This window comes from Pan troglodytes, chromosome 19, assembly GCF_028858775.2.
Source record: "Pan troglodytes isolate AG18354 chromosome 19, NHGRI_mPanTro3-v2.0_pri, whole genome shotgun sequence".
Lineage (NCBI taxonomy): Eukaryota > Metazoa > Chordata > Mammalia > Primates > Hominidae > Pan > Pan troglodytes.
Genome location: NC_072417.2, coordinates 52,077,453 through 52,325,286, shown reverse-complemented (window position 1 = coordinate 52,325,286; position 247,834 = coordinate 52,077,453). Strand labels below are relative to the sequence as shown.

The window sequence follows — 247,834 nt, the reverse complement described above, 5'->3', positions numbered from 1 at the left end:
TTTTTGGTAGAGGCAGGGTTTCACCATGTTGGCCAGGCTGGTCTCAAACTCCTGACCTCAAATGATCCATTCACGTCGGCCTCCTAAAATGCTGGGTTTATAGGCATGAGCCACTGTGCCCAGCCTGAAATTACCTGATTTTAGATGACAACAAGCTTCATAGGATCCCACTGTGGGATAAAACAGCCCAGAGGTTTTAAACCATATTAACCACAAAGACAACATCCTAATCAAAGACAGTGTGTCCTGTTGTCCTCATGCATCCCAGGTAAGGGCCCCAAAGGTAATGCTCTGATAAATGACAGTTGCCCCCAGCCGAAGGTGGGAGGAAGAGGAGCCTTGGCTGGCACATGCTGGCTTCTCACCTTCACCTTCAGCCAATGCACAATGCACCCACTACACCCACTGCACAATGGCCCTGTGCAGTGAGGGTGTGAGCTCATTTGTTAAAATTTATTTATTTTTGATTTTACAGACAGGATCTCTCTCTGTTGCTGGAGTGCAGCGGCACAAACACGGCTCACTGTAGCCTCGAACTCCTGGGCTTAAGCGATTCTCCCCCCTCAACCTCCCCAGTAGCTGGGACTACAGGTGTGCACCACCATGCCTAATTTTTAATTTTTTGTAGAGACGGGGTTTCACTGTGTTGCCCAGGCTGGTCTTGAACTCCTGGCCTCAACTGATCCTCCTGCCTGAGCCTCCCAAAGTACTGGGATTACAGGCGTAAGCCACCACACTGACTCTATTTATAGATTAGGAACCTGAGGTTTAAGAAGCAGTGTCACTAGCCAAGGTCTCCAGGTGCCAGCCACAGGTGCCACAGCTCTGGGGCATCTGGTCTTCTCTGACATCACAGAGCCTCCTCAAAACCTTTGCATCAGGAGCTATTGACGCAGTTGGAAACATTCAGAATGGAGGAGGGAAAGCTAAGGGTTCCCAAGGACATTATCTGCACTTTCCAAACTGAAGGATTAGAGCAGGTGGGTGAGAATCATAATCACCTCTTTCTCCTCTTCCTCTTCTTTTCATCCTCGTCCATCTCCTTTTTCTATGTGTTAGTATGACACAATTTACAATATTACCTACTTTATTCATAATGCCCCAAGTCTGACCTTTTCTGAACTAATTCTATTTCCAAATTAGATCTCAATTTAAAATAAAACAGCAATTTAAAAAAATTGGTCCAGTCCCAACACCATGATTTAATCTACTGTTTTTTCTTTCTATGACATGGATTAAGGAATGGGCTGGAAAAAAATATTTGCCCAATTATGATTCAACCTGTCCACATAATTGCTATTGTCCAAAACATAAAGACCAAGGATAATCGCAACTCTCGTGTCACCAAGGAGAGCAGGTGACATTTCCGGATTGCACATTGCAATCCATGCCATGCTGTGCATGGTGCACAGAAGGGGGCCTACTTCTGCCCAGGAGCCACAGCCATAGCATGCCATTGTTGAGTCCATTGATTGCTCCTGGTGTTTAGATTCTCAGATTAAAAAAAAAAAATGTATGTAATCCCAGCACTTTGGGAGGCTGAGGCGGGCAGATCATTTGAGGTCAGGAGTTTGAGACCAGCCTAACCAACATGGTGAAACCCCTTCTCTACTAAAATACAAAAATTAGCCGGGTGTGGTGGCAGGTGCCTGTAATCCAGCTACTCGGGAGGCTGAGGCAGGAGAATTGCTTGAACCTAGGAGGTAGATGTTGCAGTGAGCCAAGGTAGCATCTCTGCCCTCCAGCCTGGGTGACAGAGTGAGACTCTGTCTCAGAACAAACAAACAAAAAAACAAAGCAAAACAAAAGAAAATGTAATGAGTCTCTCCCAAACAGGAAACTAAAAGGCAAAGTCTCAAGCCATAAAAGGCTTCCTTCTCTGTTGCATTGCTGATGCCCTCTGTCTCCTGATGTTCTAGAGCAGAAGGGAAGATTGCGCCCACCTATGGGTTCCTTCAGCAGGCAGTCGTGGCGGGGACTGCGCTCGAGGAGCTCACCTTGATGGGAGCGTCTTCGGCAGGACCTGCAGGGTTATGCGGCAGGAACAAGTTAACCTCAGAATGGCAGCGGCTACAGAGGAGGTTGGGGGAGCTCTGCTCCACAAGGTCAACCAGAGAGGAGCTGACAGAGCCTTCACCATCTCAGTGCAGGGCTAGGGGTTCACCAAAGCAGGGAAGGGAGAACTGGAGAGGCCACCCCAGATCACCTCCACTCATAGCCCGCTGGTCAGGACCACAGCCCAGAGCTGAAAGGGTTCTGGGAACTGTGGAGGAGCAGTCGTTATTTGTTGAGCAGCAAATGTCCCTGCTGCACGGACAGAGAAAGACAATAAACACAGGAATAAAGTGACATGAGAACTACCCTACAAAGCCAGGCCATGCCATGCAGGTCATGAGGGGTGTGCTGGTGTTTAGAGACCATTGGTTGAGGACTTGCCTGAGGGAAAGGTAGGGCACGGGCCCCTGAGCTCCAACCCTGACCTGCAATGACTCTTGTCCCCTCTCCCCCAACTGCTGCCATCCAGGAAGTTCCCACACCATCTGCCTTGAATGTGGGGCCCCCGGCTCCAGAGCCCTCACTGCTCTGCCGGGACTCGCCTCTACTCCTTGGCCACCTCTCTGCTCATCCCACTTTGGGGTACTCAAGGCTGAGCGGGTGACATTTCCCGGATCCCAATCTGTCAGGATGATGTTGAAATAGCAGCAAACTAAGATTCAAAAAGTTTAAAAAAGGAACTTCACCAGCTCACACTCCAGAAGGCTGCAGGGAGGACTGGTGCCAGGCTTGGACTCAGCTCCGCCTCTGCTGTGGGCCAGCCCTGCCCAGGGGACAGCAGGGTGGCTTCTTCTCTGAGTCCCCTTCTTTCCCAAAATTTCTCTGGAGTCACCTTGAGTGGCTGGACTGACTGCCTGGACTGAGCAAGCGTGGCAAACACTGCTGTTGCCTGTGCAAATCTGTTCCTCCTCCCTCATTGTTAACAGAATTCAATTTTGAAAATTTCTTTAAAAATGATGATGCTTAGGATCCTGAGATTTTCATCCTATGTTCTAGGCTAGAGCCAGGGCATCACTATATTTGGGTTATATGTTATTTGTTTGTTTTTTGTTTTTTGTTTTAGACAGAGTCTCACTCTGTCACCCAGGCTGGAGTGCAGTGACACAATCTTGGCTCACTGCAACCTTCACCTCCCGGGTTCAAGCGATTCTCCTGCCTCAGCCTCCCGAGTAGCTGGAATTACAGGTGTGTACCACCACGCCCAGCTAATTTTTGTATTTTTAGTAGAGATGGGGTTTCACCATGTTGGTCAGGCTGGTCTCGAACACTTGGCCTCAAGTGATCCACTCACCTTGGCCTCCCAAAGTGCTGGGATTACAGGCGTGCACCACCATGCCCAGCTAATTTTTAGTAGAGTATTTTTAGTAGAGATGGTGTTTCACCATGTTGGCCAGGCTGGTCTCAAACTCCTGACCTCAAGTGATCTGCCTGCCTCAGCCTCTCAGAGTGCTGTGATTACAGGCACCTGCCCGGCCCCTCAGGCCTTTTTTGTAAGGGCACTAATCACCTCCCAAAGGCCCCAAACTCCTAATACCATCACACTGGGGACAAGGATTTCAACATCTGAATGCTTAGGGGGACACAAACATTCAGCTCATAGCACCAATAAAAACAGATGCACAAGAAAGGGCGACCCCTCTCCCACCAGAGGGTGGCATGTCTGGTTGTGAACTTGGAATGCACAGCCATCTTGTGGCCATGAGGACAGCCCTGAGGCGAGGCCGGCGGGCTGAGACCGGCTTAGTAGGGAGATGATGCCCCTGGGCTGCTCTGGGATGTGAGTGAGCTGCTGGAGCTGCCTTCCCTTTAACAAATTTTTTTCCTCAAGCCATTTTGCCATTTTGAAGCATTTCCCATTACTTACATCTGAGAGCCTCTTATCTCTCCTCCTCTTACCGCTTGGTCTACTCCTTGTTCCAGTGTCTCCTGAACAGGGCGGGCTTGTTCTCCTGAGACTTCTGCTTAGACCTCCCAGCACCTCCTCCCACCAAGTCTCTTCCTCCCCAGGACTGCAGGGCGTCAGCAGGGCCTCCAGACTGTAGACACCTGCGCAACGCCAGTCTTTGTGCAGACCCCTGCGCACACACACCACCCACCTGAGGCCACCCTGCAACTGTGAAAGTCAAGAACTCCCTGTCGGCCGGGAGCGGTGGCTCACGCCTGTAATGCCAGCACTTTGGGAGGCCGAGGCGGGCGGATCACTTGAGGTCAGGAGTTTGAGTCCAGCCTGGCCAACATGGTGAAACCCCATCTCTACTAAAAATACAAAATTAGCTGGGTGTGGTGCTGCACACCTGTAGTTCCAGTTATTTGGGAGGCTGAGGCAGGAGTATCGCTTGAACCTGGGAGCTGGAGGTTGCAATGAGCCGAGATCTTGCCATTGCACTCCAGCCTGGGCAACAAGAGCAAAACTCCATCTCAAACAAACAAAACCTTCCTGTCATGGGCTCAATCCAAGGGAAGCTGGGACTGGGAAGCTGGCACTGCCATCACCACTGTAACTGCTTCTTGACACTCACAGAAGCGGCTGCTGGATAAGAGATCACTAGTGCAGGAAACCCAGCAACCAAAGCAGCCAACTCTTTTTTTTTTTTTTTTTTCTTTTTTTTGAGACAGAGTCTCCCTCTGTCACCCAGGCTGGAGTGCAGTGGCTTGATCTCAGCTCACCACAACCTCCGCCTCCCGGGTTCAAGTGATTCTCCTGCCTCAGCCTCCCCAGTAGCTGGGATTTCAGGCGCCTGCCACCACGCCTGGCTAATTTTTTTTTTTTTTTTTTTAGTAGAGACAGGGTTTCAGCATGTTGGTCAGGTTGGTCTCAAACTCCTGACCTTGTGATCTACCCTCCTCGGCCTCCCAAAGTGCTGGGATTACAGGCGTGAGCCACCGCGCCTGGCCCGAAGCAGCCAACTCTCACACAAGTGCATCTGAAATGCAGAACTTCATTCTTCCCTGGAACCCTGCCCCAGGGGAGTCTGGGAAATGTGGGTTTTAGCTGCTGCTGCATAGAGAGCTGTGAGCAGGAGGTGGAAGGGAAGCTGAGGGCCAAGTGATCGATCATACCCAACCATGTGAACGTGGGTGGCTGGCCCACCCCCGGGCCTATCTTTCAGCTACTAATTGGTTACCTCAGTGTTTGCCTCCTAGGGTTGGTGTGGATTAAATGAGATTGTGCAGGTAAAGCACTTGTGCCTAATCAGGGGCTAATGAATATTAGTTCTTATTATTTCCAATACTTTTTCCTTCTAGCTCTGTGGTTCTCCAAGCCTGAGCTGCTCAGACCTCTGAAATGGGCCCCAGAGGTCACTGGAGAGTTTGCAGAAGGTTCAGAAAGAATAGTCCTGAGAGGGATGACCCAGGCCCCTGCCTGCCTGGACACACCACTGTCTGCGCCCAGGCCTCTCTCTCAGCTATGCCAAGCAGCCGCTGATTCTCCAGCCAAGGGTGTTATATAAGCTTCATCTTTTCCTTTGTTTACAGGAAATTTTGAAAACACCAACTGGGCTTGGCCTGAGCTCCTTCATTCCTAAAGGCAACAGAAATTGTTTGGGCAGGAGAGGCAGCCACACGCAAAGCAGCTGCCCTGGCACAGGGCCAGGCCTTGCAGGACAGGCAGCTGCTGGCAATCGTGAGGTCAGGCACTCTTGTCGCTCAGGGCCAGGATCTGCGGTGCCTGGGGGAAGCCGTGTACTTTTGGATGTGCAGCTTTCACCCACACCCATTGGGTCCTGCCTTGGTTTCCCTGCCTGGTGCTGCAGTTCTCCGCCATGATGGCAGCTCTCCACCCTGCCAGACCCTGCCTCTGGGAGGCCTGGGATGACCTGGGAGCACTTTCTAGGGTTCTGCCAACAGCTCAGACAGATCTCAGCCTCTTAGCAGAGCAGGGGGAGTAGGAGGCACCTCAGCCTGGGTGGGGTGGGAGGACAAGGGCAGATGGGAAGGAGATATCCCCTCTTCTCTGCTTTGACCCACGCTTCTAAGTGGACAGGTGGGGGAAAGCTCACACCCTTCGTTTCCTCAATGACAATGGGGCTGTGCAGGTGCCAAGCTTCCCAAACAACTGCCTTGCCCATCCTAGGAAAGTTGCCTAGGCCTGGTCCCCGGGAACTGCTTTAATGGAACATCTTCTATTTGAGCCAGGGCCAGACATGATCTCACAAGTCCTCATGTGATCTGCTGGGAAACAAATGTTTGTTGCTGGTAACTTGTGCTTGAGCAAGACAACAGCTCTCTGTTTCCCAAGGCTTGTATGCCTGATAGAAGTTTACAGGGTAGCTGACTGGTAGAAATTGGCACCAGGAGTAGAAGTTTCTACCAGAAATTCCCAACTGGATTTTCTACACCTTCCCTACCTTGGGAAGGCAAAGGGGTGAGGACAGAGAGACCTAGCCCCGGCTAGACGCCCTGACAGTAGGAAGGCTGGGCCTTCCTGAGTATTCTGACACTGAGTTCTGTTTCAGGCCAACAGTTGCTAGACAGACAGAAAAAAATATTTTCTTTCTAGTTCTGCTCCTAAACCTGTGCTCACTATGATGTAAGTTGGAGAGGTTTTTCCATAAGCACACATACTGTTACTCCTCTATCCAGTGTCCATGGCAGACATTACAAGTTGATCACCGCACTCTTGTTTGCTTTGCTGAATCCGCTGACGTTCACAATATAGCAATGCAGTACAACAGAGTAGAACTGGCAGGCTGGAGAAAAGCTATCTGTCATCCCAGATGAAGTAGAAAGGATGTGCACTTGGATAGGAGACAGACCCAGCCTCATATTCTGAGTCTGCCACTTTCTAGCAGTGTGACCTTGGGCAAGTACTTTCTTTCTCTGAGCTTCAATCCTGTCATTTGTAAAATGGGAATAAGTATATCTGCCTGAAAAGGTTGGCATTAAATGAGATTAAATGAGATGTGTCTCGTGCTGCACAATTAGCACATAATGGAGGCTCCGATTCCTACATATATCATTACATCATCACATACACTCCTACACACCATTCAGATGTATTCTGTGGGGAATTTGCAGAAATGAAAATGCTAAACGCCAAGCCAAAGTTTTCTTTCCAAGCCAAAGGAGTCATCTTCTCCTTCTCCCCCCTCCTCCTCCTCGTTCTCCTCCTCTTACTCCTTCTTCAAAAAGATTTGTTATGTAACAAAATGTGTTATGCAGATTATTTAACCTACTTAAGAAAAGAAACCTGAGAACTTTTACAGTGTTCATTGATATATAAGTAATGTCTGGGCTACTTACAAATGAGTTTCATCTAGTCTATGTCTTTAAAACATCAGGAGCCAAGGACCCAGAATTTTAGCATGAAAGAAAAAAGGACCATAACATTGGATAAATGTCTACTAGGTTCCAGACACTTACATCTATGTTAGCCTGTCTCCTTCTTGTACCAATACTGTATGTCAGGTTTGTTTTTATTTTTATTTTAATCATGATAAAATACACACAACATAAAATTTACCATCTTGGCTGGGTGAGGTAGCTCACACCTATTATCCCAGCACTTTGGGAGGCCCGGGGCGGGTGGATGGATCATTTGAGGTCAGGAGTTCGAGACCAGCCTGGCCAACATGGTGAAACCCTGTCTCTATTAAAAATACCAAAATTAGCTGGATGTGGTGGTGCACGCCTGTAATCCCAGCTACTTGGGAGGCTGAGGCAGGAGGATCGATTGAACCCAGGAGGCGGAGGTTGTAGTGAGCGGAGATCACGCCATTGCACTCCAGCCTGGGCGACAGAGACAGACTCCATCTCAAAAAAAAAAAAAAATTACCATCTTACCCGATTTAAGTGTACAGTTCAATAGTTAAATACCTTCACATTGCTGTGCAAGCAGTCTACAGAACTCTTTTCATCTTGCAAAACTGAAACAATTTACACTTTAAACAACTCCCACCTTCCCTCCAGCCCCTGACAACCACCATTCTACTTTCTGTCTCTTGGAATTTGATGACTCTAAGTCCCTCAGGTAAGTGGAATCACACAGTGTTTGTCCCTTTGTGTCTGGCTTATTTCATTCAGCAAAATGTCCTCAAAGTTCATCCATGTTATATGTGGCATCTGTCAGAATTTTCTTCCTTTTTATGGTTGAGTAGTATTCCATCATATGCATGTACCGCATTTTGGTGACTCACGCATCTGCTGATGGACACTAGGGCTGTTTCCACCACTGGCTGTAGCAAATAATGCTGCTGTGAACATGGGTGCACAAATACCTTTTTGAGTCCCTGCTTTCAGTTCTTTTGGGTATTTATGGAAATGGAGTTGCTGGATCATATGTAATCTTATTACAAGGAAGGAACAAACTAAAGAGAGTAAATGACTCGCCCAAGGTCAACACAACGAAAAAGTGGCAGAATCAGAATGTAATCCAAGTCTATCTGAAGTGAGCTTAAATTATGTATTTCCTTTCTCTCATTCCAGTTGGGTTAAACAAACAACCTCACGAAGGGCGTGCAGGTATGAGGAGCAGGTGGGGATGTCCTCTTTCCCCGCAGGCTGACATAGGTCTGATGGGTCAAGAAATGGCCTGCTGGGTGGTCTGGAAGCTCCCCTGGCCCTCAGGCTAGGGGTCTGCCTCCTAGCAAGGCCCATGAGGAAGGACGGTAAAGCCAGGCTTTGTTCAGTGGGGTCAGTATGAAGACACTGAGGTTGTGGATGGGGAGATAGCTGAAGTGGAGACCTCCCGACAGGCCTCACACAGTCAGTCAGGGGTCACGGGTTAGGAGGAACAGATGCCATTCAAACCGTCTCAACTTGAAAAAAAAAAAAAAGATTGGTCCATCCTGGGAGAGGTGTCCAACCCCCTGCGGCCCGCGCAGAGGCTGTCACGTGGCACACAGGACCACGCCTTCCAGGCCGTGGGCAGGGCCTGTCCGGGGGTCCAGTGTGGGGGCCACGCGTCCTGGGAAGACCTGTGCAGCCCCCGAGGGCAGGGTCCACGGGGAGCGGGTGGGCGCGCTCGCCGCCCCTGAGGGGCTGGCTGACCGGGCGGGGCGTTCCAGGCGGCGGATGTCCCCCGCAGGCCTCGGTATCCGGGCCACCCGCGCCGGAGGCTGCTCTGAGTTAGGGCCTGCGGTTAGAGAGAGGCCAGTTGAGTGCTGCGGTGCCAACGCCTGCAGCCCGGGCTCGGGCTTCCTGTTTGCGCGCCCTGGCGGTGTCACGTGCGTGGGCGAAGCCTCGCTTTGACCTCAAAAAGCCCGGTGTTTCATGCCAGCCAGTCTCCGCCCGATGAGGACAGTGGAGTTAAGAGGGATCCCTGCGGCTGGGCACCCAAGTCCCCAGCGCCTGCTCCCTGGACCGCACCTGGGCTGGCTTCACAGACCCCGAATCCTCCCCTTGGCGGGGGCTGACCAAGTTGGGAGGGGATGGCGGGGATAAGCAGTATCAAGTCACTGAGACCTGACAGCCCTGCCAGTGCCTGGAAGGGTAACCTCAGGGACAAATAGGTGTAGAGCCAACAGTAGCCAGGCTCAGTAGCCCACCCATATCAGGCAGTCCTAGGAGAGTCAGGACATGCACCTTTGAATTTGAGAAGTAACCATTGAGCACAATGGCACTGCACCTCTCCATCTTTGCCAAGGACACTAATTGGGATCAAATCTGGCAGCAACATGCTGAGAAGCTGGGCCCTGCCCTAGCCCCAGGGTGAATGTGTCCAGACCTGTGGCTCTCGGCGCCAGCTGCACATCAGAGAGGGAGGTTTAGAAGAATGCCTGGCAAATGATTCTCTGGTGCCCAAAGTCAAAGCAGTGGCTACCCTTGGTAAGGGACAGTGACTGGAAGGGGAAACCAGGGGGCTTGGAAGCCACCAAAGTTCTGTTTCTTGATCTGTCTGCTGGTTACTCAAGTGCATTTATTTTATGAAAATCCAAGGAGCTGTACACGTACACAGTTTTCTGTATAAATGATATACTTCAATAAGAAGTTAAAGAAATCAGGCAAAAAAAAACCCCAGCTGTCTGGGCCAATTTCCGATCAGAATGTCTGGGGCGGGCCCTGGATAGCGGTTTTTTCTTTTTTCTTTCTTTTTTTTTTTTTTTTTTTTTTTTGAGGAGGGGCGAAAGCTTCCTAAGTATTAGATGATAAAGTGCAGCTGGTTTAAACCCAAATTTGCCACCCAGGGTTGCTGCCAAAGCTCTCAGGCCCTCATTTGGATGAGGCAATGGAGTTTCTTTCAGCGCAATGTTCAGGCTCTGGGACTCCTGCTGGAAATTTGCCAGGGCCCAGGGCTTGGGGTGGCAGCTCCCCACAAATATGACAAGGCTGAACGGACAACCTCTCTTGCCACTATCCTGGCCGCCTTGCAGGTGAGCCTCCAGCCTCTTTTATACATTTTCCCAAAATGTAAAAATCTATCTTTGCACATGCAATTCTTCACCGTCCCAACATATATATAACCTTGGTGTGTAAAGAGCTTACAGCATCCCTCCCCCCACACCTATAAATAGCTTCATTCAGATAAAAGTCACATGCCATATGCACCTTTTTTTTTTTTTTTGAGACAGAGTCTCACTCTGTCGCCCAGGCTGGAGTGCAGTAGCACGATCTCGGCTCACTGCAAGCTCTCTGCCTCCCAGGTTCATGCCATTCTCCTGCCTCAGCCTCCTGAGTAGCTGGGACTACAGGCGCCCACCACCACACCCGGCTAATTTTTTTTTTTTTTTTTTTTTTTTGGTATTTTTAGTAGAGACGGGGTTTCACGGTGTTAGCCAGGATGGTCTGGATCTCCTGACCTCATGATCCGCCCTCCTCGGCCTCCCAAAATGCTGGGATTACAGGTGTGAGCCACTGTGCCCGGCCGCCATATGCACCTTTTTAAAGTATACAATTCAATGGCTTTTAGTAGATTCACAGAGATGTGCAACCAGCATCACAATCAATTTTAGAACATTTTCATGACCCCCCAGAGAAACCCCATATCCGCTTAGCTGTCACCCTATGTGCCCCGCACCCCCCGCTGCCCACTCCCTGCCAGCCTCTGGAAATCACTCGTCTACTCTCTGTCTCTATGGATTTGCCTATTCTGGACATTTCATAGAAATGGAATCACACACTTTCTGACCTTTTGTGATTGGCTGCTTTCACATAGCATCATGTTTTCAAAGTTCATCCATGTTTTTAGTGGATCAATACTGCATTTCTTTTTATGGCTGAATAACATTCCATTATTGGATATTCCACATCTTGCGATTCCTTTCATCAGTGCATGGACATTTGAGCTTGCCACAGTTTTTGGCAACCGTGAAAAGTGCTGCTGCTGCATTCTGGATCCAACATGAAATGCATGGGCAAGAGGGGGACATGTTCCCTAGAGATCTCAAGAAATGCCCCGTTGTTATTATTTTGTGTACCATTTTAAAAAATAGACTTTCTGTTTCAGAGCAGGTTTACATTTACAGAATCGCACAGAAAGAACAGAGTTTGCAGTGACCTCGCAACCTCCACCCCCACCTCCCCACCAGTTTCCCCATTGACATCTTGCATGAGGATAGTACGTTTGTTACCACTGATTAACAAGTATTGACACACTATTATGAACTAAAGTCCATAATTTACATTAGAGTTCACTAGTGGTGTTGTACATCCTATGGGTTTGCAGAAATAATGCGAGGTATCCACCATTACAGGATCCTACAGAATAGTGTCTCTGCCCTAAAACTCCTCTGTGCTCCACCTGTTCATCCCGAACCCCCACAGCAACCACTGATCTTACTGTTTCTATAGTTTTGCCTTTTGCAGAATATCATAGAGTTGGAATTGTACAGTATGCAGCCTTTTCAGACTGGCTTCTTCCAATTAGATTAGCAATATGCATTTGAGGTTGCTCCATGTCTTTTTGTGGCTTGATAGCTCATTTCTTTTTATTGATGAGTAATATTTATTTTTATTTATCGTAGCTTTTCTCCAGATGGAAAGGCCCACCATCTTCCAGCACTTGGCAGTGTCTTCTGGGGGTCTTGCTGCCACTTGCTGAGGGCTTTGCCAGCTGGCTCTGTCTCTCCCCTGGCCTGCAGGATTGGGAGGGGTGACGTCAGCTCAGGGACTGAGCCCTGGTCATTTCTAGGGGTGCAGCACCTGGGCCTGGAAGGTGCCCAGGGAGACCTTGCGGGAGGAGGGAGAGAAGAAGATAGGAAGGGGTGAGGGATGGAGGGAGAGGGTACTAGGTGGAGGCAGAGAGAGAGAGGCAGCTGCCAAAATCTATGAGACAGTTGAGGAGGAGTGGAGGAGGGGCGCCTCAGGGATTTAGCAGTTGTTGGTCACTGTCTGGTGGGAGACCTGGGGGACGAGGCAGGGGGCGGACAGCTCAATCCTCCCCAACTGTCCTTTGCCCTGAATGTGGGGCTGTGCCATCAGCCAGAGTCCCCACCCTCCCAAGGGAGAAATGGGTGTTTTGCAGTCAGGAGGCAGCGGAGAGGGGTTAGAGGAAAGGACATTGGTCCACAGCCCTTGTGGTGCATGTCTCTGGGAGTCAAAGGGCAAATGCAACACCTTTGGGCCCAGTGAGGTGTAACCAAGTGAGAAAAGGTTAACAGAGGCCCTGGACCCAGACTGTACTTGGCAGGACTCCAGGAAATTAGTCACGTGAAGGCAGGGCCCAAGGACCTGGCCCTTGCCCCCAGCAGGCTCCGAGCCTGCAGGAGCTGAGCCCTCAAGTGAGGGGGACTTCCTGGCATGCCCACATGCCTCTTGGCTCTGCCTCAGCGAGGCTGCTGGGGCTGGGGGAGCAGCTCCCCCTGGGTCAAGCTTCCTCTTGCTGGCTGGGAGCCTCCCTAATCCCAGGGTGTGTGCTGGGGGCTTGCCAGGACTCTCCACTCCCTTGCCTCTCCCCGTGCCTCCTGCCATTCCTAGGATTTTGTAGCTTTGGGTCCTCCTTCCCCAAAGAGGTCCTCGATATGCGTGAGTCCTCTCATCACTGACCTCAGGGGTCTTTATCTGCTTGCCCTTGCTCGGGGCCAAGTGTGGACAGCGGGTGGCACAAGAGAGAGCAGAAGAGAGAATGGAGAGGGAGGAATAGAAAGGAGGAAGAGGAGAGTGCTGGTTAAAGGCATGGCCTCTAGGCCACTCCCACCTAGAAGTGGAGGCTGTTCCCTCTCCTGTGAAATTTGGGCGAGTCCATGATTAGCTGTGGTCAACAGGATGAGGCAGAGGGGCATGGGGACCTCCCAGGCTGGCTCTTGACCTGTATGCAGCTTCCACTTGCACCATCGAATGTGCTGTCTTCTGTTCCAGCTCCATGCTGAGATGCCCGTGGTGCACGGGAGGTCGCTCCATGCTGAGATGCCCGTGGTGCGTGGGGAGGTCACTCTATGCTGAGATGCCCGTGGTGCGTGGGGAGGTCGCTCCATGCTGAGATGCCCGTGGTGCGTGGGGAGGTCACTCTATGCTGAGATGCCCGTGGTGCGTGGGGAGGTCGCTCTATGCTGAGATGCCCGTGGTGCGTGGGGAGGTCACTCCATGCTGAGATGCCCGTGGTGCGCGGGGAGGTCGCTCCATGCTGAGATGCCCGTGGTGCGTGGGGAGGTCGCTCCATGCTGAGATGCCCGTGGTGCGTGGGGAGGTCGCTCCATGCTGAGATGCCCGTGGTGCGTGGGGAGGTCACTCTATGCTGAGATGCCCGTGGTGCGTGAGGAGGTCGCTCCATGCTGAGATGCCCATGGTGCGTGGGGAGGTCACTCTATGCTGAGATGCCCGTGGTGCATGAGGAGGTCCTATGAGGGGAGGTGGAGATGCTCTGACTGACAGTCTCAGCTGATAGCAGACACCCACCGCGGCCTGGACATGAGCCTGGAAGACTGGCCAGCCCGGGCCAGTCCCCGGTGACTGCAGACACAGCTAGACTAGGGGAGGCAGAAGGACCACCCAACTCGCCCCACAGACTCATGACACAGATGATAATGGTTTTAAGACACCAATTTTGGGGGGCCTGGTAATAGATAAATGAGGCAGGGTGTGTAGCCATGTTTTCACTTTCATAGCATCCCATCCTCTAGGGGGCCCCCTGCCCCACTTCAGGTAGCTCACAGCTTCCCTCCTTCCCACCCTTTCCACCTCCATTCTTGTTCAGGTTGGCTCTTGCCCCAGTCTTCCAGGAATTTGTCTCTGGGACTGAAGGTGTTTGGGCTGAGTCACCTTTCCCTGAATCACCCCGAGAGTCCAGGGCTGCATGATTCTCCCTTCTCAAGGCTGGCGGCTCAGCCCTCTTCTGTATCACCTGGCAATAATGATCTCCTCTCCCCCTTCCTCCCTTCTTCCATCTGCTGACATGATCCCAGTTCGTTTCTACTGTTTCCGTCAGAGAACGTGGCTGACACGGCAACTGGCATCGGGAGAATGTCATAGGCCATGTGCCCCAGGAAATAAGGGCCTTGGAAACAAGTGATCAGCTGAGAAGGGAAAGGGTCCAGCATCGCCCGGACTTGCTTGTATATTCTAGGGGATTGGCAGCCCTGTTCCCGAGAGTGAGCTGCTGATCCGTCTGTTGTGTGCAGTATCTGAGACCACAGAAGATGCAGGACTGAAGGGTGGCGTGTTGCTCCTGACAGCATTGGAAGCTCTGGAGAGAGGGCAGAGGCTGAAGTCTCGGAGGCTCCCCCTGCCCCAGCCACAGGATGGCGCACAGGGGCCATGTGCAGCTCCGCTCAAAGTATCTCAGGTTCCGGGGCAGAATCCTGGAAAACCCAACTCGGAGCTGAGTCTGCAGGTGGCTGCAGGGCGGTGCTGCTGAGTCTGCAGTTACCACCACAAAAGGAGGGCCTGAAGGCATTGCCGGGAGACTATGGAGGACTCACGGAGCTCTGACACCCCTCACCTGGAGGAGGTGGCTTCCCCCCACCCCCCACTCTGCCTGCACCACCTTTGCCTGGGGCGGCCAATGCATGGCAGTGGAGTCAGTAATCGCCCTTGCTCCTCCCCAGGGTCAAACCCACTGGGGTCTGGGGATTGAAATTCTGAGAGGAGTGTAGGAGGAGAGTGTCTCCCCGAAGAAAATGCAGGAATGCATTGGCTTCTATCACAAAAATCCTGGGAATGTTCCTGAGAAGGGATTTTGGAGATGCTCGGCCTAGGACTGGCCCTCGGGAAGATGACCCGACCTTTGTCCTGTGCAGCTGAGTGCTGAACACTGGTCAGCTCTGGATAAAGCCTGATGTCACCGAGCTGATGGCGGGGCGTCTGCACTGAACACCTTCCAGCTTGGTGGGGGCACGGGAACCAGCTGTCCTCATTAAAAGTGACCTGGAGTGAGATGGATTCTTCTGCCTATACCTCCACGCGTGGGCTCCCTGAACACCCCCATCGCCATGGGCTCCCAAGAAGTATTGCTGCTGGCTGCAGGGCTCACTGCAATGCTGCGACAGGAGGTGACAGGCCAAGGCCAGCAGGTGACTGCTCTCCCCAGAGGCCCTGTCAGCTGGAAGCAGCTGGTTTCACATAACAGAGACCCCAGGCCCAGGTCCCCTGGATGCAGGAGGATTTGCGGCTGCCCTTTTGGAAGAGGTAGGCTGACCATGAGAACTGGCCAAAGGTGAGAAGGACGTGGAGAAGGTGTTGGAGGAGGGAAGTCAGACATACTAGCAGTAGCCTGGCCTGCAGGGCTGTAGCTTTCACCTGTACTTCCTCCTGTTTGGTGTCATCATCACAATCACGATGGTGATAAAATGTCTTCTTTCCTCTAGGCAGGTGGTAAAGGTACTATTTGGTGCACAGGTTGGAGAGTGCTGTGATAAGAACCATCAGAACAAGGGCAGGAATGTGACCTCCCAGGTGATCCTGGGAGGATCCAGTGGAGCGTTTCAGAATTCTGTGTCAAAAAAGAAGGCTGCGTGTTGACTGGGGTGGGGCTGTGCCTGTGTTTGGGGCCGCCCATGGGTGTAGCAAACCCGTTTTTTTTTTTTTTTTTTGTATTTGTCCTGCCTCCTCTCCTTCAGGGTCTGCTCCTTCCTCCTCGCAGCTCTGGGGACTGCATCTCGGAATCCTGCCGGCCACTCCTCCGCTGCAGGGGTGGACACGGGAACCAAGTGGGGCCTTTGGGATGTCTTCAGCCCTCCCACAGCCACTGGCCAGCCTGCCTGCTGTCTTCCTGCCCCCCTCGCTCACTCCTCCCTCTCCTGGGCTGAACCCACACCCGAAAGCCTGATCCAGGACTGGGCTAGGTGACCGGTGCAATCCTTAGATGCCTCTCTTGGTTCCCACTGCCCTGCTGGTCTTGAGGCAGGTTAAGGGGGGAGTCACAGGCCATCCCTGCAAGGAAAAGCAGAGAGGGCAATTTGGGAAGGTGACAGAGGACCCTGTGGGATGTCGAGTCACAGCCTTGCTGGGCACAATGACTGGCGTGCATAGTGAGCTGCTTTCCCAAGCACTGCCACCCCTGGCTCTCAGATATGCTGCTGAAAGGGGTGACGGGCAGTGGGGGGCTTGGGACTCCGCCGAGGTGTCCTAGCTCCCATCCCCATCCCCAGGCCCAGGCCCAGGCCCCTCCAGCATGAAAGGCTAGGGAACGCACTGCCATGGGGTTTGCCAGGCCCTTGTCTCTTGGGAAGCCACCCCTCCCAGGGAAAAGCAGGGCTGAGGGCTGTTCAGGCTCTGCCACCACCTGCTCTGTGACTTCGGGCAGGCCACCAATTCCTCTGAAAAAACGGGAGTCACTGTGGGCACCATCACGCCCGGGTACAGGACGCCCAGTGGCTCAGCTGCCCCAGCCAGGCTGCCCTGTCCTGGCCTCAGCACACCTCCCACAGCCACTGCAGGCAGCCCTGGACCTTCTCCTGCTGAGGCCTTACTGCCAATCCCTCTGGGAGACCAGACACAACAGGCAGCGGTCTGGGTGACTCCCAGGAGCCCAGGCCTCTATCCTGTCCTCCCTAGTGGCTGAGGCAGTAGGCTTGGCAGCAGGGACTCAGTGCCCTGGGAGGCAGGGCTCATCCCACAAGTTGCCATGGTAGCCCCTCCTCCTGCCCCTTACTCATTAGCCAGGCTGTACTGACGGGCTGCCCAGGCAGGGGGTGGCTCGCTGGACAAAGCTGGCCGTGCAGGCGCTCAGGCGTGCAGGGTAGCCAGCGCCCCGGCCAGGAATGGACAGCCTCCAGGACACAGTGGCCCTGGACCATGGGGGCTGCTGCCCTGCCCTCAGCAGGCTGGTTCCCAGAGGCTTTGGGACTGAGATGTGGACTCTCTTTGCCCTTTCTGGACCCCTGGTAAGGAGGAGGAGCTGGGGGGCAGGTAGGGAGTGGAGGAAGCTGAGAGGCTGAGGGTGTCTGCCTTGCAGGCAGGATCCAGAAATGTGCTCACATTTTCCCCAGAAACTGCCCATGTTGACTGCCAGGTCCAGAGTCTGGGGACAGCAGGATGGCTCCTGAAAGCTGTCTCTGGACAATCCCCAGTGGCAGTGGGGCCTGACTTTGCTCAGCAGCAGGCAGCCCCCACACAGAAGGGGTGGGTGTGCCTCAGCTGGAAACCCACAAAAGCCTGAGTTGGAAGATGGCTCCAGGACAGATGGGACCCAGAGATGCATGAAGCCTGCAGCACCTTCGCAGGGGGAAGAAGGGGCCGGCTACCCATTTCATTTCCAAAGGGGAAATTGTTTTAAATACATTTATTTTTTCTGATCATGAAGAGGAATAGGCTGGGCGTGGTGCCTCACGCCTGTTATCTCAGCACTTTGGGAGGCCGAACAGGGAGGATCACCTGAGGTCAGGAGTTGGAGACCAGCCCGGCCAACATGGAGAACCCCCCGACTCTACTAAAAATACAAAAATTAACCAGGCATGGTGGCGGGCGCCTGTAATTCCAGCTACTTGGGAGAGAGAGGCAGAGAATCGCTTGAACCCGGGACGGGTAGGTTGCAGTGAGCCGAGATCGCGCCACTGCACTCCAGCCTGGGCAACAAGGGCGAAACTCCGTCTCAAAATAAACAAAACAAAACAAAACAAAACCAAAAAGGAGTAATGGAATTGCACTTCCTGTAAAACTTTTAGAAAAAAAATGAAAGTTATAAAGAAGAAAGAAATTTAACTCAAATCCTAGTACTTGGAAATAGCCATTACTAAGATTTTGGTGTATTTAATTCCCCTCCTTTTTTGGGGGTGTGCGGCCTGACCAAATTATTGTTATAATAGGAACTGCAATAGCAGTATCAGACACTTGGGTCAAGCTCAGGGCGCCAGGCACTGCGCTGCGCCAGGCACTGACCCTTCTGGGTAGGGACGTGGAGGCCAGGCGTGACTGCAGCTGCAGAACGCAGAATGGGAGCTGGGCTAGGTCATCCGACCTCCAGCCCTGGCTTCCCCAGGCGTAGGTGACCTCTCGGGGCACTGGTGCAGGGCCCTCAAAGCTGGAGAGGCCTGTCTTGCAGGGCTCGGCTGTGTGGGCACCTGTGGCCCCGAGTCTGACCTGGCCGCTGTCCTCCAGTTCCTGTTCCAGGTGCTGACTTTTATGATCTACATTGTGAGCACTGTGTTCTGCGGGCACCTGGGCAAGGTGGAGCTGGCATCGGTGACCCTCGCGGTGGCCGTGAGTACCCAGCTTGGCCCAGAGCAGGGACGTTCTCTCCCCAGGCTTCTCCACCGGGTTCCCGGGTGGGCCCGTCTTGGGTGGCTGGTCAGGGATGGGAAGACACAGCCCACGTGGCTGGACGGCTGCCTTCACAGGTGGAACCTGAGGGCCGGAGATGGAGGCGGTCTGGCCCTGGGGCACACAGCACATGAGGCTGCTGAGCAGAGCCACCTCTGCCACCGCTGCCTGCTGGGCAGCATTTCCTGACCCTGGCTCAGCCCAGATGCAGGGGCCTCTCTTCAGGCCTCACCTGACAAGCTCTTGTTTCCTCCTGTGTGTGGCACCAGTTTGTCAATGTCTGCGGAGTTTCTGTAGGAGTTGGTTTGTCTTCGGCATGTGACACCTTGATGTCTCAGGTGGGTGGCCTCCTGGAGCTGGGCAGGAAGCCAGGCAAGGGCAGAGCCAATTTCACAGGTGCCATGGAGATGGCAGGTGGGAGGGGCGCAGCCAGGTGATCTGGGAGCAATGGGCCCTGGGGTCAGCTGCCCCTGCCCTACCTCCAAGGACCACAGGCTGTCAGGGAAACAGACCCTCCCCTTTGAAAGAGTCTGGGCCAGGAGAAAGGGGTGGAGATGGTGGAGACAGTTCTCTGAGCTCTTGCCCCCAGAGGAGGTCACCAAGTAGAGAAAGACAACCGGTTCCCCAGCCTCAATCCTAAGTTCGGCTGCCTACATGCAGGCATGTGTCGAAGGCCAAGGGGACACAGAAGGAACCTCCCTGCTTGCAGGGGCCTGCAGTCCAGCAGGGGCTGCCCAGGTGGCCATGGGGTCACAAAGCGGCAAGGCCTCACCTCTCCCTGGGGGTTTTAGCTTCACGGTGGACCTGGGCTTTGTCCTGGCTCCACTTAACCTGCCGCTGACATGTGATGAAGCCCCATGTGCCTTCGTCCTCCTTGGAGCTTTGGAAGAACAGTGGAGACAGTGGTAGGCCCAGGCTCAGGAAGGCCGCTGTGCCATTACAGGCTGCGGGCGCCAGGCTGTGGTCACCAGAGGCCGCAGGGTCCGCCACACACCGCTGGCGCCGCTGACAGCCCGCTCCCCGCGCGGGATTTAGGAATGTCCCGGCCAGTGGAAACGGCTGACGCGGGGCGGGCTGTTTTGCAGAGCTTCGGCAGCCCCAACAAGAAGCACGTGGGCGTGATCCTGCAGCGCGGCGCGCTGGTCCTGCTCCTCTGCTGCCTCCCTTGCTGGGCGCTCTTCCTCAACACCCAGCACATCCTGCTGCTCTTCCGGCAGGACCCGGACGTGTCCAGGTGCGCTGGGCTCCGGCTGGGGAGGTGGGGCTTGCTAGAGACCCAGAGGCTCCTGGGAAACCCGGGCCGCCGAGGGAAACCCTGAAGATGCCCAGCCCTCACACCCCATGCTTCTCTAGGCCACGAGTGCTCACAGTGCACGGTGCCTGTGGGTACCTTCCAGGCTTTGGTTTGGGGATTCTCCCCATGGCTGCGGCTCCAGCAGTGACCAGCAGGGACAGAGGCGGACAAACGCCCAGTTTTAATTTAGAAGGCAAGGCAAGAAACAATTTGGGATTTGCATTTTATTTGCATTTGTGTGCCCGGACACAGTTGGAGCTTTACAGATGCTTTCGAAGAAATGAAGTGTGTGCATTTTCCCATATTCTGAAAAGGAGAAAGATGACAACCACTTTTTGATGAATTATAGATTATTATGATTATTAATATTATTACTTGAGACAGAGTCTCGCTCTGTCGCCCAGGCTGGAGTGCAGTGGTGCAATCTTGGCTCACTGCAACCTCTGCCTCCCAGGTTCAAGTGATTCTCCTGCTTCAGCCTCCTGAGTAGCTGGGACTACAGGCACGTGCCACCACACCAGGCTAATTTTTGTATTTTTAGTAGAAACGGGGTTTCACCATGTTAGCCAGGATGGTCTTGATCTCCTGACCTCGTGATCCACCCGCCTCAGCCTCCCAAAGTGCTGGGATTACAGGCATGAGCCACCGCACCCGGCCTATAGTTTATTATTAAATTTATTTTATAATAAATCCCTCTCATAGGGATGCCTTGTTCATTTATATTATGTACATTTCATTTGGTTATTCCTTTTTAAGATATAACCTTTTTTTCTTACGAACCACGTTACTCTGAATTTAAGTTCCCTCGTCCTGAGGCCTGGGTGTTTGGGTGCTTCGGCTGCCCCTCCTGGCACCTGCTTACCATCTGGAAGCAGCAGCCTCTGATGCTGAGGTTTCACAGTCCTGGCTGAGACCCTGGGACAGCGGCCAAGACCCAGTCCTGGAGGACACAGGGGAGAGGGCCCTGCCTCCCCGGGCCACAGCCTGGTCAGCTCCGGAGCTTCTCCCTCTCTTGCAGGTTGACCCAGGACTATGTAATGATTTTCATTCCAGGACTTCCGGTAGGTGCCCCTGTTTGCTGAGCGTGGAATCACATTCCCCTAAATTCTGGCTTTTTGCTTTCCCACTCTATCTGCTTCGGAAGATCCCTATCCTGCTGTGACTTCCTGCTGGGCCATGAGGGTGACTGACAAAAGTTCCCGTTGCAGTTGGTGCAAATTGAATTTAAAAAAAATAGTATAACATGTTTTTCTGATTTGAAAATGTTTATTGGAGAAAATACGAAAAGCATGAGGCAGAGAAAATTCAAATCACCTATAATTCTACCACCCAGAGAGAACATATGTTACTATCTCTCTCCAGGATTTGATTTTTTTTGAGATGGAGTCTTGCTCTGTCGCCCAGGCTGGAGTGCAGTGGCACAATCTTGGCTCACTGCAACCTCCGCCTCCTGGGTTCAAGCCATTCTCCTGCCTCAGCCTCTGGAGTAGCTGGGATTACAGGCATGCACCACCACGCCTGGCTAATTTTTGTATTTTTTAGTAGAGATGGAGTTTCACCATGTTGGCCAGGCTAGTCTTGAACTCCTGACCTCAAGTGATCTGCCACCTCGGCCTCCCAAAGTGCTGAGATTACAGATGTGAGCCACCGTGCCCGGCCCTCCAGGATTATTTCTATTCACGGGTGTGTGTATTCAAACACACACATAAACACAAATTGGAATGGGATCAGTATGTGTATATTGGGTTATAATACGCTTTTTCCCTTTAAAATATGTCATTAGTCTCTTTATAGGACTAAATAACCTTCCACAATATTAATTCCAAAGGTTATCTGGTACCCATAGTTAGGCCATAACTTATTAACCAATCTCTATTTATAATACGAACTATTATAAATAAGATTTGTGGTAAATATTCTTAAAGAAAAATCTTTGTGAATCATCTTACAGATGGTTTTCAAGGAAACTGTCAATTACAGAAATGCATTACTGGAAGTGGATGGCTCAGTGAATGGCTCTTGAGACATATTGCCAAACTACCAATTTCTACTCCCACCAGCAAAAACTTCCATTAGCATAGACTATTATTATTAAAAGATTTCTTCCAATTAGAAATAGTATTAACATGCATTTCTTTTTTCCTTTCTTTCTTTTTTTTTTTTTTTTTTTTTTTTTTGAGACGGAGTTTTGCTCTGTCATCCAGGCTGGAGTGCAGTGGTACGATCTCCGCTCACTGCAACCTCTGCCTCCCAGATTCAAGCAATTCTGCCTCAGCCTCCCGAGTAGCTGGGATTACAGGCACCCACCATCATGCCCAGCTAATTTTTGTATTTTTAGTAGAGACAGGGTTTCACCATATTGGTCAGGCTGGTCTCGAACTCCTGACCTCAGGTGATCCACTCGCTTCCACCTCCCAAAGTGCTGGGATTACAGGCGTGAGCCACCACGCCTGGCCTGCATTTCTTTTACTGATAATGAAGTTGAACATTTTCTCATGTACTTATTATGTGAATAGCTCTTCGCTTATTTTAGTGGGTTAATCTTTTTCTAAGTATTGTACTTCTTATTAAATAATATCTTAATCCTTTGTCTCAAATATTTTCCAATTTGTCATTTGCCTTTTATTCTGCTTATGTTTCTGACTTAAAGAATTTTGAGCTGGGCGCAGTGGCTCACGCCTGTAATCCCAGCACTTTGGGAGGCTGAGGCGGGCAGATCACCTGAGGTTGGGAGTTTGAGACCAGCCTGACCAACATGGAGAAACCCTTTCTCTACTAAAAATACAAAATTAGCCGGGTGTGGTGGCGCATGCCTGAAATCCCAGTTACTCGGGAGGCTGAGGCAGGAGGATCGCTTGAACCCAGGACGCGGAGGTTGCAGTGAGCTGAGATCCCACCATTGCACTCCAGCCTCACAAGAGCGAAACTCCATCTCAAAAAAAAAAAAAAAAAAAAGATTTGTGAATGTGTATGTAAGTCCTATTCCTTATGTCTTTAACGAGCTTAAAAGACTTAACCCAGCCGGGCACGGTGGCTCACACCTGTAATCCTAGCACTTTGGGAGGCTGAGGCGGGCAGATCACCTGAGGTCAGGAGTTCGAGACCAGCCCGGCCAACATGGTGAAACCCCGTCTCTACTAAAAATACAAAAATTAGCTGGGCATGATGGCGGGTGCCTGTAATCTCAGCTACTCGGGAGGCTGAGTCAGGAGAATTGCTTGAACCCGGGAGGCGGAGGTTGCAGTGAGCCGAGATTGTGTCACTGCACGTCAGCCTGGGCAACAAGAGCGAAACTCTGTCTCAAAAAAAAAAAGACTTAACCCACTGCAAGATTATATACACATTTGCTTATACTTTTTTGGACCCTTCCAGGGTTTCTATTTTTACATTTAAGGTATTAATCCAACTAAAATTTTTTTGAACACCATTTATTACATATTCTCTCCTTTCTGTATTAATTTGTTAATTAATCAACAGTGCATCTATCTAGGTCAGTGATTGTATGTCCAGTGACCCGGGGATCTGTATGTCTCTTCTGCAGCCCAGTGCTTCACTGTTTGACTTGCAGCTTAGTGATGCCTGTTACGACTGGCAGTTCTGTGTGCTAGACAGCCCTACCAGGCTCAGCTCACTTTCTGACAGTGTAGCCTCCATGGCACCAGGGGGAAAGTTTTGGGCAAGGGAGCTGGGCAGGGAAGAGGTCAGGGTGAAGGTAGGGTGCCCCAACAGCGTGCAGTCCCAGCAGACCCAGCCACACCCACCTCTCTGCCAGGCCAGTGCCATGACCTTTTTGGGGCCTAGCTGGTTACAGATTTTTTTCTGGTTTACGGAAACCCCCTTATAGGGCTGCTCTTCTCCTCTGAGTCTTCCACATAATCCATACTTTGGCTTTTCAGACCGAGGTGATGGCATCTTGTCAACCAGGATTTTTGGGGCTGGGTCGGGGGGAAATGCCCTGTAAAGATGTCACTGTGGTGTCTTCTTTGTCAAGCCAAAGTCCTTCCATAAAATGCAGCTGCAAAAGTTAATTGCCAATAATAGTGACTAATAACACGAACATAGTTATGTTAGTGGCTAACACTTGGAATGCTTAAATGTCCCATGTATCATTTGGTAAGCACTTTGCAATATTAACTTTGCAATATTTATGTATGTAAAATATTAAGTGTATATTAAGTACACACACACACACACACTATTATTATCCCCATTACAGATGAGGAGACAAACTCAGGGAGATTAAGTAACTTGCCCAAGATCACACATCTCAGAAGAGGCAGAGCCAGGAATTAAACCCGGTCTATTCCAGCTCTGTACTCTTAATCAGTACACTATGCTGAAAATAAGTGGAGAGCTACAGGAAGGAATGGGACAAGGGCCCTGGGCTAGGTTTCAGTTGATGCCTATTCTATTCCCCTTAAGAGAGGAGAGAAAGGGTAGGTACAGTGCCCCCCAACACACACACTGCCACGCACACTCCCCTATGGTCCTCCCCAGCCAGAGAAGGGCCTGCCACCCCCGTAGGGTCTTGAACCTGCTTAGCATAGGCTGCCCACGGCCAGCATGTCTCAGTACCTGCCATTCCCTCGTCCGAGGTCACACCTTCAAATCCTGTCTCTAAGGCCAGAACCAAAGTGGGCCCTTCTGTGAACAGGCCCTTGGGTCACTTCTCACCTTCCTAAGCTGATGGAAGCCTGGCTTAGCAGCCAGAAGGCCTACCAGGCACTGTGCACTATGAGCATGTGTGCAAAGAGTACTCTCTCAGAGCCAAAGCATGCCTGCTCATCTCCCCTGTGGCAGAAGGGAGCCCTGAGGGGAACTCTTCCATAGGCTGGGCCCGAGCATGAGTCCAGGTGGCTGGGTAGGCTTTGGCCGCACCTGAGAGGTCCCAGACATACTTTGATGAAGTAATTTCCCCAATCTGGGATACTATGTCCTGGAAAGGAATGTCTGTTAATGCTCATTTGGTGAGTTTTGGTCATTATTGTTGATTTGTTTGGGTTTGCTTTTCATACAGGTGATTTTTCTTTACAATCTGCTGGCAAAATATTTGCAAAATCAGGTACAGGTCTTTGGTGTGTGGGGAGGCCCTTCTCCCAGCACACTGCCCTATTCCAGTGGGAGGGGGGCCTGGGGCTTTCCCCTTCTCTCCACCATCTGTGAACCAGCTCTTGAAAGGGGTCACTTCCAACCCACCTGCCACATCCTGACCTCCCGCACAGAGGCAGGTGAGAGGCTGTGCGTCCCAGCCTCTTCCAACTCCTCAACAGGGATGGCTGAAGGGGCAGGAGGAGGAGTCCCCATTCCAAACCCCGGGTTTGTCCATCCTCCATCCATCTCACTCACACCTTAGCAGGGCCAGTTTTCATTTATTTCAGAAGATCACCTGGCCCCAAGTCCTCAGTGGTGTGGTGGGCAACTGTGTCAACGGTGTGGCCAACTATGCCCTGGTTTCTGTGCTGAACCTGGGGGTCAGGTGAGCCCGGGGGCTGGTGGGGCCTGGTCAGGGGACACTGCCCACTGAGCTCTCCACCCCTGGTGGAGACAGATCAGTCACCATCCTGGCCCTGCCTGTGCCGTCCTGAAGTGGAGGGTTATGGGGAGTTGGAGGGGCCTGATGGTCCCTTGGGGACCTCAGTTTGACGCTTGATTGGGTGAGAGGACAGCCACTCCCCGCTCCTGCCCAAGCCCACCAGGAGAGGTGAAGTGGGCACTGGCAAGGTGGCCCCCAGGACACTGTAGTCACGGCTGCCTTGGTAGAGCCACCATGGCCAGAGGTGCCTGTGGGCCCTGGTTGAGTCTGATCCCAGGATGGGGGAAGAGCAGAGCCATGCCTGCCCCACACGGGCTGGCCGCCAGAGCCACCTCTCTCTCAGGCAGGGCGGTGGCAGAGAGTTGGCATCAGTCGCAGCCCTGTTCTCCCTCCTTACCCAGGGGCTCCGCCTATGCCAACATCATCTCCCAGTTTGCACAGACCGTCTTCCTCCTTCTCTACATTGTGCTGAAGAAGCTGCACCTGGAGACGTGGGCAGGTGGGAGGCCTGGCCTGCTCTGGGAGGCTGAGCAGGCCAGCGGTGGTGCTGCCCCAGCCTTGGGGCAGGGTGGTCAGCAGGCAGAGGGTGCAGTGGAGCCTGTTGGAGGAGGTGCAGGACCCTGCACGGCCCCCTCCTTCCCCTTTGCTTCCCCAGCCCCAAGGGCCCAGGGTCCCTCCACCCAAGGTGTCACGATGCAGAGCCCTGCTGGGTCCATCACAGAAGCCTGGCCCAGGGAGCTTTCTTGCCCAGCCTCTGCTCTCAGGATGGCGGTGAGAGCAGTGACACCCGTGGAATACCAGGCGTCAGCAGTGCGTGGGGTGCCTGACATTCCTGAATTCATTTAAACCTCACCCCACCTCATTAGCCCCATTTTACAAAGAGGAGATTATGACAGACGGAGGTTAAGTAATTTGCTGAAACAGCAGGCGTGTAGGGGCCTGCCTGTCCTTTTCTGCCTCTTGAGAGCCAATCCCATACAAGGACCTTCTCCTGCCAGGCATTTCAGGAACAGCTCTGCAGGCCCCTGGGGTCTCATGTGGAGCAGGGCCCTGGCTGAGCCCCTTCCAAGCTTGCCCAGTGCACCTGTGGTGTGTTTCCCTTCAGCATCCTTGATCTCATGCCGCCTCTGAAAACTCCCCAGGGAGGCAGGGCAGCTATAAGGCCTGGGGTTTTCAGATGGAAATGGAGCCTGCAGAGTGGTGGGTGGTGGAGTGGGGACCAACACCCATGCCCTGAGCCCTGGGGCCACACCGTGGACTGGCCAGGTGAGCCTGGTGCCCTGTTCCTGCATCCTCCTCCTCCGTAGGCCCCAACACCAGCTCTAGACCAGCTGCATTCCCTCTGCAAAATGCCCAGTGCCTGGGCCTGCTAAGCCCCAGAGCAGGAAGAGCCAAAGGGGTTTAGGGGCCTCCTGGCAGTGGGGAGCAGGAATGAGGTGGGCAAGCAGGGCAGGCTGTCAGCTCATGGGGCCTCTGTTTCCAGGTTGGTCCAGCCAGTGCCTGCAGGACTGGGGCCCCTTCTTCTCCCTGGCTGTCCCCAGCATGCTCATGATCTGTGTTGAGTGGTGGGCCTATGAGATCGGGAGCTTCCTCATGGGTACGTGGAAGAGCATGGGGGGCGCAATGGCGTGTGGGCGGCTCACCCAGCCCAGAAGCCCCCTCCCCAGGATGGCGGCTCACCCATCCCAGAAGCCCCCTCCCCAGGATGGCAGCTCACCAGCCCCCTTCCAGCTTCACTGGCCAGGCCCTCAGGCTTGGACCCAGAGAGCACCACTGCCCAGCGGGGCTGATCCGTCTGTTGCTGGTCTGCCTCCCCAGTAGGCTGTGAGCATCCAGGAGGCAGACTTGGGCCTTTTGTGCCTGAATCCCAGCATGGGCCAGGCAGAGCAGGTGCCTGTGGGAGGTGGCTGAGGCACGGAGGAGTGAGAGATTCAGCTGGTTTGCGGGTGTGAGCAGAGGTCCGGGCTTGCCAGTGTGAGGCTCCCACCTGCTGCCTTGTGTGTGCTCATTAGAGCACTCGGTGAAGTGAGGACTCCAGGCAGCCTGAATGTGAGAACCCCTGCCCTGCCCCGCATTTGCAGATGAGAAAACAGGGCCCCAAGAACACAGGAACTCCACAAATAGAAAATCAGTGGGAGGGCCAAGAACCGAACTCGAGTTGCCAGACCCTGGTCCCGTTCTCTGTCCCCTCCCTCACACTGCCACCCTGAGTTCATCTGGAAAGACAGACCACACAGGGAAGCCTGCAGGGGCCTCCGGGGCACTGGGCAGAATTTTCCTAACAGGCTGAAGGCCAGGCAGGAATGTCTTTTTGTTGTCATTGTTACCAATCTGCCCTTCAAAATCAGCCGGGCTCAGTGGCTCATGCCTGTAATCCCTGCACTTTGAAAGGCCGAGGTGGGTGGATCACTTGAGGCCAGGAGTTCGAGACCAGCCTGGCCAACATGGCAAAACTCTGTTTCTACAAAAAAATACAAAAATTAGCTGGGTGTGGTGGCACCACCTGTAGTCCCAGCTACTTGGGGGCCTGAGCTGGGAGGATCACCTAAGCCAGGAGGTGGAGGCTGCAGTGAGCTATAATTGCGCCACTGCACTCCAGCTCAAGCGACAGAGTGAGACCCTGTCTCAAGGAAGAAAAAAAAAAAAAGCCCCTGAGTCCCCAAAGCAAAGCAGCGTCCTGTCGGCGCAGGGTCTGGGTGTCTGGGGCTGCGGGCCGGGCTCACGGCAGGCCTCTTCTCTAGGGCTGCTCAGCGTGGTGGATCTCTCTGCCCAGGCTGTCATCTACGAGGTGGCCACTGTGACCTACATGGTAAGGCTCCTGCAGGGGTGCCTTCCCCACATCCCCCACCTGATGGCTGGAGGTGTCATAGGAGGGGGGCAGGCTGTCACCTGAAGCTATCTCTGTCTCCCGAAGGACCCTCCCCGGGCCTCTCGTGCCCACCAGGTCCAGACCCTGCTCAGCTTACGCCAGGACTCACACACAGGTGCCCACAACCTGACGACCAAGGGTGATATTTCACTCACAGATGTTGGAATTTTAAAAATTAATTAGTATTATTTTAAAATTGGGAGATTTCACATCACAATCTTATTTTTGGATTTTCTTTAAAAATGCACATTCCAGGCTGGGCGCAGTGGCTCACGTGTGTAATCCCAGTACTTTGGGAGGCTGAGGAGGGCAGATCACAAAGCCAGGAGTTCAAGACCAACCTGGGCAATATGGTGAAACCCCATCTCTACTAAAAATATAAAAAGTTAGCCAGGTATGGTGGCACAAGCCTGTAGTCCCAGCCACTTGGGAGGCTGAGGCAGAAGAATCACTTGAACCCGGGAGGCGGAGGTTGCAGTGAGCCGAGATCGTGCCACTGCACTCAAGCCTAGGCAACAGAGTAAGACTCTGTCTCAAAAAAAAAAAAAAAAAAAAAAAAAGCACATTCCATTGAGCAGCAGGCCCACATTCCTGCACACTGCAGTCGGCCAGAGCTGGGTGACAGCGTCCCCAGCAGGGCCATGGGCTCTCCTCCACCACAGCCCCCACCTCCCCTCTACTCCCCACAGAGACACAGCCATCATCTTGCTTATGCAGCCCATGTCACTCGGGTACGCATCTGCATGTTATCCCTGACCCCAGCTTTAAGCAAAGGAGTCACAAAAATCTACATTACAAAATCAATTTAGAGATTCTTATTTTTACAAGTGGTTTCTGCTGAAATCTCTTTTTTCTTACAGGGAGCTTTTCTGGGACTAAGACCACAGTCACCTCTTTAAAATCTGTTTACTCATTTGATTTGGACAACACAGTGATTTCGGTTGCAAGGCCCGCCTGCCTGTGCTGCCTCTGATGGCGCAGGTGGTGGTGGGACTGGCTGTGTCACTGGGGGTACCCCCACCCTTCTCCCAGCCCCAGCCCTCCCTGCCTCATTGTCAGCAGCAAGAATGTGACGTGCCTCTTACGCTGCATGCCTGAGATCTGCTCTGCCTTCCCGCTCATGTCCCTCTTGGCCCAGGCTGGCTCAGGACTCCAGGGGTTGGAGGGTGGGCCCACTGACAGTGCTTTCTTATCTTTGATCCCAGATTCCCTTGGGGCTCAGCCTCGGGGTCTGTGTCCGAGTGGGGATGGCTCTGGGAGCTGCGGATACTGTGCAGGCCAAGCGCTCGGCCGTCTCGGGCGTGCTCAGCATAGGTAGGTGGAGTCCTCTCCTGGTGGGCCTTCAAACGTTGGCCTGAGTCACCAGCCTGGGCCACAGGAAGGCTGGCATGCTGGAGGCAGGGCTGGCCTCGGGAGCTGCCAGGTTTATCTTCCAAGCCTGCTGGACCTGCCGTCTGACCCAGGTCAGCCTCTGCTGATAAGCTGACAGCTGCCCCTCCCTGAGCAGCAAGCGTCCCTCCCACCACTTTCTCCCCATCCCCACTCACTCCTTCCCTGCTGCTGTGATTCTGGGACTCTTCTGGAGACAGCTGGCTTCTACCACTTACCTTAGAGCAAACCCTGACTCTTTGACGGCCCTTCCTGCCCAGCACTCTCCTTCCAGCTGTCCAGAGTCCTTCTGCAGGCCTGGCCCTCCCAGCACCCCCATGAGCTTGGCAGCTGCCAACCCACTCTGGAGAAGGAGCCACTCATGTTCTCTGACATCATGGCTGTGCTTTCTGAGACTGGAAGGCTCAGACCGGCTTCCCTGTAGAAAGCAGTGGTTCTTAGGCTGTAGCCTGCGCTGGAATCCCCTGGAGGGCTGGTCACAGATTGCTGGGCCTCACCAGCAGGCTTTGGTTCAGCAGGTCGGAGGCAGGGTCTGAGAATCTGTTTCTAACAAGTTCCCACGTGATGCTAATGCTGCTGGGCCAGCGTGCCGCCCACTCTGAGAACCACTGGAGTGGAAGCATTTTCCACACTGCCCTTCCTACAAGACGGTCTAGCCCAAATGAGCGCCTCAGATGCGGGGGACATGAAGGCCTGTGACAAAAGGCACCTGGTTGCAGAGGGCTGGGCTGACTTGCACTGACGTAGGGGCCAGCCCTTTGCTGATCTGAGCAAGGGTGCTTCCTGGCTTGGGGTCTGTCATTGCTGCACCTTTTGTCTCTTCCAGTTGGCATTTCCCTGGTCCTGGGCACCCTGATAAGCATCCTGAAAAATCAGCTGGGGCATATTTTTACCAATGATGAGTAGGTAATCAGTTTTCTGTGCTGACTCTTGGAAAATGTCAAAGTGGCTCCCAGTGTGTCCTCAGATTTATCACATTCCTGGCTCAGTGCTGGGCCCAAAGGAAGCAGGAAGAGCCCAGGCTTGGCTCTCACTGAGAGGAAGCCAACCTCTGTCTATCCACCCCAGGCCTTTAGTGCCTGTCCATAGACAAGAGGCTAATTGAAGGGCAGTCCAAAATTGTGGGGGCTCTTCTGAAGTTTTAGGTGTGACCCACAGACACAGAAAACTCTGGGCTAGCAGTGCCAGTTACATTTGTGTGGGGCAACTACCTCTATTCCAAAGCTTTTTCTTGTGGGGGTGGGGTGTGGAATAGAAGGGATATAAATGGGTCTCAAAGGATACATCTGTGTCTTAATGCTTTCTCATTTCTTCTGCAGAGATGTCATTGCCCTGGTGAGCCAGGTCTTGCCGGTTTATAGTGTCTTTCACGTGTTTGAGGCCATCTGTGTAAGTACCACTTTGATCCAAAGCCTGACTCCCCGGGACATGATTTATGTACTTGTGCCCTCCCCAAGACCTCGCAGGGCTGTGAGGATGAACTTGTTAATACACGTGAAGGGCTAACTCTATAGTAAGTGCCCAAAGTATTTGCTGATAATAGTTCCATTCTTATTTCAAACAGTGACTTCCCTCTTCTGCAATTTACACGAGCTCAAAAGTGAATGCAGATTAGCAAAGAACTGAAAAATTGCAGCAGTGTAAAGCCACAAATCTTTTTCTTCCGGATTCCTCATGAGCTGGGACCATGACATTGACCTGTGCCCCAGGCTGGCCAGGAGCTGAATGGCAACCATATCCTGTTGCCAGCACAGAGGGACGTTTCTACAAGGGAACAAGCCCACCCAGAACACAGAAGGAACTGGACTTTCTGCTCCTTTGATCACTAAAGACAGGTGTCATTTAACACAGATTTGAATTATGTGATTTTTTTTTTTTTTTTTGAGACAGGGTCTCGCTTTGTCACCCAGGCTGGAGTGCAGCAGTGCGATCATGGCTCACTGCAGCCTCAACCTCCTGAGCTCAAGTGATCCTCTCACCTCAGCCTCCTGAGTAGCTGGGACTACAGGTGCATGCCACCACATCCAGCTAATTTTTAAATTTTTGTATTTTTTGTAGAGACAGGGTCACACTATGGTAGGTGGAATCCTCTCCTGGTGGGCCTTCCAACGTTGGCCTGAGTCACTAGCCTGGGCCAGAGGAAGGCTGGCACGGTGGAGGCATGGCTGGCCTCGGGAGCTGCCAGGTTTATCTTCCAAGCCCTGGCTGGCCTTGAACTCCTGGGCTCAAGTGATCCTCCCATATCAGCCTCCCAAAGTGCTGGGACAATAGGCATGAACTACTGTGCCCAGCTATGATTTTTTAAAAACACAAGAAAACAACAAAACCCAAAACACTAAACTCTTGCTTAATAAGCAGAATTTGAACTCGTAGCTCTCCTACTTTGCATCTGGAGTTACGTGAATTCTTCAGGAACACACCCCTTGCATACATTCCCATAGCTCTGCAGAAGGATATGCCCTTACTTAGCAATACTGGCGCATTCCAGCCCTTTCTCTACCTGGGGAAAAAACACTTGCATAATAATTACCAACTCATTACAAATCTACTGAAAGAAATCATATTTACGGAGGATATTTCCAAAGGCCTCTGTGTACTCCATCCAGTTCGCTAACTATTCTAGGATTTATTTTTGAATATAGCCGGGCATTCAGAAAGCGACAAGCTCGGGCCACATGCTCTTAGCCTCAGCAGAAATGCCTTCTCTGGGCTGTGTTCTGGCATCATATTTGTGGCCTTTATCAAGGAACATTAAATGAAACTACTTTATGGAGCCCATTATTGCTTTTGTCATAGGATACTATTTTTTTTTTTTTTTGAGACAGAGTCTCATTCTGTCGCCCAGGCTGGAGTGCAGTGGTGTGATCTTGGTTCACTGCAACCTCCACCTCCTGGGTTCAAGTGATTCTCATGCCTCAGCCTCCTGAGTAGCTGGGATTACAGGCATGCACCCCCATGCCTGGCTAATTTTTGTATTTTTAGTAGAGACGGGGTTTCACCATGTTGGCCAGGCTAGTCTCAAACTCCTGACCTCAGGTGACCCACCCACCTCGGCTTCCCAAAAAGTGCTGGGATGACAGGTGTGAGCCACCGCACCTGGCCTGGATGCTGTTAAAAGACACTATTCATACTTTTTCTCTAGTGTCTGGGTGAGACCACACCTGAGAAATCATTCTTGAAATTGAAAGCTAGGAATAGCTTTGCTTTTTTTTTTTTTTTTTGAGACAGGTCTCACTCTGTCACCCAGGCTGGAGTGCAGTGGTGCCATCTCAGCTCACTGCAGCCTCGACCACCTGGGCCCAAGCAACCCTCCTACCTCAGCCTCCTGAGTAGCAGGGACTACAGGTGTGCACTACCATGCCTGGCTAATTTTCTTTTTAAAGTTTTGTAGAGATGGAATCTTGCCATGTTGTCCAGGCTAGTCTTGAGCTCCTGGGCTTAAGCAGTCCTCCTGCCTTGGCCTCCCAAAGTGCTAGGATTACAGGCATGAGCCATGGCACCTGGCCCAGCATTTCTTAAGAAATTAAGTATGCCTCCCCTTCCAGGGGGCAGTAGTTCTCTAGTCACTTGGCTACCAAGAAACTCCGAGTCAGGTTTACAGAGAACAGTTACCAGAGCCTGAGGGCTTGTGTATGTGCAGCCCATCATTTTTCCTCCTGGCTAGTCGGTTTTTTCTTAATTTACATTTTCCATGAGCCTTATTTTTATATTTTGTAAACTTTTAGTGAGTTATAATTTATATATGATAAAATTCATACATAAGTATACAACTCAGTGATTTTAAATGAATTTAGAGTTACGTAACCATCACCACCATCTAGTTTTACATCACCCCCCAGAATTTCCTGGAGACTGTTTCGTAGTTAATCCCTGCTCCCATCTCCTGCCCTGGGCAATCCACTGCATTGCTTTCTGTCTGTATGAAAAATTTCATATAAGTAGGGTCTTATGATATGCAGTCCTGTGCCTGGCTGCTTCTCCTTAGCATACTGTTTTTGAGGTTCATCAATGCTGCAGCATGCGTCACTGCTTCATTCCTTTTATTACCGAGTAGTTCCATTGTATGGAAATACTGCCTTTGTTTATCCATTCATCAGTGGATGGACATTTGGGTTGTTTCTAGTTTTTGCTATCATCAATAATGCTGTTGAGAATGTTCACATGGAAGTCTTTGTGTGGATTTGTTTTCATTTCTTTTAGTAGAGTTCTGGGAGTTGAACTGTTGGGTCAAATGATAATTTTATTTTTAGCTTTTTAAGAAACTGCCAGCCAGGTGCAGTAGAGCTCATGCCAGCATACCAGTGCTGGTAATCCCAGCACTTTGGGAGGCTGAGGTGGGAGGATCACTTCAACCAAGGAGTTTGAGACCAGCCTGGGCAACATAAGGGAGACCCTATCTCTACAAAAGTTTTTAAAAATTAGCTGGGGGCGGGGGTGGGGGGGGAGGCGGGGTTGGCACACACCTATAGTCTTCGCTACTTGGGAGGCTGAGGCAGGAGGATTGCTTGAGCCCAACAGTCCAAGGCTATAGTCAGCTATGATTATACCACTGCACTCCAGCCTGGGCAACAGAGTGAGACCCCCATCTCTAAAAATAAAGTAAAATAAAAAATTTTAAAAAGTCACAGTGTAACCCAAATTCACCTAAATTTTCTATTATTTTGTGGGAGTTTTATAGTTTTGCATGTTGCTTTTAGGTCTGTGGTTTTAACTTTTGTAAAACAGGATATCTAAATTCATTATTTTGTATGTGGATGTCCAGTTGTTCCAGTACCATTTCTTGGAAAAAAAAACTAGGCTTTCTCCAGTTGCCTTTGCTCCTTTGTCAAAATCAGTTGACTGTATTTGTATGGGTCTATTTCTGGGCTCTCTGTTCCATTCCAGTGATCTTTTTTGTCTATTCTTTCACCAATAGAATCATTCCTAGGTATCCTTGGGCAATTGGTTCCAGGACCCCGCAAGGTACCAAAATCCACAGATGCTCAAGTTCCTGACATAAAACGGCAGAGAATTTGCGTATAACCTATGCCCATCCTCCTATGAGTTTAAATCATCTCTAGATTACTTATAATACCTAATACAATGTAAAAGCTATGTAAACAGTTGCTATGCTGTTTATTTTTTTATTGTTGTATTATTGTTTTTCAAATATTTTTGATCCATGGCTGGTTGCATCCACAGATGCAGAAGCTGTGGGTATGGAGGGCTGGCTATATACTTAACACTGCTGACCTGTACACTTAAAAACATTTAAGACAGCACATTTTATGTGTATTTTATCAAAATTAAAAGAATTTTTTTTAATCAACCCTGACATAAAGTATTGATACAAGGCTGGGTGCAGTGGCTCATGCCTGTAATCCCCGGACTTTGGGAGGCTGAGGGAAAGGAGGTCCTCACTTGAGGTCAGGAGTTCAAGACCAGCCTGGCCAACATGGCGAAACCTGTCTCTACAAAAAATACAAAAATTAGCCAAGCATGGTGGCACATGTCTGTAATCCCAGCTACTCCAGTGGCTGAGCATGAGAATTGCTTGAAGCCGGGAGGTGGAGGTTGCAGTAAGCCAATATTGCGCCACTGTACTCCAGCTTGGATGACAGAGCAAGACTCTGTCTCAAAAAAATAAATAATAAAAAAAGTACTGATACGAGAAGTAACTGAGCTAACATGTATGAAAGTGTCTGAAACACAGTAGCCATTTAATAGACATTAGGGTTGACTATAATGCAACAGACAAGACCTTGTGGACAACTTTACCATGCTGTCTTGATCACTGCAGCTTTATAGTAATTCTTGAAATTGGGTAGTATCACTCCTCCAACATCGCTTTTCTTTGTAAATGTTGTGTTTTGAGTCTTTTCCCTTTCTACATAAGCTTTAGAATCAGTTTGTCAATATCTACAAAACAAGCTGCTGGATGGCTTTTCCTTTCTTGTTGCAGCCATCCCAGTGGGGATATGCTACTATGTCACTGTGGTCTCAGTGTGCATTTCTCTAATGACGAGCCCCTTTTTGTGTGTTTATCATTCATTCATATGTAGCCTTCAGTGAAATTTCTATTTTAGTCTTTTGCCCATTTTAAAAATTAAGTAGGCTAGGTGTGATGACTCAAGTCTATAAAACCATCACTTTGGGAGGCTAAAGAAAGAGGTTGGCTTGAGCCCAGGAGGTCAAGACCAGCCTTGGTGACATGGCAAGATACCATCTCTACAAAACATTAAAAAAAAAAAAAAAAAAAAGCCGGGCATAGTGGTGCATATCTGTAGTCCCAGCTACTAGGGAGGCTGAGGTGGGAGGATAGCTTGTGCCCAGAAGTTCAAGGCTGCAGTGAGCTATGACTGCACCACTGCACTCTGGGCTGGGTGACAGAGCAAGACCCTGTCTCAATCTACAAAATAAATAAAACAAATTTTAAAAATATGAAAATATAATATTTGGTAGCTGGTTGTATTTGCTTGCTAAGTGCTTTGGTTTGAATGTGTCCTCCGAAGTTCATATGTTCATGTAACAGTGTTGAGAGATAGAACTTTTTTTGGTTGTCTTTTTGTTTTTTTGAGACAAAGTCTCATGATGTCACCCAGGCTGGTCTTGAACTCCTGGCCTCAAGCAACCCTCCTGCCTCAGTCTCCCAAAGTGTGCCCTGTCGAGGTGGGACCTTTAAGAGAAGGATTAATGTCATTATCTTTTTCCTTTGAGACGGAGTCTTGCTCTGTCTCCCAGGCTGGAGTGTAGTAGCACGATCTCGGCTCACTGCAAGCTCCACCTCCTGGGTTCATGCCATTCTCCTGCCTCAGCCTCCCGAGTAGCTGGGACTACAGGCATGCACCACCTACACCTGGCTAATTTTTTTTTTTTTTTTTTTTTTTAGTAGAGACGGGGTTTCACTGTGTTAGCCAGGATGGTCTCGAACTCCTGACCTCGTCATCCACCTGCCTCAGCCTCCCAGAGTGCTGGGATTACAGGCGTGAGCCACCGCACCTGGCCTTAATGTCATTATCTTAAGAGCGGGTTAGTTATTTCAAGAGTCGGTTCCTGACAAAAGGATGAGTCTGGCCCCCTTCCCCTCTTTCTTGTGTGCTCTTTTGCCCTTCAGGCATTGGGATGATACAGCAAGAAGGCGCTCAACAGATGTTGTCACTTGATCTGGGACTTCCCAGCCTCCAGAACCGTGAGCCAAATAAATTTCTGTTCATCATAAATTACTCAGTCTATGGTATTATGTTATAGCAACACAAAATGGACTAAGACACTAGCACTGCCATAACAAAGTACCAAAAATTGGATGGCTTACATAACAGAAATTTACTGTCTTACAGTTCTGGAGACCAGATATCCTAAATCAAGGTGTCAGCAGGGTCATACTTACACTTCCTTTGAAGGCACTAAAGAAGGATCTGTTCTGGGCCTCTCTTCTATCTCTGGTAGCCTCAGGGGTTTCTTGGATTGTAGATGGTCATCTTTTCCCTGTCTCTTCAAGTCTTTCTTCCATGTCTGTCTCTGTCCAAATTCCCTCTATTTTTTTTTTTTTTTTTGAGATGGAGTCTTGCTGTGTAGCCAGGCTGGAGTGCAGTACTGCAATCTGGCCTTACTGCAACCTCCACCTCCTGGGTTCAAGCAATTCTCCTGCCTCAGCCTCCCAAGTAGCTGGGACTACAGGTGCGCACCACTATGCCTGGCTAATTTTTTTTTTTTTTTTTTTGTATTTTAGTAGAAATGGGGTTTCACCATGTTGGCCAGGATGGTCTTGATCTCCTGACCTCATGATCTGCCCACCTCAGCCTCCCAAAGTGCTGGGATTACAGGTGTGAGCCACTGCACCAGGCCCAAATTCCCTCTTTTAATAAGGACACCAGTCATATTGCATTAGGGCCTACCTTAATGACTTCATCTTAACTTGATCATCAGCAAAGGCCTTATTTCCAAATAAGGTAACATTCACAGGTACTGAGAGTTAGAATTTCAACATCTTTTGGCCAGACACAGTGGCTCACACCTGTAATCGCAGCACTTAGGGAGGCTGAGGTGGCAGATCACCTGAGGTCAGGAGTTCAAGACCAGCCTGGCCAACATGGTGAAACCCCATCTCTACTAATAATATAAAAATTAGCTGGGCGTGATGGCACACACCTGTAATCCCAGCTACTCAGGAGGCTGAGGCAGGAAAATTGCTTGAACCTGGGAGGTGGAGGTTGTAGTGAGCCAAGGTTGTGCCATTACACACCAGCCTAGATGACAAGAGCGAAACTCCACCTCAAAAAAAAAAAAAGGAATTTCAGTATCTTTTGTGGGAGACACAATTCAACCCATAACATTTATTATTAGTTATAAAAGTTCTTTATATATTCTAGATACAAGTCCTTTATCAAGCTTTATGATTTGCAAACCCAGGCTGTGGCTTATCTTTTTAAATTAAATTTTATTTTTTAAATTCACAGATAAATATATTTATGGTATACGTTTTGTTTTTTTTTTTTTTTTTGCTGCTTTTTTTTTTGTTGTTGTTCTTTGTTTTTTTTTTAAGACAGGTCTCACTCTGTTGCCCAGGCTGGAGTGCAGTTGGCACCATCATAGCTCACTACAGAACTCCTGGGCTCAGACCATTCTCCCACCTCAGCCTCCCAAAGTGCTGGGATTACAGGCATGAGCCAATGCACCCAGCCACTATGTTTGTATATATGTAAACATTTCACTATGTTTAGACATTGTGAAATGGCTAAATCAAGCTAATTAACATATGCATTACCTTACATAATTCTAATTTTCTTGTGGTGAGAACATTTGAAATATACTATTACCAATTTTCAAGTATACAATAGTTAACATGTTGTACAGTAGGTCTCTTAAACTTTTTCTTCCTGTCTAACTGAATCATTTTCTTAATGGTATCTTTTGAGTTGCGAAAGTTTTCACTTTCAATGTAGTCCAATTTCTTAATTTCTTTTATGGCTCATGCTTTTGCTATTTTATATATAAGAACTCTGCCTAACCCAAGGTCACAAAGATTTTCTCCTCTGTTTTCTTTAAAAAGTTTTAATTTTAAGTCTTTCTTACATTTAGGTTTATGATCCTTTTTTTTTTTTTTTTTTTTTTTGAGATGGAGTCTTGCTCTTTTACCCAGGCTGGAGTGCAGTGGCACAATCTGGGCTCACTGCAACCTCTGCCTCCCGGGTTCAAGCGATTCTTCTGCCTCAGCCTCCTAAGTAGCTGGGACTACAGGTGTGTGCCACCTCGTCCGGCTAATTTTTGTATTTTTAGTAGAGATGGGGTTTCACCATGTTGGCCAGGCTGGTTTCGAATTCCTAACCTCGTGATCCACCCGCCTTGGCCTCCCAAAGTGCTGGGATTACAGGTGTGAGCCACAGCGCCTGGCCTCTGATCCATTTTTAGTTCATTTTTGTGTATAATATGAGGTAAGGGTTTAAATTCATTTTTTACATATGGATATCCAATTGTCCTGGCACCATTTGTTAGCACATGAAAGACTCATTTCTCCAGTAAAGTTTCTTGGAAACACAGTTGAAAATCAACTGACCATAAATATAGTGGTTTACTCCTGAATTCACAATTCCGTTCCATTGATTTATGTCTATGCTATGCCATTGTGACAGTCTTAATTACTGTAGCTTTACAGGGAGTTTTGTAATCAGGTACTATTAATATACCAACTGTTCTTTTCTGTCCCCAAACTCTTTTGACTCTTTTAGGTCCTTTGCATTTTTGTATATATTTTAGAATCAGCTTATCAATTCCTACTAAAAAGCATGCTGGGATTTTGAAAAGAATTGTGTTGACTCTATAGATCAATTTGGACAGAAGTGTCATCTTAACAATATTGAGGCCTCCAATCCATGGGCACAGAATGTCTCTAGTTATTTAGAACTTCTTTATCTCGGCAATGTTTTATAGTCTTCAATGGACAAATCTTATACTTCTTTTGTTAAATTTATCCCAAAGAATTTTATTCTTTGGATGCTACTGTGAACGAAATTGTTTTCTTAATTTCATTTTAGATTGTTCATGTTTATAAAAAATCAATTGATTTTTTGATTATTGATCCTTTATCCTGTGACCTTGTTCTAATAGTTTGTGTGTCTGAGCTCCTTAAGATTTTCTACATGTAGGATCATGTCATCTGTGAATAGACACTTTTACTTCTGCTTTCCAATTTGGGGAGAACCTCCAATACAATGTTGTTTTGTTTTGTTCTGAGACGGAGTCTCGCTCTGTCGCCCAGGCTAGAGAGCAATGGCGCGATCTTGGCTCACTGCAAGCTCCGCCTCCCAAGTTCAAGCGAGTCTCCTGCCTCAGCCTCCCAAGTAGCTGGGACTACAGGCACGCAACTCCGTGCCTGGCTAATTTTTATTTATTTATTATTATTATTATTATTATTTTTAGTAGAGACGGGGTTTCACCATTGGCCAGGGTGGTCTCCAACTCCTGACCTAAGGTGATCCACCCTCCTCAGCCTCCCAAAGTGCTGGGTTTACAGGTGTAAGCCACTGTGCCCAGCTCTCCAGTACAATGTTGAATCCAAGTGTAAAGAGCATACATCTGAGCCTTGATTCCACTATTAAGGGGAAAGTATTCGAAGTATTCAGTCTTTCTGTGTTAAATTTTATCTGTAGCATTTCCCTAAATGCCCTTTTTCAAGTTGAGAAAGATCCCTTCTAATTCCTAGTTTGTTGAGACATCTCATAATTGGGTGCTAGATTTTGTGGAATGCTTTTTCTGCTTCTATTGAGATAATCATGTGGTTTTGTTCTTTATTAATATGGTGTTTTGCATTAATTGTTCTTTATTAATATGCTGCTTTGTATTAATTGATTTTCAGGTGTTATACCTTGCATTTCTGGGATAAACCTCTTTTTTTTTTTTTTTTTTTTGAGACAGAGTCTCACTCCGTCGCCAGGCTGGAGTGCAGTGGCGTAATCTGGGCTTAGTGCAATCTCTGCCTACCGGGTTCAAGCAATTCCCCTGCCTCAGCCTCCCGAGTAGCTGGGATTACAGGCACGCACCACCACACCTGGCTAATTTTTGTACTTTGAGTAGAGATGGGATTTCACCATGTTGGCCAGGATGGTCTCGATCTCCTGACCTCGTGATCCACCTGCCTCGGCCTCCCAAAGTGCTGGGATCAGAAGCATCAGCCACTGCGCCTGGCCCGGATAAACCTCTCTTGATCATGGTGTATATATTTTCTGTATATTACTAAATTTGGTTTGCTAATATTTTGTTAAAAATTCTGAGTGTGTTCATGAGGAATATTTGTAATTTTTATTTTTTGTTATCTTGATCTGGTTTTTGTGTAAGGGTAACATTGGCTTTACAGAATGAGTTTGGAAGTATTCTCTCCTCCAGTACTTTCTAAAAGAGTTTGTGAAGAACTGGCATTATTTCTTGTTTAAATATTGAATACAATTCATCGGTAAGGTCATGTGGGCTTTGGCTTTTGTCAGAAGAGTTTAAATTATAAATTCAATCTATTTACTTGGTATAGGTCTATTCAGATTTCCTATTTCTTGTTAAGTTAGTTTCAGTAATTTGTGCCTTTCTAGGAATTTATTCACTTCACCTTAATTGTTTAATTCCTTTGCATGAAGTTGCTCTTCATATTTCCTTTAATTTTCTTCTTTATGGTCAGCAGTGATGCTCTCATTTTCATTTCTGATTTTGGTAATCTATGTCTAACTCTCTTTGTTTTTTGGTTTTATTTTACCAAGATCAGATCCTTGGTAAGCGTGCGCCAATTTTATGGATCTTTTCTTTTTCTTTTTTTTTTTTTTTTTTTTTTGACATGGAGTCTCGCTCTGTTGCCCAGGCTGGAGTGCAGTGGTGCGATCTTGGCTCATTTCAATCTCTGCCTTCTGAGTTCAAGCGATTCTCCTGCGTCAGCCTCCTGAGTAGCTGGGACTACAGGTGCCCACCACCACACCTGGCTAATTTTTATATCTGTGGTAGAGACGGGGTTTCACCATGTTGGCCAGGCTGGTCTCGAACTCCTGACCTTATGATCTGCCCGCCTAGGCCTCCCAAAGTGCTGGGATTACAGGCGTGAGCCACTGCGCCAGCCAATTTTATGGATCTTAAGAACTAACTTTTGTTTTTATTAATTTTCTCTGGTTGTTTATTTATTTATCTTAATAGGTACATATTAGATGTATATATTTATGGGGTACATGAGATATTTTGATAAGGCATGCAATGCCTAATAATCAGGATAAATGGGGTTTTCATCACCTCAAGCATTAATCATTTCTTTGTGCTACAATCAATCCAATTATACTTTTATTTTAAAATGTATAATAAATTATTATTGCCTATAATTACCCTGTTGTGCTGTCAAATGCTAGATCTTATTCATTCTATCTAACTACATTTTTGTACCCATTAACCATCCCCATTCCCTCTCCCACTATCCATCCCAGCCTCTAGTAACCATCATTCTATTCACTATCTCCATGAGTTCAATTGTTTTAATTTATGTCTCCTACAAACGAGTGAGAACGTACAACGTCTGGCTTTCTGTGCCTGGCTTATTTCACCTAACATAATTTCCTCCAGGTCCATGCATGTTGTTGCAAGTGACAGGATCCTATTCCTTTTTATGGCTGACTAGTACTCCATTGTATATACGTGCCACATTTTCTTCATCCATTCATCTGTTCATGGATACTTAGGTTGCTTGCAAATCTCGGCTATTGTGAATAGTGCAATAAATATGGGAGTGCAGGTATCTCTTCGCTATACTAATTTCCTTTCTTTTGAGTATATACCTAGCAGGATTGCTGGATCACGTGGTAGTTCTTAGTTTTGTGAGGAACTTCCATACTGTTCTCCACAGTGGCTGTACTAATTTACATTCCCACCAACAGTGTACAAGGGTTCCCTTTTTTTTTTTTTAGACGGAGTTTCGCTCTTGTTGCCCAGGCTGGAGTACAATAGCGCAATCTTGGCTCACTGCAACCTCCGCCTCCCAGGTTCAAGCAATTCTCCTGCCTCAGCCTTCCCGAGTAGCTAGGATTATAGGCATGCACCACTATGCCCAGCTAATTTTGTATTTTTTTTAGTAGAGAAGGGGTTTCTCCATGTTGGTCAGGCTGGTTTAGAACTCCCGACCTCAGGTGATCCGCCCACCTCGACCTCCCAAGGTGCTGGGATTACAGGCCGTGAGCCACCGCGCCCGGCCAAGGGGGTTCCCTTTTCTTCATGTCCTCCCTAGCATCCATTAGTGCCTGCCTTTTGAATAGAAGCCATTTTAACTGGGGTGAGATGATATCTCATTGTAGTTTTGATGTGCATTTCTCTAACGATCAGTGATGTTGGGCACCTTTTCATATATGTTTGCCATTTGTATGTCTTCTTTTGAGAAATGCCTATTCAGATCTTATACATTTTAGGATTATTTTTTCTATTTCTGTCCATTTTTAAATCGGATTAGATTTTTTTCTATAGAGTTGTTTGAGCTCCTTATATATTCTGGTTATTAATCTCTCATCAGATTGATAGTTTGCAAATATCTTCTCCCATTCTGTGGGTGGTTTCTTCACTTTGTTGATTGTTTCCTTTGCTGTACAGAAGCTTTTTAACTTGATGTGATCTCATTTATCCATTTTTGCCTTGACTGCTTGTGCTTTGGGGGTATTATTCAAGAAATCTTGGCCCAGATCAATTTCCTGGAGAGTTTTCCCAAAGTTCTTCTTCTAGTAGTTTCATGGTTTGAGGTCTTCAGTTCAAGTCTTTAGTCCATTTTGAATTGATTTTTGTATACGGTGAGAGATAGGGGTCTAGCTTCATTCTTCTACATATGAATATCCAGTTTTCCTGGCATTATTTATTGAAGAGACTGTCCTTTCCCCCATGTATGTTCTTGGCACCTTTGTCAAAAATGAGTTCACTGTAGATGCATGGATTTACTTCTGGGTTCTCTATTCCGTTCCATTAGTCTGTGTGTCTATTTTTATGCCAGTACTATGCTGTTTTGGTTACTACAGCTCTGTAGTATAATTTGAAGTTAGGTAATGTCATTCCTCCAGTTTTGTTCTTTTTGCTCAGGATGGCTTTAGCTATTCTGGGTCTTTTGTGGTTCCATATAAATTTTAGTATTATTTTTTCTATTTCTGTGAGGAATGTCATTGGTATCTTAATAGGGATTACATTGAATCTGTAGAATGCTTTGGGTAGTATGAACGTTTTAACAATATTAATTCTTCCAATCCATGAACATAGAATATCCATTTTTTGTGTGTCCTCTTCAATTTATTGCATCAATGTTTTATAGTTTTCATTGTAGGGATCATTCATTTCTTTTTCTTTTTTTTTTTTTTGAGACAAGGTCTCACTCTGTCACTTAGGCTGGAGTGCAGTGGCATGATCATGGCTTACTGCAGCCTTGACCTCCTGAGCTCAGGTGATCCTCTCACTTCAGCCTCCTGAGTAGCTGGGACCATGGGTGCATGTCACCACACCCAGATAATTTTTGTATTTTTTGTGGAGACAGGGTTTCGCCATGTTGCCCAGGCTGGTCTTGAACTCCTGGTCTCAAGAGACCCACTCACCTTGGACTCCCAAAGTGCTAGGATTACAGGCATAAGCCAGCGTGCCTGGCCATCTTTCATTTCTTTGATTAAGTTTATTCCTAAGTATTTTACTTGTAGCTATTGTAAATGGGAATACTCTCTTGATTTTTCAGATTGTTCGCTGTTGGCATACAGAAATGCTACTGATTTTTGTATGTTGATTTGTTGGATTTATCAGTTCAAATAGTTGTTTGGTGGGGGTTTTTAGGTTTTTCCAAATATAAGATCCTATCATCTGGGCCAGACATGGTGGCTCACAACTGTAATCCCAGCATTTTGGGAGGCTGAGGCAGGAGGACTGCTTGAGGCCAGGAGTTTGAGACCAGCCTGGGCAACACAGTGAGACCCTATCTCTCCAAAAAGATTTTTAAGTTAGCCAGGAATGGTGGTACATCTCTACTAAAATAAAAAAGTAACCAGGTATGGTGGTGCATGCCTGTAGTCCTAACTACTTGAGAGGCTGAGGTGGGAGGACTGCTTGAGCTCAAGAGGTCAAGGCTGCAGTAAGCTGTGAATGCACCATTGCACTCCAGTCTGGATGACACAGCGAGACCCTCTCTCTTAAAAAAAAAAAAAAGATATCACCAGCGGGGCACAGTGACTCACGCCTGTAATCCCAGCATTTTGGGAGGCCGAGGTGAACAGATCATTTGAAGTCAGGAGTTCAAGACTAGCCTGGCCAACATGGTGAAACCTTGTTTCTACTAAAAAAAAATACAAAAATTAGCCAGGCTTTGTAGTGCAGGCAGTGTAGTGTAATCCCAGCTACTTGGGAGGATGAGGCAGAGAAGTCCCTGAACCCTCCAGCCTGGGCAACAGAGCGAGACTCCATCTCCAAAAACAAAACAAACAAACAAAAAAGATGATATCACCTGCGAACAAGGATAATTTGATTTCCTTTTCAATCTGGATGCACTTTCTTTCTCTTGTCTGCTCTAGCTAGGACTTCCAGTACTATTTTGAATAACTGGTGAAAGTGGGTATCCTTGTCCTGTTCTAGATCTTAGAGGGAAGGCTTCCAATTCTCCCGTTTGGTATGATACTAGCTGTGGGTCTGTTGTATAAGGCTTTTATTGTGTTAATGTTCCTCCTATACCCAGTTTTTTTGAGTTTTTTTTTTTTTAATCATGAAGGGATGTTGAATTTCATCAAATGCTTTTCAGCATCAATTGAAATCATATGGTTTTTGTCCTTCATTCTCTTGATATGATGTATCATACTGATTGGTTTGCATATGATGAACCATCCTTATATCCCAGAGATAAATCCCACTTGGTCATGATAAATTTGGTATGCTAGTATTTTTGTTGAGAATTTTTGTATCAATGTTTATCAGGGATACTGGTCTGTAGTTTTCTTTCTTTTGATGTGTCTTTGGTTTTGGTATCAAGATAATACTGGCCTCATTATAGAATGAGTTTGGAAATATTCCTCCCTCCTTTATTTTTTTGAACAGATTTAATAGGACTGGTATTGGTTCTTTAAGTGTTTAGTAAAATTAAGCAGTGAAGTCATTGGGTCCTGGGCTTTTGCTTGCTAGGAGACTTATGATTACACTTGATCTTAGCCAAAAGGCTGAGAAGTGATAGGAGACTTATTATTACAGCTTCAATCTCATTATTTGTTATTAGTCTGTTCAGGTTTCAGATTTGTTCATGGTTGCATTTTGGTAGGTTGTATGTGTCTAGGAATTTATCCAGTTCTAGGTTTTCCAATTTATTGGTATACAGTTGCTCATAGTAACGTTTAACAATCCTTTGCATTTCTTGGTATTAGTTATGTTTCCTTTTTCACTTCTGATTTTATCTGGATCTTTTCTCTTTTTTTTCTTCGTCTGGCTAAAGCTTTGTCTATTTTGTTTATTTTTTCAAAAAAACAACTTTTCATTTCATTGATCTTTTGTATTTTTTTGGTCTGTTTCCATTTAACTTATTTCTGCTCTGACCTTTATTCTTTCTTTTCTTCTACTAATTTTGGGTTTGGTTTGCTCTTGCTTTTCTATGTTTCTGGCTGGCCTCACAGGACACAGACTACTAATTTTGGGTTTGGTTTGCTCTTGCTTTTCTAGTTCTTTAAGATGCATCATTAGGTTATTTATTAGATGTTTTTCCACTTTTTGACGTAGGTGTTTATTCCTATAAACTCTCTTAGTACTGCTTTCATTGTATGACATAGGTTTTGATATGTTGTTTCCATTATCATTTGTTTCAAGAAATTTTAAAAATTTCCTTAATTTCTTCATTGACCCACTGGTCATTCAGGAGCATATTAATTTCCATGTGTTTGTATAGTTTCCAAAATTCCTCTTGTTATTGACTTCCAGTTTTATTTCACTGTGGTCAGATAGGATTTCAATTTTTTCTGAATTTTTTAAGACTTGTTTTGTGACTCAAATATGGTCTGTCCTTGAGAATGATCCATATGTTGAGGAGAAGAATGTGTATTCTGCAGCAGCTGAATGAAATCTTTTGTAAATATCTATTAGGTCTATTTAGTCTCTAGGGCAGATTAAGTCCAATGTTTCTATGTTGACTTTCTGTCTGGATGATCTGTCCAGTGTTGCAAGTGGGATGTTGAAATCTCTAGCTATTATTGTATTGAAATATATTTCTCTCTTTAGTTCTAATAACATCTGCTTTATATATCTGGGTTCTCCAGTGTTGGATACATATATATTTATAAATGTGATATTCTCTTGCTGAACTGACCCCCTTTATCGTTATACAATGACCTTGTCTCTTTTTACAGTTTTTGTCTTGAAATCTATTTTGTCTAAGTATAAACTACTCCTGATCACTTTTGGTTTCAATTTGCATGCAATATCTTTTTCCATCTCTTTATTTTCAGTCTATGTGTGTCTTTGTAGGTGAAGTGTGCATCTTGTAGGCAACAGATCATTGGGTTTTGTTTTTTATCCATTGAGCCACTCTATGTCTTTTGACTAGAGAGTTTTTAGTTCATTTACATTCAATGTTATTATTGATAAGTTAGGACTTAGTCCTGCCATTTTATTATTTATTTTATGGTTTGGTGGTCTTCTCTTCCTTTCTTCTTGTCTTCCTTTTTGTGAAGGTGATTTTCTCTGGTAGTATACTTTTTATTTTTTGTGTATCTTTTGTAGGTTTTTGATTTGAGGCTACCATGAGGCTTGCAATATTATTTATTTATTTGAGACAGGGTCTCGCTCTTGTAGCCCAGGCTGGAGTGCAATGGTGTGATCTCGGCTCACTGCAACCTCTGCCTCCTGGGTTCAAGCGATTCTCCTGCCTCAGCCTCCTGAGTAGCTGGGACTACAGGTGCTCACCTCCACGCCCGGCTAATTTTTGTATTATTAGTAAAGACAGGGTTTCACCATGTTGGCCAGGCTGGTCTTGAACTCCTGACCTCAGGTGAGGTCTTTTGCTTTTGCCTTCCAAAGTGCTGCTTTTGCCTCCCAAAGTGCTGGGATTACAGACATCAGCCACTGTGCCTGGCCAATAATCCATTATTTTTAAACTAGTGACAACTAAATACTGATTGCAAAAACAAACAAGCAGAGAAAATTAAGAAAAACTTTAACTTCATCCCCTGCTGTTTCTTAACTTTGTTGTTTCTATTTATATCTTACACTATGTCTTGAAAAGTAGTTTATTTATTTATTTATTTAGTATTTATTGATCATTTTTGGGTGTTTCTCAGAGAGGGGGATGTGGCAGGGTCATAGGATAATAGTGGAGAGAAGGCCAGCAGATAAACACCAGAACAAAGGTCTCTGGTTTTCCTAGGCAGAGGTCCCTGTGGCCTTCGGCCCTGTTTGTGTCCCTGGGTACTTGAGATTAGGGAGTGGTGATGACTCTTAACGAGCATGCTGCCTTCAAGCATCTGTTTAACAAAGCACATCTTGCACCGCCCTTAATCCATTTAACCCTCCCAGACGGGGCGGCCAGGCAGAGGCGCTCCTCACCTCCCAGATGGGGCGACTGGACAGAGGCGCTCCTCACTTCCCAGACGGGGCAGCCAGGCAGAGGGGCTCCTCACATCCCAGACGATGGGCGGCCAGGCAGAGACGCTCCTCACTTCCTAGATGGGGTGGCGGCCGGGCAGAGGTGCGCCTCACTTCCCAGACGGGGCGGCCAGGCACAGGGGCTCCTCACATCCCAGACGATGGGCGGCCAGGCAGAGACGCTGCTCACTTCCTAGATGGGGTGGTGGGCGGGCAGAGGCTGTAATCTTAGCACTTTGGGAGGCCAAGGCAGGCGGCTGGGAGATGGAGGTTGTAGCAAGCCGAGATCACGCCACTGCACTCCAGCCTGGGCAACATTGAGCATTGAGTGAGCGAGACTCCGTCTGCAATCCCAGCACCTCAGGAGGCCGAGGCGGGCACTTCACCCGAGGCTAGGAGCTGGAGGCCAGCCCGGTCAACACGGCGAAACCCTGTCTCCACCAAAAATACAAAAACCAGTCAGGAGTGGCAGCGCGTGCCTGGAATACCAGGCACTCGGCAGGCCGGGGCAGGAGAATCACCGGAGCCCGAGGCAGGGAGGTTGCAGTGAGCCGAGATCATGGCAGTACAGTCCAGGCTCCGCAAGAGAGGGAGACCGTAGAAAGAGGGAGATGGAGAGCGAGAGCAAGAGCGGGAGGGAGAGGGAGAGGGCGAAAAGTAGTTTTTTTAATAGATGCATGTTTTAGTCTTCTGCTGTTTATTTAAATGATTTCACACTAATCTTTTATCTATTTATTTTTTAACTTTTAATTTTTTTTTTTTTTTTTTTTTGTAGAAAGAGTCTTGCTATATTGCCCAAGCTGGTCTCTAACTCCTGGCCTCAAGCAGTCCTCCTGCCTTGGCCTTCCAAAGTGCTGGGATTACAGGTGTGAGCCACCATGCCTGGCCCACACTAATCTTTTACATTCTTATCCTTTTACTTCATTTAGGTATAGTTTGTTCTTCTTTACTAGCTTCTTAGGGTAGAATAGTAGGTCATTGATTCGAGACCTTTCTCCCTTTCCAATATAGGCATTTGAAGCTGTACATTTCCCTCTAAGCATTGCCTTAGTTGCATCTAATAAATTTTGATGTTCATCAAAATTTTCAAGTTTGAAATATTTTTAAATTTCTCATGTGATTTATTCTTTGACTTATGGTTTAGAAGTGCATTTAATTTCCAAATATTTGGGGTTTTATTTCTGGCAGGCATCTCTAATTTAATTCTGTTGTGGCCAGAGAACATACTTTGTATGAATTCAGTCTTTCAAAATTTGCCAGGCATGATGGAATGTGCCTGTAGTCCCAGGTACTCAGGAAGACTGAGATGAGAGCACTACTTGAGCCTAGGAGTTCAAGACCAGCCAGGGTAACATAGCAAGACTCCATCTCTTAAAAAAAATTGTTTTTAGTTTATTGAGATTTGTTTTGTGGCCTACCGCAGGTCTATCCTGGAGAATGCTGCATGTGAGACCCAAGGAATGTCATTGTGTTGGTTAAGTAACTTGCTTAGACTGATTCTGTGACTCCTGTCTCCTCTACAATGTACAGCTGCTGATGTCTCTTGCTCAGTTTTTTCCCCCTTGTTCTTATTTTTAAGTCTAGCTTTCTAGTTTAAAATGTTCTTTCTAGGATTAAAAATGTCTGCAGAGCTTAGTGTTCAGCCAATTACTGGTCAGAGACTGTGTTCAACACCTCTGATAGCTAGCAAGGCTTCCATTCTCTGCTGACAGATCCATGTGTGGGCTAGAGACGTATTCAGAGTTCCAGCTGTTTTCAAGTGAGTCCTGGCTTTTACTTTCTTCTGGGTACTACGGGTCTCTTCAGCCCATGTGGACAGGCTCCATTGTCCAGGAACATGTGGGAGGCTTGGTCTCTGCTACACCATATGCACAGCCTCTGGTCAGCTTGGGATATGTAGAGAACTTACCAGTACCTCCCCATTCCCTTGGCTGTTTTACCTCATCAAACTCCCTCTTAAATCCCTGCCTAGTCCACTGGTCGATGGCTTCTCCCAAACAGGCCCACAACCTCAGGCTAGCAAAGCCACTGGCCCTTCCTGCCACTGAAATTGCCACTTTAATTCACAATACTCTAAATCAGAGTTTGTCAACCTCAGCACTACTGGCATTTTAGACCAGATAACTCTTTGTTTGGTGGGGGGAGGGCGGTCCCCTGGGCATTGTAGGATGTTTAGCAGCATCCTTGGTCTCTACCCACTAGATGCTGTAACACTTTCCCCCACCACACCCCCACAGTTGTCACAACAAAAACATCCCAGAATTTGTCATCCGCATTTGAGAAACACTGGTCCAGGGTACATCAATCATAATTTGGGAGAAGTCTTTAGCCAAAAAAGATCATGCCATGACATATAATAACCAGAAATATACATACCATATTACAAAGTTCAAGAGGCATACATCTCCTAACCCCAGTGCATTACCTCTTTGTTCAGATGTGTACAAACCACAAAATATTCCCCACCTCTCACAGGAACAAAATAAAAATAACCAAATATCTATTGGCCAATAATCCTGACCAAGGATGAGCTGTGCCTATAGTTCAGAAGATCTGGAATCATGTTGGGAAAATGAGACTAATGAAATAAACAGTACTTTTTCCAGAGCAATTCTCATCTTTGAGATGAGACATAATCACAGACAGCAGTGGGTGAGGGCTGCTTGTCTCATATGGAATAAGCTAACAACCACTGTTTGCCATGCATGGTAGGCAAAATAATGGCCCCCAAGTTTCAACGTCCACATCATAATCCCCAGAACCTGTGAGTGTTTCAAGGCAAATGGGACTTTGCAGGTGTGATTAAGAAGCTGGAGATAGGGGGATTATCCTGGGTCATCCAAGTGGGCCCAATGTAAATACAAGGGTCCTTAGAAGAGGGAGGCAGGAGAGTCAGAGGAGATGTGAGGCTGGAAGCAGAGGTTAGAGTGATGTGGGGCCACCAGCCAATGAATACAGAAGGAATTCTAGAAGCTAGAAAAAGCAGAGAAACATTCTCAACTAGGGCCTTCAGAAGGAACAAGCTCTTGATTTTGGCACAGTGAGACCCAATTGAAACTTCTAACCTCTAGAACTATAAAATAAAAAAATAAATTGTGTGTGTGTGTGTGTGACCAAGTCTCGCTCTGTCGCCCAGGCTAGAGTGCAGTGGTGCATCCTAGGTTCAAGCAATTCTCGTGCCTCAGCCTCCCAAGTAGCTGGGATTACAGTGCCACCTTGCCTGGCTAATTTTTTTATTTTTAGAGATGGGGTTTCACCATTTTAGCCAGGCTGGTCTTGAACTCCTGACCTCAAGTGATCTGCCCTCCTCAGCCTCCTAAAGTGCTGGGATTACAGGCATGAGCCACCATGCCAGGCCCAAATTTATGTTATTTTAAGCCAAAATATTTGCAGTAATTTGCTACAGTAGCCACAGGAAACCAACACACCACCTCTGTATCATGTGAAGTTAGTCCAGTCTCCCAGACCAACTGGTTGCTGGCCACCAATTCTACCTTTACTTTCTAGGGAGGCCATATGGTGTGGCGGTGAAGCCTGGGTACTGTAGGGTTGTGTTCAAAACACAGTTACTTCTGTGTAACATGGACAAGTGATCTGACCTGTCTTGGACAGCCACCCTCAGGGAAGAAAGGGAGATAAGGGCACCCATCCAGTGCTGTGAGAACTCAGTGAAGCAATGCCATGCGAATGGCTTAGCACAGTGCCTGCTGCATGACACCTGCTCTTAGTCTCATCATCCTGACTCTCTTGCCCATTTCTGTCTCCCCTCCTAGTGTGTCTATGGCGGAGTTCTGAGAGGAACTGGGAAGCAGGCCTTTGGTGCCGCTGTGAATGCCATCACATATTACATCATCGGCCTACCACTGGGCATCCTTCTGACCTTTGTGGTCAGAATGAGAATCATGGGTATGTGGTGTGAGGAAGTCGGGAGAGGCCTGGGTGGTCGTCAGACATTGTTCCCATCATCACTTGTCTCCTCCAGGCCTCTGGCTGGGCATGCTGGCCTGTGTCTTCCTGGCAACTGCTGCCTTTGTTGCTTATACTGCCCGGCTGGACTGGAAGCTTGCTGCAGAGGAGGTAAGTGGGTCAGCTGACCCTGGCCACAAGACACCCTGCACCTGACCCCAGCAGGTGGAGTGACTACTCAGCCAGAAATGCCCAGAGCACATGAGAACTTGGCAGCAGTGTGGTATAAGCTGCAGGTGTTTTTTGTTTTTTGTTTTTTTGTTTTTTGAGATGGAGTCTCGCTCTGTCGCCCAGGCTGGAGTGCAGTGGCGCGATCTCAGCTCACTGCAAGCTCCGCTTTCTGGGTTCACGCCATTCTCCTGCCTCAGCCTCCCCAGTAGCTGGGACTACAGGCACCTGCCATCACGCCCAGCTAATTTTTTGTATTTTTAGTAGATACGGGGTTTCACCATGTTAGCCAGGATGGTCTCGATCTCCTGACCTCGTGATCCGCCCACCTTGGCCTCCCAAAGTGCTGGGATTACAGGCGTGCTGCAGGTGTTTTGTGGGGGATTACAGAGGGGCCACCTGAGCCTCAACAGTGGCTCCTGTCACTGTAATTGGCCAGTATAAGAAGCATGCTCTGCAGTTATAAACAGAAACAAAACCAAAAACCTTCCTTAGACAGCCCCATCTGTGGAAAACCAAACAAACGCAAAGAACTCAAACTAGTCTGAACCCAGATGAACCCCCGAGCGTGTGCCTTGACTTTGGAAGGGGTCATAAAATCACCCTGCCCACCATCCTCTTTGATGTCCTTTTTAAACAGGGCAGGGCAGCCTTTGCATCTCAGGCACAGCAAAGGCACAACTCAGTCTGCAAGCAGAGCACAGAAGCAGTGTTCTCTCAAAGACCCTGAATCCTATCAGGGTGTGGTTTTGCCTTTGTGCACAGAAAAAGTCATCCTGACACTTAAGATGCTGGATAAACAGATATTTAAAATGATACATTTATTTATTTGAGATGGAGTATCGCTCTGTTGCCCAGGATGGAATGCAGTGGTACAATCTCGGCTCAATGCAACCTCTGCCTCCTGGGGTCAAGAGGTTCTCCTGCCTCAGCCTCCTGAGTAGCTGGGACTACAGACATGCGCCACCATGCCCAGCTAATTTTTTAGTATTTTGGTAGAGACAGGGTTTCACTATATTGCCCAGACTGGCCTTGAATTCCTGAGCTCCAGCAATCCACCCGCCTCGGCCTCCCAAAGTGCTGGGATTACAGGTGTGAGCCACCATGCCCAGCCTTAAAATGATACTTTCTAAAAGCCCCACGACTATGAATACATGCATATATGCTGCTTCAGCTTGCAATGTTTTAAAAACAGAGAATGCGAGGCTAGCAGTGAAGGGGTGAACTGTTGAGCTGGCAGGTTGACCCAATTGAGTTCTTTCTCCTTTAGGCTAAGAAACATTCTGGCCGGCAGCAGCAGCAGAGAGCAGAGAGCACTGCAACCAGACCTGGGCCTGAGAAAGCAGTCCTATCTTCAGGTAATACTGACACCGCTGCTTCTACTTTGGTACACATATAAATGTCAGTGGCATGTTGCTCTTGTCTGCCCTCTGTGCCTCATGCAATTGGAAATTGTACAAGCCCAAGCTATTTTTCTTCCCATTATTATGAAAATGATGTCCTAAGCACCAGGAAGACAACAACATCTATTGTCTAGCAGGCATGCAAGTACTAGGCCCCACACCAACTCTTTGGCCTTGAGAGGCAACTAGATGTATGCCCATTTTCAGATGAGGAAGTGAGGCTGAAAGAACTTAGGTATTTCCTCCCTCATCCCACAACTTGTAAAGGCCAGACATAAGATCTGAGCATCAACCCGTCAGATTCAAGAGCTCATGATCTCCCCCACTGAACTCTGCTCAAGACGGAAGGCCAACTTTTAACCTGTGGGGAGCCTGGCTTGTCAGCCAGCCTGGCTTGACTCATTGGCTTTGGGGGGGGCACCTGCTATCTACCTCTCTCCACCCCATCAGGCAGACAAACATCTCTCTGGTTTGTGCCCAATGTCCATGTCATGAAGTGATGGCCCCAGCTCTGCCCCAGGGCTGGTCCTGAGTGCCAGGCGTGTGTGCACATGGCCCAAAGCTCATACAGATGATGTCTCCATGACCTCATCCATCCTGGGCTAATCCTTGATCAGGGCAGTAGTGAGCCAGCTAAAACTCTGGGAGCGTAAGCTGTCATGAGAGAATACGGTAAGACATGATTAATTGTGTTTCCCACGTGCTTTTGAAGCCACAGATCACAGGGCCAAGCGTTGACAAGAACACTCCTCATTAGATCCTAGTAGTAAGCGTTATCTGCACGTGAAATTCACAGTTTAAGATGCTTTCCTGCATATCTCCTCCTCTGATCTTGCTTGTAAAGTAGATAAAGCAGGTATTTTTCTATTGTATAGGCATCGTCCCTTGTGAGGTGTAACAAACACAGCCAGGTGGTTAACCTAGGTTTCCTGATTCCAAGGCCAAAGCTCTCCCTCTGACCCCTGACCTGCTGAGTTTGCTCCTGTTTGCTTCCACAGTGGCTACAGGCAGTTCCCCTGGCATTACCTTGACAACGTATTCAAGGTCTGATTGCCACGTGGACTTCTTCAGGACTCCAGAGGAGGCCCACGCCCTTTCAGCTCCTACCAGAAGACTATCAGTGAAACAGCTGGTCATCCGCCGTGGGGCTGCTCTGGGGGCGGCGTCAGCCACACTGATGGTGGGGCTCACGGTCAGGATCCTAGCCACCAGGCACTAGCGAAGAAGCTTGGAAATAGAAAGCCAGGAGTGGCTGTCCCCAGTATGCAAACACACCACGGTATGCCCTGCAAAAACACCAATGGGGTCTAGTGCAGGTGGACACTTTGAACCACTCCTCAAAAAAAGAACTTTGGCTGATTCCTTGTGGTGACACTCAGAGGGGTCTGAACAGAGCAGACTTGACAATTCTGTTCTGGTCAAGCTGGAGTTTTCTTCTGTGACTTGGACTGCTCTACAGAAGACATCAGCTAACTGCACAAGTCAGAGTCCAGGGATTGTCACTATTATTAATAATGTAAATGGCTTCAAATGGGACACTGCAGATAAAATCACAAAAACCATTGTTATATTAAAGATTACACATTTCCTAGGCACAGCCTGCTGCTCAAGTCTGTCATAAAGCCTCTGTGAAGCTCTGAGAAGGGGACCAGTGGGCCCTGTCCAGGCAACCCCTGTGTGCTCCTGGCAGATACAGGTGCTGTGAGACCCTGACCAGGGCAGTGGCTGTCCATACACCCTTCTTCCCCTTTTCTACAGTTCTTTCATTCCATCAGCATTTTCACTTATCACAGACTTTGAGAAATACTTGTTCTTACTGAACTTTTTCTTCTAGTAGTGACATGATATAAATAAGGGCACAAAACAAGTAGGAACAGAGCACAGCAAAGTCATCATGGAAGCAATTCCAGACTCTATGCCACTGTTTGCCCAAGTGTGGTCCATGGTTAACAGGTATTAAGGTAAACGGCTCCGCGGTCAAGGAAGTCTGGGAGCTGCACACACTAGCACTTCAGAGGTTCTGAAGGACCTGGGTCCTTTAGTTTGCTGATGTGCTTTACAAGCCAATGGTATACAGGACTGGTGGCAGGACCATTTTTTTGTGTAAAATCTTGCGGGATTAGTGTTCTACGAATATGTTTACAGAAACACTTGTTCTAGATCAGCAACTGGGGGTAGGAGGATGCCACTGGAAAAACCTATTTACTATAGCTACTAACCACCACCCCCAACACACACAGCAGAACATAAAGTTTGAGAAAATCTTCTCAGCTAAGAATTTTAAAATGAGAAAAAAAAAGTTGACAAATACCATCTATGATAAAGACATAAAAGGATTTATAGTTGGGGAGAATTTATGATCAAAGGATTGTCTCCAATAGGGTATATCTGAGGTTCCATACCAGGAGTGTCATTAAAATTGATGCCAATTTTATGAAATATGTTCATTTTGAAGCAGATGTGTATTAGTAGACAAGCCAATAATTTAAACATACTCAATGAAAATTCCATAGTGCAATTTTATCTAAGGTATTTTATGATTACTCTCTTAGAGCCACAGTTTTAAGCAGCTTTTTCCTAAACTAGGCTCGTTATTAATTTTCGACACTTCATACTATGATGAAGACATCATATACTTTAGACAGCCTTAATAGAACAAATTATTCAACAAAGTTGAGTATACGTTCTATAAAGTAAATCACATTCTCTCATTGAGTGAGCTGAGTCTTTTTGAGTGTGGGGACAGAGTCCCTGCAGTCAGGAGCTCCAAGGCATAGAACTGCCTGCCCTGCTCTGTCCAGCAGGTAACGCTGCATTCCACAGGCCTCTTCTTCAGCCTTGCCCACTCAGCAGAGTACCTCAGGTTGTGACCATGAACGACTGATGAGAGTAACTTCTGACTTGCTCAGGGGATCCTCTTGCCATCAATTCCCTTCAGTATGACCAACCGCAGTGGCTTACTCGCTTCTTGTCCAGACCATCCACCATCTGTCTGCCCCATGATGCTCTCAAACCCCAAAGTCCTAATATCCCAGGCTTCTTTGTCTGTGAGAGGAAATGGTTCCCTCACTTTAAGTTCTGTAGGCTAATCAGAAAGGGATCTCTCTATAGTTTCAAAAAGTGAAATTTTACTCGCACTACAGAAATAAGAAACTTACAGATTTGTCCTTGAAGACCTACTAACCTGCAACTTTAGGGTCCTGAGAGAGGATTAGTATGTTTATAAGTACTTTTATTACAGTATTTTTTATTTGTTTTGGAGACAGGGTCTTGCTCTGTTGCCCAAGCTGAAGTGCAGTGGTGCAATCACAGCCTGCTGCAGCCTTGGCCTCGCAGGCTCAATCAATCCTCCTGCTTCAGCCTCCTGAGCAGCTGGGAACACAGGCTCATGCCACCACATCTAGCTAATTTTTATTTTTTGATAGAGATGAGGTCTCACTGTGTTGTCCAGGCTGGTCTCAAATTCCTGGACTCAAGCAATCCTCCCACCTCGGCCTCCCAAAGTGCTGGGATTACAGACATGAGCCACCATGCCCGGCCACAGTATTTTTTAAATGCCAGTTAGGTTTTATAAGATGTAGAATTCTATAACTCCAACACAAGAATGACAGGTGATGCTTGCATGACTTTGGCAACTAACTTCCAGGAAGCCCTAGGATTTACAAGATGCTTTGAGTGACATTAGTCACAAGAGATTGTTGCAACTAAACAGAACACAGGATGATAAAGAATGAATGAGGAAGAATGAAGACCACTGGTGAGATGGCACTTCTGACCAGGGGCCTACTCCTGGAGGTCAAGTCCTTGAGTCCCATTGGAGGAGGAGTAACCCCTCCCTCCCCCACATAGAGTTTTAGTGCCTGAAACCTCACAGGGAACCAAGAAGATCTAACCTCACCTCTCTGGACTACAGAGGACTGCTGGTAGCCCTGGGAAGTACCAAGCTCTTGAAAGCTTTACACAGTGATGGTGGAAGCAGAGGCAGGAAGTGAGCAGTGCCATCACTGGAGTGAAGGATTCAGTGAGGTTCTGAGACTCCCTTACAACCCCTCAGTTTGTATTTAGTCTAATACATTCTCCTCCCCTAGCTCAAAGCTCCAAGATTTAGATAAGCACAATTTAAGATAGGTTCCCTGAATACCCTATTAGGTAATGTTGGGATGTAGTTGAAATGGCAACTTTTATTAATGATGAATGGCAATGACTTTTAAGTTTGATCACAGAGTGTTTGCATATTTTCTTACTATTTTTGGTATGATTTAAAAATTATTGGTTCATTAACCATTTAAAAGAGGAATAATTCAGTAGAGGCACTAGGAGGTTGAACAGGATCATTCTTCAGTAATATTCAGCCTGGAGAGAGGAAAAAAGGATTCAGTTTACTCAGCTGCTTTAAAAACCTACCCACAACCAGCCTTGCAACACAAACTCAGCAGTGGGACTCAGACACCTCCTGTCTGAAGAGACTCTACATGCATTGTACAAAAAAGGACTACATATCCCTAGGAAGCCTAGGAAGCACGGTTTAGGCCAAAGGATTATGTCCTTCCTCAAAAAACAACAATAACAATAAGAGCGAGACAACGTGATAATGAAGGCTATATTCTGTCCACTGTCAACTAGCTAATGTCAGAGTAGAGACAGAAGATGAGAGTACTAACTTATTATCCTAGTATTTTCAGTAGGAAGCTGAAGTCTCTACATGGAATTCAAAAACTGGTAAACAATTTTGTTTCTAAAATTCAAAAGTAGTACTGAATTTAATCCTTCCTATTGAAGACTGAGGAAGGGCTGCTGCAATCTCAAGGTTCAAATGTCATATTTAGTTGTCAAAGGCCTAATGAAATTTATCAACATTAACCTCTTATGTTTCTCAACCTTTTAAAACCCACATCTCCCACAATGCCTTCTGTAGCTTATAAGCTTTATTGGAACTTTACTTTGTGTACAATACTTATGCTCTAAATCCCTTCTAATTCTAGTAAGGTAATTAATAAAATAAAATCCAAGAGTGTAACAAAATAAGGAAACTATTAAGTACATAAAAGCCATTTCAGAAAAATGTAATTACAATAAATAGACTCTTCAGGTAAATATACAGTACAGATTCAAAGTCATTTATTTTAAATAAAAGGTAATTTGATAAAAAGAGGATTAAAAAAAGCTCAGAAAGGAGCAGAAAAGCAGCAAAGTGGAAAAGAAAACCAAATCTCTACCTAGTTCCAGATTGAATCCAAAGAAATATTAACAACTATTAGTAATGAGAATTGAGCGGGAGGGTTGAAAGTGGCCTGGGGAATCACTGACACCTACTCCCTCACCCTGTAGATGAGCAAGCTGAGGCCCAAGAAAGGGCTCAGAAAAGGCCTTGCCCAAGGTCATTGAGCCAGGAATCAAACAACATTTTTTTTGTTTCTGCTAAAGGTTTTATATATTGCTGCTTCTTTTATATATTGCTGCTTCTCTAGACCCTCACAGAGAAACATGCCTGCCAAACCCTTTGGGAACTCGAACCTGCCTGGCACACTGCACTGCACCTGAGGGAGGCTTCTTGGGGGTTTGGTAAGATTGGAGAATGCAGACTCAGCCTGGGCCTCCGTATTTTCCATGAGGCTAAAATATTCTATCCTAACAAAGATGCATTATCAAACTGAGGAACCGAGGTCTTGGGAAAAGAATAAAAGAGACAGATATTGACCAGAGACCCAAGTAAGCGTCCGACCACACTTCTAGCCTCAGGAAGGCAAAGAAAGTAGCCCCTAAATTGTATACTACACCTTGATTTCACGACATTTGCTGCCATGAATTCCAAAGTCAAACCTTTTTTTAAAAATGAAAACAAATCAAAACTACTTAGTGATTTAAAAAACATATTCTTAAATTACGACATAAAGAGTTCAGTGCCTAGATGGTGACAAGTCTGAATTAGTCAGCTGGCACCTCCCCCAGGAGAGCTGAGTAGAAGGGGAAGAGAAATGAGGCTCACACTCAGCTGCCCTTTTCCAAGAAATGATGTATGCTTCACCTGGACGCAGCTAAGCCATTGCCTCTGCACATTTCTCTTAGATTCCTAGCAAGTCACTTCACCCTTTTAAAATTGTGGATAAGTGGAGTTTTAACACCCTGATACTCTGGGCCCAGGTCCAAAATGTCTAGATATAAGTAAGTTAAACATTCTTTTTTCTTTCTTTTTTTTTGGAGACGGAGTCTCGCTCTGTCACCCAGGGTGGAATGCAGTGGCACAATCTTGGCTCACTGCAACCTTTGCCTCCCGGGTTAAAGCAATTCTCCTGCCTCAGCCTCCCTAGTAGCTGGGACTATAGTCACCTACCACCACACCCAGCTAACGTTTGTATTTTTAGTAGAGATGGGGTTTCACCATGTTGGCCAGGCTGTTCTCGAACTCCAGAACTCAGGCAATCCACCTGCCTTGGCCTCCCAAAGTGCTAGGATTACAGGCGTGAGCCACTGCGCCCAGCCCATTCTTTTTTCAATAACCCTTAAGCCTCCAACTGTAGCAAAAAAAACAAAAACAAAAAAAAACAAACCAAAAAACCCTTGAAAACATACCCCAACTTGGCCCACCTTACATATAGAAAGAAAACAAAAAGTTCCTACCTCACTCTTAACAGACAGGGCTGGGTTTTGAAATCTGGTGTTCATCTCTGCTTACTGGACCAACGCAGTCTGTGAACTACCAGAAAAATCAACAGGGCCTTTCTCCTCAGCACAGCTTGGTATTTCTGAGAAAACCCAAATGATTTCAAATGCAACTGGTATCTCCAATTCCACTAAGGCTGGGATACTGTAAGACGAGCCAAACCCCTTTCAAATTTTTGTTGTTGTTGTTGTTGAGATGGAGTCTCGCTCTATTGCCCAGGCTGGGGTGCAGAGGCATGATCTTGGCTCACTGCAACCTCCACCTCCCGGGTTCAAGTGATTCTCCTCCCGCAGCCTCCCGAGTAGCTGGGACTACAGGTGCGTGCCACCATGCCTGGCTAATTTTTGTATTTTTAGTAGAGACAGGGTTTCACCATATTGGTCAGGCTGGTCTTGAACTCCTGACCTCGTGATTCCCCTGCCTCAGCCTCCCGAAGTGCTAGGATTACAGGCGTGAGCCACTGCGCCGGCCCCCTTTCAAATTTTAAACAAAACATAAACACAACTATTACCATTGCCTTTTCCAAGCCCATTCTTCACTGATATGGTCAATATTTTCAATGTTATATCCTCAGTTGAACGGCTGAGGGCGCCACAGACACAATTGCCTTCCTCATTCCATCTTAACTTTAATTACGGATTTCCTCTTTCATCTCAAAATACGCAAACTGCTTTGAGAAGGCAGCTATCATGAGGGCCTCTTTGCAAGCCCATCCCTATAATGACTAATCACCGAAGATAAACTTTATCAGGTAGTGAACTTTGGAGGAAAAAAACTCAAGCCTAATAAAATATCCCTCACCAAAGCTGTTGCACCAGAGTTCTTGCCTTCACCTCCGTGGTAAGCTGATTTCATGCACATTCAAGAACAAAGCTGTAAGTGACAAGGAAAGTCCAATACCAAAAGGATCAAAGGGCTAATCCTTTGATCAGACAGCTCAGAATTCTGCAATCAAGTTCTATGCTGTTTTAACCTCTTAGACCAGAGATCAGCAAACTTTTCTGTAATAATGTAGGCTTTGAGGGCCATTCGGCCTCTGTTGCAACTACTCAGCTCTGTCACCGTCCCAAGAAAGCAGCTGTGGATGATTAAACAAGTGGGTGTGGCTGTGTTCCAATAACTTCAGTGACAAAAACGGGTAGCTGGCCAGCAGGCTGTGGTTCACTGACCCTGTCTTAGACTCTACAAGTTAATGTAGAGTCCTGCTAGAATATGCATCTGGCAGCCATCAGGCCAGGACCAGACAGAATGGCACTCATGGGTTATAGGGACTCACCTTGACAAGCACAGCGGCTACAATACCCAGGAAAGTGAGCAACAGGAGACCGAGTTTTTCTTTGTTGAACCGTTTCAAGAGAAAAAATTTTCCCCAATCCACCTTTGACTGGCTGTTGGGAGGATATCTGAGTTTGTTAGCACCTTCTCTCTTTAAACTTTTTAATAAACAGGGACGCTGATGAGAAAAAGTATCAAAACTATGTTTTCCATGATAAGCTCCCATCCCACTGGAACCTGAAATAAAGGGAACAGACAAAACAAGCTTCACTGTAGATGATGCAAGCTACTTCTGTCTAACAACGACCGGGAAAGCTCACATGCACTCCCTGCTGCCTGGGAACCCCACTGAACTTCTCTGCCAGCTGAAGTATCTCTTTTCAGGAAGTCCTTACCAACTTCCCTGGAAAAGTCAATGTCCCTGTCAAACAGGATGCTTTCCATGAGCAAGACAAGGACTTGCACCTCTTCTAGAGCTGTGGCTCTCATTTATGCCAGGGACTGTGCTAAGAGTTAAATCATTCTCTTAAGATAATTCTCACCACAATCCCACTTGGTGAATTATCAGCAGCCTCATTTCCAGAGAGGGAAAGGGAGCTGACAGGGTCAGTTAACCTGCCCAGGGCCACACGGCTGCTAAGTGGCAAAGCCAGAACCCGAACCTGGATCAGACTCTAAATGCTATATGTGCTCTCTTCCCACCATCCCATGTGGCTTCATTCATCCATGGCCCCACTCACCCACTTGCTTTCTCAAAGCCTGTGGAAAGTAAGACAGGGCAACAGGGTTGCACAGCTGGATGATAATAAGCAAGTGTAAATCTCTGCCCTCCACAAAGCCATGCTCTGTGACAGTTTCATTTCTCTAATTCATTGTGTGTACAACAGACTGACAGGCACAAAGCGGAGCAGTGTGAGCTGGGCAGAGGGAATGGCATGTGTGATATAAGACACAGGTGACCAGAGGCCAGGGAGCAGTTTACCAAGGCCAGGCTGCAGGAAGGAATCATTCATGAAGCAGGCCTGGTGTGAGAAGAGACCCAAGGACAAGACCATGAGAAACCCTAACTCTGAGGGAGGGTAAAGAATGAGGGAGGGGGCCGGGTGCGGTGGCTCACGCCTGTAATCCCAACACTTTGGGAGGCCAAGGCGGGTGGATCACAAGGTCAAGAGATCAAGACCATCCTGGCCAACATCGTGAAATCCCATCTCTACTAAAACTACAAAAATTAGTTGGACGTGGTGGTGCACGCCTGTAGTCCCAGCTACCTGGGAGGCTGAGGCAGGAGAATTGCTTGAACCTGGGAGGCGGAGGTTGCAGTGAGCTGAGATCGCGCCACTGCACTCCAGCCTGGGCGACAGAGCGAGACTCCGTCTCAAAAAAAAAAAAAAAAAAAAAAGATTGAGGGAGGGGCGAGCCAAAGACATAACCAAGTTAGTAAGAAACGGGGAAAAATTTGGGAGGCTGATGCAGGAGGATTGCTTGAGCCCAGGAGTTCAAAGTTGCAGTGAGCTATGATTGTGCCACACTGCATTCCAGCCTGGTCAACAGAGTGAGACCCTGTCTCAAAAAATAAATAAAAAGCAAAAAACTGACATGAAGGAAATTACAAAGTTTTGTTGAAAGATAAAAAAGGGCTATATAAATGAAGAGATGATATAACATATTCCCATTAAGACTCCACATTTTAAAGATACAAATTCTTCCCAAAATAATTTAAGTTTAAATCAATTTTAATAAAAATCCTAGGGGATTTCGGAAGGTTTTGTTTGTTTGTTTTAAGTAGGAGGAGGTAGTGATTCCAGAGATCATCTGGAAAAATAAATTTAGATAAGAACAAGCAAGAAAACATCGAAAAACAGTAATAATGAGGAGCTTTTACTTTTAGGTATTGAAATAGTACTGTGTCCTAAAGAGCAAACTACTGGATTGGTTGAATATGTGGGTTTTGGAGCCAGACAACTTTGGCTCATTTCTTGGCTTTACTACTTATTAGTTGTCTGTCTCTAAAATGCGTGCATTTGACCGGGCACGGTGGCTCACATCTGTAATCCCAGCACGTTGGGAGGCTGAGGTGGGAGGATTGCTTGAGCCCAGGAATTCAAGACCAGCCTGGGCAACATAGTGAGACCCCGCCTCTATACAAAAAAAATTTTTTTAATTAGCCAGGCATGGTGTAATCCCAGCTATTCAGGAGGCTGAGATGGGAAGATTGTTTGAGCCCAAGAGGTTGAGGCTGCAATGAGCCGTGATTGCACCACTGTACTCTGGCATGGGTGACAGAGTGAGACCCTATCTCAAACAAGAAAAAAAAGAAAAGAAAAGGCATGGATTCAACCGCAGTACCTGGCATACAATAAGCACTTACTAAATGTCACTTATAAAGGTAACTGTACAACTACTGTAATTGAAACTGTGGTACTGGTCCACGGAAAAAACAAACCAGAAAGATACTGCAACCAATGAGAAAACCCTAAGAATGACCCAAACATGTTTTTATTGAGTACTGATGGTATAAGGATGATTATTTCAAAAAATGGTGCCAGCATAGTTTACTCTTTGGAAAAAAAAAGGCAAATTATTACATCATGCAGCGTATGGCATTCTAAAGTGAACTCCAGGGTGTTTTTTGTTTGTTTGTTTGTTTGTTTGAGACGGAGTCTCGCTCTGTTGCCCAGGCTGGAGTGCAGTGGCATGATCTTGGCTCACTGCAGCCTCCGCCTCTCAGGTTCAAGCGATTCTTCTGCCTCAGCCTCCCAAGTAGCTGGGACTCCATGTGCATGCCACAATGCCCAGATAATTTTTTTTTTGTATTTTTTGTGGAGATGAGTTTTCACCATGTTGGCCAGGCTGGTCTCAAGATTCTGACCTCAGGTGATCTACCTGCCTCGGCCTCCCAAAGTGCTGGGATTATAGGTGTGAACCACCATGCTTGGCCAACTCCATGGTTAAATGGAAAGAAAAGAAAAGAAGAAAAGGAGGGAGGGAGGGAAGGAAACTACAGATAATATTTAATTATTTATTTATTTTATTCTTATTTTTTTGAGACAGAGTCTCGCTCTGTTGCCCAAGCTGGAGGTGCAGTGGTGCGATCTCTGTTCACTGCAACCTCCGCCTCCAGGGTTCAAGTGATTCTACTGCCTCAGCCTCCTAAGTAGCTGGGATTACAGGTGGTGCCGCCACACCCGGCTAATTTTTTGTATTTTTAGTAGAGACGGGGTTTCACCATGTTAGCCAGGTGCCTTGGCCTCCCAAAGTGCTGGGATTACAGGTGTGTGCAACCGCACCCAGCCTACAGATGATATTTATATAATAATGAAATAGGGAAAGCTTTTCTAAGCCTACTTTCCAAATCAGAAACCAAAAAACAAAAAGCCACACAGGCTTAGGCCAGATGTGGTGGCTCATGCCTGTAATCCCAGCACTTTGGGAGGCTAAGGCAGGTGGATCACCTGAGATCAGGAGTTGAGGACCAGCCTGGCCAACATGGTGAGACCCCATCTCTACTAAAACTACAAAAATTAGGTAGGAGAGGTGTCGGGTGCCTGTAATCCCAGCTACTTGGGAGGTTGGGGCAGGAGAATTGCTTGAAGCCAGGAGTCAGAGGTTGCAATGAACCAAGGTCGCGCCATTGCACTCCAGCCTGGGTGACAGAGTCTCAGGAGTTTGAGACCAGGCTAACATGGCAAAACCGTGTGTCTACTAAAAATACAAAAATTAGCTGGGCCTGGTGGCACACACCTGTAGTTCCAGCTACTTGGGAGGCTGAGCCAGGAGAATTGCTAGAACCCAGGAGTTGGAGGTTGCAATGAACTGAGATCACACCACTGCACTCCAGCTTAGGTGACAGGGAGTCTCAGTCTCGATAAAAAGAAAAAAAAAGAAAAATCTAAACTATATGCCAAAATATTAAAAAGTTTAACTGTTTAGACTTTTTGCCACTGTGTCTATATTACTTTGAGAATTAGAAGAACAAAGCATTTTTTTCAATTTGGAAAATTGTATAAGCCCTTTTAACAGAGTAATTACACTTGTAGACATTTTTCCTAAAGAAATAATCAGAGATTGCATAAAGATACATTATATAAGAATCGTAATACCAAAAAAATTGAAATCACAAAAATCTAATACTGGGAATTGGTTACATAAATATGCCACATTCATATGATGGAAAAGTATGCAGTTACTAAAATTATGACATGCAAGAATATTGACATGGAAAAGTGTCACACTATTCTGTCACATACAGGGTACAGAACAATATATAGTATGATACCTTTTTGAATAGAATATTCAGATGACTGTGTATATGTGTGTGCATATGTGTGCAAGACATATACCAGTTATCTTTACATAGTGGGGTTATGGGTAATATAAATGTTTATTCTTTGGGCTCTTCTATCTTTTCCAAGTTTTCTTAAAAAGCCTGTATTCCTTTTACATTTGGGGGTCAAGGCTTGTTTTATTTTTTATTTTTATTTTTTTACAGCATGGCCACTATAATAATGTATTATATGCCTGAAATTTGCTAAGAGAGTAAACCTGTTTTTTCTTTTGCATCTTCTTTTTGTATTTTTAATTTTTGTGGGTATATAATAGGTTGCTCATTTTGTTTTATTTTATTATTTATTTTTATTTATTTATTTATTTATTTTGAGATCGGAGTCTCGCTCTGTTAGCCAGGTTTGAGTGCAGTGGCACAATCTCAGCTCACTGCAACCTCCACCTCCCTGGTTCAAGCGATTCTCCTGCCTCAGCCTCCCTGGTAGCTGGGAATACAGGCATGCACCACCACGCCCAGCTAACATTTGTATTTTTAGTACAGATGGGGTTTCACCACGTTGGCCAGGCTGGTCTGGAACTCCTGACCTCAAGTGATCCACCCACCTCGGCCTCCCAAAGTGCTGGGATTACAGGCATGAGCCACTGCGCCCAGCCTTGTTTTGTTTTAAATAAGATGGTATAGTCAATGATGCCACAGGCTACCTTGTCAAGTAGGACAGGGACTGAACCCAAGTCACTTAGATTTGCAATTAGAGGGCAGTGGAGACACCATATGGAACAATTACCGAGTTGATTACTGCACTAGCACAGTGGATGCCAGGATCCTATGTGGTGAGCTGAGGAACTAGAGACAACAGAGTCCAATCTTTTAAGCATCTGGGCTACAAAACTATTACTTACTCCAGCCAAAATCCCAGGAGTCATCCTCTCTCATTCACCCCCTCCTCCAACATTCACTCCATCAGCCAATCCTGCTGCTTGATCCCAAAAATACCCCCTTCCCTTTCCACTATCTCCCCTGCTACCACCCTCTACAAGCCACCACCATTTCCAATTTGGATCTGGCAATACCTACCAATTGGCCTCTTCCCGCCTGTCCCTCACTCATGTCAGTCACTGTGCTGGGTGCTGGCAATATGTTTACCTCCTAGACAAGGACCTGTGGCTATACAGGTCAAGGCTCCTTGGTCATAGGACAAGGTTTCCTTAACCAGGAACAGATGGTCCTGCCAAACTGGGCCATCGCATCCCATGGAGCAACTGACTTAGGACAGTATTACAAAGGGAGAGGATAGAACAGGGCTTTAAGACAGTGGCTTTTCTGGTTGGGTTTTTGTTATGAGAATGTTTACATATCGGCTATTTTGTAATAGCTCTAGTAGAGAGTAGAAAAGCCCACCTAGCCTAGGTCCCAAAGGAGAAATAAAAAGCTGAGTCAGTCATCTCACATGTGGGAGAGGCAGGCAGGTCATGTTCTAAAGGGAAAAGCAAGGATCAGGCTATGTCCACAAAGCTTCACTTGGAATGAATTTCTTTCTGCCCATCCTCTCTAGAACAGGGGGAGTCCCGTTTTACTCAAATCACAAAACAATTCAAGGAGAGGCTGCTCCTCCCAACAAAGGGCTGGGGAACAATGCAGGTAAGAACTGAGCAGAAAACAAAGGCACATTAGAAAACCCCTCTACCTTCTGTCCCTGGTATTCCGAACCTTTCATTTGCTACTTCATTAAACACACACACACACACACACACACACACACATACACACACACGAAGAGAGATCTTCTTAATTAATTTGAGACCTGATTCTTGGTTCCCAAATCTCCTAAATGTGGCAGGATAACAAAATCAACGAAGTGAACAAAGTAATGATTACAGCTGTGGTCAGTCAGTGCTGCTGACAGAAAGAGAGTGACAAGACATTTGCCCTATGCTGGAGGGGTGGGTGGGGAAGCAGGAAAACCAGTCAACTGGGTGACCAGGAAAGGCCTCCCTCAGGAGAGGACAATCAGGGTACGCAACAGCTGGCTATTTCAGCAGCCCACACAATCCACTCATGAAATGGTGGTGCTTTTGAAATATCTACTATAAGCAGGAGAAAATAAGACTCACCCACTCCTCCAAATGGGAAAGAGTTGAGCATGAAGTGCATAATGACGTCATTGCCTGTGACACCTCCGCTGGATGTCTCATCAATCATCCGTTTGATGAGCTGAGGACAGACCAAAGGTGTCCAGGTCAGTGAAGTTGCCCCTTAGGGAACACTCATGGCCCCACCACACAGAGGGCTGTGTGCTCAGTTATGTGCTCAAAGCATGCACATTCTGGCTTTGTGTCAGTGAAAATTCTCGAGTTTGGGGACACCATGCCAGATAGACAAACAATCTCAACTGGTTAATTTAGCAAAGTGACTGATACCCAACTTCTCAGACACACATCTAGTGCACAAAAGGAGGCAGCTCCAAACCTCTGGGCCTACTCAGCCACAACCTGGAGTTGTACTCCCCAACACAGCAGCAAAAGGCTCTTTAAAAGGGGACAGCTTAGACTATATTCCAGCTTTAAAAACTGTTATTATTTCTTTCTTATCTCTGCTTTAAATTATAACACATGATTAATAGGTATTATTTAGTCTTTATGAAATGTAAAAATATTTAAGACTTTAGATTTAGCATCCTATTTTTTAAGAAATAAATGGTTGTTTGGCCTAAGGCTCAGAAAAGCACAAGAACACTTGGCTAGTAAACGTCATTTCCCTTGGGTGCCAGCAAGCCCTTGACAATTCTTCATGGCAAACGTCAAGTCTGGACTATAGTGACCTCGGGTGACCCACTGCTGGGAAGTGCTCCACACCTGACTTATACCCTGGCCAGCCTACTTTCAGCTTCAGGGTTCCTTCCTGCCCACATTATCCATGGTTTTAAATGTCAAACCATTGTTTTGTTAATAACCCAGTCTTTACTGAGCCCCACACATTTGGTCTCACTTCAAATACCTGTAGCTATCTGTATCTCAATAGTCTCACAAGCTCCAAAAGCTGTCACATGACTATCTATACATTACCATCAGAAGCTCTCCAGAAAACATTTGGGCCACTGTCTCTTAGTAGCGGCTGGTCACCTAGTGACATGAATGAGTGAGCCATGCAGAAAGTGGCAGAACTGCTCAACCAGGTGATGCAGTTCCACCACTCTAACAAGAAGCTAGCGTCATGTTAGAAACTAAAATCCATCATATCACAACCATTTATGTGACAGTGTCGGGGTCTTTGTCCCACACAGTGGGTGTGAATGCCATTTTGTGCAGGCTGTTATTCAGCAATGCCCTGTGGATTAACATCAGAAAAGCATTTAATGCTGGCACATATAAGTCTTCCAATTATACAGGAGATGTTTGTGAATCAAAAACCTTGTGACACTCAACCCTGCAGACTCAGATCTAACCCGAGGGAGGAGGGGAATGGATGCTGTGATAACCCCAGAGTCTCATTAACCAAGACAGCAACCTCGGAACACAACCTCACTTAGTGGACTCTGACATGACACAAAAGAAACCATCATTGTTTCACATTGTTTTTTGCATTGTTTTACAGCAAAGAAGGAACATGACTCTTGATAGTTGCTTATGCTAACGAGCTGTTCTCTCTAAAGCTTACCTTATGGTTATGCGAAAATACATAGAGAGCCAGAGGCTTTTCACGTTCATTTATGAAATTTATGGCCTCATCTACATTTTTCACAGGCACTATTGGAAGAATTGGTCCAAAAATTTCTTCTTGCATCACCTTGGTTTTAGGATCAACATCGGTAAGTACTGTTGGGGCTAAAAAGAAAATAAACAAAATGAAAATGCTTATTAGACAAAAATGCACAACTCTCATATTACATCTCTTTCATTGGGTCACCTATCCATGCCTTTCCCTCTCCCACCCAAGTCATATCTATTGAAAAATCCTGAGCACGTGGATGAACTGTGCAAATACTCAATGTCTCCAAAGCCTGTGCATCACAACCCTGCGGATACTTGTGCAAACCAAGGGAACGATACACACTCAAATATATCTTTTTCACATTGAACCCTGTTCACAGCCATGCATGTATTTAACTGTAGATTATACTTAACATTTTTCTGTGGACAGGTTTTTTTTTTGAGATGGAGTTTCACCCTTGTTGCCCAGGCTGGAGTGCAATGGTGCCATCTCGGCTCACCGCAACCTCCGCCTCTGGAGTTCAAGTGATTCTCCTGTCTCAGCCTCCCGAGTAGCTGGGATTACAGGCATGCACCACCACGCCCGGCTAGTTTTGTATTTTTAGTAGAGATGAGGTTTCTCCATGTTGGGTCAGGCTGGTCTCGAATGGACAGGTCTTTCTAGGAGCAAAGACAGCTCCTCTGTGAATCAAATCAATACTATTTTTCTTAACTCGAGTGCTTTCATATATATGATCTCATTAACCTTTACTATAACTCTGTTAGACAGATTAAGAAAACAGACTTAAATGGTCAAAATTCCCTAAGCCTTAGTTCACTGTTCCATCTACCATGGGGAAGAGGCACAAGAAAGGAGGGTGAAACAGATGCTGGGGAGGCTAGACAAAGTGTCCCAGCATCTGCTGCCAGTGTAAGTCACCAACTAGCAGTACTCCAAAAGACGCTGTAAGTAAGAAACTGGCTCGTCAACCAAAAGAGAAGTCATCTGACAATAACAAGTTGGCACTTTTCCTTTACCCCCAGTTTCTAATAGGTTATCTTGGCAATGTGGCTGGGGACAGCTTCTTGCAGCACCACTTCCAGGGGTAAATAAACTGCCACTCCAAATCCATTGCCCACATCTTCCTCAGGTCAGAGAACCAATTTGGGCTGAGTGTCTACTTCCTCTGCATAGCCATGCTCAGGTAAGATGATCCCAGCTCGAAGTCAGGGGAAAGTCCTAATTAGTCTATAAGCTAATCAGGATAGCCCCTTCCTCTTACCATTCATTAGCCTAGAAATAGGCAATGTGGACATGCTGAGGATGGGAGAACAGAGAGGTGAAACAAGTAGAGTCTGTTTTCTCTTTTTTCTACAGATGTATTCCCCAATTCAATCTGGGCTGCCACCAAGAGAGATAGAAGGCACAAGGATTGTTTTCTTTTGCATCCTAGTACAAAGAATCAGGGTTTTTTGATGGTACCACGGGGCCACTGAATTATCTAGCTCAGGAGAACCTCGGGACTGCTAATTATAAGAGAATCAATTCTGCTTATTATTTCATTTTTAAGTTTTGTTTTTTTAAAGTAGATTTTTTTTTTGGTGACTTATAGCATCTTACCTGATAAAGGGGATAAGTAAAGCTAGGTGGTGCAGCTTCTTTGCCAGCAAAATGTGTCTAATTTTTCTGTCACCTTATATGTTACTTTAGAAAAATGTGCTTAACATTCAAAGTAATACATATTCAAGGCAAAGAAGAAAAAGCACAAAGAAGGTACACAAATAATAAGGTCAAGCATGATGGACCAAAACATTATTTCTGGAATGGTACCGTCACTGGTTAATTGTGGAATAGTGGCCAAGCTATTTCCTTCTTTGTGCTGTTTTCCCATCCACAAACTACAGATAATTACATCAAGTTCTATTCTGCTTCTCAGGATTGTTAGGAGCAAAAAAGGAGTTATATGTAAATATGAACAACTGGAGCAACGCTGGTGGCATCATTCAATACACAGAAACACAGACATTTTAAATAGTTTATAACAAAAGCTACAGGTACAGTATACCAGAAAGCAGGATTTAGTACTTTAACAATTAAATGCTATATATTTAATAGTTTATCTAGTGTTAATAAGTAGTGTCAGCAAAAACTGCCAAATTGCCATCTTCCCATAGGAAAAGGAGAATTTCCATTACCTATGTAGCGTGTGGCCTCATCAGTCTCCCCACCAAAAGCTATCTTTTGTCCTTCAAGCAAACTTAGTATCCTCTTAAAATGACGAAGATTGATGATCCTTTCATAATCAGGAGACTCTTTTATATTTTCTCCATAAAATTCCTATTTAAAACAACAGGAGTATATAAATGTCACAAAGACCCACAATTCAATTTCAGTAAGTACAAAATCCAGCCATGCCCCAAAATCAATCTGGTTTTATATCCTCACAGAATCTAACACCCCACCCCTCAAGTAATTTAACAGTAGTATGACAGTAGCAAGTTTCAGCTTTTTGGCAGGTCGAGGACCAGAAAATAAAGCATGCACACATACAGAGATCTGTCACTGTCCATAGTTCCAAAGGTTCTTATGGATCTCTTAGAGTCCACCCACGGGCCTTCACCTCCTGGGGCTGACAGTGGGAGCAGGCTGGGGAAAGAAGTCTTGCTCTGCATCAGAGTTGCCTATTTGTTAGCACATTGGCTGTGCCTGCTTTCCCCCTACAGTAAGTTCGGTAGTTACAGCAGAGACCCTAACATCTGCAAAGCCTGAAATATTTACCATCTAGCCCTTTACAGAAACCATTTGCCAATCTTTGCTCCACTTTGTTGTTTTGGTCTTCTTTGAACTGGTATTTCCACCACTTACACATGATGGTGAAACCACCCGAAGGATCAAAATACAGCTTTGGTAAATTACCAAGGTAAAAGAACGTCAATAATCATACAATCAATATTTACTTAGTAAAACAAACAAAATTACTGAATTGCTGCATCACTTCAAAGCCTTGTGAGAGTTCCCAATTTCATCCCAAATCAAAATGAACATTGTTCATCCAACCTCTACCAAGAGCAATTCTCAAGTCTGGGTGGTCGGAATCACTGGTGCAGCTTGCTAAAATGCATGTGCCTGGGCTCTGACTCGAGAGTCACCAACAGTAGTTTTCAATGCTGAGTGCATCATAGAATCACCTGGAGGCCTCAGACAAGCTGAATCTTTGGAGGGTAAGGCTTGCAAACTTGTTTTTAAATGGCTCACTAGTGTAACATGTAGCTTGAGAACCACTGTGTTAAGAGTATAAATGCCTCAAAGGGAGGCAGAGGCCCTTATTCCTTTGAAATTGAATTCATCACTACACTCAACTAAGCATTCTCCAATTCCCAAATATTTTCAATCTCACAAGTATCTTTAACCACTCTCTCTTCCCATGTACCCTGAATCTGGGCAACTCTCCCTTCATGTGCTCATCTGGATCCATTTTTAGTCCTATGACTAAAAATGATAGTCCAATTCCCATGTCAAGACCCTAGCACCTCATCCCCCAAGTTACTCTGCCTGGAACACATAGTGAACTATTGTCCTGAACTTCCTGGTACATGATTTTCTCTTTTTTTTTTTTTTTTTGAGACAGGGTCTCACTCTGTCACCCAGGCTGGAGTCCAGTGGCACATTCTTGGCTCACTGCAGCCTCCGCCTCCCAGGAGGATCAAGCGATCCTCCTACCTCAGCCTGCCAAGTAGCTGGGACCACACGTACACGCCGCTACACCTGAATTTTTGTATTTCTTGTAGCGACAAGATTTTGCTATGTTGCCCAGCTGGTCTTGAATTCCTGGCCTCAAGTGATCTGTCTGCCTTGGCCTTCCAAAGTGCTGGGATTACAGGAGTGAGACACTGTGCCCAGCCAATTTTCTCTTTTTTTGTTTTTTTGAGACAGAGTCTTACGCTGTCACTCAGGCTGGAGCACAGTGATGCAATAATGGCTCATTGCAGCCTTGAACTCCTGGGCTCAAGTGATCCTTCTGGCTTCAGCCTCCTGAGTAGCTGGGACTAGAGGCATGTGCCACCATACCCAGCTAACCTTTTTTTCTTTTGTAGACACAGGGTCTCATTATGTTGACCAGGCTGGTTTTGAACTCCTGGGCTCAAGCGATCTTCCCGCCTTAGCCTCCCAAAGTGCTCGGATTACAGGAGTGAACCACCACAACGGCGACAATTTTCATATCTTTTTTTCTTTTGAGATAAAATCTCATTCCGTTACCCAGGCTGGAGTGCAGTAGCATGATCTTGGCTCACTGCAAGCTCCACCTCCCGGGTTCAAGCAATTCTTGTGCCTCAGCCTCCCAAGTAGCTAGAATTATAGGTGCGTGCCACCATGCCCGGCTAATTTTTGTATTTTTAGTAGAGATGGGTTTTGCCATGTTGGCCAAACTGGTCTCTAACTCCTCACCTCAAGTGATCAACCTGTCTTGGCCTCCCAAAGTGCTGGGATTAGAGGCGTGAGCCACCATGTCTGGCCAACAATTTTCATTTTCAGATCACATGCATTACTCTTTGGTGTTTTTGATCCTTCCTTTTAGTGCTCAATTAACATCTGTTGAGTAAACAGTGACTGCTCCAATAATTTCTTTCATCTGAGGGGTTAATGATCCTCACCCACTGCTGAATTCAGTCACACTGGTCATCTGGTCATCCCATTCTTCTTCTTTTTTTTTTTTTTTAAAGACAGAGTCTTGCTCTGTCGCCCAGGCTGGAGTGCAGTGGTGTGATCTTGGCTCACTGCAACCTTTGCCTCCCAGGTTCAAGCGATTCTTGCCAGGGTTCAAGCAAATCTTGTGCCTTAGCCTCCTGAGTAGCTGGAATTACAGACATGCACCACCATCCCCGGCTAATTTTTTTGTATTTTTAGTAGAGACGGGGTTTCACCATATTGGCCAGGCTGGTCTTGAACTTCTGACCTCAAGTGATCTGCCCCCCTAGGCCCCCCAAAGTGCTGGGATTACAGGCATAAGCCACCGTGCCCAGCCCCCATTCCTTTCTACCAACTTAAATCCTATATTTCTTCAAGTCTTGGCTTAGGACTCTACATGCAGTCTTCCTTGGTTCCCTCACTGCAAATATTTACTTTAAACACACTGAAAGATTGTTAATTATATAAAGGGTATACTGTAAGTAGTTATTTAATTAAGTCACTCCTCCAAACTACTGGCCACCCTAGGCCCTCTACATACACAAAAACTGATAACCTTCAGCAGCAATGGCCAATATGCCAAAGAGTCTCTCTGATTATACCTAAAGGGTTGGCAACATTCCCTCAAAACCACGGACACACGATTATTTAACTTTTTTTAAAAAAGTATATGCCACAACTAATCATCAACAAATCAACTAGACAGTTTAAGTAGATTTAACACCAATGGAACCTTGCTCCCAGCATATATTCTATGGTACGCATAGCATTTTCATATTAGTCAATAAGTTCACTGAGTCACATATGATTTTGAAATTTTCCTGAAGGGAGAAACAAATGGGGATGCTGCCTGCGAATAGTTAATTTGACTCCTTATCTTATTAAAATCAGTGGAATCAGATGTTTTTAATACAAACCTTCACTGTTTCCTTAATCTTCCATACAATTTGATTTTGGAGGGATGCTTCACAGAGAATATAGTCGGGCGCAATGCAGGTTTGGCCACAATTCATGTATTTTCCCCAGGTTATGCGTCTGAGGGGAAAACATCCAGAACAGCTATATAATTCAGTAATTCAGTCAAATATTCATTTGTTACATTGTGTTGTTTGAATGTCTTGCAACTAAAATAGATTCATATATTTATCTGGCAATTTTTATAAAAAAGTTAAAAACTCATTTCTAAATCAGTTGTTTGGAACTTAGAAAGTATTTTCCAAATGAGGTGGAATATTTTACATAGCAGGGAAGTTCTCAGGCCAGCTCATGGGAAACAGTACTTGGTAAACAGTGAAGCCATTGCCTGCTGCAGGAAAAGAGGAGAAACAGCCTCCCAATGTCCTTTCCCCTCTCCCAGTCCAGCCAAAGGAAAGTCCTGGATGACCAGAGTTCGGTACAGACTCTCCTGGTTGTGGCTTTTGGCTCTGCCGGCAAGATGTTCAGGTATAAAGCAAGATGTCAGCCAGCCTCCAAGGCCATCCTCCTCTTTGTGGAGCCCTGCCCCACTTGGGAAGACCTTTCCTATGCGTGGGCAGAAACCCATGCCCTAAACATTCACTAACTGAGGGTGTCTGGTTTTGACAAATGGATTTCTACTTAGGAAGCCAACCTGGAACCCTGACCTGGAATCTCTGAAGGGCAGAGAAAGCCACGCCACCCAGAGCACAGAGTCAGTTCTATGATTTGGCACTTCTTAGTAGCTAAACCGGATTTAGCAGAGAGAACCTGAAACCTCTTATTTTCTAATTTTCAGATGCAAGATGTTATTCGCAGTTAAAAAATGAGGAACACTTGTTTTGTCCACAAAGGATCTCAGTTATCAGCATAATACCCTCTCAAATGGGCATTTAAAGATTTTATTAGGCACACACAATACTTTGGATTATGTACTTCACAGATCACTGGCCAGAAGAACGTTAAAATTTCTTGCTAGATCTAGCTGTAATCTTGAGAACAGATATAACTTTTTAAAAATTCCTAAGGACAACCACATGATGTCAGGACGTACAGCTCACCATTTTTGACGGTGGCGCCAAGAGACAGTGAAAGACTCCTGTTACTCTTGAGGACATCAACCACCAAAGCTTAATAATGTATCTTGGAGCCATAAGGTATGGGGTTCAAGTACAAAGAGTAACATTGTCAGGAAAAGTCTCCATTGTGCTGGGAAAACCTCAGAAAATCAGAGAGCCAGACTCACCTGCAAACAATGTCCAGGTCACAATCTTTATCAATATAACATGGACTTTTCCCTCCCAGTTCAAGAGTCACAGGGGTGAGATGCTTGGCAGCAGCTTCCATGATAATTTTGCCAACCGCAGTGTTTCCCGTATAGAAAATGTGGTCAAATCGCTGCTTCAGGAGCTCCGTGGTTTCCTCAACACCACCATTAATAATAATATAGAGATCCTCAAAGAAAGAGAAACACAAACTCTTGCACTGCCAAATTAATCCTAACGTCTAACATCAGCAATCTCTTCAACATAAACACGTAACATTCAGTAAAACCCAGAGTGTGTCAAGACCAGTCCCTGTGAGGGATGGGAGAGGGAACTGACCAAGGACAAGAGGAGAACACACAGTCCGATGGCATCTGGGAAGCATGAACCCACATAGAACCAATCTGGAGACTCCAGTGTTTTTTTACATGAGCTCAGCAACAAAGACACTAAGGAGAACAAATGGTTGAATTTGACCAGGGAAAATGCATGAGACGCGGGTGTGTGCAGAAGTGCCTCTGGTGAAGAGTGGCTCCCACAGGACAGGTCATGCATGTCTTAGTCTGAATGTTCTCTGTCTCACAACACAGAGTGGGCTTAGCCCACGCTATTCTGAATGAATGGTATATCCGGCACAGTAGCTGAGAGCGCTTGCTTTTGAAGTGTATCTGGTTTGAATCTGGGCTCTGCCACTCACTAGCTTATGCAACCTTAGGCAAGCTACTGAACATCTCTGAGCCTCAATTTCCTCATCTGTTACTGGGAGAATTCACGTAGCTTCTGTGGACTGAGCCCATCTATGCATTGTGCTATCATTACCAGCTATTCTAAGAGAGAACATCTTGGACAATAACAGCATCAAAAGTAAGAGAACAGATGGCAAGCAAGGAAGACAGAGAGGTATTCAAGACTCCAAGGTGGAAGTGTGAAGTAAAAGCTGGCTTGTGGATCTCATGTTTCCACTTGAAGGCGAATTAATTTCATTCACTTCATGGTTCAGCTGCCCAACAAATGTTTCAAGCTTTAACTTTTCTATGGCTTAATCTACATAGCATATATTATTGATCCCCTAACACGGTAACTGAAGCTGGTAGAGCATTATTATCCTCCTTATCCAGACAGAGTCAGTTATTGAAGAATTTACCCCTGGTCAGGGGCAAAGCAGTACCTTCAACCTCTATCTTCTGGTTCTATGTCCTATTCAATCCTTGACATCTCACTGTCTTCCATTTCATCTTTCTTGATTGGATCATCACAGCTATTAGAACAAAACGGTTCTAACAAAGAGAAAAATATCATTCCAAGAACCAGAACTGGCCTCAATCCATCACAAGTTGATGTACAGAATACAGGTAAGATATTTTTAAGCTGTATTTCGCTTAAAGCTAAATGAAGACTCCTCCCTGTAGCAACTGCATGTAGAACTCAGCAGTGCCAATTTCTTCATGGCATCATAACTTCCTCCCCAGGAAGGCATAAGAACCTCTGACTCAGACAGATGAACTACCCCGCAGTTGAGCAGATCGTTTTCTTTATTCAGTTCTTGATATTCTTAAATGCCAGCATGTTAAGTCAGTGTGAGGATCCGCCCTCTAGTTCAGGAGGGCACTTTTTGTGTATGTGTGGCATGTTTTCATGCCACAGACATGTCTTTTGTGAAAGCAGAAGTACTCTTATAGGCTGGGTGAGAGGTGAGAGCGTGCGGGCAACCCTTGCTCGCTCTCAGCACCTCCTTGGCCTTGGCACCCACTCTGGCCACGCTTGAGGAGCCCTTCAGCCCACAGCTGCACTGTGGGAGCCCCTCTCTGGGCTGGCCAAGGCCGGAGCCGGCTCCTTCTGCTTGTGGGAAGGTGTGGAGGGAGAGGCGCAGGCAGGAACCGGGGCTGCGTGTGGCGCTCACAAGCCAGAGCGAGTTCTGGGTGGGCGCAGGCTCAGTGGGCCCCACACTCGGAGCAGCTGGCCGGCGCTGCCAGCCCTGGGCAATGAGGGGCTTAGCACCTGGGCCAGCTGCTGAGGAGGGTGCCCCGGGTCCCCCAGCAGTGCCAGCCCACCAGTGCCACACTCGAATTCTCGCCGGGCCTCTGCCACCTCCCCGCAGGGCAGGGCTCGGGACCTGCAGCCCGCCATGCCCAAGGCCCCCACCCCGCCCCTGGTGGGTTCCCATGCTGCCCGAGCCTCCCTGATGGGCGCCGCCCCGTGCTCCACAGCGCCCAATCCCATCGACCACCCAAGGGCTGAGGGGTGCAGGCGCGCAGCACTGGACTGATGGGCAGCTCCACCCACAGCCCCGGTGCGGGATCCACTAGGCAAAGCCAGCTGAGCTCCTGAGTCGGGTGGGGACTTAGAGAACTTTTATGTCTAGCTGGAGGATTGTATATGCAGCAATCAGCACTCTGTGTCTAGCTTGGGGTTTGTGGATGCACCAATCAGCACTCTGTATCTAGCTAATCTGGTGGGGATTTGGAGAACTTTTATGTCTAGCTAGAGGATTGTAAAAGCACCAGTCAGCACTCTATGTCTAGCTCAAGGTTTGTAAATGCACCAATCAGTGCTCTGTGTCTAGCTAATCTAGTGGGGACTTGGAGAACTTTTATGTCTAGCTAGAGGATTGTAAATGCACCAATCAGCATTCTGTGTCTAGCTCAGGGATTGTAAACGCACCAATCAGCACCCTGTCAAAACGGACCAATCAGCTCTCTGTAAAATGGACCAATCAGCAGGATGTGGGTGGGGCCAGATAAGGGAATAAAAGCAGGCTGCCCAAGCCAGCAGCGGCAACCCGCTCGGGTCCCCTTCGACACTGTAGAAGCTTTGTTCTTTCAGTCTTTGCAATAAATCTTGCTGCTGCTGCTCACTCTGGGTCCGCACTGCTGTTATGAGCTGTAACACTCACTGCGAAGGTCTGCAGCTTCACTCCTGAGGCCAGCGAGACCACGAACCCACTGTGAGGAATGAACAACTCCAGACAGGAGGAACAAACAACTCCAGACGCGCCGCCTTAAGAGCTATAACACTCACCACGAAGGTCTGCAGTTTCACTCCTGAAGCCAGCAAGACCACGAACCCACCAGAACGAAGAAACTCCAAACACGTCCGAACATCAGAAGAAACAAACTCCGGACACACTATCTTTAAGAACTGTAACACTCACTGCAAGGGTCCACGGCTTCATTCTTGAAGTCAGTGAGACCGAGAACCCACCAATTCCAGACACATGGGCATGGTCGCTCACACCTGTAATCCCAGCACTTTCGGAGGCCAAGCTGGGCGGATCACCTGAGGTCAGGAGCTCGAGACCAGCCTGACCAACACGGTGAAACCCCATCGCTACCAAATATACAAAAACTAGCTGGGCATGGTGGCACACGTCTGTAATCCCAGCTACTTGGGAGGCTGAGGCAGAAGAATCGCTTGCACCCAGGAGGCAAAGGTTGCAGTGAGCCAAGATCGCACTACAGCCTGGGTGACAGAGCAAGATTCCATTTCAAAAAAAAAAAAGTACTCTTATATAATCACAGAAAAGTACATTTTGTTAGTACAAAAGAGATTGTTAGTAACACAAATATGCCAGTACCCAGCACAGTACCAGTCCCTCATTAAATAATCCATTAAACGAAAACACCTAAAATCATGTTAGCTCAAAAATTAACCCCAAATCCCAGACGGACAGAATCTGTTTGGCATGAAGCCATGGGCCTACATATATTGTGTAACCCCAAGAGCTGGGTGACTCCACACAAAATACACTCCGTGTATTTTGGAACCGAACTTCTTTTGCTAAGCCAACTGTTGAAGGCTTAAAGAGACGGCAGTTGGGTCCCCGGCCAGCAATAACATGTAATAGCAAGAAAATAAAATGTGTGTTTTCCACAGTAAACACATATGTTGGAGATGAGTCAAGAAATTCTTACCTGGTCTAAATACTGAGGGAGAAGCTTTGCCAAGATCTTGGCTGTATTTTCACTCAGTTCAGAAGGCTTTATAATCACAGCATTTCCTAAACAAAGTAAAAAGTAGAACAGTATCATCTAATATTTAACTTTAATAGCTACCAAAATGATGTTCCGTGGGAAGAACAGGCTAGGTACTCCCAATTATTTCTGCAGCTCTCAATGCTGCATATCCTCATAATTAGCATAAGAGCTCATCTCACTTTCTCTTCTAAGGCTAACTCCTTAGCTGTCCTCATCTTCAGGTCACTGACAATGGGTTCCAGCAGCCTTTCCCACTCCTCCAGCTTTCTATCGCTTTTCTCCCACTTCTGCCCTTAGATTGTCCTCTCTGCCCTGGAATTATTGGGCAAGTGAGCCATTTCAACATACATCTCTCTATCTGGATCCTGCAAAGTGAGAAATTAATCTCCTGGCATTTGCTATATACCCAAGCTAGCATTACTCTCATAGTCTTTATTTGAATGAAGCAACTGGTCAGACAGAATCAAATGGTTCATCCGAAGCCAGAGCCAGCAACTGAAACCATATTAGAACATGGATGCCTGACTCCAAACTCCTGGGCCTGCTGACTCACACATCTTTACACTCCCACAGGTTCATTCCCCAGGTGCTTCAAAACATAGCCACACAAATCTCCTCAGCAGCCCATTTAAAAATATGTATGGTATGTATGAATTCTCAGTACACTGGTGGTGTAAACAAAGGCAAATCACCAAGTAAATGTATTTAATTAGCCACATCCTTAATTTCCAATTAATATGAGAAAATAAGCCTCCCTGAAAAGGTATATAGACATAAGCTGGCACCAGACCTGCAGCGATGGCTCCTATCAGTGGCTGAATGGTGAGAACGAAGGGGTAATTCCAAGCTCCGATTATCAGCACCACTCCCAGAGGCTGTGGCTGAATATAGGCCTCATCCAGCATGGTGAGCACATTCTTCTTAACTGGTTTAGCAGTAACCCATTCAGGAAGATTCTCAAGCATAAAATCAATTTCCCCAAGGACAGTAATGACTTCCTGACTGTACACATTGAATTCACTCTGTTATAAGAGAATCACAGTTAATCTTGCAGAGTAAGTATGATACACTTGGCCCTGAATGTCAAAACACTCAAGCCAGGTACACCTGTAGTGACAACAACTGGCATTATCAGACTAGCTGTTTGCCATTCAGACTCCTTTTGTACCCTTCACGCCCCTGGTAAGGGCTTGCTAATTCTCTAATATATTTCTTTTAAAAAAATCAAAGATTATTTCAGGGAGTAGTAACACTAGTTGAATACCATTAGTAAATCCTTCTTTAGTAATCCACACCCTTTAAAAGCCAGGCTTAAATATTCCCTCTTTCAGGAAGATTTCCTTGAGTAATAAAGGTCTGCTCTGAACACACTTTATATATTACAGCAATCATGCTTTTGACCTGCATCTTAATATTCATCCTTAACACACTGGTTTATAACTATCACTCACATTTCATCTGTGTATGTTCTGTTTCCCAATCAAGTTTAAAACTCTTGAGGACAGGGAACTTATTGTATTTCTTGAGTCATCCTATATACACACATACTCACACAAACATTTAGATCTTCAAGTATGATTAAATGACACAGACTTTTTGGAATCTTAATTACCCCATCTTGTTTATTTAATACCACAGCCCCTTTCCACCAAAAGTACTCTAAAAGAAATTTCATAGTTGCTACTAGTACTACCACTATTACGACTTATTAAAATAATCTTTGATTGAGGGGATTGTGGGGAAGGGAAAAATCACAAACCCAGAGCAAAGCCTTGCTACACATGTAATGCAGATAAAAAGTAAAAACAAGATGATAGGCCAGGCACGGTGGCTCACGCCTATAATCCCAGCACTTTGGGAGGCTGAGGCGGGCGGATCACAAGGTCAGGAGATGGAGACCATCCTGGCTAACACAGTGAAACCCCATCTCTACTAAAAATACAAAAAATTAGCCGGGCACGGTGGCGGGCGCCTGTAGTCCCAGCTACTTGGGAGGCTGAGGCAGGAGAATGGTGTGAACCCGGGAGGTGGAGCTTGCAGTGAGCCAAAAGAGCACCACTGCAGTCCGGCCTGGGCGAAAGAGCAAGACTCCGCCTCAAGAAAAAAAAAAAACAAAAAAAAAACAAGATGATAGCCTCATGCCTGTAGTCCTAGTATCTGGGAGGTTGGGGCAGGAGGACTGCTTGAGCCTAGGAGTTGGAGGCTGCAGTGAGTTATGATTGAGTCACTGCACTTCAGCCTGGGTAACAAAGGGAGACCCTGTCTCTTTAAAAAAAAAAAAAAAGTAACAATATTATCAGCAAACATACAGGAATATACTTACACCCTAAAACACTACTTAAAACTTTGCTACCACAGGCCAGGGGTGGTGGCTCACACCTGTAATCCCAGCACTTTGGGAGGCCCAGGCAGGCGGATCACTTGAGGCCAGGAGTTCAGGACCAGCTTGGTCAACATGGTGAAACTCCATCTCTACTAAAAATACAAAAATTAGCCGGGCGTGGTGGCGCACACCTGTAATCCCAGCTACTGAGGAGGCTGAGGCAAGAGAATCGCTTGAACCCAAGAGATGGAGGTTGCAGTGAGCCGAGATCGCACCACTGCACTCCAGCCTGGGAGACACAGTGAGACTTAGAAGCAAAACAAAACAAGCAAACAAACAAAAAAACCACACACACAAATCAAAACAATAAAAACTTTGCTACACAAAGCGTGCTTCCAAAAGAGGCATATGATATCACTGGGGACCTTGTTAGAAACTTGGAATCTCAGATCCCACCCCCGACATACTGAACCATAATCTGCATTTTAACAAGATCCCCAGGTGACTGTTAGTGCATTAAAATTTGAGGAGAACTGACCTAATAATACACAAAGTTATGAAGAAAAATTTGAGTGCAACTATAACTTAAAAACAAAACTCTAACAAAGAAACCATAAACAAAGCTAAAAGACAAGAAATAGACCCAGAGGCTGGTCTGATGGTAATGGGTTATTCAGAACTTATTAATATTACTGTTACTCAAGTTGGTATGCAACTCTCCCACTGCTAAATTTGGCTTAAAAAAAAAAGAAAAGAAAGAAACCCAAAGAAAGTATCCACAATACGGTAAACTGACAAATTACTTAAATCCAGAATATACAAAGAGTTCCTACACATCATAAGGAAAAGAACCACAAATGTAACAGAAAAATGGACAAGAATAGAAAAGGCAGAAAAGGAACCACAGAAGCTAGGTAACATATGCCCTTCTAAGTGCTAGAGGACCGGGAAAGTCTGCGGGAACTTTGGCTTTATCTGTATTGCTGGAGATCATACTCCCAGTGCTGGAGTAATTCGAAATGTAAAAGCAAAAACAAAACCCAGCCGAAGCTCCAGTCCACAAGGGCGCGGCGGGGGCCAGTTTCCCCACACCCCGCCGCACGCGTGCGTACCTTGCACAGGTCGGAGGCGATGGCCGCCAGGATATCCTTCTCGCGCTCCTGCACCATCCTCCGCAGGGCCTCCAGCTGCTGCAGCCGAAACCGCAGAGGTCGCGACCGGCCGGACAGGAACGCCTGTCGGACTCGCCGGACTTCGAGCTCCATGGCCTGGTCCTGCAGAGAACTGCACGGTCCGGGGGCGCTGGGGCGTGGGAGGCGGGAAGATGCAGGTGCAGGCCTCGCCTCCCTTCCCTTCGCCTCCCTCCGGGGGGTGTCTCCACCGTCAACCCACAGCCACAATTCACTCGCCCAGGGCTCACTCGCTCAGCCGCGACCTCCACGCCCGCTGAGTCCCACTGCCAGTCGGAGGCGCCGGGGGAGGACTGAGCTCGACCCAAAGCCTCACCCCTATTGGCCTGGGCGGCCCACGTGACAGCCGCTGTCCACGGCCTCGCCCACGCGGCCCCCGCCCTCTCCCCGGCTCTGGCAGCGGGCTGGATGAAGGGGGTGGAGTGAGCAGTGCGGGAGCCGAGCGCGGCCACGGGCCCGGGGGCGGCGGGGTGTAGGGATGGAGGGAAGGTGTTGGCCATCCTGCTGAGAGCGCCCTGGGGCGGCCCCAGAAAGGGCGAACAGGAATCCTGGAGGAGCAGGCGGAGGGCGCTCGGCTGGGAGTGGGCGCCCTGCCGGAAGCGCCCCGACTGCGACGGAGAGCCGTCTCCGCTCTGGCACGCTCTGAGGGGTTCCCTCCTCCATTTTGTGGCTCTTCAAACATGGCCAGATGGACGTAGTTGGAGGCCTAGCGCTCCCCATTCCGCTTCCCTGTCCCCTGCTCCTTCCTTCAGCGAGGAGCTGCCTCGACCGGCACTGACCGTCCCAGTTCCCTGGAGAGCTAGTCCCTGAGGGCGGGAAGCCGGGGTTCGTCTCCCGCGGAGCCGGGACAGCGGTCATTTCCTTCTTGCACAAGCATCATCCTCGCACGTCCGTTACTCAGAGCTTCTCCCCAGGCTGCATTTGCCTCGCTGCCCATGGTTCCGTGTTCCCGCTCCCAAGAGAGAACCCGCTGCCCTCAGGTTTCCCCCTCCCGCCTTATTGCCTTTCGGGCGAGAGACTTCAGCTCTCATCACTGTACTCAGCAGCAGTTGGCTCAGCTGATCGGTCCTGTCTTGTGGAAAGCTTTCTTTTCTTTACCATTTCCCTGCACTCTTCTGCACTTTTCTTTTTAGCTCAGTGGCCGGGTCCTCTGGGGTTCCTTTGCTGGATTTTTCTCCCCTTCCTGACCTCTCACTTGTTCAGGTGCCCAGGGCTTAGTCCGGGGCCCTCTTTTCACAGCCACTCCCTCATGTAATCCCATGAATAGTGCTCACAGAAGGCTCTAATCCCAGCCTTTCCTCTGAACTCTAAAGGGTATATTTGTGAAAAGAAAATAACTCGGGGCCCTGGCCCAAATGAACTCTCCGCTTATGTACAAAACAACAAAAACCGTGGGAGCCCAATTCACTATGCCAAAAGGAAAAAATTAAGCAAAAAGCTGAGTCATGCAAGAAACTGCCTTTCTCTATGTCCCTAAGCAGATAGCTACAGATAAAAGGTTAAATGTCCCCACAGGTAGCTGCTCTGTCCTCACCTTATCTTACTGAAGTGCTGATTTACACAGCAGGAGGCAAATACATAATTGACTATTCCCCTGCCTGTTCCTTTTTCTATTTGTGCAATGTGTGGATTCAGTAATGACCATGTTCTCCCTCTTTCCCCTCCAGCCCGCTCCTCCCTTTTAAATATTGAAGCCCTCAAAATCATCTTTAGATGAAGGCACAGACCTCCCTCCCAAGCATGTCCTTAACCTTGGCAAAATAAACTTCCAAATTGATTGAGAGCTGGTTTTGGTTTACAAGCTGGCAGCCAAAGGAAGTGACTCAGTGGAGGTGGCCCTGACCTTTGACAAATCTATCAGTGCTTGGTACCAGCTTGGGCTATTTTTATTGCTCAAACAGGACAATTTGCTGAGGCCTGGGAGCTCCCCACTCCAGAGAATCCCTGATGTCCCAAAATTTGGTTGAGATCTAAAGTTTATTTTGCTGTACACCTCTTTGTCTGCAGTTTTACTTACTCCCAACAAAGAAGGTGCGTTTTCCTGCCTCCCTGACGATGGAGGGGAGGCAACTCCTTTCTGGAATTTCATCTGGCTTCCAGCAGGGAAGGTGAGTCTGAGTTTTTTTTCTCCCTCTAAAATGCTAAAAGAGCAGTCTTGAGCCTGGACCCTATTCCTAGGTAAGCACCTGAATTGGAGTTTTGTCTTGGAAACTCTCCTTGGTGACTAAAGTTAAGATTAGCAACCAGCTGGTCTTAATTTCTCCTTACCATTAGAGCGCTCAATAATACAAATTGTGCGATCATTTCTTTTGCTTAACTGTTTCTTTGTTTGTTTCTGTTGTTGTTTTGGTCTTTTTCCCATTGGGTTTGACCAGCTCTACTTGACTTGGTCAAATCTGAAGGAAAGTTGAAATTATGGAGAACAAGGTCTTTGAATTGGCTAAATTACCACAGCTGAGGGGAAAAAAAATGAAAAAGAAAAAACAGGCCGGGCATCCTGATGGTTTCCCTGCTTCTACTCTTTCGGGTTTTTTTTTTTTTTTTTTTTTTTTTTTGAGACAAGGTGTCACTCTTGTCACCCAGGCTGGAGTGCAGTGGCCATGATCATGGCTCACTGCAGCCTCCAGCTCCCAGGCTCAAGTGATTCTCCCACCTCCACCTCCCAAGTAGCTGGGACTACAGGTTTGTGTCACCATGCCTGGCTAAATTTTTTTGTATTTTTTGTAGAGATGAGGGCTTGCGATGTTGCCCAGGCTGGTCTCCGACTCCTGGGCTCAAGTGATCCCCCTCCCTCAGCCTCCCGAAGTGCGATTACAGATGTGAGCCACCTCGCCGGCCCCCTGCTTCTACTCTTGACTCTAGAGATTGTTATTTCTCAGTTCTACACTTGCCCTTTTATACTCTACTGCAGGGACCTAGAGTGTGTGAACCCCATTTCCCAGGCTCTCGTGCCCGCTGGCTTCTGCCAGTAGGGGGCACTATAAGGAAATCAGAAGGCAGGAGGTGGAGAGTAACTTACTGCTTCTGGATTCAATCGTGTGGCAGTTGCTGGCCATTTCTATAGTGAAAGTGGAGGAGGGATTATTCTTTACTCTAGGAATTCCTTCCATGGTCAAGGTGGCACCTCTCTAGTAGACAGAGGATGAAAGTGATAGTGTCTCCAAATGGCACAGAAGCTGGTGCAGTTCCATTGGTTCCAGCTAAGGGTATTTTTAGCAGCTTTTTTATCTATGATGTCACCCCATTATTCTTTTTGACATCTATTACTCTTAAAATTCCCTCTGCATGAAATAACTAGATAGTTTATCTTTCGTGACTGGACTCTGATAACACTTTGTTGTAGCCTGTTCTCCACCTAGCCGTTGGTGTCCGAAGGTACCCTGATCATGTTAATTCACTGCTTAAAACTTTCCAATAGCCTCCCCTCACGTTTAGAATAAAATTCAAAATGTGAATTTTTCTACACATATTCTACAAGCCCTAAATGCCCTGGCCCGTGACTACATCTTCAACCTCTTTTTGTAGGATTCTCCCACTTAGTGAGTTTCAGCCAGAGTGCCTTCCTTGCTGTACACTACTGAGCATTCTAAACACGTTCCCAGCCCGGGGCTTTTGCATTCATTCTGTTTCCTTTGCCTGTAGTGTCCAGCTATCATTCTCACTTAATTCAATTGCTGCTTCAATATTACCTCCCTAAAGAAGCCTTCCCTGACCACCATGTCTAAAATATCAGTCTCTGCTACTTTCTGTCCCTGACCCTGTTTTATTTTTCTTAATATAAATGTATCTATTTGTTTGTTGTTTTTAATGTGTCTTCCTCACTGGAATATCTTGTAAAATCAGTCTTTGTTGTTCATGTTCACTGTAATGTTAGTACCTTGAATAGAATCTGGCCCACAGTAGGTGCTCAGTAAGTATTTATTGAATGAATGAATAAATGAATGAATGGTACACTCTCACATACTCTAGTCTTAGTGTCTTGGCACTGTCTACTTTTGTGGCTTTCTCAACAGCCTGTAATTTGAAGCTTAAGGAGATTCATGATGAAGCAAGGAAATTGGCAAGACCATCAAACTCTTCTTCACTTCTACTTCTCGCTTGCCTGCTTTGGACAAAAACAAAAAAATCCAGCCCATGTGGAAATACCATAGTTAAAGTTGGGAGACAGTAGGTGAGAAGGCAAGCAGGCTTATATAACAAAAGCAGTAGCTCCAACATATACAAAGTGTTTAATTCAATTATGTAAGTAACTGAGGAGTGCTTGTGCATAGGAAGCCAACCAACTAATATCAGTATCTAGAACCGTGTGGCAACAATATTTAAATCAGCTCAAAGGCCGCCAGAGAGTGTACCCAATAATCTTTATCTGATCTGAAAGGGTAACCAGTTCTAAATGCTGAGCTAATAAATATTGTGTAAGGAACTAGGTAAATTGAGATATGAATCATGCTTCCATTTAAAAAAATTGTAAATAATGAACAGAATTCCAGTGTGGAATTAGAACAGGAATCGGTTTCACCTAGGGCAAATTAATTGCTAAGTAGTGAAGAGCTGCTGCTTTTGCTGAGGATAAGATGTGAGGATTTCTTTCTTTCTTTCTTTTTTGAGGCAGAGTCTCGCTCTGTCGCCCAGGCTGGAGTGCAGTGGTGCAATCTTAGCTCACTGCAACCTCCACCTCCCAGGTTCAAGCAATTCTCCTGTCTCAGCCTCCTGAATAGGTGGATTTCAGGCATGTGCCACCATGCCCAGCTAATTTTTGTATTTCTAGTAGAGACAGGGTTTCACCATGTTGGTCAGGCTGGTCTCAAACTCCTGACCTCATGATCCGCTGCCTCAGCCTCCCAAAGTGCTGGGATTACAGGCGTGAGCCACCGTGCCGGGCTGAGGATTTCTTACAAACGATGTACTCTGATTCTAATGGCATAATCACCAAGAGTTTACTACCAACTCTTGAACATTTTCTTTATTAGTTAGAGAAATCAACTGATGGCATTTTGTTGGGCATATTTAAAAATCACATCCAAGTGCTTTAGTAGAACAAGGTGATATATTTATGGAACCAAAGAGAGGACTGGGAATTCTTTTACTACACTCCCAAGCTGAAACATTCTCCCTTCAGCTTTTGAATATGATATACTCATTGATTTAAGTAGCTATGGGTAATGAAATCACCACAGCAGGTTATAGGGGTAAGGGGTGAGTCCTCACAAGCTTCTCCTTTCAGGAATGCAGTAGACTGTAGTGATTTTACTATGCCTGCCCACTATACTTTTCCATCCTCCTTTTTCAGCTTTAAAAAAACCAAGTTTTTCTTTTTGTTTTTCTTGGGGGTAATCAACTCCATGACCCTTCTCCACCACAACCTTTAGATCTTTGATCTGCTCAGTTGTCAGCAGGGAGAGTTTTCTTAAAGGCAAGGATGAAACAGACACTTTTAATTATTTAAACCTCAGGGGGACTAAGGTAGTGAGTGTGTACCCAGGAGTTCTTTCTGCCTTCTGGCCCAAATTTCATTACATTTTCATTGGATACTACATAAATACAAAACAGTGCCTACAGTAAATTATTACAGAGTTTACCTACCTGTATCTATGACCCAGAACATTACCAGCATTCCTCTTAGGCCCCTACCCAATCACCACTATAGAATTTCTAGGTGAAAGTAAATATATGTTTTAACTTTAGAAGCCAAATAATTTTTCAGTGTTTTTATACCAATTTATATTCCCTACCACACAGTCTAGCAGCTGCTTTCTAAAACTTGATTTAAAAAAATAATTACCCATTCTGGTGGATGCGTAGTGATCTCTCTCTCTCTTTTTTTTTTTCTTTTCTTTTTTGAGACTCTGTCTCAAAAAAAAAAAAAAAAGGAATGCAGTGGTGTGATCTCAGCTCACAGCAACCTCTGCTTCCTGGGCTCAAGTCATCCTCTCACTTTAGCCTCCCTAGTTGCTCGCGTTACAGGTGTGTGCCCCCGTGCCTGGCTAATTTTTATATTTTTAGTAGAGACAGGGTTTTGCCATGTTGCCCAGGCTGGTCTCGAACTCCTGAGCTCAAGACATCCACCTGCCTTGGCCTCCCAAAGTGCTGGGGTTACAGGTGTGGGCCACTGCACCCAGCTTGTAGTGATATCTCCTTGTGATGTTAACTTCCATTTCCCTAGTGACTAATCATGGTGGGTTCCTTTTCATGTGTATTGACTATTTGCACATATTTCCATAGCTGGGAATAGCAGATTTTATGAAAGGTGTTTAAGACAACAGACCTGAATTGAAGCCTCAGACTGCCTTGGACACCTTTCCTAACTTTCAACACACTCTTCTTCAGCAAATGCCAATATAAATGTTTGTGTCCACAGATCAATAATAGAAAAGAACAAACACAGGACCATAGACACTACAGACACGCACACATGCATATAACTCTAAGGAAAAGGAGATACAGACCTTTACAAAAGATGAAGCATTCTGATGTGTAATTCTCACAATTTCTTAAGACACTGACACATGATCTTTGGGGGCGGGGGTGGAGGAGTTAGCCCAAAGGAAGGCTGTGAGGGATTAAAGAATAGATTATAAGAAAACAGGAGAGGGCAAACTCGAATTGAAACTCAGGAAAGAAAGAGAAGAGAAAAGCACACCTTAATAGAGATGAAAGTTGCATGAGAACAAAAGGTAAGAGATACAAAAAGAGAAGTTTGACAAAATTACATAAAATGAAAAGGAGACAAATGATTCCATTTACATGATAGAATAGTCAAATTCATAGAAACAGAAAGTAGAACAGTGGTTACTAAGGGCTGGGGCAGGGGGCAAGGGAAGTGGTTATGGTAACAGAGCTACTGCTTGATGGGGACAGAGTTTCAATTTGGAATGATGAAAAAGTTCTGGAGTTAAATAGTGGCGATGATTGCACAACATTGTGAATGTACTTAATGCCACTGAATTGTTCACTTAAAATGATTAAAATGGTAAAATATACATAAAAGATACAAAAAATACATAAAACATGTGGATGTAAGTTTTCAACTCATTTGGGTAAATAGCTGGTATGTGCTTATTGGAGACCTATGCATAGCTTTGTAAGAAACTGCAAAACTCTTCCAAAGTGGCTGTACCATTCATCATGCATTCGTACCAATATATAAGAGTTCCTGCTGTGCCACATCCTTGCCAGCATTTGGTGGTGTAAGTGCTTTGGATTTTAGCCATTCTCATAGGTGTGTAGTGGTATCTCATTGTTTTATTGCCAATTCCCTGATGACACATAATGTTGAGTATCTTTACACATCTTTATTTGCCATCTGTATAGATTCTTCGGTGAGGTGTCTGTTTAAACCATTTTTAATTGGGTTGCTTTTTATTGTTGACTTTAAATAGTTATTTGTATATTTTAGATAAATAGTCTTTTATATAAGATATGTTTTTACAAAGATTTTCTCATAATCCTTGGCTTGTCTTTTCATTCTATTAACAGTGTTTTTTTACAGAGCAAGTTTTAAATTTTAATGAAGTCCATTTTATGAATTTTTTCTTTCATGAATTGTGCTTTTGGTTTTGTATCTAAAAAGTCATTGCCAAACCCAAGGCCACCTAGATGTTCTCCTGTGTTATCCTAGGAGTTTTATAGTGATGCATGTCAGGAAGAAAAGAAAGATACAAGATTTTTCTCTAGGTTTTGGTTTTGTTTTGTTTTTTGGCATGTGGATATCTAGTTGTTTCAGTACCATTTGTCAAACAAGCTGTCCTTTCTCCATTGAATTGCTTTTGTTTCTTTGTCAAACCTTAGTTGACTGTATTAGTGTGAATCCATTTTCAGTTTTGTATTCTGTTCTATTTGTCTATTCAGTCATCAATGCCACATTATTGTGTTTACCTTTATGGTAAATCCTGTAGTTGGTAGTGTCAGTCTACCAACTTTGTTCTTCAACATTGTGTTGGCTATTCTGGGTTTTTGCTTTTCCATGTCATCTTTAGAATCTAATTTGTCAATATCCACAAAATAAACTGCTAGATTTTGATTGAGAGTGTTGAATCCATGTATCAAGTTGAGAAGAACTGGCATCTTTTCAACTTCAACTCTTCATTTTCATGAACATGGACTGTCTCTTTATTTATTTACATCTCCTTTGGTTTCTTACATCAGAATTTTGTAGTTTTCCTCATATAGATCTTGTATATATTTAGATTTATATCTAAGTATTTCCCCCCCTTTTTGGTGCTAATGTAAGTGGTGTTTTTAATTTTAATTTCAAATCCAAAGTGTTCATTGCTATTGTATAGTAAAATAATTGACTTTGTATAATAACTTTCATCCTGATACCATGCTATAATCACTTATTAGTTCCAGAAATCTTTTTTGTTGATTATTAGGGATGTTCTACCTTGATAATCATGTTATCTGTGAACAAAGGCAGCTTAATTTCTTTCTTCCTAATATGTATACATTTCCTTTATTTGTCTTATTACATTAGCTAAAACTTCAGTTACGATGTTGAAAATGAGTGGTGAGAGGGGATATCCTTGCTTTGTTCCTAATATTAGCAGGAAGGCATGCAGCTTCTTTTGACTAATATGTTATCTGTAGAATTTTGTAGATGTTTGTGATCCAAGTGAGGCATTTTTATTATTGAAATAAAATAGATAAATAAAACTTACTATTTTAACCATTAAGGTGCACAATTCAGTGACATTAAGTACATTCACAATGTTCTGCAGCCATCAATATCATTCACTTTTAGATCATTTTCATCATCCCAAACAGAAATTGTACCCATAAACAATAATTCCCCTCTTGCCCTCTTTCAATCCCCTAATAACCTCTATACTTTATGATTTTGACTATTCTGGGCACCTCACATATGTGTAATCATACAAGATGTGTCCTTGCATACTTGTACAAGTGTCCTTGTATAATAGGCCTGCATATGGCTTATTTTCCTTAGCACAATGTTTTCTTTTTAGGGGAAAACAGGGTCTTGCTCTGTTACCCTGGCTGGAGTGCAGTGGCACAAACATGGCTTACTGCAGCCTCAATCTCCCAGGCACAAGTGATCTTCCCACCTCAGCCTCCTGAGTAGCTGGGACCACAAGCATGTGCCACCATACCTGGCTAATTTTAAAATTTTTTGTACAGACAGGGTCTCACCATTTTGCCCAGGCTGGTCTCAAACTCCTGAGCTCAAGGGATCCTCCTGCCTCCATCTCCCAAAGTGCTGAGATTTATAGGCAAGAGCCACAACACCACCAGCCCTAGCACAATGTTTTTAAGGTTCATCCATGCTACAGCATATATCAGTTTCATTTCTTTTTAAGATTGAGTAATATTCCATTGTAAGTATACCACATTTTGTTTATCCATTTACAAAATGGACATTTGGGTTGATTCTACCTTTTGGCTATTGTGAGTAATGCTGCTGTGAACACTGGTGTACAAATATCTGTTTGAGTCCCTGCAGCATATCATAATTCTATATTTGTTAAAGATCTCACATACTATTTTCTATAGTGGTTGCACCATTTTACGTTCCCATCAGCAATGTACAATAGTTCCAATTTCTCCACATTCTCACCAAAACTTGCTTTCTGTTTTCTTTCTGTAATGACCCCTATAATAGGTATAAAGTAATGTCTCATTGTGGTTTGGATTTGCATTTCCCTAATGACTAGTGATGCAGAGAGAATATTTTCATGCCCTGGTTAGCTATTTATCTTCTCTGGAGAAATGTCTGTTCAAGTCCTATGCCTAGTTTTTTTGTTTTTTGTTTTTGAGACAGAGTCTCGCTCTGTCACCCAGGCTGGAGTGCAGTGGCGTGATCTTGGCTCACTGCAACCTCCGCCTCCCAGGTTTAAGTGATTCTCCTGCCTCAGCCTCCTGAGTAGCTGAGATTACAGGTGGCTGCCACCATGCCCAGCTAATTTTTGTGTTTTTAGTAGAGATGGGGTTTCACCATGTTGGCCAGGCTGGTCTTGAACTCCTGACCTCAAGTGATCCACCTGCCTCGGCCTCCCAAAGTACTGGGATTACAGGTGTGAGCCACCATCCCCAGCCATATGCCTAGTTTTGAATTAGGCTGTTTGTATATTTTGTTCTTGTGAGTTGTTAAGAATTTATGTCCGAACATAAATCCCTTATCAGATATATACTATGCAAATACCTTTTCCCATTCAGAAGGTTACCTGTTTATATTATTAATAGTGTCCTTTTATGCACAAAAGTTTCTAATTTTTATGAAGTCCTGTTTATCTATTTTGTTGTTGTTGCTTGTGCATATCCAAGTAATCGCTGCCAAATCCAGATTTCCCCTTATGTTTTCTTCTGGCAGGCTTAGTGTTTGGTCTTATGTTTAGGTCTTTGATCACTTTTTTTTTTTTTTTTTTTTTTTGAGATAGGGTCTCACTCAGTCACCCTGGAGTACAGTGGTGCAATCAGAACTCACTGCAGCCTTCACCTCCCAGGCTCAGGTGATCCTCCCACCTCAGCCTCCTGAGTAGCTGGGACTACAGGCACACATCACCACACTTTTTGTGTGTGTGTGTGTGTGTGTGTGTATTTTTTGTAGAGACAGGGTTTTGCCATATTGCTCAGGCTGGTCTTGAACTCCTGGGCTCAAGCAATCAGCCCATCTTGACCTTCCGAAGTGCTGGGATTATAGGTGTGAGTCACTGTACCCAGACTGACCACTTTTGAGCTAATATTTATATATCGTAAATAGGGGATCAACTTCATTCTTTTCTATGTGGATATCCAGTTTTCCCAGCACAATTTGATGAAAAGACTTTCCTTTTCCCATTGAATGGTATTGGCACCCTTGTTTAAGTCATTTGACCATATATGCAAGGGTTCATTTCTGCATTCCCAATCCTGTCCATAGGCATGTCTTTATGCCAATACCACACTGTGATTATGTAGCTTTGTAGTTTGTTTTGGAATCAAGCAATCTGAGTCCTTTCACTTTGTTCTTCTTTGTCAGACATTTTTGGCTATTTGGGTCCATTGAGATTCCATATGTGTTTTAGGGTGGATTTTTCTATTTCTGCAATATGTCTTAGGGATTTTGATAGAGATTGCATTGAATCTTTAAATCACTTTTGGTAATATTGTTATCTTAACAGTATTAAGTCTTCATATGCATGAGTATGGATTGTCTTTCCATTTATTTATGTCTTCTTTAATTTCTTTCAATTATGTTTTATAGTTTTTCGTGTACAAGTCTATTGCCTCCATGGTAAATTTATTCCTATGCATTTGATTCTTTTTGATGCTATTAAAAATGTAATTGTTTTCTTAATTTCTTTTTGGGATCATTCATTGCTAGTGTATAGAAATGCAACTCATTTTGTGTGTTGTGATTTGCATCCTGTGACTTCTGAATTTGTTAATTGAGTCTAATGGTTTTGTGGACTGTTAAGGGTTTTATACATATAAGATCATGTTATTTTTGAACACAGGTAATTTTACTCCTTCCTTTCCAATGTAAATGCCTTTTATTCTTTTTGTTGCCTAATTGCACCATCTTAAACTTTCAATAGTATTGTGAATAGAAGTGGGGAAAACAGACATTTTTGTCTTGTTCCTGATCTTAGGGGAAAAGCTTTTAGTCTTTCACCATTGAGTATGATCTTAGCTGGAGGTTTGTCATATATGGCTTTTATCATTTTGAGGAGCTTTCCTTCTATTCTCACTTTATTAAGTGTTTTTATTTTTCAAAGAAAAGGTGTCATTATTGGTATAGTGAGATTAGTATCTGTATATGTTACCTTTTCTATTTTTTTTGTTGTTTTTTTTTTTTTTTTTTGAGACGGAGTCTCACTTTGTTGCCCAGGCTGGAGTACAGTGGCGTGATCTCAGCTCACTGCAAGCTCCGCCTCCCGGGTTCACGCCATTCTCCTGCCTCAGCCTCCCAAGTAGCTGGGACTACAGGCGCCTGCCACCACGCCTGGCTAATTTTTTGTATTTTTAGTAGAGACGGGGTTTCACCGTGTTAGCCAGGATGGTCTCTATCTCCTGACCTCGTGATCTGCCCACCTCGGCCTCCCAAAGTGCTGGGATTACAGGTGTGAGCCACCACGCCCTGCCCACCTTTTCTCTTTGTTGTCCTTGTTACTTTTTTTCTTCCACTGTGGTTTTAACTGAGCATTTTATGAGATGCTATTTTCTTTCTTCTCTAAGCATATTGATTATATTACTTTTTAAAAACTTTTTCATTAGTTGTCCTGGAGTTTGCAATATGCATTTACAACTAACCTAATTCCACTTTTGAATAACACTATTCTTCTTCATGGGTAATGCAAGTGCCTTAGAATATTCTCAGTTCCTCCCTCTTGACCCTTATAACACTGCTGTCATTCATTTTAGCTATGCACAAGCTGTAATAACCAAATACATTGTTGCTATTATTTTCATATATTTTTTATCAATTAAAAATAAGAAAGATAAAATATTTTACCTTCATTTATTCCTTTTCTAGTACATAATTCCTTTCTTTATGTGCATCTGAGTTTCTGAAGTATTTCAGAAAATAGGCTTGGCATTATTAGTAGTATGTGATCTCTAGTAACCACAATGAGACACCACTTCCCACCCACTAGTATGATATAACTAAAATCAAAAAGAAAATCACAAGTGTTAGCAAGGATGTGGAGAAACTGGAAACCTCATACACTGCTTGTGGCAATGAAGAATGGTGCAGCCACCATGGGAAACATTTTGGCAGTTCCTCAAAAAAAATAGAATTATCCGCCTGTAATCCCAGCACTTTGGGAGGCCGAGGCAGGCGGATCATGAGGTCAGGAGATTGAGACCATTCTGGCTAACATGGTGAAACCCTGTCTCTACTAAAGATACAAAAAATTAGCCAGGCATCGTGGCGGGTGCCTGTAGTCCCAGCTACTCAGGAGGCTGAGGCAGAAGAATGGCGTGAACCCAGGAGGCGGAGCTTGCAGTGAGCCAAGATCGCGCCACTGCACTCCAGCCTGGGCAACAGAGCAAGACTCCATCTCAAAAAAAAAAAAAAGAAAGAAAGAAAGAAAAAAAATAGAATTATCATATAACCCAGTAATTCCACTCCTAGGTATAGACTCAAAAGAAGTGAAAACAGGTGTTCAAACAAAAACTTGTACACGAGTATTTATTACAGCATTATTCACAATAGCCAAAAAGTAGAAACAATCTAAAAGTCCATCAGCTGATTAATAAACACCATGTGGCATATCACACAATAAACTATTCAGCCAGAAAAAGGAATCAAGTTTTGAGAGACATGCTACAACATAGAGGAATCGCGGGCCAGGCATGGTGGCTCACGCCTGTAATCCCAGCACTTTAGGAGGCCGAGGTGGGTGGATCACGAGGTCAGGAGTTCAAGACCAGCCTAACCAACATGGTGAAACCCCGTCTCTACTAAAAATACAAAAATGAGCCGGGCATGGTGGCACGCACCTGTAGTCCCAGCTACTCAGGAGGCTGAGGCAGGAGAATTGCTTGAACCTGGGAGGTGGAGGTTGCAGTGAGCTGAGATTGTGCTACTGCACTCCAGCCTGGGTGACAGAGTGAGACTCTGTTTCAAAAAAAAAAAATAGAGGAATTGCAAAACCATCATGCATGCCAAGTTCAAAAAGCCAGACTCAAAAGGTCACATGTTCTATGATTCCTTCATTATGAAACATCCAAAATAGGTAAATCCACAGGCACAGAGAGCAGATTAGTGGTTGCCAGGAACTCAGGGAGAGGAGTATGGGGAGTGAGAGGTTAATAATCTGAGTTTCCTTTTTGGTATGATAAAAATGTTTTGGAAGGGTTAATTTTATGTTATATGAATTTTACTTCAATAAAATCTAGGGCCAGTCACAGTGGCTCACGCCTGTAATCCCAGCACTTTGGGAGACCAAGGCAGGAGGATCTCTTGAGCTCGGAAGTTCAAGACCACCATAGGAAACATAGCGAGATTTCATCTCTACTAAAACTAAAAAAAAAATTAGCCAGAAGTGGTGGCGCACGCCTGTAGTCCCAGCTACATGGGAGGTTGAGGTGGGAGGATCGCTTCAGCCCAGGAGATCAAAGCTACAGTAGCTGTGATCATGCCACTGCTTGAGCCAGGGAGACAGAGCCAGATCCTGTCTCTAAATACATACATACATACATACATACATACGTACATACATAATCTTCTGGAAAAAAAAAACTTTTTTTTGGAGTGCAGTGGTGTGATCAGAGCTCACTGTAGCCTCGAACTCCTGGGCTCAAGTGATCTTCCCACCTCAGACTCCTGAGTAGCTGGGACTACAGATGTGTGGTTTTGTTGTAGAGATGGGGTTTTGCCACGTTACCAAGGTTGGTCTTGAACGCCTAGGCTCAAGCCATCCACCTGCCTCGGCCTCCCAAAGTGCCGGGATTAGAAGTGTGCACCACCATACCTGACTGAATGTTTTATTCTATAGCATCCTATTCTATATCATAGTTGAAATATTTTGCGTTACCTCTTTGAAGATGTAAGTTTTCTCCCTATAATGCCTATTTTTTTTCTGGTTGCTTTCTCCTATAATTGGATTTTCACAAATAATCTGATAATACTAGGTTGCTTGTTAACACTCAAGAGAGGGAGACAAATAAGCTAAGGGAAGCACTGGTGACATTGGGTGCTTTCCACTGTGGGCTCCTCTCCTGGGAATCTGGTGGGCTTTGTGTGAGAGAATACCCAATATTCAGATTTTTTAAAGGATTTTCTTTTTGAGCTGGTCTAATTTCCTATAAAAGACTAAAACTCTTTTGCTTTGAGGATGAGGCCACCATAGCTGCCAGCATTCTGGGAGCTGAGTAGCAGAAGAGAACACAGCTCTTTATTTTCTACTTTAAATGAAAGTTGCCACAAAATTAATTAAAAGGCAAAAATGCTAAAAGTTAATCCTTTATATTGACTGTATAGCTCCAAATATTGTCAGCATACATTGTAAATTTTAAGAGGTTCCATTTTATAAAAGCTTATATGGCAATACCTGAGATAGGACTTGAACAAGCACTTAATATACACTCACTGACAAGGTTAAGTACATTCATAGAGAAATACAAAGAAAATAGATCAGCAATAATATTTTACAGGACTATGAACCACTCCCCAGGAGAAGAAAGATGTTTTAAATAAGAAAGAGTAAGTAACCTTTACATCAAGGAAAATCTAATTTGTATATTTAGAAACCATGATAAAATTAACAGGGAAAACTTTACTTAAAATTATAGCCCCTTTCTTGATCTGCAATAGGATAGTGCAATTCCTTGGAATAACCAAGGAAACATCCCTGATATTCTTTCCATCCACAGTTAAGAGTAAAAACTGTCCAAATAACAAGGTCACCTTTCATACTTAACATATGGCATATAATTATCATTTCTAGTTTGTAGAATGGTGGTAATTCTACCATTTTAGCCATGGTCATTGAAAACTCTTAATGAAAATTCCTGCTGAAAGGAAAGTGACAGCAAGAGCTAAAGCCATTCCATGATAGAATATCAGCTGCCTCACTGTCAGGACCTCTCCAGCGGTGGACATTGCATACTGGGTGTTTTCTTCTGGTCTCATCAGTCGAGGGGTCTGGCTCTCTGGTCTGATGATATCAGGCAAAATGATTCCATCAGTTACTTCTCTTCCCAAGATAGGTAGATCTGTTTGCAGAGAATAGTGGGGTATTCACTTATGTCCAGGTCAAGTAAAGGCATATTATGAAGTTTATGTAAGAATACGTTATAAACGATAACCCTCAGTTATCAGTTAGTATATGTGAAATTACATTTAAAAATATTTCATAGGAGAACCCACAGGTGATCTCACCAATTACTAGGGCTGAGACAAGTTTTATTGAGCAAGAGAGCAGGATCTTGCAAACTGAGCAACTCTGGCTACACTGTTTCAGTTTTCGTACCTCAGACATTGAATATACTAGAGAATGGCCTCTGTTACCTGAGGAGGTAGGCATGGTCTCTTTATTCCCTTTTAGTCCAGCTTGAACCTGTGCCTAGAAACAAGTGTCACATGAGTAAATGCAGAGTAAGTTTAATCACGCTAGTAGTTGTTTGCTAAAACTTTGACTTAAAGCCATTGTGGGCTGGGCGCAATGGCTCACGCCTGTAATCCCAGCACTTTGGAAGGTTGAGGTGAGCGGATCACCTGAGGCCAGGAGTTTAAGACCAGCCTGGCCAACATGGCAAAACCCCATGTCTACTAAAAATGCAAAAAATTAGCCAGGCGTGGTGGTGGGCTATTCCCAGCTACTCAGGAGTCTATGGCAGGAGAATAATTTGAATCCAGGAAGTGGGGGTCGCAGTGAGCCAAGATTGCACCATTCCACTGCAGTCTGAGTGACAGAGTGAGACTCTGTCTCGAAAAATAAATAAAGCTACTATGAAACCTACTGCTAATGGGTTACAGTATCTAGCACAGTCTGTCTTGGTCCTGGATGTGCCATAAAGCAAGAGAACAACACCAGAAAAACACAGACTCAGTTCACAACAATAATATAAAAAGCTGCTGTTGCTGGAGCGGCAAGTTTAACATATCATTTGCACTTGTGCCCTTCAGTGCTCCGAAACACAGATAGAAGGAAGAAAGTCTGAAGGTCAATGGTATTGTGATCTAATGGGTAGTTTATGGCCCATCTTAATCTCCTATAAAGTTTAGTCCCTGAATAAATCAAACAGAAGATAGGAAAGATATAATGCATCATAGTTAGGCAAATCTAAAGCATAAAGTTGGTCAAAGCTTAGACAGTGATGGTTGACATGCCTAAACTCATCTTGTTTCCTTATTAATAATCCCTAAGCCAACCACCCATCTCTTTTTTTAAAAAAGTATTATTATTATTTTTAGTAGAGATGGCTTCTTGCTATGTTGCCCAGGCTAGTCTTGAACTCCTGGCCTCAAGTCATCCTCCTGCCTCAGCCTCCTAAAGTGCTGGGATTACAGGTGTGAGCCACTGTACCCAACCACCCATCTCATCTCAAGCCTCAAACAATAAAAACTGCTTGGCCAGGCATGGTGTCTCACGCCTGTAATCCCAGCACTTTGGGAGGCTAAGGTGGGTGGATCACGAGGTCAGGAGTTCGAGACCAGCCTGGCCAACAAAGTGAACCCCCCCGCCCACGACCGTCTCTAGTAAAAATACAAAAAATTAGCCGGGCGTGGTGGCACGTGCCTGTAATCCCAGCTATTTGGGAGTCTGAGACAGGAGAATCGCTTGAACCCAGGAAGCAGAGGTTGCAGTGAGCTGAGATCGCGCCATTGCACTCCAGCCTGGGCAACAGAGCGAGATTCCGTCTCGAGAAAAAAACAAACAAAAAAATGGTTCCCAGTTCAGCATGTAGATGCTCACATCAGTGAAGATGCAGACTCTATCCACATGTTGTTGTTCTGCCCCCAAAGTACTTCCCACAGATCACAGATACTTAATATACTGCTTTTATGAAACTATGGACAAAATAGAAAGAGGCATAAAGAACAGCTAACAAGTCAGTATAAACAGGAAACAAACTACTATTTTCCTACAACTAGTACACCCAAACAGCAAAATATATATATCTTTAAATTAAGAGACAGGGTCTTCCTCTGTTGCCCAGGCTGGTCTCACACTCACTTGGGCTCAAGTGATCCTCCTGCCTCGGCCTCCCAAAGTGCTGTGATAATAGGTGTGAACCACCATGCCTGGCCCTAATTCCTTTTCTTTTTTAGGTTGAGTCCCTGGTTAGTAGATATTAAATCAGCTCTATATAAAGAGGAAAATGTGCTGAAATATGTTTTCTTTTGCCTCCCCTCCCCACAATGTTAGATGTATTTCATGATTCACAGTGAATCATTCTGCCAATATCATTTTTACCATTTTGACCCTAAGAGGTTCCTTACCATGCCATGGGATTAAGTAGAGCCATGTTTCTAAAATAATACACTGACTGTTACCTGCTCCACAACTTTGTTCCAGTTTATCCTCAAGATGTACACCAGATAGAAAAGGGCTTGAAAGAAGACACAAACTATCAATCCAGACCAGAGACCTATGGGTATAAAATGAAATCAGAGTTTAGATTTTTTTCAATTCTGTTCCTATGAGCATTAAAATTCTTCCCTAACTACTGTATCCATAGAGTGAAATTTCAGTTAATTTCCCTAAAATTTTAGATAAAATTTTAGATAATTATGGACAAAGATTAGACTCAAGTTTACCACTGAACTATTCACGGCAATCATTCAATCAATGAACGACACAAAACCTCCAAAACTGTTTGCTGCTTGTATGTTAACAAATACTTGCTGCCTTCAGTTTTATGCCAGGTATTGTTTTAAGGGCTAGAGATACAGAACTGAGCAGGCAGATGAGCTAGGTGTCCTTGGGAGTTTATGTTCTACTGTGCAGGACAAATAATAAACAAGGAAGCAATCATGCAGTCATTTTAGGAGTGAGAGGTGCCAGGACAGACACCGGGCAGAGCCACGTCATAGCACCAAAGATTTGCAGATGAGAATGTGAATGAGACAGCCAGGCCCCTCTAAGGTGGGACCTGGCAGCGAGAAGACGCCATGAGAAGTCTAGGACGGGCACTTCAGGCAGAGGGAAGAGAAGAACCCCAGCCAGAGGAGTCCCAGGAGCTGAGGGGCCAGTCAGAAAGGAGCACAGTAGCAGGGGAGCATCCAGGAGATGGGGTCAGAGAAGCAGGCTCAAAGGATGTGAATGCCATGGTAGGACTGGGGTTCATCCTAAGGCTGACGGGGACCTGCCACAGAGCTCAAGCCTGGGGTGTGCATCCACAGATGTGAGACCTGATGTTTTCAAAAGCTTGCCTTGAAAACAATCCGTCCAACCACGGGATGGAAAATAGTATTGGGAATCCAAGAGTGCTTGGTAGAGAAGAGACAGTAATAAATATGGCTGTTCTGTCCCCAAATAAATAATGACGAATTCCAGCTTGAAATAAAATATCCTATGGTCCCAGCCTGTACCAGTCATTTAAGTGGGAGATGACACAGAAGACACTTACTCATTAATCCACCAGATGACATTTCCAAAAAGACGATAAGAAACAGCCGCTGTGTTTGTGTTGACACAAAGTTCTTGTGACAGCTGTAAGACTAATACTTCACAAAGAAATGGTGACAGAATCAGAGTTTTTACCTAGTAAAAGTAATGCACTGGTTGGATACAGAACAAAAGGAGTTATTTGAGTACATATTACAGGACTCATTCCATTTTCTAGTTAGACTTTTTAAAAACAAAATGAAATTCATTGTTGCTAAATCTGTAGAAAATGAAGATGTGGACATATATGCGAAACACATATATAACAACTTATCCCAAAAGCACATAAGTTAATTTGCACAATTCTTTACATTTAGAACCTCAATAAAGTGGATAATTTCCTTAAAAAATATAACTTACCCATGTTGACACAATAAAAGAAAGTCTTAATAGACTGAGAAGAAATTGAGAAAGCTGTACAAAGAATAAACTACTTCAAAATGCCAGGTCATGGCAGTTTCATGGAAGAATTACACCAAACCTTTATAAAACAGAGAATTCTTATACTACTTAAATTGTCCTGAGGCACACAAAAAGGTAAAATTTTTAATTATCTTTAAGAAGTGAGTATAACATTAATATCATTAATATCAAAACCTAACAAAGATACACAAAAAATAGAATTACAGACCAATCTTACTTATAAATTTTAGTGCAAAATTTTTTAATAAAATATTTAAAAAGTGTAGGAGTTCAATAAAAAACAAGATATCATAATCAGGATAGTTCAATATGAGGACACCAATTAATAGTATTTATCTTCATGATAGACCTAAGGAGAAAAATTATAGAATCATTTCTGATAGCACTAAAAAGGCATCTGGCAAAATGCTCAACTATTTTTGTTTCAATAAAATAGACTTCATGGACATTTCCTGAACATGATTTCAAAAAACACGAGCACATACATTCATAGTTGTGTGTGTGTGTGTGTGTGCATTTTTTTGTTTTTTGTTTTTTGGTTTTTTTTGAGACAGAGTCTCACACTGTCACCCAGGCTGGAGTGCAATGGCACGATCTCGGCCCAATGCAACCTCTGCCTCCCAGGTTCAAGCAATTCTCCTGCCTCAGCCTCCCCAGTAGCTGGGATTACAGGCGCCACCACCAGGCCTGGCTAATTTTTTGTATTTTTAGTAGAGACAGGGTTTCACTGTGTTGGCCAGGCTGATCTCAAACGCCTAACCTCATGATCCACCCACCTCGGCCTCCCAAAGTGCTGGGATTACAGGCGTGAGCCACTGCGCCTGGCCGTGTGCGTGTATTTCAACCTCAAATCCAGCATACCATTTAGTAGAGGAACACTGGCAGCACTATCACTAAAGTAATGAATAAGACAAGAATTTCCACTTTTACCACAACTTACTGTACTACTAGAGGCATTATGCCGGAAAAAAGAGAAGAGCAGTGCCCTCTTCTTCTCTTTTGCAATGCTTAACCAACAGGTATTGACAATTGTATAAATAAGTATTGAATCTGGCCCTCATTCAGAGGGCAGGACCATGTTTATTTTGTTTGCCATTGCATTTCCAGTGTATTTGTGTGGAGGAGGCACCCAATAAATATTGGGGGAGAAAATAATTTTTCCTATTAACACAAGGGCAACTTTCTAGTTGATTGCTTTTTTTAAAGAGTTATTTTGTTTTCTTGTTTCCAGTGGGGCTGGAGTCAGTTGTTTTATATCTCAAGCAGTTTATCTTAATATGACAAGTGAGATTTGAGACAAGTCACAGGACTCAAACACATACCTATTATCCTGAGTTTAGTAGCTAACATCAGAGATACTCCAATGGGAAAACCAAAGACATAGTACCCAATGGCATTCAAGATAGCGCCAATGTTTTGTTTTCCTGTACCTCTCAGGACTCCACCACAGGCGCCCTATGGAGAGGAAAACCAAACCCAATGTTGCTGTCAAGTCTGTCATCATCACAAGGCTCAGAAATATGGATACAGTCAAATGGCCCTAACTCAAAACAGGCACAGCACATTATGTAAGAGAAAAAGGAAATCTTTTGTTTCTAAAGTTATATTAACAACCACAGCAATAAAAAACCACAGCTCCTTTCATCAGAAACCTATCATAACATGACTTAAATCTCTAACTCTTTATCTTGACTATTTAAAAACATTTTGTAAGTTAAAAAAAGATGTAGAGGTTTCATCAATGGCATCTCTTCAAAAGTTAGCCTAATATCATGGCTGAGAAACATTAACGCCATTGCAGGCTTCTCATCCACACTTCTTACCACAGTTTCAATGGGTGCCACATCTTCAGGATGACATGGACAAAGTGCAAGAAATTCCATGGAAAAAAAGCAAGATGACTAATGCCTAGAAATCATGTCATGAGGAAAAAACTCAAACTGGGAAGAAGCCGGATGGGCTGATTCTGGGGTAGAGCAGGTCTTCAAACCCTTGTACACCCACAGATCAGCCTAGACAGGGACTTTCTAGTGGTCAGAGTCAACTCAAAGGTGGCGTGGCCTGCAGTGGAGGGTTCAAGCAAAGGTCACCTCACCACTTGGATACAACACCTGGCATTCAGGCACCAGATGAAGATAGAGGAGGGGAGAACTCACTTGGCTCACAAGCCTCTTCTCCACCTTGAGAGGCTACACTCTTTAATAAACCATCTTCCCCCAAGTGACTCACACTGTCTAAAGCAAGAGCTTTCTCTTTTTAAAAATAAAATCACCGACCTCTAATTTCTAATTAAAAAGCTAGAAACACAAAACAAATTTTGCTATCTTTATTAGAGTAAAATCACTCCAAATACTCACTGCAAGTGCATCAAATAGATGAAAAGGGGCAAAAATAGGTATCACTTGGCTCACAAGGGAAGTAATATCTCTGTTAGAGGAAAAGAAAGTAGTTAGTGATCTAAAAATCACATTAAAGTGGGGTATTAATTAACTACTGATCTGACAAACCTGACAAATTTATCAATAAATTCAGTCAAAACAGTACATTTCTTTTTTTATAAAGTTAGTACATAATAAAACCTCACTGATTTAAAATTTATTATTATATAGAATTTAGGTTAAAATGGACAAGGCTGCCACTATAGAAGATAATTCTGAAAACTTTATCTGGATATATAAATGTGGGGATTGGGAAGAACTCGATACAGGTTTCAGCCTGGGTGTGGGAATCGTCCTTAAAAATGGAGTTGAAGGCCAGTATTCACATAGGAAGCATTTGCTTCCTCAGGGAGCCCCTGAACTCTGTTCAGTTATGGTGGAAGATCTGCCTGGGGAGCTCTGCAGAAAGATGCTGGGGCTCTGGAGAGGGACACAGCAGAGGTAACTAGAGACCCGTGAGATGGATCTAGAGTGGGTAAACACATGAAACAGGCCCAGTGCCCTCTCCCACTTATCCTACAGGGAAGCCCGCTGGTCAACAGGTACCACCAATTTAGACAGAGCCTACAGGACATCCTCTGACTCAGAGGAGTGACCTCTTTGGAACAGACCTACAGGACTGCAGAGTTACCTAACGTCTGCACTGTCTCCACCAATCAACATGGCAACACAGTCTTTCACTCAAAAATACAAATGTTCACAAAAACAAATGTTCACAATTGCAAAGATATGGAACCAACTAAGTGCCCATCAATCAATGAGTGAATAAAGAAAATATGGTATATATACACCATAGAATACAAGCCATACAAAAGAAATAATGAAATAATGTCTTTTGCAGCAACTTGGATGGAGCTGGAGGCCATTATTCTAAGTGAAGTAACTCAGGAATGGAAAACCAAATACTGTATGTTCTTACTCTTAACTGGGAGCTAAGCTATGTGAGTATGCAAAGGCATACAGAATGGTATAATGGGCACTGGAGACTCAAAAGCTGGGGGTGGGATAGGGATAAAATAACTACATATTGGGTACAATGTATACTACTCAGGTGATGGGTACACTAAAATCTCAGACTTCACTACTACACAGTTTATCTGTGTAACCAAAAACCACTTGTACCCTGAAAGCTATTGAAATAAAAACATATTTTAAAAATAGAAAAATAAAATACATTTTCAACATTAAAAAAAAAAAAACAAAAATACAAATGTTAAATCAATGTTCACCAGACATTGAGGAAAATCAACAGCACAAAAAAAGGAAAGACCAAAATAAGCCTGCTAATACAACAGGAAACAAAGAATGCAAGGAACATGAGAGAAAAAAATTTTTTTTAATTATAATTACTATTATCAGAGACATTTATCAGCTAACAACAGGCAATTAAGGAAGAGGAGCAATTGGGAGAAAAGTAATTGGAAATGAAAAATATGAACACTAAAGACCTTTTTTTAGAAACTGGATAATGAATAGACATGGCTAAACTACATTTCAACTTGAAAGATAAAGTTGAAAAAATATCCCAAACACAGAGATAGAAACTGGGAGAAAAGAGACATGTCAGATTAATCCATACATTCTATCCTTTATCTAAAAAGAATTCCAAAAGGAGAGAACGGAAAAAAGGAAAAGGAGTAAAATTTTTTTTAAAGGGTAAATTTTCTAGAGCTAAAGAAAAATCCAATGCTTCAGATTGAAAGTCTACAAAATAGCAAGCAGAATATAAGAAAAAAGATTCACCCACACCTAAGCACACCCAGCAGAGACAAAAATAATATCTGAAAGATTTCCAGAAAAAAAAATTTGTTCTACAAAAGAACGAGAGCCAAATCAGCATGAGAAGCCTCTATCCAGGTGACATCATGAACAACAGTGGAGTAGGAAGCTCAAGAATCAGTCTCTTGTGAGACTGATGGCGAGAGATGTCACAGTCAATGATTTTGGCACTCTGGAGGCTAGTGAGAAACTCGCAGTGAGCAACAAGGGGAATGCCTGAAGAAAGGGCCTGGTGATCATGGGTGAATTGCATTTCACATAGTGGCTACCTTTTCCCATCTTCCAGTTCCGTGGCAGGCAGCTGCAGGGATGGCTGCCTGCATTCCTAGTGTGGCTTACTAGTGCCAAACTGGGCAATAAAAACCTTATCCTCTAAAAATTAACGTTGTGTGTTTCGATCTATCTGGAGGTTCCACTGAGGAGCTGGCATAGAGGCCCTTTGGGATGAAGTGGCTTCACAGGCAGTGCCTGTCAAGAAAAAAGCCAGCTTAACTTTCTTGTTAGATAAAGGCATTTAAGGAAATCCCTGCCAGATCATTCTGTCTTTGTAAAAACCACTTTGGAAAAATTACTAAACAAATAGACAAATAGCCCCAACAAATAAGAACAACAATGCCTGGAGAGAGATGAAAATCTGATTTCCAGTGTTTTCATATAACAATACTCACAATGTTCAGTTCTCAACACAAAATTACAGAGCATACAGAGACAGGAAAGTATGGCCCATTCACAGGAAACACAAATTGGCAAAAATTGTGAGAATCAATTTTTTCATGGCTGACTGTGGTTGCTCACACCTGTAATCCCAGTGCTTTGGGAGGCCAAGGCAGGAGGCTCACTTGAGTCCGGGAGTTTGAAACCAGACTGGGCAACATAGTGAGACGCTATCTCTACAAAAAAATTTTTTTTTAAAAATAACTAGCTGCACACAGGGGCAAGCACCTGTAGTTCCAGCTACTTGGGAGGCTGAAGCAGTAGGATCACTTGAGCCCAGGAGCTTGAGGCTGCAGTGAGCTGTGACTGCACCACTGCACTCCAACCTTGGTGACAGAGCGAGACCCTGTCTCTTAAAAATATTTTTTTTAATGTAAAAAAATACAGTTTTTTTCCCAGATTTTCAGAAATTCACTAAAGGGAATTGGGAGCATTTATTTAAGAAAGGTGGCTGAATCTTGGTAAGAACAGTAGGCATTGTGGTATTTTAACTTACCCTAATATCATCCTGTTGCTCCTAGCTCAGCAGTAACCTTGAAAAATAACAGTTCCAGGACTTGAGGAGGAAGAATGGGTTGAACTCTTTGAAAGCCCTATTCCCAAGGAATAGTTATTATTTCACAGACAGATCATCTGTCTGGTGGTTCCCTAGAAGACCCCACTTGAAAGGCTAACTTTATTTCACCTGATTCAAACCTGCCCAGTGCTAAAGTTGATGTTGAGGGATGTTTGTTGAAAATGTATACGGCAAATGTTTTAGCTGCTGCTGCCTGATACAAGGGATACACAATAAACTCACCAAAAATCTTAGTAGGAATGGCTGGGGAATGAAATGTCTGAGGGGCTTTGCAAAGTTCTGACGTATTCTGGGGAATCTAGAAGGCCACATGCATGCTTAAGACTGTGCCCCTGCTCAAGGAAGACCCATTAAGGCCTAAGCACTCACCTCTGGCCGAACTTGAGACTCTGCACAAACAGGAAGTGAAGTTTAAAACCAAGTTGTGGCTGGACATGGTGGCTCATGCCTGTAATCCCAGCACTTTGGGAGGCCGAGGCGGGCGGATCACATGAGGTCAGGAGTTCGAGACCAGCCTGGCCAAAATGGTGAAACTCCATCTCTACTAAAAATACAAAAATTAGCTGGGCAGGGTGGCACATGCCTATAGTCCCAGCTACTTGGGAGGCTGAGGCAGGAGAGTTGCTTAAACCTGGGAGGTGGAGGTTACAGTGAGCTGAGATAGTGCCACTGCACTTCTAGCCTGGGAGACAGAGTGAGACTCCATCTCAAAATAAAAACAAAAAACAAAGTTGTAAACTGCCTCACTGAGTGTTGAAGGTGTTCCTCAAAATGCACAGAGAGTCCCTTGGCAAAGAATGGGAGATATTTGGGATTCTAAGCATTTGAGAAAATATTTCTCCAATAATTAGCTGACATTAAGCTAACAGAACAGGGACTTTAGTGGCTATATTTGGCAAATAATATAGACTTCACAGAATTAGTCCATAAAAATCACTAAGCAAACAAGCAGCAACAGCAAAAGCCCCTAAAGAAAAAGACAATCTGACTTCTAGAACAGTGGCACTGTAATATTTAAAATGTCCAGTTTTCAACAAAAAACTATGAGTCATGCAAAGAAACAAAAAGATACAGCCCATACACAGGGTAAAAAGCAATCAATAAGAATTCTCTCTGAAGAAGCCCAAACATTGGACTTATCAAAAAAGACTTTTTTTTTTTAAAAGAGACAGGGTCTCGCTCTGTCACTCAGGCTGGAATGCAGTGGCACTATCCTGGCTCACTGCAGCCTTGAACTCCTGAACTCAGGAAATCCTCCTGCCTCAGCCTCCTGAGTAGCTGGGACTACAGGCACATGCCACCATGCCTGGCTAATTTTTAGTTTTATTTTTAATTTAATTTAAAATTTTTATAGAGACAGGGTCTTGCTATGTTGCTCAGGCTGGTCTCAAACTCCTGGCCTCAAGTGATTTCACCTTGGCCTCCCAAAGTGCTGGAACCACAGGCATGAGCTCCTGCACCCAGTCAAAAAAAAAAAAAAGACTTTAATTCAGCTATTTTAAATATGTTGAAAGAGATAAAACTACATCTAATGAAGTATGAGAATATTGTCTCACCAAATAGATGCTATCAATACAGATATATAAATTATTTTCCAAGAGAACCAAATAAAAACTATGGAGTTGAAAAGTACCACAACTGAAGTGAAAAATTCACTAGAGGGCTCAAGAGCAGATTTGAGCCGGCAAAAGAAAGAATCAGCAAACTTAAAGATAGGATAATTGAGATTAGTCTAAGGAACAGAAAAAAAAGGTAAGAAAAGTGAACACAGATATAGGGACCTAGGGAACACAATCAAGCATATCAGCATATAAATAATGGAAGTCTCAGAGGTGAGGAGAGAAAGAAAAAAACATAAAAATATTTGAAGAAAGAATAACTGAAAACTTCCCAAATTTGATGAAAGACATGAATCTACATATCCAAGAAGCCCAACAAGCACCAAGTAGGATGAACTTGAGGAGGCAAGGTCATTTGCTGACAGTGATGGTGGAAGGTGGTAGGGAGGGGCCAGTGGTTTTAAAAGAGTAGAGAAGGTTTAACATGGGTTGCAGAGATGGACGGTGAGATGACTAAACAAAGGTAGGGCAGGGTGCTGAGGGTCTAATTATGGTTAATGGTCATACGTTTCTAGTGTAACCAATATGAAGTGATTGGCTATTAGTACAGAAAATGTGCAACTGGGTTCCTCCAGGATGGAGTTCTGTCATTTAGAAGGGTCAAAAGAATTCAGGTTACTGGCAAAAGAGTTACTAAAATGATGAACCATACTGACTAAGCTACATAAGGAAGGAAGTAAAGGCAGGAATGTGGTGGATTGAGAAAGAGTTGTCAACTGACTGGGAGGCCCAAGTGGTTGAAGAAACCTCTTAAGTAGACACAGCTATAAAAGTATGCTGGAAGGATTAGGGATGTGGCCAGTTAAAGGGCTGAAGTTGGAACAGTTATATGCAATGAAAAATCCCAAAATATGATCACGGAGTGTGTGCCCAAGGTAGGGCAGAGAAAGTTACCGGAGAGAGGACTGGGGAGTTGAGGTGAGGGGCTGGGGCATTGAATGTCTTCATCTATATGGATGCTGAGTTCACACAGGATGCTGGTAAGATTTGAGGGTAGAAAGACTGTATGAAGGTGCTAGGGTTTTACATAAAAGAGGAGGAAATGAAGATCTAAAAGTGTATATCACATGTACAGGTGCCACTAGCTGGAAAGGATAGGACATACTGTCACTGGAAAAATTAGACACCAAAAATGTCAAGATGACTAGAAAATAAGAAAAAAACAATTAATGGGTCCAAATGTAGGATTCTGCACTTGGGCTCAGGAGGACAACCACACAAAGGAAGGGTGGTGATGCTGTGGCTGGTCAGTGGCACATTGGCAGGTCATGTGGTGTAGCCACCAAAAACTTAGTACTTCCCTAGAAGTCTAACGGGTTCTGCTCTAATGGAAATGGTTCTTCTCTAAATGGTGCTGTTTGTACTATGGACACTGCCTTCAGGCTTCTGTTAATTCAAGATGAAGATGGTAGAGACTCAAAACCACATTCCATGAGAAATGACTGAAGGAATTACAAATGTTTACCATGAAGATCCTGTGGAGCATGAGCCATCATAAAAACATCCATAGGGCAGTAACTGAAAAATGGACAGACTCTCCTACAGAATCATAAGCCCAACAGCTGGTATCAGTGGGTGAAAGTTATGGGTAGGAAAGGTAGGTTTCAGTTCAAAAGAAAAGTGTTCTGAGAATCAAGCTGCATTGGGAGGTAGCAAGTTCCTCATCAGTGAGTTAATTAAGTATAAACTGGACAGCTTGGCCAGGATGTTCTAGAGGAATCCCAAGGTCAGATCGGTGATTACATCAAATAAATACCCTTTTAGACCCCTTTAATCTGAAGATTTTATCAAATGTGGAAAGTTTTTTGCCATTATTTCTTTAAAAAAAAAGTATTCTGCCCCTCTTCCCTCTCCTCCGCTTTGGGAACTACGTACGATTATGTGCTTTTAGGCCACTTACAGCTTGCTCATTTTCATTTTTTTCAGTCTTTTTTCTCTCTACATTTTATTTAGGATATTTACCATTGCTATATCTTTAAATTCACTAATCTTTTCTTCTACAGTGTCTAATCTGCTGTTAATGTCAACCAATGTATTTCCACCTCAGATTTTTTTGTTTCATCTCTTGCAATTCAATTTGCTTTTCTTTTCATAAAATTGATATCTCACTTTAGCATGCTCATGTTATTCTCTATTTTCTTAAAGATTAAACAAAATTATAGAAACCATTTTAGTATTCCTGAGTAGTAATTTTATCTGTTCATTTCTGGGTCAGTTTCTATTGATTGATGTTTCTCTTTATTATGGATTTTAGTTTATTATTTCTTTGTATGCCTGGTAATTATTAATTGTATGGCAGACATTGTGATTTTTACTTTGTTGGTTACTACATATTCTTGTACTATTTTAAATGCTCTTGAGCTTTGATACAGTTAAGTTCTGTGATGCAGTTGCTTCCTAGAAGCAGTTTGACCTTCTTGAGGTTTGCTTTTAAGCTTTGTTAAGCAGGACCAGAACACTCTTTATTTTTAGGGCTAATATTCCTCTACTACCCAGGCAAAACCCTCCTGAGAACTCCACCAGCTGTCTCATGTATTATGAGGTTGTTTCATTCTGGATGTTGGGAACACAAACTCTTCCCAGCCCTTATGAACTCCAGGGATTGTTTTGTCTGCTCCTTTCAGGTGTGTCCCGCTGGCTTCCAGTAGCATCCTCACATGCACATCCAGTTTGGTAGTCAACTAGACTTGAGAGAGCCCCTCTGTGGATTTTTTTTTTTTTTTTTTTTTGAGATGGAGTCTCAGTTTGTGGCCCAGGCTGGAGTGCAGTGGTGTGATCTCAGCTCACTGCAACCTCTGCCTCCTGGGTTCAAGCAATTCTCCTGCCTCAGCCTCCCAAGTAGCTGGCATTACAGATGTGTGCCACTATGCCTGGCTAATTTTGTATTTTTAGTAGAGATAGGGTTTCACCATATTGGCCAGGCTGGTCTCAAACTCCTGACCTCAGGTGATCCACCCACCTCAGCCTCCCAAAGTGCTGGGATTACAGGTGTGAGCCACTGTGCCCAGCCAAGATCTTGAAAGCACTCTCTCTCAAACTCTCTCCTCTCTGGTCCCCTGCCTTGTGAACTCAAGTCACATGGCCTCCCAAAACTCCCAACTCCATTTCTTCATCTCACAGAGATAGCAGGGCTTTCCCTCTTCCTGTGCTATGGCCTGGAAACTCTCCCCTAGTACACTGGGTAATCATAGTGTTCTCTCATTTTTTCCCCCTCTTTGGGCTGCCTGTTGTCCAATGTCTGAAAACTTTTTTCTTTTTTAAGATAAGGCCTTGCTCTGTCACCCAGGCTAGAGTGCAGTAGCATAATCATGGCTCACTGCAGCCCCAACTTCCTGGGCTTAGGTGATCCTCCCACAGAGCTGGGACTACAAGCATGTGCCACCACATCTAGGCAATTTTTGTAGTTTTTGTAGAGATGGGTCTTGCTATGTTGCCCATGCTGGTCTCAAACTCCTGGCCTCAAGGGATTGAAAACTATTTTAAAATATATATATATATTTTTATATATATAATGTACATATATACATATACATTTATACACATATACATACATATATAATATATACATATTATATATGTATATATACATACATAATATATACATATTATATATGTATATATACATACATAATATATACATATATTATATATACACATAATATATACATATATATTATATATACATACATAATATATACATATTATATATTATATATACATACATAATATATACATATTATATATTATATATACTATATAATATATACATATTATATATTATATATACATACATACATATATATACATATTATATGTATGTGTTGGCCAGTTTTTAGTTGTTTAAAGCAGAAAGGTAAATCCAGTCCCTATTACTCCATCTGATCACCTCCTTGGTCCTGAGATTTTATAAGAATACGTTTAGGCATTGGTCTAAAATCAGTGAGGTCAGATGACACTAGGAAAGCACACTTGAAAATAATAAAACTGGGCCAGGTGCGGTGGCTCACATCTATAATCCCAGCACTTTGGGAGGCCGAGGCAGGCAGATCACCTGAGGTCAGGAGTTCAAGACCAGCCTGGCCAACATGGTGAAACCCCATCTCTACTAAAAATGCAAAAATTAGCTGGGTGTGGTGGCACGTGCCTGTAATCCCAGCTACTTGGGAGACTGAGGCAAGAGAATTGCTTGAACCTGGCCTTTAGAATTATTTCAGTAGAACCAAGTGTAACATTATTTAGTTGGTTTATCATTAACAGAAAATCATAATTAAAAGCTTTATTTAACTTTGTAAATTTGAAAGAGCATAAAGAATAGATGTTTTAGTTGAATATATATATATGATTCAATTCCTAGAGAAATTCTGATACATAGATTTTAACTTAGCACACTAAGTTCAGCACAGATGCCAGGGAGTCGAATGCTTGACTCACCAGCACACAGGAGAACTGTGGTGCAGGAGCACCAAGCCTCCTCTACATTCCCTTCCCCCAGAGCATTGCCCACTCGGACGCTGGCTGCAACTCCAAGGCCAAGGGGTACCTGAGAATTAAGAAGCATAAATCACAGTCATAAAGCCTGAACATTGGAGTATTAGTGCACTAGCGTCTAACTAAATGGAAACAGGACAGACCCGGAGAGCTGAGTTCTAGAACTGGCTCTCTTACATCCTAGCTGTGTGACATCCGATTTCTTTGCAGGTAAGGAAGCATGACAGTTGCCCTGACGGCTCCCTGTACCACATTCATCACAGCAGAACCTCGTAATGAAGCTGGATTTGAGGGCAACACACCCCCTTTATTGGCTACACACACACTATCAAGACAATTCAACTTAGCTACATTATACAAAGTAAGATTTAACTTAGTATAAACGTTAGTATATAAATAATTTGTAAAAATTAAATGACCCATGTGAAAAAGCATTTAGAACCACGCCTGGCACACTGTAGGAACCCCAGACATTGATGAAATCTGACTCCACAACAATACCTCATTTTTGGTGGGATGGGTGAAACATTCCATATGTCTGATTATCCGGTAAATTGAAAGAGGCCCCTTCAAATGCAAAGGCTTAATTTTAATCATTGATTATGAAAATCTAAAGCTATAAGCTTATTTGCTTCTTAAATAGACCACCACTCAACCTTTGGGGCCACCTTCTTGACCCCTATCATGATCCTGCAATACAATGCTGCCCCCAGGGGCTGCGAGGGTAACGTGGGTTGTACAGACAACTTAGCTTTGGGCTCTCAAGTTCACTTTTAATCACTCGTACATCAGCTCTAACTTCTCATTCCTACTAGAAACAGCATCCTCCCAAAAGCCTTCTAATTCATTACTGTTTTGAAAACTAGCCTAAGTTCAGTTGATAAAAATATATATTAAATTGTTAAGATTAAGAACTTGAGGCCAGGCGCGGTGGCTCATGCCTGTAATTCTAGCAGTTTGGGGTGCCAAGGCTGACAGATCGCCTGAGCTCAGGAGTTCGAGACCACCCTGGGCAACATGGTGAAACCCTGTCTCTACTAAAATACAAAAAACTAGCCAGGCATGGTGGCACGCGCCTGTAGTCCCAGCTACTCGGGAGGCTGAGGCATGAGAATCGCTTGAGCTCGGAAGGCGGAGGTTTCAGTAAGCGAAGATTGTGCCACTGCATTCCAGCTTGGGCTACAGAGTGAGACTCCATCTCAAAAAAAAAAAAAAAAAAAAAAAAGAACTTAAAAAAAAAACAGACCTGAGTATATGAGTATGTAAACATCTCTTAAGATTTGCATGCCTAAAGTACACATAACTGGCTTCCAGTTCAAAATGAATGAATCACATGCCTAACTCCCTTCCCTCCCAAAACACCGTTAATGGAAAATAAATCTCCATGCTTAATAGAAAATAAATTCATTAACAACACTGAGAATGAGAGCCGGTCAGCTTCTGGAAGAGGGAAAGCAGGCTCCACAGCCATGATCCAAGGGCAGAAACACAGGAAGCCACAGCCCAGAACACGAACAGAATGCTGCCTCACACTCCGTCTTCCCAGTAGAGCTCCAGGAGCACTGACGCCCTGCTTCCCCCCACCGAGGCTGTGAAGAAGAGCAGTCAGGGAAATGCGCCACAGGGCTGGGACAGGACACCCAAGCCCCGCGACCTGCCCGTCCTTAGCCTTACTGCACACAAGAAGCTGGGCTGACACAGAAAAGCCAAGTGTGGAGCTTCCTCCATGGAGTGAGTCAGGCCCTTCTTCTTTTGTTTTGGGGGACAGGTGGGACATGGGGATAAGGTGGGGCAAGAGGTCAGGCTGCCTACTGCCTAATCCTCACCCATAAGTCCTAAAATGAAGATGTCACTGGACAGGTACCACCTTGGTACCGAGCTCCCCACTGGTCCTTCCCATTTTGGGGAGAGGCCTGTTGGAGAAAAATCTCCAAATAACAGGAGAGGAAAGCTATGCCTGCCATTTGTTTGATAAATCAATGTACTCATTCATTCCTAAGTATAAACAGACTAGTAAGATCACCAGAGCTTTGAGGAAGACTGAAGCACACATCCCCAAAACAGATAAAGATAAGTAAAAAGTCAACTGATCTCAGAGAAAATAGATGACTCAAGGAACACAGAAGAACGTTTAAAGTTCCGATTTAGCATCCACAGGGATATTTAAAAGGTAATGCAGCATAAAACAAGAACAGGTTCCCATAAAAGAGACTATAAGACAAAAAAAGATGTTCTTAGAAATTAAAAATGAAACTTAAAAAAAAGCAGCAACAGAAGATAAACAAAAAGACAAAGAGATATTTTTTAATAGAAAAAAAAAAGCCAAAGCCAAGAAGATTAATTCCCAAGGTCAACCTCCACCTAATAAGAAATTTAAAAAGAAAGAACAGAAAAAAATTTACAGAAAAGAGGGAAAGAATATTTTTTAAATTTCCCAGAGTTGAAGAAAAACACAGGTCTTCAGACTGAAAGGGTATACCAAGTGCTAAGCAGAAGTGAAAAAGTATCCTCAGAGAAATGCACTCTTGTGAGATTTCAGAACTATAAAGATAAAGAAATAAACGTTAAAACTTTCAAAGAGAAAAATCATGCTGCCTACAAAGGAACAAGAAACAGATTCTGAGCAGACTTCACATCAGTAACTCTGAATACCAGACTGAGACACAGCAACGTCCTCAAAATTCAGAGGGAAGTTATTTTGAACCTACAATCCTATACTCAGCCAAATTATTAAACAAGTATAAGAGGAAAATAAAGACTCTCGAATATGCATGGCATATGATTTACTTTCCATATAATCTTAGAACAAGTTTTTGACTAAGTACTCCAGAACAAATTTTTTTAAATTTTCATTTGGCTGCTGCTAGATCAGAAGAAAAAAAATTAAAGAAATCTAAGAAAGAGGAAGAAATGGGATCAAAGAAATTGTAGGCTTAATTCAGGAGGACAATGAGAGAAATTCTGGAATGACAGCTGTGCAGCAAGCTAGAAAAAAGTCTAGAAATCAATGGATACAAATTAATTATTCCTTTTTTTTTTTTTTTTTTTGAGACAAGAGTCTTCTTCCGTCACCCAGGCTGGAGTGCAGTGGTGTGATTTCAGCTCACTGCAACCTCCGCCTCCCGGGTTCGAGTGATTCTCCTGCTTCAGCCTCCTGAGTAGGTGGGACTACAGGAGCCTGCCACCACTCCCAGCTATTTTTAGTAGAGATGAGGTTTTGCCATGTTGGCCAGGCTGGTCTCGAACTCCTGACCTCAGGTGATCTGGCTGCCTCGGCCTCCCAAAGTGCTGGGATTACAGGCATGAGCCACCGCGCCCAGCCTGGATACAAATTAAAACAAGGAATCAAAGGGCCCTGAGGCATTCAAGAAAAAAATGCACTCATACTTAACAGTATGTTTACACACTGGATCATCTTAGTAACGAGATGAGGGGCCATGCTGCTCCATCAATAAGAAATAAAGGCTGTTAGAAATGCCAGAAAAAAACAAATGAGCTGCACAAGAAAAGTCATGGCCTAAATATGAAACAAAATATGACATGATTTTGACCAAATGACAAAAGCAAGAAAAAATAATGCATTTCATCTTTCACTTGTAAAAGCCTCTTTCAAGTGGTAGTGTTGGTGGCTACTGGATTTGCATTTCCTTCTCGTCTGATGCAAGACCACATTTGGATCTGCAAATAATCATATTTACAAAAATCATAATATTATGAATGTTGATTTTTTTCAGACAACCCCTAACACATGAAAGACATGATAACCATTAGATAATACAATTCAAATGTCGTAAGCTTCACAAAATAAAAACAGTGATATAGCTGAGAGGTAGCTGTGATTAAGACCATGACCATGACCTCTGGAGCCAGGTCCCTGGGCTCAAATCCTAGCCAGTTACTTCCTTGAACTTGGACGAATGATACTCTCTGGGCCTTAGTTTCCTCATCTGTGATGCAGGGGAAAGAACAGTAAATCCCTCACATGGCATTGCAATGAGGAGCTTGTGAGTCCCATTTGTGAAGTGTTTCGCATAGTGCCTGGCTCATGGCATGTGGGTGGCTATTAAGCAGCATATGGAATTCTGGAATTCGGGAGGCAAATGGGAAGAGAGACGGAAAGAAACAAAAGGACCCCATGTTCCTCATCTTACAACTTAGGGGTCAGGTCACAGGGTCTGTAAAGTTGTTGGACCAAGAAATAGAGGTCTATGCTTATTATTTAAGGTTATAAACAATTTGACCACTAAGAGAACTATAAACAGAAAAACAAAAACCGCAAGGAAGAGGGAGATGGCGCGCAAAGTGAGCTGATTTCTCATCTTTCCAACAGGAAGTCAACCGTTAACCGGGTAAGGGTGATAAGAAGTGTAGGGATAAAGCTCTGGCGACAATCATCAGAGCTATAGCCAGAAATGGTTAGGAAGTGGGACAGATTGGCCGGGCACAGTGGCTCATGCCTGTAATCCCAGCACTTTGGGAGGCCGATCACGAGGTCAGGAGATCAAGACCATCCTGGCTAACATGGTGAAACCCCCGTCTCTACTAAAAATACAAAAAATTAGCCAGGCCTGGTGGCACGTGCCTGTAGTCCCAGATGCTCGGGAGGCTGAGGCAGGAAAATTGCTTGAACCCAGGAGGCAGAGGTTGCAGTGAGCCGAGATCAGGCCACTACACTCCAGCCTGGGGTGACTCCGTCTCAAAAAAAAGAAAAAAAAAAAAAGAAGTGGGACAGCTCTGGGGAACTAGCCTAAATAGAAGAAGTGCTCACTTTCAGTTGTGTTAACTTCTGAACTATGCTATGTGTTCAGAATGTGTTATGTGTTGCTTAATATAATTTGCTTTTATAATAAAACATTTTTAAGAATACATAAAATTTTAAAATAAAAAGGAAAAATTTGTCACAGACACAACTGATAGAAAACTAATAATCTTCTAGTTATAAAGAACTCATATAAATTCAAAAGAAAAATAAACCCCAAACTGATAAACAGGCAAGAGACATAAACAGATAAAAGATGATTAAAAGAAAAACTAATTAAATATAGTCAACCTCACTAATTAAAAAAATTGAAATTAAGTACCCATTTTTCATATACTGAGCTAGCAAAGATTTTTTGAAACACTTGTTTCTGATTTGGGATTCTAGTCTCAAGGATCAAATTTTGTGTAAAGATATTCAGGGAATCAATTATAGGGGATAGTGAAAAACTAGACAAATGAAAAGTCCAATGACAGTGAAGTAATTAGGTGAACAGTGTGACAATCAGGTACTGATTATACAGAGACAATTGGATTTTAACATTATTTTCAGGAAGTGCCTTTATAAACATAAAAAACATGTTTGTGTGGTAATGTTAAGTAAAAAAGCAGGACACAGCTGAGACAAAAAAGCACTGCAAAGAGATTGGAAGTGAGGGAGGGGAGATTTGAGAGTCTATCTTTGGGAAATTTTGTGTATTTTCCTTTAGTGTGATTATACATATTTGAGATTTAATTCTACTATCTTATTTTGTATTATTATAATGCCTTCTTTTTACTTTTTATCTTCATTTTCACTGCTTTAAGTTAGATTTTTTAAATTTCCTTTTGATTTCTACTGGTTTATAAATTATATATTCTAGGCCGGGCGCGGTGGCTCACGCCTGTAATCCCAGCACTTTGGGAGGCCGAGGCGGGCGGATCACGAGGTCAGGAGATCGAGACCATCCTGGCTAACATGGTGAAACCCCGTCTCTACTAAAAATACAAAAAATTAGCCGGGCATGGTGGCAGGTGCCTGTAGTCCCAGCTACTCGGGAGGCTAAGGTAGGAGAATGGCAGGAACCCGGGAGGCGGAGCTTGCAGTGAGCCGAGATCGGGCCACTGCACTCTAGCCTGGAGGACAGAGCGAGACTCCGTCACAAAAAAAAAAAAAAAGTTTGAGATTCACATGTTATGACATGTATCGTTTGTTCCTTTTTATATATGTCAATTTGTTCATTGTATTATTTGCTATAAAACGAGTTTTACGGCCGGGTGCAGTGGCTCACGCCTGGAATCCCAGCACTTTGGGTGGCCGAGGCGGGCAGATCACAAGGTCAGGAGATCGAGACCATCCTGGCTAACACAGTGAAACCCCGTCTCTACTAAAAAATACAAAAACAAAATTAGCCGGGCGTGGTGGCGGGTGCCTGTAGTCCCAGCTACTCGGGAGGCTGAGGCAGGAGAATGGCGTGAACCCAGGAGGCAGAGCTTGCAGTGAGCTGAGATAGCGCCACTGCACTCCAGCTTGGGCGAAAGAGCGAGACTCCGTCTCAAAAAAATAAATAAAATAAAATAAAATAAATTATATATTCTATTTCTTCCCTTTTGGTTATTCCCTTAAAATAGCAACATGCATACCTGACTTAAAAACTTTGTCAATCACTATATCCTACCCTCTTCCCTGATAATATCTAGATGGCTTTAACTAACAGAATCTTCTCCCAATCTTACCTTTTATTGCTGTACATATTTTATTTCTACTTTATTTTTGTACTATATGAATTAGCCTATTATTTTTTAAAATTTAAATTCAAAGTGAGTTTCAATATATCCATATTTACCAATTTCGTTGCCATGTTTTGGACATCAGTGTGGTTTTTTTTTTCATGAATGCTCTATAAATAAATGGTGATGCCTCTCAGTATTTGCTGGAAAATGTCTTTTAATTTGCCCTCTTTTGAGAACAATAGTATAGCTGAATAAGGAATAACACTATTCTCTTAGCATTTTGATATTATTTCACTGTCTTCTGGTTTTTATTGTTGTTGGTGGTGTGTGAATCCTCCAACTTTCTTCTTTCACAAGATTGTTCTGACTATCCTGGGTCCCTTGCATCTCCATGAGTTTTAGGATGTGTTTTTCAATCTGCAAGAAGGGGGCCTATTTAAAGTTTGATAGGGCTTGCCCTGAATCTGTAGATCAACTTAGGGTGTATTTAACAATTTTAAGGCTTCCAGTCTATGAACATGGGAAATCTTTATTTACATTTTTAATGTCTTTTAACACTGACAAGTCTTGCACTCCTTTGGTTGAATTTATTCCTAAGTATTTTATTCTTCTTTGTTATTCTTGTCGTTTTTGTTTGTTTGTTTGTTTGAGACAGAGTCTCGCTCTGTCCCCCAGGCTGGAGTGCAGTGGTGCCATCTCAGCTCACTGCAAGCTCTGCCTCCCGGGTTCACGCCATTCTCCTGCCTCAGCCTCCTGAGTAGCTGGGACTACAGGCGCCCGCCACCACGCCTGGCTAATTTTTTGTATTTTTAGTAGAGACGGGGTTTCACCGTGTTAGCCAGGATGGTCTCGATCTACTGACCTTGTGATCCGCCTGCCTCGGCCTCCCAAAGTACTTTATTCTTTTTGATACTTTTGTGAATGGAATTGTTTTCTTAATTTCATTTTCAGATTGTCTATTGCTAGTGGATAGAAATTCAACTGATTTTTATGTATTGATCTTGTATCTTACAACTCTGCTGAACTCATTTATTAGCTCTAGTAGTTTTAGTTTTGTGTGTGTATGGATTCCTTAGGGTTTTATAAATGAACGATCATGTCACACTCAAATAGGATAGTTTTACTTCTTCCCTTACAAGCTGGATGCCTTTTCTTTCTTTTTCTTGTCTAATCACCCAGGGTAGAATCTCCAGTACAATGCTCATTAGATTTTTGAATATTAAGATTCATGTCTTACTTCAAGTGTCTTCTGTCAAATGTCTGAATACTACATCTCCACCAGTTTCCTACTCTTTTCCTTAGAATTTCTATCAGATAAATAATGACCTAGGCCCGGCGCAGTGGCTCACGCCTGTAGTCCCAGCACTTTGGGAGGCTGAGGCAGGCAGATCACCTGAGGTCAGGAGGTCGAGACCAGCCTGGCCAACATGGTGAAACTTTGTCTCTACTAAAAATACAAAAATTAGCCAGGAATGGTGGCAGGTGCCTGTAATTCCAGCTACTCAGGAGGCTGAGGCAGAATTGCTTAATCCTGGGAGGCAGAAGTTGTAGTGAGCTGAGATCGCGCCACTGCACTCCAGCCTGGGCAACAGAGTGAAACTCCGTCTCAAAAAAACAAGAAAACCCACTTAGATCTTGCATACATTCCATCTCTTTACATATCTTTTATTCTGGGGAACCTCCACCTCCCGGGTTCAAGCGATTCTCCTGTCTCAGCCTCCCAAGTAGCTGGGATTACAGGCGCATGCCACCAAGCCTGGCTAATTTTTGTATTTTTAGTAGAGACGGGGTTTCATCATATTGATCAGGCTGGTCTCGAACTCCTGACCTCAGGTGGTCTGCCCACCTCAGCCTCCCAAAGTGCTGGGATTACAGGCGTGAGCCACCGTGCCCGGCCTTTATGTCTAATGATTTTAAACATAATTTTCTATTCTCTGTCTGATTATGATACCATTATTGCAAATTCTTAACTTTAATTTTCCTGTTAGTTGTATGTGTTAACTCTTGTTCATGGCGGATTACTTCTTTATATTTTATAATTTTTACTGTAAGCTCACCACTAACAGGGCTTGTTTTGCTGTTAGTGGTGTTGGTGTTAGTATTAGGGAATAATGAAGAATTGTTGCCTCACTGTCTCTAACAAAAAAGGGCCTGCGACGAGAAACAAAGTCGAAGGTGGTTACCAGGGTCTGGGGAAGGAGGATAAGAGTTGTTTAATGAGTACATGATTTCAGTTTTGCAAGATGAAAAGTTCTGGAGACTGGTTGCACAACAGTGTGAATACAGTTAACACTGCTGAACTGTACACTTAAAAATGATTAAGGAGGAGTCCAGGCACAGTGGCTCACACCTGTAATCCCAGCACTTTGGGAGGCTGAGGTGGGCAGATCACCAGAAGTCGGGAGTTCAAGACCAGCTTGACCAACATGGAGAAAACCCAACTCTACTAAAAATACAGAATTAGCCGGGTGTGGTGGGATATGCCTGTAATCCCAGATACTCGGGAGGCTGAGGCAGGAGAATTGCTTGAACCTGGGAGGTAGAGGTTGAGGTGAGCTGAGATTGCACCATTGCACTCCAGCCTGAGCAACAAGAGTGAAACTCCGTCTCAAAAAAAAAAAAGATTAAGGAGGCAAGGCGCAGTGGCTCATGCCTTTAATCCCAGCACTTTGGGAAGCCGAGGCAGGCGGATCATCTGAGGTCAGGAGTTTGAGACAGTCTAGCCAACATGGCAAAACCCTGTCTCTACTAAATATACAAAAATTAGCTGGGCCTGGTGGCAGGCGCCTGTGATCCTAGCTACTTGGGAGGCTGAAGCAGAAGAATTCCTTGAGCCCAGGAGGCAGAGGCTGCAGTGAGCCAAATCACACCACTACACTCCAGCCTGGGCGACAGAGCAAGACTCTATCTCAAAAAAAAAAAAAAAAAAAAGTTAAGGAAGCCGAGTGCAGTGGCTCATGCCTGTAATCCCAGCACTTTGGGAGGCTGAAGTGGGAGGATCACTTGAGCTCAGGAGTTCGAGACCAGCCTGGGCAACATGGAGAAACCCCATCTCTACAAAAAAAAAAAAAAAAAAAAATTAGCCAGGCATGGTGGCTGGCTATTATATGTATGTAGTCCACATACATATAAGCACATACTAAAAATTCCTTAATCAACTTTCGTACATCTACTGTTAATGGCCCCTAAAACAGAAGAAACACCTGCCAAGTGGAATGAGAAGATGGTTAAATCTACAGAGGCTCCTGCATGTGTTCAGTTTCCTGCTAAAGGGGGATGAACTGTTCAGCGGGTTCCAGCGCCGGCTTCTACTGTTGAGGATGCAAGTAAGAGTAGGAAAGAGACGGGCAGAACTCAGAAGCTCATATTATTTATCCAGGGAAATGTCATATCGGGTGCACCAATTATTAGAGGGACTAGCCAGTTGCCGAAACCTCCAATTATGATTGGTATTACCATAAAGAATATGATGATGACTGCATGGGCGGTAACAATAACATTGTAGATCTGATCATCTCCAAGCCAAGTTCCTGGTTGGCCTAATTCTGCTCGAATTAGAAGGCTTAAGGTGGTGCCCACTATCCCCACTCATGCGCTGAATAGCAGGTATAGTGTTCCAATATCTTTGTGGTTAGTTGAAAACAATCAACGACTGATGAACATAAGTGGGAAAAAGGTAAAATGGCTGAGTAAGCGTGAGACTGTAAATCTAAAGACAGAGGTCAAGACCTCTTTTTACCAGCCCTGAAGTGATTTCTCATGTTGAATTGCAAATTCAAAGGAGCAGCTTCAATCCTGCCAGGGCTTCTCCCGCCTTTCTCCCCGCAACAGTGGGAGAAGTAGATTGAAGCCAATTGATTAGGGTGTTTAGATGTTAGCTAAATTTTCGTGGGTTTGAATTCCACCAGCCTAGCCAGGGCTTAGCTTCATTAAAGTGGTTGATTTGCATTCAATTGATGCAGAAGAGAGTCTTGCAGTCCTTAGGTCTGTTACAGAAATTAAGTATAGTTTACTTACTAAGGACTTTGAAGGCCCTTAGTCTTATTTAACCTAAATTTCTAAGTTATAGTTAGTGTTAATGGAGAGATGGGTAAGAGGAGGGTAGAAGAAATGATAACTGGGGGGAGGAGTAGTATGGGTTTTGTGTTTTCGAATTGTCATTTTATTTTCATGTTATTAGATGTGGAGAATATTGTCACTGAGATGGAGTAAATTAGGCATATGTAAACGTACAGGTTGAGTAGGGTTATGGTAGCTATAATGATCAGGATATTAAGACTATTGTTTTTTGTAAATTCTTGAATGATGGCTCATTTAGGCAAAAATCCTGTTAATGAGGGTAAATCTCCTAGGGATAGTAGAATTAGTGGAATTATAGGTGTTAATCATGTTAATTTGTTTCAGGCATGAGATAGTGACAGGACTGCAGTGCTTATACTCAGGTTGAGTGTTAGAAATGCAGTAGTTGTTAAAATAAAGTAAATAATCAGGTTTAGAATGGTAATTTTGGGGTCATAAATTAGTACTGCTATTATTAAACCTATGTGAGTAATTGAGGAGTAGGCTAGGATTTTACGCAGTTGTGTTTAAGTTCTCAACCGCCCACAATAATGGATAAGATTCTGATAGATAGGCTGGGCGTGGTGGCTCACGCCTGTAATCCCAGCACTTCGGGAAACTGAGGAGGGTGGATCACAAGGTCAGGAGTTCAAGACCAGCCTGGCCAAGATGGTGAAACCCCGTCTCTACTAAAAATACAAAAATTAGCCAGGCGTGGTGGCAGACACCTGTAGTCCCAGCTACCCAGGAGGCTGAAGCAGGAGAATCGTTTGAACCTGGGAGGTGGAGGTTGCAGTGAGCCAAGATCGTGCCATTGCACTCCAGCCTGGGCGACAAGGGCGAAACTCTGTCTTTAAAAAAAAAAAAAATTATGATAGATAGGAGGATGTTCGAGTTTATTGTTGGGAAAATTTGAAACATAATCAAGATAGGCGCTAGTTTTTGTCATGTGGGGAGAAGTATGCCAGACATTAGAGAGGTTCCTTGGGTTACTGTTGGGACCCACAAGTGAAAGGGGGATATTCCTAGTTTTATTACTAGGACTGTTATTATTAAGGATGAAAATTGATTACTAGTGTTTATTATTGTTCATTGTCCAGAGGACAGGTTATTGGAAAGGATACCTATCATGAGAATTATAGATGTGGTTGCTTGTGTAAGGAGGTATTTGGTGGCTGCTTCTGTAGAGTGGGGATTTATTTATTTATTTATTTATTTATTTATTTATTTATTTTTTGAGACAGAGTCTCGCTCTGTCGCCCAGGCTGGAGTGCAGTGGCGCAATCTCGGCTCACTGCAAGCTCCGCCTCCCGGGTTCAAGCAATTGTCCTGCCTCAGCCTCCCGAGTAGCTGGAACTACAGGCACCTGCCACCACACTGGGCTAATTTTTTGTATTTTTAGTAGAAACGGGGTTTCACCATGTTAGCCAGGATGGTCTCGATCTCCTGACCTCGTGATCCGCCCGCCTCAGCCTCCCAAAGTGCTGGGATTACAGGTGTGAGCCGCCGTACCTAGCTATTTTTTTAAATTAAGATTGGTATAAAAGCTAGTATGTTTATTTCTAGGCCTGTTCAGATGAGAAATCAGTGTGAGCCCAGCATTGTGATAAGAGTTCCTGTGAAAATAGTAAGGCCGAGCTAATGGATTAATTAGTATGGGAAGGGTATGACCAACATTTTTGGGGTATGGGCCTGATAGCTTATTTAGCTGACCTTACTTTAGGATGTGGTGTAATAGGTGGCATGGAGAATTTTGGATTATCAGGGGTAGGTTCAATTCCTATAGTTCTAGAAATAAGAGGATTTTAACCTCTATTGTTTACTCTATCAAAGTAATTCTTTTGTCAGACATATTTCCTATGTTTGAGGTGGAATGCTGGAAATTAGGACAGGCCATATAACATATGCAGAATGCTAGTTTAAGTGGTAGGAAGTTTTTTCATAGGAGATATATGAGTTGGTTGTAGCACAGTCAGGGGTATGCTGTTCGAATTCATAAAATCAGGGCGGTTAGAATGAGGGTCTTGATAATGAAATTTGTGGTATAGAGTTCTGGTGAATATATAGTGTGTAGTGCTCCTAGGAAAATAGTAGTAGTTAGGGCACTTATTAAGATAATATTCATGTATTCTGCCATAAAGAAGAGGGCAAATGAACCTGTGGCATATTCAATGTTGAAGCCTGAGACTAACTCTGACTCTCCTTCTGTTAAGTCAAAAGGGGCTCGGTTAGTTTCTGCTAGTGTGGAGATAAATTATATTATGACTAGGGGGCATGATGGTAGGAGCAGTCAGAGGAATTCTTGTGTTGTGATGAGTGCATATAAGTTAAATGAGCCACTTATCAGTAGAATTAACAGCAGGATGATGGCTAGGGTGACCTCATATGAAATTGTCTGGGCCACAGCTCGTAATGCGCCGATTAGTGCATAATTTGAATTAGATGCTCATCCTGATCATAGAATAGAGTAGACGGCTAGGCTTGATGTGGCTAGTATAAATAGGAGGCCTATATTAAAATTAATTAGAGGATCTGGTATAGGGAGGGGAGCTCACAAGAGGACAATGATAGAAAGGGCCAGGGTTGGAGCAATAATATAAAGGGTAATAGTAGATGTTGAGGGCCGTAAGGGTTCTTTGGTGAAGTTTTATTGCGTCAGTGAATGGTTGAAGCAGTCCATAGGGACCTACAATGTCAGGTCCTTTGCGTAGTTGTATATAGCCTAAGATTTGCCGTTCAGTGAGTGTAAGGAATGCTATAGTGATTAGAGTAGGAATGATGAGTAGGAGAAGGTTAATTATAGGCATACTGTTAAGAGGAGGAGTTGAACCTCTGATTATAAGTTTTAAGTTGGCCGGGTGCAGTGGCTCATGCCTGTAATCCCAGCACTTTGGGAGGCCGAGGCGGGTGGATCACGAGGTCAGGAGATCGAGATCATCCTGGCAAAACATGGTGAAACCCCATCTCCACTAAAAAATATCGAAAAATTAGCCAGGCATGGTGGTGGGCGCCTATAGTCCCAGCTACTTGGGAGGCTGAGGCAGGAGAATGGTGTGAACCTGGGAGGCGGAGCTTGCAGTGAGCCAAGATCGTGCCACTGCACTCCAGCCTGGGCTACAGAGTGAGACTCTGTCTCAAAAATAAATAAATAAATAAATAAAGTTTTAAGTTTTATGCAATTGCTGGGCTCTGCCATCTTAACAAACCCTGTTCTTGGGTTGGGTGTGTGATAATTTGTTTGACTGAGATAGCATCATCTATGGGGCGAGAGCGCTTTATGAAGTGGGCCCTATTTCTCTTGTCCTTTCATACTGGGAAAAATGTTAAATAGATAGAAACCGACCTGGATTACTCCGATCTGAACTCAGATCATGTAGGATTCTAATCATTGAACAAACGAACCCTTAATAGCGGCTGCACCATTAGGATGTCCTGATCCAACATCGACGTCGTAAACCCTATTCTCGATATGAACTCTAGAATAGGATTGTGCTGTTATCCCTAGGGTAACTTATTCCGTTGATCAAATTATTGGGTCAGTGTGTGTTAACTCGCTTACACTAGTGCAGTCTTAGTTTAGGTTGTTCAGAGGTTGGATTATGCTCTGAGGTCACCCCAACCAAAATTTTTAATGCAGGGATAGTAGGCTAGGGCCTGTAGGCTTTTTTTTTCTTTCGAGTTTTTATTTGCATTAATAAATTAAAGCTCCATAGGGTCTTCTCATCTTATATCCACCTCTTCATGGATACGTCAATTTCACTGATTAAAAGTAAGAGATGGCCGGGCACGGTGGCTCATGCCTGTAATCCCAGCACTTTGGGAGGCCGAGGCAGGCAGATCACGAGGTCAGGAGATCGAGACCATCCTGGCTAACATGGTAAAACCCCGTCTCTACTAAAAATACAAAAAAAAAGAAAAAAAAAATTAGCTGGGCGTGGTGGCGGGCACCTGTAGTCCCAGCTACTTGGGAGGCTGAGGCAGAATGGTGTGAACCTGGGAGGCAGAGCTTGCAGTGAGCTGAGATCACGCCACTGCACTCCAGCCTGGGCAACAGAGCGAGACTCCATCTCAAAAAAAAAAAAAAAAAAGTAAGAGACAGCTGAACCCTCGCGTGGCCATTCATACAAGTCCCTATTTAGGGAACAAGTGATTATGCTACCTTACATGTTCAGGATACTGTGGCCGTTGAACATATGTCACTGGGCAGGCAGTGCCTCTGATACTGGTAATGCTAGAGGTGATGTTTTTGGTAAACAGGCAGTATAAGATTTGCCGAGTTCCTTTTACTTTTTGTAATCTTTCCTTAGAACATACCTGTGTTGGATTAACGGTATAAATAATAGGATGCTTATTATATCACTTATTAATATTAGGCTTTCAGTGGGTTATTCCGATCTTATATAAGCTTATGCAATGGAGAATATCTTCATGTTACTTACATTAACATTATTGCTTCTATTAAGTAATAGATTAGTCCAGTGTGATGTTAGGAGTTCAGTAGAATGATTAGAATTTAAGATAGTTAGATGTTGAGCTTGAATGCTTTCTTAATTGGTGGCTGCTTTTGGGCCAACTATGGTGGCAATATTTTTTACTCTCTGTAGGAAGGCTGTTTCCTATGGTCTAAAGAGCTATCCCTCTTTAGATTAACAGTTAAACTTTTTTTGGTTTTATTTTGAGATGGAGTCTTGCTCTGTCACCCAGGCTGGAGTGCAGTGGCACAATCTCAGCTCACTGCAAGCTCCGCCTCCCGGGTTTGCGCCATTCTCCTGCCTTAGCTTCCTGAGTAGCTGGGACTACAGGTGCCCACCACCACGCCCGGCTAATTTTTTTTTTTTTTTTTTTTTTGTATTTTTAGTAGAGACGGGGTTTCACCATGTTAGCCGGGATGGTCTCGATCTCCTGACCTCATGATCTGCCCGCCTCGGCCTCCCAAAGTGCTGGGATTACAGGCATGAGCCACTGCACCCGGCAATTAACAGTTAAACTTATAGGGAGATTAAGTAGTTCTGTGAGTAAGTTTAAAGTTGAACTAAGATTCTATCTTGGACAACCAGCTATCACCAGGCTCCGCAGGCTTATTGCTGCTACTCATGAATCTTCCCCCTATTTTGCCACATAGGTAGGTGTGCTCTTTCAGCTGTTCTTGGGTAGCTCATCTGGTTTTGGGGGACTTGGCTATGGTTCTCTGTGTAAAGTTATTTCTAGTTATGCAGAAGGTATAAGAGTTTGTCTTTGCTTTTTAATGCTTGATTCAGTTCTTACATCTTTCCCTTATGGTACTATGTCTATCGCACCAGGGTAAAAATTTCTATTGTCTATACTTTTGTCTAAGGTAAATGGTTTGATTAAGATAGTTCGATAATATTTTTAGTGAGGTTTGGGGCTAGAGTTGGCTCAAAGTGATCAGGTCGTGATGAAATTTTCCGGGTGAAAGCCGGATGCTTTGGGTTAAGCTACACTTTGGTTTGTCCAAGCACACTGTCCAGTATGCTTAACATGTTACAACTTATCTCCTGTATATGTACGTACAGAGTTTTTAGTAATAGTAATTTCTAGAATAATATTTGAGGAGGGTGATGGGCGGTGTGTGCATGCTTCATGGCCTTATTCAACCAAGCACTCTGCTCTTGGTTTACTGCCAAATCCTCCTTGAGCCCTTAGATGTCATAAAGATTGTCGTGAGATTTTCTGAGTATAGAAAATGTAGCCCATTTCTTGCCACCTCATGAGCTACACCTTGAACTAATGTTTTTATGTGTATACTTGTTCTTACTCTATAACCTTTTTAGGGTTTGCTGAAGATGGCACTATACAGGCTGGGGGCAAGAGGTGGTGAGGTATATCAGGGTTTATCGATTATAGAACAGGCTCCTCTAGAGGGATATAAAGCACTGCCAAGTCCTTTGAGTTTTAAGCTGTTGCTTGTAGTACTCTGGCGAATGGTTTTGTTAATGTAACTATTAGAGTTTAGGACTAAGCATAGTGGGGTATCTAATCCCAGTGTGGGTCTTAACTATTGTGTCTTCAGGGTATTAAAGCCACTTTCATAGTATATTTTATTTCAGCTGGAGGTTTTTTACAACTTAGATGGAGTTTAGCTTTATTGAGGCCAGACCTTAAACACTCTTTACGCCGAGATCTATTAACTTGGGTTAATGGTATGGCCACGATGGCTGGCACGAAATTGACCAACCCTAGATGTCAGTATACCTTAAACTTTCGTTTATTACTAACAGTTTATCACTGCTGTTTCCCCTGGCGGTGTGGCTGAGCAAAGTGTTTTGAGCTGCATTTGTGCATGCTTGATACCTGCTCCTTTTGATCTGGGTGATCTAGAGGGCATTTTCACTGGGGCGGGGGTGCCTGCATGTGTAATCTCACTAAAAGCTAATAGAAAGGCCAGGACCAAACATATCTGTTTATGGGGATGTGCAGACCCATCTGGACATTTTCAGTGTCTTGCTTTGAATAATTAAGCTACATTAACTGCATAAATACTTAAGTGTAAGATTAAAATATGAGAAGGAAAGAAGTAAGTATAAATAGTCGTTTACAGTTCTGGGAAGTCAGGGTCTTTAAAGTTGAATTGGCAGAGGTTTGGCTGAGAGGACTACTCATAATTTGGATATAATTGATTTAGGGTATGGCATATGGGGTAGCACTTTCAGAGGGGTATGCCCAAGGTGTTATATCAGTATTAGGGTGGAAATTTAGTTATTGTATTTATTATATAAAATGGAGGCTTAATTTAGTAGGAGGGTCTTAAGATTTTTAGGAAAATGACATCGATCGAGTGGCAGCTGTTGGGGTATTCATGGTTAAAACATGATTTCTGGGCTCTGACTGGGTTGCATTTTAGTCTCTTGTTTTGGGGGTTTGGTGAGGGTACACTTACCTAGGTTGATGGTAAAGTCAGAGATAGGGGGGTTGCGGATTTAATCGGAAATAGTTCTTGAAAGTGAGTGGACATGCATGAGCATACGTGCCTATTGATTAATTGTTATGTCTTTCAAGCATGAATTAATTAATACCTTATGGTTATTGTGCCAGCCTGGAATATTCAATATAAGCTCAGCTTCTACAATTGATTTGGCAGGAATCAATCCAAGTTCATCTACGGCGGATTCGGAAGGGACTAGACCTTCCGCAATGGTGAGTGATAGCATCCCCCAAAGTTAGAAATACCCAAGCATGACAGTGCTCCCATGACTGGTTAATAGGGTGATAGTCATTAGTCCATCAAGATGTCTTATTTAAGGGGAATGTGTGGGTGATCTTAGTTTTATGGCCCTGAAGTAAGAACCGGATGCCAGGTATAGTTTCAGGATAGTCACCCCCAAGTGTTATGGGCCCGGAGCGAGGAGGGTAGCACTCCAGAGCGGGATGATGATTTATTGGAGGTTGGTAGATTAAGAGACCAAAATCTGGCAGAGGATATCCATGTTGACAAGGGATTTCTTGACTGAAATGTGCCATGTCCAATGAACGAATATATGCACTATGCAATATTAAGAATTTCTAGTACGGATCAATATTCATATGGATTAGGTTTTGTTGTACAGTCAATAATAGTATATATACGCATATGTGTGTGTGTGTGTGTGTGTGTGTGTGTATAAACAAAAATGGCCCATAATCCCACTGCTGAGATGGCCTCAGTTGATCTTTAAAAACAAAACAAAACAAAAACAAGAAACAAACAAAACAAAGGGGATATCTGCACTGGGTTGGGACATTCAAAAAGCATCAAAAGGCAACAGGCATTACCGCTACAGTTGCTCAAGCCAGAAACTCTGCAGTCTGTGACCCTTCTCCTTCACTGTTTTGCATTCCACAACCAAACCCTGATCATGACCTGTCGATTCTGCCTCTACACATAACTGATCCACCCCCTTCTCTCCTCCCCCACCAGCAGCCTCCTGATTGTTCATCTGGACGATTCCAACAGCCTCCTTCTGCCCTCCCAACTCACACCCACACCTGTTTTCCTCTAAGCCCACTTCTACATGGCACCAAGAATGGCTGTTTCCTTCTGGAGCCCACAGGCCCTGCGTGCTGCCTCCAGCCTCCTTCTACCCTCACTAACCCTTCACCTCATCCACGCCAGGTGCTTGGACCCATTGCAGAGCCTTGGCCCAGGCTGAGCAGTTGGCTCCTGTGCACAGGCTCCCAAGCTGGCTCCTCTCATCCTTCAAGTCTCAGCTTAAACAGCAATGCAGAAAGACCGTTCCTGACTACCCAAGCCAAAAAGGTGTCATCTCTGTTTTCATGCATCTCAGTCCTACTTTTGCTTTTTTTTTTTTTTTTGAGACGTAGTTTCGCTTTTGTCACCCAGGCTGGAGGGCAGTGGCACAATCTCAGCTCACTGCAACCTCTGCTTCCCAGGTTCAAGCAATTCTCCTGCCTAGACTCCTGAGTAGCTGGGATTACAGGCATGCACACCACACCCAGCTACTTTTTGTATTTTTAGTAGAGATGGAGTTTCACCATGTTGGTCCGGCTGGTCTTGAACTCCTGACCTCAGGTGATCTGCCCTCCTCAGCCTCCCAAAGTGCTGGGATTACAGGCGTGAGCCATCGCACCTGGCCCTGCTTTTGCTTCTTAATGGTACCTATCGCATACATTTACAATGCTCTCACTCATCTGTGTACTTGGCTCATCCCTGTCTCCCCATGGGGCCACGAGCCGCAGAGGGCAGGAGGTGACCCCATCTCACACCCCACTGCATCCTAGCACCAACTCCACATCAGGTGAACGTATGAGTCAGGCGTCGTGTTGAGTGTTGCATATACATGCATTCTCATTCAATCTTCACCTGCAAAGTAGGTTTTTTTCCCCCCCATTTTGTATATGAGGAAACTAAAGTTTGGAAAGGTTAAGTAACAAGCCCAGGTCACACAGTTGGGGAACAACATGGCCAGGACTCACCTCCGTGTGTCTGGCCCCCATCCATGCTGTCCACACTGCACTGTCCTCTCTCACTTGTGCTGCCTGGTTCCTCCCTTCCCATGGTGCACATCTGCTGAGTGAATGCAATGACAGTGGCACAGCAGGTTTAAGCAGAGAAGGTGCCAGGTCTCGTCCCGAGTCTCACCCGAGTTCTTACCATGTAGGCCACTGACGCCAGCTCACAGATGATGCCCTGAGTGCCGAGCTCCATCACGTCAATCAGTCCTGAAACATCAGCACACACACAACACATTTCAAAAAGTATATAAACATTTTCCTTATGAAACTAGAACTTATTTTAAGAGAACCCAAGAATGCCCCCAAGAAGCATAACCTGGTGGCAGAATTCACCGCGTGTGCTGAGAAGCCCAGACATCCTTCCCTGAGCAGTTACCATGACCATGATCTCAGGCAGCTCAGATTAACACAGGCTCATTCTACAAATCCCTACTCCGCCAGGAAACAAAATATCAGGTTCAAGGTAGAAAAAAGAATGGCCAGGTGCAGTGGCTCCCACCTGTAATCCTAGTACTTTGGGAGGCTGAGGTGGCAGGATCACCTGAGCCCAGGAGTTTGAGACCAGCCTGGGCAACATAGTGAGACCCCCATCTTTACAAAAAAAAAAAAAATTAGTTGGGCATGGTGGCACACTCCTGTAGTCCCAGCTACTCAGGAGGCTGAGGCCGGAGGATCACTTGAGCCCAGAAGGTCGAGGCTGTAGTGAGCTGTGATTGCACCACTGCACTCCAGCTTGGGTGACAGACTGAGACCCTACCCCCACCCCCAAAAAGCATAAAAAAGTGAGGCTGTTAGAGTTGCAAGTCACTCCGTAGAGAGACATGGGGTCACATGGTGGGAGGGGAGGCAGAAGGCTGCAGAACTCTACAGATAGCTGATGGGACTGTTGATGTGTGCAAGTGTCCATGGAAATGGCAACGTTGTCACTGTCACCCTCTGCATCGACTGTTACTTTACTAATAACAAGATGGCTAAGGTAAATATCTATGGCAAAAATTATTACAGTTCCAACAGAAACATAGGCCAGGGCTAAAACAGGGCTGAATCCGTCACCCTGAGTACATACAACTCTTAGAAATTTGGCTTGGGCTGGGCATTGTGGCTCATGCCTGTAATCCCAGCACCTTGGGAGGCCAAGGCAGGTGGATCACTCGAGGTCAGGAGTTTCAGACCAGCCTGGCCAACACAGTGAAACCCCATCTCTACCAAAAATACGAAAATTAGCCAGGCGTGGTAGTGCACGCCTGTAGTCTCAGCTACTTGGGAGGCTGAGCCAGGAGAGTCGCTTGAACCAGGGAGGCGGAGGTTGCAGTGAGCCGAGATCACGCCACTGTACTCCAGCCTGGGTGACAGAGCGAGTCTCTGTCTCAAAAAATAAATTAAAATTAAAATTAAAAAACAATTTGGCTTGATACCTGGCAAAAGTCAGCTGAGGCACAAGCTAGTTCATGAGGCCTGGGGTGGGGCTTTTGTTCCTTCAGTTGGTGACCTCTGACAAACCTCTGACCGGCAGCTTCCCTTTCCTCACTTACAAAATGAAAGGTACTGCAGCAGAGCCAAAACCCCACCCAACCTGAGTCTGCTAATGATGGGATGAGGGCTTAAACCTATATTGAAAAGCTCCACAAGAGCCTGATGAAATGAGGCAGGACAAAGAAGCAAAGCTGGAGCTTCCTGGGAATCTCTGGAGACATGACTGGCCGGGCTGAGGACAGCTTTCAGCTGGACTGCTGACAAACCTGCAAGGAAGTTTCCGATCTCAAAGGTCCACTGCTCAGTGCACACCATGAACATACTGGGAATAACCAGGTGGATGTAGGAGCCCCACTCCTGGAAGCACTCCCTCGTCCAACCTAGGGAACAGGAAAGAAAACAGGTGTTTGTTTTTCAACATTCTCTGGCACCAACAATTCTATTTCACATACCTGTACCCTGCAAATGGCCAGAGACTAGGCGCAACCTCAGTTCTCCAGCAAAATATAAAGATGCCAAATGGATTGAGATGGCAGGCACTAAGCTGGCAAGACTCAGTAGATGCCCTTTCACCCACACATTCTACTCCTGGGTATAAATGGCAGAGGGATTTTTGTAGACCTCTATAAAAAAACATACAGAATATTCCCTGTGGCAGACGTTAGTTGAGGGGTGTGGGAGACAACATGGAACTAGAGGAATAAAATATGATAGATGCACATTATGATTAAAAGCAAAACTGATGTATATATAGCAATGTGGATATTTTAAAATACACTATGTATTTAAAATACATAGTGCTCACCAGCAACAAAAGTAAACATAGATAAAACTTGTATGCATCAAAGGACACAATCTGCAGAGTGAAAGGGCAACCCATGGAATGGGAGAAAATATTTGCAAATCATATAAGGATATCTGGATATCATAATGTCCAGAATACAGAAAACATTTCTATGGCCAGGCTCAGTGGCTCACGCCTGTAATCCCAGCACTTTGGGAGACCAAGGTGGGTGAATCACCTAAGGTCAGGAGTTCGAGACCAGCCTGGCCAACATGGTGAAGCTCCGTCTCTACTAAAAATACAAAAAATTAGCCAGGCGTGGTAGCAGGCACCTGTGATCCCAGCTACTCGGGAGGCTGAGGCAGGAGAATCGCTTGAACCTGGGAGGCGGAGGTTGCAGTAAACCGAGATTGCGCCACTGCACTCCAGCCTGGGCAACAGAGCGAGACTCCATTTCAAAACAATAACAACAACAACAACAAAAATTCCTATACCCAACAACAAAAAAAGAAGTAACCTGATTTAAGAAAAGGGAGGGCAACAGACTTGAAGAGACATTTCTCCAAAGATGATATATAAATGGTCAACAAATATATGAAAAGATGCTCAACATCTTTGTATTGGAAAATAACCATGGAGTGTCTTCCATAGGTCATATTTTATCACAACAAATAGAACCATGCCCCGCTCTGGCATACAGAGCCAGGGACTCCGTCTTCCTGTCTATTTTTCCATTCCACTCCCCTACCCAATCCTCCATTTTACCCTTTGTTAATCCATTCCTAAATTTTCTTCTCCTTTTCCCCGCTATCCCCAAGCTTCCCTGTGTACATCTGTTGGGGAAACCTCTAAGAGACGCTTTCTGAGGTCCACCTCCCAGGAGAACCTGGGTGGCCCAGGCCTCCTGTTTCTGGACATGGGTCAACCAACTGGTGCTCACACCTCCCTGTGGGACTCCAGCTTCCCGGGCCAGTGCCTCGTCCAGCTTTCTGACAGAAGGTGTGTTTCACTGATGTGTTCTTATGTTCCATCTTCAGCCAGCCTTTAAAGATTTTCTGGCCACACTGAGCAGCCTGGCTCTGGCTCTAGGCACAGAAGTGTCCCCCAGTGAGGGACCGGTGAATTGATAGTGCTTTCTTTCTGGGACCCTCATCTCCTCAAGCTTCATAAGGATGCAACTGGGCTCAGTTTCTTACAATTCCAAGATGCTAGGAGAATCCCTAAGGTGTCTGCCCTATTCTGTCTTTGCTGGGGTGGCCCCTTTCAGCCTTCACAGACCACAGCAACTCCCTTCTCTAGGCGAACTCCACCTCAACACACAATCAGCTTACACATCGCTTCTTCCCAGGCACCATCCCTATCTCTCCACCCACTAACCCACTGACCTTCCTTCCAACAGCCTGAGCCAGGTGCTTCTCCTGTGAGGTCCTGTGGCACCCAGTTCTCATCTGGCACACAGACCACCTGAACACCCAACTCTATTGCCTGTCCACCTGTCCATATTCCCTCTACCAGACGATTTCACTCTCGCTATCCCCAGTCCCAGGGACAGGAGACAGCAGACAGCAGACATTCAGTATCTGTTGAATTCAGGGGTCGTGACTTACACCACTCTGAAGTCCAGGGCATACAGCAAGAGGGCATTCATGCCCACGTTGATGACATTAGCTGCAATCCTGGTAATAACTTGAGGCATGCTGATGCCCTAAAACCCCCAAACAAATAGGAAAACATTCACATTTTCGAAAGCTAATTAGCTAGCCTATCAAGTGAACACTCACAGTTAAACAGGGAACAGTTTAAATGATGGCAAAGTTACTCAGGACTGGAATGGTCAGGAGCTGAGATGACCAGATTAGTCTCCTCCGTTGGTGCATCATCTGGCTATCCCAACCAGAAGCTTGCAACTGCTTCTGAATAACCTGGTAGGTCATGGTTTCCAGAAGAGCAGCAGAGAGAAAAAACCTCCTGAAGGGCAAATGGGCCCTGGCATGAAGTGAAGGAGAGGCAGCTTGGAAGATATCTGGGCCAAGTTGCTAAAGTTCTTGCATACAAGACACCCAGCAATGCCTGCTTCATAGCAGGTGTGCAGAACACGTTCACCCTATTGTTGTAGGCGCCAGTCACTCATTTCTTTTGTTTATCCTGTCTATTCAAACATTTTCTTTCAGTAAAACCTCTCTTTCGTTCCTGCATTGAAACAGAGCTGACTGTTACCAAAGCTGGGTAAGGCAAGAGGGCTGTGGCCTCAGATGGGCGAGAAGGGACCCGGGGAGGCAGAGCTCTGCTTCTCTCCACTGTCCACCCAAATCTTGCCCTCAGACTCCTTCGCTGCTCACTAGTGGCTGTAGGGACCCCAGGCCCTCCTCTCTAAAGCAGAAGCACAGGAGCCAGGCCCCAGGCCAGATGCAAAGCTGGCACCAGCCCCAAGAGAGGGGAGGGGTCGGGGCAGGGGTCGAAGCAGGTGGTGGTGATTGAAAGGGGAATGGGATGGACTGATACAGCCGTCTCTCTTGGGCTAGACAAAATTCACCTACAAGGCCTCAATCTCTCAGGCAAAGAACTCTAAGGTAGAATTACAGGGGGGAAAATGTGAATTACTTTTATAGAACATTCCCTACCAATATTTACTAGACATTTCCAGGATTATGGAGTAAAAATTGTAAAAAGAATCCATACCTGACTTTGTAAATATCTTGTCTGCAGCTGGAACAAGAATGCTGCCTGTAAGTTTAAACAGAGAAACAAACACTTCTCATTAATATAAATTCCAACGGTTTAGTTTAGTTCCGGTTTTTAATCTTAAATAAGACACTTCCCCTTGATGTGTGATCTCAGAGAACCTCACTCACATGAGACAATGCTAGGGCACTATTTGGAATTTTCCAGAGTGGATAAAAGATGTACTCCCTGAAGAACTGACACAGGCCGATTCCAACTGGCTGAGGCAGAAGCCACCGTCTTGACATTTCGAACGGCTCCGAGGGTGCCCGAATGCAGCACTCCCCAAATCCTAGATGATCCAGAAACATTCTGGTTGATTTGCAATCAAAAATAACCATAGAACAAGGAATCAGGAAGGAAATGTCTTCCCCTCATCAATCTTTGTCTTTTTTTTTTTTTTTTTTTTGAGACAGAGTCTTGCTCAGTCGCCCAGGCTGTAGTGCAGTGGCACGATCTGGGCTCACTGCACGCTTCACCTTCTGGGTTCACGCCATTCTCCTGCCTCAGCCTCCCGAGTAGCTGGGACTACAGGTGCGTGCCACCACGCCCGGCTAATTTTTTGTATTATTAGTAGAGACGGGGTTTCACCATGTTAGCCAGGATGGTCTGGATCTCCTGACCTCGCGATCCACCTGCCTCAGCATCCCAAAGTGCTGGGATTACAGGCATGAGCCTCCGTGCCTGGCCCAATCTTTGTCTTTAATTTAAGCTACTGGACACCAGAGTGGTACATGTCCTGAGAGTCAGCAAGGGAGGGACGACAGGGCCAAGAAATACATGTCGGGCTTTTGGCATGAACTGCACCAAGATGGAGAAACAAGAGCCGGGGGAAGGGGCATGCGCAGGGCGACACATGTGAGCTGCTTCATGTAGTGAGACACAACAGCCTTGAAACTTACAGGAAGGGCAGGAATGAAAATCGGCACATAAATTTGGGCTATCCTGAAACAAACAAAATAGTCTTCAGTTAATATTAAAACAGTTGCTGGTCATATTGTCTTCAAATTGAACCCACAGAGTATTTTCTAAAAATTAAAATTAAAAATTATTTACTTTTTAGAGACAGGGTCTTGCTCTGATGCCCAGACTGGAGTAGAATGGCACCATCATAGCTCGCTGTAACCTCAAACTCCTGGGCTCAAGCAATCCTCCTGCCTCAGCCTCCCAAAGTGCTGGGATTACTATAGACGTGAGCCACCACACCCAGCCTAAAAATGAGAGAAACTTAATAACAACTTTAAGTGTTTTTCTTCAACCTACACAAACATGACACTAAGTCTACTAAATGTCTGCTATCTAAGGGGCAGTCTGACCACTTTCCATTTTTCAGCTCATTCTTAGCATGAAAGGTGGAGTGAATACAGCAAAATGAACTAAAACTTGGGCAAAATTCAGAAACCATTTGAAAGTGTCAGGGTCACCTAACAGTGAGCGACACAGTCTTCTAGAAAGGACCACGCACCCCAAGGACAAATACCAGAGAATACACTGGAATTATAGGTTAAAGAAAAAACCCAACACTAAAGTCATACGTGAAGGCGATTACACTGCTATTCTACTTCAGGGGAAAAATATTTTCTGCATTTGCCAGACAGCAAAATGGAGGGACTCGGTGAACGGGAGACAGGCCAGGCACACAACACCCTGGTCCTGTATCTTGTCACCCTGAGTCAGGTGGTCCCTGCAGCCCCCAGACCCTGTGGCCCACAGTCACAGCTTTCATTTTGTTGTTGTTGTTGTTGTTGTTTGAGACGGAGTTTTGCTCTTGTCACCCAGGCTGGAGTGCAATGGCACGATCTTGGCTCACTGCAACCTCCGCCTCCCAGGTTCAAGCGACTCTCCTGCCTCAGCCTCCCAAGTAGCTGGGACTACAGGCACCTACCACCACGCCTGGCTAACTTTTTTGTATTTTTAGTAGAGACGGGGTTTCACCATGTCGGCCAGGCTGGTCTCGAACTCCTGATCTCAGATGATCCACCTGCCTCGGCCTCCCAAAGTGCTGGGATTACAGGCGTGAGCCACTGTGCCCGGCCAGCTTTCATTTTTGAAAGGGATCAAGACCATGTAATTGGCCGAAAATGTCCACACAGGTACAATGACCAGATAGCCACTTACTCTTAACCTAGGATTGGGAAACGGGGGACCTCACCTGGAGACTTCGGGTCTTGTTTTAAGAGCAGGAGGATGCGCTCGGTGTTGACCAAGTCAGCCCAGCAGGGAAAGCAGCACAGCATAAGGATGAGGACCCCTCTCTGAAGTATGATCCCGACGCGCTTGAGGTTCTTGCCTCCAAAGGACTTGAGAAAACAAATGCACTGCTAACAGCATATGCCAGGCAGGCCGAGGCTGGGGGCCTGCGCCACAAGCAACCCCTCCCAGGGGCGCCTGCCCGGCGCCCAGGCAGACCGGTTTCCCATCATCTGCTCCCGCCCTCCCCACCAACAGCTGACAGCACTGGGGGAGCTTCTGAGCCAGGGACAACCAGTGGGCTAGCTGGCCCCTGTGGCATTTTACACGTGTCCTGGGACAATGTGTCCCTGCTCCCAGGAGCTGGGACTGTTAACATGGAGGGTAGAGGCAGCAGAAACTGAAGCTTAAAAGAGAGTTTTCCACATGGGGGAGACAGATGCTGCAGGAGAATGTGTGCCATGGTAGAAGGTGAAGTTGTGGGGGACTCTGAGGGCCAGGGATACCGGGGGAGGGTGCAGTGGAAGAAAAGCACACACTGTAGGCTGAGAAGGGCAGCTAGCAGGGCGGCAAGAACTTCGGGGGGCGGGAGGTCATGGAGGCCAAGGCAGTGCTCTAGAAAGCAGGGATGGCCAAGTGGATTAAGGACGGCCAAGCGCTCACCTGAGGATTTTGTCACAGGAGGCCGGGAAGAGGCCAGGCCCAGTGGACTGGGCAGGAACGAACAAGGCATCAATAGGGGCTGAGTTGGGAGTGCAGGCCAGGCCCGAGTGCAAAGAACACCTTCAAGAAGCTTGGCTTGAAGGAGACCAGCAGGGAAGGAGGGGTGGTGGTAAGGGAGGGCGATTTTAGGATATGGGAGACCAGACTGGGAGGAACAAAGGATAAAATGCCCTTGAGCAGGTGGCCCCAGAGGACAGCACTAGTCAAGCTGACTCTGCTGTTTTGTTTTTTTGTGTTTTGTTTTTGTTTTTGTTTTTTTTTGAGATGAAATTTAGCTCTGTCGCCCAGGCTGGAGTGCAGTGGCGAGATCTCAGCTCACCTTAACCTCTGCCTCCCAGATTCAAGCGATTCTTCCACCTCAGCCTCCTGAGTAGCTGGGATTACAGGCGCCCACAACCGTGCCTGGATAATTTTTGTATTTTTAGTGGAGGTGGGGTTTCATGATGTTGGCCAGGCTGGTCTTGAACTTCTGACCTCAGGTGATCTGCCTGCCTTGGCATCCCAAAGTGCTGGGGTTACAGGCGTGAGCCACTGCGCCTGGCTGACCCTGGTTGTGTTTCCAGTCATTAGCAGCCATGTACAGATGTTTGTTCCAGTAGTCCCAGCTACATGGGAGGCTGAGGCAGAAGGATCTCTTGAGCCCGGGAGTTCAAGCCCAGCCTGGGCAACATAGGGAGACCTCGCCTGCAAAAATAAATATAATTTTTTAAAAAAGATGTTCCATGACTTACAATGGGCTACCTAGCTACCTCACAACTGTAAATTAGAAATATCTTGAGTTGAAAATGCATTGAAGACTTTGCACCCAAGACTGTGTGGTAGATAGAGCTCCCTCTCCCCTCTCCCCTCCCCCCTCTCCCCTCTCCCCTCCCCCCTCTCCCCTCTCCCCTCCCCCCTCTCCCCTCCCCCCCTCCCCTCTCCCCTCTCCCCTCTCCCCTCTTTCCACGGTCTCCCTCTGATGCCGAGCCGAAGCTGGACGGTACTGCTGCCATCTCAGCTCACTGCAACCTCCCTGCCCGATTCTCCTGCCTCAGCCTGCCGAGTGCCTGCGATTGCAGGCGCGCGCCGCCACGCCTGACTGGTTTTCGTATTTTTTTGGTGGAGACGGGGTTTCGATGTGTCGGCTGGGCTGGTCTCCAGCTCCTAACCACGAGTGATCCGCCAGCCTCGGCCTCCTGAGGTGCCAGGATTGCAGACGGAGTCTCCTTAACTCAGTGCTCAATGGCGCCCAGGCTGGAGTGCAGTGGCGTGATCTCGGCTCGCTACAACCACCTCCCAGCCGCCTGCCTTGGCCTCCCTAAGTGCCGAGATTGCAGCCTCTGCCTGGCAGCCACCCCGTCTGGGAAGTGAGGAGCGTCTCCGCCTGACCGCCTATCGTCTGGGATGTGAGGAGCCCCTCTGCCTGGCTGCCCAGTCTGGAAAGTGAGGAGCGTCTCTGCCCAGCCGCCATCCCATCTAGGAAGTGAGGAGCGCCTCTTCCCGGCCGCCATCACATCTGGGAAGTGAGGAGCGTCTCTGCCCGGCCGCCCATCGTCTGAGATGTGGGGAGCACCTCTGCCCTGCCGCCCCGTCCGGGATGTGAGGAGTGTCTCTGCCCGGCCGCCCTGTCTGAGAAGTGAGGAGACCCTCTGCCTGGCAACCGCCCCGTCTGAGAAGTGAGGAGCCCCTCCGCCCGGCAGCCACCCCGTCTGAGAAGTGAGGAGTGTCCTCCCTCCTCGTCCGGGAGGGAGGTGGGGGGGTCAGCCCCCCGCCCTGCCAGCCGCCCCGTCCAGGAGGTGAGGGGCGCCTCTGCCCGGCCGCCCCTACCGGGAAGTGAGGAGCCCCTCTGCCCGGCCAGCCGCCTCGTCCGGGAGGGAGGTCGGGGGGTCAGCCCCCTGCCTGGCCAGCCGCCCCGTCCGGGAGGCGAGGGGTGCCTCTGCCCGGCTGCCCCTACTGGGAAGTGAGGAGCCCCTCTGCCCGGCCAGCCGCCCCGTCCGGGAGGGAGGTGGGGGGGTCAGCCCCCCGCCTGGCCAGCCGCCTGGTCTGGGAGGTGAGGGGCGCCTCTGCCCGGCCGCCCCTTCTGGGAAGTGAGGAGCCCCTCTGCCCGGCCAGCCGCTCTGTCTGGGAGGGAGGTGGGGGGTCAGCCCCCCGCCCGGCCAGCCGCCCCGTCCGGGAGGGAGGTGGGGGGGTCAGCCCCCCGCCCGGCCAGCCGCCCCGTCCGGGAGGGAGGTGGGGGGGTCAGCCCCCCCGCCCGGCCAGCCGCCCCGTCCGGGAGGGAGGTGGGGGCGTCAGGCCCCCGCCTGGCCAGCCGCCCCGTCCGGGAGGGAGGTGGGGGGGGGGTCAGCCCCCCGCCGGGCCAGCGCCCCGTCCGGAAGGTGAGGGGCACTTCTGCCCGGCCGCCCCTACTGGGAAGTGAGGAGCTCCTCTGCCCGGCCACCACCCTATCTGGGAGGTGTACTCAACAGCTCATTGAGAACGGGCCATGAAGACAATGGCGGTTTTGTGGAATAGAAAGGGGGGAAAGGTGGGGAAAAGATTGAGAAATCGGATGGTTGCCGTGTCTGTGTAGAAAGAGGTAGACATGGGAGACTTTTCATTTTGTTCTGTACTAAGAAAAATTCTTCTGCCTTGGGATCCTGTTGATCTGTGACCTTACCCCCAACCCTGTGCTCTCTGAAACATGTGCAGTATCCACTCAGGGTTGAATGGATTAAGGGCGGTGCAAGATGTGCTTTGTTAAACAGATGCTTGAAGGCAGCATGTTCGTTAAGAGTCATCACCACTCCCTAATCTCAAGTACCCAGGGACACAAACACTGCGGAAGGCCGCAGGGTCCTCTGCCTAGGAAAACCAGAGAACTTTGTTCACTTGTTTATCTGCTGACCTTCCCTCCACTATTGTCCTGTGACCCTGCCAAATCCCCCTCTGCGAGAAACACCCAAGAATGATCAATAAAAAAGAAAAAAAAAAAAAAGAAAAAGAAAATGCATTGAATGCATCTAACCTACCAAACATCACAGTTTAGCCTGGCCCACTTTAAATGTGCTCAGAACACTTACATTAGCCCACAGCTGAGTAAAATAATCTTAGATAAAGCCTATTTGTGATACAGTGTTGACTATCTCATGGAATCTACTGGACGATACTGAAAGTGGAAAGCAGAATGGTTGTAAGGGGCTTGAAGTGCAGCTACTGAACGCGTGTCACTGTTGTACCATCACAAAGTTTAAAAATCTAAGTCAGGGACCATCTGTATTTGACAAATAAAATGCAACAAAACCCATAGGGTGGATGGTCCTAGAAAGTCTCTATTATGAAAGGTAACTGTCAAAAAACGGTATGTGGGGGAGGGTGGTCCTCACCTGAGACATGAGGGTGTCATAAGCTGAGGCTAAGCCAGTGCCAACTGCAATCCCAGTAACGTTCACCACCTGCAAGAGAACCACAGACCTGGTGTGGCAGACCTTCAGGGGACGACGCCAGTTCAGGGTCGCATCAGACAGCTCCCTCTTCATGGAGGAACCTCAACAAGCTTGTCTCTAAAGGGCAACTCAACAGATGTATGCTGTATTTTAGATCAAATGGGTGTCTACATCTATCCTTATTGATTACTGAACAAAAATGTACCTTCTAACTAAAGGATGATAACCACCTTGTGTCAACTGGGGAAATATGAAACCTAGTTTTTCTTAAACAGTATAGCACATTATAATTTCTATATTTAAGGTTAAATTGTGGGCCAGGTGCGGTGGCTCATGCCTGTAATCCCAGCACTTTGGGAGGCCGAGGCAGGTAGATCACTTGTGGCCAGGAGTTTGAGACCAGCCTGACCAACATGGTGAAACCCCATGTCTACTAAAAATACAAAATTGGCCGGGCATGGTGGCGGGCGCCTGTAATCCCAGTTACTCGGGAGGCTGTGGCAGGAGAATCACTTGAACCCAGGAGGTGGAGGTTGCAGTAAGCCAAGATCATACCATTGCACTCTAGCCTGGGTGACAGAGTGAGACCCTGTCTCAAAAAAATAAAAAATAAATAAAGTTAAGTTGTGGTTAACATCTAAAGGTGATGCCCCGATCTGCCAGTAGGATGTGCATTTAGTAATAATAACAGCAAACTTTTATTGAGCACATACTATGTGCCAGGCACTGTCCTAAGCCCCTCATGTGCATAGTGCTAGGACAACTCGTCTCATTTTTTGTTTTGGGTAACCTGAGTTACACAAAGTGTATGTCCCTTGCCCAAGTTACTCAGATGGTGACCTAAGTCTGGGAAGTCTGGCTCCAGATCCCAAGCTTTAGTCCTCCAGTGAGGAACAGGACTAGTTGTGTCACCCTCTTGACCAGACCTCACCCAGTCCCTGACAATTAAGGGCACATAGAGTAGCCTGCAGGTAGGGTGCAGGAGGCATTCAGGACGAGGGGCTGAAAGACCCTCATTTGCGTCCTGGGTCTCACGGTTACTGGTGATGGCAGCCCCAGGTGAGTTAGCTTCTTCACTGACCACGACTCTGGCCTGGTGAACACAAACTCCAGCCCCACCACATAAATGACAGGCCATACATGTACTGCCCGGTGGGACCCCATGAGACCAGGGTCTCCATCTAACCGTGCCCCAGGAGGGCTGTGGCACAATGAGGATTTACCCACACAGCAACACTGAATTCCAGCCAAGGCAGAGGGGCATGACTAAAGCTCCCAAACCCCTCGGACTGCCAGGAAAACAGAAAGGTAAAGCATGCTAATTTATGAAGTTTTGTGTTTTAAAAAGTCACACAGAGCTGGGCACGGCGGCTCATGCCTGTAATCCCAGCACTCTGGGAGGCCGAGGTGGGCAGATCACTTGAGGCCAGGAGTTCAAGAGCAGCCCGGACAACATGGCAAAACCCCATCTCTAGAAAATACAAAAATTAGCCAGGAGTGGTGGTATGCACCTGTAGTCCCAACTACTCAGGAAGCTGAGGCACAAGAATTGTTTGAACCTGGGAGGCAGAGGTTGCAGTGAGCCAAGACTGCGCCCCTGCACTCTAGCCTGGGCAACAGAGCAAGACTCTGTCTCAAAAAAAAAAAAAAAAAAAAAAAAAGTCACATAGGAGTGTAGGGGGATGGGGGGGATAGGGAGAGATGTGTTAAAGGATACAAAGTTACAGTTAGGCAGAGGGAATAGGCTCCTGTGTTCCACCACACTGCAGGGTGACTGCAGGAAACAATCACAGATAGCTTCAAATAGCTGGAAGGATACTGAAGCCTGGGCAACATGACCAGACCCCATCTCTACAAAAATTTTAAAAATTAGCTGGACATTGGCCGAGTGTGGTGGCTCACGCCTGTAATCCCAGCACTCTGGGAGGCTGAGGCAGGTGGATCACCTAAGGTCAGGATTTCGAGACCAGCCTGGCCAATACAGTGAAACCCTGTCTCTACTAAAAATACAAAAATTAGCTGGGTGTGGTGGCACATGCCTGTAGTCCCAGCTACTCAGGAGGCTGAGGCAGGAGAATCGTTTGAACCCAGGAGATGGAGGTTGCAGTGAGTCACTGCACTCCAGCCTGGGTAACAGAGCGAGACTCTGTCTCAAAAAAAAAAATTTTTTTTTGCTGGACTTGGTGGCACACAACTGTGGTTCTAGCTACTTAGAAGGCTGAGGTGGGAGGATCACTTGAGCCCAGGGGTTTGAGGCTGCAGTGAGCTATGATTGCGCCACTGCACTCCAGCCTGGGTGACAGGGCAAGATCCTGTCTCAAAAAAAAAGAAATAAAAGAAAAGAAGATATTGAATATTCCCAACACAGAGAAATGAGAAATGTGTTACTCTCCCCCGGGGCTCAGTCTACCCATGTAAAGTAGGACCTGGCCTTGGGCCCCGCGGCTTCCGCTGTCACAAGCTTTTATCAAACTGAGCTCTGACGTTAGACCTCTCGCTTACAACACACAACTTTATAAAAGATAGAACAAAAATTGCTACTCTGTCTCTGGCGGCAAGCAGCCCAGAACACCACGCTCCATGTCATGGTGTCTGCCTTCTGAAGGTCAAGGGAAATGTGGCTGAGGCTCAGTACCCAGGCCCGCCCTTCCGCCGAATCAAGGCTTCCATAAAACCTGAGCACAGTTTCCAGCCTATCCCATGCCAACTCACCCCTGGCTCCCAGCTTTTCCACCCATGTTTCTTTGACCCAATTCTAACAGCTATTTATTTATCCTTCTTTTAGGGAAGTATTTGTGTAAACTGGTTCAAATTCTTCGTGGAACAAGGTGGAATATAAATAAATGTTCCTTTATTTAAAAAAAAAAAACACATTTTTGTTAGCCCTTTTATACTATGAACATTTTTCCAAAGGTAAAAAATTTTGTTTTCACAGTTATCTTAAAAATGAGTCTATTATCTTCCTAGAAGATCTCACTGCAACCTCCGCCTCCCGGTTTCAAGAGATCTCCTGCCTCAGCCTCCCAAGTAGTTGGGATTACAGGCACCCACCACCATGCCTGGCTAATTTTTGTGTTTTTAGTAGAGACGGGGTTTCGCCATGTTGGTCAGGTTAGTCTTGAACTCCTGACTTCAGGTGATCTGCCCGCCTCAGCCTCCCAAAGTGCTAGGATTACAGGCGTGAGCCACCACGCCGTGCCTAACCACAGGAATTTCTGTAGCCCGTTCCTGATAAGGGGCTCTGCGCTCTTCCGCCTTTGGCCAAGGGCAGTGGTAGTTCAGCTAAGTTGTCAAGACAATTTTGGCCAACATGGTAAAACCCCGTCTCTACTAAAAATACAAAAATTAGCCAGACACGGTGGTGGGCGCCTGTAATCCCAGCTACTCAGGAGGTTGAGGTGGGAGAATTGCTTGAATCTGGGAGGCAGAGGTTGCAGTGAGCTGAGATCTCGCCACTGCACTCCAGCCTAGGCAATAGAGCAAGACTTCATCTCAGGAAAAAACAAAAACAAAAACAAAAAAAACCAACAGAGTCAGCTTGACTAGTGCTGTCCCCTGGGGCCACCTGCTCAAGGGCATTTTGTCCTTTGTTCCTCCCAGTCTGGTCTCCCATACCCTAAAATCGCCCTCCCTTACCACCACCCCTCCTTCCCTGCTGGCCTCCTTCAAGCCAAGCTTCTTGAAGGTGTTCTTTGCACTCGGGCCTGGCCTGCACTCCCGACTCAGCCCCTATTGATGCCTTGTTCGTTCCTGCCTAGCCCACTGGGCCTGGCCTCTTCCCGGCCTCCTGTGACAAAATCCTCAGGTGAGCGCTTGGCCGTCCTTAATCCACTTGGCCATCCCTGCTTTCTAGAGCACTGCCTTGGCCTCCATGACCTCCCGCCCCCCGAAGTTCTTGCCGCCCTGCTAGCTGCCCTTCTCAGCCTACAGTGTGTGCTTTTCTTCCGCTGCACCCTCCCCCGGTATCCCTGGCCCTCAGAGTCCCCCACAACTTCACCTTCTACCATGGCACATGTTCTCCTGCAGCATCTGTCTGCCTCCCATGTTGAAAACTCTCTTTTAAGCTTCAGTTTCTGCTGCCTCTACCCTCCATGTTAACAGTCCCAGCTCCTGGGAGCAGGGACACATTGTCCCAGGACACGTGTAAAATGCCACAGGGGCCAGCTAGCTCACTGGTTGTCCCTGGCTCAGAAGCTCCCCCAATGCTGTCAGCTGTTGGTGTGGAGGGTGGGAGCAGATGGTGGGAAATGGGGCTGCCTGGGCAGCGGCAGGTGGGCACCCCTGGGAGGGGTTGCTTGTGGCGCAGGCCCCCAGCCTGGGCCTGCCCGGCATATGCTGTTAGCAGCGCATTTGTTTCCTCAAGTCCTTTGGAGTCAAGAACCTCAAGCGCGTGGGGATCATACTTCAGAGAGGGGTCCTCCTCCTTATGCTGTGCTGCTTTCCCTGCTGGGCCGACTTGGTCAACACCGAGCGCATCCTCCTGCTCTTGAAACAAGACCCGAAGTCTCCAGGTGAGGTCCCCCGTTTCTCAATCCTAGGTTAAGAGTAGGTGGCTATCTGGTCATTGTACCTGTATGGACATTTTCGGCCAATTACATGGTCTTGATCCCTTTCAAAAATGAAAGCTGTGACTGTGGGTCACAGAGTCGAGCCCACAGCCCCAGGGATGACAGCAGAGGCGGGGAGAGGAGAAGAGTGGACACCCAGATGCTGAGGTCCTCTTGAACAAGGTGGCTGACTGGCCATTAGATGTCATCCACAGGGAGGAGTGACCGATGGCCCAGAAGTGAGCCCGGGAAGCACCCTGGGGGCAGTGATGGTTGGCAAGCAGTAATCAGAAAAGGTGGACCCCAATCCTGGGCCCTGCGGGGACACAGCAGGAAATTTCCCTGCCAGTCCTAGATCATCATCCTATTAAGGTAGAGGCCAAGCTCGTCTTTCCCGGTGGGGACACTGGAGCAGCCATGTATACGAATCTCCTCTGCCTTTGTGCCTCTTCCTAGAGTCCCAGTCTAAACTTTCAAAGGAAGCAAAAATGTCCCTTAATCCAATACGTTCACCAAATAACAGACCTGTAAATAAAATGTATGACTGATTCCACCTGGCAAGGTCTTCGCTCCCATGTAGCTGAATGAGAAGCTCCGGTGGCCCTCCGTGTTCTTAGGGTGTGTACCCATCTCACGGGGACAGAGGGGACATTTTCTGAGACTAGGGAAAGCCGCCTACCATCACCAGCAGAAGTGTTTTGCACTTTCTCTGAAAGCCTGGATGAAATGCAGGAAGAAACAACTTTCCACATCACTAACAAAAGCCAGGGAAGAGACGTCCCAGGAGGTGTGATTTCAATCCATGGGAGAGGCTTTTCCACAAGGGTGAAAGGGTGGGAGCTGAATGTACTGTGTAATCCAATTAATGGCAAACAACCTAAATTACCTAAAAGTCTCCTGATTTAATTTCATAATAGAAAAAAGTGCAGTTATTTCAGTTTTACACTCTTCTAAGTATTGACACGAGCTCCTTCCAAATCTAATCAGGTAATGGTAAGCCACAGGTCAGTCCCAGACCTGTAAAGGAAGATGCATAAGACATGATACAATTCAAATTGATTTTTTTTTCTTTCCTTTTTTTTTTTTTTTTTTTTTGCGATGGAGTCTCCTTCTGTTACCCAGGCGGGAGTGCAGTGGCACAATTCCGGCTCACTGCAACCTCAGGCCCCTGGGTTCCAGCGGTTCTCGTGCCTCAGCCTCCCAAGTAGCTGGGATTACAGGCCCGTGCCACCACACCCGGCTAATTTTTGTATTTTTAGTAGAGACGGTGTCTTCCCATGTTGGCCAGGCTGGTCTCAAACTCCTGACCTCAGGTGATCCGCCTACCTCGGCCTCCCAAAGTGCTGGCTGGGATTACAGGCGTTAGCCACCGCGCCCCGCCCTGTGTGTTTGTTTTTGAGACAGGGTCTTGCTCTGTTGCCAAGGCTGGGGTGCAGTGGTGCGGTCTCAGCTCACTGCAGCCTCCATCTGCTGGGCTTAAGCGATCCTCCTGCTTCAGTCTCCCGAGTAGCTGGGACCATAGACGGTGCCACCACGCCGGGATAATTTTTCTATTTTTAGTAGAGACGGGGGTCTTGCTATGCTGCCCAGGCTGGTCTCGAACTCCTGAGCTCAAGCGATCCTCCCACCTGGGCCTCCCAAAGCGCTGGGATTACAGTCGTGAGCCACAGCGCCTGGGGACACCGCTCAAATCCTAAGCCTTGGCCGCCCGTCGGCTCCTACAGGGGCGAAATCAGGCACCCACCGTGACGGCGAGCGTGACAGCGTCCAGCTCGACCTTGCCCAGATGTCCACAGAAGATGGAGCTGACGAGGCTGATGAGAAAGATCATCAACTGCGCAAGAAACTGCGGAGGCGCGGAAAGCAAGGCGCGTTCACAGCCGCCCTCCCTCCTGGAAGCCCGCGCCCACCCCCGCGCGGCGGCCGCTCCGGAGGCGTCGGGCTGGGCGTGAGGACGCCGCACTCACCACTGGGCCCGCGAGCGCCGCCAGCTCAGCCGCCTCCCCCCGCAGGTCCGGGGGCAGCGCACCCCGCAGGCCCCACAAGGCGTCACGCCATCCGAGGGCCCGGAGCCGCTATGGGGGCCGGTCCTTGGCGGCGGCGGGGAGCTCGGCGGGGACCGGGGCGTCGGCGGCCGCAGGGGCCTCCATGCGGAGGCTGGGAGCGGCTGGCGGCGGCGCGGGCGCGGGACCGCAGCGCGGTGGGGGGGTGAGGGGGGCGGCCCGATCCCACCCAGCCCCGCCCCTCCCCGTCCCGGACCCGCTCCAGACGCCCAGGGCAATGGTCGCCGCCCGCAGAACCCTGGGGGAGGGCACCGGGAGGGCCCTTGGGGGCTTATGAAGGGGGCTCGGGGAAGGGGTCCCTGCGTGAGAGGAGCCCTCGTGTGCTTTCGGATGACACGGGTTTTTATCAGGAGAGTTTGTAGGTCAGGTTGGAAAAGCAAAATGCCTAGAGGGTGGGCAGACAGGACTGAGCTGGTGATTCCATCCTCCCGCGGAGCACAGGTCTGGCGCTTTCTGGCATGCTTCTCCTGGCCTGGGCTTGCTGCGGGTTCAGGTGTTTCCGGGAGAGGAGGGGTCCTGCCTCGTAGGGACCCCAGCCTCCCTGCTCCTGGCGGCCCGGGGTGGCCTCCTGGCCGGCGGCTATTTGTGGTTGGTGGTTGAAAGAACCTCCTCTTATCCCCAGGGGGTCCCTGCCCTACCTGGCAAGGGGAAGGGCAGGGGGTCCTGTGTGAGGGGAATGGAGACAGGGTTCGAGGGTTCCTGACGAGGAGCTGGGGAGGGGCCTCTGCGGTGTCTGCCCCCCTGCCCCCAGGCCCAACCCCGAGGGCCACAGTGCAAGCCTTTATCTGCCTTCCTGGAGAATGGGCCTCGTGGCCCCAAGAACAAGGCACTGAGGGTAGAGATACCTTAAGGTGGCCCCAACCAAAATCAGCAGTTGGGTGTTTTTTACTCAAAGTAGGTAACTTTTCTGATTTTGTTATTTCAGGAAAAGGCCATACCTAGAGCATTATATCCATCCTAGCACTAAGTCAAAAATGTAGAGGCAAAATCTCTATTTAATGTTTTATTTTGGAAGAAAGAATTGCATGTTCAGGGCATCCATGTAGACCAGTTGGTCCTCGGTATGTCGGAACAACACAGAGAAGGCTGGAGGTTTTATCAAAAGAAATGTCAGTATTGCTCTTTGAGAAAGTTTATTGGCACCAGGAAGGGTGCTGGGAGCTGGCAAGCTACAACTGGTGAGCAACCGGGCAGGCAAAATTATTCCTAGAGCTTCAGCAAGTTATCTCAGCAGTTATGGATAAAGCTGGTCCCAGCTTACAGCACACAGTTTCACCAGCTGGATGTGCAGAGAATTACATTACTAGATTAATGTTATGTGCCTGAGGTGCTTTTATCCCTGGCTTCTTGACTTTTGATTGGGTGTGATAAGAATGACTTAATTTGGTGTAATCCACTTTCACAGCACTGAGCATACTTAGTATGTACTGAGGGTTGCTGAATTAACGGTGTGTACCGCACCCCAGGAAGGCTTAATGAAGTAGGATTACTGCTTAAGCTAAGACCTTTATTAAAATTTTGTCCTCTGGCCAGTCGTGGTGGCTCATGCCTATAATCCCAACACTTTGGGAGGGCAAGGTGGAAGGATTGCTTGATCCCAGGAATTCAAGACCAGCCTGGAAAACAAAGGGTAGACCCTGATATAAAAAATTAGCTAGGCGTGGTGGCACACGCCTGTGGTCTCAGCTACTCAGGAGGCTGAGGTGGGAGGATCACTTGAGCCCAGGAGGTTGAGGCTGCAGTAGGTCACGCACACACCCCTACCAGGAATTATCAGTCCTTGTTTGGATTTCCACAGCTCGAAAGATTTCCCAACTGTTTTTCAGTGCCCACGGTGCCTAGATCTAGACCTCAAATGAAGATTAACAAATGCCAGCTGGGCATGGTGGCATACCCCTGTAGTCTCAGCTACTCTGGTGGCTGACACAGGAGGATTGCTTGAAGCCCAAGAGTTCCAGGCTGCAGTGAGCTATGATCGCACCACCGCACTCCAGCCTGCATGACAAAGCAAGACTTCCGTCTATTAAAAAAAAAGTTAAAACAAAAACAAATACCATTTGCTCAGTGAATAGTAATCTAAGGCCCAAGGAAAGATATACTGTAAAATATATTTTACATAATTCAAGCAGTATGAATTCTTAAGCACTTAGTTTATGGGTTTGTGTCTAAAAAAATAGCAGAAGTATCAAAGCCATTGGCCAATGCAGTCAGCACATTGATCCTTGCTTGGTTCAGATAGTGGTGAATTACTACTCATGTCATCTTTCAGACAGTGTCTTGGGCCACAATATAGCTTTTAACCTTAGTTGCTTTTTCTTTTTATAGAAAAATGTGTCTTTGCATTCCCAGCCCTCAAAATCCATGGGCACACCTGAATGACATTAACTCAAAGTAAATTGTCACTGGTGGGCCTGTGAATTGTGTGTAAGCTCAAAAGCATCACTTGACCTGACTTTCTTTCCTGCCACGTCACTGAATTCTGACATAGAACCTCACTAAAATCCCCACCAGCAAGATTAAGAAGACCCCCAGGAGCAGAAGCCCTCGCCGCAGCACCAGCTGTTTCCTGGACAATTTAGCGCCGTCCTGTGGATGTTCCGGCAAAGGTTCTTCTTGGCGCATCTGCTGATCTGACTGAGGCTCGCCTGTCTTTCCAACATCGTTCGTTAAAATTCCTTCAAGGTTTTCAGGGCACCCTGGGAGGAAAAAGGAACTTAGCAGCTTAAAAGGGATTTTTTTTTTCATTTTTATAAAAGGCTATGTATAAAAGGAATATGTGCTAATAGTGGAGAGAAAGTTAATTCAGGACACTATTGCTACAGTGAATAAATAAAAGAAATCCTATCGCAGAGTGCCCCTCCACTCACTCCTTCACGAACACCGATGATCCTACCAGCGCTGGCTTGGGTGCTCCAGGGAGCACTCTCCCAGGAGCTAGAGAAATAAGGTAGCCCTCTCCATTAAAATTCACAGGGAAGCCGGGCGCGGTGGCTCATGCCTGTAATCCCAGCACTTTGGGAGGCTGAGGCAGGCAGATCACCTGAGGTTGGGAGTTAGAGACCAGCCTGACCAATATGGAGAAACCCCGTCTCTACTAAAAATACAAAATTAGCCGGACATGGTGGCACATGCTTGTAATCCCAGCTACTCAGGAGGCTGAGGCAGTGAGGCAGGAGAATCGCTTGAACCCAGGAGGCAGAGGTTTGGGTGAGCCAAGATGGTGCCATTGCACTCTAGCCTGGGCAACAAGAGCAAAACTCCACTCCAAGGGAAAAAAAAAAAAAAAAAAAAAGGATTCACAGGGGAAATTTTCAAGGAGCCAACACCCATCTAATAAGCATTTCAGAACAAAACACAAGGAGAAACAACCTAAGAAATAATTCAAGTCTGGGTGCGATGGCTCACGCCCGTAATTCCAACACTTTGGGAGGCTGAGGTGGGAGAATACCTTGAGCCCAGGAGTTCAAGACCAGCCTGGGCAACATAGTGATACCTCATCTCTACAAACAAAAACTTTGCTGGGCCTGATGGCACATGCCTATAGTCCCAACTACTTGGGAGACTGAGGTGGGAGGATCACTTGAGCCCAGGATATCGAGGTGCAGTTACCTATGATTGTGCTACTGCAGTCCAGCCTGAGTGACAGAGAGAGACCCAGTGTCAAAAAAAAAAAAAAAAAAGGAAGGAAGAAAGAATACAAGGCTATTCACAGAATGGGAGAAAGATGTGACCGTTCACATCAAAGGGCCTACTAAGTATTGAAGGATTGCAGAGAATTTCACCCCAAGATATGGCTCCCTGGTATAATGAGTATTTTAAATTAAAAACTCTTTAGAGATCAACAGGCCTCGAAAGAGACTTTTCCCCATCTACATAAAAGCCAGACAAACCCACCAAGAAGAACAATTGCCAAACCTTTTACAAAATAATGCCAGTCTCTCAGGTTCATTCAACTTCCAAAGGGAACCAGTCTGTCCACCCTGCCCCCAATCCATTCATTCTGCAAAATATTCAATCATTTTCCCTAGTACTCATTTACTATCCCTCAACAGAAGCACCAAATGCCCTATCTCCTCTCTCCCCTCTGAAAGTTGGTTATATGAGTGTTGGGCCTCACTGGGATGTTGGGTAACGACTGTGATTCTTCCCTTGTGCATGGTTAAATACATTTGTATGCCTTTTCTCTTATTCATCGGCCTTATTATAAGTTGATTTTTCAGTGAACCATCGGAGGGCAAGGGGATAGCTTCTCCTTCACCCCAACAGTTTCAAGCAGATAATGACTCACACCTAGACTTAGTCTCAAGACACTTCAGAACAGTAAGAGTAATAGGCCAGGCGTGGTGGTTCACACCTGTAATCCCAACACTTTGAGAGGCTAAAGCAGGAGGATTGCTTGAATCCAGAAGTTCAAGACCAACCTGGGCTGCAAAGCAAGACCTGGTCTCTACAAAAATATTAAAGAGTTAGCTGAGCATAGTGGCGCGCACCTGTAATCCCAGCTACTCAGGAGGCTAAAATGGGAGGACTGTTTGAGCCTAGGAGTTTGAGACTGCAGTGAGCTATAATTGCACCACTGCACTCCAGCCTGGGTGACAGAACAAGACCCTATCTCAAAAAAAAAAAAAAAAAAAAAAAGGAATAATAAGAAGAAAATGTCCTAAAAGCTTCCGAAGAGAAAAATGAAGGCATATTACATAATGGCACGAGAATAAGCTTGGCCATCCCACTTCCTAATGAGCATAAGTGGATGAATGTTAGGAATGTAGCAATATCCTCAGAGTTCTGAAAGAAAATCATTTTGGGCCGGGTGCAGTGGCTCATGCCTCTAATCCCAGCACTTTGGAAGGCTGAGACAGGCAGATTGCTTGAGCCCAGGAGGTCAAGGCTGCAGTCAACCTTGATCGCACCACTGCACTCCAGCCTGGGTGACAGAGAAAGAGAGAAAAAGGGAGGGAGGGAGGGAGGGAGGGAGGGAGGGAGAAAAAGAAAATCATTTTGAACAGAATCATACCAGCTCACACTTAACAAAATGCTTTCCCTGGTCAGGCAGTTCTGGGTGCTTCTCAACCCCAACAGCGGTAGTATAAAAGTAAGTGCCATTGTTAGGCCGGGTGTGGTGGCTCACGCCTGTAATCCCAGTACTTTGGGAGGCCGAGCCAGGCAGATCACTTGAGGTCAGGAGTTCAAGAAAAGTCTGGCCAACATGGTGAAACCCCGTCTCTGCTAAAAATACAAATATTAGCAGGGTGTGGTGGTGCACCACCGCACACGCCTGTAATCCCAGCTACTCAGGAGGCTGAAGCAGGAGAATCACTTAAACCTGGGAGATAGAGGTTGCAGTGAAAACGAGCCACTGCACTCCAGCCTGGGCGACAGAGTGAGACTCAAAAGCAACAACAGGGATAAGTGCTATTGTTATGCGGATTTCACAAATCAGGGAAATTGGCAAGATGGTAGAAAACATCCACCAACCCTTCCCTGAAGATCATTATAGAACCTCAATAAAACAAATTAAATATCATCTTGAAGGCATCAGAATGCAAACAATGTAATGAAGAGTCACCAGGGCAAGATCCAGGGGACGAAGGAAACCCAGAGGGGCTGCCCAGCCTCTGGGGCTGCTTCACATCAGAGAGTTCATTCAGATCAGAGAGATGACAGGATGCAGGTCAGAGAGACCTACATCCAGATCACATGACTGAGACGCTGAGCAGGGCTTTGGGGACTTGGGTACCTACCAAGAATCAGGCCCTGGCAAACCTCTCTGTACTTGAGGTTAGAACCCCAAAGGGCTGCATCCAAGACTTAAGGATGAACCAGTCCGGGTGTGGTGGCTCACGCCTGTAATCCCAGCACTTTGGGGGGCCGAGGAGGGTGGATCACTTGTGGTCAGGAGTTCGAGACCAGCCTAACCAACGTGGTGAAACTCCATATCCACTAAAAATACAAAAATTAGCCAGGTATGGTGGCGGACGCCTATAATCCCAGCTACTTGGGAAGCTGAGGCAGGAGAATCACTTGAACCCGGGAGGCGGAGGTTGCAGTGAGCTGAGATCACGCCATTGCACTCCAGCCTGGGCGATAGGGTGAGACTGCTTTAAAAAAAAAAAAAAAAAAAGCATGAACCAGAAGAAGTAAACCAAGCCTTACACTGGCTGCAGCACACCTTCAGTTTGGCTGGGTGCTCCAGAAAGCTCCATTTCCAAGATTGCCCTAGACTGCTGGTCACCCTCAGTGTCCAACAGAAGGAAAAGAAAATCCTCTCTGAAGATAAATAGACAACATTCTTTCAGGCTCAAGTTACTTCTGTGAACAATTTTCAAATATAAAGTCTGGAACATAATCAAAGATAACCAGGCCAGGTGTGGTGGCTCACGCCTGTAATCCCACTGCTTTGGGAGGCCAAGGCAGGAGGATCGCTTGAGCCCAAGATGTAGAGGGTGCAGTGAGCTACACTGCACACCATCCTGGGCAACAGGGCAAGACCCTCTTTCTATTTAAAAAAAAAAAAAAGTTTGTCTTTAATTTTAAAAAATTAATTTAAAAATAAATTAAAATCAAAGATAACCAGACACACAGCACAGGAGCCTAGACAACATGAATGAAAATTGGCAGAAACAACACAACTGACCACTGACTGAGTATCAGCCATTCTATGAAGTCAAAGGGTTTAAATTATAAAGGAGCAAGGGTTACTGAGAGTGGGTGGCTAACTGCCTAAGGGGCCAGGAATCGGGGGGATTACTCAACTGACTGAAGAAAACCGTAACCACATTTGCACGATGTGCATCAGAAGCAAAGGTCCAAGCAACGACCTGTTTAAAGCCCACAAGTGTCTGCCTGATGAACAGCAGGGACCCCATTAAAACAAACAAATGTCAGTTTCTAAGCTATGGTAGAAGCACAGTATTTCCAAGTGTTAGAAATGCCTGCAAAGTGCTTGCAGAAATTAGGGGAGGAACTGGGGACCTTTCAGTCATCTATAGCGGTTTACTAATGTGTGGAATTAAAGCAAATAAACTTGAACTCAGTTTACCTTGAATTGTGTGTTACTTGGCTTTATCATGTGTTTCTGAAACATTATTGCCCTATTTAAATGAGAGCTCATAGCAGCAAATCTAGCTGTGTCTCACTAACAGCCCCTCCAGTCCTACCTAGACAGGCCTGTCCAAGGGCTGAGGGAGTCATATCTTACCTGGGTGAAGCGGATCCTGAGGGACAGCAGAATTCCCACTCCGAGGCACGTTGTTTACTTTCAAATTGGCGTGTACCTGAGCCTGGAAAATGAAACTCAGTCCATCAGGCTTCACAATAGTGTTAATATGGTATTTTACTTGACCACCTAGTTTAGGAAGAGCCAAGCCATTTTCCTTAATTGGCATGTATAGCTGAAGTTCCTCTCATTCACAGGTCATCTTTCATAAAGATTGAAATGGGGCCAGGCTCAGTGCTCACACCTGTAATCCCAGCACTTTAGGGGGCTGAGGAGAGAGGATTGCTTGAGCCCAGGAATTCAAGGCCAGCCTGCGCAACACAGCAAGATCCCATCTCAATTAAAAAATTAAAAACAAAAAAATAACAACAAAAAAAAAACAGCCAGGCATGGTGGCGCATGTCTGTATTCCCAACTACCTGGGAGGCTGAGACAGGAGGATCACTTGAGCCCAGGAGGCTGAGACTCCAGCAAGATGTGATCCTGCCACTATAGTCCAGCCTGGGTGACAGAGTGAGAGCCTGTCTCTTAAGAAAAAGAAAACAGAAAAAGCTGAAATGGGGTCCATGAAAGGGAAGGTGGGATGGGAACAGTACAGGGTGAGGGAGACAGGGACAAGAGAGGGACCAAGATCATTTAGAACTCTCCCTTTTTACTTTATCTCTTTCTTTTTAAAAAATTTTTATTTGTAGAGACAGGGTCTCGCTCCATCACTCAGGCTGGAGTGCAGTGATCACAGATGACTGCAGCCTCGAACTCTAGGGCTCAAGCGATCCTCCTGCCTCAGCCTCCTGAATAGCTGGGACTACAGGCATAAGCCACTGTACCTCGACTCATCTCATTTTTCTACCACCTATTTCTAGACCTCACACTGACCCTAGAAAGTTGAAGGGAAGGATGCACACAAGTATCTTAACAAAACATTTGGAGACCATAAAAACAACATCAGGATGACTTTGATGCATCCCACATTTCTCTCCAGTTCTAATTCTTGTCCTGAAATTGGATTTTCTTGCACAAGGGTGACAGCCTGGCATGGGAGACAAGGAAGAAAGGAGTCCCCTGTTTTTCTGGGAATAGATAAAGCCAGGATCATCTGGCCCTTCACATCTGAACTGTCTAGTTAAAACAACAAGAACAATAGTATTCATGAGATAAGAATAAAGAAAATGAGAAAAGAACTTTCCAAAAGAAAAAAGGGAGAGCCAGATCAGATCCTGTTTTTCTAGGAGAGGAACCTTTACCGGGACAGAATGAACATAGTTACCTGCTGACAGGCTTTTTTCCAATTTAGCTGAATAATAAAGCCTAGAAAACACACAGCTTGAAAGACTGTACAGATGATGATCCCTGACCACAGACCTAGAAATAGAAATATTTAATAGAGGTTAATTCCATAGAAAACCAGCTGCCCCTGGGGAGTATGTTTTGCCTATATCACTTCTGTCAGCCATACTGAATATCTGCTTTCATGGCTGAGGTGGAGCCCACAGTGGGCCAGAGACCTCTATCCTGCTCCTCCTCAGGCTTCCAGAAGGTTCCAGAAGGTTCTGGAAAGCCCAGTACTCCTTGAGGCCACCCCCTAAAAGGGCCATCTCTTTTGGTTCAGGATTTCAGAACAAATATTCAGAGGATATTTTTGGCCTTACTGATTATAATGCTTGAATATTAAGAAAAATGCCAGTTATAAGGAAATTAAAATTTCCCAGGACCAACTACTTCTGCCCTGGTTTCCTCAAAAAAGGGGACTAACATTAAAAAAAAAAAAAAGCAGAAATCACTAGCCATATAAATTACTGATGTTCTCTCCCTCAGAGTTCCTGCCAGACCTTGGACCTTAACTTGCTTCTGACACAGACTTTGCTAGAAGCTTCCAGAGCAGGGCTGAGCACCTACAGATGACTGGAGAACACCAAAGGCAGGCCAGGTGGGAATGGATGGCGGGAAAAGCCCTGTGAATCTCAAGGCACCACACAGGGCACAGAGGGAGACCCCAGGTGAGGAGGGTTTTTTGGTCAACAGTAAACTAATGGCAGAACCAAAAGCTCCAACAATAACCAAGAGACAAAGTCCTGACCGTAATAAAAACAGACCTCTGCCTCACAAACTGCAGCACCCTGCCCAAGAAACCCCACCCCATCTACAATAAACCCAGGAAGCCAGCCTTCCCTAAATCAGACTTGCAGGAAGCAAGATCGCCGCCTTTGGTAACAATCCAGGAAGCTAACCAGTAACTTCTGTAACGATTGGCCCCAGATGGCCAGGACTTGATTAGCAACTGACAGCTTCCCTAATTTTGGTCTGCACTTCCAACTTAGGACCAACCAGAGAAAGTAAAATACATCCCCCTAACCAATCACATGGGAGGCCCATTTCTAGTCAGCCACCTCCAGCATCCCCCAGATCAACAATCTCCACTCAGGACACACCTGCAGCCTCCCCTTTTATCCACTGTGACGCTTTCCCACTCCTTTGCCTGCCTTTGAGTCTCTGCCCAAATGCAAGTGGTGGCAGCCAACACCCTTGCTGAGAATACACAGACTTTGCTTGTCTTGCTTGGTTGGTCCTGGTTTATTTCCACAGCTGTCCAGATCTATGTAAGGGTTAAGGTGGCTAGTCTGGGTTCCTGGTTTATGGATTTGGTACAGGTTTTACAGCTCTGTTTCTTGGTACCAATCACATTTTTCAGGTATGATCAGCCTGCCCTTTTGTTTGTTTGTTTGCTTTTTAGAGTCAGGGTCTTGCTCTGTTGCCCAGGCTGGAGAGCAGTGGCATGACCACAGCTCACTACAGCCTCCAACTCCTAGAGTCAAGTGATCCTCCTGCCTTGGCTTCCAAAGCACTAGGATTATAGGTATGAGTCACTACGCCCAGCCTAGCCTGCTCTTAGAATAGTATAGTTGGTGCCACCTGCTAGTCCTATAAAAAATTAGTAAAAGCAAGCTACTGGCTTCCTCTTTCAAATCCAGTGTTCTCAGTACATAGAAACAAGCTCACCCGAACCACCTTAAACAGGAAATAACCAGCTAACTCCAGCTATAATTTGAAAGTTATGAATTAGATTTCCAATAATTTTAGCATACATCATTTAAAAGATTTCTATTTGACCCAACCTAGGAGCCCAAAGTGGGATGATTATTAGATCTCATGGGCAAGGCCCAGGAATTTACATATTTAAAACGTCTCCCAGGGATTCTGAGGGTCATTATGATTTCCTGAGGTTGCTTCTGAGAACCTGCAGAATTCTGATGCTCTCCTAGACACCTTGTATAGGTATACTGCATACCATACCAGGAGACACAATACTCAAAACCAATTCGTACCACAATTTCTTCTAATAGGTGGGTGGGGGGGATTGACTATAGGCTTCTCATAGAGCCCTCACATCCCCAGGGCCCCCACCATTTCTTTTCAGTGATTCTCAACTTCCTCTTCTACTTTGCACAATTAGTTACGCTTTTTTTTTAAAGGTAGAGTCTCACTCTGTCGCCCAGGCTGGAGTGCAGTGGTGCCATCTTGCTCACTGCAGCCTCCGCCTCCCGGGTTCAAGCAATTCTTGTGCCTCAGCCTCCCAAGTTGCTGGAACTACAGGCGCACACCACCACACCTGGCTAATTTTTGTATTTTTAGTAGAGACGGGGTTTCGCCAAGTTGCCCAGGTTGGTCTCGAACTCTTAACCTCAAGTGAACCACCCACCTCAGCCTTCCAAAGTGCTGGAATTACAGGCATGAGCCACTGTGCCTGGCCTAGATATATTCTGTTAAATGAATAGGTGAGCCAAGGACAGCACTTGGGATACAGATGGATTTATATTTCAAAGCAGGTTCCTCATGCCTGTAATCCCAGATACTTGGGAGGCCAAGGTGGGAGGATCACTTGAGTCAAGGAGTTTGAGACCAGCCTGGGCAACATAGCAAGACCCCATCTGTAAAAAATGAAACAGGAGAATAAAGTAGACTCCTCTTCTAAAAAAGTTGAACTCATAGAAGTAGAGAGTAGAATGATGGTTACCAGGGACTGGTGGCAAGGAGGGGAGGGCATGGGAACGGGGAGTTGTTAAGGTACAAATTTCTGATAGACAGGAAGAATAAGTTTTGAGATCAATTGCACACCAGGGTGACTGTAGTCAATGTACTGCACATTTTGAATTAACTAAGTAAATTTCAAATGTCTCACCATAAAAAATAAGTGGTGATAAGTATGTTAATTAGCTTAATTTAATCATTCCACATTTTATACATATATCAAAACACCACACTGTACCCCATAAATGTATACAACTATAATTTGTCAATTTAAAGTTTAAAAGATATAATATAGAGAATTTAAATTATTTCCTTAATATTTTATACTGATTGCACGTTGCAATAATTTTAGACATATTGTGTTACATAAAATACATTACTTTAAAAATAAAAATAAATTAGATTTCTATAATATTTGCATTAGCTAGGCAATTGGCAAATCCAAACTATGAATCACACCAGAAACTCAGCTAAATAATTTTCTGCACTATCATGCAAGCCCAATGAACTTTGCATTGGCAATACTATTCTTTGAACAACTCCTGTATTTTTAATTAAAATATTATTGAACTTGAGAAAAATGTGCCACATAAAGGAACATACTGAACTGGAAGTCCCCTGTAGGTATCAGTTGACTTCTCACCACCTCTGAGCCTGCCAAGTACAGATGAATCAAAACAAGCCACGCTTTAAGTCAGTCACTACTCACCTCAAAGATAAATGTCCAGGTTTTCATATCATCATTTATTAACTGCCAATATGTTCCAAATTATTATTTTAGAAATCAAAGCTGGGCAGTCATTTATTTCCGTACTTTTTAAAAAGATTAGCTCTGGTAATTTCAGATGCTGTGGATTAAGTTTTTTCTTCCAAATGTGGGAAGGTGCTCAAGTCCACCCCCTTCCTTCTGTGCTGTTCACACCGATCACGTGTATGGCCTTGTGGGGAGCTCTGTGGGGGCACAGAGCTAAGGCTGCACAAGGAGGGAGGTGGAGGCTGCGGAGTGCGATGAGGGTGATGAGAAGGGCACTGGCCACCCATTGCCCTCCAAGGATCCAGCCATGCTGCTTGGTGAGCACACGGGGCACTGCTCTAGGATGCAGAGTGCCACCGTGAGTGCAGACCCTGCAGCACCCCACGCACGCAGGACCGCCTACGATAGCCCTGGCCCTGCAGAGTCACCCTCAGGGGCTCACATGCTGTCTCTAAAGAACAGCACGAAACACGCTAAGGGGATGCTTCCAAATGCTTCTTCAGCGGTCCCTGCTGTTGCCTCCTTTAGAGAAGTGAGGGCTGGATGACTCAGGATAGGAGGTTAGTAGAAAGGGCATCTGTGCTCAAGTGTGTCAGCGTGGAAGATCGCCCACAGGGGTGTGAGGGGCAGGACCACATAGCCTTGGGGCCCTGGCTAGAGCTGGAGGTCACCTCCTGAACGCCCCCTATGCTCTCTGACAAGACACAGAATGGACGTGGGCGAGCTCCCGAGTTTCAGAGGTGAGCCTCAGTCAAAGACCTGTGTGCTCCGACGGTCATTTCCTGGGCTGGTGAGCAGCTAAGCCCTGCCTGCAGAGGTTAGAGCTTACCCATCACTCCAAGTGTGGTTGAAAACATCAGCACGATCCCGATGGGGAGGCCAACCACATAGTACCCAATGGTATTCACAATGGCTCCAACCTTCTGATTTCCACTCCCCCTCAGAACGCCACCACTCGTGCACTGCAGGCAGAGAGCATTCCATCACTGTGAACACATCCGGCGCTCTTAAAACACTCCCATCTCCCGAGCACTTCATATTCTGTGCTAAAATCCATGGTAAGGTGACAGTATCCTTCTAAACGAAATGTGATAACAATATTCAATCTTCCTACCTATGCTGGCCCCTCCTCTCAGCTGAAATTTACCACCATCAGAAGATCATAACAGTGCTTAGGGGACTACTACATAATACTTACAGCAAGAGCTTCAAAGAGGTGGGAAACAGCATAAATTGGAACCACCTGAGCCACCAGATTAATGATGTCTCTGTTAGGAAAATAAAGCACGTGGTGATTAGGAGACAAAGTGGAGAAAGAAGTATATAGCTTTCTGGCTAGGCGCAGTGGCTCATGCCTGTAATCTCAGCACTTTGGGAGGCTGAGGCGGGAGGATCACCTGAGGTCAGGAGTTTGAGACCAGCCTGGCCAACATGGTGAAAGCCCGTATCTAATAAAAATATAAAATTAGCCAGGCCTGGTGGTGGGTACCTGTAATCCCAGCTACTCAGGAGGCTGAGGCAGAAGAATCGCTTGAACCCGGGAGGCAGAGGTTGCAGTGAGCTGAGATCTCATCACTGCACTTCAGCCTGGATGACAGAGCGAGACTGTCTTTAAAAAAAAAGTATATAGCTTTCTGCATATTACAGACATGCACATGCATTGAGGCCAGCAGCCTAGTCAGGGACAGTTCACCTGTTGCTGGGTCCATAGAGGAAACTAACTGCATGTTGTATCTCACAGCTTTTAGAAAAAATATGCAGCACCACACCCTTGTCTTCAAGAGATATGTTTCAAGTCCCCCAGTGGATGCCTGAAATCGCAGAGAGGACTGAACCCTAAATACATTGTGTTTTCCTTATACACAAATACATTATGATAATGTTAATTCATAATTTGGGCACAGTAAGAGAGTAACAACAGTAGTAATAAAGTAGGCCATAACCACATGCCAGCATCACTACTTTTGTGCTTTGGGATTACTAGCACTGTGATACCAAAACAGTCAATCTGAAATAACTAGCGGGTGGAAAGCACACACAGTGTGGAGATGTTGGACAAAGGGATGATTTCATGTCCCAGGCGGGACGTGAGATTTCCTCCTAATACTCATAACAGCACGCAATTGAAAACTTATGAATTGTTTATTTCTGGAATTTTCCACTTAAGATTTTCAAACCACCGGGCACGGTGGCTCACGCCTGTAATTCCAGCACTTTGGGAGGCGGAGGCGGGCAGATCACAAGGTCAGGAGATCGAGACCATCCTGGCTAACATGGTGAAACCCCATCTCTACTAAAAATACAAAAAAATTAGCCGGGCGTGGTGGCGGGCGCCTGTAGTCCCAGCTGCTGGGGAGGCTGAGACAGGAGAATGGCGTGAACCTGGGAGGCAGAGCTTGCAGTGAGCTGAGATCATGCCACTGCACTCCAGCCTGGGCGACAGAGCGAGAGTCCATCTCAAAAAAAAAAAAAAAAGATTTTCAGACCAAAATTGACTGCAGGTGACTAAACCTTGGAAAGCAAAACCAAGGATAAAGAGGGGTTACCGCATAGTCCATTTGGTCAGTGTAGACAAATCAAGGGATTTGGTGACATCCCTCCCCCGTTCCCCATCAGCTGAAAAGAAGTTTGGCTGGGCACAGTGGCACACACCTATCATCCCGGCAAGTTTGGATGCTATGATCATCCTTCTTTTAAGATGATGCCACAGGCCAAGTCTGACTGTGTCTCCTAGTAAGCCTGAGTGAAGCACTACAGAGTAAAAATTAAGTTCCCTCTATGGAACGAAGGTTGGTAAAGGCCATAGATATATTCTGCAGAATTATCCTTGGTTCCTAGAAATGGAACCCCTAAAGCTAGAGACTTGGATTCTAACCTCTGCATGTGAAGGGAGATGAGAAAAATGCTGCCCTGACCTGGGGAAGCAGGAAATTCACAACACCCTTGGAGTGAGTTTGGTCACTCTAAACTAGAACCTAGAAGACTGTCTCCCAATAAATACTTGTTTAATTACTAAATAAGAAATCCAGCACTGGCCCAGGAGTGGTGGCTCATGCCTGTAATCCCTGCACTTTGGGAGGCCAAGGCAGGCAGATCACCTGAGGTGGTGAGTTCGAGACCAGCCTGACCAACATGGAGAACTCCCATCTCTTCTAAAAATACAAAATTAGCAGGTGTGGTGGTGCATGCCTGTAATCCCAGCTACTCGGGAGGCTGAGGCAGGAGAATCACTTGAAACCAGGAGGCAGAGATTGCGATGAGCCGAGATCGTGCCATTGCACTCCAGCCTGGGCAACAAGAGCGAAACTCCATCTCAAAAAAAAAAAAAAAGAAAAGAAAAGAAATCCAGCACTGAACAAGATGATCACTTCCTCCTCACCAAAAAGGACAGAAATATAATTACTTTATTCAAATTTTATTTTTTGAATAGGTAACATGCACATGGTCAAAAAATGGAACAATATGAACAAGATAGTAAGCAAAGTCTTACTGCAATGCCCTTCCAGTTTGCCCCAGTACCAGCCCTGCCTCCTCCAGGTAACAATTCCTAGCACGTTCCATGTTTGTCTAGTGTCTATGAAAACATAAGCAAATACAAATGTATATTCTTAATTTTCCTTTCTATATTCTATCATTTCACATGCAGCATTCTCTATATGATGTTCTGCACCTTGCTTTTTCCACCTGAGATATTATATTCACTTTTTTTTTAAGACAGGTCTCACTGTCACCCAGGCTGGAGTGGAGTGATGCAATCATGGCTCACTGCAGCCTCAACCTCTCAGGCTCAAGTGATCCTCCCACCTCAGCTTCTTGAGTAGCTAGGACTACAGGTGCACACCACCATGCCCAGCTAAATTTTATTTTTTGTAGAGATGGGGTTTCACCATGTTTCCCAGGCTGGTCTTGAACTCCTGGGCTCAAGTGATCCTTTTGCCTCAGTCTCCCAAAGTGTTGGGATTACAGGCATGAGCCACCGCACCTGGCCTATATTCACTTTTATATTTCACCCAAATATATTCTTTTCAATGTGCTGCTAAATTCTGTCTAATAACATTTTTTTTTTGTCTGAGACGGAGTCTCGCTCTGTCGCCCAGGCTGGGGTGCAGTGGCTCAATCTCGGCTCACTGCAAGCTCCGCCTCCCGGGTTCACGCCATTCTCCTGCCTCAGCCTCCCGAGTAGCTGGGACTACAGGTGCGTGCCACCACGCCCGGCTAATTTTTTGTATTTTTTAGTAGAGACAGGGTTTCACCATGTTAGCCAGGATGGTCTCCATCTCCTGACCTCGTGATCTACCCACCTCGGCCTCCCAAAGTGCTGGGATTACAGGCGTGAGCCACCGCGCCCAGCCTATGTCCAATAACATTTTATTTTGGATTTTTAAATTCATATTAATACATAAGAGTGATCTGTGATTTTCTTTCTTTTTTATGTGCAAACTTTGTCAGATTTTGGCACCAATGTTATATTTGCTTCATAAACAGAATGCAAAGTTTTCCTTTTCCTGTGCTCTGAAATTTTCTGTTTTATCTATGTTGGCAATTCCCTATGTTTTGAAGATTTTATAAAATTATCCTTTGGAACCTTCTGGGATTGTGCTTTTTGACATTTTAAAAGAGCTTTCTCGGCCGGGCGTGGTGGCTTACGGCTGTAATCCCAGCACTTTGGGAGGCCGAGGCGGGCGGATCACAAGGTCAGGAGATCGAGATCATCCTGGCTAACACGGTGAAACCCCATCTCTACCAAAAATACAAAAAATTAGCCGAGCGTGGTGGCGGGCGCCTGTAGTCCCAGCTACTTGGGAGGCTGAGGCAGGAGAATGGCGTGAACCCGGGAGGCAGAGCTTGCAGTGAGCTGAGATCATGCCACTGCACTCCAGCCTGGGCGACAGAGGGAGGCTCCGTCAAAAAAAAAAAAAAAAAAAGCTTTCTCTTATTTCTTACAGGAAATCAGTTATTTAGACCTTCTATCTTTTCTAGGGTACATACTGATCAATTATTTCCCTAGAAAATTATCTGTTTATTCCACGTTTTTAGATTTCCTTGGAAAAAGTTGTGCAAAGTAGTCTCTTAGGATTTTTAAAAATGATTGTGTTTAGTAGTAACGTCCCCCTTTATTTGTTAGAGGTGCCGTTTCCCGCCCCCTGTGATTAAGTTAGGTAGAGGTTCATCTCTTTCACCGATTCTACCAGGTTGGGTTGATCCTGGCCACCTTACAAGTAATTTGATTGTTGAGTTTCTGATGTTTCCTCATCTCGTCAGTTCTATAGTTTGTGGGCCTCTTGTTTTTCATTATTTTCCTGGGCTGTATGGTTTCCCAAGTGGACAGATTCAGAGTCCAGCTTCTACTATATTCCTTCTGAAACCATCCATTTATCCTGGTCCTCATAAAGTTCATCCTGATTCCCTTTGTGAGAAAAGCCAACTATTTGCCATCGCCTTCCCCACTCATTCTGAGTGAGGGAGTTATAAACTTTTTTTTTTTTTTGAGACAGAGTCTCACTCTGTTGCCCAGGCTGGAGTGCAGTGGCACAATCTCAGCTCACTGCACCCTCCGTCTCCCAGGTTCAAGTGATTCTCCTGCCTCAGCCTCCTGAGTAGCTGGGATTGCAGGTGTGCCTCACCACGCCTAGCTAATTTTTTTTGTATTTTTAGTAGAGACAGGGTTTCCCCATGTCGACCAGCTGGTCTTGAACTCCTAAACTCAGGCAATCCATCTGCCTCAGCCTCCCAAACTGTTGGGATTACAGGAGTGAGCCACCGTGCCTGGCCTAAACATCTTATTTCCCCATAACAAAATAGCTGAAGCTGAAAAATGAAAACCTACGATCTGAAGTCAAAAGTCAAATGTGTGAAGAATAAACCATGAAATTAGTTCTGTCCACTCCACCAGCTTTCTGAATCCAGGAAGGCAAAGTCCATTTGCATTTTGTAACTGCTGACAAAGGTGTCCAAATAAGAAGTATCCCCACGAAGTTTCTATATAGTCCGAATGTACACACTAGCATCGCTGATGAAGGAAACAAATTCTGCAGAGCAGAGCGGACTTATCCAAGAATTCTTCAGTAATCAATCTGAGAATATGACTTTTGAGACAGCTCACTGGTGAGATTTTAACTTCGATTCAGTTTGACAAACATATTATGCAACTACTATAAACCGGGCACTTTGGCCGATACTAAGAAACCAAGAGGATTCTTATCATTGGAAACAAAATAATTAACTGAAAATGTAATTAATCGTACTAAAAAGGGGTTTCCACCTTTAAAATACATGACCAGCAGAAGCATAAAATCATCACCAATGCCCATTAAGTTGGCATTGTAGATTATACATCAGTTCCTACATCTAATATGTTCTTCCCAAGTAACATCAGTGGAGCCTCTGATCTTTTTTTTTTTTTTTTTTTTTTTTTGAGACAGAGTCTTGCCCTGTCGCCCAGGCTGGAGTGCAGTGGCAGGATCTCAGCTCACTGCAAGCTCCACCTCCCGGGTTCACGCCATTCTCCTGCCTCAGCCTCCCAAGTAGCTACAGGCGCCCGCCACCACGCCCAGCTAATTTTTTGTATTTTTAGTAGAGACGGGGTTTCACCGTGTTAGCCAGGATGGTCTTGATCTCCTGACCTTGTGATCCGCCCGCTTCAACCTCCCAAAGTGCTGGGATTACAGGTGTGAGCCACCGCGCCCAGCCGAGCCTCTGATCTTGCAAATGAGTCAGACATCCCTGCTGCAACAACCATAGGTGGCCTCTATGATAGCATCTATCCAACTTAACCATTTCTTTTTTAAATATTGAGATGGAGTCTCATTCTCGTCACCCAGGCTGGAGTGCAGTGGCACGATCTTGGCTCACTGCCACCTCTGCCTCCTGGGTTCAAGTGATTCTCCCACCTCAGCCTCCTGAGTAGCTGGGATCACAGGCGTGTGCCACCATGCCCAGCTAATTTTTGTATTTTTAGTGGAGATGGGGGTTTCACCATGTTGGCCAGGTTGGTCTCGAACTCCTGACCTCAGGTGATCTGCCAGCCCTGACATACCAAAGTGCTAGGATTACCAGCGTGAGCCACTGTGCCCGGCCTCTTTTTAAAAAAAAATCCTAGTTTTAAAAAACTTTTTCTGCTGGCATCTTGCTCCTGGAGGAACCATTTCTTTCTTTCTTTTTTTTTTTTTTTTAAGACGGAGTCTTGCTCTGTTGCCCAGGCTGGAGTGCAGTGGCACAATCTCGGCTCACTGCAACCTCTGCCTCCTGGGCTCAAGAGATTCTCCAGCTTCAGCCTCCCAAGTAGCTGGGATTACAGGTGTCTGCCACCACACCCAGCTAATTTTTGTATTTTTAGTACAGATAGGGTTTCGCCATGTTGGTCAGGCTGGCCTTGAACTCCTGACCTCAGGTGATCCCAAAGTGCTGGGATTACAGGTGTGAGTGAGATGTTTTCTTTTTACTGATATGATTTCAAACAGCAATGTTTCTGAACAGCCTGATTTTAGAGAACAAAGTTTCTCAATGAACCATTTCTTTATCACAGATTTCACATTTCAAGAAAATCCTAGCACTCACCGGTCGGTAGTAAAAATGTACCCCACGTGATCCTTACAGCTTAACAGCAGGACACTGAAGGCTACAGCAAAGAGCACTGAAGGTAAAAACGGCAGAAGAAACAACACAGTGAACAAGAAGATCCACAGGAAGTGGGGGAGCCTGGGTTTTGCATGCAGAGACTGCACCAAGAGCCTCGGGTAAAGGGGTCTCAGCACCTGTAATCAGCAGGGAAACGGTAGAGGACTTCCGTGCCTGCTCCATGTCTCCAGCACCCAGAGCGTTTCCTACCCGGACACTGGCAGCCACACTGAAGCCTGCAGGGACCTAAAATAAAAAGGAAACCTGCAACAACGAGTGAGAAACTGCAGAGCGAGAACACGTGCAGAGAAGCAGCCTCATGCCTCAAACCTGGTGGGAAAACTTGGTCCTAAAAGTTTTGAAAAGACTGATTTGCAACATCCCCTTTGTCTAGCCAGGAACTCCCACGCTACTGTGGAAACTGAGCCCCAGGTTACAATGCTGAGCACAAACTGGGCTTTGCTGCAGAGCTTCCAACCTCTGCAACATGAGGGTGCTGCACAACCATGTTCCTCCTCTGGGTGTCGGGGGATGGACTGACTCACCAGGAGCCCAGGCTTGTGTCTGGTTTTTTTTGTTTTTGTTTTTAAATAGGGACAGAGGTCAGGCGCGGTGGCTCATGCCTGTAATCCCAGCACTTTGGGAGGCCGAGGCAGGTGGATCACTTGCGGTCAGGAGTTTGAGACCAGCCTGGCCAACATGGTGAAACCCCATCTCTATTAAAAAATACAAAACTTAGCTGGGCGTGGTGGTGCACGCCTGTAATCCCAGCTACTCAGCAGGCTGAGGCAGGAGAATCGCTTGAACCTGGGAGGCGGAGGTTGCAGTGAGCTGCGATAGTGCCACTACATTCCAGCCTGTGCGACAGAGTGAAACTCCTTCTCAAAATAAATAAATAAAATAAAATAAATAGGGACAGGGTCTCACTCTGTCCCTCAGGCTGGAGTGCAGTGGCACAATCATAGTTCACTACAGCCTCGACCTCCTGGGCTCAAACGATCCTGCAACCTCAGCCTCTCAAGTAGCTGGGATCACAGGCATGCGCCTCCACACATGGCATAGTGTCTGTTCTGAAAGACCATCAAGGGATCCAGCTTAGAAGACAGGAGTGGCACTAAAGGAACTGCAGGGAAACAACCTGTATTGTGGTTAGGGATCAGGATTCTGAAGCCAGATTGCTTGGGCTCAAATCCCAGCACAGCCACTTTATCAGCTGCATCACCCTGAGCAAGTTACTTACCCTCTCAAAACCTCCAGAGTTTTATCTGTGAAAGGAGTTGAATCATAGAACCTATCTCATTGGGCTATTGTGGGAACTTAATGAGTCCATACATGCTAACTGCTTAGAAGAAGCATGTAGGAATTGCTCAATAAAGATTTACCATTACTATTATTTATAAAGTTACTTGAAAAATTAATATTAATAAGGAAAAAGGAGTCATCACTTGTTGAAACGTGAACATTGCCTTAGGATCAGGATGACTATGGACCAGCTTAAAGAAAATCTGATACACAGATTGAGAAATAAAAAAGTAATAGAAGACTGAGTCTCTGCCTATAAATTCACAAGTAGGGACAAACAGAGATCGCCTGACAAATTATTTATTCATTACAAAGGGAAAGGTAGTAACTTGACAGGAGAAACCTGGCAGGCACCACCTTAACCAAGCAATCAAAGTTAATACTGGCAGGGTGCAATGGCTGTGCCTGTAATCCCAGCACTTTGGAAGGCCAAGGTGGAACGATTGCTTGAGCCCAGGAGTTTGAGACCAGCCTGGGCAACATAACAAGACCAAATTTTTTTTTTAAATTAGCTGGGAGTGGTGGTGCATGCCTGTAGTCCCAGCTACTCAGGAGGCTGAGGTGGGAGGATTGCTTGAGTCCAGGAGGTCAAGACTGTAGTAAGCCAAGATCAGGCCGCTGTCACCAGAACAAGACACTGTCTTAAAAAAAAAAAAATAAGTAAAATAAAAACAACCACCAACAAGTAAAAAGTAGTATCACCAACACTGAGACAGATCAACATCATGTGCCTCCTGATATGGTGCACTAAGAAGGACACAGCATCACTTCTCTAGCTTTCCTGCCCAAAACAGACAATCTAAATTTATTTATAAGGAAACATCAGCTGCACCACACTGAGTGAACTTCTACAGATAACGGCCTATGTTCTTCAAAAATGCCAAGGTCAAGAAAGACGAAGGAACAATGAAGATCTGTTCCAGATTAAAGGACACTAAAGAGATATGATGCTAGGGGAAAATTAGTGATAAGGGGCATTACCAGAACAATTGGTATTGTTTTGAATTGACTGTATTGATATAGTATTTGAACATGGACTGTGTAGATAGACCAGACAGAATAAATGTGACAAAACTGGTGAACCTGAGGAAAGGGCATACATCTTTCTTTTGATTAAGAAATACAAGTGTAAATTCTTACAAGCCTATTGGAAAGCATATGGAAATATATTCAAAAGACATAAAATCATACCTTTGTTTCACTTTTACGAATCTTAAAGAAATAATCAGACAAGTATATGAAGATATTTTTTCCTAGGATGTTCCTTGAAGAGTTGTTAATATTGAAACATTGGAAATAAACTATTCAACCATAGGAAATTGATTTTAAAAGTATATCACATATAGTGGAATCCTATATACCATTAAGCATTTTGACTTAGATATAGTTAATGAATTTACTCAAATATAAAATGTAAATAAAATATTAAAAGTGAAGTAAAAAATCCATGTTAAAAAACTCTGCCAAGGATAGACAAACAAAAACAAAAAACATAGGTCTGCAAGAGAATAATTCTTAAACAAAACAGAAAATGTGTACTCTATGTTTTAAAACATAACCAATATCAGAGGGAAAAAATCTAAGTGTTAATACTGCAAAAAATGCCAAGCATATCTGCTGGCTTGAGTTTCTCCCCACATTACAAACTCCCTTTGTTTTTAATTTTACATTTCTAAAATGGTACTTGCTTCCTTCAGAATCTCCAGTTGATGTTTTCAGGAAAATAAAGCCAAAGAAAAGCCTCCTAATGACTAGTGTTCTCTATGATCAAAATTTCCTCCCTTTTAAGGCTGAATAATACTCCACTGTATGCATAGAACCCATTTCATTTACCCGCACACACATAGGTTGCTTCCACCTTTTGTCTACTGTCAATAATGCTCCTGTGAACACAGTTAACAAGTCAGGCGCGGTGGCTTACGCCTGTAATCCCAACACTTTGAGAGGCCAAGGCGGGTAGATCGCCTGAGGTCAGGAGTTCAAGACCAGCTGACCAACATGGTGAAACCCTGTCTCTACTGAAAATACAAAATTAGCTGGGCGTGGTGGCAGGCACCTGTAATCTCAGCTACTTGGGAGGCTGAAGCAGAAGAAATGCTTGAACCCGGGAGGCGGAGGTTGCAGTGAGCCAAGATCACACCACTGCACTCCAGCCAGGGCAACAAGAGTGGGACTCCATCTCAAAAAAAAAAAAAAAATCCCTTTAAGACCCTGCTTTCAGTTGTTTCGGGGATCTACCTTGCAGTAGCCACACTGTGTTTTCAGAGGCTTCAGAACCAGGCAGGAGCGGGCATAGTGACACAGGCAGCTTGATGTTTATGGTCATACACCCAGCCTCATCCCTCTGCTATGCCACCCTCCTGGCCCCTCAAGGCATTTGTGTTGTGACAACTGAAAAAGATTCTAAAAGTGTGGAAACAAAATCAAATCTTTCAAGGGAAGATTCAGCTGGGAGCTGCGTTAGGAGATGGAGAACCAGCAGATCATGTGCAGTTTCTCTCCAGCCCCCCTTCAGTTCCTAGGGAAGATCCAGCTGTAGCAGAGGTACCCTCCCAGGCTCAAGGATGGGATTTGACTTTTGTCCATCATTTCACAAATGATTCATGTACGAATGCCTGTGCTCATCCATAGACTCTTTCAGATACCAAGCAAGGAAAACGCCTGGCACCTCCCCATGATCGGCTCCCCTGCTTACCATGTACACAATGATGGCCAGTTCATACACGATGGACTGAGCGCCCAGCTCCACCATGCCGAGGATGCCTGGTGAAGAAAGACAGCTGTCGCCTTGCACCCAGACAGGGCCCCCAGGTTCCCACCAGTCCCCGTCATCCATCCTCATACAGACCACTGAGGAAGCTCCCGACCTCATAGGCCCACCACTCCATGCACAGCATGAGCATGCTGGGGACGGCCAGGCGGAGGAAGGAGGCCCAGTCCTGCAGGCACTCGAGGGACCAGCCTGTGGGGGGGACACACACATTTCCAGGAGATCTGGCCATCGGGCTGGAACTCAACCTGAGACAAAACCCACATCCCAGTTGGAAGACAAAAGGGCAGTCATTACCTCCCCATGTAGCTTGATGCAGTTTTTTCCCGAGGATGTAGAGAAAGAGGAGTAGAGCCAGGGTGTACTGGGAAATCAAGTTTGCCAGTGCAGAGCCTCTGGAAAGAACAGTCCCAATGAGAGGGAGGTACCATCCTGCGCCTCTCCCTGCCCCACTCAGTGAGGAGGGGAGACTCATCCCTTCCCGTGCCGTCCTCAGCAGACCAAGGTCTTCTTCCCAGAGCAGCCTCACCCTCCATCCCTGACAGTGCTTTCCACAGTGTGCAAGAAAGAGACCACGCATGGACACAAGAACCAGCTGAAGAGCCCACTCTTCTCCCTCCTGGAAAAACCACATGCAAGTCATCCCTTCTCCCTGTCCCAAGAGTATGTTGGACTCACATCACCCCAAGATGCAGTTGATGGAGAAACAGATAGTTGGCGAGGGCATTGACAAGGTTGGCTGCAACTCCAGTTACGATCTGGGGCAGTACAATTCCCTGGAAAAAGGACACCGCATGCCATCCTTGAGATCCACAGAATAGGACTGCCTTTCTGCTACCCAAGCACACACAGGCTCCAGCTGGCCTGCTTAGTGGATGTCACAGGCATAGCTGGGGGGCTTAACTGGGGAGGCCATGTCCTTGTTGCTCCTGCCTTTCCACTCTCCCATCCCTTTCTCTTCCTTCTCTCTTTGAGGTATAAAGTGCGGAGTTCTGGCCACAGAGAGACACAGGCAAGATATGTTCAGCAGCAGGGAAGGAAGAAGATAAATGGCTTATTTCCAACAGTGCAAGGACTGGCAGGGGCTAAATTGGTCAACAAGGCACCTTTGACACTGGATGATAGGAGAAAATGAGAATACTTTCTTCACCAAAATAGAAATTCAGAAAATTGACCTAAGATCTTGAAGAAACTAGAGTTTCTTTCTAGAATACGGAAGGGATTCCAACATGTCTAACTTTCAAAAGTACAGGACTGGTGAAACATCCAGACTGTTTGGTGTCTCAAAGTAAGACAGGGTGTGAAAGTAAAATTACATCAGACCAAGGAAGTAAAACTCTGTCCTGCCCCGCATCCGGATAGAATAGCAGACGCAGATAAAGTCAGTGCAAACGTAAAAGGAAACCTCCTTTCTCCCAAGGTCACGCTGTCCCCATAAAGTGTCATTACTCCCCTAGTGGAATGACGAGTGCTTTCTGACTCACTGAGAAACTTTGTTGTCTAAAATCAGACTGTTCAGAAACATTGCTGTTTGAAATCATTTCAGTAAAAAGAAAACACCCCACTCTTGCGTGGAGGCTCAAAATCATGTCAACACAAAAAAGTAGCCTCAATTTCCAACCCAGGCACAGAGCTTCGTGGGAGCTCCTGGATGTGGCATTTTACATCTGTCCACCCTCAACATCCTTCTTAGCCTTGAGTTTCCAAAGGAGGAGCACCCGGTCCACGTCACAGCCCAGGCCTGATGTTGGGCCCCTCAGTCACAGATCTGCTCAGCGCCTATCAAACCATGGTTTCGCTTAAATGTCACCTGAACCCCACCCTTCTTCAAACCTTTATAATAACTCTTCTTCCTTTGCTGAGGCATCCCACAGCCTCTCTAGTCTCTCTCATTGCGACAGGCCGATAAACACAACTGCAAACCCACTGGCCTGCAGTCCTGTCTCTGGTGGTCTCAGGCTGATGGGGCCAGGACAATGGTCTTGGCCGACAACTTGTGTAGGCCACATATTTATGGGGAGGCCCTGGTTAGTTTGTAGCAAGGGAATTAGTGATCAGATTTACTTTTCAGGCAGATGGCAGTGGATGGAGACAGGTTAAGGTCCTCTGAAAGGACACAGAGGACAAATGGCAAGAAATGAATTCAGGGCTGGGCACGGTGGGTCACGCCTGTAATCCCAGCACTTTGGGAGGCCAAGGCGGGTGGATCACCTGAGGTCAGGAGTTTGAGACTAGCCTGGCCAACATGGTGAAACCCCATCTCTACTAAAAATACAAAAACTAGCTGGGCGTGGTGGCACACGCCTGTAGTCCCAGCTACTTGGGAGGCTGAGGCAGGAGAATCGCTTGAACCTCAGAGGTGGAGGTTGCAGTGAGCCGAGGTCACGTCACTGCACTCCAGCCTGGGCAACAGAGACTCCATCTCAAAAAAAAAAAAAAAAGGAAGAAAGAAATGAATTCAGGTGGTGGCATGGAGGATTGGGAGGAGGCAGAAGCTATAGGACCAGGTGACTGACCAGATGTGGGAGGGAAGGAAAGATGGAGTCGAGGATGTGACAGGGACAAAAAAGACAGGTTACTGGGAGCAAAAATGGCCGAGGCCACGGAATTCCACCCATTGCGATGGAATGGAAGGCAGAGGAGCAGGCTCGTGGGAGAACGAGAGGAGGTGGCCAAGCCTGCAACACGCATGCGTCTCCATGTCCAGTGGAGTCACCTTCTCCTCCAAAGCCCTCTTGACTCTCCTACTTGAAAGTCTCCCTTCCCCCGATACCATCTGGCTCTGTTCCCACCCTCCGCCCTCTCCGAGGGCATTCACTTTCTCCAAACTCCCAGCTGCTTCTCTTTGGTTCTACACTCAGCTAATGGTTGCCCTGTCTTCCTAGGGAAGGGCCCCAGGACAGAAACTCCTTCCACCCTGGGGGCCCAACAACCCCTGCCATTTCTGCAGAACCCACCCATCATCGTATCTCCCACTGCTCCCACAACGCAAACTCTTCATCACAGACCTTCACCATTATTTGTTTGGATCATGTCCATAACTCTCACCTCTTCCTCTCCCAATTAGTTAATTTCCCAAAACTAAATGCCCCAGCAGAGAACACAAGGCCCTGCGCACGCTGACGCTGGGCCAGCCCGCCTCTCGATGTCATCATCTCACTGCATCCCCTCCCACCGCAGTGGCCTAAAGAGACTCTGCGGGCCCCAGCCCCTAGGAACAGGATCTGCACCTGTCTAGGATCCCCTGCCTTCCTTCCCGACCTTGGAAACTCCACGTGTCCTCTGTAACCAAGTTCAAAGCTCCCAACCCATCTCAGCTCGTGGCTCCTACTTCCATGCCTTTCCCTGTGCCCCAGAGAACAGGAAAGAAGACTTTCACACTCATTGTCCTCAGCAGGTCACATCAGACCCTGAGGTTAGGGCCACCACAGTGGTTGGGGGACTGAGTCCAGGAGAAGACCTTGCAGGGTGCTAAGGCATCCATGCTGCCTTAGCAAGGGTCTAGATCAAAAGGAGACAGCCCAAAGCCGGATGAAATGTGTGGGTTTCCTTCTCTCTAGTCTACACCTATTTCTGATATGTCATTCTATGCTAATCGGGATTCTAAATATTCTTGTTTTGTTGATAGAGTAATATCCTGGCCGGATGCAGTGGCTCACACCTGTAAGTCCAGCACTTTTGGAGACTGAGGCAGGAGGATTGCTTGAGGCCAGAAGTTTGAAACCAGCCTGGGCAACATAGCAAGACCCCATATCTACTTTAAAAATTTTGTTCTAATAGAAGAATATCTTAACTTTAAGAACACTGCATAGGTGGGAAACTTCCTTTCTTCCTCCTCCCCTCCTGGCCCTTCCTGTTGCACATGCCTGGAGAGCCCGCCAGTGTGGCCGGGATCCATTGCCGAGTACCCCTGTTTACCTGGACTTATCTGGAAGAATGTAGAGAGTCCCACATATGCTGATTTCATAAATCCACCCCTACCAAGCCAGGGCCTTTGGCCCTGTTTAATCACATAGGAGGAGTTCTGGCTGACGTTAGGTGTCATTAGAGTTTGAGCTCTTACATCCTCAATGAGAAAAGTGGGGCCATTCAGACAGAACAGAGCAGACAGTTTGGTTCCCTCTCTGCCAGACGAGCTGCCCCCAGCCTGCGCTCTGTCTTAGGAGCAAATGGGCATGCACCCTTCTTTCCAGGACACTGCTTAAAATGCAGAGCCAAGGAACACTGCGGCTCTGAGCCCACCCTGCCAATGACAATATTTCCAAGTGGGAATTGGATAAGAGTTTTCCAGAGCCAAATATAATATGTTCTTTCCTTGATATCACTTAACAAACCTCTTGACATCCAAGTTCTGTGTGCACAACACTGAAAAAATATCTTTCAGTGGCTCCCAGCAGTGAGCTCCCTCCACCCTGGGGTCCCTGGTCCTGGAGTATCTTCAGGGCCCCCATTCCCAGAAAGGTACGAACTCCCATTAGCCTCCCAAAGGAAGAGAACAGTCAGTATTACCTGGTTGAGCAAATATTTAACTTGTAACATATAAAGAAAGGTTGCCTACAAGAGAACAAGAGAGATGAATGTTAATGTTTCAGCCTTGCCACACAGCAGTGAGGTCACACGGCAGGGAGCTAGGAGCCACAGCCAAGGCTCGGCTGCCCTCTGCTCCCGCACGGAGCCACAGAGGCTGTCGTCTCAGGACAGGGCTGGGGCCAGGGGGTTATGGCCCAGGGGCTTCCCACATCTTCTTTATGGGTGCATATGCCCCAAGCATATTCCCTCCATCTGGCAAAAGGAGGTGGAGTTTCCCTGGGTGAATGGCCAGGACTCTTCTGGGGACACTGGCATGGAAAGGAGGCCCCAGGCACACTCCAGATGGGCACCTCCATATAGACTGGTCCTATGTGGTGGAATCATGAAAGACTGTCACATTTACAAGGTTTCAGGATAAGTAAGTGAGCACACTGCCAATTGTGAGGGCAAATGGTGTCCCTAGATCCGTATGTTGAAGCCCTAGTCCCCAGTGTGACTATTTGGAGGTCCTCAAGGGGAGATTAAATTAAAATGAGGTCATTAGGGTGGGGCCCTAATCCAATAGGACTCGTGTCCTCATAAGAAGACAGGAGATACCGGGGGATGAATGCATAGGGGACAACCTGCAGAGGGTGGCCGTCCACAGGCCAAGGAGAGAGGCCGCAGAGGACACCAACCCTGCTGCACCTTGACCTTGGACTTCCAGCTTCCTGAACTGTAAGAAAATAAACTTCTGTTGTTTAAGCTCCCTAGTGTGTGGTATTATATTATGGAAGTCCCCACAGACTAATTCAGCTACAGCCTCCAGCTGAATAACAAACACTTAGCTCTCAGGCCAGGTGTGGTGGCTCACACATGCAACCCAACACTTCGGGAGGCCAAAGCAGATGGATTGCTTGAACCCAGGAGTTTGAGACCAGCCTGGGAAACATGGTAAAATGCTATCTCTACAAAAAATACAAAAATTAGCTGGGCGTGGTGGTGTGCACCTGTAGTATCGGCTCATCAGGAGGCTGAGGTGGGAGGATCACTTGAGCCAGGGAGGCAGAGGTTGCAATGAGTGAGGACTGTGCCACTGCACTTCAGCCTGGGTGACAGAGTGACACCCTATCTTAAAAAAAAAAATTAGCAAGACCCTGTCTCTACAAAATTAAAAAATTAGCCAAGTGTGGTGGCATGTGCCTGTAGTTCCAGCAACTCAGGAGGCTGAGGCAGGATGATGGCTTGAGCCCAGGAGGTCAAGGCTGCAGTGAGCTATGACGATCCCACTGTACTTCAGCCTGGGTGATGGAATGAGACCCTGTCTCAAAAACACCAAACAAACAAACAAAAAAACCACTTAGCTCTCATTGTTCATTGGCCACACACTGCTGTGTCAAACATTAACCCATGCTTAAGGTTCTGTGGTCAAACGCAGCAGACCAAAAAAAAGTCTAAAGGTTCTAAGTGACACCCTCAGGGGTTCTGAGATGGGTGAGACTTTGCCCTTGTTTACAATAAAAGTTTGCACTCTTCTCCATGGATGATTCTGGAGGTCTCTCCAGCTCTACTCCAGACGTCCTGGAGTAGCCTCAATCTTGGTGTTCCTTGAGATGAACATCTGTTGTGTCCTTAACAGGCATAAATAAAAACAGGCTTCCTTGAAGGCACCAACACCACAGATAAGAATCATCTAAGACTGAGCCAATACACTGAGCTCACAGATATGGTGGCTACCTTTCACCCACGGACCCCAAGAAGGGAATCTCTTAGCCCTTGAGCACTTACAGGAAGAGCTGGAATGAAGATCGTGACATAGGTCTGGGTAAGCCTAAATAACGAAAAGAAAAAGAAAACAAAAACTGTGATGGAGGCCTCTGTTTCCAGGGAAAGTTAGGCAGAAGAAAATAACTAAAACTGCCTTTTCCATTCTTGGCTGTTTCCAGATTAATGGGCTTAAGTTGCTGGAGCAGGCCGGGCGCGGTGGCTCACGCCTGTAATCCCAGCCTGTAATCCCGAGGCAAGCAGTTCATGAGCTGAGGAGTTCGAGACCAGCCTGGCTAACACGGTAAAACCCCGTCTCTACTAAAAATACAAATATTAACCAAGTGTGGTGGCGGCCGCCTGTAATTCCAGCTACTCGGGAGGCTGCGGCAGGAGAATCTTTTGAACCCAGGAGGCGGAGGTTACAGTGAGCTGAGATCACACCATTGCACTCCAGCCTGGGCAACAGGGCGAGACTCCATCTCAAAAAAAAAAACAAAAATGCGGAGCAAATGTGAAAATTTACATATAGAGCTTGTCATCTTATTACCCAGATAACCTTTCTTGATTATTTTATATCTTTATGTCTAGGACAGGGTTTTTCAACCTCAGCACTATGGCCAGGTAATTCTCCACCTGTTGTGCGGTGCTGTCCCGAGCACTGCAGGATGTTCCACAGCCTCCTGCCTTCTACCAGGAGCACCCTCCTACTGCCAGCTGTGATAACCAGAAATGTCTTCAGACACTGTCAAACGTCTCCTGGGTTCAGAGCCGCTGGTCTAGATAAGAGCTTTAAAAGCTCTTACCCAATTAAATCAGTGGGTCTCAAACTTGACAGCACAGTAGAATCACCTAGGGTGCTTTGAAAGATACCGATACCCAGGCCTCACCACAGACCAATTAAAAGAGAATCCTGGCCGGGCATGGTGGCTCATGCACTTTGGGAGGCCGAGGCGACAGATCCCGTGAGGTCAGGAGTTTGAGGCCAGCCTCGCCAACATGATGAAACCCCGTCGCTACTAAAAGTACAAAAATTAGCCAGGCGTGGTAGCAGGTGCCTGTAATCCCAGCTACTCGGGAGCCTGAGGCAGGAGAATTGCTTGAACCCAGGAGGCAGAGGTTGCAGCGAGCCAAGATCGCACCACTGCATTCCAGTCTGGGGGACGGAGTGAGACTTGGTCTCAAAAAAAAAAAAAAAAAAGAAAAATCTTGGGTGGCAGGGAGCAGGGGCACAGGTGGGTTTGAAAGCACCCAGGTGATTTTAATATCAACGAAGGTCAAGAATAACTAAACTTTGAGCAAACGTCACAAACTACCATCCCACATGGAGGGTGCTTGCAAATCTATTTTCATTTAAAACTCTTAACCATGCAAGTCACCCAGGAGGCAAGGGGGAGTACATCTCAGATGCCAGGTGTGGAAAGTACTAAGACCTAGGAGACGTCAGCCAAGGAGAGATGAGCACCACCTTGGTGTGCAGCCTTGTCCCTGGCCCTGGCTGCACCCAGATAGGATAATCTTTCCGTGGGATGGACGCCAAGTCCCGCCGCGACAGGTTCCATCTTACCTGGACACATCTGGGTCCTGCCTGAAGAGCAGCAGGATGTGCTGGGTGTTGAGAAAGAGTGCCCAGCAGGGGAAGCAGCAGAGGAGCAGGACGAGCGCACTCCGCTGCAGGATCACGCCCACGTGCTTCAGGTTCTGGCTCCCATACGTCTGGGGTGCACACAGCCAAAATGAGCCCATTAGCACAGACCCAGCACCCCAGCTGTCCCCTAAAAGCCTTCAATTGTGCCACACAAAGAAGCAGGTTGGCTGGATAAGGTGGCTCACGCCTGTAATCCCCGCTACTCAGGAGGCTGAGGCAGGAGAATCGCTTGAACCTGGGAGGCAGAGGTTGCAGTGAGCTGAGATCACGCCACTGCACTCCAGCCTGGGGGACAGAGCAAGACTCTGTCTCATAAAAAAAAAAAAAAAAAAGAAGCCCATGGCCCTAGAGACTTTGCCCCAGTGTTTAGGTAGGAGAAGGATGGTATGAAAGATGCTTCTCAAACTCAGCTTCCAGTAGCATCACCAGGGGAACATTTTCAAAACTCTCACTAATGATATTCTGGACTTAATTCACACAGGGCAGGATTCAGAGATCCGTACCTTTTTTTAAAAAAAATTATATTTAAAACAATTTCTTTTGCAGAGGTAAACAATCTGAGATTCACACTTCATTTATTTTTAGAGACTGGAAAAAATTTTTTTTAGGGAGGCAAAGTTTGCAGTGAGCCGAGATTGTGCCACTGCACTCCAGCCTGGGTGACAGAGCCAGAGTCCATCTCAAAAAAAAAAAAAAAAAAAGCCAGGCTGGGCATTGGGGCTCATGCCTATAATCCCAACATGTTGGGAGGCTGAGGTAGGAGGATTGCTTGAGCCCAGGAGTTCGAGACCAGCCTGTGCAACATGGCAAAACCCTATCTCTACAAAAAATTAGCTGGGTGTAGTGGCACATGCCTGTAATACCAGGTACTTGAGAGGCTGAGGCAAGAGGATCGCTGGAGCTCAGGAGTTCGAGGCTGCCGTGAGCAGTGGGTGTGCCACTGCAGCCTAGCCTGGGCGATAGAGCAAGACTCTGTCTCAAAACAAAACAAGCCAAATTTTGTACATCTTTTCAAGTCGTGCACATCTTGGTAGTGCTCCAGGTTCAGTGACATCTCTGGTAGTCTGAAATTAACCAGAGGAAATACTTACACCCCTGGAACTGGCAAACACTGCCAGTCATGTGTTTCCCTCCTTCCCCTTTCACCCAAGGCCTGGTTGCTGAACATTTACCAGCCTGCCACTGGGTGGGGCCAGGCAAGCTGGGTTTTAACAAGCCCTCCAAGCTCAATCAATGCACGCTCAATTCTGAGAACCACAGAACTATACCAAATTCAAACGTGGGGTGCAATAGAAGGGAATTTTACAAAATGTCCCCTATTTGATCAAAATATAGGGTAAGGCAGTTGTGCAGACAAAAACTAGTTGACAAGGCTGAAAGAAACCTAGTGACATTTCAAAGAAAGCAGGCCAGGAGAAGAGGAGTTGCTGGCTGATAGGTGCTGCAAGTGCTGGCTGCTGAACTCTTCCTGCCAGTGGGGCTCTTCCATCTACACTTGAGAAAAGATGTTTGAGGTCACTGTGACCACTTCCATTTACCTGGGAGATGAGGGTGTCACAGGCAGAAGATAAGCCGAATCCCACTGAGACACCAGTGACATTGATAACCTGCAAATAAACCCAAAGATAAGGCCCTACAGAGTTAAAGGAGGAAAGGAAGACAAAATCCCTGTGTGTATTGATAAGAGCCTGCAAAGCTCCTCCTTCAGCATTCACAAGTCAATTTTACCAACTTTGTTAGCTGCCTGGACCCCACTCATACTGAAGCCATTCTCACAGGTTTAACAAGAATTCTGGACAGAACTATAATATATATATTTTTTGAGACAGAGTTTAGCTCTGTTGCCCAGGCTGGAGTGCAGTGGCGCGATCTCGGCTCACTGCAACCTCTACCTCCCGGGTTCAAGTGATTCTCCTGCTTCAGCCTCCCGAGTAGCTGGGACTACAGGCGTGCGCTACCATGACCGGCTAATTTTTGTATTTTTAGTAAAGACGGGGTTTCACCATGTTGGCCAGGATGGTCTTGATCTCTTGACCTCGTGATCCACCCGCCTCGGCCTCCCAAAGTGCTGGGATTACAGGTGTGAGCCACCGCGCCCGGCCTAGAACTATAGTATTAATCAGGCTGCACTTTGACCCACTTCCTTATAACTGAAAGTCATGTGGCACCAGACACTGGCCATGTACATCCCCACTGTTCCTACAGATGGGATTTCTGGTGTTACAATGATAAGGCTATTGTTTAAGAATTGTTGGCCAGGTGCGGTGGTTTATGCCTGTAATCCCAGCACTTTGGGAAGCCAAGGTGGGAGGATCGTTTGAGCCCAGGAGTTTGAGACCAGTCTAGGCAGCATGATGAAAACTCGTCCCTACAAAAGTACAAAAACTAGCAGGCATGGTGGCATGCTCCTGTAGTCCCAGCTATTTCCAGAGGCTGAGGTGGGACGATCACTTGAGCCCAAGAAGCAGAGGTTACAGTGAACTGAGATTGCACCACTGCACTCTAGCCTGGGCAATGGAGTGAGAACCTGTCTCAAAAAAAAAATTTTCTGGCCGAGCATAGTGGCTCACGCCTGTAATCCCAGCACTTTGGGAGGCCGAGGTGGGCGGATCGCGAGGTCAGGCGTTTGAGACCAGCCTGACCAATATGGTGAAACCCAGTCTCTACTAAAAATACAAAAATTAGCCTGGCATGGTGGCGGGCGCCTGTATTCCCAGCTACTCAGGAGGCTGAGGCAGGAGAATCACTTGAACCTGGGAGGCGGAAGTTGCAGTGAGCTGAGATCGTGCCACTGCACTCCAGCCTGGGCAACAGAACAAGACTCCATCTCAAAAAAAAAAAATTTATTAAGCAGAGCCTGAATTCCAGTGAAACATCTGACACCAACCAGTTTGCAGACCCACAAGGAGGAACTGAATCAGCATGAGAACACGGTTTCTTCATCTCCCTGTCCCATGACTTCATGCTGCACTCTTCAACCAATCAACAATCACACTTCAGCCCATTCGAAAATCCTTAAACACCCTGCCCCAAACTCCTCAGAGAGACTGATTTGAGGTGTCCTCATTCAGTGGCCTTACAATTAAACCTCTTTCACTGTTGCAACCTGCCATCTCAGATTATTGACTTGTGACAAGCAAGTTGACAAGCCTATTACGGTTACAAGATCTTGGATGGGTAAGGACATGTACAAGTTTGGAAGGGGAAAAGCCTAGGCTAGAGGTGATTACCCAGGCTTTCTCTTTTAAAAAGTCACTTTGCTCTCCAATTTCGGGTATCAGGGACACTTCTTCCGGGAATGCAATGGCACAGTAACACAGAAAAGTCCGCCTGCTGGAGACCTAGCATGGCCTGTGTCCGTACCCTGAGGGGCACTGGGAGTGCAGAGGCGGTCTGAAGTCCGGACTAGTGCCAGAGGCTTTCCAGGTGTGCTCGCCTTCACCAGGGTCAGCAGCAAACCCTGAAGTTTCGAGGAGCCTAGAGCAGTGCCCCCCAAACCAGGGAGTGGTATCACAGGATGTCTGATGCGCTCCCCATCTGGAACCGGTACCTCCACTTGATTCTACAGCAGGGAACCTGTGGACAACAGCCCAAACTGCACCCAGCCTGGAAGCACTGACTTTGATAAGTCCTTGGCCACATCCTGTAATTCCTTGGCCAAAGAGAATCTGCTGAGGCTTGCTAAGTGCATTTCTGTCTTCTCCTCTATTGCAAATACAATACTTAAAAACAAAATGGATAATTAAGCCTGGGATTGTCCATGTTGCCCGCTAAAGCCAAAATAAAATAAGCCATGCTGGGTGCGGTGGCTCACGCTTGTAATCCCAGCACTTCAGGAAGCCGAGGAGGGCGGATTACGAGGTCAGGAGTTCAAGACCCACCTGACCAACATGGTGAAACCCCATCTCTACTAAAAATACAAAAAATTAGCTGGGTGTGGTGGCATGTGCCTCTAATCCCAGGCTGAGGCTGGAGAATCGTTTGAACCCAGGAGGTGGAGTTTGCAGTGAGCCAAGATGGCACCACTGCACTCCAGACCGGGCGACAGAGCGAGACTCCATCTCAAAATAAATAATTAAATAAAATAAAATAAGCCATGTATACTCATAGCTAGTTCCACATATACTTGGTGACTAGTTCCCAGGCGTTTCGCATAGTTCATGGATAGCAAACTCAAATGCCTGGCAAGACCAGGCAGATCAAGTGAAATTGTGTCTCTGTCAGGGCAGGAGGAAAGGGGAACATGCACCTGCCCGAGAGCCACTGAATCCACTTCTCTAGAAACAACCTAACTAGACAAACCAAACCCTTTGTTCTTACATGGCCAGCTGACAATTCCTGGCTGAGATTGATGACATGTCTCTGGTTTTGGGGGTTTGCATCTATTATACAGAGAGGATTTGCGGTTCCTCCCGATTTTAAGTTTGGACACAAAGATCTAGATTTTTACCTTCCAGACCCATTTCTAGATTAGGACTCTCAGTAAGACAGACAACTGAGGAGTGGGCATGGGGGGAGTCAGTTCCTCTGAGGAAGTCAGACTGAACTCCCCTTTTACTGTTCCCCTCCCCCAACTGTGGGACCAAGAGTGGGAACGAGTTCCATGGATTAGAAATAAGATGATGTAGGCCGGGCGCAGTGGCTCACACCTGTAATCCCAGCACTTTGGGAGGCCGAGGTGGGTGGATCACCTGAGGTCAAGAGTTCAAGACCAGCCTGACCAACATGGTGAAACCCCATCTCTACTAAATATACAAAAATTAGCCAGACATGGTGGCAAGCACCTGTAGTACCAGCTACTCAGGAGGCTGAGACAGGAGAATTGCTTGAACCCAGGAATCGGAGGTTGCAGTGAGCCGAGATTACACCACTGCACTCCAACCTGGGTGACGGAGCAAGACTCCGTCTGAAAAAAAAAAAAGAAAAGAAATAAGATGATGTGAGGCTGGGCACGGTGGCTCATACCTGTAATCCCAGCACTTTCGGAGGCCAAGGCAGATGGATTGCTTGAACTCAGGAGTTTGAGACCAGCCTGGGCAACATGGTGAAACCCCATCTCTACTAAAAATACAAATATTAACCAAGTGTGGTGGCACATGCCTGTAACCCCAGCTACTCAGGAGTCTGAGGCAGGAGAATCGCTTGAACCTGGGAGGCGGAGGTTGCAGTGAGCCGAGATCGCACCATTGCACTCCAGCCTGGGTAACAGCGCGAAACTTCATCTCAAAAAAAAAAAAAACCAAAATAAAATAAAATAAAATAAATGAGAAGATGTGATAGACAGGATAATGCCCCCCCAGATGTCCCCATCCCAATCCCCAGAACCTAGGAATCTGCAAGGTTACACAGCAAAGGGGAATTAAAGTTGCAGCACCTTGATTTTACGCCATGAAACCCACTTCAGACTTCTGCACTCCAGCACTGTAAGAGAATAAGTCTGTGTAGGTTTCAGCCACTACATTTTGATGATTTGTTATAGTAGCAGCAGAAGGCAAACACAGACAGTGTTGGTAAACCTGCCAGAAAGCCCACACGTACCGCAATCGCCAGCGTGACTGCATCCAGCTCCAGCTTGCCCAGGTGGCCACAGAACACGGAGCTTATGAAGCTGATCAGGAACACCATCAGCTGAACCAAGAACTGGGAAGAGAGGGGAATGGGAAGGGAGGTGAGTGCCCACCATTGCAGGGAAGCCTGGGGCCCCAAGTGTGACCCCGACCCAACAAGTCCAGTCAGAAGTAAAGAAATACAACTTCAGTGAGCCTCTGCCACCTTTCACAGGCAAATGTACAATTTCTGGGGCTGGGGATGGGAGGCTTCTTGAAATATTAAAACATTTATTTGCAACCACTGGGTCAGAATCACTTTTTTGAGAACTTCCCAGCCTTTTCAGCTTTTCTTTTTTTTGAGACAGAGTCTCACACTGTCACCCGGGCTGGAGTGCAGTGGCGCGATCTTGGCTCACTGCAACCTCCGCCTCCCGGGTTCAAGCAATTCTCCTGCCTCAGCCTCCTGAGTAGCTGAGATTACAGGCAGGCGCCACCACACCCACCTAATTTTTGTATTTTTAGTAGGGACAGAGTTTCACCATGTTGGTCAGGCTGGTCTCAAACTCCTGACCTCGTGATCTGCCTGCCTCGGCCTCCCACAGTGCTGGGATTACAGGCATGAGCCACTGCGCCCAGCCTGCCTTTCCGGTTTTTCAGTTCAGTTTCTCAAGCCATAGATCACATTAAATTTCCTCTGCAATCTGCAGAGGCTGCCTTCTGGGATAACCCCCTTGTTATCCAAGATTCCTAGTGAGGACTGGAGAGAATACAGCCTTCAACAACAAGAACACATTCCAGCAAGGAAGTCCGTAGACAGGAGGAGCTGGAGGTAGCGATGAGATCGTCCACTTGGAGTCCCAGCGGGATCCGGACTCTCAGGGTGAAACATTACAGGCCTGCTGAACGCCTTGCATTCTAGGAAGCCTCAGATGTGAGGGCAAATTCTGGAATATTGAACCATTCTTCCTCGAAATTCCAGTGGGCAATTCTATGAATTGCTCCACAGTGCTTTCACTGCATGATTGGATAATGAGCTTATTTCTGGAGGTTAACTTAAAATCACCTCCTGCCCCCCACCCACTAGACCCAGGCAGTCCAGTATCTCTCTTGGGGAAGCCCCTCTCCCCTGGCAGGCTACACGGCCCAAAATGGGGAGTTCACCTGACCCCTGCTCCCTAGGAGAGAATGGGTGCGTAAGGATTTGCTGCTGCCGCTGCTGCCTGCATCTGCCCCATGGGGCCCTCACTGAAGCTGATACCCCAGAGTTGGTGATGCTGCTGCTGGTCTAGCCACAAGGCCGCCTCTCACCGCTCTCAGGGAGAACAGAGTCCTCTGTGCTGAGCCCACAGAAAGGTCCCTCTTTTAGGGCTCCAATGACTTAGGTTCTAGAGCTGACCTCCACCAGCCTCACACACAGCCCATCTGCCAGCTCTGCAGCCATCCCAAAATTGCTACGTCAGGACCTCATCAGGCCCCCGAGCCATAATGGTTCCGATGATCTCCCTCTTTTCTTCCCTAGAATCCACATCCCGGGAGAGACCGTTTTCAACTCCTGTGATGGGCCCAGACCTTCAGAGCATGCACAGCCTGTTCCTAACCCTAGGGGTGTGTGTGTGTGTGTGTGTGTCTGTTGTAGGAGAAGTATCTTTCTTGTATGAATTCCTGCATGATCCAGGCACTTCTCTCACTACCACAGAAGCCTAATGTGAATTTAATCGCCACAGTCCCCCTGTTACTGAACGTGAGGAGCGCTTTTGCAATGTTCTGCGTAAGCCAAAATAAGACAGAAGATGGGAATAAAAAGGGGGTGGGGTGGAGGTGTCAATAAAAAAAGCTGACATGAAGAACCAGATGCTGTAGAATCTAAACCTAGAGCCAATGGATGCCCAGTAGGCCTGTACTGGTGCCACATGATTTGGGCGTTGTCACCACCCTTACAGATGTCCCCTGTGGTTTCACTGGGTGGAGCTTGGTGTCTCTTTAAATTGTGAATTCATGTATCTTTAAAGGCCACAGGGTCCCTTTTATTTGTAAACTCGGCATCACTTCCAAATCTGTTCAGTTCACTGTGCTTTAAGCTTTTGCACATCATCTGTAACAAACGGTTGTGTTCAGAGAATCTGTCTTCTCCTTTCCCACGGAACATCACGTTTACCCTCCACAGTTCCCTGCCTCCTTGCGGGCCACCTGTGAGCTGTTTTTCATGGCTTCACATGGAAGTGTGCTCGGTCTCCCCTACTGCCCGGCCTTTGGAGTGCTGCCCAGATCTTACCATCACAAATTGCACTGCCTTGAACATCTTTCTCACTTGGGTGGGGGCCAGTCCAAGGGAATCATTAGATGTCTCGGATACAAAAGGCCAGGAAGTTGAGCTGAGTTAGACTAATCCATGTGAGATGCGTCTTCAATGTCAATGCCAGCAAAAAGTTTTTTTGAGAGCTGCCGCAGCTCTGCCAGGGTTACGGCAGCAACCCTGTACTCCGACTGCCTGAGTCGGGCAGCCTCATGCAGTCAGCCCATCCTGAAAGTCCGTGCCAGGGATCTTGGCTTGAGTCCAGATTTACTAACCTCTTCTCAGATCCTGGTTTCAAGCCCTTTGGGTGAACGCTTGGCCATAGACTGTGGATCATGTACATAAGGGCCACCTGGGAGCCTTTGCCCTGGCCCATCGCAAGACCCAGGCGGTTAGGCCAGGCTCAGTGGCTCACGCCTTATAATCTCAACACTTTGGGAGGCCGAGGCAGGTAGATCACCTGAGGTCAGAAGTTCGAGACCAGTCTGGCCAACATGGTGAAGCCCCATCTCTACTAAAAATACAAAAAATTAGCTGGGTGCAGTGGTGCACACCTGTAATCCCAGCTACTCGGGAGGCTGAGGCAGGAGAATCGTTTGAACCCAGGGGGCAGAGGTTGCAGTGAGCGGAGATCAAGCCACTACACTCCAGCCTGGGTGACAGAGAGAGACTCCATCTCAAAAAAAAAGACCCAGGAGTTCCCTGGGGCTGAGGAATCTTCATTTCAGTATATCCCCACGCTCCGTCATACACACCAGGCAAGATGCATGTGGTCCAGGGCCACACTTTGAGAGTGCTCCAGACCCTCTGGGACTGTGCTGTCACAGAGCATATTTCTGTGCCCGGGGAATGAACCAATTCTGGACAAAGGCCTGTTCCGCTAGATGTCTCAGCAGCTGCTGTCTGAAGAACAGCCTGAACTGGCAGTGGCTTGGACAGAGCTGAATGGATGACAGAAATTGCCAGACTGGGCCGGGCACAGTGGCTTATGCCTGCAATTGCAGCACTTGGGGAGGCTGAGGCAAGAGGACTGCTTGAGCCCAGGAGTTCAAGACCAGCCCAGGCAACATTTTGTAGAGACCCCGTCTCTACAGAAAATACCAAAAATAGCATGCGTGGTGGCATGCACTTGCAATTCCAGCCACTCAGGAGCCTGAAGCAGGAAGGATCACTTGAGCTCAGCTCACCACTGCATTCCAGCCTGGATGACACAGCGAGACCCTGCTTCAAACAAAGAAACTTCCAGACTGACCGTGCTTCCGTCCCTTCTTGTCACAGTGACCCTGCTCAGATTTTGGCCAGACAACAATAAGCAAACTTGGCAGTCAGATAAAGACCTTCAGCGCCTGGCAGCTTTAGAAGTTGCTCTCCAGGGCCAGGCACCTCCAGACAGCCTCTCCTATCCCCTCCCATGATTGCTGAAAGTTCACTCACTGGAAAGAAGCTGAGAGGTCACCTGGGACAGCCCCCCTTCTTTTACATGTGAGGAAGCACAGCCCAGGAGGTTTCGCAACTAGCCCAGCCACCTGACTCTCAACTCAGATGGTTACATACGGCCACTGTCTTTGGAGCACAAAGTACATCCCAGCACTGGGGGAACAGGTGTGAGTTAGACACCATTACTCCATTCCTGCCCCACGGGACCCACAGTACAGATGGTCCTGACTTACAATTTTTCAGCTTTGCAATGGTGCAAAAGCAATGTACATTCAGTAGAAACTGTACTTGGAATTTGGGATATTGATCTTTTCCCGGGATAGTGATGTGTAGTCTCAGACTTGCAGTGCCTGTCAGGGCAGTGGGCCATCAGCCCTGCCATCACGAGAGCAGGCAGCTGACACTCTACAGTGGACTGTGTTGCCAGCGTTTTTTGGGTATTTTGTTTTGTGTTTTTGCATCCCATCATAACTACAAAATGGCCATCTGTGCCTCCTGCTTCTGGGGAAAAGAAGGCAGCTATTACTCTTGCAATGGAACTGAAGATAATTGGCCAGCATGGGGGTAGCATGCGTCCCACGCAAGTCAGGACTCTCGCAATCCGTGATCTCATCCTTTAGAGGCATTTTGACTTAATGATATTTTCAGTGCATATAACCCCATCGTAAGCCAAGGAGCATCTGTGGAATAGGGAAAGATGTTCAAAACGTAATAAATAACACAGCTCAAGACATTTGCATGATGAGCTGTGGGGTGCAGCAGAGAATTCAGAGAAGGTTTCTGCGGGAAATGAAGTGGGGCTGAAACCTGCATGATGAACAAGTCAATGTCAAATAGTCAGGTGCCGGAGACTTGTCTGTCGGGGAGGACTTTCCAGGCTGAGGCACTGAAAGGAGGCTGGGTGGAGGGTGTAACCAGGAGACAGGGATGAGAGATGAGGCTGGAGGCCTGGCCAGGGCCAGGCCATAGAGGGCTTTGCAGAACCAAGGAAAGGGTTCTGAGCAGGAGGCACAAGCTCAGATGTGCGTTTGAAAAGGACTTGGTGGCTCCATTTGGAGCATGAGAGCGGAGATACGAAAAAGTGGATCCCTCTGAGAGGTATTTAAGGAGCTAAAGCCAAAGGCCTTGGTGAGGACGGATTGGAGGAGGGAACGGGGAGTAGAGGCGTGGGGGCTGGACCTCACCCGGCTTTCCTCTGTCCAGCTCCTGCCATCTTTGACTACTTCCTCTCACCCTTTGAATGGAAGGAACCACCTTCCCTGTAGGTCTTCCCCTCCTCGGGCCTAGGCCTGTCTGTCTCTGACCAGGCTTCCCCTGCAGAATCTGGTGTCAGTAACCACTTCCTGATCAATATCTTCCCCATTGCCTTCAGGATACAATTCAAAAGATCAGCCTGCATTTTTTCCTTTGTGTGTCCCAGGTAAAGCGGTTCTCTCCAGATCCCCCACCTCACCCCCCTCAACCTGCCTGCCTTCTCTGATATTTCTGCCCTGTAACCCTAGAAGGTCCGCCAGCTCCTTCCCACACAAGTGGAAACATTTCCCTGAGCTGGGGCCTGGGCTATCCCACCTCTGTTACATCCCGGGCAATGCCCGGGGGTCCATCTTTGGGGTTACTTTTCAGAACTTTTGCTGTTTTGATTCAGCCAGGTGATGAGAGGCTGATGACCAAGAGAAGGCACAGCTGGAGTACCTGAGGCCAGGTATCTGCACGTTCCCTCCCTTGCAAATCCAGTCTTCCTCAAGCTTTCTCCAGGATAAAATGGACGCATCTTTTGAGAAATAAGCTCCGTTCGGCTCACATTTCCATTGTGTTATGGGTTACTCTCTTTACAAAGCCCTCATTTAAAGCCCAGTGAGACCTCAAGGGTCAGGGTTAACTTGAGAGGTCTGGAAGGGAGATGGCAAATGAGAGAGAAAATTACAGAGAGGAGAGCCAGACAGGGCATCTTCCTCATGTTATGTTGGACACTTGGAGAAGAAAGTATTGGACAATGAGCATGGGAAAAGAAGGGGGTGGTCTCTCCTTATCCCATGCCCTTTAGTAAACAGGAAACTTTACAGCAGATGGGATTAGAGATGGGAGACAGACCCAGGCCGGTCCACATACACTTCATGAGAGACTAAGCAGGTAGCAAAACTCTACAATCACATTTTCACAAAGCAGAGACACACACACACAAAGGACTAGAAGGAAAGCTCCCAAATTACCTCTCAGCGGTGAGATTTCAGAGGGTTTTTTCCTTTTGTTGGTCTTGGTTTTCTATTTTTTTCTACAGTAAATATGCATGACATTTGTAATAAACACAATGGTATACATGTATGTACATACAAAGAGAAAAGGTGAGGTCCCCAGCATGTCAGTCTAGTGCTCATCCCTGGAGACCTGGAGAGGTCCCCCACATCAAGGGGATCAGGCTACTGGGAGGGCTGGATTTCAGAAACCTGCCCTGTTATTATTATTATTATTATTATTATTATTGCTATACTATTAAAGCAATAACAGGCTGGGCAAGGTGGCTTATGCTTATAATCCCAGCTCTTGGGAGGCCGAGGCAGGAGGATTGCTTTAGCCCAGGAATTCAAGCACTGGGCAACACAGGGAGACCCTATCTCTAACCCAAAATACAAAAATTAGCCAGGCATGGTGGTGTGTGCCTGTAATCTCCGCTACTCCAGAAGTTGAGGCTGCAGTGAGCTGTGATCACACCACTGCACTCCAGCCTGGCCGACAGATCAAGACCCTGTCTCAAAAAAATAATAATAATAATAATAAAACAATAATAGCCTTAGAAAGCCCCTTCTCACAGCAGCTCTGTGAGGGAGTGTTGAGCCAAGACATGATTATTATCTCCATTTTACAAATGAATATGCAGAGACCAGAAGAGGTTAAGAGGCTGTTTCAATCTGCACAGCTGCTTCCTGACTTACTTTCGGAGGTCAAAGCAGGGCACGCAGCCCCAGGTCTTGAGATTCCAAATCATGAGGTGTTTTTTTGCCCAGGCTGGAGTGCAATGGCGCGATCTGGGCTCACTGCAACCTCCACCTCCTGGGTTCAAGCGATTCTCCTGCCTCAGCCTCCCAAGTAGCTGGAATTACAGGCGCCTGCCACCATGCCCAGCTAATTTTTATTTTTTATTTTTTGTATTTTTAGTATAGACGGGGTTTCACCATGTTAGCCAGGATGGTTTCAATCTCTTGACCTCGTGATCCGCCTGCCTTGGCCTCCCAAAGTGCTGGGATTACAGACGTGAGCCACCACGCCCAGCCATGAGGTGTTTTTGTTTTGTTTTGTTTTTTGAGACCAAGTCTTACTCTGTTGTTCAGGCTGGAGTGCAGTGGCACCATCCTGGCTCACTGTAACCTCCACTTCCCAGGTTCAAGTGATTCTCGTGCCTCAGCCTCTGGAGTAGCTGGCACTACAGGCGCCCGCCACCACGTCTGGCTAATTTTTGTATTTTTAGTAGAGACGGAGTTTCACCATATTGGCCAGGCTGGTCTCGAACTCCTGACCTCAAGTGATCCATCTGCCTCAGCCTCCCAAAGTGCTGGGATTACAGGCGTGAACCACCGAGCCCGGCCCCAAATCATGAGTTCTTTCTGGTCTGTGAGAAAGCATGGCTGATGGATCTTATTCCATGGCTTTGACCTCGGCATTACTCTTGCTGTCCTGCACACCACAGCGGGTGCCACAATATCCCACAAACTACCGAGCCCCCACTCCAGGGGCACAGCGGCCCCCCTCAGCCCACGCAGGTGCAGAATGTGGGCCTCAAAGTCAAAAGCTTATTCACGCCTTAAGTGCATACCAGTTGCTTCTTGTGCCGCGTCCTACCCTCTCGGTTTGAAAACCACCCAAGCTGGCAGGAGAACGTGGATAGGATTGTGTTTTTGTGGTTTTAAAAACCACATTATTTTTAGGAGACAAGGCAGAAACAGCCCTAACCTAATGATTAAAAAGAAAAGAATCCCACAGATAAGAACACCTCGACCCCACAAAGAACCACATTAAAACCCCTTTTTTCTTTCACATACATAATTACTGGTGGGGAGGGGGTGGTACAGGATGCCTCTGGTTTCCTCGGTAGAGGTTGACGGAATTCTGAAGAAATCATTTCGCAGCTCTGAGTCCACGTCAGACCACGCACCCCCTCCTCCGTGCCTCGGGATTATTTAGATCGCAGAGCTCCCGAACTTTTTACCGCTGCTTTTCAAAGAAACAAGTTCCCTTGTGTTTTGAAGTTCAGGCAACTTGCGCTTTATTGGCCGGAATCAGCTCCCAGAGAAGGCACCCCCGGATGCAAATGCAGCCTGGACCTGGTAGAGCCCCGTTAGGCGCAAAGGTCCCAGCTCTCCGATGTCTCCTGGCGCAGGAGGCTGGAGCCGCCGGCCTCTCCAAGCCAACGTGCGCCCGGGCGCGTACCAGCCGTTCCCGCAGTGCCCCGCGAGGCCCCCAGTCGGGTGGTGCGGAGCGGAAAGCGGCCGGGACGCAGGCAGAGGAGCTGGGGTGCCCGCCCGGCTCCTGGCAGGATGCTCCCCGGAGCCCGCCGGCGGACAGCTCGCTCGGTCCCCAAACCCCGCCAAAGTCACCCGCGGAGGCAGAAATCACCAGGTCCCCAGCCCGCCGGTACCGGCCTGCCACCGAGGCCACCTTACTCACCGCGGGGCCAGCCAGGACCAAGAGCGCCCGCAGCTCTTCTCGGAAGGCGGACAGCCGCAGGCAGCGCGACCCATGGACCTCAAGGGTGGCCTCCGGGCCTCCGCGCACTGGCGCGGGCTCCTCAGGAGCCTCCATGTGACTCGCGCGCTGCGGCCGGGTAGCGCGGAGGCCGGCAGTGGGTACCGCGCAGCGCAGCCTGCTCTGCAGTCCCCGCCCCGGCCGCCCGCCCAGAGCCCGCCCCGCGCCTGGCGCCCGGGGGCCCGACTGAGCGCGCAGCCAGGCCTTGGACGCGCCCCTTGCACCTCTCTCTGCACCACTGCGGACGCCTGCGGGTCTTGCAAAGACCAAGGAACTCCTGCACTTGGAAGGCAAAGTTTGAAAAAGCTCTGGAAACTAACGGAACGCGCTCCGGGGGCTGGGTCCTCCAAGTCTCGGACGCCAGGACTCACCCCGGCTCTGCACCTCCGCTGGGGGTTTCAGGTTCTGAATGACCTGGCGTGGAAGGACCCAGAGGCCTCGAGCCGTGACTCGGTTAGCACCCCGCGGGGTGTATGGGTTGGGCGCATTTGCTGTGCAGATTGAGTTGGGTACACCCTTTGATGCTGGTTAGGGTGTTGCATACTCCTCTCCTCTCATCAGTTGTTCCATTAGAGAACTTAGAATCTACCAGGATAGAGCAACATGCTCCCATTTGCCAAGTAGCACAGTTTGTGCCAGCTGGTCGTGTTGGAAGTTTATCCATCAAGCCTGCTGTGGGAGTACGAGAGGCTGTGGCCCAGAAGGGCAGGAGCAGCGCGCTTTCCTCCCAGAGCCTCAGCTTCCTCATCTGCAAACGTGAAAGAACACTCGTCGCCAGCTGTGAAGACTGGGGTTGCCTGGGCGGAGGACCGGAGTCAGTGCCACCTGCCCTCAGCCTGGCACCAGCCGTTACCTAATAAGTTACCAGGACAAGATTGATTTCTCTAATAGTCAAAATTCCTTCCGTTGTAAATGATCCAATGTAAGTAGAGAAAATGGAAAACAAATTTTTTGGCTCACATAATCAGGAAGTTTGGATTCAGGGATTTGAAAACAAGGTCATTAGGCCAAGCGCGGTGGCTCACGCCTGTAATCCCAGCACTTTGGGAGGCCTAGGCGGGCGGATCACAAGGTCAAGAGATCGAGACCATCCTGGCCAACATGGTGAAACACCGTCTGTACCGAAAATTAGCTGTGCATGGTGGCGCGCGCCATAATCCCAGCTACTAGGGAGGCTGAGGCAGGAGAATTGCTTGAACCCGGGAGGCAGAGGTTGCAGTGAGCCGAGATCTCGCCACTGCACTCCAGCCTGGTGGCAGAGGGAGACTCCATCTCAAAAAAAAAACAAAAACAAAAAACAGATCATTCTTGTTGTCCCTCTCCCCATCTCTGTCCCTCTCCTCCCTTCTCCTCGCCCCTTGGGATTCTTTCCGTGGTTTCTCTTCCTCCTCTGCCGGCAGCCTTTCTCTTCCTGTGCAAGTGACAGTGGTGGCCTCTGATACCCTCGTTCCTATCTTTCCCGTCTGTTAAACCAGAAAGTAAGGCCCTCCCCTCCTCTCTTCTGGTTCCAAACTAACAAACAAAAAACTGGGAGAAAATCTGGTTGGCTCTGCTTAGGTTTCTTGCCCACCTCTGGAACAATCGCCCTGGGTGGGAAAATAGGGTCTGATGTTTGGCTGGCCCTGGACCATGCACCCAGCTTTGAACCTACAGGGTTAGGGTTAGGTGCCCTGTGACTGGTCTCGTCCCACAAGGACTGTACGTATGGAGTAGAGAAGTTTCCCAAAAGAACTGAGAGTGTCAACAGACAAATATCCGAGGATATTCACTAGATCTCTGATCACTGCCGTTTTTTGATAATTTTCTGGAAGTCCTGACTGATGTAATAAGACAGGAAATGGAAATGTAATGTATAATATTAGGAAACAAAAGGCAAAGGGATTACTCACAGTAGAAATTGACAGACTGGGCCAGGCACAGTGGCTCATGCCTATAATCCCAACACTTTGGAAGGCCGAGGTGGGAGGATCACTTGAACCCAGGAGTTTTGAGACTAGCCTGGGCAACACAGTGAGACCTCATCTCTTAAAAAAAATCCACACAACCCAAAGAAATAAAATATGAACAAAAGCTAATAGAATTGATAAAGGGGTTTTATAAAATTGCTACATAGAAGTTCTTCAACAAGTCATATCAGTCCTTTATATTGGTAATAACATATATGAAAATACTAAAAGAAATCTTTCACAATAGCAACAAAAAATAAAAGGTCCTCATGATACAGAGCATAACTCCTCACTCCTTAAAGGTGGATTGTACACAGTGACTTCCTTCCAAAAAGTAGCACAGGAAAATTAATTTTCAATTAATATATTAGGTTTTAGTCCACTTCTGTGTATTCCATTATTTTAAAATTTAATAGAATGATTCTAAAAGCAATTGATAGTGTAAACAGGAAAAGATATAACAAAAACTCTGAAAAAGAAAAGTAATGAGGAAAGAAGTAGCTCTATTGGCTGGTAAATCGCTTTTAAAACAATGTGTGGTTGGGTGAGCACATTGTACAGGTGAGTAGCCCACACCTGTAGCCCCAGCACTTTGGGAGGCTGAGGTGCCAGGATCGACTGAGTCCAGCAGTTTGAGGCTGCAGTGAGCTATGATTGCACTACAGCACTCCAGCCTGGGCAGCAGAGTGAAACCCTATCTCAATAAAAAACAAAAAACAAAACAATTAAAAGAACAAAGAACCCTGTTACTTGGAAAGTGTTAGGATTTTGATTGACATTGCATTATATCTGCAGATTTATTCAGAAAGAATGCACCTCGTTAAAATTCTGTCTTCTATTTCAATCATATCCCTAGTCTAATCAGTACTCACCTAGGGAATGGGAGACTCACTGGACTAGGGATATGATGAATTTGTTATTGATGCTTGATAAATAGTCATAAGTATGTTCATATATGGTTCTTAACTTGCTGAAATATATTATTAAAAGCATGTATTAAAATTGAATTTTATCAGGGTTTTTTTTTTTCTTTTTGTGGGGACAGGGTCTCTCTCTGTCGCCTGGACTGGAATGCAATGGTTTGATCTCGGCTTAAAGCAGCTTCGACCTCCCTGGCTCAAGCAATCCTCCCACCTTAGCCTCCTGAAGAGCTGGGACTACAGGCATGTGCCACCACACCCGGCTAATTTTGTTTTCTTGTTCCTTTTTTTTTTGAGACAGAGTTTCACTCTCGTTGTCCAGGCTGGAGTGCAATTGTGCGATCTTGGCTCACCGCAACCTCTGCCTCCTGGGTTCAAGCAACTCACCTGCCTCAGCCTCCCGAGTAGCTGGGATTACAGGCATGTGCCACCACGCCCAACTAATTTTGTATTTTTTTTTTTTTTTTTTTTTTAGTAGAGTTGGGGTTTCTCCTTGTTGGTCAGGCTGGTCTCAACCTCAGGTAATCCACCTGCCTTGGCCTCCCAAAGTGCTGGGATTACAGGCATGAGGCACCATGCCCAGCCTATTTTCATATTTTTTATAGAGACAAAGAGGTCTCACTATATTGCCTAGGCTGGTCTCAAACTCCTGAGCTCAAAGTGATCCTCCTGCCTTGGCCTCCAAGAGTGCTGGGATTACAGGCATGAGCCACTGTGCTCATTTATATATATATAGATATATTTAGTATTAATTGAAATGATCAAATTTTTCTTCTCTTTTCGGTTGTTAATGTAAGTTCATTGTAGATTTCCTAATGTTTAGCTGTCACTGATTCCTGGAATAAACTTCCCTTATTCATAATAGTATACTATAACAGGTATATAGTGGTAGATTTATTGCTAATATTATATTCAGAATTTTTGTATTTATTTATTTTTATAGAGACAGGGATCTCACTATGTTGCCCAGGCTGGTCTTGAAATCCTGGGCTCAAGCAGTCCTCCTGCCTTGGCCTCCCAAAGTGCTGGGATTACAGGCGTGAGCTGCTGCGCCCGGCTTCCGTGAGTCTTTAGGCTCTGTAATTATTCAAATACCATAAGAATGATCTGTTTCTTGAAGGTTTGAAGGCCACTCACCTAGAGGACCATCTGATGCCTTTATAGAAGGGGTATTTTATTTAAAAATAAGACAAAATAAATAAAAGGTTTTCTGTTTATTTAGAAGTTGCTGGTCTATTCAGGGTTTTGTTTAACCTCTTCTTGAATTAATTTTGGTCATTCATGATAAGTGTTTATTGATTGCTGCTGTAACAAATTACCACAAATTTAATAGCTTACGATAACACAAAGTTACTATTTAACAGAGGTCAGAAGCCTGAAATGGGTTCCGTGAGGCTGAAATCAAGGTGTCAGCAGAGCTGCGTTCTTGCTGGGGCTCAGGAAGAATTCATTCCCTTGCCTGTTCCTGCTTCTAGATGCCACCTCCCTCTTCCTCCATCTCCAAAGCACATCACTGCAGCCTCTGTTCTTTCATCACGTCTCCTTTTTCCAGCTTTTACTCTCTTGTCTTCCTCTCAGAAAAAGAGATTCCATTAGGCCCACCCGATAACCCAGGATAACCTTTGCAGATCTTAAGATCCTTGTAGTAATCACATCTCCAAGTCCTTTTGCCATGCAAGGTTATGTATTCACAGGTTTCAGTAGATGGATGGGGACATCTTTGGGAGGCCTTATTCAGCATCTCATACTCACCATGTTCTGACCACGTCTGTATCTTCCCTGTAATTTTAAATTCTGATTAGCTTTTCATTTTCTAGTGGGTACTTTCTCAGGATATTGTGGCGTGTGCTTTCTGAATGTTTGCGGTCATGATATTTTACACATTCCCATGCTTCTAGCATTATACATTACAGGTGAAAACTCCAATCCACTCCAATTCTCTCTCTCTCTCTCTCTTTTTTTTTTTTTTTTTTTTGAGATGGAGTCTCACTCTGTCGCCCAGGCTGGAGTGCAGAGTGCAATGGTACGATCTCAGCTCACTGCAACCTCCACCTCCCAGATTCAAGCGATTCTCCTGCTTCAGCCTCCAGAGTAGCTTGGATTACAGATGTGCACCACCATGCCTGGCTAACTTTTTTTGTATTTTTAGTGGAGATGGGGTTTCACCATTTTGGCCAGGCTGGTGTCGAACTCCTGACCTCAAGTGATCCACCCGCCTCGGCCTCCCAAAGTGCTGGGATTACAGGTGTGAGCCACCGTGACCGGCCCCGATTCTCTCTTTTTTTTTTTTTTTTGAGATTAAGTCTCACTCTTTTGCCCAAGCTGGAATGGTGAGAACTCGGCTCATTCCAACCTCCACCTCCTGGGTTCAAGTGATTCTCCTGCCTCAGTCTCCCGAGTAGCTGGGACTACAGGCATGTGCCACCACACCTGGCTAATTTTTGTATTTTTAGTAGAGACAGGGTTTCACTGTATTGGCCAGGCTGGTGTCGAACTCCTGACCTCAAGTGATCCACCCGCCTCGGCCTCCCAAAGTGCTGGGATTACAGGTGTGAGCCACCGTGCCCGGCCCCGATTTTTTTTTTTTTTTTTTTTTTTTTTTGAGATTATGTCTCACTCTTTTGCCCAAGCTGGAATGGTGAGAACTCGGCTCATTCCAACCTCCACCTCCTGGGTTCAAGCGATTCTCCTGCCTCAGTCTCCCGAGTAGCTGGGACTACAGGCATGTGCCACCACGCCTGGCTAATTTTTGTATTTTTAGTAGAGATGAGGTTTCACTATGTTGGCCAGGCTGGTCTCGAACTCCTGACCTCATGATCTGCCCGCCTCAGCCTCCCAAAGTGCTGGGATTACAGGTGTGAGCCACCGTGCCCGGCCCTCAATTCTCTTTTTATTGTAGAATTGATGGTGGTCATTGTGGCTAGTTCCCCAACATTCCTTTCACCCCAGATGGGTCATTTAGCCAGCCACAAGAATCTCATTTTCCTTCTCAGGGCCCTATGTAGGAACGGACATGCATGACCCAATTCTATTTAATGTATTTATATGTATATTAGAGACAGAGTCTCACTATGTTGCCCAAGCTCATGATCCAATTCTAGCCATGAAGCCTGAGTGAAAATCTAATGGCGTTTCTGGAAAAACTTTCCTATTTCTAACAGTCAGAGAAGAAAAAGGCCCCTATTTTCTCCTTCAGATATTGTAGCATCCGAATTTTTTTTTTTTTTTTTCGAGACAGAGTCTCACTCTGTTGCCCAGGCTGGAGTGTAGTGTGTGATCTTGGCTCACTGCAACCTCTGCTTCCTGGGCTCAAGAGGTCCTCCCACCTCAGTCTCCCAAATAGCTGGGACCACAGGAGCCCATCACCACACCTGGCTAATTTTTGTATTTTTTTGTAGACACGGGGTTTCACCATGTTGCCCAGGCTGGTCTCGAACTCCTGAGCTCAAGCAATCCACCTGCCTTGGCCTCCCAAAGTGCTGGAATTACAGGCGTGAGCCACCACACCCAGTGGTATCTGAATGTTATGCCTGGAAGTGCTACAACCATAATGCTGCTGGCCCTGGGATAAAGCCAATATTGGAAAAGGGCAAAGCCAAGAGAATCACAGATATTAAATGAAGACAGAGAGGGAGAGAGAGAGGGAGGCAGAGAGAGTATAAACAGGTGATTGTAAAGGGTAAATACCTGTTTTTGGCAAGAAAGGGGAAGGCTTTTTAAAATTTAGACACACAGGGTAGTGCGGAGGCTCACGCCTGTAATCCCAACACTTTAGAAGGCTGAGGCAGGAGAATTGTTTGAGCTCAGGAGTTCAACAACAGCATGGGCAACATGTTGAAACCCCGTCTCTACAAAAAAAAAACAAAACAAAACAAAAATTAGCTAGGTGTGGTGGCATGCGCCTGTAGTCCCAGCTACTTGGGAGGCTGAAGTGGGAGGATCACTTGAGCATGGAGTGGGGTGGAGGCTGCAGTGAGCTGTGATTGTGCCACTGCACTCCAGCCTAGATGACAGAGTGAGGCCCTGTCTCAAAAAATAAATAAATAAATTTAGATACACAGAAAGAGAGCCAACTTTTTCAGTTTTGTTAACTTTGCCCACAAATCATAAAGGAAAACGCAGAACTCAAAACTGACCAATTGGTTGAGCTACAGCAATCAAAGGCTGCTCTCCATTCCAGGGAAAGAAAAGGCCCTTTTCTAATTGAATAAATTGCACTCACGCTGTATATAAACAATAAAGACAAAACTGAGGAGCCAGGAGACATTGGGATCTCCAAGATAAACACACAAACCAAAACAAGAACAACAAAAATCTACTACCAATAATCAGAATTCCTGCTCAGTCTGCTGTCTGGCAGAGTTCGCCTAATGGTCAGATCAGGAAAACCTCACTGAAGGGGCCATAAGTAGCTGTATACAAATCAGAACACAAGCCAGAAACAGACCTGGCCAAGAATCAGACAGAATCTAGAAAGTAAAACAGAAACAAAGCCAGCAAACAGTTAAAAAAAACACAGGAGGCGGCGCGGTGGCTCACGCCTGTAATCCCAGCACTCTGCGGGGCCGAGGCGGGCGGATCATCTGAGGTCTGGTGAAACCCCGTCTCTACTAAAAATACAAAAATTAGCTGGGCATGGTGGCGCACGCCTGTAATTCCAGCTACTCAGGAGGTTGAGGCAGGAGAATCGCTTGAACCCAGGAGGTGGAGGTTGCAGTGAGCCGAGATCACGCCACTGCACTCCAGCCTGGGCAACAAGAAACTGTCTCACAAAAAAAAAAAAAAAAAACAGGATTTGTGAGAGTTAAGCTTTAAGCTTTATTGCATCATGAAATTCATCCTTGGCCGGGCGCGGTGGCTCACGCCTGTAATCCCAGCACTTTGGTTTGGGAGGCCGAGGCGGGCGGATCATGAGGTCAGGAGATCGAGACCATCCTGGCTAACACGGTGAAACCCCGTCTCTACTAAAAATACAACAACAACAAAAAAATTAGCCGGGCGCAGTGGCAGGCGCCTGTAGTCCCAGCTACTCGGGAGGCTGAGGCAGGAGAATGGCGTGAACCCGGGAGGTGGAGCTTGCAGTGAGCCGAGATCGAGCCACTGCACTCCAGCCTGGGCGACAGAGCGAGACTCTGTCTCAAAAAAAAAAAAAAAAAAAAAAAAAAGGAAATGCATCCTTATTGGGAGGATCAAAGGATAAAATGAGTGTAAAAGTACACTATGACTCCTTTTTTTTGAGACAGGGTTTCACTCTGTCACCCAGGCTGGAGTGCAGTGGCATGATTTCGGCTCACTGCAGCCTCAACCTCCTAGGCTCAAGTGATCCTCCCACTTCAGCCTCCTTAGTAAGGATTACAGGCACTCACCACCATGCCTGGCTAATTTTTTATTTTTTATAGAGATAGGGTCTACCTGTGTTGCCCAGGCGAGCCTCAAACTCCTGAGCTCAAGTGATCCTCCAGCCTCCGTTTGCCAGAGTGTTGGGATTACCGACATGAGCAGCCATGCCTGCCTGTGAACCCTATTGAGGAATGCAAATATAAGCCATCACTATTAACGTCATCATCTCCAAGTTATAGGAGCTTTAGAAATTATCTAGGTTCGGCAGGGCGCGGTGGCTCACACCTGTAATCCCAGCACTTTGGGAGGCCGAGGCGGGCAGATCACCTGAGGTAAGGAGTTCAAGACCAGCCTGACCAACATGGCAAAACCCCATCTCTACTAAAAATACAAAAAAATTAGCCAGGCGTGGTGGCGGGCGCCTGTAGTCCCAGCTACTGGGGAGGCCGAGGCAGGAGAATGGTGTGAACCCCGGAGGCGGAGCTTGCAGTAAGCCGAGATCGCGCCACTGCACTCCAGCCTGGAAGACAGAGTGAACAGAGCGAGACTCCGTCTCAAAAAAAAAAGAAAGAAAATGATCTAGGTTCATCTGTGCACCTGGACAAACCGCCCCGGAAGCTCCAGTAGATCAGTGCCTCCAGGCTTTCTGGGTGGACCCTTCCCAGTGGGAGAAAAAGCCAGAAGCAGATGCATTTTAAACAAGGGAAGAATGTTATCTGCAGAACAATTGCATGGTCAGACTTCAGGGAATGGATTTCCAAATCAGAAGACACTACAGGTTTTTGAAGGAAAAAAAAGACAAGATTACCAAAGTTACTGTCTGTTAATGATATGAAAAAAAGAAAAAACAGCGAAAATTTCACATGAAAATCATATCCATAAAGGTCATAACACATCTTCAGATATTAGCATTACAAAAATCAGAGAGAAGAATTTCAGGTCAGGGAGTCAACAACTTCCAGGAACAACTCAAGTTTCACTGATTTGGGATACTAGGACTTGACAGAGTAACCCTGGTTTTTTTGGTTCGGTCTGATTTATCTCAGAGCCCAGTGTTTGGTTTGTAATTTTTTCCTAACTATGGGATGTGATGCCTGCACTTAGCCACCACCATAGCGGTTCAAAGCGTCAGGTTTTGGGGGTTTTTTTTTGGTTTATTTTTGTTTTGAAACAGAGTCTCTGTTGTCCAGGCTGGAGTGCAGTGGCAAGATCTTGGCTCACTGCAACCTCTGCCTCCTGGATTCAAGAGATTCTCATGCCTCAGTCTCCCAAGTAGCTGGGACTACAGGCACACGCCACCACGCTTGGGTAATTTTTGTATTTTTAATAGAGACAGGGTTTCACCATGTTGGCCAGACTGGTCTCAAACTCCTGACCTCAAATGACCTGCCCACCTCTGCCTTCCAAAGTGCTAGGATTACAGGCGTGAGACACTGTGGCCAGTCTGTTTCTTGTTGGTGGTGGTGTTTTTTGTTTTGTTTTGTTTCTCGAGACAGCATCTTGCTCTGACGCCCACGCTGGAGTGCAGTGGTACTATCATGGCTCACTGCAACCTTTACCTCCCTGGCTCAAGTGATCCTCCCACTTTAGCCTCCCAAGTGGCTGGGACTACAGGCTCATGCCACCACGCCCAGCTAATTTGTTGTTGTTGGTAGAGATGGAGTTTTGCCATGTTGCCCAGGGTGGTCTTAACTCCTGCGCTGAAGCAATCCTCCCGTCTTGGCCTCTCAAAGTGCCGGGATTACAGGCATGAACCACTGAGCCTGGTCATGAATTTAAATCTTATATGATTCCTCCTCTTTGAAACTTGATAACCATGTGGCAAACATTCCTAAACACGTGGTTGCCTCTCGGGGAACACATAAACAATGAAAAGTGGCAAAATCAAGATAATTCCAATACACATGTACAAGAAATTCTAACAACCCGGATTGGATGTCCCCAAGTTGCCCAACCTGCTAAGGTCACCCTATCATCTAAAATCAAAATTAAAATGGTCGAACCGAACCCCAGCTTACCTGTAGTGGGAAACCCAACACCCTTCCCCGTAATAGCTCCAAAAGAGGCTTGTGGTGGTGGGTTAGACAAGGGGCAGTGGTGATTGGTTTAGGCAAATCAGGATCAATCCCTTGAAACTTAGATATGCTTAAGTATGCATAAGTGAAATGAATGACAGCAACCATAGAAAGGAATGAGAGGGAGGAATTAGGATTATTTTGTTATTATAAAGCACTTGTATTACCTGTGAAGTGACACATTGTTATTTGGAAGTGGACTTGAATTAATTGTAAATGTATATTGCAAACTTTTGGGGAACCACTAAGAAAAAGTTTTTTAAAAAGAAAAAGAAACACAGGCTAGGCAAGGTGGCCCACGCCTGTAATCCCAGCAATTTGGGAGCTGAGGTGGGAGGATTGCTTAAGCCTCGGAGTTCAAAACCAGCCTGGGCAATGTAGCAAGATCCCATCTCTATTAAAATAATAATAATAATAAAATAAAGCTATTTTAAATATAAAGACATCTAGATTAAAGGCAAAGGGATGGAGAAAGATATATTATGCTAACGCTTATCAACAGAAAGCAAGGGTTAGCTATACTGACTTTAGACAGAACAGATTTCAGGGCAAAGAAAGGGATATCTTTATAAGGGTATGACACAATGGTAAAGGGGTTAATGCATAGCAATTTTTTTTTTTTTTTTTTGAGACAGGGTCTTGCTCTCTTTGTGTCACCCAGGCTGGAGTGCAGTAGTGTGAGCTCGGCTCACTGCAACCTCCTCAAGTGGTCCTCTCACCTTAGCCTCCCGAGTAGCTGGGACTATAGGCACATGCCACCATGCTTGGCTAATTTTTGTATTTTTTTGCAGAGACAGGGTTTTGCCATGTTGCCAAGGCTGGTCTCAAACTCCTGGACTCATGCAGTCTGCCCATCTCGGCCTCCCAAAGTGCTTCACCTGGCCCCATAGCAATCCTTAATGTGTGAAGCAAAAACTGATAGAACTACAAGGAGAAATACACAAATCCACTATTATTGGTTGAAGATTTCAACACCCCTCTATCAAAAATGAACAGATCTAGCGAGCAGAAACTCAGTAACTCAGTAGCACCACCAGTCAAGCGGATATATAAGTATTTGTAGGCTGCTTCATCCAGCAACGGCAGAATATACATTCTTCTCAAGGTAGCATGGAACATTCATGAGATAGGCCATTTTCTGGGCCATAAAACACACCTTAACAAATTCAAAAGAATAGAAACCACACAGACCAGGCGTGGTGGCTCACACCTATAATCCCAGCACTTTGGGAGGCCCAGGCGGGTGGATCACCTGAGGTTGGGAGTTCGAGACCAGCCTGACCAACATGGAGAAACCCCGTCTCTACTAAAAATACAAAATTAGCTGGGCATGGTTGCTCATGTCTGTAGTCCCAGCTACTCGGGAGGCTGAGGCAGGAGAATCACTTGAACCTGGGAGGCGGAGGTTGCGGTGAGCCAAGATCAAGCCATTGCACTCCAGCCTGGGCAACAAGAGCGAAACTCTGTCTCAAAGAAAAAAAAAAAAAAAGTTCCCTCTCCCTCTCCCTCTCCCCACGGTCTCCCTCTCCCTCTCTTTCCACGGTCTCCCTCTCATGCTGAGCCGAGGCTGGACTGTACTGCTGCCATCTCGGCTCACTGCAACCTCCCTGCCTGATTCTCCTGCCTCACCCTGCCGAGTGCCTGCGATTGCAGGCTCACGCCGCCACGCCTGACTGGTTTTGGTGGAGACGGGGTTTCGCTGTGTTGGCCAGGCCGGTCTCCAGCCCCTAACCGCAAGTGATCCGCCAGCCTCGGCCTCCCGAGGTGCGGGATTGCAGACGGAGTCTCGTTCACTCAGTGCTCAATGGTGCCCAGGCTGGAGTGCAGTGGCGTGATCTTGGCTCGCTACAACCTCCACCTCCCAGCTGCCTGCCTTGGCCTCCCAAAGTGCCGAGATTGCAGCCTCTGCCCGGCCGCCACCCCGTCTGGGAAGTGAGGAGCGTCTCTGCCTGGCCACCCATCGTCTGGGATGTGAGGAGCCCCTCTGCCTGGCTGCCCAGTATGGAAAGTGAGGAGTGTCTCCGCCCGGCCGCCATCCCATCTAGGAAGTGAGGAGCACCTCTTCCTGGCCACCATCACATCTAGGAAGTGAGGAGCGTCTCTGCCCGGCCACCCATCGTCTGAGATGTGGGGAGCGCCTCTGCCCCGCCACCCGGTCTGGGATGTGAGGAGCACCTCTGCCCGGCCGCGACCCCATCTGGGAGGTGAGGAGCATCTCTGCCCGGCCGCCCCGTCTGAGAAGTGAGGAGACCCTCTGCCCGGCAACCGCCCTGTCTGAGAAGTGAGGAGCCCCTCCGCCCGGCAGCCGCCCCGTCTGAGAAGTGAGGAGCCTCTCTGCCCGGCAGCCACCCCGTCTGGGAAGTGAGGAGCGTCTCCGCCCAGCAGCCACCCAGTCCGGGAGGGAGGTGGGGGGGGGTCAGCCCCCCGCCAGGCCAGCCGCCCCGTCCGGGAGGGAGGTGGGGGGTCAGCCCCCCGCTCAGCCAGCCGCCCCGTCCGGGAGGGAGGTGGGGGGGTCAGCCCCCCGCCCGGCCAGCCGCCCCGTCCGGGAGGGAGGTGGGGGGGTCAGCCCCCCGCCCGGCCAGCCGCCCCGTCCGGGAGGGAGGTGGGGGGGTCAGCCCCCCGCCCGGCCAGCCGCCCTGTCCGTGAGGGAGGTGGGGGGCTCAGCCCCCCGCCCAGCCAGCCGCCCCATCCGGGAGGTGAGGGGCGCCTCTGCCCGGCCACCCCTACTGGGAAGTGAGGAGCCCCTCTGCCCGGCCAGCCGCCCCATCCGGGAGGGAGGTGGGGGGATCAGTCCCCCGCCTGGCCAGCTGCCCCGTCCGGGAGGGAGGTGGGGGGGTCAGCCCCCCGCCCGGCCAGCCGCCCCATCCGGGAGGGAGGTGGGGGGGTCAGCCCCCACCCGGCCAGCCGCCCCGTCTTGGAGGGAGGTGGGGGGGTCAGCCCCCACCCGGCCAGCCGCCCCGTCTTGGAGGGAGGTGGGGGCGTCAGCCCCCACCCGGCCAGCCGCCCCGTCTTGGAGGGAGGTGGGGGGGTCAGTCCCCCACCCGGCCAGCCGCCCCGTCCGGGAGGTGAGGGGCGCCTCTGCCCGGCCGCCCCTACTGGGAAGTGAGGAGCCCCTCTGCCCGGCCAGCTGCCCCATCCGGGAGGGAGGTGGGGGGGGTCAGCCCCCTGCCCGGCCAGCCACCCTGTCCGGGAGGGAGGTGGGGGGGTCAGCCCCCCGCCAGGCCAGCCGCCCCGTCCGGGAGGGAGGTGGGGGGGGTCAGCACCCCGCCCGGCCAGCCGCCCCGTCCGGGAGGGAGGTGGGGGGGTCAGCCCCCCGCCCGGCCAGCCGCCCTGTCCGGGAGGGAGGTGGGGCAGGTCAGCCCCCCACCCGGCCAGCCGCCCTGTCCGGGAGGTGAGGGGTGCCTCTGCCCGGCCGCCCCTACTGGGAAGTGAGGAGCCCCTCTGCCAGGCCAGCCGCCCCGTCCGGGAGGGAGGTGGGGGGTCAGCCCCCCGCCCAGCCAGCCGCCCCGTCCGGGAGGGAGGTGGGGGTGTAAGCCCCCCTCCCGGCCAGCCGCCCCGTCCGGGAGGTGAGGGGCACCTCTGCCCGGCCGCCCCTACTGGGAAGTGAGGAGCCTCTCTGCCCGGCCACCACCCTGTCTGGGAGGTGTGCCCAACAGCTCATTGAGAACGGGCCAGGATGACAATGGCGGCTTTGTGGAATAGAAAGGCGGGAAAGGTGGGGAAAAGATGGAGAAATCGGATGGTTGCCATGTCTGTGTAGAAAGAAGTAGACATGGGAGACTTTTCCTTTTGTTCTGTACTAAGAAAACTTCTTCTGCCTTGGGATCCTGTTGATCTGTGACCTTACCCCCAACCCTGTGCTCTCTGAAACATGTGCTGTGTCCACTCAGGGTTAAATGGATTAAGGGTGGTGCAAGATGTGCTTTGTTAAACAGATGCTTGAAGGCAGCATGCTCGTTAAGAGTCATCACCACTCCCTAATCTCAAGTACCCAGAGACACAAACACTGCGGAAGGCCGCGGGGTCCTCTGCCTAGGAAAACCAGAGACCTTTGTTCACTTGTTTATCTGCTGACCTTCCCTCTACTATTGTCCTATGACCCTGCCAAATCCCCCTCTGTGAGAAACACCCAAGAATTATCAATAAAAAATAAATAAATTAAAAAAAAAAGAAAAAAAAAAGTTAAAGGAAATGAGGTAAAGTGCACAGGGCTTCAGAAGAACATTTTGGGCCGGGCACGATGGCTCATGCCTGTAATCCCAGCACTTTGGGAGGCCCAAGTGGATGGATCACCTGAGATTGGGAGTTCGAGACCAGCCTGACCAACATGGAGAAACCCTGTCTCTACTAAAAATACAAAATTTAGCCGGGTGTGGTGGTGCATGCCTATAATCCCAGCTACTCAGGAGGCTGAGGCAGGAGAATCGCTTGAACCAGGGAGGCAGAGGTTGCAGCAAGCCAAGGTCGCGCCATTGCACTCCAGCCTGAACAACAAGAGCGAAACTATGTCTCAAAAAAAATAAATAAATAAAAGAAAGAAAAGAAAAAGAAAAAGAAACCACACAAAGTATGTTGTCAGGACACAATAAAATTAACCTGGAAATCAATAACAGAAAGCTAGCTGGAAAAACCCCAAAATATCTGGAGATTAAACAACACATTTCTTTTTTGAGACAGAGTTTCACTCTTGTTGCCCAGGGTGGAGTGCAATGGTGCAATCTCGGCTCACTGCAACCTTCGCCTTCCGGTTTCAAGCGATTCTCCTGCCTCAGCCTCTCAAGTAGCTGGGATTACAGGAATGCGTCACCATACTCAGCTAAGTTTTTGTATTTAGTAGAAACGGGGTTTCACCGTGTTGGTCAGACTGGTCTTGAACTCCTGACCTCAGGAAATCCACCCGCCTCAGCCTCCCAAAGTGCTGGGATTACAGGCGTGAGCCACTGCGCCGGCCAACAACACGCTTTTGAGTAACACATGGGCCAAAGAAGAAATCTCAAGAAAAGTTTTAAAACATGTTGGTCATGAATTTAAATCTTATGAAAATGAAAATACAAACTATCAGAATTTGTGGGATGCAGAATTAAAAAATAGTGCTTAGGGGGATATTTCTAGCATTGACTGCATCTATGAGAAAAGAGAAAGATCCAAAATCAATCATCTAAGCTTCTACCATAGGAAACAAGAAAAAGAAGAGCAAATTAAATCCAAAGCAAACAAAAGAAAAGAAAAAAAAGAAATTAGAGCAGAAGCCAATAGAATTGGAAATAGGAAATCAATAGAGAAAAACCAACAAAACCAAAAGCTGGTTCTTTGAAAAGAAAAATCATTGTGGTTCTGTGAGCACAGAATAGGAGCAGAATGGGTGTAAAGCAGGCAACCAAGAGTGAGCGTCTGACATGTATGCTCAGCAGAAGTCCATATCCTTGTCCAAGATGTCAAAGAAATCTCTTGATACATCTCTGGGCTTGAAGCACTGCCCTACAAGGTGCCCCCATGTACACCCCGACAGAGGACGCCCCTCCGCCCCACCCAGCTCACACCTAGTCATATGCAGATGTAAGACCCTGAGATTTTAAGCCCAAATGGGCAAAACATGTGGCCACATCTTTTTTATGACTTTTTGTTCAAAACATGTGGCCACATTTTAAGGGGGCCTGCCCCTCCACACCCCTGGGTATTTCTCGCAAGGTGGAGACAAGAGACTGGGAAAAGAAATAAGACACAGAGACAAAATACAGAGGAAGAAAAGTGGGCCCAGGGGACCAGCGCTCAGCAAGTGAGGACCTGCACCAGTACTGGTTTTTGAATTCCCTCAGTATTTATTGATCACTATCTCTACCATCTCGGCGAGGGGGATGTGGCAAGACTATAGGGTAATTGTGGGGAGAGGGTCAGCAGGAAAACATGTGAGCAAAGGACTCTGTGTCAAAAATAAGTTTAAGGAAAGGTGCTGTGCCTGGATGTGCACATACGCCAGATTTATGATTGGCTTTACACATCTCAGTGCAGTAAAGAACAGTATTGCCGCCAGCATGTCTCACCTCCAGCCGTAAGGCGGTTTTCTCCTATCTCAGTAAATAGAATGTACGATCGGGTTTTACACCAAGACGTTCCATTCCCAGGGATGAGCAGGAGACAGATGCCTTCCTCTTATCTCAACCACATAGAGGCCTTCCTCTTTCACTAATCCTCCTCAGCACAGACCCTTTACGGGTGTCGGGCTGGGGGACGGTCAGGTCTTTCCCTTCCCACGAGGCCATATCTCAGGCTGTCTCAGTGGGGGGAAACCTGGACAATACCCAGGGTTTCTTGGGCAGAGGTCCCTGCGGCCTTCCGCAGTGCACTGTGTCCCTGGGTACTCGAGACTGGAGAATGGTGATGACTTTTACCAAGTGTACTGCCTGCAAACACATTTTTACCAAAGCACATCCTGCACAGCCCTAAATCCCTTAAACCTTCAGTCAATACAGCACATGTTATCTGCCAGCACAGGGCTGGGGCTAGGTCTACAGATTAACAGCATCTCAAAGCAGAAGAATTTTTCTTAGTACAGATCAAAATAGAGTTTCTTATGTCTTCCTTTTTCTAATAGATACAATAACAGTCTGATTTCTCTTTATTTCCCCCACAACATCTTTTATGACTCAGCCCAACAATCTCCAGGCAGTGCCCAAGGTTAATGCCTAGGCCAATTGCTGCTGCAATCTGGGCTCAGGATGTGCAGACCAGAGATAGCCAAGGGTGTCTGATAACTCTAAGGGCTTGGTCGTGCTCAACCAGGATGGAGCTCAAGCCCCCAGACTGGCCAGGAGCTCAGTTGACTCAGCACTGCTCTTGAGTGCAGGTCAGAATGGGACTAGAGTTGGATTTTGGAGGTTAAAATAAAATACTCCAGGTCTTGACAGAGATGACTTAGCTGAAGTCATTCAGTTCCCCATCAAACATGACCCCTGGACTCAAGAAACAGGCAGCATCATGGGATGGGAGGCTGAGCCCTGGAGTTGGAGACCAGCCTGGGCAACATAGTAAGACCTCATCTCTACAAAAAAATTTAAGAATTAGCCAGGCATGGTGTCATGAGCCTCTAGTCCCAGCTACTCAGGAGGCTGAGGTAGGAGGATTGCTTGAGCTCGGGAGGTCAAGGCAGCAACAAGCCATGATTGTGCCACCGCAATCCAGCCTGGGCAACAGAGTGAGACCCTGTCTCAATAAATAAATAAATAAATAAGGGCCAAGCATGGTGGCTCAGCCTGTAATCCCAGCCCTTTGGGAGGCCGAGGTGGCGGATCACCTGACGTAGGTGTCAGGCCTCTGAGCCTAAGCTAAGCCATCATAACCCCTGTGCCCTGCGTGTATATATCCAGATGGCCTGAAGCAACTGAAGAGCCACAAAAGAAGTGAAAATAGCCTTAACTGATGACATTCCACCATTGTGATTTGTTTCTGCCCCACCCTAACTGATCAATGTACTTTGTAATCTCCCCCACTCTTAAGAAGCTTTTTTATAATTCTCCCCACCCTTGAGAATGTACTTTGTGAGATCCACCTCCTGCCCATGAAACATTGCTCCTAACTCTACCGCCTATCCCAAAACTTATAAGAACTAATGATAATCCCACCGCCCTTTGCTGACTGTCTTTTCGGACTCAGCCCTCCTGCACCCAGGTGAAGTAAACAGTCTTGTTGCTCACACAAAGCCTGTTTGGTGGTCTCGTCACATGGATGCGTGAGACAGTAGGGGGTTCGAGACCAGCCTGACCAACATGAAGAAACCCCGTCTCTACTAAAAATACAAAATTAGCTGGGCATAGTGGCACATGCCTGTAATCCCAGCTACTCGGGAGGCTGAGGCAGGATAATCACTTGAACCCGGGAGGAGGAGGTTGCGGTGAGCCGAGATCACACCATTGCACTCTAGCCTGGGCAACAAGAGCGAAACTCCATCTCAACCAATCAATCAATCAATCAATAAAATAAAAAGTAGGAGAATATCCTGTCCACCATCTTTCCAGTCCAGAAAGCTCTGTGCAACTACAAAGGCCACTTGGAGTCATCTGAGGGACTATGTTTGTAAGAAGTACAAGGACTCTCAGATTGTAAGCCATCTTTGGAGAAGAGTGTTTGCTTGGCCATGCCTGTGAGGGGTCACTGTGGACCAAGTGTGACACCAGACCAGAAGTAATATCAAAGACCTTGGAGGGAACCATCTTCCAGGAACCTGGGTGTCATCTGATCACTGAGGGAGAATGCCCAGAAGCACTTTTTGTCCTATAGCTCCATTTGAATCTGTCCCCAAGATATTAATAACAATGACAACTATAATAATGTAATACCATTGTCCATTACCTACTATTTGATGTAATGACATTTCCTTCTTGTAATATCATTAACAGCTGCCATATTCTAGGGCTGGGCTGAGTGTTTTCAGCCATTACCTCATAATCCTGACAAGGATCCTAGAGGGGGTTATTACTTGCTTTCTTTCAGATGGGTGAATTGCAGTTCAAATGGTTTAAGTAACTTGCCTGGAGCTGAATGGCTAATCAGTGGCAGATAGGGGACTGGAAATTACTTCTGCCTGATTCCAGAAACAGAGTGGGAACAAAAGGTCATCATTTAACAACAGATAATCAAAAGACAGGAATATCCAACTCCATACACAGCTCATCACTCATTCAGCAAATGCACTGGGAGCACCTGCTGTCCCCAGAAATAAAACATTCAGAATGAATAAATTCCATATTTGCAGATGTGAGGAGTCAGAAATGAAAAGTAATGTCTCTAAACTGTCAGGATATGCCTAATTCCTAGAGTCAACAAAATGTCTAAATTCCCAATCATTCTGGTGGTTTGGTTCGTCAACTAAGGTACTTCAAATCAGTTTAATTCGGAACAGTTGGGCAGAACCTTTTCGGCCGCAATGTGCATGAGAATCACCTGGAAACCTTGTTCAGGTGCTGATTCAGAGTCTGGGATAGGTCTGGGTGGGGTCTGAGAGTCTGCAGCTACTCCCAGGCCTCCTCTGCTGCGGGTCTGAGGTCCACCTTCTATGCAGCAAGGCTGTAGAGAGTTATCACGAGAGTGTCAAAGCTGGAGGCCTCTCCAGCTTGCATTGGACACATGGGGTCACTGGGCCTCAGAGGAAAATGGGACTTGCCCAAGGTCACACAGGAATTTAGGGCAAGAGCTGGCCCCAGAAGTCCTGGCCCTCAGAGCAATGGAAGTATAAAGACAGCCCTGTTCAGCATCACCACAAGAATAACCCCCCAGTTTTGAACACCTAACTGCCAGGCCCTATAACACATTCTCATTTGATTCTCACCAAAAAGAAAAAAAAAATCACAATGGGCATTATTATCTCTTATTCTTATTTATTCATAGATGAGAAAACTAAGGCTTATGTAAAAGCAACTGGTCAAACCAGGATTTAAATGTAAATATGTCTAACTTTAAAGCTTGTTCTTTCTGCTAAGGCACATACATTTCATCCCATTTCAAAATGTCTAAGACCAGACAATCATGGGCGGTCTTCAACAAGTAGGGGACTTAAGTTGCATTCAAGTACAAACTATCTCTATTTTTTTTTTTTTTGGTTCAGGATCTCACTCTATCACCCAGGCTGGGGTGCAGTGGTGCGATCATCACTCACTGTAGACTCGATCTCTTGGGTTCAAGCGATCCTCCCGTCTCAGTCTCCCAAGTAGCTGGAACTTAGACTCCTGACTAATTATGTATTTATTTATTTATTTTTGGTAGAGACTGGGTCTCATTATGTTGATAGACTGGTCTTGAACTCCTGGGTTCAAGCAATCCTCCCTCCTCAGCCTTCTGAGTTTCTGGGATTGCACTCCTGAGCCACTAATAAAAATAAATATTATTTAAATAATAATTTTAATTAAAAAATAACTAGGCCAGGTGGGGTGGCTCACACCCATAATCTCACCCCTTTGGGAGGCTGAGGCTGGAGGATCACTTGAAGCCAGTAGTCCGTACCAGCCTGGCCAACATAGTGAGACCCCATTGCTACAAAAAAATACAAAAATTAGTCAGGTGTGGACATGCTGGTAGCCCCAGACAGACAGGAGGCTGAGGCATCAGGATTCCTTGAGCCCAGGAGTTCAAGGTCCCAGTGAGCTCTGACAGCACCACTGCATTCCATCCTCGGTAACAGAGAGATATCCTGTCTCAGAATAATAATAGTTGGGGGTAGCAGTCTTGCCATGTTGGCCAGGCTAGGCTTGAACTCCAGGCCTCAAGCGATCCCTCCACCTTGGCCTTCCTAAGGCATTGGGATTATAGGCGTGAGCCACTGTGTCCAGCCCCTAAAAGTGGAGTTTAAAGAGCTATAAATTATTTCAGTGTCTTATTGCAAAGTAAGGCAATTAAATAGACTATAGACATATGTAACACTTAAAATAGAAACACTTTAACCCAAGTTAAAACATTTAAAACAGGCCGGGAGTGGTGGCTCAAGCCCAGCACTTTGAGAGGCCGAGCCAGGCAGATCTCCTGAGGTCAGGAATTTGAGACTAGCCTGGGCAACATGGCAAAACTCCGTCTCTACTAAAAAATACAAAAATTAGCGTGGCGGTGGGCGCCTGTTATCCTAGCTCCTCAGGAGGTTAAGGCAGGAGAGTCGCTTGAACCTGAGAGGCAGAGGTTGCAGTGAGCCAAGATGGTGCCACTGCATTCCAGCCTGGGTGAGAGGGTGCAACTATGTCTCAAAAAAAATTTTTTTTTTAAACAGAAAAACTACCTACTCACGGGTGTTCTGTTATTCCTTGTCAAAAAGTAACAAAGCTATTTGGGAAAATTGCGTTTTTCTTTTTCTTTTTTAAAATGTCTACTCCTCCCTTTGCACGGATTCTACCTGTGACTCGGTCTCCAGGCTTCCTTTGGGTTGACTTGGCTGAGTGACATCTGGCCCAGCACTCCGGGGCCATGCAAAGACCTTGGGGTGTGCTCCTCCCCCAGCATCTGGGATGTTATTGCTCCGTCTGCTCTGCTGTGGTCCCTCCAGTGGGCCACTGGTTCGGTCAGCTTTCCCAGTCTCTCCATAGCAGGTTTTGACCGCATCTTCAAACTGGAGTAGTCAATACTGTATGTGACAAGGGAATACTGTGTGTGACAAGGAAAGTTTTAAGGCTCATGACTGTAATCCCAGCACTTTGGGAGGCAGAGGCAGGTGGATCACCTGAGGTCAGGAGTTCAAGACCAGCCTGGCCAACATGGTGAAACCCTGTCTCTACAAAAATACAAAAATTATCTGGGCACAATGGCAGGTGCCTGTAATTCCAGCTACTCGAGAGGCTGGGGCAGAAGAATTGCTTGAACCCGGCAGGCAGAGGCTGCAGTGAGCCGAGATCATGCCACCATGCCATTGCACTCCAGCCTGGGCGACAGAGTGAGACTCCATCTCAAAGAAAAAAAAAAGCAACTACTGTTCCAGATTCCCAAGTTTCTGGTTAAAACTGCCTTCTCCTTTCTCTTCTCAGTGTATTTGTCACTAAAGAAAGGCACCTTCTCACCCACATTGTACCTCACATTGCCCCAAGGTGGAAACACTTGTCAGGTGCCAAAGAGGCAGTCTGACAACTTCAAAACCTCATAATACGTTATCAAGATGTGTAATATATTTGTGTTGTTTGTAGCAATGCTGTGTTGATATTAATTATAGTTCCCATGATTTGAGGGAGCCAAAAAATATTTTTTAAAATAGTGATAATTCTATCCCAAAGAAAAATTGTTAATACTTAGCCTTTGAAGGTCTCAGGAAATGAGACATTTTAATTTTCAATTTACATTTGTATTTTTGTGGCAAGAGTCATGGTAGAGTGGTAAATAAAAGACTTTCAGCATAAAAGTATATTACAAATTGATGGGGGGAAGGAATGGAAATATGAAGAGAAAAAGGAAAGATGAATTTTTCTGACTGTTAAGGAAGAACTTGTTCATGTATTTTTAAAAAAAGGGTGACAGTATCAAATTGTGTTGTGTATATGTCATTGGATATATTTAAAACAATGATGTAATCGTTTTGTTGTTAAATGTTACTATTTGCGATATGCCAGCCCTCGCAACTATTTTTAATTATGGTGAAAATGTTTTATGCCCACTTAGAAAATGTACAAGGGTTACATGGTTTTCCAGAAATTATTTTAGAGAATACCCAAGCACAAAGTTAATTAGTTCTATGTTGGAGGAAAAAGATGTTCGCAGTGACGTCCCTGTGATTCCTGGGCTTGCCATTTGCGCCCTCTGCCGGTGTTCTGAGATTTTGCTTTTTAGACAGCGAAACTGTCCTTTGCTCTATCCCTTGCTAACTGTGGTCAAAATCTCCCCACCAGGAGGGCCTGACAAGAGCCAGGCGGCCTGTGATGGCCTCAGGAGCCTGTTGTGCATTTGAATGATCCATCACAGCATGCGGGTCACAGAATCACCGGGTCCCTGTCTTGGAGCTGGGTGACAGTGGAACACACTCTTGGTCTAAGTTCTGAACTTACACAATCTTCTTTTGCTGACTGACCTAGTGATGAGTTTCTTAGCCTTGGAAATATTAATAATTCTAGAAGAGCTACTGTCAAAAAGAGCCATATTCTGGAGAATATTGGAAGAGATTTATTCTGAGCCAAATATGAGGATCACAACTTGTGACACAGCCCCATGAGGTCCTGAGAATATGTGCCCAAGGTGGTTGGGTCACAGTGTGATTTTATACATTTTAGGGTGACAGAACTTGCAGACATCAATCTATATATTTAAGGTGTACATTGGTTCTGTATGGAAAGACAGGATAACTCAAAGAGGGGAGTGAGAGCTGGGAGTGATGGAGGTGGATTGAGGCTTCCAGGTCATAGGTGGATTCCAAGATTTTCTGATTGGCAATTGGTTGAAAGAGTTAAGTTATGATCTAAAAACCTGGCATCAATAGAAAGGAGTGTCTGGGGATGGGGGTTGTGGAGATCAAGGTTCTGTTCATGCAGAGGAAGCCTCCAGGTAGCGGGCTTTAGAGCTCTTATCAGGCCTGAAAAGGTACCAGACTCTTAATCTCTCCTGGACCAGGAAAAAGACCTGGAAAGGGAGGGGGATTCTCTACAGGATACAAATTTCCTCTACAAGAGACGGCTTTGCAGGGCCATTTCAAAATATGTCAAAAAATATATATTCTGGGGCTGGGCATGGTGCCTCACACCTGTAATCCCAGCAGTTTGGGAGGCCTATGCGGGTGGATCACTTGAGGTCAGGAGTTCAAGACCAGCCTGGCCAATATGGTGAAACCCCATCTCTACTAAAGATACAAAAATTAGTCAGGCATGGTGGCACGCACCTGTAATCCTAGCTACTCAGGAGGCTGAGACAGGAGAATTGCTTGAACCCGGGATGCAGAGGTTGCAGTGAGCTGAGATCATACCATTACACTCCAGCCTGGGTGATAAGAGTGAAACTCTGTCTCAAAAAAAAAAAAAAATATATATATATATATATATATATATTCTGGAATAAAATACATTGATTTCTTTCGGGGCCTGCTATCTGTCATGTGATGCTATACTAGAGTCAGATTGGAATTTGGTACCTATAAAGACATTGTTTTGTCAGTCTTAAGATCTTTATTTTATTATTATTATTATTTATTTTTATTTATTTATTTATTTTGAGACGGAGTTTTGCTCTTGTTGCCCAGGCTGGAGTGCAGTGGCCTGATCTTGGCTCACTGCAACCTCTGCCTCCTAGGTTCAAGCAACTCTCCTGCCTCAGCCTCCCAAGTAGCTGGGATCACAGGTGCCGGCCACCATGCCTGGCTAATTTTTGTATTTTTAGTAGAGACGGGGTTTCACCATGTTGGCCAGGCTGGTTTCAAACTCCTGACCTCAGGTGATCCACCTGCCTTGGCCTCCCAAAGTGCTGGGATTACAGGCATGAGCCACTGCACCCTGCCAGATCTTTATTTTAACATTAATATTGGTCCCTTGTACCTGAATTCCAAAGGGAGAAGGGTATCATGAGGCATGTAGACTCCTCTTCCCATCATGGCCTGAACTAGATTTTCAGGTTTGGAATGTCTTTGGCTGAGGAGGGGGCAGAGGTAGGGAATGGGGCGTGTCTGCCAGTCAGTTGGAGAGCTTAGACATTTTTATTTTACTATTTTGTATTTATTTTATTTTGAGACAGGGCCTCGCTCTGTCACCCAGGCTGGAGTATAGCAGTATGATCATGGCTTACTGCAGCCTTCACCTCCTGGGCTCAAGCAGTCCTCCCACCTCAGCCTCCTGAGTATAGCTGGGACTACAGGTGCATGCCACCACACCTGGCTAACTTTTTAAATTATTATTTGTAGAGATGAGGTCTTTCTATGTTGCCCAGACTGGTCTCAAACTCCTGGGCTCCAGCGATCTTCCTGCCTTGGTATCCCAAAGTGTTGGAATTACAGCTGTGAGCCACCACACCTGGTCAGAATTTTATTTTTGGTTTACAGAGTAATGGTGAACACAACGCCAGCGTCTATGGTGTTTGCCATGTGCCAGGCACTGTTTGAAGCTGTGTTCACTCATGCAGTATGAACTCTAATCCATTCACCGAATTCTCTTATTTGCCCTGTAAGGTGGGGACAATTATTATTCCCATTTTACTGATGAAGAAGTTGGGGACTGAGAGGTTAAATAAACTGTCCCAGGCCACACAACTAATCAGGGCAGGAGTCAGGATTTCTGGCCAGGTCCTCTCACTGTAGGCTGGAACATTTACTACTATTCTCTACTGTTTGTTGCTTTAAAATAATAAAACACAGGCAAAAAGATTTTTTTAAAAATCTGTTATCTTGTCACCCAGAGATCATTATCACTAACGTTTTGGCGTGTTCCTTTCTAGTCCTGTGTGAGTGGGAGTCTGTGGGTCCCTGGCATTCTGTCTGTTTTATGCAAATGGGACCTTCCAGTTCTGTAGTCCGCTCTGGACGCTTTTTGCCTCTATTCCCAGCCACTGTCAGTTTTGTGTATCCCCTGGAGCACAAACTAGGCTGAGATCACCCGGTTTCTTTCTGACACTCAGCTTCTAGAGTTCTCTCTCCCACAGGCAGCTCCAGGGAATGAGGTCGTGAGGACTCTTCACCCAGGCCTGGCCAGGCAGTGTCCCCGGGGCTGAAGTCCCCCCTGAGGGAGGCTGCCCCTCCTCTGAGGTGGGAGTGGGGCTGACGCTAAGGAATTTCTCATGTTGAGTATCAAGTTCAGATGGCGCGTGGGAGGAACAGAAGGTGGGTTCCAGATCTTGGCTTGTGCCGCTTAGTTCTCCAGCTTTGGTGACATGTGCTCAGGCTTTAGCCCATTGAAGGAACAGATTCTGATAGGAACATTCTCAGTTCTGAAGCCCAAGCTCATTCCTCCCCTCTGGAGCCAAGGATGCCAGTATGTGGTGTAAACTAAAAATCCTAGGTTCCCCAGGCCGGGCGCGGTGGTTCACGCTGTAATCCTAGCACTTTGGGAGGCCGAGGCGGGTGGATCACGAGGTGAGGAGATTGAGACTACCCTGGCTAACACGGTGAAACCCCGTCTCTACTAAAAATACAGAAAATTAGCCAGGCGTGGTGGCGGGCGTCTGTAGTCCCAGCTACTAGGGAGGCTGAGGCAGAAAAATGGCGTGAACCCGGGAGGCGGAGCTTGCAGTGAGCTGAGATCGCTTGCATCCCAGCCTGGGCCACTGAGCGAGACTCCGTCTCAAAAAAAAAAAAAAAAAAAATTCCTAGGCCCCCCAAACAACGAAACGGACCCCTCCTCTCGGCCAAGCGCAATTCTAAAGTAAACCTGAAATACGAGTTCAGGCCGTGGTGGGAATGGGTGGTCGTGTTTCCTTATACCTTCCTCCCTTTGGAATTCAGGCACAGTTGACCAGCACCAATTTTAAATAGAGACCTTGGCCTGGCGTAGTGGCTCATGCCTGTAATTCCAGCACTTTGGGAGGCGAGTGGATCATCTGAGGTCAGGAATTCGAGACCAGCCTGACCAAAATAGTGAAACCTCATCTCTACTAAAAGTACAAAATTAGCCAGGTGTAGTGGTGCACCACGCCTGTAATCCCAACTACTTGGGAGGCTGAGGCAGGAGAGTCGCTTGAACCCAGGAGGCGAAGGTTGCAGAGATCCTGCAGCCTGGGCAACAAGAGGGAAACTCTGTCTCAAAAAAAAAAAAAAGAAAAGAAAAGAAAAAGAAAGAAACAGAGACCGTAAGACTGACTTTTCGTAGCAATAAGATACTAACGTGACAGACAGCAGGCCCTAAAAGAAATCAAAGAATTTTATACCAAAACATAATTCCTTGACTTTTTTTTTTTTTTTTTTTTTTGAGACAGAGTTTTGCTCTTGTTTCCCAGGCTGGAGTGCAATGGCATGATCTTGGCTCACCGCAACATCTGCTTCCTGGGTTCAAGCGATTCTTCTGCCCCAGCCTCCTGAGTAGCTGGGATTAAAGGCATGTGCCACCACGCCTGGCTAATTTTGTATTTTTAGTAGAGATGGGGTTTCTCCATGTTGGTCAGGCTGGTCTCGAACTCCTGACCACAGGTGATCCGTCCAGCCTACTTTTTGTTTTGTTTTGTTTTTGAGACAGGGTCTCACTCTATTGCCCAGGCTGGAGTGCAGTGGTGTGATCATGGCTCACTGCAGCCTCCTGAGCTCCTGGGCTCAAGTGATCCTCCTGCCACAGCCTCCTGAGTAGCTGGGACCACAGCAGTGCACCACTACTTCCGAGATGGGGTCTCACCATGTTGTTCAGGCTGGTCTTGAACTCTTGGGCTCAAGAGATCCTCCCTCCTGGGCCTCCCAAAGTGCTGGGATTACAGGCATGAGCTACCATGCCTGACCCTCTATTTTTATAATATGGTTGAGCAGTTTTCAATTTGTATATTTAGTCATGCCTGACCACATATTTTGGATCACCACAATATTCCATTTTATTCTTTTTTCAACTCAGTCTAATCTGCTGTTAAATATATCCATTGTGTTTCTAACTTCAAGTATTAAATCTTTCATTGCTAGAATTTTGTTTTTAGTTATTTACACATATATTTTTATTGTTTATCGTTCTCTAGTTAACTTTTTGGTCTCCTCTTTTATTTTTTGAAAAAGATTAAACATATCCATTGGGTATTCAATATCTGATAATCTCCATACTGGAATCTGTGGATCTGATTCTGCTGTTTTTGCAAAAACAGTGGACAGCAGAATCAGCTTCACAGACTTTATTTTCCTTTAAAATGTATTATGAGTAAATTTCGACTGGGACTTTATATGTGGGAAAACTAAAAGGCCCGTTGTGAGGATGTATTTCTCTCAGAGAGAATTTACCTCAACTTCTGCCAGCATCTGTGGGGTATCCTAACCTGGGAAACTATAATTTCTTGGCCTGGGGCTTTTGGACCACGCAGGTGGAGAGAATTCAGACCTGAACATCATGTTTCGTAACATTAGATCCTATGAACCCTCCAACCAGATATAATACATGGTAACAACTGTTAGACAACATTGAAGTGAATATCCAGGCCTTACGGCTGTGGCCGAATCATAGACCTGCTGAGAATGAGGTGTCAATTCAGGTGTCAGAGAAAGGACCACCAGAGAGACCATCACTGAGACTAGGAATCCCTGAAAGTGCGGCAGACAAAAAAAGAGAAGTTCAAGGCAGGCAGGGAGAAGACGGAGATGCAAAAGACACCAGTCCTTAGGGTAGGGAACCCACTTCCGGGACGCGAGGGACCCCTTCCAGGTGAGAGCCCAGGTGAGTGGGGGGCGGGCAGAAGTGGGCGTGGGAGTGGCGGGCGGGGCGCCCTCCCTGCGACACGGCTGGGTGGCTTCCGGCTCCCTCGGGGTTCGCTCCGAGGGTTGGTGCTGCCCCTCCCTCGGAACGGAACGGCGTTTTTATTCCCAGGGAAAGGAAAAAGAAGTTGCTTTCCGTTGCGTTGGAAGGACAACATATCTTGCAGGGGGCTTAATTTCTCATTTATGACTTTTATTCCGCTCCTTCCAGTCCTCTACAATTAAGAAAGAAAAAAAACCCAACCTTGACCCCGACGTGACTTGAACACGCAACCTTCTGATCTGGAGTCAGACGCGCTACCATTGCGCCACGAGGTCACACCGAACTAGCGACTCCGCATCGCTAAAGACCTCGTTTCTCCAGTATGGTTCCAGGGCTGGGAGGCTAAGGAGGAAAGACGCCCTCTTTCTTGAATTCCAGCACCAATTCAGAGCGCTAGCGAGTGTGGTTTCTCCGGTGCGGGAACACAGACGCGCTGGGGCATCCCAGCCTGAACTGCGGCGCCGCAGCGGAGCAGCCACCAGGCGGCCGAGACTCGGGCTCCGCCTCCTCCGCGTCGCGTAGTGACCCGGCGAGGGGACGCCGGGTTGCGGGGACTGGCATCGGGGGGTGGGATTAAGGAGATGCCCAGGAGGAGGCCCAGGATCGGGGGGATCCCTGGGCCATGGGGATTCTGGGAGGGAGCGAGGGGACGCAGGGGAGAAGGGGACGCCGGGGCGGACTAGGGGACGCGGGGGTAGGTGACTCCGAGGAGCGGTGAGGACGCCGGGGGTTAGGGGTGAGGAGATGTCCAGGGGAGGAACGAGGGACTAGAGGAAGCCCAGAGGGCAGGGGGACCCCGGGGTAGAAGGGACTCTTGAGAGGGAGCGAGGGGACGTCGGGGCGGGGGTGGGGACGCGGGTGGAGGAAGGAACGCCGAGGAGGGAGGTGGGTTGACTCCGGGCGGGGCTGGGGACGACGGGGTCTGGCTGGGGGCGGCTGAGCGGCCGTCAGAGGCGTTCGCGGTCGCCGCTCGCCGGGTGCCCTGCCTCCTGTGAAGCGGCGACGTTGTCGTCGGGAGGCGGCAGGAACCCGGCGTAGCGGCCGAGAGCGGATGGCGGCGCGGGGGACGCGGGGGCGCGGGGCTCGGGGCTCGGGGCTGCTCCTTTCTCCTCTCCTCTCAGGGGACAAGCGCGGGGGTGCGGAGGGCGACGCCCACGGCCAGGAAGCACCTTGCCAAAAAGACTTGGAAAATGCCACATTTCTTTTTATTTTTGAGACAGAGTCTCGCTCTGTTGCCCAGGCTGGAGTGCAGTGGCGCAATCTCGGCTCACTGCAACCTCCGCCTCCCGGGCTCAAGCGATTCTCCTGCCTCAGCCTCCCTAGCCTCCCGAGTAGCTGGGATTACTGACGCCCGCCACCACGCCTGGCTAATTTTTTTTGTATTTTTAGTAGAGACAGGGTTTCTCCATGTTGGCCAGGCTGATATTGAACTACTGACCTCAGGTGATCCGCCCGCCTAGGCCTCCCAAAGTGCTGGAATTACAGGCTTGAGACACTTAGCCTGGCTTTTTTTTTTTTTTAGACAGGGTCTTGCTGTGTTGCCCAGGCTGGAGTGCAGTGGCGCGATCTCGGCTCACTGCAACCTCCGCTTCCCGGTTTCAAGCCATTCTCCTGCCTTAGCCTCCCAAGTAGCTGGGATTACAAACGCGCACCACTACATCCGGCTAATTTTTGTATTTTTACTAGAAACGGGGTTTCACCATGCTGGCCAGGCTGGTCTCGAACTTCTGACCTCAAGTGACCTGCCCTCCTTGGCCTCCCAGAGTGCTGGGATTACGGGCTAAGCCACCGCGACTGGCCTGTGCATGGTTTTAAACGGCTCATTGTCCACTTAAGACTCCGGGCTCTTGTGGGAGTCTTGTGGGAGTCAAGTCCCTGATTTGAACAGTAGTTTCTTCTTCCTATTAAATAAGAAAAATAAAACAGTACGTGAGTGAATGCTTTTTTTTTTGGATGGAGTCTTGCTCTGTCGCCCAGGATGGAGTGCAGTGGTGTGATCTGGCCTCATTGCAACATCTGCCTCCCAGGCTCAAGCGATCCTCTTGCCTCAGGCCCCCACTTAGCTGGGATTACAGGTGTGTGCCACCATCCATGGCTAATTTTTGTATTTTCAGTAGAGACGGGATTTCACCATGTTGGCCAGGTGGTCTGGAATTCCTAGGCTCAAGTGATCCTCCTGCCTGGGCCTCCCAAAGTGCTGGGATTACAGGTGTGAGGTACTGCGCCTGGCCAATAAGTGAGTGAATAAATTTTTCAGTAAAAAGGCTAGTAAATAGGCCGAGCGTGGTGGCTTATGTCTGTAGTTCCAGCACATTGGAGGGACCGGGAGGGAGGATTGCTTGAATCCAGGAGGTCGAGGCTGCAGTGAGCCATGATTGCACCACTACATTCCAGTCTGGGACAGAGCGAGACCCTGTCTCAAAACAAAACAAAAAACCTTATTAAATAAGAAAGATAAACTCTCCTGGTCTGTTGAAGAACATGAAGCATCAATCTTAATTCAATAAATACAACACTGTGGGGAAAAGCAAGAGAGATCAGATTGTTACTGTGTCTGTGTAGAAAGAAGTAGACATAGGAGACTCCATTTTGTTCTGTACTAAGAAAAATTCTTCTGCCTTGAGATTCTGTTAATCTATGACCTTACCCCCAACCCCATGCTCTCTGGAACATATGCTGTGTCAAACTCAGGGTTAAATGGATTAAGGGCGGTGCAAGATGTGCTTTGTTAAACAGATGCTTGAAGGCAGCACGCTCCTTAAGAGTCATCACCACTCCCTAATCTCAAGTACCCAGGGACACAAACACTGCGGAAGGCCGCAGGGACCTCTGCCTAGGAAAGCCAGGTATTGTCCAAGGTTTCTCCCCATGTGATAGTCTGAAATATGGCCTCGTGGGAAGGGAAAGACCTGACCGTCCCCCAGCCCGACACCCGTAAAGGGTCTGTGCTGAGGAGGATTAGTGTAAGAGGAAGGCATGCCTCTTGCAGTTGAGACAAGAGGAAGGCATCTGTCTCCTGCCCGTCCCTGGGCAATGGAATATCTCGGTATAAAACCCAATGGTACGTTCCATCTACTGCGATAGGGAAAAACCGCCTTAGGGCTGGAGGTGGGACATGTGGGCAGCAATAATGCTTTGTAAAGCATTGAGATGTTTATGTGTATGCATATCTAAAAGCACAGCACTTGATTCTTTACTTTGTCTATGATGCAAAGACCTTTGTTCACGTGTTTGTCTGCTGACCCTCTCCCCACTATTGTCTTGTGACCCTGACACATCCCCCTCTTCGAGAAACACCCACGAATGATCAATAAATACTAAGGGAACTCAGAGGCTGGCGGGATCCTCCATATGCTGAACGCTGGTCCCCTGGGCCCCCTTATTTCTTTCTCTATACTTTGTCTCTGTGTCTTTTTCTTTTCCAAGTCTCTCGTTCCACCTAACGAGAAACACCCGCAGGTGTGGAGGGGCAACCCACCCCTTCACAACACCCACAGGGCTTTATGCCTTTTAGAAAAGAAAAGATCTGGCTGGTGCAGTGGCTCACACCTGTAATCCCAGCACTTTGGGAGGCCTAGGCGGGTGGATCACCTGAGGTCAGAAGTTGAAGACCAGCCTGGCCAACATAGTGAAACCCCATCTCTACTAAAAATACAAAAAAATTAGCCTGGCGTTGTGGCGGTGCCTGTAATCCCAGCTACTCAGGAGGCTGAGGCGGGAGAATCGCTTGAATCCGGGAGACGGAGATTGCAGTGAGCTGAGATTGCGCCATTGCACTCCAGCATGGGCAACATGAGCGAAACTCCATCTCAAAAAAAAAAAAAAGAAGAAGAAGAAGAAGAAGAAAGAAAGGAAAAGAAAGATCTGGCCAGGCCAGGTGGCTCACGCCTATAATCCCAGCAGTTTGGGAACGAGACCCTGTCTAAAAATAAAACTTTTTTTTAAATTTTGTATTTGTTTTTGAATCAGGGTCTTTGTTGCTCAGGCTGGAGTACAGTGATGTGATCACAGCTCACTGCAGTTTGAACGCCTAGGCTCAAGTGATTCTTCCACCTCAGCCTCCTGAGTAGCTAGGATTACAGGTGCACAGCACCACACCCATCATTAATTAAAAGTTAAGTTTTAACTTTTTTGTAGAGACAGAGTCTCACTATTTTGCCCAGGCTGGTCGTGAACTCTTGGCCTCAAGTAATCCTTCTGCCTCAGCCTCCCAAAGTGCTGGGATTACAGGCATGAGCCACTGCACCCAGCCTCCACTGTGTTTGGACACCTGCTCAGATCTGTGGCTGCACCTGTGATGTCCTGGCCCCCTATTTTCCTAGGATATGGAACCAAGCACTGTCTTGTGTTCTATGACAGAGGTAAGACATTAAACTACAGTATAGTGTTGTGATCAAATGAAGAGATTAGATCAAGTGACTTATGCAGATGTGGCTAAAGGGTCCCTTTAAAGACTAGGACTCTGGCTGGGCACGGTGGCTCACACCTATAATCCCAGCACTTTGGGAGGCTGAGGCAGGCAGGTCGCTTGAGGTCAGGAGTTCAAGACCAGCCTGGCCAACATGTGAAACCCTGTCTCTATAAAGCAAACAAATAAATAAATAAATAATAAAGACTAGGACCCTACTTACCAGGGCAAGGACTAGGAGTGAGGCAAGCATGCAGTTGTGCAGGGTGGAAACCCATCTTATGTAAAATTTTGATACTTTGTTCATCAGAGATTTTTGCACTAATTTTTACTTTTGGAAATATTAAATATTTTAAATGTCTTGATTGCTGAGTGTTTTGACAGCTCTTTGAATTATGCACCTGAGTTACATAGCGCCTCACCCTCCTCCCAGCTCTGCTGTTGCCCAGAAATTGTAAAGAATTGCTTCCTTATTTTAGAGTTTGTATATGCAAACACTAAACCTTATTTTTTTTATTTTTTTTATTTTTTTGAGACGGAGTCTCGCTCTGTCGCCCAGGCTGGAGTGCAGTGGCGTGATCTCGGCTCACTGCAAGCTCTGCCTCCCGGGTTCATGCCATTCCCCTGCCTCAGCCTCCCAAGTAGCTGGGACTACAGGTGCTCACCACCGAGCCTGGCTAATTTTTTATATTTTTAGTAGAGACGGGGTTTCACCGTGGTCTTGATCTCCTGACCTTGTGATCCGCCTGCCTTGGCCTCCCAAAGCGCTGGGATTACAGGCATGAGCCACCACGCCCAGCTAAACCTTATTTAACAAAACAAACAAACAAAAAAAACTTCTGTAGAATATAGAAAATTGACAAATATAAACTAGGACAATTACCAACATTGGCAAGAATATGTGGAAATAAATATTGTCATGCAAGATGGGAAAAGCATGTATAAATTGGAACTTGCTTTTTGGATTATAATATGACAAATGTTTTTTAGATGCTTTTGTCTAGACATTTCTATTTCTAGAGAATATGTACTAAAGAAACAAGGATAAATGCAAAGATATGCCTTCAAGATTGTTTTCATACAAATTATGTTTATAATCATGATGCCTCAGAGCATCTTGACTGTCCCGTTGTACAAATGCAACCTAGATTTCCAGGGCATGAGGCCGGGAAGCTGACCCTGGTGAGAGCTGGCCCCTATGCATGAACATACAAGGCTCCTGGAGTAAAGAGGTATGACAGTGAGGACTCAGAGTGACTGTTGTGGAGGAGGTGCAAGGATGCAGGGGTTACGCCACAAGCACATCATGAGTGGGGCTGCCTCATCACTGAGAAAAACACGCACAGCTTGGTTTCCTGGTCTCTGCTTAGTTTAGTATCATCTCACACCTAGGTGACTGGTGGGTGTTTTTGTGTTTGTTTTTGAGACAGAGTCTCACTATGTTGCTCAGGCTGGAGTGAAGTAGCACCTTCGTGGCTCCCTGAAGCCTTGAAATCCTAGGCTCCAAGGGATCTTCCTGCCTCAGCTTTCCAAGTAGCTGGGACCATGGCCACCATCCCCAGCTAATTTTTTTTTTCTTTTTTTTTGAGACAGAGTCTCACTCTGTCGCCCAGGCTGGAGTGCAGTGGTGGGATCTCAACTCACTGCAAACTCCACCTCCCGAGTAGCTGGGATTACAGGTGTGCGCAACCACGCCCGGCTAATTTTTGTATTTTTAGTAGGGATAGGGTTTCACCATGATGGTCAGGCTGGTCTCAAACTCCTGACCTCGTGATCTGCCCTCCTCGGCCTCCCAAAGTGCTGGGATTATAGGTGTGAGCCACCATGCCCGTCCGCCTGGCTAATTTTTTAATTTTTTTTGTAGAAACAGGGTCTTGCCATGATGCCAGGCTGGTTTTGAACTCCTGGGCTCAAGCAATCCTCCCCCCTTGGCCTCCCAAAGTGCTGGAATTGCAGGTATGGGCCACCGTACCTGGCCCAGGTGTATCTGTTAGTCAAGACAAAGTCTTTACTTTTTTTTTTTTTTTTTTTTTTTTGAAACAGAGTCTTGCTCTGTTGCAGGGCTGGAGTGCAGTGGCACGCTCATGGCTCACTGCAACCTCTGCCTCCCGGGCTCAAGGGATCCTCCTGCCTCAGCTTCCCAAGTAGCTGGGACTACAGGTGTGTGCCACCACACCCAGCTAATTTTTATATTTTTAGTAGAGACGGGGTTTTACCATGTCGCCCAGGCTGGTCTCAAATTCCTGGACTGAAGTGATCTGCCCACCTCGGCCTCCCAAAGTGCTGGGATTACAGGTGTAAGCCACTGTGCACAGCCTTGGCTCCTGTTTTCTAAGGGGCTGAAAATGTTCCAGCTCCCCAAAGCCCATGGAAGATGTCATTTATCTTTCAGATTTACACATTCCTGATCTGACAAATTCCAACCAGAACTTGAAAACTGAACCCTGAAGGGAAAAAGCACACTGCCCTGTGGAGTGGGTTATCTCTACCACCACACCAAAGGTTTGGGGGACAGACTTGCTCTTGCAGGCTGGCTTTTTGGGAAGTATCTGCTGACACAGTGATTTTGGGAGTAACACTTATGAAAGGAAATGGGAGTTGGCCGGGTTGGCAGGGACAGCCATCAGGCCAGGATGCATGTGTACAAACTATCTCTAGATGCCTGTATTCTCTGCCTGTCCATGGGGAGCTCTGTTAGGGGAATCCCATGTCCCATGGAAATGGCTTGCCCTGTACCACCACCTTGCTCAGTCACCGGCCAGGGCCACTCCTGTGGGATGGTGACATTGGCTGGAAAGCTGAGGTAGGCAAAGGCCAGCTGCAGGCTGTCCACTAACTGCCCTTGTATGGCTGGACAGCAAGTTCTCCCTTGGAGGAGGACCTGAGGACCACATCTGGGATTTGCCACAGCATGCAACATACATTACATTTGCAGATTTTTCCCCTTTGTTTTTTACCCATCTCTGATGTCCTACTTCAAGCACCAATCCCAACTATGAGTGCCCAACTGATAGATGACTCCAGATTCTTAGGAGCGAAGTCTCTGGATGATCTCTAGCTCCCCTGCTCCCCGCTAACAGGGAATTTAGCCCAAAGGAAGGAAAGGAACTCCTGTTTCCCATTGTGACAGAAAATCTTTCTTCTAAGTCCCAACACCAGCTAGCTATGCCACTCTTCAGGACGAAAGATCCCATTAAAACTGGTGGCATGCCTTCAGTTTCCATCAGAAATCCTCACTGGGAGTCAGTGTGGGCTTCATGCGGATCCCCAGGCAGAGGGAGCCTCCACCAGGCTGCAGCCTCCTGACAAAAAAAGGCCAGTCTGCGGTGGCTCACACCTGTAATTCCAGCACTTTGGGAGGCTGAGGCAGGCGGATCACGAGGTCAACAGATTGAGACCATCCTGGCCAACATGGTGAAACCCCGTCTCTACTAAAAATAGAAAAATTAGCTGGGCATGGTGGCATGCGCCTGTAGTCCCAGCTACACGGAAGGCTGAGGCAGGAGAATTGCTTGAACCTGGGAGGTGGAGGTTGCAGTGAGCCGAGATCATGCCACTGCACTCCAGCCTTGGGACAGAGTGAGACTCTGCCTCAAAACAAAACAAAACAAAACCCCAATCTGAATGCCATGTTATGGAGATGGAGGAAGATCAAAGTGGAGTCTAGCTGCTACTTGGGGGTAAAAATGCAGATTCGGGGAGTTTGTGAACGTTGGGCATTTAGATTTTCATGATGATTTTGTTTGATGCCAGGTTTTCATTCATTTCATATGATGTGCCTCAAGGCCCTCAAATAGGAAAGAAACCCTCTCTTAAAATGGGAAAATCCAAAAAGATTACAGGTGGAAACAATTGCCTTGTTTTTTCTCTCTGCCTGTCCCCCTTTTAAGGCTTCTGTGACCTATTAGGCTTTAGTTTTTCCGAAGATGTGGTTCAGTTCAAACCCATGTAAATGTGGCTAAACAGTCAGGGCCTAAAGTCTTTCAATGGTCTGTCTGATTAGAAGAGTGCCATGTATGTTCAATGGTCTGAAGACACTAGAGTGATTTGGATGCCCGTTGCATTGGAGAAATGGAATGTTGGAAGTGGAAAGTGCTATGTCTCTTGGGGTAACAGCTTGTGAGTGCAACTAGCAAGGGATGAGGATCCTATCCAGCCAGTCCCTATTTGACAATAAATATGACTTTTTCCATTTATCTTTGCCCCCATGACAATTTTGGCTGACCTTGTCTTTGGAGATGTTTTTCAGCCTAGAGAGCTGGACTCAGTACTTTATTAAACCCAAAGGCCACGCTTCCTCAATGCTCACAAAATGCAGCTGATGATGAGTGTGGCTTATTAGTGAGGGCTATGTGCAGAGAGAGAGGCCCAGTGGCAGACAGAGCTCTGTAATTCTGTCAACATTAATGAATATGAGGCTGTCTTTTTTGGACCACCACAGCTGTCTTCCAACCTGATATATGATATTAATTGTAAAAGAGGGCTTTGTCCTAATTGGGATTTTTGTTGTTGTTTGTTTTGTTTTGTTTTTTGAGATAGAGTCTCGCTCTGTCACCCAAGCTGGAGTGCAGTGGTGTGATCTCGGCTCACTGCAACCTCCACCTCCCAGGTTCAAGCTATTCTCATGCCTCAGCCTTCCCAGTTGCTGGAATTACAGGCATGCACCACCACGCCCAGCTAATTTTTGTATTTTTAGTAGAGACGGGGTTTTGCCATGTTGGCCAGGCTGGTCTTGAACTCCTGACCTCAAGTGATCCACCTGCCTTGGCCTCCCAAATTGTTGGGATTACAGGTGTGAGCCACCACAACTGACCTGTTCTAATTGTTCATCGAATTTACTTTTATGGGTTTAAAATGTCTTCATGGGCCTGGCAGGGTGGCTCACACCTGTAATCTCAGCACTTTGGGAGGCCAAGGCAGGTGGATCACTTGAGGTCAGGAGTTTGAGACCAGCCTGGCCAACATGGTGAGACCCTGTCTCTACTAAAAATACAAAAATTGGCTTGGCACAGTGGCACGTGCCTGTAATCCCAGCTACTCGAGAGGCTGAGGGAGGAGAATAGCTTGAACCCAGGAGATGGAGGCTGCAGTGAGCAGAAACTGTGCCACTGCACTCCAGCCTGGGCAACAGAATGAGACTCTATCTCTAAATAAATAAATAAAAATTTTAAAATGTCTTCAGCAATACAAATAAGGAAGATCTAAGGTATGGAGATCCATTCTACCAAGAAAGAGGTAGCAACTATGCCAAAGGGCCAGATGTCAGGACAGGGCCTCAAGTCCTTGCTACCTACTAGCTGTGTGATTTTGGATGGGTCACCCAACTTTTCTTTGCCAGTTTCCTCAACTCTAAAATGTGTGGAGTATAACCTATCTCAAAGGGTTATTGTAAGGATTAAGGGAAGTAATGTATGGAAATGGATTCCAGAGAGAGCAATTTTTGAATTCCTGATATTTAGTGTGCCTAGTGTATCTAGGCTTTCACAGATATCTTGGTTTGTTTTCTGTTGCTATAACAGAATACCTGGGGAGGCTGGGTAATTTATAAAGGATAAGTTTATTTAGCTTACGGTTTTGGGAGCTGAGAAGTCCAACAGCATGGTGTCGGCATCTGGTGAAGGCCTTCTTGCTATGTCATAACATTGCAGAGGGCGTCACATGGCGAGAGGGCAAAAATGTGCATGTTATCTCAGGTCTTTCTTCCTCTTGTTATAAAGCCACCAGTCCCATAATAGGACTCTGCCGTGATGACGTTATCTAATCCTAATTACCTCCTAAAGGCTTCACCTCCAATAAACATATGAATTTGGGGATTTAGTTTCCAACACATGAAATTTGGAGGACACATTCAAACAATAGCAACAGATATGTCAGAATTTAGGACTTCATGGGGTACAGAGCTGACAAGTGCTATAGGACTGAGATGTATAATTTAATCTACTTCTAGCTTCTCTGCAAGCATGAGTGGCAACTAAGTTTGCTGTTAATATTTACAGTGGAGTCACATAAACCCAAAGACACCATGGTGTGAGTGGGCCCCTTTTTCTAATTACTTTGTTGTAATGTTGGTTTTCTTTTTCCCTTTCTCATTTCTCCTCTCAAATTTACTCTTTCTCTGATTAGGCCACATGGAGTCCAATCTAATCACTCTGATTGCATGCTCAGAATCCAGATTGTGTGAACTTCTTGTGATGCTTTATGAATGTGTAAATTGGCCACAGAATTGGTGTGAATCTGATGTGAATCACTACAGAATGATTCACAAACCAATTCTGAGTGGTCTGGAAATGCAAGTCTTTGTTACTTTATCTAATATTTTTTCCTGAGGACCTGTTATTTTCCTAGCACTGTATTTTACATGCATTATTTTAATCTTTGCTACAAATCTATTTTTGAATTCTCATTGCACAACTTTACCTTGTTTAATGGCCTTTATTAATTTTCCTCCATTCTTTTTGTTTTCCTTTTAATTGCACTTATTTTAATGCTGAATTTACTCCTGTGCCATAAGTTTTTGTTTCTTCAGTTTCTTCTGGGATATCTTTTTCTTCTGGGCAACCTCCTCTTCTGGTTTAGGAACAATCTGTTCCTTTTCAGTAAGGATCATCTCAGTGTGGCAGAGAGAGCTCACGTATGGGTTAATCCGACCATAAGCCCTGTAGGTCCAGTGGCATATCTTCGGTGCTTTGTTCACTTGGATATGCTCAATGACCAGAGAATCTACATCTAAACCCTTAAGTTCACCATTATTCTCTGCATTTTTTAGCATGTGCAGCAAAAATTTAGCACTCTTTTTGGGCCACCGACCTTGTGTCCAGCCCCACTGTTTGCCAACTTCATTACTGTAACATTAGAATGGTACGCACTGTTTCTGTAAAGTGACATCTTTCAGAGACTTCGTGGCTTTTCGTATATGCACACTCTTGATGGCCTGAACAGTTTCACAAGTGTTTTTTGAGTGGAACACGAGGAACTCTTGGATCACAACTATGAATCGCATACCTTAAAGTGAACACGAATATTGGAACCTCTTGATTTGTGTGATTTTGTGGGGTTCTCGAGGTCAAGTGAATAGTGAACCTTTTTCACAGATTACCTTGGGCCGCTGAGGGAAAGAGGCTCCATTCTTCTTTGTGTGGAATATCTTCCTTTAAAAAGCCTTTTGCTGTCCACTCCCTGCCCACAAGAGATTTTCTGCTTTTGGCTTCAATTCACATTTTGATAATATTGTAAGGACTCTTGCATCTTTATAGAGATTTTTTTTTTTTTTTCCGAGACGGAGTCTCACTGTGTTGCCAAGGCTGGAGTGCAATGGCACGATCTTGGCTCACTGCAACCTCCGCCTCACAGGTTCAAGCAATTCTCCTGCCTTAGCCTTCCGAATAGCTGGGATTACAGGCACCTGCCACCATGCCCGGCTAATTTTTATATTTTTAGTAGAGATGGGGTTTCACCATGTTAGCCAGGCTGGTCTAGAACTCCTGACCTCAGGTGATCCGCCTGCCTTGGCCTCCCAAAGTGCTGGGATTACAGGCATAAGACTCCTTGCCGGCCTGGAGATTTTTTTTTTTTTAAACATGTTTAATCTACTGTTCAGTCCATTGACATCTTCCTTTTCTGAAGAAAAGTGTTCCTTTTTTTTCCTTTTGTAGAGATGGGGTTTTGCCATGTTGCTCAAGCTAGTCTTGAACTGCTGGGCTCAAGCAATCCACCCACCTCCGCCTCCTAAAGTGCTGGGATTACAAGTCTGAGCCACCGTGTCCTGCTGAAAATATTCCTAAGAATAAAATCGTATTGATTACAGGTTCCCCCAAACACTTCAATAAATTCTGGGCCAGGACTTAGGCCCCCATATCCCACAGAACCATTAACCAATCCTGGCGTTCTTTAAAGGAAAGAGAGGTACAATCCACACCTTTTTTTGTGGGGAAAGGTGGCTCCTCTAAGCCCTGTTTTGAGGTTCTGATGTTTCTTGTCATCATGAGCAAAAAGGCAGCCTCTCTGCACCTGTACAAACTATTTTTAGATGCTCCTATTCTAAAACCTAGTTCTTCATTCTCTGTGGTTTTGGTTCTTCTCTGCAGGGAATGACCTTCATTTATTTCTGTTCCTATGCCCCCAATTCAGTTTATTTGATGAATGTTTCCAAAGGTTCAATGGGTTTCAGTCTAAATTTGTCCCGGAGGCTCTAGAGATGTCCAGCTGGACAGTGGGCCCCACTGAGGACATCTGTCCCTGAGCTGGAGGCACGGCTTCCCATGGAGGCACCGCTACGCGGTATCCACACTTCCCACAGCACATCGGCTTCCCGAGGCCGCCACCCAACCCTGGTTACCTAGACCCAAACAGACCTGGGCGCGAGGCAGGGAGGCCGCAGGAGAGTTAGAAGGGCGAGAAGCCTGGAATGCAGTCAGAGGCTGGGCCTGGGAGACCTAGCCCAGGGGTGCAGCCCCAGCCCTGGGCTGACATGCAGACAAGGCCTGGGACTTAGGGGACCCAAGACAGGTGAGCGTGGCCTCCTCAGCGGAGTCAGGGTTCCGGGTTACCTAGAGAGGAGGCCGGGCAGGAGCAGCAGGAGCAGCAGGAGCAGCAGGAGCAGCACACACTCTCTCTGCCCAGACTCTGGCCAGGGTGGGGCCCCGGAACTCTGGCTTTTTCCCTGGCCGGAGCCCTCCCGGCCAATCCCAGCTGAGGCTGCGTGTGCGTCACAATGGGGCGCCTGTGGCGTCACGCTGGCCCGCCCCACCCCGCGTGCTCGTCTGGAACCGCCCGTCCTACTTGCTGCCCCATCGCGAGAGTCCTTCCTCTCCCGCTCGGTCCACCACCTGCCCCCATGCTCGATCCTCTGTGGAACCAGGAGCTGTCCCACACCTTATAGAGGCATACCTGGGATGAGGGACAATGACTTGCCCAGGATCACTTCGCCAAGTGGAAAGGAGGAAAAGTCCCACACCCGTGGCGCTGTCTCCCGGGGGTGCTGCGTCCAAGAGGCCCACCCGCAGGGATGAGCCTGAGTGCGCGAATCCAAGCACGAGAAGGGAGCTGGGAATCTTCCGGTGGCTGGGGACCCCTGCTCCTTCTAGAGCCTCTGCCTCTAGGTCTTTAATAAAGTATATACAATGTCAGTATCAAGTGCCTTTAAAAGCAGATTTTCTTAAAAAAAAAGTAGCTATATGTTATCATGAGATGTGATTCATATACCATACAAAAATAGCTAACGTTATATTGAGATAGAACTCACATGCCATAAAATTCAGTGGCTTTTAATATAGTCACAGTTATGCAGCCATCACCAAAATCAATTGCAGAATATTTTTATCATCCCAAAAAGAAATCTTAACCGTCACCTCCCAATTCCCATGAATTAGTCAGAATTATCCAGATAAAGGAAACCAACAACACAAATATGCATTTGAATTGGCTCTTGCAAGTCCTAAGATCTCCAGGGTCAGTCAGCAAGCTGGAGACCAGGAAGAACTGATGGTTTTGTTCTAGTCTAAGTCCAAAGGCCTGAAAGCTAGGAGAGCCACTGGTGTAATTTCCATCTGAAGGCCAGTAGGCTCAAGACCCAGGAAGAAGCAATGTTACTCAAGGGAGGGTGGGGTTTTTTGTTCTAATCAGGCCCACCCACATTTGCAGTTGGCTTTACTCAGTCTACTGATTTAAATGCTAATCTCATCCAAAAGCACCCTCACAGACACACCTGGAATAATGTTTGACCAAATATCTGGGCACTCTGTTCCCCAGTCAGGGTGACAAATAAAATTAACCATCGCATCTGCCAGTTTCTACAGCCCAAGGCAACCACTAGTCTACTTTCTATCTTTATGGAATTGCCTGTTTTGAGTATTTCATGTAAATAGAATCATACAGTACGTGGCCTCTCGGCTCACTGCAACCTTCGCCTCCCGGGTTCAAGCGATTCTGCCTCAGCCTTCCAAGTAGCTGGGATTACAGGCATGTGCCACCACGCCCAGCTAATTTTGTATTTTTAGTAGAGACAGGGTTTCACCATGTTGGTCAGGCTGGTCACAAACTCCTGACCTCAGGTGATCCACCGCCTCAGGCTCCCAAAGTGCTGGGATTACAGGTGTGAGCCACCACGCCTGGCCACATTTTATCTTTCCATTCATCAGTTGGTGAATTTTAGGTTCTACTTTTTGGCTTTTTTTTTTTTTTTGAAGGAGTCTCGCTCTGTCACCCAGGCTAGAGTGCAGTGGCACGATCTCAGCTCACTGCAACCTCTGCCTCCTGGTTCAAGCAATTCTGGTGCCTTAGCCTCCCGAGTAGCTGGGAGGCGCCCACTACCATGCCTGGCTAATTTTTGTATTTTTAGTGGAGACAGAGTTTCGCCAGCTTGGCCAGGCTGGTTTCAAACTCCTGACCTCAAGTGATCCCCCACCTCGGCCTCCCAAAGTGCTGGGATTACAGGCGTGAGCCACCGCGCCTGACCTTTGCTTTGTTTTTTGTTTTGTTTTGTTTTTTTGAGACTGAGTCTTGCTCTTTTGCCAGGCTGGAGTGCAGTGGCACGATCTCCACTCACTGCAACCTCTGCCTCCCGGGTTCAAGTAATTCTCCCGCGTCAGCCTCCCGAGTAGCTGGGACTACTGGCGTGCACTACTACACCCAGCTAATTTTTGTGTTTTTAGTAGAGATGCGGTTTCACCGCATTAGCCAGGATGGTCTCGATCTCCTGACCTCGTGATCTGCCCACTTCGGCCTCCCAAAGTGCTGGGATTACAGGCGTGAGCCACTGCGCCCGGCTATGCAGGAGCTTTTCAAAGTCTTTATTTCTCCATGTTTCTCTTTCCCCAGCCTCTTCCCTCCTAGGTGCTCTGGTGTGTCTGCTTCTGGCCCCATCTGTTTTCCCTTGCTCCAGGTGGCTACAGCTGGCATATGCCTTTAAATCCTTTCGACAAACACTGCTGGGAAGGTGGCTCCAATGCTGAAAGTTCTGAGGGCAATGAAACAAAGGCAAGCCTCTGAGTCAGTCCCTCTGGTTGCTGCCAGACTGGTCGAAAAATACAACCACAGCTTTTTGAGAACAAGGACCTTATTGGCCTCTCTGGCACAAGCAAGCTGCCCCAGGAATGTGGGCCACCATCTCCATAGCTGCTTTCTGAACTGGGGATTGAGAGGTGATTGGGGGTTACATTGAAATGACACAATATCTCTTACCAAAATTTAGCTGCTTCTTTCTTCATTAACCAGACCCTCGGTGGTTGTTTTTTATTATCCCAAAATTCAGGAAAAGTAAATGCTGACATTTTTTTGCCAGTTTAATTGTTGCTTTAGTGGAGGGATGGGTTTTAGAGTTCTCTAGTCCACCATTTTCAGTGACATCATTTCTCTAACATTCTTAAAAGCCCTCCTAGTCACACCCATACATCATTTTGAGGTATCAGTGAAGGGTCTTATAGCTTATAATGGACAGAAATTTATTAGCTCACCGTTCTGGAGGGCTCCAGGTTCTGGCAAGGGCCTACTTGCTGTGTCGTCCCGTAGTGGAAGGGCAAAGAAAGAGTGAGAAACAGAGAGAGAGTGAGTGCAAGAGGGAGCTGAACTGGTCCTTTTATAAGGAACCCGCTCCCACAGTAATGAATCTTTTCCTCTAAGAATGGCATTAATCCATTCATGAGGGCGGAGCCCCCGTGACCCAAACACCTCCCATTAGGCCCTGCCTCCCAACATTGCTGCATTGGGGATCAAGTTTCTAACACATGAACTTTGAGTGTTGGACACATTCAAACCATACCATCAGGTTTTAAACTATCATTTTATAGACCTAATAAATTTTCTTGAGTGCTATGTTCACTGACAATCAGAATTCTTCCCTACTTGTCTCTTTTTTCATTGAGGGTGGGAGGACTAAGTAATAAAAACACCTCCCTTCCTCTATTCAAGTCCATATTTCCTGCCACTATTTCTGATACTATTCTGGTTTTCCAACAGTGGATCCTGTGGGTGGAAGGATAATGTTTTTCTTATAAGGACACCAGTTATATTGGGTTAAAGCCCACCGATATAATGGCCCTTGTTCCAAATACAGTCACATTCTGAGGTGCTGGGGATTAGGACGTCAATATATGAATTGAGAGGCGGGGGACACAATTCAGCCCGTAACATACAGGAAGAGGGTTTTGTGCTGCTGGATACCACTGTTGAGGCTGGAACGCAGATCCATCTACTGTAACTCATGTGCTTCTTTACTTTTTCATTACCTTTTCAGCATCTGAAATTCTACTTTGAATCATTCATTCCTTTTTGTTTGGTTCTTATCTCTTGTATAAAGGGATCCCCTATGAGCTGAGCACTCTTCTGTAAGAGTTAGCTTAAACTGGCCAGGTGTGGTGGCTCACGCCTGTAATCCCAACACTTTGGGAGGCTGAGGCAGGCGGATCACCTGAGGTCAGGAGTTCAAGACCAGCCTCAACATGGAGAAACCCCGTCTCTACTAAAAATACAAAATTAGCCAGGCGTGGTGGTACGTGCCTGTAATCCCAGCTACTCAGGAGGCTGAGGCAGGAGAATCGCTTGAACCTGGGAGGTGGAGGTTGTGGTGAGCCGAGATTGCACCATTGCACTCCAGCCTGGGCAACAAGAGAGAAACTCTGTCTCAAAAAAAAAAAAAAAGAGTATAGCTTAAACAACAAAAATATTCTGCCCACATGGATAATTACTAAGTGTGACCTCAGCCACTGTGGGGATAACAGGAAACTCACTTTACACCATGTCCTAGCATCGGCCTGTGACATAAGCCTAATTATGGCTGGGTCCTCAAGGACACTGCCTCGACAGAACACGCTAACATGAAATTTACATGCTGAAACCTTTACATATTCAAACCTTCCAACTAGCTCTGTGTTTCCACTCTTCGATATGAGAAGAAAACCAAGGACTATGACACATCCCAAGGAAGTGTCCATAAAAGAAGGAGATCAGCAACCTTTGCTGGGTCTCAGAAAGGTAACTCACGCCAAACTCTGTGAGGAAGATGGAGTGGCAGAGAAGGTTGCACATGTGTGGCGGGGAGTGGGATGGAGGAAAGAGCAAAATACAGCGTCCTGTTTTGAAATACGGAGCTATGAGACCGGGCGCAGTGGCTCATGCCTGTAATCCTAGCACTTTGGGAGGCCAAGACGGGCGGATCACGAGGTCAGGAGATCGAGACCATCCTGGCCAACATGGTGAAACCCCGTCTCTACTAAAAATACAAAAAATTAGCCGGGTGTGGTGGCGGGCGCCTGCAGTCCCATCTACTCCTGCCTGTAATCCCTGATACTTGGGGGGCTGAGGCAGGAGAATGGCGTCAACCCGGGAGGCGGAGCTTGCAGTGAGCCGAGATCGCACTACTGCACTCTAGCCTGGGCGACAGAGCGAGACTCTGTCTCAAAAAAAAAAAAGAAAGAAAGAAATATGGAGCTATGTACCAAAAGAATCTGCAAGGAAGGCCGAGTGTGGTGGCTCACACCTGTAATCCTAGCACTTTGGGAAGCCGAGGCGGGTGGATCACGAGATCAGGAGTTTGAGACCAGCCTGACCAACATGGTGTAGTGGCGCAATCTTGGCTCACTGCAGCCTCCACCTCCTGAGTTCAAGCAATTCTCCTGCCTCAGCCCCATAAGTATCAGGGATTACAGGCAGGCATCACCACCCCCGGCTAATTTTTGTATTTTTAGTAGAGACGGGGTTTCACCATGTTTGTCAGGCTGTTCTCTAACTCCTGACTTTAGGTGATCCACCCACCTTGGCCTTCCAAAGTGCTGGGACTACAGGCATGAGCCACCACGCCCGGCCGACATTTTTTTCTTTATAAATTATCCAGTCTCAGGTCTTCATTTATAGCAACACAGGCCAAGACAGCCCCTATTCAGAAGTGTTTCCCATTGTTCTTCCCCAGCTTCATTTGAATCTCAGGGGAGTGGAAGTGCAGACATGGGTGCAGACAAAACACACACGAACAGAGAGGGAAAAGCACCAAGAGTTTGGGAGATGGAAGACGATTCAGTGCTGTTCTTGCCAGTGACTTTCCCATGTGGCAGGGCGTTCAGCTCCCTGCTGTGCTTTCGTCTCTTGTCATACTTATTTGGTGGCTTCGATCCATCCATTCTAAGATTTGTTCTCCCTGTGCCATTTGCTGTCCAGTCATCATTTGTGCTGCTCGCCTGACCCCGGGCTCATTTTTCTCCGTCTCTTACTCGGGTGGAGTATTTGGCTAGACCCTGTTCCATGTTGAGGCGTGGAGGATTCAGGAGGGGAGCATTTGGGCTAAGAGCCTGCAGCACACCAAGAGCTGTGGGGCTTTCCCTTCAAGCATCCGGAAAGGAAGTGCTGGGATTAGGCTGGAGCCCATCAGGCCCAGAGGCCCAGAGGCCAGACACAGGAGGGGAGGCATCATTGCCCAGTGTATCAGTCACACCTGCCGTCCCCAACCCTCACCCAGCAGGGGTTTGGTGCTGCTCACTCTTGTTAACACCCACATTAGTAGCCTGTGCCTGTGCCACTGATTCATGCTGGCAGGGGGAGGGGCAGGCAAGGCTGTCCCACGGCATGGCTGAGCAGAGCCCAGAGCAGAACAGAACTCTCTCCCTCTTTCTCTCTCTCTCTGTTTCTCTCTCTATATATATATATTTTGAGACGGAGTCTCACTCTGTCGCCCAGGCTGGAGTGCAGTGGCGCGATCTCTGCTCACTGCAAGCTCCGCCACCCGGGTTCACGCCATTCTCCTGCCTCAGCCTCCTGAGTAGCTGGGACTACAGGCGCCCGCCACCACGCCCGGCTAATTTTTTTGTATTTTTAGTAGAGACGGGGTTTCACCCTGTTAGCCAGGATGGTCTCGATCTCCTGACCTCGTGTTCCGCCCACCTCGGCCTCCCAAAGTGCTGGGATTACAGGCATGAGCCACTGCGCCCGGCCAGAACTCTATATATGTTTTTTAGAGATGTGGTCTTGCTATCTATATCGTCCAGGCTGGAATGCAGTGGCTACTCACAGGCATGATCACAGATCGCAGCTCACTGAAGCCTTGAACTCCTGGGCTCAAGTGATCCTCCTGCCTCAGCCTCCTGAGTAGCTGGGACTACAGCACTTACCACCATGCCCGGCTCTAATATAATAAATGTTGGCGGCAGCTCTGACAAGTGCTGGAGCGGCTCCTGGCCCCACCCTCCCAGAATACGAGGGCGATTCCGTGGCCTTTTCCTTGCTCTAAGCCTCAGCCTTCGGTCTACCTGACCACCATTCCTGCTCCCAGAAGCCATGTTCTAAGCTCTCCTCTGGTGAGGTGCCTCCCAGTCTCAAGCAGCTTCCAAGTCCTTATTGACTCTGGTCCAAGTCTCAAACACATTCATAGCCCTGGGTTTGCTGGCTGGGGTTTCATGGCACTGCCTGGCCTCTCCCTCCCAGTCTGGCTTCTCTTTTCCTGCGGCCCACCACTCTCCCTGCATCTGTCACACTCGTCTCCATACACCCCTGCTGAGCCCCCTTCTCTCCTGGCCCACCAGTTAGAATGGAAGTTCTACTGTCCTCCAACTTTTGAATTCCAACCTGGCCTTTACTCAAGCCCACGCCGGGGAGCTTTTCCTGACTAGGAACTCCTTGAGCCTAGCCTTATACCGAGAATTCCCTGCAACCTCCACAAACTAAGTGCTGATGTAATATGAAAGTTGTGCAGTTGTCATCCCACGGACTGTTTGTAGCTCATTGCAGGACCAGGCCCTGCTCAGCCCGAGGAGCAGTGTTGAATGGTGGGAAAATGGGTCAAGGTTTAGGACTCTGGTTTGGCTCCTCCCACTACCTACCATGTGTTCTTGGACAAATCTCTTCTTCTCTCTTGGTCGTGGTTTCTGCATCTGTAAAGTCGGGGCAGAGAGAACTGATTGAATCAGGTGTTCTTGTCAGCCTGTACGTTATAAGTACTTGGGGAGTTTCAAAAAACAAGATAAAACTGAATATCCCAACTACAACTCCAGACCATTAAAATCATTTCATAATTTTATGAGGGTAGAGCCAGACATAGTTTAAAAAATATTCCCGGCCGAGCGCAGTGGCTCACGCCTGTAATCCTAGCACTTTGGGAGGCAGAGGCAGGTGGATTACCTGAGGTCAGGAGTTCAAGACCAGCCTGGCCAACATGGTGAAACCCCATCTCTAGTAAAAATACAAAAAATTAGCCGGGCATGGTGGCAGGCACCTGTAGTCCCAGCTCCTCGGGAGGCTGAGACACGAGAATTGCTTGAACTGGGGAGGCGGAGGTTGAAGTGAGCCGAGATTGTGCCACTGCACCCCAGCCCGGACAACAGAGTGAGACTCCATCAAAAAAAAAAAAGAAAGAAAGAAAAAGAAAAAATGTTCCCAGGTGATTCCAGTATGCAGCTAGCTTTGTGAACTATGAGAATAGTCTCCAGACCCTTCCAGCTTTCCCGGTCTCCAGATTAACATCTTTGCTGGAGGAGGCCGAGTGACCTAGAGGGCCCTACTTATTCTGAACTCTTGCCGACTGAGCCCTATGTAGATACCAAAACCCCTGCAGCACTTCCGGTAGCAATAGAAGGAGCAGGTTAAAAGCAACAACAGGAACAATGATGAGAGTGATGATGACAGCTGGTTTTTCCAGCTTCTCATGGGTCTCACTTTTCCTCCACTCCCTCTAAAGGGGACACTGCAATTGACCATCCAGATCCCCCTTTGGAAAAGAAACATTTCTTGGCCACACTGCTGGGAATGCTGTTGGCAGACAGCCTTCAGCCGTCAGGCCTCTCCAAACATGCCTCCACCCAACTACACTCTCATTTCCTTCAGCAACACACGTCCAGGATGGGGATAAACATACGGGGTTGGCTGAGGCCTTCGCTGAATGCAGCCAGTTTCTGCCTCTTCCTGATCCTGCTTCGTTCTCTTCTCTTCTGCGGGTGGCGATCACAGGGCACGCCCTAAGAAACCTGCACACTAACCTCCCTCTCAGACACTGCTTCTGGAGAGCCCAACCTGTGACCGCTGGGTCAGGAGAGGTCTGAGGAAGAAGATGCTAAGATGGGATTCTGGCTCTGGATCACCCACTGCCTAGCTGCTGATAA

At 46.5% G+C, this 247,834-nt stretch overlaps 4 protein-coding genes, 1 non-coding gene and 2 pseudogenes across 20 annotated transcripts; 1 reads left to right on the top strand and 6 right to left on the bottom strand.

Moving 5' to 3' along the window:
• Positions 1–17,043: 17,043 nt before the first annotated feature.
• SLC47A2 (solute carrier family 47 member 2) lies at positions 17,044–56,088 on the top strand. Of its 2 annotated transcripts, none has more exons than XM_511338.8 (17): positions 17,044–17,252; positions 18,466–18,567; positions 18,897–18,965; positions 19,713–19,861; positions 20,940–20,982; positions 24,939–24,983; positions 25,192–25,397; positions 25,856–25,953; positions 26,938–27,051; positions 28,196–28,263; positions 29,529–29,637; positions 30,539–30,614; positions 31,032–31,101; positions 52,044–52,176; positions 52,253–52,347; positions 53,675–53,762; positions 54,806–55,123. In XM_511338.8, the coding sequence occupies exons 1-17, from the start codon at positions 17,130–17,132 to the stop codon at positions 55,024–55,026; spliced, it is 1,809 nt and encodes a 602-aa protein (XP_511338.3). In that variant the 5' UTR covers positions 17,044–17,129; the 3' UTR covers positions 55,027–55,123. The 2 variants fall into 2 exon arrangements, with proteins under 2 accessions (XP_511338.3, XP_003315620.2); XM_003315572.6 differs by having other exon boundaries at positions 17,045–17,252; positions 25,300–25,397; positions 54,806–56,088.
• ALDH3A2 (aldehyde dehydrogenase 3 family member A2) lies at positions 23,342–85,016 on the bottom strand. Of its 6 annotated transcripts, none has more exons than XR_010153252.1 (12): positions 84,338–84,995; positions 84,030–84,219; positions 81,385–81,616; positions 80,532–80,617; positions 76,602–76,810; positions 75,319–75,436; positions 71,911–72,052; positions 69,683–69,849; positions 68,140–68,239; positions 61,745–61,980; positions 48,232–48,463; positions 23,342–23,936 (listed from the first exon to the last, which is right to left on the bottom strand). XR_010153252.1 is itself a non-coding variant. In XM_063799735.1 (12 exons), the coding sequence occupies exons 2-11, from the start codon at positions 84,180–84,182 to the stop codon at positions 60,467–60,469; spliced, it is 1,527 nt and encodes a 508-aa protein (XP_063655805.1). In that variant the 5' UTR covers positions 84,183–84,219; positions 84,887–85,016; the 3' UTR covers positions 56,121–58,160; positions 60,426–60,466. The 6 variants fall into 6 exon arrangements, 5 of the variants coding, with proteins under 5 accessions (XP_063655802.1, XP_063655805.1, XP_063655803.1 ...); XM_063799735.1 differs by lacking the exons at positions 23,342–23,936; positions 48,232–48,463 and adding exons at positions 56,121–58,160; positions 60,426–60,550 and having other exon boundaries at positions 84,887–85,016; XM_063799733.1 differs by lacking the exons at positions 23,342–23,936; positions 48,232–48,463 and adding exons at positions 56,121–58,160; positions 60,426–60,550.
• On the bottom strand, positions 71,091–71,181 carry LOC112206161 (small nucleolar RNA SNORA31; annotated as a pseudogene).
• A 13,983-nt stretch (positions 85,017–98,999) lies between the features above and the next one.
• LOC104001141 (multidrug and toxin extrusion protein 2-like) lies at positions 99,000–152,699 on the bottom strand. Of its 7 annotated transcripts, none has more exons than XM_063799731.1 (13): positions 151,065–152,699; positions 140,735–140,889; positions 139,810–140,623; positions 139,637–139,681; positions 138,565–138,662; positions 136,440–136,553; positions 134,840–134,907; positions 134,662–134,755; positions 105,943–106,012; positions 103,125–105,040; positions 102,049–102,143; positions 100,060–100,114; positions 99,000–99,764 (listed from the first exon to the last, which is right to left on the bottom strand). In XM_063799731.1, the coding sequence occupies exons 5-9, from the start codon at positions 138,599–138,601 to the stop codon at positions 105,993–105,995; spliced, it is 333 nt and encodes a 110-aa protein (XP_063655801.1). In that variant the 5' UTR covers positions 138,602–138,662; positions 139,637–139,681; positions 139,810–140,623; positions 140,735–140,889; positions 151,065–152,699; the 3' UTR covers positions 99,000–99,764; positions 100,060–100,114; positions 102,049–102,143; positions 103,125–105,040; positions 105,943–105,992. The 7 variants fall into 7 exon arrangements, with proteins under 7 accessions (XP_063655801.1, XP_063655797.1, XP_063655798.1 ...); XM_063799727.1 differs by having other exon boundaries at positions 134,662–134,752; XM_063799728.1 differs by lacking the exon at positions 100,060–100,114 and having other exon boundaries at positions 134,662–134,752.
• Positions 152,700–153,590: 891 nt separating this feature from the next.
• Positions 153,591–198,361, bottom strand: SLC47A1 (solute carrier family 47 member 1). 4 transcript variants are annotated; one of them, XM_001144887.7, is made up of 17 exons: positions 198,147–198,353; positions 189,747–189,848; positions 185,747–185,815; positions 184,128–184,276; positions 182,585–182,627; positions 180,797–180,841; positions 176,966–177,063; positions 176,585–176,682; positions 176,366–176,479; positions 176,213–176,280; positions 172,353–172,461; positions 172,156–172,231; positions 165,797–165,866; positions 165,428–165,560; positions 161,086–161,180; positions 159,801–159,882; positions 153,591–155,298 (listed from the first exon to the last, which is right to left on the bottom strand). In XM_001144887.7, exons 1-17 carry the CDS (start codon positions 198,279–198,281, stop codon positions 155,072–155,074), a joined length of 1,713 nt encoding a protein of 570 aa, XP_001144887.2. In that variant the 5' UTR covers positions 198,282–198,353; the 3' UTR covers positions 153,591–155,071. The 4 variants fall into 4 exon arrangements, with proteins under 4 accessions (XP_001144887.2, XP_009430866.2, XP_009430865.2 ...); XM_009432591.4 differs by lacking the exon at positions 161,086–161,180 and having other exon boundaries at positions 198,147–198,361; XM_009432590.4 differs by lacking the exons at positions 159,801–159,882; positions 161,086–161,180 and having other exon boundaries at positions 154,096–155,298; positions 198,147–198,343.
• A 28,193-nt stretch (positions 198,362–226,554) lies between these two features.
• On the bottom strand, positions 226,555–226,626 carry TRNAW-CCA (transfer RNA tryptophan (anticodon CCA)). The gene has a single exon. It is a non-coding gene; the product is annotated as a tRNA-Trp (tRNA).
• A 1,390-nt stretch (positions 226,627–228,016) lies between these two features.
• LOC129137598 (large ribosomal subunit protein uL22-like) lies at positions 228,017–239,104 on the bottom strand (annotated as a pseudogene).
• Positions 239,105–247,834: the final 8,730 nt, after the last annotated feature.

Coding starts and splice junctions, on each gene's coding strand:
- SLC47A2 (XM_511338.8), top strand. CDS start 17,130: ATGGACAGCCTCCAGGACACAGTGGCCCTGGACCATGGGGGCTGCTGC. Junction 18,966..19,712: donor GTGACACCTTGATGTCTCAG/GTGGGTGGCCTC, acceptor GCTGTTTTGCAG/AGCTTCGGCAGCCCCAACAA. Junction 52,177..52,252: donor GGTCAGAATGAGAATCATGG/GTATGTGGTGTG, acceptor TGTCTCCTCCAG/GCCTCTGGCTGGGCATGCTG.
- ALDH3A2 (XM_063799732.1), bottom strand. CDS start 84,789: ATGTTTGAAGAGCCACAAAATGGAGGAGGGAACCCCTCAGAGCGTGCC. Junction 80,618..81,384: donor GATAGGAGCCATCGCTGCAG/GTCTGGTGCCAG, acceptor TACTTTGTTTAG/GAAATGCTGTGATTATAAAG. Junction 61,981..68,139: donor TTTCCCATTTGGAGGAGTGG/GTGAGTCTTATT, acceptor CCTTTATTTCAG/GTTCCAGTGGGATGGGAGCT.
- LOC104001141 (XM_063799727.1), bottom strand. CDS start 140,019: ATGGTTATTTTTGATTGCAAATCAACCAGAATGTTTCTGGATCATCTA. Junction 139,682..139,809: donor GTGCCCTAGCATTGTCTCAT/GTGAGTGAGGTT, acceptor TTAAACTTACAG/GCAGCATTCTTGTTCCAGCT. Junction 136,554..138,564: donor GCCCTGGACTTCAGAGTGGT/GTAAGTCACGAC, acceptor CCTGTTCCCTAG/GTTGGACGAGGGAGTGCTTC.
- SLC47A1 (XM_001144887.7), bottom strand. CDS start 198,281: ATGGAGGCTCCTGAGGAGCCCGCGCCAGTGCGCGGAGGCCCGGAGGCC. Junction 184,277..185,746: donor GTGACACCCTCATCTCCCAG/GTAAATGGAAGT, acceptor TGTGCACCCCAG/ACGTATGGGAGCCAGAACCT. Junction 172,462..176,212: donor TGGCCATCATTGTGTACATG/GTAAGCAGGGGA, acceptor TTTTTATTTTAG/GTCCCTGCAGGCTTCAGTGT.